The 266503-nt window shown below is 41.2% G+C and overlaps 1 protein-coding gene across 6 annotated transcripts; it reads right to left on the reverse strand.

The window, feature by feature from the left end:
* Positions 1 to 82174: 82174 nt before the first annotated feature.
* Positions 82175 to 227014, reverse strand: EBF2 (EBF transcription factor 2). 6 transcript variants are annotated; one of them, XM_075724191.1, is made up of 16 exons: positions 226884 to 227014; positions 224195 to 224351; positions 223114 to 223177; positions 222738 to 222793; positions 222263 to 222336; positions 215639 to 215707; positions 118589 to 118670; positions 107763 to 107880; positions 105871 to 106001; positions 105170 to 105296; positions 96106 to 96194; positions 94941 to 95006; positions 94655 to 94832; positions 93007 to 93190; positions 91244 to 91335; positions 82175 to 82206 (listed from the first exon to the last, which is right to left on the reverse strand). In XM_075724191.1, exons 1-16 carry the CDS (start codon positions 227012 to 227014, stop codon positions 82175 to 82177), a joined length of 1650 nt encoding a protein of 549 aa, XP_075580306.1. The 6 variants fall into 6 exon arrangements, with proteins under 6 accessions (XP_075580306.1, XP_075580304.1, XP_075580303.1 ...); XM_075724189.1 differs by having other exon boundaries at positions 91244 to 91411; positions 93005 to 93190; XM_075724188.1 differs by having other exon boundaries at positions 91244 to 91411; positions 93005 to 93190; positions 105871 to 106035; positions 107758 to 107880.
* Positions 227015 to 266503: the final 39489 nt, after the last annotated feature.

The raw sequence follows: 266503 nt of genomic DNA on the forward strand, positions 1-266503 counted from the left end.
CTTCTGCTTTCAGTATTGAATGCAGTGCAACTAGTATGACCGTGCCAAAAGCTGTTTAAACAATATTAAGATGTTTTCTTCAAACTTCTCCCTAGGAAGATACTCTTTTTCGAGAGGAATGTTTTCCCTGGAGCATTACATCATGAATTGGTTCAGTTCTTGGAGTAAGAAATTGGACCAAATGGTGGAGAAGGTCTCCAGGGGAAACATACTTATGCTGTTAAGTATTCCCACCAGAAAGCTTAGAAACCGCTTACATATTACCATTCTGTCCACATTTAGCCTTTCACCTTACTGCAGCTGAACAGAGGGAAGGGGGGGTCGTTAGACTTTTTCAAGGAAACTTGAACCTTCTTTGTTTTTGTCATTACATTTTTCCCCGCTCTTACTGTATCTTGTGAAATGAACTCTGGTAATGGAATGTCTCACTTTTGACAGTAATGCTGCATAAAGATGCATTTGTGTTGTATGCAAACTGTTAATGAAAGCTTAATTATGAAAGCTTCCTTGGAAACTCTGAATTTAGGGGGGTTTTGAGGATTAAAATGAGAGGAACCTCTGAGAAGACCAGAGGATGGAGGGATTTGGGTGGATTAATGGGACAGCAGCCATATGAACAATGTCTGAGCTGTAACAGTATTGTGTTTCCTCTGGTGTATGGATTGGTTCCCCTTCAACGATGGAGGCACTTGATATGGTTTCCTATATCAAATGAAAATCTCAGAACAAGGAGAAGCATACTCCTTAAATTTAGTAGTGCAGATCAACAGGGGTTTGTTTTGTTTTGTTTTTCTAATATGGCAGTTCTACTCTGTAGAATTATTCTTTGAAAGCTGATAAGCTTGCAATTTCACAAAGGTCCACATTTTGTTTTGCAAATAGTTAAGGACCTAAAAGCATATTCCAGGTGCAAGTTGGACTTGGAAAGTTTTGAACTGTTCATCTTCTCTCCACACAATTAGCTTACAGGATATAAAATGAAAATACATACCAATGTAATAAAACTGAGAAGAATAACCTCCTGGACAAACATGCCCCTGGCCAGGACACTTAGTAGTTCATGAGGGGCTTGAATTGGACCATGGGGCCGGATTAGAAAGGAGCCTCCTGTGCTATTTCTGAGTTGTGTTCCCATCGGTGTTTTGGGCAAACCATGTTCTACTGCCCCAGATTTGTCTGATGGGCGAAGAGAGAATTTTTCTATCCCACATCTTTTGTGTGGCACCTTCAATCACTCCTCGGAAAAATAAAAACAAGCAAAAGCTTGAATTGAATTTGGTTTTCTCACTCAAAGGGTATGATACTCTACAATCGTAAGAGGCTGAAGAGAAGGTCAAGCCCTACAGATGCTTTCTCTATTCCTATTTGATATCTAATCTTTCTAAAAAGTTGGGGATGTTTTGGGGGTTTGGGAGGTTTTTTGGGTTTTTCTTTGTTTGGTTTTTTTAAGGAAGAAAAAAATCCCAGGCACACTTTCACTGTTCGTAACAAGAAGGACCATTAAGCTGGTCTAGCTGCTGGGGGACTGGCACTAAACTTTGGTGACGGGAAATCGGCACAGGATTGTAAAAGACTTCTGCCAAACCATATTTAAATTATGTAATCATACTAACTACACACTAATTACACTGTGTATGTTATTGCTACATTCAGGTTATGAAATCATTCAATAATGAAGTGTATAGTAGATAATGCAAGAGTGTAAGGAGAGAGAGACTGTTGTGAAGCATACTGAAATCAGTGGGAATGCTCCTGTGGGCAGCAGTGGGTTCTGGAGGCAATACAAGTGCTACTGTGTTATTCCAGTAGGGGAAAAAGGCACGGTTGTCAGATCAGCACTTAGACCTGTTGTCCAGAACCCTGACGCAACCGGCTATTTAGATGTTTCATTTCTGCCATAGAACAAATGCAGCAAAGTTGATACCAGTGCAGCCTTCCGACACCGGCAATTCCCAGTGCTTCTGAAGGCTCTAATGCAGCAGATGGGCTGCTTGGTCTGCAGTACTTATGCCATCTCCAGAGCAAGTGACAAGTCATGTTAGGGTTCTTTATTGTTGGTGCTTCTCCAAAAATAAAGCTCAGTCATCTGCACAGCATAATCAGCTCTGAGGCTGGACCAGAACTTCTGCTGGAGTCCCCTGTATACTCCATGAAAAATAGTAGTTCTGCAAAGGTTTCCACCTGGAAACTACCTGGGTTTGGAGAATTTGTGTTCTTAGGAGTTTGAGAGAAATTATCACCAGCAATTAAGTTTAGATTCTACTGACATTTTTATTTTAATTCACAAACCAATTCCAATTAAAAAATTGGCTTATGCAGCACACTTTTTTTTTTTTTTTATTCTTCCCAGAATATGTGGCTCATAATACACTTCTGCTTAAAAATTCTGAACTCTTATGAATATTTAGTAGAATGGCCACTTAATCTTCCTGCTGCTGTTAACAAAATGTGAAAGGATATATTTACTTTTGCTTCCTTTCTCAGCCATTTTTTCACTGCAGAACAAACTTTTTAAAACTGATTACACCAGATGATTTAGCGGTATGGCCAAATAGTCCCTGCTTGATTAAGATGGATGGTAGCTGTATTTGGAGCAATAGTAATTAAGACTCCCATGGCAAGCAAGGAAAAATAACAAATTAATCTAATAAGAGCTTATGGGGAAACTCTTAAATTGGAAAGTGTTCTTAAAATCAAAAATTCTGTAACACTAGTAAAATCTTAGTTTATTAAAGCTCACAAAATTATTAAAATACAAATTGTTGTATTTGTTTTAATATTTTGATATTTGTACACTTTTAATTTTAAAGTTATTAAAAATGGAGCAGAAGCTTTAGACCTGAATTTTTCAACACAGAACACACATTTCCAGTTAAATCACAAGATTTCTTTAAAATGAGACAAACTATGTTCATAGTCTGTTTTTAATGGTCTTTTTACCTGGGTAACGTGCAGTTGACACAATGTCTTTCTACCACAAGAACATTTCATTTCTAGATTGCATCATCTGCCTTGGTCAGGAATACCATCTCAAAATACACTGCAAATAAAGACTGCGTGGTCTCATAAACATTGCAAGGACTCCTAGTCCTGAGCTTGCTTTGCTCCTGACATTGTAGAGCCCTCTTGATACTGCACAAGTCCTTTCATAGCTTGGTGCCTCAGTTTCTGCAAGCGTAAAATGAGATGTCCACCTCTTGAAGGCAGTGGGAAGTGTATTTACAGTGTGCGAAACCTTTGACACAATGACTGAGCTATTACTGGTTTTAACTGTTTCTATACCAATTCCATCTCTGTGTACAGAGGTGAAGCGTTTAATGTCTGATGATCAACAGCATTAATGTTATTGCTGCTCAGGTGCAGCTGACAGAAAAAGCCCAAATGATTTAAGGGTGGTACTACTTTTAGAAGAGAGGTGGCTTGTTCAGCTTTTGAAAGTCCTTAAGATAATGTCTTTTATATCTATGATTGATTTATTTGATATTTATGCAGTTGGCAGTGGGATTTGAAATATAACATAAGCACTTCCTGAGATGTCAGTACTCCGATGTTAGTGGTCTGAACAAGGATGTAATTCATATCTGCAGGTGCTTACTCTGGTATCAAACACTTCAATAACATCATGCTTGTGGAATCCGGCACTCCCCAGTGTCCCATTTGTATCCTGATATGCCCACGTCTTTCCTATGTGTGTTTTTCTTTCTTAAGGAGCTCTCATTTCCTTCAATAGGATATGTTTTATTTCATCCTTTTTCCTGCATTTACTCATATTAATGTCACCGCATTCACTGGTAATAGCTCGGCTTGGAAATAACCCGTATATCCCTGAAAACACTGGGCCTGAAATTCAATGCCTGGGATACTTTATTAAGAAAGAATAGATGTTTAAGTGAAGGGAGGTAATCATTTCTTTTTGGACTCTAATTTGATCTAACCCGTTTAAAGGTGCATCAAGCATGCTCAACCACAGCCCGATGGCCCTTGCATTGTTCTGTTAGGCAGTCTTTGGGAGTCCTGGGATGAACGTTTTCTCGGGCTTTTCTGCTAAATGGCCACACAGTTTGAAACCGGATGCTGTCTGAGGAATTTACACCTTTTCTAAGATAAGGAGACTGTAGACTCCTTGCAGGCTTCTCTTACAAGAATTTCTTCAGAATGGAAAGGACAGAAGTCAGGTGATGGGTTCTTGCTTGTGAGCAAGTTCTGGGAAAGGACTCCATCACGCTGGATAGATCACCTGACACTCTTGGGACTGTATTTTCAGCTACACAGCTGATAGGGAGTTTTGCTTGCACTTTTTGTGCCATGAAACAGTATCTTTTTGTAACTCCTTTCTTTGGTCCCTTTCTCCCATTTTGCTCCGTTTATGAAAAGGGTGAGTTTAGCTTAGATCTGTTTAAGTGGTAGCAGTCTCTTGGCTTGCTTTGCAAAGCACGTTTGCATGTTTTGTGGGATCTAAGGATAAAGTCTTGTGAAAACAAGGGATAGTTGACACTTCTCTGAAACTGCATTGTCCCTTTTCCAATTGCTTTGTAGACCTGAGTCTTAGTAAGTCTCCTGTAGACAGGGAAAAAGTATCTGACATGGAAGGACTTGAGACTTACATAGGTTATAGGGTTGATTACCAAATCTGATAGTGACAGAAGGGATCTCAGAAGCTCCAAAATGCCAGAGCAAGTTTTTAGTTAGGAGGCCACTTTGGAGAAGCATTTTGATTAAATATACTGGAGTGTTCAGTGCATTAAATCTTTTTATTTCCTGTCATTATCTTGGTACAATCACGAGTGCCTTTTTCATTATTTTTATGGATGTGCTCATCAGCTGTAGCTTTTCCCATCCTTGTGGGAATTTCCCTGCCCTGAAAAGCTGAACTTCACAATATCTAGTAGAAACTAAATTTTTTTCCCAGCTGGTAAGTAGTGCAGCACCAGAGTCTCCAGTTAACAGTGCTCTACTTGGGGAAATTTTACAAGCCGTAATCTGTTTGAACAACTCACTTGGGTAAGTTAGTGCTTTGTTGTAAACTCTCCTAGGTGACTCAGCTGGGAAATTGCAGTGAACAGAAATGCTACAGAATAAAGGGTCTTGCTTGCAACTTGAGCTACCCCCTTTACAAGGTATAGGATCTGTATGTATACGTTTTACTGGAACGCCAGCCTGAGTTTCATGTTTATTTGCAGCATGAAGTGATATGTGTTACTTATCTTTAGCTGGTGGAGTAACCCCACGTTTACAGTGGAAGGAGACCCATTCATTTTTATTGCCGCAACATTTATATTGCAGCGTCACGTAGATTTTCTTTCTGAGACATTTTTGCATTAGGCTACATACAAACTGGATTGGTTTAGGGATAATCCTTGCCATGTTAGGCTGACTTTGCCTGAGACTGTATGCTTTGTTCTTGTGTTGTGGTTTTGATATACATGAAGGCACAAAGTGTGAGGAAGTCCAGGAGAAAATAAGCCCTGTAAACAAGCTTGTAGCCCTGTTAGGATTTTATGACTGTCATTCAGAGCCACATGGTAACAAAGTCAATGCAGATAAAACAGCCATCTTGTTCTGAAAGCACTGGCTCCTACTACTTGAAATAAAGAGAACCACTTTAGCTTGAGCTGTACAGGAGCTGTGACCCAAAAGGTAATTTCTGCAGCTTAATGTAATAGAAGACAATGGTGCAATTACGCTGAGCCATGTTATGGGTTGGTATGATGAGAATGCCCTTATAAGATCCGAGAAGCACAATCTATTGGGGCTTACAAGATACTTAAAACTCCACAGATGGGGATCGGGAGAGGCATAGAGTATTCATGTTATTTCACTCTCACAGTTTATAAATAGCAAAAATGCAATTTCCTGCTTTCATTCAGGGCAGCTGCAAGTCACGCTGGCCTGTGGAAAATGGCCAGTTTGACTCACGATTAAGCCCAAGTGCCACATGCATCTTACCTGCTTCAGCCAAAGCTGTACTTCAGCAAAGTGCTTAATGTCTCTCTCTGTCTTTCTCAAATTTCTCCCTTCTTCCCATCACTGTACAACTTGGTTTTTCATTTTAAGCATTTTCTTCTATGATCCAGCCTAGCAAATGGGTAATTCTCTGCTACCAGCAGGTGGGGACAGGGAACACAAGACTTTAGCTCTCCTATAAAGGAGCAAGAAACAAAACAAAGAGGAATTAATTTCATTTCCTCTCTTCAGCAGGTGGAACAAGTCTGCCTGCCTGAATAAAGTGTATGTTCCTATCCTCCCCTCCAGGTAGCCTCCTCTTACTCTTTAGGTTTTTTTCTTTTAGCTGGCAGAACTTCAGTTAGTCTCTCCAGAGAAGTAAGCAAATGCGATTTTTTTTGTTTTGTCTTTATAGTATTTCAAATATCCTAGCGCTTCTAATTCTGGGAGACCACAAGTCTTCCCTTCACAGTTACTTACCGAATGTGCTGAACGGAAGCAAAGAAATAAACAAGTACAGAAATCAAACTTTCATGATTGCCAAGGGTGTGCACTTCCTCTGTGATGTGCCGCATGAAAGCCACACCTCAAAACAGTTAGTCTCTGCAGACAAAAGCTTCTTAAAGATTTAGCAGTTACTATGCATAGCGAAAAAGAATGTTGGGACATCTTTAACTTTGTCCCTTTCAGACAGATTTAACAAAGTCAAAGAGTAGCGCACGTGGAGAAATGTAGACACGGGCATAGAAATTAATAATGTAATGATTAAATGACTGTGATGAAACCAAAACATTCAAAAAATTCACAAGTTATTAACTCCCCCTTTCACAACAGAGGTGGCTGTAACTCCAGATATGCTAAAATTTAGAAAGCAAACTACTATATTCTCATTTTCTCCTTTTTTTCTGCTTGAATTTTGCGGCTATGTGGCCTTGCAAATGCTTTTCATGGCCAAAACGCACCCTTGTCACGGAGGAGGGGAATGGCTAGGCCAGAAGGAAATTCGAGACGCAGCAGTCGTGGGGTGACCTGATGAGTCCTGCGGAGCAGGCTGGGCTCAGGTGCCTTTGATGATTACCCCTAATTGCAGCCTCCTCCTCAGCACTGGGTCTGGCGACACTGGGCTTTGCAGAGGGTAAGTTCTCTGAGAGGATTTTCCCCTCAAATTACTTTTTTTATTTACCTTTTCCCCATTTCTGTGACCTAATGAACGTAGTTTTGATACCTGAAAGCAGCAGGGGAGAAGCTGTAAGCTTCCTGTTGTTGGAGGTGCTCTGTGGGGGACAAAGTGTCACCCTGGAGCTGGCTCGGAGCAAATCCTGCTTTGGGCTTGGTGAATGGGATATGGTGTTGCTTTGTGTGTGAAGAAAGTCATGGGTTTAGATAATAGTGATAATGCTTGTCTTCTTCCCTGCAATGGGTCTGCTCAGCGGGTGCTAGAAGTTGCCTGAATGGTGTGGCTCCTTGGCTTTTCATTAAACCTGTTCCTTGAAGTGATCTTCCTGACTAAATGATGCCTGAAATAAAAAAGGACCCCAGCCGTGATAGCAGGGTTGCCCTCATCCTGCTTTGAGTCTCGTTTGGTTTCAGCAAGCTGCCTAGGCTTATTTCCTCCTTGGAAGGCTGTAGAGGAACTATGAAGTTTTGCTGGCCATGCAGTGGAAAAACTCCAATGCAAAATGCTCTCAGATCCTATCCAGAGCCATGATAAGCTATGGGGTGTCTCTCAGTCATACCTTGACTTGTCTGCAGTGATTTTGTTCCAGTTGCAGTCCCGATTTAACTCCCCTTGAGTTCACAGTCTCTTCTGCTGGAGCTGTCTCCTTCCAGAGCAAGGCACCAAATCCACTTTCAGATTCTCCCCAAATTTCAGTCTGAGGTGTCATTTCAGTCTGCTTGCAATTAGGACAGCAGGGTATTGGGGTGTTTGGTCAGCAAAGATACAAGCCAAACATGACATTGGGCTTTGAATGAATTTCAAACATGAATTTGAGCTTTGAAGGCCTTAGAGGGCATTTTTTTTCTTCTGTGGTGCATGTTGTCTGTAAAAGAGCAAAAGGAGAGGTCTGGTTTTGGTTTTAGTGTAAGACCTAGGAAAATTAGGTAACAGTGCTTTCTCTGCATGCTGCTGTGTTTGAGGTAAGCTGAATTCAGGCAACCATCTTGTCTTTTCATCCCCTCCTCTACCTTTTGTGCTGCAAATCACCAGCTGCAAAAGGGGTCTGTTACTTCAGATTTAAGACACTTTGGTACTTGGTAGTTTGAGGGGGAGGGAAGCAAGCAGGTACACATCTTATTAAGAACAAGTTTTTACAAAAAACCTGCCTTAACTAAGCAATTATATGTATCTGGGAAGTGAAAATAATTGTTAAAGAAGGTTAAGCACTAAGCTGACCCAGTGTTACGCAATTGTTAACTCCAAATACAGCCTGTGAACGGTTGGTAGCAGGTACCTGTCCTTAATCCTCTGCGTGTGCAGGAGCCAGACACTAAGAAACGGGAACTGCCTTTTGTGGAAAGAGGATGATTTAACTACGTCACTGTACAATATTGATGAAACATCTAAAAGCCTACAGATATCAAAGGAGAGACAGCAGAGAAGGCTTTATTTCCCATGTTGATTTGTAATGAAATGGAAACTTGGAAGTCTCTAATGGATCAATTTTGAAGGCCTCAGGTGTTGTTCCCAGATCTGTAGGGAAGGACTTCTGTGGGTATTCTGGCTCTTCTACATGGGCCTAGAGAACTCAGGAGGACACGTTTTCTTGTCCTGTTTGCAGCACCGCACCCTGAGTAAGGTGCAAAGTTGTGTTGCATTTTCTTACAGTTGTCCACTTCTTACCTTTGTTTCTCTCTACATCAAAATGTTTTGAATAAAGTTGGTAGGTACTTCCCTTTGGTTCATTTTCTTGCGTTGCACTGAGGTACAGACACGCTTCTGCAGTGGATTTCAGCAGAACGGCTTCCCCCCAATTGTATTGATGTAGCAAAATAGCCAAAAAATAAACCAGTAGGTCGTAGCGCTGAAGATACAGTTCTGTCCCTACTGGCTTTCTCTGGGAACTCTTAACAAGTATAACGTGATGCTGCTGGGTGATAGGTGTGTTAGCTTAGCTTCTAAAAGCTGTAGAGCTGTGTTGGCACGATGCTTTGCTCAGACTAATTAGCCCTTCTGCCTAGTAGGTATATTAGCCTGAGCAGAATGGCTTGCTAGTGGGACTAAACTGCTTCCTGTAACAGCAAGGTTTTTTGAAGTAGTTCGGGTATCTCTGGACAGTTGTTGCATTGTGCGTGTGGACGTGCCTACCGTGACATAGGGCAAGTTAATTCACCTTTCTGTCCATCTATTTTCCCTTTCACCCTTTGCGTGTTTTGTTCCTAGTCTCATAATGACTTAACCACGTGCTTAACTTATGCACTGTGCGCAACCCTATTGATGTGCATAAATCTTGTGAGAATGGGGCCTACACATGTGCTTTAGTAAATTTATTCAGTGTATAAACCTAAGCACATGGGTACATTTTCACCGGATCAGGGCCTCGGATGCAGGGCAGGATAGTCTTTTACTGTGTGCCTGGACAGTGCAATTTATCATAGCAGGGAACAAAACACATACATAAATGAGTGCAAGGTGTCTGCCAGCACAAATCCAGTTGCCTTAAATTGCAAAGGTGGAAGTAATCTTTGAGGATGGGGAGGGGTGGAGGGGAACGAAAAGTTATTAAAAGCAGAAGAGATCTCAAGGAACCCAACTTCGTTTCATTCTTATGAAGAAGCTTTGAATACAATAGGGAAAAAGCATTGGGAGTAATTATCCAAAATGGGTGGCATAAATCCGAGCAGAAAGTAATACATCAGTTTTAAAGCTACTCATTTCAAACTGTGAGTTAGATTTATTTGACCTGCATTTGGGAGCAAATATTAATGAAAGGGCGAAGGCAGCTTATGGCTCTTTCAGTTCTTTCATTTCCCACTAGATGTCTCCGGTGTAAAAACTAATTATGAATGTTCTTGATTTAATTTGGAAAAAAAATTGGATGAAGCTTTTTTTTATTATTTCTTTTAAAGTCTTGTGCTATTGTGCAGTGTGCAGCTTAACCCTTGATCTTTCTTCAGTAACTACTTCAGCCTCAAGTATGACAAGAGGCCACTTAGAAATGATGCAGTTAATGGATTTCTTTTTTTTTTTTTTTTTTAAATAAAGAGTTGTCCAAGTATTACGAGAATCAAATCTTTATTCCCACCAATGCTTTGGCTGGTATCTGTAACATGTAACTTATTTTTCAGCTCTGATGACACATGTTCAGTAGTCTGTGAAACTTCCCTGGTTTTTTATTTATCTCTATGTTGGCATGCTGTATTTGAACTTGGACATGCTTTTGGAGTTACTCTTTTCAAGAACAGCTTTATAAGAAAAAAGTTCTAGGTGAATCTGCAGAAGTGGTTTCTTTTGTCTCACTGTTTGTTAAAATTAATGGGGCTCTAGATGGATACAAGGATCCACCCATGTGGATCTTGCTGCAGAGTTGAGGCTTCATCCTAGAAAAAAGCAAAATTTCTCTTGGCGTTTTTCTGTTGCCTGCAGATGAGAAGCCATTAGAAATGCACAAAGCGGGGTAGCACTTTGGGTGACAGTGGTTTGGTATTGTAGAGTCATTGACCTGTTCATACTTCTTTTAAAACAAGTTTGGTTGATTTTTCTTTTTTGTTTTTTTCTTTTTTTCTTTTTTAAAGAATGGGTCTTGGTACTACCGGCATGATACAAAAATATAGCCTGCGGCTAGCTGCTGAATATCTAGCTACAGAGGACTGGACAGTTTATGTTTGGAACAAGCAAAAAATCCATCTCCACACTTGACTTTTTTGAGGTAAGGAAGAAAATCAGCGTGTCAAGCTTGGACTAAAACATAGTTAGTTCCATTCTTGTAGACCTGCAGTTCTGTATTTGCCTTACCATTGTGCATGTCTTTTCCTCGTCCAAGTTGACAGATTGTCAGAGTCTGTGATCAGGTGTGAAATTTGTCCATTGAGTTTGGCCTGTACTGATGATTTACATTTTTAGGGAAGATCTTCAATGTGCATTTTGGAAATTCATAGTTGAAACGTTTCCATTAGCACTGATGGTGCTGTTATTACTGGAGTTTCATTGTCCTTACGTCCACTATTATCTTCTTAGCAGAAGAAAAATTAGGCCGGTATAAGACACTTCTGGAAAACTTTGTATTTGTTTCTTTCCTGCGCTTTTCAGCGTTTAGCTACAAGCCTGCCTGACAGTTACAGGTTTGAGCAAGACCACTACGGCTCACGGTTCATTAGTGCCAGAACCAGGGCTGAAGCTCAGGTATTACCAAGGCCCTTGCCAGCCCTAGGAGGTTGGTGACAGCTCCTCAAATGGAATGTAGGGATGTACAAATTCAACAGCTGTTTTATTGTCCTTTCCAGTCCCCTCTTACACTTGGCTGTGCTCTCCCAGGATAGACATGCCATTAAACACAGTGTAATCACTAGCACAGCAGGTGTATTGAGATACAGACATCTAGCAATGTTTTAAATAAAAGGCATGAGTAATAATAATAATAATATAAAAAAGAAAACAAAAAACCCCACTGCCAGTCACCATAAGAAAAGGTATCCACTGGGAAATTAATAATTGCCCTCTGTGGACTACATAGCATATGCTGGCTGCATCCTGCTGCCATTTTCATTTAAAAATGTTCAAGTTAAGTTATAGCATTATAAGGAAACACATTTCAAAACCTGTGCTTAAAGGTACAAAGGCAACAACCATCTAAACTGAAATGTCTTCATAGCTATTACATAAATGTAAGACTTGTGACGGATAGCAGAAAAAAAGTGAACAAATGATTCTTGTCCCCAAAGAACCACAAATATTTTTTTTCCAGTTAATGACAATGAACCACAAGCAAACATTTCAAAAGAGCTGATGACATTTTTCTGATCGCTTTATTTTACTCTGCTGTTCATACTACTGGGTGCTGGGATGCAATTTGTAGTGAGTGAATGTTCTGTGGTCAGTTCTGTGTTAAACATCTCAAAGATAATTTCCCAAAATGGCCAGGAAAAAGATTTGCTGTCCCATCTAATTCCATACTCCTAAATTTAATCTCTCTGAATTTAAGCCATGTAATATTTGTGAGCAGTTGACTTCATTCAATATGCTGGAATATGAATATGTCAAACTTCTTACGCATTTTTCCATTTGTGTTTGCTTGGTTTTTAAAATCTGGCTGCTTAAATGGGAATGGAGTTCCTAAACAATCTAGTCTTTCCCCTTTAATGGCTTCACTACTGCTTGCTTCTGCAAATACGTAATGAGGAAAGGTGATTCCTTCCAATCCACCTCCTGCTTCACTCCAGAAATCAAAGGCTTCATAATTCAGTGAAGCACCTAGGCATGTAGTCACATTCACGTGGTGTTAAGACCAATCTGATACATCCTGCCTCTTGGCAGCACTTCTTGAACCAGGAACTGTGTTAGCAGTGCTTGGCATATGGTCTGTTTGAAGCTCAGGCAGAGCAAGCTCCTATCTGCGTGTCAAAGGCATAATCTCGGCTATGTGAAGTGTGTGGAGCAGATATTATACCATGCAATCAGGGCTGAATCAGGAGCGATGTAGCTGTGGTTTATAGCCAGCATGGATACTCCACTTACAGGATGGGCCTGTTACATGATGAAACTTTGGGTGGCTCTTCCAGCATGCGTGGTGCTAGCTGGGATGTTCCTGTGCAGTGCTTTGTGCAATGGTATAGATGTACACTAAGCAGCTTTGTTTTCAACTGCTGTGGGGGGTGGTACTGATTAAATAGCACACAGTCAGCCAAAAGCACCACCAGCAGGGACCTGTCCTTCTTTTGCTTGCTTTCTTAAGCTTACATATTTCTTCCTTTCACTTCTCTTTCTTATACTAATTTACTGTACTGTATTTCAGACTGAACCCTGTTCTTCAGTCTGGCCTTTCAGAGTCCTGGCGAGGCAGTCGCAGGTCTCGACACTCGCACAGTATGCTGCTGGGAAAGCAGAGGACTGCGTATGCATCTGTTCTCTCTGTAGCACCTCACAGAATCCCCAAGCTTGACAGGAGTCTGTGGGCACTATTATAATTAGATAATAGAATAATTTCATATGCAATTGAAAGTGCTGCAGGGAAAGAAGAGTGGTGTTTGGGAAAGTAGATTGTAATTACTTGAGCTGGAATTTGGCCAGGATACAGAGGTTAGTCTTGCGAAAAGTACCTAGGGACCTTCAATGAACACAACTAGTTAGGATCTCAGTTAGACTTCTGATTTAAAAGATGCAGCCCTCACAGCCTGGTGCCCCCACAGTGTACTCGTTCAGGACTGAACAGAGCTACCAGAAAAAGCCACAAGCAATTTTCCATGATAAAGGTAAAAAGGAAATAGAGATGACTGGGAATGATTTTTGTTCTGCCCCAAATTGTCCTTGGCATTTTCTCCAACACTTTCCATGTGAAACAAACAGTTTGATTCAACGTAAAATGATGTGGGGAGGGAAGCACACCTCTGCTGAAGAGAGCTGAAATTTTAAGTCTAGTGGCTAAAGTGATTGTACGGTCATGTGAGAGACCTCAAAAAATTGGGAATTCGACATCATTTTCAGTGGAAGATGAGCACAAACCCTGTGTGACCTAATAGAAAATCCCAGCATAAAATTTGAGCCTTCATCAGACTGAGCAGTCCAGTAACGGTTCAGTTTTCAGTCATGGAGAAGATGCTGGTGTCATTAAGGGAGACTCTGACTTTTACTCTCCGAAAAGGACCCTTCTTATTTTCATCTTTACTGCTAGTCAGAAAGATATATACTCTCCAAATAATAGCAGTTTCCTTGTGCTGGAGTTATAGTGGCTTTGTGATACAATAAACAGCACCCTGTCATAAGTCTTGTATAAAAAATGGCCTGACATTTCTTTAAAAGTAAAGAGAAACACTACTGCAGTGATGACCTCTGTGCAAGGTCACAGATGTTTTGTATGGTGGGGGAAACTATGGTTACATACTTATACGCTAGGATATATTGCTTACTTTTCACAAAGCGTTTTCCTGAGAAATTACAGTACATTAAAAAACGTCGGGTGAGCTCCACTCAGCCTTTTAGTGCTCATTTTTTAAATGACACAAAACAGAATAAATACGGCAGGGTGGGTTGCTAACTTTTTATTCCCCCTTCCTTTCACTCACTTTGCACTTTTAAAAAAGGTCTTAAATGCCTAACCATCCAAATTGGATGGAATTTTGAAGAATAACAATGGAGCAGGTCTTGAGAAGGTTTGTAATTCAGCCTAAGTTTGGAGAACTGCCTAAATGTTTGGATATTTATCAGGACATCTGCAGAAATTGAATTTGAGATCTTGCCACAGTAGTTTACTTACTAGATTTCTTGTACTTCCCTGCATGTAGGAAGGCAACTGGTGGAACTTACTGCCACCATCCACTGCTGAAGTGCTGTTTGGTGTGCGCAAATCCTGGGTAAAAGGTTTGAGGTTTATATCCTGCAGTGGTGTAAATGGAGCTGCCTGATTAGAGAGGGCTATTTCATTCGATGCTGATGGATCCAGTTGTGCATTTGACCCCTGTATGTACATACATTGAATGCATCATCGGTGAGGAACTCGCTGGGGTCACCAAAAAACATTTCCCCTGGGACATTTTACTTTACTGGTCCATTCCCTTGAGATGATGTGCAGCTGGGTTCTTACTCCTGTGTCAGCTTAGACTGAGGGTAACAGAACTCCCTGAGCTCTGGGGGAATAGTGAAAACCTTGCTGATTTACCAACTGAAAATGTTCCTGGACACTTAAATCACATGGAAATAAGTGTGTCAGGAATCCAGTCCATTCTGGCAAAGTAAGGATTCCTGACTGATGAATTTAAGTTGAAATAGCTGTGACAATTCCCTTTTCAAACTGTCTAATCTTAAGTATTAGGCTAATTGCAAATCAGTGCCGGTTTATCTTAATACAGTGAGCTGAAAACTACGTCGGTTCAACAGCTGCTCTGTGAATATTTGGAGATCTCTACAGTAAGCCCAAGAACTAGATCCGAGGTCAGGAGCCCTTTGCAGGAGTTAGAGCTTAGGTTGCCACACAAATAGTACCAGCTGAAAGACAAGTGAGTGTGAATGAGGATTTTAGTTTTTTATCCAGGTTACCACAGCAAATTCATCTGAGCTGTTAGTCCAAGTTTCTTCATGGAACACATTCAGCTGTAGTACAGCAAGGCCATTTTTCCATTTCTGGTTCTACAGTTGGCTTCTTCAGGGTAGCTTACTGCCTCTTAATGAGTCTGCATTTGAAGAAGCAGTCTTCTTTTGTACATACAATAAGAAGCATTTCTTCCCCAAACAGCTTAGCCCCTCAAGAAATGTTATGAAGGACACAGGAAACACAAAGAATGTTGTATTTCTTTTTTTCCTAAGATCATACAGCAAAGCCAAGAAAAGAACGCAGTTCCACAGACTTCTGCTCTGGTGTTTTATCTGTTGGACCAGGCTTTTTCGATGCTTTCAGCTAGTTGAAAGGCCAGGTAGCAAAGGAAGGTGAATAAAACCCAGATTCTGCTGAATAGCGTGTTCTTTGGTGAGTACTTCCTTTGAACCCGATGGCACATTTGCAGAGTCAGGCGCTAAGGTAAGCAAGGATGTTCTTGTGTAAGCCATTTTGAGGCTTGATTGTGGTCCAGCAATGAGCAAGGAATAATCACTGTTTTCGGAGTCTGTCCCACTGTGTACTCAGAACCGTTTCTGATTTGTTTTGCAGTCAAACAATGCAGAAGTTTTAGTTACCTTGTGGGACTAGTAAAGTGCATAACCCAAAACTTAATTTGTCACAATTTAATGGTGTGATGCCCTTCTTAGTAGGGCAGAAGATTATCATCTCCATTGCCTGGGGACATAATATAATGGAGAAGCATTTTCCCCACTCCTTAAATACTGTCCATTGGACATTAATTTACTTAACTGACATTCTGTTTAAAGAACAAACAGTGTTAAACATCAATGTGCTCATTCTCAGAGATCTGTGGGTGTTTGATATTTGGCTAATAAGTAGTGGTGGTGATCTGATCATTTCAAGTGAAGATTTTTCTTTAAATGATATTGTATTGTGTGTTCCCAGCACATCAGTTGAGGGTAGTGAGGCCCTTAGGAAGGACTTCCCCTGTTTTTATGCCAGAAGTGCTTTAGAAGTACCAAATAATCCCTCTGAGCAAGCCCTAGTTAGTACTGCCGGGTAAGGTGTAGGTGTTTGGTGCATTTGTATTCTAAGCGTGGGTATGTGGGACAGGTATTCCCAGCCAGTGAAGATCGCACTAACTTTAGTATATTATTACATCTGTATGGTAATGTTGCAGACTTGGGCATGGAACTGTGTTAGCCCCAGCCCTGTTTTTGAGAGAGTTAAAATTTCTGCTTAGAGTTATGCCATGTATGGATACCAGCTTGATTTGACAGTAACTTGGATAATCTCCTTGTTCCCCCTTGCATGGACGTGAAGCGCACCCGTTGCAGCTGGGTTTCTGTGATTGACCCAAGTGGTCAAAAATGGCCTATGGCTTCGGGGGGGTCCCTTCTTTGCCGAGATACGCGTGAGTCTCTGCTGGATTTTTATCAGTGCCTGACTTGCGATGTCTTCCTCATTCCTTATTTTTCGATATTATCATCTTCTTGACCTCATGCTGGCATCAAAGTTTAGAGGATCTTTACAAAAGATAGCATGTTAATAATAGTTAATTTTTAGTAGGACTCTGCACTTACAAAGTTCAAAGGGTTTGATAAATCGAGGTCAAGGTATCAGTTGCCGTTTCTTCTGTGGGGAAACTGAGGCAGGGAGACTTTTTCTGGATTATATAGGAAGTGATGTAGATGTATTAGCTGTTTTTATTGGCAGACTGCTGAGCTGGTCTGATCTTGTGATCTAAGCCAATATGCATAAATCTCAAAGGGTGGGATTAGGAATAACAACTCGTACAAGCAGAGTTCCCACTTCCCTCTCTTGCTGTTCGCTCTTGTGAACTGGTTACTTGAAAAGGGCTGCCAAGCATAAAAAGCTCCTATTTTACAGAGTTAGTCAACACAGTCCCATGGCTTGGCATTGCATAAATTACACTAAACGCTTTCATCCCCAAGTAAACTGTAACAGGAGAGAAGAGCCAGGAGGTAACTTGAATCACAACTGTTAATGAGTAAAGAAAACTTTTAGCCGGCTTTCTCGTGTATGTAAATTTAGTGTCATTTAAAATTTTTCAGTTAGGGTTTTCACCCCTTGACCACCGCTTGATCCATGAAATTGCAAAGCAAACCCTTTATTTGCCATTTGGCGCAAGAGTTTCATCTGCTTTCCCCTTCTCTTTCAGCCCTCCCCCTTCTTCCTCTCAGCCTGTCTTTCAAACTAATTAAAGGAACTCTAGATTTGAGCAAGCTGTTCTTTCACTGGATTTTTCAGTCAACAAGAAAAAAATTCTCTTTATCTTAAAAGCAAACAACAAGCAGCTGATAACGTAGTGGAACAGGAGTTCAGAGATAATCCAAAAGGAAAGATACTGAATGTTCTTGAGAAGGGGCCTCTGGACCCTTACTTACTGCTCTGATTTTGGCATATATTTTTTTGTCCACTAGATGGCAAGAGACAGCTACCTACAGAGGCCTCTCTTACCACAACTGGCAGTCTCTAGTTTAGGTTTCTCCCCTTTATCTTGGTTACTTTATTTAAAGGTATAGTATACAGTGACCTTTGCTGCCTTGAACTCTATGGAGAAATGTCTGAGACATGTACAATGTGCTTCCTTTGTTTAAATAGACACTGTCAAGGTGTTGTACGCTCTGTCATTCAAACCCCCCTGGGAAACTCACCAGTAGAACAAATTTTCTTATAGGTATTTTATCCCCTTTGCACATGTAGAATTGTTTGGAAAGGACTGTCATATCATGTGTGGAGGGAAAGGATGCATTTCCAACTCATCAGCAATTTAAGATATGACCTTGGGGGGATGTCTCTTTGCTCACCTGTCTCTTTGCCCAGCCTCAATTTCCCACCTGTAAAATGGGGGTGCTCATGACTCATGTTTGCAAAAAATCTGTAGAAAACCCGGACCATAGTGTTGCTACATGAGTAAGATGACTGAGCATATGCTGGGTTTTTTTGGTTCGTTGGTTAGAGAGTCATCTGCAAAGGGAGTTTAAGAGCATAGCTTGCTGAAAGATGCTGCGGAGTGGCAAAATACCATAGTGTGTATTTGAGAATCAAAAGCATGAACAATGTGAGAAATACCTTTCCTGCAACTACCCTGGAAGGAATAGCTCTACCGAGGCGGGCACATCTTCCAAGCTGTTCTGTCATGAGAGCCAAGAGGGTATTCCCAATTTTGTCTTCAGGTGGACTTCAGCTGTGTCCGCTAGAGAGCAAAAGCTGTCTGTGCTATACATCTTCTGTGTAGGCCTGAGGCCATTATCTCTTATCCCCTGATCTACAGAAGTGCAGGCTAGAAATGGAAAATTCTGCCTATTTCCGCAATTATTTGCAAGTGAGATCATCTTGTGATTTTTCTTTATTTAGATTGAGCTGTATGCTATCACTTTAAAAACAATAGACTCTTGGGTGTGGAGGGGGGATGTATAGCCTTCAATAATTAGACTAGAAAGTGCCAAGGGACGTGACAAATGAATCTTCACTGAAAGATTGGCTGAATATTTAAACTGAATGCACACAGCTGGTGATCTTGTTCTTTATCATGAGGCCAAAGCCTGCTCACCTTATTCAGAAAAGTCCTACTGACTGGCAGAAGAGCAAACGGCCCACATAGTGGTCTGAACCGTTTATCGACTTACATGTGAATCATCTGGATTTCAGAATGTCAGTCACTTGATTAAATCTGTCCAGTTTGGGGGACTGAAGCAGCCAGAGATTTTGTGAGGGACTCTCAAGTCTTTTAGTAGCAATAGTTACACTCTAGCCAGCGACCATAGGCCAGGATTTTCAGCAGTAACCCTTGACTATAGGTACTGCATCTGAGACCCTTAAAAAGGCTTAATATGCAAAACGAGGAAAGAAGGCAGCCTTAAAATCAGGCAGATCTGTTTATGTCAGGCAGCTGATGTGTGAGGCACTGAGAATCTTTAGCTTTAGTGTTTTCAATCTCAAACCTAGCGTGCAGAGGTTGCTGTGCTTGTGTAGGAGATGCTTTGGCAGGGCACAGTCCAGGCCTGCGTGGAAGGCGCGTCTGCTTCAGTGTTAACCTCTACAGAGCTCTTGTTGGAGATCTGGGAGTGGATGGACATGGTTTCCTTGGCTTTTCTGCCTTAGATATAATGCTTTCAGGAAAAAAATAGAGTTCTGTTCACAGGCTGAGGAAGGGAAGCTACCTCCTCTATGTCCAAAGAAAAATACTGTGCCTTCAGGGCTCTTAACAGATGGTTTCCACCATTACAATTCCACTGCCCATGCAGTGTTTGTACATATGCTGAAATGAGTGGAGGTTCATGGTAACTGTACGCTCTGAAACTGTATAGTTACATTAACTTTATGAGTGAGCATGATCTTAACATAAATCTACATGTCCTTTTGTTGGGGTTCTAGTAACGAGTGTATTAGGTATGAGATCAAGGGTAAATAGTACCTTGTTTTCTAATATAGTTTACCTTCCAGTTATATGAACTAGTGATAATAGTTGAATAAGAAACCTAGCTGCCATGTAATTGCACAGTTTTTCATTGTGATGCTATTCACTATTAACCACTATACCCCAATGTGTTCTGTGAAATCAATAAAATAAGATTTCTATCTTGTTTGAAGCCAGTTAGATTTCTTTACTGTGTAAGCATTGACAGCATGCTCCTGGGCAAATAGCAGAGCTAGGCAAATAATTTACCAGGATGAATTATTTCACTCTACTAGGCTCCAAATTCCGCAATGTGTTTACTTGTCGAAGTTTGAGGGTTGCTTTTTGTTTGGTTGTTTTGGGGGTTTTTTTAAGAACAAAGTTTGGGTCTCGGGTTCTTCTTGCTGCCTTCAGTGTGTGTTTGTAATCTGTGCCCTCCATAAGGACCACAGGCATTATGCTCCAAGAGAGGAGCAACTCCTTTCGTGGTTCATAAATGCAGTGATAGTACCAGTGCAGCACAAACGATGCAATATTGACTCCATAACTCGAGTATTCTATTTCACTATTATGATGAAAATGCCCTGAGAAACTGCCCTGAGAGCTACACACTGATTAAATTCCATTTAAGCCAGTGGATTATATGCAAAAGTTTGTTGTGGGTTGGTTTTTTTTTTTTTTCTGGGAAATATATTTTGTATCTAATATCTAACAAGCTGACCGTCAGGCACAAGAATTTCTGCAAGAAAAATGTGAATGTCATAAAAATACACAAAAATTGTGGTAAGCTTTAGTTACATTTTATTTCTTTTACTCCAAATGCATACAATTCAATTGGGGGGGTGGGGGGGAAACCCAGGACATTTCCTGAGTAGGGCCTGATTTTTCTGTCCTATTAATATAAAAAGAAATTCTTGGTATTTTTGCAGGTTTTGGTTTTTGAGTCTAACGTGTGTTGATTTTACTTTTTGGTTGTATTCTGGTCTGTTGCCTTCTACTGCAACTGCCGTTGCACTGACTCGAAGAGTAAGTCAGCATAAATGAGCCCAACCACGCACTCTGCTTTAGTGTAGTTCCAGGTGTTGCTGGTGTTTTAAACAATTGTTGGAGACCTCAAAACTGAAGACAGGGCTTGGCAGAGGGGACACGTGTTCAAATCGCTTTTAAATAATTAAAAAGTACAAAGCAAGTGAGCAAAGGTATCAGAAGCAAACCCTTTCAATGTGGTGAACTCTCTGTAGCACTTGGTGTGAACGTGAGAACCTTAACTTGGCCCCCTGCACTGCCACACATATGGTCTCACACATAATAATGTGACATGCTGCACACTGAGGAAATATTTTGTTGAAAATATGAGTAAAGCAGCATCTTTGCTTTTCCTGGATAATTAGTGCTGGAATATGTAGATGATTTGCTTTTCTTGGAGAGGCTTTGCATAAAAACTACCTCTCTTTAATATGGCGAATAGAGATGTAATCTGGTCACTTGCTTAAAGCTTTCATTTGCTTTATCTTGTCCACGGAATTACCACATTCTCTGGGACGTGGATTGTCTTCTTCATAATTAAAGTTGTCCTTTATATTTACATTCACCACTAAGCTTTGTATTACCACTAGGCATCAGCAAGCTTGCCTAGTAGTAATGCCTATTTCTAGGAAAAGAAAAAGAATAGTCTAATAAAAACTAAGAAACATACAGTTGAATTCTATGGTCCTTTCTTATGTTTGACATCATGTTTTTTTTCCTTTGTGCCTCAGATTCTCGTCTTGAAAAGCTGGGATTATTTTCTTTTCCCTCCCCTTTTAAAGTTCTTTGGGATTTGCAGGTGAAGTGTCAGGGAAGTTTATCTCTGATGATCTCAGGTCTGAATGTTCCTTTTGAGAAGGAGGAAGAAATTGACATCTGGCCTGGATAGCTATTGCACTGTAAAGATATTTGGACTCTGAATTAAAAAATGTCAGGCTCTTGGAAATGTGCATTAGAATCTGGATTTTGCAGCTGGAGCCTGTGGGGTTTTTTTGGAATCATGGGAAAGGTCTGGATTGAATATTTGGTCTTGGTCTTTAACTGGTAGAGGTTAAGGATGGTGTTTTAAGGTTCAGTAGTTCAGGGAGTGATTTAGTTGCTCAGTAGCATAGCAGTGCAGTGTTCTGACAGCATTTTTGTTTGAATATCTTCTGATGCTAAAATGTGGCCATGACTTGAGGCCTGAAACAGTGTTTTGGGGTAGCGAGCAGGAGAGAAACTTACAGGGGCTAAGGTGTCTTCACCTATGCAGAGCACCTTAAGATATGGAAAGTACACTCTGCCAATTGGGTCCAGATTTATCACCCACATGCTGTATTGTCTACATGCACAGAAGGCGATTTGTTAGCATTATCGTTTACCTAGGTAGCGCGGAGAAGTGTGATACTGTGGAACATATGGGCTGCAATATCATGGCAGAGTAGCCTGTGTGAAGGATGCAGCAGCTCGGAAAATATTCTTGTTTTTGTCAGTTTAAATACATGCTGTTTAAAACAGAATTGAAGCAAAACATTTGGAATACTATGGCTTGAAGAAAATGCTTTACAGTGCCTGTCTTGAACGGATTCCTCCCTCCTTCCTGACTCTTGTTACATTTCAGCGACTACAATTAAGAACAAAAAAACCCAAGGCAAACCCAGGAAAGTTTGTTACTCTAAAAAACATTGTTCTAGTGCAAGAAAGTAGCAGTGGTGATGAAGATCTTAGCAAAGTGAAGTCGATGAGAGTCGTCTTTGCCTGACATGAATGAACTCCAAAAAACAAACCAAGGGTCTGGTTCTGAGAGATGATGAGCCCTGTCTTTACTGCCAGTAACACTCAATCGAGTGCAAGTGTCCCTTGCGTCTAAGGGTAAATGCACTTTGCAATATTCACGTAGAGGTTCTGATTCAAAACCTGTTGATTTGGAGGATATTCCGTTTATGTCAGTATGGGTTAGATTGTTGCTTTCTGAGAAACTAGCGAGAAATTGTATGATTTTAAAAGATGTTTTGTTTTCAACTGTTTAAGGGTCTGATCCTGTGTCGTTGAAATGGGTGGGAAACATGTAGTTCCAGTGCTGTTCTGCCACTTGCTCTCCGTGCATTAGCGAAGCCACGATGCAGCTGAACCAAACTCTAGCTATTGTCACTTCTTTGGAGAATTTGTCTTCACATGCCTTTTGCATTATTGTAACCGACAAGTCTAAGACACTGTCTAATGTTAATTCTGCTCATTGCTGCCAATTATAATCAGAGCTAGTCAAAATAAACAAATTAAACAAATAAACATGTCAAAACATCTCAGCCTTAGAGAAAATAAGCCAAGTCTGAACTCTATCAGTGCTGCAGTATAACCGATGTGCTGCATATTGTAAAATGTTCTATCACATTTTTCACCTTTTGTTGAGGAAAGGAAAGAAAAGGTGGGTCAGTTTAGAATTACAGTTGAGTTCTACCCTGCTAAGGAGTCTGCAACTGAAACCAAATGAAACCCAAATGTTCCTTTAGCTCCTTCGCCCAACCTAATGATCATCTGCTGTATGTTTTAAGTGTTTTTTTAGGGTTTGGGTTTTTTTGAGTTGATTCTGTGCTGTCAGAGTGCCAAGATGCTAAATCATTGTAGGATTTGGACAAGATGCAGGTGCAAATATACCAAATGCAGATATACACTTCAGTATAAAACATGCTGCTGCTGTGACATAACACCATCCAAAATGGTAAAGTACTATGCAATTTAAATTAGAAAGTACCCCGGGTTTAAAAAGAGAAATACGTAAAACATGCTTTTACTACATGGAGGGGACATCATAGCCGGGATTTGCTAAGAATCAGGGGTAATGGGAGGAGGGGGCAAATTTTTTTTTTTTTTTTAGTGGTATGTTAACCTTAAAAATATGTTCTGAGGTTAAAGGAAAAAGCTGTCGCTTTAGACAGGTGGTTCTTGTAAAGAGGTGATCTTTTAAAGTGCAGTCTTACAATGTCAAAAACAACGTCTCGGCAGAGATAAAGCTATAATGCAGGTGATTGCTGGGACTCTTCTGTTGTCTGTCACATAGCTTTAAAATCTGTTTCAAAACTTGCATTTGGAAAGGGACTTGCTTTTTTAATATAAGACACATGCACCAAATACCTGTTTGAAATAGCAAGTTAGAAACGGGTCCTTGACATGCAACGCATAGAAACTGTGGCCTTGCTTTTACACATCTTAGAATATCCCTTATTATTGTGTGTAATCAAAAGAGTAACTCCGTGTTGGTAACTGCTGGTGGGATTGTGCCTGAATTTCCTGGGAATACACCATTGACTGTTGTAAATTGGCGGGATCCCACTGAGATCAGGCATGCCAAGTTCTCAAAGGGTATGGGAGGCGTGAGATGGAGAGAGAGACACCCTTAACATAAAATCAAGGGGAATGCCTCAAGAAATGACCACAAATACTTGCTTGCTCATCCTAAAATAATGGTGGAAAAACGTAGCAGTATTTTGCTCAGCCCTGAAGGAAAACCCAAGCAACTTCCTTGAGGTGCGTTGGATTTTGCAAGGCAGTTTGAAGAGAGTGTGAATTCCTCACAAAAATATACAGGACTCTTAACTGCCGAGGTTCTTCCTTCTCTCCCTCCCTTCCTTTTCTTCTCCCCACAATGTTTTTAATGTACATAGAGTCTGGGGAGAAAAGGAACACTGTGCCTTTGAAATGTTGTTTGCTGAAGACAGTATATAGAATCTTGGTTATTAACAGCCTCTCACAAGACAGTTATTTTTGGAGTGGCCTCTGAGGAGGCAACCTCTTGGAATCGAACTCATTTATTCTGCGTTTCACTGTCCTGCCATTTCCTGCAGAGAGAGGGGAAAAGTGAAACCACATGTTTTGAGGAGCGAGCGTAGGAAACCCCACTGAAGACAAATGACTGCTCCTCTCCCCTGGCAATTAGTCAAACCTGGGCTGCGTGCCAGCCCAGGTGTTCCCGACTGTGTATAAATTTGCCAAAGAACAATGAAAATAGCAGCTGATTGTGCTGACAGATTCTTCTGGTAATTTCCTGTTGTTTGGCATCTTCAGGTTACTTTCCCACAATTACGGATCCTGATGAAGTCCGGGGCCTTCAAATCCACTTTTTAACTGGAAACAAAGTAATTGTGTGTGTGTGTGTGTGTGTGTGTGTGTGCGCACATGCGTAGCCCTGTTCTCCTCTCAAGCCCCTAGCCTTTCCCCTAGTTCCCAGATGTTTTAATTTAGTTCGTTTTGCAAAATACATATTTTAATGAGTCTGAATTTAAAAAACTATTTGCACCTGCATCATATAGAATTTCTTGGCAGTCCCACCATGGCTTTTGCCAGGATTCATGCTTATTCTATCACTGAAACCTACCACTTGGAAGGCTTTCCTCTTGTGCCTTCCATTATCTTCTCAATCAGGGCTGCTCAAGAAATGCTCGCTAATGGAGCAGAGCCTTGAGCTGCCCGCGGGAGGGGAAGAGAGTGGTTTGACAGCTTGAGACGCTGACAGCAAGCCGGTGTTAGAAGTGAGGGGTGTCTTCGGATACCAGGCATTGATTCTGGATCTGGGGGAGACATGGCTGTCCCTGAAGAGTGACAAGTTTTATCGTCTAGAAGGAGAGAGGGAGAGAAAGGAGGGAAGGCAGACTTTACAGTGATCTTAAAGCTTCATGCAATCCAGTCTGTCAGGAAGTTATAAATACTCGTTTGGGTTTCTTGAGCAACTCAAATTCTTTTTTTTTGAGTTGGAACAGAGCTGAATGGGCACCGAGGGACATTAGCCCCAGGTCCGTTGTCTCGTTTCTTCTCGGTGTGCATTCCAAACAGAGGGAGAACAGAGCACATGGGAGTGTGTGTTGCTGCAGTATGTATAAAAGGGAGGGGGAGAATTCTGTCCAGCCTTTCCTCTGTGCATTTCCTGCTAGTTTAGTTATTCCTAGAAGATCAATTCTAAGAGTAACTCTGAGTTTTGAAATATTTTGCAAACCTTCAGTGATTTCTTTTTTCTTCTTTTTTTCTTTTTTTTTTTTTTTTGGTAGTTTAAATGTGCATTCCACAGAGCTCTGACTTTTGTGATTTAAAATGAATAAATGTCCTGCCTTGGCTAGATAATTTTCTACCCTTTTGTTGTCCTTAAAGGGAGGAAATTTCTCGTTATTTGTGGGGCAGGTGAATTAGAACTAAGGCTGATCAAATCTACCCTGCTTTTTAACTCTTTTTCTCAGAAAATGGTATTTTTGACTAAGTGATCATTTCTGGAAATATCTGCCTTCCATTAAAAAAAATCAAACCAAACCAAATGAAACCCCAGCCAGAAATCTCAGGTAGATTCTCTTAGTCTTGTTCCTTTGGAGGAGGGGAAGGATACATATTTCAGCAGGCTGAGGACCTTTTCTTTTCGCCTCAGGTTAAGGCAACAGCAACTCCCAGCTGCACTGTGCTGGGCTACTCACAAATATGAAGGGAATTGTTGAGGTGCTAAGGTTGCGTGCAGTATCCCAAAGAGTCCCCTTCTTTGAGGCCACCGTGTTGACCCATCCACACACGTAAAGAACTCTCCAAGTGTCTTCTGTCTCACTGTACTGACTAGCCTGCTAGATTCCTTTTAAACTCCCTGGTAGAGATCTCTATTTGTTCCAGATCATCTCTGGTTCGTATTCTGCTGACAGCTTTGCAGGGACCATCACAGTTCCCTCAGTGATAATGGCTGTTACCAGTGAGCGTCCCATGTGTATTTCACTGAGCCGGTTAGGAAAAGGAGGGAAATAATGTTGTGAAACTCCCCCCTCACCCTCTGGTTTTCATCAAAAAATTCTTTTCGGTGGAAATCTTCTCCCAGCTGGAGTGTCGCCTTCTGTTCAAATCCCTAAAATTAGACTAAGAATCTTCTCTCACTTAAATCCACGCTGTCTGCTTTACGGTAATTATCCTTCTGTAGCAGTGGCAAAGACATGCAGGTTTGCAAAATTCTTTGAAGATGAAAAGCCCTGTGCGGCTCGTTTTGGTCCTCACGCACATTGGTAAATAGGTAGAACACATGGGAGATGCGGGAGGGTTTGAAACGCTTCTCCCCACAAGCAGAAATGTACTACCCATGCTGCGAATCTACCTTGCAGTGACTATTTCAGGTTTTTGGCTCTGGGGAACTGCCAGCTATCTACCCACTCAGCCTGATTCAAAGCCTACTGAAGGCAATTAGAACCTTGTCGCTAATTACCAATGAGATCTAAAGCGTCTTGTGTTACCCAGGTCCTCCTGTCTGTAGGTCCCACCTTGGTGCGCATCTCCATGCGTCCCACCCCCCTGCTCAGGAGTTGTGGTGACTCCATGGCACCGGGGGCTTCTTGTCCCTGGGAAGGCTGATCCCAATTAATGGTCTCTCTGCGTGCTTGTGTGAGATCAGGCAATAAATACTGCATGAATATGACATCTCTCTAATAGGGCCTGGCTGTCTCCTAATCGATTTACAGTGAGTGAGTGACATGGAATCATCCAGCCTCCATAAATCAAGGCTTGTGTTCTAATTTCATACCGTTAATGGCATGTCAGGGGGCTTACTCCTGTCGGGCTAAGCGTTGCTGGCATCGTGATTTGCAGTCTCTTGATAGCCTTGTGGAGCGTTTGGAAGCTCTGCAGCACGTCAGGTGTGGGAGGTCTACCCTGTTGCTGGGACAGCTGCGCTGTTCACACCATCCCTAGTGAGGGCTCTGTCATGGCTCTTGTTTAGAGGGGTTTTTGGTGGGTTTTTTTGAACTGTGTATTGTTTCAGAGAGTTTTGTGGTTTTTTTCTTTTCTTTCTTTCTTTTTTGACTCACTCTTGGTGAGTCAGACAGGCGTCAGACTGGATTGCTTCCATGTCGATGAAGCAGTGGATAGAGGAGGTTCATTTCTGTTCCATGTCTCCTGTTGACCAATTCCTTGCCCTCCCGTATCTGTCTCTGTTTTCCTCTCTGTTTGTTTGGAGCCTTGGTTTTCAGGACAAGGACACGCTCTTCCAGTGCTTGCTCAGTTCTTAATGCAATGAGACCACCATTTCATCTGTGTATTTATGATACTCCAAAGACTTTAAATGCTGTTGGATTCTGCCTGAGCGGGTGGAGCGAACTGGAACGTGGATCTGTCAGGATCTAGTTCTGCTTCTTTGACAAGCTTCCCATATGACTTCGGACAGGTCACTGTGCAGCACACTGCCTCCATTTCCCTATCTGTGACACAGAGACAGGACCTCTGTCCTACACACTGCTTTAAAAGCTACAGAAGAAAGAGATTTTTGCCAGAGCTGAGCATTGTTTTATTCAAATTACATGAAAATATAAATGTTTAGGACCTGATCCTCGTCTGTCTTGTGGTTCTATTGTTTGACTCTTAGCTTTAACCTTAAAAAATGAAACTTGATGAACAGTGGTACATAATGAAGGCCCTGGGTCATAAATTTGCCCCTAGACTAACAAACCTAACAGAGAGTTCTTGTGAAAAGAAACCACTCTAGCAGGTGGTTGGCAGAAGTGGAACCATAGACTTCAGCACCAACACAGACTTGTGTGAATCGTGTGCTGAAGGTGTCGTTTTGTTAACTGGCTGCGGAAGCGAGCTTTTAAAGACCATTTCAACCAACCGCTGCAGCTGAGGAGGTGACATGTGCTTTACAAGTATTTTACTTTCACTGACTGGGATTTTTATTCGCATTGTAATTCAGTGAAAATGTTGTTTTCGGAATGTCCCAAGCTGCCCAAGGAATTTGATCACCCAGTTCCTAATAAAATGAATGCAACTGGAAGTCTAAACCCTGGTGGTTGCAGGCAAAATTAGTATTGGTGTTTTGTTCTTTTTAGATAACAACCCTGCTTAACTGGGAGGTAGGGCTGAAGGAGCTAAGTGGGGCCCTTTGTCCAAATAAACTTGCTGTTTTCTGAGAAGTTTTCTGGTTTTAAATCATGCTTACTCTGTAATTCTGAAAAGCACACAGGACTTCCCCAACAAACAGCAGGCTGGGTAGCTAAAGAGACAGTTTCTCTTCAGAAAAATATCTTAAAATAACCTTCATATTAAAAAAAAAAGAAAAAAACCACATTTTATTAGACTTTGTCTAAAATGCAGCATTCTGGTGGATAGTTAACTTGTGTTTCTAGAAGGAAAAGGGAAAAATGCACATAATTTCTATTATCTAATTAGGACAATACACCAGATTATGAAACATACTTCCTGTTTATGACTATGAAAAAAAGAGGGGATGATCTCTACTCTTTCTTTTCCATATATACTATTATCTTTGGATCAAGCAAAGAATTTTGGAATAGCTGGGAAAGCATTATCCTGGCAAAAGTAGGGTTGGCATAGGCAGGGGAAGGAAGATCAGTGGGGCACTGTGTAATGCCAGCCATAAAATGGTGCTCCATAGGTTTAGCGTTTCACCTGGCTCTTCAAGGTTGGGGGAATGCTGTCCAGCTTTTTTGTATGGGTACATCGGGCTATCCCCAGCCATTGACCTCGCTTAAGCATCTATCTGTCTTCCCTTGAATTACTGCCTTTGCTCTGAGAATGCATTGATGGGATTTGATTTTTTTCTTGCTCTTGCTGAGCATTCTCGCTGTGGATTTTGTGAGTGGGAAAAGTGGGGATGGGAAAACTGACTGGAAAGTTACGTTCCATATAGAAATGCTGACTGCGATAAAATGCAAAACTTTAAATGATGTCTAGGTTCCACTTTTTTGTAGGCATTTCCAAATAAGCTGCTGGGCTCCTTGTAGTCTAATCTGCTTCTATGGATGTTCCCGGTTATGTTACGGTCTCCTTTAAAAGAGAACATGGTAGTATGTTATTGATGTACTTTTCTCATACTTATCCTCTCCACACAAGAGTGAATTTATAGGATTTGACTTAATTAAACTTTTCTGCTAGAAAGTTTTTACCACTACAACTAGACAGGTGCAATTTCTTTGCATGTACACCCCTAGAAGATCCATAAAAGAGTCATACTGGAAGAACAGATTCCATGGGGAGATTTATATTAGTGTAATTATTAGGAGTCATCCACTGGCTTATGCTAGCATAGCTTTTCCATGTAAAGAAGTTACTAATGATTAGGTTGTAAAATAAGTAGGAACACTAATAAAGATTTTAAAGTAGTGCTGATTTTGGTGTAATTTTGAAAACTGTAGTCTACTGAAAATCAGTGATACTTAGGTCCCTAAGTGACTGCAATTTTGAAGCACAGATCTTTCAAAACAAATGAACTTTTTAAGAAAAAAGGGAAACTTGTAAGGGAAACTGAGTTATTTAGTAGAAGGTGAGCTCTCCCAGTACCGGGACATATGTGTCTAATATGAGGAGGTGCCATGTGCTGCTGCTGCTGTAGCATAAAAGGCTCGGAGGTGCAGATTGCGCTGCAAGTTAATTGTGCTTAGGTGATGTCATCACTTTTTGGTGGAATTGTTTTCTGTTTAGAAGAAGCAGTTTTGTCAAAATCTGAACTTGAGTTGCAAACAGGTCAGGTACTAAAAACTTTTTAAAGGAAGGCTTCAATGCAAAAGTAATTGCAAAAACTCAGGTTCATTTTGGATTTGGTACTAGCCTATTGGTGTATTTCAACCTTAATAAGATGGACTGTTTTCTCTACTGCAAATGAAACTTCCTTAAAAAAATCATGAAAACAATCATTTTCCCCTTTCAAACTAGTAGGAATTTCCATTCCAGATCTGCTTCTTTCAGCTGTAGAATTGGGTGCATAGTTTTCACTGGTGTTGTGGGGGAATCAAAAAAAAAAATTCAGTGTCCTGTGAATGAGCTGTATTCAAGGTGTGATTGTCAGAGATCCTAGCTGAGGCCTGCAACTTCTGAAGTTTTTTAAACAGCTTTCATAAAGAGATCCATGTACAATATAGTACTTACTGCTAAATTACCAGCGGAATCATTCTAGCTTTATATCACTGTAAGAAAATCAGAATCTTTCCCTCCCTGTCTACATGTGTTAATGTTCTTGCACTACCTTTCAACCTCAGGCTTATGACCTCTGAACGCAAGCTCAAAAATTAATGATTTTTTTTTTTTTTTTTTAAGCCAGTGCCTGCATTTCTTCAAGTCAGTTATCATGTGTTGCATGACAAACGAGCTTCTAGAGCACTGAAACTTCTAAGAATATTATTTTTCTTTTTTACTCTATTCTGTCTGAAAAACAACTTGCTGCCTCTTAGTCTTGGACAGAAACCTCATGTGCAGAGAATCCTTCAGGCTGTAGCTCAGTGAATTTCTTTAACTGTGCAACAGCTTTTAGGTGCGTTCTCCAGATTTCGTCGTTTGTCACGTCTGATTTATGTATTTAGCTCCTGATTAAGAAGGTGAATATTCCTGCAAACCCGAATGGAAAAAAACTGCTTAGGTTTGGTTTGATCTTGCACTGCCTGCACTGATTCCTCAGATATAGCTGTAGTCAGCCTTTCATTAGCGGGGCAGCTGGTAGGAGTGCTCTATCATATGCTGAAGAGCTCAGTACAGGGGTGAAGGAGGGCAGGCAAGCAGCAGTCGGAGAGTATGAGGTTCATTCCAGTGCTCGTGTCTACTGACAGGAGCTAGCTCTTGCAGAGCACTGAAGTGTTGGTCTCTCAGTAGGGTTCACATCACGTACCGTGTCAATCCATCTCTAGAAAGAGTATCTGTTGAACTGGCGCTGGCTACTCAAGCGTGGCTATGGGGGGGAGGCTTAGAGAGGCGTTACTTTCATTGAGGAAAGCATGAACTGTGTGGTCATTGAAGAACTCATAAACCTTTTCATGGGTGTGGATACCGGACCTGTCACGCTGGTGAGACTTTATGCTAGTTCGTAGTTTTTCCCTGCACTTCCCCTTGGCTGCAACATTCTGGTCTGCGACATGGGCTGAGCAGCGTTGCTGCGTGTTCAACAGCTGCTGCTTGTCACCCAAGTGGCGGCTGGACTTCACTTGGGCATGGAGGCTCCCTTTTGCACTGGTTCTGAAACACTTTGTGACGCCGTTAGGGATAAAAAAGATTGATGTTATTTTAATGGAAAATCTGGGAGCGAAGGGTTTTTTTCAAAGTGAAAAATTTCACTGTAGGTGAATCTGTTCCAGGCAGTCCAGTTTGATATACCTTAAAGGGAATCGGTTATCAGCAAGGCAGGTGTTTTTCAGTGTATTTCAGTCTGGGTCCCTGAAAATCATTACTCATGACTGGAAATCTTGTTCCTGTGTTTTAAATTTTCATTTTTCCCCCTTTTTTCTCCCCCCTCTCAATTTTTGAAGCTAAGCAGCGAAATGTTGGGAATTACTAGTCTCTTGGAGACACAGAAGATTTTCAAATGGTTTTCATGGTTTTTGGAACAGTTTAAATTTGGCTGATCTCTTTTGGTAGGATTTCCCCCCCCCCCCCCCCCTTTCTCTTTGCAGTTATGAAAAACAGGTTTGCTGCCTTGGGGGAAGGGAGCAAGATGAGGAAAGCAAGGCTGGGAAGCAGAAGATGAATTTATTCTGACTTTATCTTTATTTCATTCTCCCAAGTTAAATTCTACACTGTTTCACCGAGGCCAGCTGGTTTTAATCATTTCAAGAGAACACTATTTATTAAGTGTCTGTTTCAGGCAGTGTCAAATCCTTCAGCTCCTTCTCTATTCTCCATTGTAAGCAAGAACATCAGTAGCCCAGGTGGGCTTTGAATAGCTTCAGAAAGTAGGTAGGTGAGAATCTATTTATTACTTACTGTAGATCTCAGTAGACAGAGACTCCAATTAAGGCAGGAAACTGACATACTTAGCCAAGTCCTTCCAAACAGTGGGTGCAAAATGAGTGAATAAAAAATTAAATATAATAACCCAAACTTCTCTGCATTTTCTTCTACAGTCTGGAACCATAATTCCTCTGTGCTTTTCTTTCCATTCTTTCTTTTCTGCACGTATGAATGCAGAAAGCAGTGTGGAAGCTTGTTTTCTTAAGCTTCACCAAAGCACTAAGTAGTGTAGAAGTCCAGGATCCAGTGGATAACCTTCAAATTCATTTGCTATAGGACTTTGTCCCCCTTTGTCCTTGCACCTGAAATAAATGAATTCATACTACTGAAACTGCTACAATTGACACCATTGTAACTGAAGATCAAAACCGGATTTACGGTATCTCAATTTTAGAACCTCAGATAACATTTTGTATTCTTATTTGGTCAATATGTGTATTCAAATCCACAAAAGAAGCCTAAAATATTGAAAGACAGATCAGTTATTGTAGTAACAAATGTGCAGATCGTAAATATACTGAATAGCATGAAGAAAGTAAAAAAAAAAAAAAAAAAAATTGCTGGTCGATTTTTACATGCTTCTCCTGACGTCTAATCCAGAGGCGACAGAATCTACTGCAGCTCCGATAACTCCTGCTTTCATTCTCAACAACTCTAATTCAGTAATAGGACTGTGAGCCCAAGGTAGTTACTGTAATCTGATTTAAAACAACTTGATGGGTAGAAATAAGCTTTTGTTAAAATATATTATTGTTTTGTGTAACAGCAGATATAATTGGAATTTTCAACATTTAGCATATCTGCTTTGGTGCTAAGACTGGTTAAATATAGGAGAATTTATTTTTCCTGCTCAGTTCTGTTGAAACTTTGATTTTTCTACAGCATTTCAACCTCTATTAAATTGCTTTGAAAACAAAGCAGAAAAAAACAGGGAAAAAAACCAGAGGAAAAAAACCCACCCATCGTCAAAATTTCAAACTCTGGATGCTTTCCAGCAAACTGTTCTTGAATGAAAACAGTATTCTGTCTTCAGTTTAACATTGGCTCTAACGTAGATAAATCAGTGCATTCAGTTACACTGCAGAAACCTTTAACTGTAAGGGTGGGGGGGAACAAAGAAAAGAATGATCATAATCATTAGCATTTATATAGCAGCTTAGTAGGAATTTGTGTTTGTTAAAGCACAAAATGTAGCCGCTGGTACTTGAGGAGGAAGCAAACTCTAAAGGTACTTCTTGATTCTCTCTTTCTGGAAAACTGGCAGGACTAAATTACTTATGTTAAGTCCTCATCTTGGCCAATAGTGCAATACAAGATGATACACATGTCTTCCTCCTACCTCCCTCTAGCCCCTCCAAAAAGCTATTTCTTCAATTAAAAATAAATTTAAAGATAATGCATTAAAAGATTTCTTGAAGTGCTTTCCCCAGCCTACATTTTGGTGGTTTCTTTCGGCATGTGGTGTTCAAACATAAATTCTCTTTTTTGAAGATAAGTTCTTGACTCAGGATTTGAATGCCTTCCCAAGCTTTGAAATGCTTAAAATTCAGCTCCAAATTTTCTGCCATTAGCACTCTGCTTCATCCTGTGAAATAAATACATAAAAATAGGGAAGGCTGTAGAAAGAGCAGCATAAAATAAAAAAAAAAAATTTCAAACAAATTCACAGAAAGACTATTTCAAGGACTGAGGAAAACGTGCTCATTTTTTGGGAGACATTTAAGTAACTTTTGATACTTCAAATTGGTGTTGATAATATTGGGGATACCTATCTTTAAAACCACATTGGAGACGATTTTTTTAATTGGTGTAGAGGTTAACTGCATTGAAGTCGTTTGAGCTACAGCCGCTGGGTTTATACTCCAGCCACTTTGCTTTCCAGAATCAGGTGTAATCTGATTTTCAGGAATTTAAAGTACTCCTAGCTCCCAGCAACTTCTGTAAGAGTTGAAAATGAGCCCAACAATTCTTACTGGAAAGTCTCCCTCTGACAGATCCCCAGCTGGTATCCGTTTGAGCATTATCTACAAGCTGAGAAGCTCCCGGAGCCCCTGTATGAGGGCCTAACATTTTTATACTTTTTTTTTTTTTTTTTTTTGTTAAGGGAGAGCTGGTGTGGTCCAGAAACATAACAATATATAAATTATTGAAACATATCAGCATGTTAAGAGGACTTCATTGTTCACACACATCTCCTCCACTTGACATTTCTGCAACCTTGTGTCATTCTGTAGCATATCCTCTTCATATTAATAGCAATTTATCATTAATCCATTTGAATAATATTTTTTTTTTTCCAACGGAAAGAGACAGAAAACATCTGCATATTGAGTAATATTAGCTACAGTTTGTGTCTCAAGTGAGACTAACTGACAACCCTCATTTATTATGACTGTGTAGGCTTAATTGGGTTGACGTAGGATTTGGACTTTGTGAAAGGAAAAGTAGTTTGAAGATCTTTTCAGGAAAAAAACCCCCACTTTTAGAGAGGGAAAGACTAGGGAGAGGAGCCGGGGGAGGAGGGAATAAAAGAATAAATATGTAAAATAAAGATGCTGAGATGTTCTGTTAAGGCCCAAGCATTTAGGAGGTGTTTTAATAACGATGCTTAAATGAGAGATTAGTTATTAGGCCATATGGTTTGTATTACAGCTCTCATCTTTTGTTTCCTGCTTATGCTGTCAAGCATTAATGTGATTGTTTTGATTCTTAATGTCTTAATGCATCATTCCTCCCAATGCATTAGGCTAATAACTTTGGTCCTCTTAAGGGCAGTGTCACCATTCATTACTCTTCCCGTTTTGGCTGACCATAGAAGTTGCAATGAGGGACTTAAGAAATATCTACATGTTCCAACATTTATGAAGCCAGCACATTGAGATCGTTGAGGAAATCTGAAGTGCATTAAAGGCTGCTGACTTCCACTGTGCTGATGACATGCATGTAATGCCCAAGTTAGCCTTCCCCCAAGGCAGTTTACAAGCTCTTCTGTTATAAGCAAATGTGATAGGAGTTTGTTGTCTTAACTCTGGACTACGTTTCAGGTAGCTCTTTGTAAAACTTCAGGAAAATAGCGTGTTAATTGTGATTTCTTGCTGTTTGGGTAAGTGACTGCATCTGTGTATATGCAGTGCATGGTTTTATATTAAAAGATGTGTTTTATAGATTGATACAGGTCACCTTTTGGGTGAAGCATAGTAGTAACAACCCAACATTAGAAGATGATTCTGGTCTGCTTTTCCAATGCTGCCATTGTTGAGAAGCTCTGAAGTCAATGTGCTTGATTAAGCTTGATTTTAAAGAGCAGTTACAAAGCTTTGCTTTCAAGCGTTTTCCCCAGATGAGAGCTGGGATTTCCAGTAGACTGGTCGTCTCTGAGGCTGGTGATAGTCCATATTGGCTACCCTTCACAGCATAAGAATTTCAGTATATCCAAGCAGAATAAATTGGGGGCTGTGGTGGAGCTGATTTCTTGAGGAAGAGTTTATTTTTTTGATATTCTAATAAATTAGAACAGTAGTGAAACAGGTAGCTTTGTTTTGCAGGGTCTGCTGTGAAGGCTTGACCTTGAAATGATAAAGTTTTGATAAATGATAGAAGTTTTGATTAAGCGAATGCCTGTGTATATGTATATATAGATAGAACATAGAGACAAAACAGATACATGTAAAATATTTTGGCTGTTTGCATATACATTTCATTATCTGCCTCCACCCCTTGACAGCTCAAATGCTTTGTCTTCCTTGTCTGATGCCCAGAGCATGATTTGCTTGAGTGTGAATCATAAACTGGCCTTAGCAGTTGGGATTTTGAAAAAATCCAATGCATTTTCTTCAGGGGCATTTTGACTGGCATATTTTTCTGATGGGGTTATTCACATTCTTTTTTTTCTGAAACCTATCCTGCAATTTCAAATGGTGATACCTTCACCTAATATGAGCATTGGTTCAGCCTGTGTTCTGTTGCAGAAATGATGCAGTGAATCATATGTGAAATCTGTAAATCACTTAGGAATCCAGTGGGATGAAAAGTGGTGCATCAATGTGAGATTATTGTCATTCTATGGTCACCCCAATTTATACAGTAGAAATAGCAAATGCAGCAAGGTGGAAGGAGGATGAAAGGTGTGACGAGCTGTTCACAACATTAAAATGACCAGTGTCCGCTAGGGAGTCTGTTATATATTCAGCATGTCACTGAAACACTTGTGTGATGGGATTGCATTTGAGAAAGTGTCAATATGAAAGACAAGTAAATGATTTAAGTACAGGATATACCCAGTAGTATTGTCACACAGACTGAAATTTAAATACACAACAGCTCACACAATAGGCAGAGCCAGGATAGAAGCTTTAGGGAGACGTAGCAAATATGTGGGAGAAATGTTTTGCCAGGGAAATATCCAGGTGGTTGGTTGTTGGGTTTGGGTGTATTGGGGGTGGGGGGGTGGTTTGGAGTTTTTTTTCCCTTTTCTTTTTTTTCTTTTTTTTTTTTTTTTTTTCCCCTCCGCACAGAAAATTTCTAGTGTATCCATAAACAAATCGGGTGTGTTAGATGCAGGAATGCAACAGACTGACGTAGAGACTTTAAGGAACTGAAGCTGAAGTATTCAACCTGTTGAACAGAAGATGAACCTCAGAGAGATAATGCAACATGTTGCTGGGCCTAACAGGTGTGTGTGCTCAATTCAAAGGAAAGTGGGTTCCTGTGCTTTGATTTTGTTGTATCAAAAAGCAGTGTTGATATTTCTGGTTGCTTGGCAGAACAGTACAGGGGCAGTGGAGGTGAAAATGCTTGTAAGATGGAGAAATACAGAACTCAGTGAGTACAATTGGCACTGCCTCTCTCCCCTTGAGCCTGACTTACAACCCAGCATTCCTTTCCCAGTGAATGATGTTTCTGTTGATCTGGTCCTAGGTATAGTTATTCAAAATCTGTGATGGGGGGGAAATGTTTCACCATAAGTGAAAAAGTCTCTCCTTTCTATTCTTTTTCCTAATGGAAATAATTGTGCAGATTCTAATGCAATACAGAAGTGCACCCCTGTTATCTCCAAAGCAGCGAAAGGTAGATAGGAAGGTATCTCTTGGGCAGGATTCACTTGAAATCTCTTCAGGCTGCTCAGTATTGCAGGAGGAGGAGGGGAGGATCAGATTCGAGAGAGGAGAGGGTTAAGACAGCCCCAGAAGCACAAGCTGAAGTGATAGTTTTCCAGTTGGGGATAAGGGCTTGATCTTCTCACCAGCCATCTTCACACAGTTCATCAGTTCCGCAGAGCGTGTCATTTCCCTAAAGCTCTGCACTCCTTTTCACCCACAAAATTGAATCTTACACAGGTGTGGGCAACATGTATAGGATTAAAGGCTTGTTTCCCCTAAAATCTAGACCTGTCTGTTTAAATGAGTGCTTCATCCTGTGAGTCCTTGCTGCGTGCGAGAGTTTGAGGTAGTTTGCTCAAGACAATAGCATTAAGTCATCTCCCACACTGACTCTACGTGGCTGAGACCCTGGAGAGAAATGCTTCAGACTCTGGTGGCTGACGAATTAAACAATGAGGAATATATGCCAGCTCTTTCCATTTGCTTATTAATAGGTTCTGTGTCTCACGCTCCAAGGGGATTGTCCTTTCTTTTGAATTGCTAGCGGGGAAGCATTCAAGCATTCAGTCACTGTAAATGGAGAAAAATGGAGAAGGAAAGAAGAATGTTTCAGGAAAGATTGGAGCATGTCTTCAAAAATGTAAGGCTAGGGACCTGACTGCAGCAATACTGATGCTTTTGTTTCAAGTACTCGGGGTCTTTGAAAATCAAGCACTGACCATCCATACATTCTGTAATTTCCTGATTCCCCAGTACTGTAGCAATTGCTTGAGCTTGAAGATGATTCCAAATCTGTGTATTTGTGGGACACTACACTCTGAAATCCCTGCAATGTTATAGCGCTTGCTTAGGTGAGCAAGTTCAGTAGGACGTATTATATGAAGACAGGACTGTATTGCTCCTAAATATTTTATCCTCTTCCTGAATTTTCAGTGATTTGTCAATATGGTTAATATTCTTTGTGGCTGATACTTGTGGATATGTACAGGAGTTTTGAGCTCCTTATTCACTTTAAATCCTTGGTTTTCAGTAAATCCTTTAGGTAGTTTTGAAAATCTTAGCTTTGTGGTGGTTGTTCCCCCAAAATTCCTGGTGATTTAACAAACAATTGTATATTCATGTTGAGATCACTCCAATTTCAGTGTTTAAAAGACTGATTTCTGTCTATCTGAAACCTTTTCTAATAGAGTTATAGGATAATTTATGTTGGAAAGGATGTCTGAAGGTCATCTGCTCCAATCCCCCACTCAAAGCAGGGCCACTTTAAAGTTAGATCATGTTGTTCACAGCCTATAAACAGATGTAATACCAAATGAAAATAAAGCAGGCACAACCTTAAATAAAACGCAGGATAAAAATTTGAAAGTGCTTATGTGTTCCTTTTTCAAGAGAGATTTCAGATATTAAATTCCATTGGCTCTCAATGTCTTTTTTTCCCCTGATTTTTAAAGGTGTCTAGACACCTAAATAACATTGTTAACATGACCACTTTGGAACCCACAAATTCATTTTCTTTGGGAAACGGAACACATGCTCACAGTCTACACACAGACTTTAGCTCTATGTTAATGAGGTCATTTCCTTAAGTTAAATTGTTGAAATTCTTCACGCGAGCATGGCCACAAGTCTCTAGATGATTGTTCTAACTTATTAGATAAATAGATAAACTTTCAGGTGATGTTAGTTTTAGGTGCAGAACAGTGGTTTTAAATCTTGAATGAAAACTGGTAAGAGGTGACGTGGCAAGTCCAGGGCTAGCTTCATAGTTTTCCAATGTGTTCTTGCACAATATTATCTTGACAAAACGCATATAAGAAACCCTGTGCAGATCTAGCAGTAATTTCATTTACTCTGGTCTTGTGTAAATGACAGGGTCATGCATGGAATTGAGCTCAGATACTGGAAGTGAAGTTTTTATGAATGGATGGTGTGATTCGCACTGGGCACTCAAACATCCGTGTAGCTTTACCGTACCCTCTAGCGTCTTTGTACCACTTGGTACCAGGGGATTGTTCACATCTACTGTTACCTGCTGTGTTGGGCATCCATGGGCTAAGTGAATACAAACTGGACAAACCATGCATATTGTTCTTGATATTCCATTGGTAAAGTACTGACATCTAACAAAACAGGAAATCCAATGAGTTAATTAAGGAAGAATTGTCTGTGATTTCGTCTTACCTTTTATTTCCACCCCCACCTCGTGAAAGTCTATGCAGTGGAGCTGCCTCTTGCCCCTTGTGCCAGAATGATTAATGGTGGGACCACAATGAGGTCAATTAGCTGGGGTCGGCTTGAAGCTGAAAGGTGGAGTGTGTTTCTTTATTGAACGCTGCATTCACACTCCAAACCGTGACCTGGACTACAGTGATTTATTACAGGGGCAGCGTTTTGATCACTTACCTTCAGTACCTTACCTTGGCTTCAGAAATCAGGTTTTCACCGTCAGTTAAAATCCAGAAAGAGAGATCCATTCAAAATCTGAAATGTGAACCCCAAGAAAAGGATAGGGAGCCTGATGATGGTTTTCAAAACTGTCTTTTAAGTAATTAAAAGAAATTAGATTACGTTCTGTCTCTGAGAGGAAAAATTTAATCCGTAGCTGAACTTTTACAGCCTTTTTCCTGAGTTGAAACAGAGGAATCAAATCTGTCTTAACAAATTTTGAAGAGGTACTAGGGAAAAAACTCTACACCTGATATCTATATGGATGTGTGGTGGAAGAGGCAGGAAAGCAACTTCCTATTATTTTTGAAGGGTTGAAAAATTCTCATGTGTGTATACATAAGGCATTTATTAATGAATAACGTTTAGCAGTTACAAGACATCTTTCAACAGGGGATGTTGAACTGTGCTACATACATTAATGAAGCCTCTTGATGGTGTAGTGGTGAAACAAATCACTGCTTGTCCTGGTTGTAGTGGTCAAACCAAGATATAGAAAGACTACATGGTAGGTTGGGTGGGGTTTTTTTTTGATCCTGAAAGTTGCTGAGCCCCCAGGTTGCCTTGAATAGAGGCTGTTTGTGACTTAACCCAGGGACTTGCAGGACTAGTACAGAAGTATGAATTGCTTGGAATTTGCTCATCGTAATAATGAATCATATCTTCCACTTGGTACTTCTAATCTTGTTGGCTGCAAAGCACTTCACAAAGGAGGTCAGGAATATCACTTATTTAGAGAAAGGAGGACCAGGCACCAGGCAAAGTGTTTGGGGTTTTTGTTTGGGTTTTTTGGGGGGTTGGTTTGGTTTTTTCGGGCTGTGGGTTTTGGGGGTTTTTTCGTAGCCTTGGTTTCCACTTCTGTTTGCTTATGATTCTCCAAACACTTGTTCTCTTAAAGCTCAAATGTATTATCTTTCTAAATGTCCTTAACGCAAACGCTGTAGGACTCACTAAGGAGCAAATTGTCAGAGAGGACTAGCAAGAGGAAAAACAGTTAGTTGTATTGGGGCGGAGGAATAGGGGGAGAGAGCATTTTGTTTGCCTGAAAATGCTGCCTTTTGCACTGTTTATTCTCCCCTCTCCTTTCCCCTCAGTTTGAAGAACACGTCAGTCACATTAATTTCATCCCATCTATTAAAAATAATTGTGAACAAAAGACTACTGGCAGATGTTTTGAAAGAGCTTATTTGACATCATGACTACAGCTTAAATTATTTCTAAAATCAAGATTCTGTTATGTTAACCCCTCTATGCAAAAGAAGAGAGTCCCATACCCAAATGGCTTTCAGTCAGAGGATGGAATTTTCTAGTATGTAGAAAGGAAATATCCAGTTATTTTTGCCTTTGAAAGCCCAAGGTTCTATTGATGGAGGCTGTGAGAGGGAAAACCGTGCAGTGAGGGAATATGACTACCTAAAATTTCCAAGTGTCTGATAGTAGATGTAGGGGTTCAGTCAGGATCCCCTTTGCTGGACCACAGAACCTCTTGGAATCGTGGGCGGGCGGAAAGCACAGAATTTAATGCTGGTCTAGACAAAAACCTGCTTTATAAAGGTCATGAAAAGTCTTGTGTAATAGTATAGGAAAATGCTTTGATAGCATCTTCCAAAGTGGTTTTGGTTTGTTGCTGTGTTCCTCTCATCTCCTCCTATCCCCTGACCAAGCCTAATGATTAGAGATAGAAAATACCTGGTAGATAATCAGGTCCATCCGTCCCTCTGATGCAGCATTACTCCCAGCAGATTACTCTTCCAGCACATCATCCAGAGAGTTTTTAAATGACTCCTGCAATAGACACCTAGCTCTGATGGGGTGGGTATTCCATACAATACTGCTGTCCATTTGCATGGCACAGCAGCTTTCTCACAATACACCATAGGGGTTTGGTTTTTTTTAAAAAAGTCCTAGTAGAAAAGGATGTGGGCATCTATTGCAGTGCATTAGTTTTATTTTATTGTCAATATCTGCGTTACCCTTATGGAAACAGAATACCTTCAGTGAAAACAAAGCAGGAGTTATCGATAGCCAGTGTCGTATGGTACCCAGGCATATATTTGATCTGCATCTGTTCTAATATTCCCTCTACTTTCGGACAGTTGTCACACCTTGTCTGCTTTGGCTCATATGAGACAGGCTGCATAGCTTTGCAGTGCATTAATCTATCCTTTCTCATGGTGATGGGGTGGGGGGGTTTGTTTACCTAAATCTCTTTGCCGTTTGAAAAATTGCGTCAAGCATCTGATTTGCCATAGAGGACAGGCTTTTGATCCAGGAGGCCCACTGCCTCCGGCAATGTTCAATACCAAATCTTCCAGGGGAAGCTGAAATACCCACAGCGCACCCGAAGGGCTGCGTAATTCTGTGTGTTGTTACACGAGGCTGGACTTGGCGTTTGGAGCTTTTAATGTATCAATATAAAACAGGTAATGTTATGGGCAAAGCAGCGTAAACGCACATGGTGCTGTACAGGATATAAAAGAGAGCATAGCAGTGTTTCTGTCTTCAAATAGCTTGGGCCTTGTTTCAGTGGGATTGCGGATAGATGCGATACTGGTTTTCAGATCAAGTTCTACATATCTATGGTTCTATGATATCAACTGTCCAGTGGTAATCGGGTTATGCCCTGAAATTTAAGGCTTAACTTTATTTTAGCTTGAAGAGGCATAAGTATTGCTTGTTTATGAATCAGTTTAATTTATGCAGCTGATTCTGTTTTCTTGCAGAATTTAATCCCTGTCTATGGTCATCTCTAAACCAAATGACTCCCAGTCTTTGTGTTCATCTTCACAACGCCTCTGTAATAGTGATATGAATCATGAGTCAGGCAAGGTGTGGCCTTGAACTAAGGCTTCCTATTATCTTGGTAAGAGTCTTAGCCGCTTGCCTCACAGTCTCATTCCCTAACATAAGAAGCATTAGCTTTTTCTTAGGTCTGAGGTACCTGTTGTTAAATGTGTACAGAACCTCTCCTGTATCACAGAACAAAACAAACAAGGTACCGTTAATGGATTAAAGGTGCCACGTAAGTGAATTTCCTCTAGGATTTATCAAGAACAGTAGAATACCATTCAGATTAATCTGAGATGTAACTCAGGAGTAAAATTCTACTAGCTATGGGCAAGTAATTTTTTTTCAAGGAAAGTACAGTAGCATTTTTTTTCCCCTGTATCTTCATGACACTTAACTGTAAATTATTTCTTCTTCTAGGCTTCTCTTAGGCTTTTATTTCTATTGCAGAATTTAAAATATGAGCATTGAAAAAAAGAAAACATATTTAAAACTTCACCTTTCCGTGTAGATTTTGGAGTAATTTCTGTGGCACCCTGTTTTATGCCTATAGACTGCTATTGACTCAGTGCCTATTAATTTTTATAAGACTTTCTCCATGAGGCTTTGTAAGGGAGAGACATATATTTAGTCCCTGGCCTGGTAAATTTTAATGACAATTTTGCATGCTTGACTTAATTCCTATTTTTCGTGTCCCAGTCGTGCCTGTCCCTCACCTTGTTCTTTTAGGTCTTGATTCTTGTCTTTTGAGTCTGATCCAATAACGCACACAAGCATCTAGCTAGTCCCACAGACGTTAACAGAGAGGATTTTTCCAAGGCGAGTTAGTCCCCAAATCTCACTGACTTCCAGTGGGAGTTGATTCCAAGCTGCCCTCTTTGCCTTCCGTGTCAGCAGTATTCTGGCACAGTGACTAAAAGAGCTATAAAACTGAGGTCGAGAAAGAGATCTCTTAGTGCTAGTTGAAACCTTCTGGAGTCCTGTATTAAATCCTACAGGATGGGTGTGAAATAGTGTAAAAGGAAATAATGTTCCACTGCTTTCTGTACAGACAAAAATATAATGAAAAGATAATCTTTTTTTCACCTGCTCACTGAAAACAGTCCTACCTCACTGCGGTTACCGATGCTTAAATGCAAGTTGCTGTTCTGGAATGGGGCCACCGTGCTCGGCATCTTTCAAGATCTCACTGTCAAGGGCAGTCTGATTGCCAAAGGGGTTTCAACTGTTTTGAGGAGATGCACCAGCTCGGTCTGTCTCCAGTCTATCCATTAATCATACATAACGAAACATTTGCGATGTGTGTTTGGACTTAGGGGAAAACCCCCCATACAGAGATATTAGGATGGTATCACTTTCAGTGCTGAATTAGAATAAGCTGAGCACAGCCATATATTTTAGCAGCAGAATTATTTTTTCTTTTGTCTGTGAAATGTTGTCTTTGTCTTAAAAAATACTATAGCACACGTGAAGAATGATTTTTCATGAGTTGCAATCTGTCTTTGAAAGAAAATCTTTTAATAAGCTGGTTTATTAGGCAGAAACTTCACTTCTGGGGAGAGTAATTGTGAAGGAAGCTGGTTGCGCCATAACTGGCGTTCAGATCTTCCCACGTACAAACCAGTGGATACGTGACCCGCAATGTCTGGTTCTTGAGGTGCACTTCAGTATCAGCTCAACGTGCCTCATCAACGCCTTATGGCAGTGTGATTCAGTTCTCCCCCTAGAGCATGGCTGGCAAGTTTTATATTGATAATATGCTTGGTATGCTTAATTTAGAACTTGGAGAAGTAGGATCTAGTCACAAATTGATCCAAAAGACAGTGAATGGGCCACTTCTGTTAAACGTACGCTTTTTGCCTCAGAGGTCACATGGAACAGCTATAAAAGCAACGTGTATCTTCGAACAACCAAATGCCTTTGGCTGTACCTGTTTCCAGGCAGGATTGTCCTCCCATTGGGAGCTGGAAAAGCTGAGATAGCTTAGTTAATCCGGTCAGTAGGCCACTTGGCTGAGAGCCGGGAATCTCGAATTCCAGGTTTGGTTCTATAACCAATTTTCTCACAGCTCTGGGAAAGTTATTTTCCCCCTCTGTATTTCATGCATCTGTCTTGCCACTTGTTTCTTTTGTGTGGCCTGACATGATGTTACCTAATCGGAGCCTCAGAATACTGCGGTGAAAGAATTAATTCCTAGTAGGACATTAGGGACTGAGTTGAAGTAAAGCCCAAGTTGTTTTCATCCCTCTAGTGTTATTTACTGCTCGAGTAGTAAAACACAGACCTGGGGTTCCAGATAGTCTCCTGTAATTGTTCTACAAAGAATACTACCACTTTCCATTTCCAAAGAGTGTTCAGTAACTTGCAAGCCAAAATTTCAAATTACTAACCCATTGTTTTCCATTGTAGCAAAGACTAGCTCGATAGAATGCTACTGAAACACCTGTATGCTCTTAGGACCTGACCCTATGTGTTTTCCTCATGTGAATGTTTACTTGGAAATGGTACCGTAAGTAGCAACAGTTCATGCGGTTATATGTCATTGCATCTTGTGATACTGGGAATTACACCAGCATCCTGCCGTTGGAAATAAACAAAAAGAAGCCCAAATAGTAAATAATGCCATCATGAATTTTCCATTTTGTCACATTCCTCTAGAATTTCATTGAGGAATGTATCCAAACCGTTGAATTCCATAGGATAGCCTGCAAGCCCCATACTTGAAATAACCCATGGAAATTCTCTCATTCAAATCCTGTAGGTTTTAGAGGTGTATTTATATAGGTCCCTTTTGGGTTTCTACCCAGTAATCACTATAAAACTTTCCCTAAAGGGGACGTGAATATATGTAAACCTTAGTAGGAGCAGAAAAATAAAAATAGAGTTATGAACCAAATTTTCAGCAAATATAAACTGTTTTAACTCTCTTGAAGACAAATAAACCAGCTGAAGATCTGCTTCTTAGCCCATTAAAAAAAGGCTTCTCCCTTCTGCACAGATAAATGCTGCTTTTGCATTGCTGCAAATGAATTTTTGTTTTATTCCTTGTTTCCTGAACAGGCTCGGTGTGCCAATGTATGTGTCTTCTGCCTTTGTCTGTGTGGGCATAGAAGCATACTTATGATAGCTTCTAGCTATCTCTGCACATATATAGTGGTCTTGTTTTAATATTTAATCGCTAATTGGTGTGATGATCAAGGGACAGACGAGGGAGCACTCTGACATCTGATCTCTTGAACTGATTACACGCACTTTGCACTACATGTTGTTTATCATGGTCAGGCTAATTTCCTTCACCGAGGGCTGATTTCATTCTGTGGAGAAATCTCAATCTGGGGCTTGTGAAGAGATACTTTCCGTTTTTGGGAAAGGATTCCAGTGTGCATTGGGCTCCTGTTATTGACCAGACTTTCCAATAAAAGCAGGGCAAATTCTGTTGGATGAATGGAATCAAATATTATTCCATGCCTGTGCTCAGGCTTCTTCTGTATTCACTCTCTCTGTGCTTTTATTCATTCCCTTTCTCCCTCTATTAGCTTTCTTCTTCTATTTTTCAGCAGAAATTTTAGATTTCAAAGCTCCTTTCAGTCTTAAAGAAAAATATCATTCCACAGCCAAATGCAAAGTGCTAATCCTAACATGAGAAGAAGGTTTTCTTTCTTTCATTAAAATGTTGATGATGATGATTATTATTATTTGGAAGAAGGTGGTGAAAAGCAGAGAGTATTTGTCATTACTGTATAATTTAAAATTGCACAGCCTACAGCCCACAAAACAGAGCATGTAATTACACACTTACTAGAGGTAACAGCAGTGCTGATAATTATTCTTTACACAGGAGAATCTCGCTGATATCCCAGAGTCGGAAAGTGGGAACTACAATATCTTTAATACCATCCTTAGAGACCCTCATAAGCAGAGGAGAAGTATGAGGAGGCACACAGGGTCCAGAGCAATATCTTCATCGCGCCAGAATGTCAGGGGCTTTAGTACAGCAGAAATCAATAGATTCAAGTACATTTTTTTTTAAGGTACAATATTTTTTTTATGACCCTACCTAGAGAAAGTACAGCAAAGCCAGAGGAACTGCAATGGTATGAAACAAACATTTTGAATGGAAGCCATGTCGGTTTAGAAGAATAGTGAGCTAAGATTTATTCATTTATTTATTTATTTTTAAGACATGTTCTGCTGCAGGAATGTGTTAACCATTTCTGGGCTGTAACCCTAAAATTCCTTTGGCATTAAATACCCAATTATTTCTCTACCCATTTGTTTGTTTATATTGCTCTCTCTAGCTGTTCTCTCTCATCCTTTTTTTTTAGCATTTTTGTCTCCTTGATTTAAATAATTACAATAATTCAGATTTTATCTTACCTTTGGCATCTCTCTTGGTGATTCTTAGTCTGAGCTAGAAAACAGTCTGATGCAGAATTTCCCCATCCCTAATTTTTTTAATAGTTCATTTAAATCAGAGTGTGATTTATGGGCCAAATATCATTCCCTTTATTTACGCTAAGTGGTATTTCATTGTGCATGAAATTAATTTGATTTTTAAGGAATAAAATGCTATTTACTATGGAAGCAAACAGAGCAAAACTTCCCCATGTTTTACCATTTTACTTTGCCCAGATGGTGCAAATTCATGGGACTTTACCTGTCAATGGCAATTATTCATGGGAGGAGGTTCTAAACTAATGTGTTCTTATACAGGTGTACATTACAAGATAGACAGAAAATCTGGTGTCACCTAATTTTCGTGTGCTGCTGGGTCCAATCAGACTGATTCTCTTATTGCGTGTGTTAGAGTATCCTCTGGGTCGCTCTAACTTAAGCCATCAAGTTAGGTCTGGTGTGGCTGCCCGGTGTGAATCAGGGAGTCTTACCTTGCTTCTTGATGGTCTCAGTTCTGCCTGATCAAATCTCCGTGTTGGTGAGAATCTGGGTCACGGTCACAGGGAGTCAACGTGAATAATAATGTACAAGAAGCAGTTGGGGAGGAGTCAGGGGACATAAAGTTAATTAAAAAAAAAATCTGTTCTTAATATCCCTAATAACAAACTTAAATTGACACAAAGATCTCAGAAGTTGGTTTAAAAGGTTGATCAAGCTGCTCACTCTCTACCTTTAGCATAGACTGCTAGCTGTTATCACCTGAGTGTGGGAGAGCAGGGCTGGTTTTTTTGTAAGGAACTTCCTCTTATCCTGTGTATTTCTCTTATAGTGTCTCTGCACTGGGGGAGATGGAATTCAGGTGAAAACCCATGCATGCCACCCTCGTACGGTGGTGTTTCTGTTCCAGCTGTGTCCGCTGCTTTGCGATGCCGAGGGAGCAGCAGGAGGAGGTGGTGGAAGGGTCTCAGTTGCTGGCATTGGGCATCCTCGGTTTGAGCCCTAGTTCTGGCTCAGGGTGCTCATGTGCCAGTGCCAAGGCACCTAACTGCTCTGTGCCTCGGCTTCTCTTGTGTGAAGGTCCGTAACTTAGGCGGTGTTCAGCATGAAGGGATTAGTGGTTTTTCTTTCAAGAAAAGCAAAATACACGACATGCAAAGTGTCTTGGACCAGATCTGAATTAGTAAATGATTTAAAAGAGCAAAATAACAGAGGAAGCCCAGCCTTGTAGCAATCAAGGCACAAATTACACTAATTTTCATTTGCTCCAGATCCTTGATGTGGATAAAAAGTAGTGGAAAATTCAATAAAGTGGTTGAAAATTTCAACTCTTTACACTTAACAAAGTAGGATAAATGGTCCTCTGGTAACTGTAAAAGAGCAACTAATGTCTTGCAAGTTTTTAGGACTCTTCTTGAGGTTTATTAATAGTGATAGATCCGAAATGAGTCGGAGTCTCGGAAGCTGGAGCAATATATATATTTTATATATGAGTTAAAAACCCACTGGAGTCACTCAGAAATCTTATAGTTGGTAGTTGCTTATGTTCCTTCATTTTGTGATTTGCAGGACAGGTCATAGATGAAAAGGTATTGAATACGAGAGGTCTGGATTCAGCCTGTGGCTTTCCTAGAGATTCCCAGGGTGACCTTGAGTAAATCACAAAACCTCTTTGTGCCTCAATTCTCCATTTTCAGAACTTAGTAATTATATTTGCTCCTATTTTTTTTATCTAAGTTATTTAAAATATTCTCTGGGCTGTGTACATGTTTAGTTTAACCTATGCCTGTGCAGTGCCTAGCACAAAGGGAGAATAATTGGTAGCAGCTCACAGGTAATAATAATGGATTATTTCTCCCTCATCCTTCTATAGTCTTCTAAAAATGCCAGCTAAATTTTCACACTTCTATTTGTTAGACAGAGGCCAAATTATTATTAGGGCAATAAAGTATCATGGAATAACATGGGATTGGGTTATGTAGTGTGTAGGTCTGTGCAAGTGCGTTCTTTTCCATTTGCTTAAAACACAAATACAACTTCTAGTAACTTTTGAATTGTTGTGGTTTGGTTTTGATTGGCAAAATACTTGAGAACCTTCCCAGGAGGAGGTCTGCATGGGAAAGAGTAGCAAGTATTCTACTTTAAAATGTTCCTCAGAAGTCATCTTGGGAGTTTTGCAAAAAATTCAAGGGACGCTTGGATCTGGTTTCTGTTACTAAGATTAGAGCCGCAGTCCTGCTCTCACCTTTCTGTTCAGCTGATAATCAGGCAGGTGGTGGCATACGAGAAGGCTGATGTCCCATTGTTTGGCGGTATGCTCCGGATCAGGTGGTGGGCACGTGCCTGTGAATAGGTTACGTGAAAGGTATGTCCAGTCGCGTGCTGGGAAGCACCGCTCCCATTGCTACGGCGTGGAACTGCTACCTTCTTCCTATTCTGCATCTCCCGGTGCTGGAGCAAGAGATAAAGGCCAAAAGGGTAAGTATCGTGCTGAGGGCAGGAGCTGTGACAGGTCTTTTGTCTTCACTGACTTCTTTGCATTTCAGAGTCAGATAAGCAGTTCCACTTTTGGTCTGTCCCTTGATATTTATACCCTCGTCGTCTTGGACTATGCGAATCCCCCCTGCAGTTCCATGGCTAAAGCCGATCCTTTTTTCTGAGACTTCCATTGAAGTCTGGTGCCAAAAGTAAGGTGCTATTAACATATTAATGCATGCATACATCAGTTGTGATCGTTGATCTGATATCTCTCTTTGCTTTTTCAGCTGGATTATATCTTCGTGTTTTGTGATTCCCATGTTATATTCCTAATTATTATTATTTCACACTTCATAACATTCTGGTAACTAAAATGCTCTAGGGTTCAAAACTTGTCTATTACATTTTAGCCCAGAGGAAACTTTGCATCCAGTTCCAACTTCTATCCCCAAATATGAATTTATATTGGAAATTCTGATGGATCCTGCCTGGGATTGGTGCAGCTCTGATAGAATATTGTAAAACCCTGACTTTGTTACACATTGAGATGGGGTATTTTCTCCCCCCCCTTCCTTTCTTTTGTGTAAATCTGTTTTCACCACAGGAACACATGCTGTCTCTTCTGGCTACAACACTACTTACTAATTCATCGATTCATCTTTAATGAGGCCCCCTGCCAATGTTTAAATAGCATTCGGAACAAAGAAAAAGGCAACATTTCCAAAACAGCTGCTTCTCTCCAATCTTGACATATCAACCTTTCAGAATTTTAAGTAAATTTTTTCCCCCTAAAGTTGGTAATTTATAATTTAGGTGTAGCTTTATAATTAATTGTTTGCAGGATGGAGGAAAAATAGGAAGAGATAGGAATGAAACAAAAAAAGAGTAAAGTTTCCCTCAGGCTGTTATGATACGTGAAACCAACACGGCTTCTGTGGATTGCACGAGCATTGCAGATATAACAGTGGGAGAATTCTCCTTCCCAGCCAAAATCATTTGTCGTACATTGCAAGTTGGTACAAGGACATGACGGAGCAAAGTTTCTCTGCCCCTGCTAGGTACAGCTTTGCTATGTCGAATAGCTTACCCCTTGTCATGTTTGAGTTGGCTTCATAAACTACTCTTACCAGGAATGTGTGTTACCGTGGTCACTACTATTGTTATGCTGGTTTCTATTTTCTCTGAGGACTGGCTGAAAATGCTGCGTAATTGTTTAAGATTAGGGGTCTGCTATCATGACCACTTGTATCACACTGAGTTTTGAAATTCTGCTAAATTCATGTGCTAAGGCCTGTTTTAGAACTAACTCGGAATTTCTGGATGATGCCCGTTAATAGGAGCACTTCTTACCTTCAGGTGCTGCACGTTCTTGGAAAACTACGTTCAGTGTGTACCCCACAGAGTTAACTTTAAATAGGCGGAAAGGCGAGCGGTAGAAGACAGGAGAGGATTATTACTCATGTCATACATGAGATATATGGAGGATGAGTGCCCCAGCCTCCACGAAGAGCCCCTTGCAGAGTTATCCCAATGCCTTGAGCCAGTTTGGTGTAATTGCCACCAGGACGCTGCCTTTTCTACAATGGGCCCTGTTAAATATCACCTTTTTAAAGGCTTCTTGTGGCTGTCATTTGCTAGAGCCTGAAGTACTGGCGGTAGGGCAGACTTCCTCTGCTGCTCTGTCTGCCTTCCTACAAGGAGAAGCCTGCCGAGTGGGCTTGGTCCCCTGAGCCGACAGGTGAACTCTCTGAAAATCGCCGCTGTGGCTCTCCAGTGCGCAGCGGGAACGCGGGGGTAAAAGCACACTGCCCTGCTCAAAGCAGCCCTGCAAGCAGCCGTCATCTGGGCTGCATTCAGATCTGTGGCCTACGGTTAAGGGCTCTGTGTCTCCTACTTGAATTCGTCAGCCTCTTCAAACCAGTTTATTTTCCTGCACCTTAGTGGGAAATGAAAAGGGGTTATTCTTATTTCCTCTCTCATGTTGAATAGCAGAGGAAAATTGAGCCAAAGCACTTGAATTCTAGTTGTTTGTTATGACTTGGTCCCAGCTAAAAGTTTTTGAATAAATCATCTTTTAGGGAGAAAGCGAAAGATGTCAATGGACTGGCTAAAATGCAAAACAAAAAAACCCCCACCCCTCTTGACTTTGAGTGGAGGCTTTATTTTCTGAAAAAGCAAAAAATGTGGCAATTTTTATATTAAGCTATTTGGCTAAAATGAAATAGTTTTCATTTTACATGTTTTGGAAGTTAAACTGAAGTAAATATGGTAACAAAATATCATTTCAATATGAAAACTGAAAATATATTCACTTCTAAGAAATATTTTTAAATATTTTGTCTGAAACCAAATTTTGAGAAATTTATGACAAGTTTTAGTTGACCCTGCATTTTTCATGTACAAAAAATTGTCAGTTACAGTAATACCTATATGCATGTATTTCTCCCTTGTACTGAGTAAGCCATGAGAGAACCAGTAGAGAATGGATGAGGCAGAGTTTAAGGTGACCATATACAAGCAGTAGTGCCATGTGCTGCTTCTGCTTATTCTGCAATGAACTCCTGAGGAGCAGCGTTCAAGATTTCCATAGTCCCGTACTCTATTTCAGGTTGCTCCTGTAAACCCGGTATGTAAATCATGGCTCAGAGCTGGCAGCTTTGCGTAGTGGTATTGATGGAGAGAAACCTGTGTTGGATGGGTAAAGCTGATGCTTATCTCTGCAACAGTGTGACTTGATAGGCTCTGCGGTCTTTTCTATGGACTTCTTTCCTCTTAAATTTCTCCTCGGGTATAAGAGGACCTGCCTGGCTGTAAATCACTGTCAGTGTGCATTATATTGCCTCTTCTGGGCTTGATTCACTATGTGATGCTGATCTTTCCCAACTTCAAGCGGTAGGATCCGGCTTGGCAGCCCAGGCTGTAGACTGTCAAGTCTTCTGTTCCAGTCCAATCCCCAGCATTGACCAAGGCGGTGGAAAGCACGTGCCATGTTAATGTGAGAGTCGAGAGTGAACTGCATAGCTGTAACCGGACCTGCTGTGGTAGAGATCCCCCTTCTCTTTCACTGCAACAGAACTGTCTTTCCTTGACCATGACAGATGCAGATAAATTGGTGAATATTTTAATACCCACATGCCATCCTAACTGCAAGACCAGTGTTGGCAAAGAAGTCCTAGGCAGAAGAGGGGAACTCCTTTGAAAAAAGAGAGAATATTTTACGCTTATATTAATGCTGCACCTCATTTGGTTTCCAAAAGGTTGTTTCTACATTAAATAGCAGGAAAAGTCCTACAGCCTCAGCGTGCACATGCACACGCAGACTTGCCTAGGAACAACAACAAAACAAAATGAAGGCAGTTTGGAGGCATTTCCTGGGAAAAAGATTCATGATTCTGTTTCCATGGAAGCGACAGCACATCCCAAGTGGCAGTGAGAGCTGACAGAGCGCAGCTAGGAGAGTTAAAGTGCCATCTACTTCTTCCTAGCAGAGTAGGGGGGCAGAGGTGGGGGGAATTGCTTTTAAAAAGAATACAGAAAAATTTAAAAGGACAGATGGACATATGGTTAAATGGAAAGTCTGGAGATCAGGGTTGGTTCTCAGCTCTGCCATAAACTTCCTGTGTCCCTTTGGGCAACTCACATAAGACATCTTCCAACTCCTGCTGAAATCAATAATTGATTTCATTGGGCACTAAATCAGAGCCTTAAGCATTCTGGACAGTGTTCAGACTGTCTCCTTTGGCACCCAAGCAGTCTATGATGTTTCAAGTTCAAGTCCAGATTAGTTTGCCTGCTGATCTTTTACTCTCTCCTTAGGAATAAAATACCCTCTTCATTTTGTATGGTTTCTGAGCTCCTCAAGACTAGGGCTTTTAATATATGCCTGTTCAGATCTTTATACAAAAAATGTTTGTTAAATCCAGTACTAGCAACTTTACAGAACTAAAGATACGGCACCTTCAGGGAAGTCTTTCATTGTCTTTCCATCAGATACTTAAATTTGTCACTGCGTATTTTTTTAATTTTAGATATGACATGATGAGTAGAAGTGTTAAAAAATGAGAGGAGGGTGAGAAGGGATAAGGATTTTGGGAAGAAAATCACTCTAGAGTGTGTGCAAATATTAGTGATTGTATTGAAAATTCCTTCTGGGTACGTGTGACAAGCCACATCCAGAGACAGGAGAACAAACTGAATGGACTGCTGTTCTCATGTGATAGGATCTGAGATTAATTGACTTTAGAAATGAAAAGACAGTGTAAAAAGACAGGAGAATATCAAACTGAAGTTTATGTTGAATATCATGTATGTTTTTGTTATGATCTCCCATGTTCTGCTTTCTACTTCTTTCGACCTGAAAAAGTACAGTTGGCTCAGAAAAGCTTTTCTTGGTAACGTTTTAGGGGCACAGAGAGCAGATTGCAAGAAAATTCTTTCTTTTACAAAATTATGTTGTTATCATTTTGGTTGAAGCTTACTTTGTCTGCTGTTTAAACTTAGCCTTTCACCACTGGGACAAAGCGTATGATGGAACCTCTGTCTTTCCTCTTCTCCGCAGTTTGACTGGGTGCCTTTTTGGAAGATGTACTTTAATGAAGCAAGACTAGGTGAGCTCAGCGCAAGGGCAGTTGGTGAAATTCTCTAGCCTGTGCTACACAGGAGATCGGGCTAAATGATCTGATGGTACTTGCTGACCTTAAAATCCAAGAAATAATTCTACAGGCTCCTGGGCCCATGCAAGGGCTTTTGCAGATCCCCACTAATAACAGTGGGCTTGCACAAGGTCTGGCTACAAGGACTTCCTTACGTAATAAGAATCAAACCCAGTCTGTTGGCAGTGCACGTGCTCGCTATTCAATGCATTAATTAATATGACTGTTGACTTTCAGTCCTCTTTCAAAGAGCCTTAACTACTGCTACATAGAAATAACTGGAGTGCAGGGCCATATGCAGCAGGCAGGGCAAATAGTTGCGGTGCTCTGGGTTGCTGGTTGTTTTGTTGGTTTTTTTTTTTTTTTTAATGGTTTCTGGCAATGCATTACACTGAGGTAAGTGCTTTGTTTCTCCCTCAAGTGGCACTCAGCTCCCTAGGGTTTCTTATGAATGCTTGAGGAGAACGTCCACTCGGGTTTATTTTTGTTATGTATGTACTATACAAGCTTTTGGCTGCCTTTGCCAAAGGAAAAGACAGGTTACTGCTACTTAAAAGAAATATTTTTAATTGCACAGTATTGATTTTCTTTTTTCTTGGCGGAGTGTATGTTCTGTTGTTGATGGATGTAGAAGAATACAGGGCTGGGTTATGTGGATAGATTAGCACTGAAATAACAATACAACTGAATGGGTTTTAAACCCATTCAATTATTTTGGTGCAAGTCTGTCTGTCTGTATGTCCGCCACCTGGAATTTGGCTTTGCTTTTGATTGATTTTATGAAATGCACAGAACAGAGCATTTCCCTCTTTCTCTGTTGTGCTTTCTGCATTAGTGTGACACCATAGCAGTGTAACACAGCCGTCAGGATCTGTGAACTGATACGATGTCTGCATTTGCGGCTCCTGTAGTTTACGTGTTCCATTCCTCCTCCTGTTGCGCTCTGTGACTTTGGAGGGAGGGCAGGGCTAGGGGAGATGGTCCTTGATTTTTACATTGCTGTGCCTTGCAAAATAGAACAAGCCGTGGAGCCCTCAGCATCCCCATATATACCTCAAGGGAAAAAGAGTAATTTTGCAAATGCTTGGATATAAACAGGTTAATGTAGAACTGTGGAGTGTAACCCTTTCCTTTATCATTGCTCTTATGTGTTATGATAATGTGTAGTTCAGAGCTGGTAAAAGACGTACACGTGTTGATGCAGGACCGGGGAGTTCTAAAATTGTTTTCACGTTTATATGTAAAGCAATTACTGATTATTTTTTTTCTGTGCCTCATAACCTGAGAAGTGGAGCAGACATACAGGAAGTCTTACATTTTATTTCACTCTGGTAGACTTGTAAAGCGTGCAGCTCTGGTGTACAGTGCAACAAGAGTCAAATGAAACTTGAAATTTTTTTTTTATTGCATTACTTGTAGCCCCATAATGCAGACAGATACCTTTAGAGTAGGGAAGGGGGTAAGTGAAAGAACAGCATGTTCTGACAGCTGACTGTACAGTGATCGTTTCAAATAGATGTGCATTCACGATGATCAGTGTATCAGCCCTAACACATGTATGTTTGTCTCTTCCCTGGTTGTTCTAATCTGTCATATTTAGGGCACTGGGGAATGCAATTTAATTTTTTTCACCAATTGTTACTTTGGAAACTGCTCGGTAAGACACTCCTCCAAGCCTACATGTTCGTTCATGGAGTCTAATTAATTCATTTGCAGAGTGTGTGTTTGTCTCCATGCTCATTCTGCAAAGGTGCTAAGTCTTGTAATCAGAGGGAAAGAACCTGAACAGATTTGTTTTCACATTCTACCTTTCAAAGCTGATTGAATGAGACCCAGCAGCTCTGTGCTGGAAAAAGAAAGAGATGTTCTTGTAGACTCACAGCAGTGCTTAGGTCAGAACTATACAGAGTCAAGCCCTCCTCGTGCCTCGCTTTTCTACCCAGCCGCGGCAGCGCGTGCTCTGTACTGTCGGCATAGGTAGGCAGTACTTAGCAAGCAAAATCTGGATCTCTTTGTGCTCAGCTTTTTCTGCAGCAAAAGGCAGGCCGTGCCACAGCCACCTGGGTCGCTCAAGGAAAGTGTGCAGTTTTCCACCCAGAAGTGGGAACTGAGGGACAGCCACTGAGTACATCTATCACCAGTAGTTAATAACCCACTACCTGATGCCAGGCTGTGGCTCATATTTATGCACAGGCGTTTGGCAAATGAATGTGAGAGTTTATAGCTTCCATAAAGGGTGGGGGACAGAGGTGAGGGTGAGCAGTGATGCCTGGCTGCATCTCCCATCTATCTTTGGGCTTTATACTTGGGTTTCTACAGCCTCTCATGGCAATTTTGCATGGAGACACCCGGGATCCTAGACGGCTGTATGGAGCCTCTGGATCATCTGCTTTTATTGCATCTGAGCTCTGTTTCTGTAAGGGCGGCTGCCCAAAGATTTTCAGGGGTGGGTGGGACTGAGGATGGGTTGCCGTTGTTTGACCACCCTTTTTAAGGGCTAGGAGGACTCTGTGAAGATTTCAGCTTCTGAAAGATACTGGTTTGACATGGTATCTCCAGGATGTAGTTTCAGAGCTGGAGCCACATCTTTTAGCATTCCTTCATTTGGGGACAGCAGTTATTTTTAAGATTTTAAAGTCATAAATGCTGCTATACCAAAGACACAAAGCTGCTGGTGAGGGGTTTATTTGTAGGGTCAAGGCCTAAGGTACTTGTTTATTTTCTGCAGAAGCTGAATGTGCTGTACCCTGAAGCACTTTGTTAGTCTCTGTAAGCTGTATGGTATCCTAAATAAATGTATTTATATGTGCTGAAAGGCACCTAATCAAACAGATTAGATGGAAAAATACCTCTGAGTATTTCAACTTTTCAGGCTCCTTCTGACGTATGGACACGACTAGCTCAAGTTTGACTGTATATGCTTATTTTACTCTAATACCTATAAAGGCATCGTTACAAATGTACCTAATCTAGGGCGCCTTTCTGGGGGAAGAGGAGGCAGGGCGAGGAAGTGGTGGGGAAGGATGAGGCTGTACAGTAGCTCTAGAAAGAAAGTCTGTGTTGTCAGGGTTACAACTTCTGGAGATCTTCCTGACCAAGCAATTTTTAATTTTTAAAGCTCAAGGCTTTAAAAAAATAAGGGAAAAGGCTGTTATTAACAATAATTTATTGTGGAAAAATATTTACATAGATGAAAACACTTCACTCTGCATGTTAGGACCAGGAATAAAACCCATCTCTTGTCCTGTAGCTCTCATATATTATTCATGCTTGCTGTTTGACTTTTTTCATGTAGAGATCTCAAAGCATTTTGCAAATGAAGATGTAAATTGTTATCCTTATTTTATGCAGGAATGGCTTAGAGAGAGAAATGACTGCACTATAGGACCACCAGAGAGCTGGATCTAAAGCCTGGGTCCCTACTGTCCCAGTCCAGTGCCTCATCGACTGCATTCTGTAGATGCCATTTTTGTCAAGGGTGAAAAACATGATGGGATTAATTAGAGGAAAAAGCAAGGTGGAGAGGTTACTGGCAGGGAAAGAGAAGAGAAACACAATACCAAACTTTGAGGGGATTTAGAAGAGACGGAGAAAGCAGATGTTGGGTAAGGAGTAAGTGAGGAGATTTTTCTCTGTGGTTGGAGTGGACTAAAATGATAGAAGCTGACAGTAACAGAAGTGTGAGGCGCATGTGCTCTGATCTCAGTACTGCTGGGTAGTGTTCAGGGAGCTGGGCAGAACTTCCAGAAGCAACTGTGTCCATTGCTTTTACCAAAACCTTGTAGGCATTTAACCTGCAGCCCTTTAGTACGCCAAGGGGCAGAGGCACCTAACTCGTTTTTGTACTTTTGTAATTAACAACAAATATCTAACTAACTTTGCAAATGGGAGAATTCACACTTTGATGCCTTATGAGTCTGCTATTAAAATAAGACCCCTTTTCCTTGTGCTCATTTGCAAATCGCCTGACATACACCCCATCTACAAATTGATGCTAATGGTTCTGCTTCTGAGTATTCATAATACGCCCATCCAGGTGACAACATGTCTTAAGTTTCTGAGACTAAAAATGTCACTCTGGGCCTGGAAGAATGTTTGATTTCATTCCAGGCAGAAAGTAACAAATTGCCTTTAATGGCAGCATCACCAGAAATAGGCCTCCATCGCTTTTTCATGTCACTTTCAAGTGCCTCGTTGATATTTTTATGGATTTTTATTATACAGCTTGTTATGCAGCAAGAACAACCATGCCAGGTTCTTGGGGATCAGCATGCGGGGAGGGGGGCTAAGCTATAATAAGAACTTGTACGCTCGTGGTTTTAATATCTTTTACTTCAAAGCAAGGAGTTGATGTGATCTTTCATCATCTCAGCTGTTGTTTACCAGCTTCCTACAGATGCTGTTTGAACTAACAAACCCCACATTTCCTGGTTGGAGTGAGTAATTCCCTCGGCAGTTGCAATCCGCTCACTTGGAGGCTTAGTAGTCCTGATTGAATGATGCCACTAACAAGAAGGGGATAAACCATTTAAACGTTCAGTATCACCTTTCAGTCAAATAATAACTGGCCAAATTAGTTTGGCTTAGCTTCTCAGCCCTGCTCCTTATTTACTGCTTCGAGGGAAAACGACCAACAAGTCCAGGGCTGTATTTGGGGTCAATTTACTCCATGTATCGGAAACAGACAGACGTGTTCCTGATACGAGGGCTTCTCTTTGGCACTGATCTATGAACAGTGTTTTGTTTCCTAGCTGTCTTTTAAATCAGCTGAAATCTAGAAATTACAGATGAGGAAAGAGCTGCGAGGTCATCTGTTCCGAGAAGATCAGAGCAAGTTCTTTAGTGCCCATGATTACAGTGTGTGAGTATCTGTAATGGAGAAACTAGCAGCAGTTGCAGACAGGTTCCCTTTTTTTTCCCCCCTCTACCTCCTCCTCCTTTTTTTTCCGCCTTTTCTTCAGCCCATCAGCAGAGTGGTCCTGATACGGAAGTTGATGAAACTTTCAAATATACTGAAATAAGCATATTGTAATGAAAATGGGCCGAGGCATTTCTGTGCCAGACTGGCTCTTCAAACAGATGCTGCTTTTCCTTTCAGTGAAGAGGATAGCAGCCACCCAGGACTTCTTTCCTTGTTATTTATGTCTGAAAGCCCATTCCAATCTCTTTGTGTGCTTGTGTGTATGGTTATGGTAACAATATATTATTTAGCTGCGGAGACATCCGAGTGTTGAGCCTGTGTACCTCTCACACACAGTGTCCCTGTCCCAAGTAGCTGATGGTCTGAGCAAGGAAGCGTTGGGAAGAAAAGCTGACCTGGGAAGTGACTTGCCCAAGGTTATTTAGCAAGTCAGTGGCAGCAGTGGGAAACAGGACGTGATTCTATGGGCCACTTTTTGTTCTGTTGTTCTCTAACAAATGCTGTTTGATGGAGTTTTATGGGTGAAGAAATGCTCATTAAAGTTGAGATTTGTGATAGACCTAGACAGGGTGCTGCAGGAGTCAGTGCTGCATTGAAAGTTGTCTGCTTCTATAAAGGATGATCTCGCTGTAATGAGTTTCACAGTGCTAAAGAGTAGTGGTGGACAGTAATCATCATTTGAGAATTATAGGCAATTTTTATAAAGAGATATATGTATGTATGTGTGTATATATATGAGTTTAGATAATATGAATCACATGAAGATGTGAGTCAGGAACTGTGTGATCGTCTATGGAGTGTAACGGGGCTGAAGGGCCTTAATTCCCCTTGGATGTTCTGAGCATACTTCTGGAGCCTCTGCAGACTCCCCTCCTCCTTTTCCAAGCATTTATGTGGAAAATTGTAGGCTCAGAAACCACTTAGGCACAGCCAGCTGAAAATGCCCCTTTTTGGGTGCTAGCAGGTTACAATCAATACCTCATGTTCTTAGACTCTTGTCTCCAGTGCAATTTTGCTGAACAAAAGTTTAATTGACCTGAAAGAGAGACTTAACTGATTTTCAAAGCCATCGGTGCACCTAGCAACATAAACATTCTGTAGGGCAACTTCCATGTTATTTCTATGTTGACTTTCAGGTTTTTTTCCCCTGCCAAACAGCCACCTCTTAGAGCAAAAGGGAAAACCACCGTATTGGAGTCTACTCTGCTCTTAATATTTCCTAATAAAACAGCATTCTAAAATGAAAAGGAATTTTTCTAAGAAGTGTGTGTGGGAAAATGATGGAGAGTCTTGTTTCATACAGATCCAAGAATAATTTTTCCACTGTTCAGGATGCTTGGCTATTTAGTCTGCATCAGAGGCATGGGACCTTTATCAATCAAAGAGCCACCTTGTCATTAAATGGAATCTGTGGGTCGCAGTGAGACTAAACTCCATGTAGAATCTGTGAAATAAGGGTCTGATTCTCAGTTACACTAAGGCTCCTTTGTGCACCTACGGTGGCATAAGGCCCCCAAGACTTTATTTTGTATCAGATCTTTCATAAAATCTATTCACCCAAAGTGCTTTAGGGTTAAAATTAATTCAGTTAATGAGTTAAATAACTGCCAAGGGAGAGAGAAATTAAGAGTCATGAGCAAGGGGGAAAAGAGATGCTTCCAGCTGAGTTTAGAAGAGAGCGTGAATGAGTTGAAGGGGAAAAGAGATGCAAAGAAGATGCACTGATGGGCAAGAGCTGCAGAGGAGAAAGCTCTTATGCCCTGGGGGTCAAATTATATGAAGGAAGGAGGAAGGGCCCGCTTTCTGCAGGAGAACTGCTACCAATGGAAGTTGATTTAACGCACATTACAGAAGGAGCAATATAAGCTAAGGTTTTCACTTACTGCAGCTAGTTGCTATAAGGTCTGCCCAGGCTGTACAAACATTCATCTTTTATTGTTTGTTTATAATGCAATAGCAAGTACTCGTGGAGTAGATTCCTATTGCATCAAGCATTTTAGGAAAAAAAAAGTCTCTGACTAGCTCTTTGGACTCCCAGGATCATCTGGGCCAGTAGAACTGTAGCTGTTCCAACTCCAGCGAAGAGAGTATCCTATTGCTAAGCTTTCCCCTGCTCTCATCGGAGCAGGGTCTGCTGTAGGGCTGTGTGGATAATCTGCCTCTGGCATGCTATTGCAAACAGCGGAGGAGAGCTCTCTCCTGAACCCCCACATTGCGTACCTGCCGCCGGCAGGACTGGATGGAGCTGGAGTCTCTCTCCAGGGGTGATCCGCAAGTATTTCCTCTTCCACTGGATCTGCAGATAGGGGTGAGGACCATTGTGCTAAAAGATGCTGCCCTTTGTCGGTAGCAACGTACAGCTTGAGACTATGCTGACGAGACAGATTTTGTAGCCAATGTAAACCAAGTGGTAACCAGTGTTTGTGTTCTCCCCACATCCACAGACTGGCTCACATCGGTAAAATCTGGAACGCAGTGCACTTTCAGAGCTAGCTATCTTGTATTGCTTTACATAAGCGCGGATATTTATTTTCTTCTCTTTAAATGTTTTCTCCTCTTTTTTTTTATCTTCTGACAGCAATTTCTTCTAAAAATTACTTCTAATAAATTACTTCTTGCAAACTAAAAAGAATCAAATCGAGCATGTGTAAATTTTCCATTCTTTAATTTTTAAGAAAGAAAATTTCACAATCCCCACAGTAGCAATAATTTTATCTCTAGTTCTTATTAACCAGAACCAGAAGAACAAAGCTTAGTTGGGCACAGAAATACATGGACAGGCACCTAGAAGAAGCTACAAAATAGTTTAATCATGCTGAGCACCACCTCTTGAAACTCTACTGGAGACGGTGGAGTTTATCTCTCTCTTTCATCTTACCACTTCATTGAAATCTTGGCAGTAACTGCTGGAAGCACTGTACCAATGGCAACCCAGAACTTGGAATGGACTTATTTAGCTTTTTTCAGAAAGGTAGACAAATTAACTTCCCCTGCATCTGCATTGCTCTCTGTCTTTAGCCAGCCTTTAATTAATATTTGTTGGACTCCTCTGGATTTGAATCTATCAATGGTCTAGACGACAAAGAATATTTGAACAGATGTTTTTCAAGTGAGCCATTCTCTCCCGATTTTAATAGAACGTCTAACTTCATGCAAGGCAGGCCTTTATCTTAAGTGGCTCTGAACCTAAAAGGAACTGTGCTAAATCAAGCTTTAAACAACTCACAGTTCCTAGCATGGTTAGACTGATGACGTTCCTTACCCTTTAAGAAGCCTCTGAGGCTCACAAACAGAAGTTTTACGTTTAATAGTTTAGATACTAACAGCCTTGATTCATTTCCCTCGGTTTTATATCATTGCTCTATCACGGTGCGATTATAGTGCAAGAAGGTGCCTTGGAAGCTTGGAGGATAGTAAATGCAGACCTGGCTTTGCTCAGCAGAACTTGTTCGGGGCTTTACAAGAAATTTTCAGACAAACTCATCTGACAAAAGTTGGTTTAAAAAAAAAACAAACCCACAAAAACCCAAAAGCCCAAGTGCCTTGTTTGAGGAATGTAAATAAAACACGTCCTGGATATTCTCTTAACTGGGATATAGTCAGCCTTTGGGTGATGTAAGAGGGAATTTGCCCTCACTTAATGTTCACTCTGTGTGAAGTTTGCTGTTATGTCCCAAGTTATTGGGAGCTCTTTAAATCAAGGCAGTGAGAATGGATAGCGAGAGAGTGAACTGTGAGCTTTATTGATTGTATCTACACAGCATGGGGCTGAAAAATACCTCCCTTTACACGTGGGTGGGTTCACTGTAAAACACAAGGAGGATTCTCCCGAGACACATTTCTTCCAAAGTCCCACTTAGAAATCTGGGGGAAGGATTCCCAGGGCATTGTGTGCTGCAAGTTCTGCTCGAGAAGGTCCTATAAAACAGCTCTGGGTAAGACAGACATCCACGAGGGTTTTCCTGCAGGCCCTAGAGCTTGGAAAGGCTCATATTTCCACAAATCCTTTTGTGAACCCAGAGGCAAGATCTGGATTTAACATGTTGAGTTTGTGCCAGTTTGCCAGGTCTAAAACTAGAACTGGGTGCCTGTTTTGAGGGAAAAGAACAATTAAGATAATTTTTCTAGACTTTGTATGTCCAGTGCTGATGCACTCGTCTCTCCCATATGCTGTTGGTTCTTCTCATGCATGCAGGTCTGGTCTCTGCTTCATCCGTCTGCAGGGATGAAAATATAAAAAGTCTTTAAAACAGGGTCTGCCTCTGGTCTGTTGTTTTTGGATTCTTGTGCATCCCTCTGTTTGATTTGGACATACCTGGAATCACAAAGTGTAAGTCTAAGTGAGTTTCTCTGCAAGCCTCATTTTTGTCTCATCTGTGAAAGAGGATAGATAATTTCTGCCTTACAGGCATGTAAATTTTAATAGTGTAGTCCCCAGTTCAGCAAAGCACTTGAGCACATTCTGTTGGAGTAAATGGGATTTTAATTCTGTGATTACATTGTTTGGTGAACTAGGGCCACAATAAAATACTTCAAGATCATTGGAATTAGAAGTGTTACAGAACTGTAAGATGTCATTATCGGTATTTTGCAGTAAAGTAAACCATGGTGATATTTTTTCCCTACTTCCAACAAGTAATCGATGGGGTTTGGGTCATCTTAAACATGTATTTTAGCTTTGACAAATAGCCTGCGATGCTAGGGAGTAATGGTTTGGCTGTCTGGTTTTGGTTTGTTTGGGTTTTTTGCATTTTTTAAATGCAATAACTTGGTGGCCTAATGTGCTTTTCTGGACTTTGCGAGTGCAGTTTCAGTTCCTTTCTCTAAGTGGTTGAATCCGCAGTTCTTAGATATGTGTGTCTGTCCGAGAATGGCGTTAGTTTAGGATTAGGAGTCCTTAATCTGTCCTGTTACTGATTCTGTATTTTGCATAAATAATGTTATAATAGGAACAGTATCTCTAAACGGCCAGACCCTAAGCTTAGAGAATTACACTAGTCTAGCTCTTTGTCTCAGTAGCTGAAGTATTTTCTGTGTTCTGCAACTGTAATACCCACAGCTGGCTCGTTTCTAACACCAGCGCCACCAGATGCAGGGGGGGGAGTTGGAGAGAACAGCGCACGCAGAGGAAGAATGCAAGAGATCCCCAGAAAAGGGAGGAGGAGGAGGCTGCGAAGGAAAAGGCAGTGGCTGGGCAGCTTGTTTATATCACCTCAGAGAGCTGATTGCATGCTTATCACACACAGCACAAAGCGCAGTTGTCTAGACAATTGTCTAATTGTCTTTACTGGGTAAGTAGCAGCCCTGGTGACATTCCAGACCTTGACCTCTGCCCTGTCCAGCGCCAAAAAAGTGCCGTTAGGAATCATGTAACACCGGGTATTAAAGATTGTTGGAAAAGGCCGTGGGGTCAACCTACTGTGGAGTTTTAGCAACAATGCTGAATATAGCCGACTCTCTCTCCTTCCTCCCTTCCTCTTGAGACTTGGGCTTATTGTACGAGAGTGTCGGTGTGATTCCTGTGCTTAAACGAAGAGATGAGGCTGTGCCAGAACCACTGGGGCTGTGCTGGGAAGGAAGAATGTGCGAAGTGTAAGGCTGCTGAGGCATACCATCCTCCTTCTTAAAAAGAGCTTGGGCAATCCTTGGTCGAGAATGTGCTGCTAAATATTCTAGTTGGATGCTGTGGCTTGGGATGTCAGAGAAAGTCTGCAAAGAGACTGCTAGCTAGAGCACCAGGTCTGTCTGTGTTGCAGCACTATAACAACGATGGCTGTGGTTCAGGGATTTAGGAGACAGGAATCAGAGTGCCAGCCGCTGGTGAAAATCTGTACAAACCTGCTGAGGGGATGCTAAGGCTAAAAAAGTTTGTGATTGCACTAGGAAGTATCTGGGCTTTCAGAAAATTTTCTGTATTGAAATCCCTTGTCTCCAAAAGGGACCCTGTGTATAACCTAGCCCGTATGAGAATCCTCATGGCTATTGCTGTCCAAAAACCTACCTCCTGCACACCCTGGTCCACGTAGCTGCCATTGGAAACGTGGTTTCTTGGCACGTGGGAAGATGAGGCCCTGAGCTTAGAAACTGAGGGCCCAGTTCAGGGAATTCATTAAGCGTTATTGATAGTTTCAACCAGACCTCACGTTAGAGATGGCCTGAAATACGTTCGCAAGTTAGACTGAAAATCTGTTGTTTAATAACAGCTGTTCTTATCGCATGAGTTTGATTTTTCTATGAAGTACTCAAGTCTTTTACATAATGAGAAATGAGTTTGTTTGGACTTTAAAATGAAGTAAACGTATAGAAATTCTTAGTGAAGTCTCCAACTGGTGTAAACTGAGGTAACTATTAAAAATCAGTGGAGCTATGCCAGTTTACATCAGTTAAAGATCTGACTTTCTATTCCCAGGCATGTTAAAGGTGTTACTGTGCAAATGACTGCAAAAATTATTGCTGAAAGGTTTTACGCTCAAAGGCAGATCAGGTATCTGGTCCAGGGAGGGTACATCCATTGCTGCAGAAGGAAATAAAGGAGAGAAAATTGTGAAGTGTTAACTGATATTTTTAGAAGCTTTATAATGACAGGTCACATTCCCAAGGACTATAAAGTGGCAAATCTAACACCAATTATTCAAGAGGGGCAAAAAGATACAGCAAGCAATTACGGTTTAACACCAGTTGTGGGAAAAATATTAGAAATCATTTTGTGGGGTTTGGGGAGTGAACAGCTTGAAAAGTGTAATTTGATTAGAGATGGCCAACGTGGGTTTTTGATGTGGGTTTTAACTAAGTTAGGATTCTTCGAAGGTATTGCTGCCATGGGAGGTAATGGATCTTGATTGGATGGCGTGTACTTGCGCTACATTTTTGAAGTGGCAAACAGGGATGCAACTGCAGAGCTCCTCTTAGTTTCATTGAGCTGTGCTGCTGAACCTATTTGAAATGTGTTTAAATGAGGGGAATGATGAATCCTCTTAGCCAGGCAGGGGGGTGAAAGACAGATTTTGTTTGAAGTGAAATGAAGTGCATTTCTTTTTGCCTTCTACTTCCTGAAAGTCTTAAAGACCATCACGCAGGGGAAAAAAAATGGAAACTGGGCCAGCTGGACTGCCACGCTGAGCTTTGTCACCTCGGGGAAGCTACTCCAGGGAAGGTTCTCTCAAATGGGCTTTTCAAGGTGTCTAACTGCAATTCAGATGCTTTCGTGCGGTCATACATAGATCAGAGCAGTAGAACTGTATCAGTGGGGCTTTGCCGAGGCACACAAATCCTCTGTTTGTGTGAATCGGTTTGAAAAGAAAATGCTGATGTTCTTTGTGTTGCCTTTTTAAATTGCAGGCTGCAGCTCAGGGAATGTCTGTTGTGGATTCCGCTCTTGCCTTGGCCACTGAGCCTGTGAGTCTGGCCAGGTCTCTCCGCTGCGCTCCTGTTCCCCCTCAAACACCCTCTAACCAAGAGGGGCTGGGACAGCCTCCTGCCACGTGAGGTACGGGAGCTAGCACAAGGTGTCCCTGCTCTCAAAGTCCCCAAGGCTTGATGCTACTGGATAAAACCCCTAATATTAATAACAGTAAAACAGCTTTAAACGAAGAAACAGAGATAGGATTACACTCCTGAACTACCAAAAAGCAACTTAGGATCTAGATTTATTTGCCTTTTTTTAAAAAAAATGTATTTCAGAAGAGATTTGCTGGTAATTTCAGGGATAAGGGCAGAAGTTAGGTTACTAAACTGTGTCTTAGGCTAAATAATTAACTGGCATTTTTTTTCTTTTCCCAAAGTATCAAGCATCATAGCTACTATTTGTTTAGCATTTCAGAATTCAGGATTTTTGGGCGTGATGCTTCAAAAGTACTTGCATGCTTTAGGATTTTAAGTTATGTAGATGCTCTTGAGAATTTCTCTTTCCAGTATTGTCTTGTGTTATGTATGGCAATTGTATATATGTCAGCTTATTTTTTCTGAAAGCAGAGGATGTACTGAGCAAGGAGGTAGCGGTGCCACCCCCTTTAGAAGGGCTTGAGTCTGTTTGAGGCCAGTAAATGGAGAATATACTTTTCCTGCAGACAAATATAAAATGCTAAGTCTTGGGGGCAACGCACCAAATGTGAGAGTACACATTAAACGGAAGAGCCATGCAGCATACTGATCAGGGAGGGGATTTAGGGGCTGTGGTGGAACAGTCCTTCAAGCCATCATGCCATCATATTGCTGCAGATGAAAAAGAAGTAGCATAGTGTAAAGCATCAATAGGAAGGAGAAAAAACAAATTAAATGGATGATCGTGTCATTGTTCCATTTCTTTGGTGAGACTTCAAAAATAGGCTTGCTTCCTCCTAGGGAGCAAAGCATTTGCTCCGTTTGGGGGACTCAGACACACAGCAGAGTGCCGATTCCTTGGCTTTTCCCGGTGTTTGTGACCGAGGACAGTCTGGTGCAGGTGAAATTATTTCCCCTCGGGAAACAGAGGCCAGAGGCCTTTTGTAGACAAATGGAAGTCTTCAGAATTACTATAAAGGGCCTGAAATGGTGGAAGTAGTAAGAAAAGTGGAACTGAACGCTTGAGGGTCGGGCCTCGGCTGGAGTCAGCTGGCCCGGTGCCAGCGCTGACCGCCCGGTGCCACCGCCAGCGCTGACCAACCGCCCGGTGCCACCGCCAGCACTGACCGACCGGTGCCAGCGCTGACCGACCGCCCGGTGCCACCGCCAGCGCTGACCGACCGCCCGGTGCCACCGCCAGCGCTGACCGACCGAGCGGTGCCACCGCCAGCGCTGACCGACCGCCCGGTGCCACCGCCAGCGCTGACCGACCGAGCGGTGCCACCGCCAGCGCTGACCGACCGAGCGGTGCCACCGCCAGCGCTGACCGAGCGGTGCCACCGCCAGCGCTGACCGACCGCCCGGTGCCACCGCCAGCGCTGACCGACCGCCCGGTGCCACCGCCAGCGCTGACCGACCGCCCGGTGCCACCGCCAGCGCTGACCGACCGAGCGGTGCCACCGCCAGCGCTGACCGAGGGCCGGGACCTGAGCCCGCCGGGGGAATCGGCCCGTGGTCCTGCAGCCCCCGGACCGCAGCAGCGCCGTGGTGTGCGGACTGACCTGCTGTGAAATGGGTTATGGACAGCGTGACACGGCTCCCGCGTCTACTAGGCAGTAATTAACATACCGTTAATATCTCTTAACGTGCAACTCCGCAGCTTCAGATTTCCCACCGAAATGTAACGGACATATTTCCTACAGTGCCCGAAAGTGCCCTGCCTGTTGTGTGTGCTGAGCATCTGACCCGCGTCCGAGGAAGGGGATGGCACTAGTGTGTAATGAGAGTCTGCAGGACTCGTCCCACTTAATGAGGTTATTCCAAGATAAAGGTCTTTAAATTTCAAGTGATGAAAGATGAATCCTAATTCCTGAAAACAAAAGAGCTAACGCAAAATGGAGGGAAAGCTGGAGAAGGCAATGGGGAATCAATACAACTGCTATGGACTTGATCGCTTCTGTGGGTCAAGTCAGTTAACCTCAGGTTTTTATCTTTATGCTGCTATCTGTTCACATGGAATAATAAGTAGTCATCTTTTTACAAAAATGCCTTGTGGTGCTTCAGTGATAGATGCCACCTTAGGTGCAGAACTGTTAACGAGGCTCAGAACAAATAGGGAAACTGAGTTAAGCCTTGGCTCTCCTCTCTGTGCATGCAAACGGATTTTTGCCTCCACAGCTAGTCAGCCTGCTCTTAAGTACCTTCGATGACAGGCGGTGCTTTTGATTTCAGAAATTGAATTCTGATACTTGAAATGTGTTTATTATTTTTAAAATATGTTAATGTTGCCTGGGTAGTTTCCAATGTAAGATTTGTTGCTTGTGTATATTGTGCTCTCCTTAAGGTAAGGTTTTTGCCTGGACACGGTTTAGCCGATCCCTAGGCCAAGGGATTTGTAATGGATGGGACGTACAAGGGGGCAGAGGGAAACTGAGCTACCCAGCACGGGGAGCGTTATGGACCTGTGCTATGAACAGGGCTCGTGGCGGGGGCCAGCAAACAGTCCCAGACTGACAGTGTGCCAGGCCGTGTCCACGGGATCAAAAATGCGATTCTCTGCTCTCAGAGACACCCATTCTGCAAGGGAGTCATTGGAATGTTGGAACGAGAATCCACAGTTCCACCTGGGAACTCAGGATGCTGCTTCAGCTCCGTTGTAAACTCTTTGGGGCCAGTGGTTGCCTTCTGGTTTTTGTGATTATGAACACCTTAACGCAATGGAGTCGTGGTCCATGACTGGCTTCCCTAGGTGCTGCTTCACTACAAATGATAATAACGCCACTAAATTGCCGTGTCCTGCAAGGAAATGGTTGGGAAATGTTGAGCGACCGTGTGCTTATGTTATTGTAAAAACAGAAATGTTTACTCATTATATTTAAATAGGTTTGGATCATTGTGGATGAAAGTGAAACAAGATATAAGCCTGCAATGACATGCATAAATACATAATTAAGTATATTTCCTTTCCATATGGAGTGGATTAGCTTCCTTGCCTCAGCAGGGAGTTGCTTTATTTGGTGTCTGCTTTGGTGTCCCGTTCTTTTTGACAGCTTACAGAGGTACGCTGAAAGGGAATTTCACTCACTGGCTAATGAATGGTGGAATAAGGACTTGGAGGGCATGTGGAAAAGAATAAGTGATTACCTCAGAAAACAGAAGTTTAGGGACCTTAAGGGCTGTCCTATTATCCTGACTCCTCTCTTTGACCCTAAGTGGGCCCTATGGGATGATATTGCCCACCTTACCAGGACTTATTGCTTAGTCATAAATCGAGACGGAGGCAGAGAGAGATGTGTCTGGTAAATGCTGAAGTGTCAGCAAAAGCTCCTTAACTCAGGTTTCATAACTTGAGAAATATTTTATCACCCTTGTGAGCCAAACCTCTGAAAAATCGATAGAACTTGAGAGTTGCCTGTATTGATCTGAAAGGCTGAGTTGTATTGAAATATTCATGGCAGTGTGTGTGTGTGTGTGTGTATGCATGGTTTGGGGACTAAGACGTAGGTAGCTTTCAGGGAGCGAACCATTCTCATTTTTCATTTAAACTAGATTAAGACTATCAGGTGACTTGCAGAGCATATACTTAAAAGGGAATGAATTTGTTTGTCTTACAACAAGGCTTCTGACAGTTACAGAGAAATGCATTCTCATTATTATTATTTTTCTTAAATGACAAACTGTTGGGAGGAAGAAGTCAAGGAGATCTGATAAAATTAGCACCACATTCTCCTGGGGATCTCTGGGCTTGCTTTGTTTGCAGAGCCAATTTGGACACTGCGTCTTTGATCTTCACTTTCAGTATTTGAGCAGGCATGTTTAGTATCACTCATTTCACAGGAGATTTGGGATTCAAGTTTCTTCAACAATCTAAAAAGCAGTACATTAGAAGGGGAATTGTCTGCCAGTCGTCTTAGAATCTCAATACCCTTGATACTAATTTGATGTGATGCATTTCACCAGATGTGTCTACCTGAACGCTGTTTTATGCCCAAGAGGTTTGTGCTACTGTAGAGTATTAAACTTGGCTCTTCCCCCCTTCCTCCCCTCCCTTTTTCTTCCGAGAGCAACTGAATGAAAAGCATCTATAATTTTAATCTGCATATAGGTGTGACGCGTTACAAATATTTGGAAGGAAGAGAGTGTGGCAGGCAGGATTCATGCAAAGGGTGGAACAGAACGATGAAGAAAAGCACTGCCAATAATGCTTCAAAAATATCTTAAGAACCTGATGCCTATATATAGGCTAGTAGATTAATATATTCACTCAAACTCTGAGACCTGCCTTTTTAGTTTTTCCTCCGTTCCCACAGTATCTTTGTCACTTCCAGGGCATAGGTTCAAGTCTCTGCCGATCCCACCAACCTCTGCTGGGCTTTGGGCAAATCCCTTAGGGGCAGGATACTTCGAGGCATTCAGGTGTTTGAGCGTCATCGATTTTCGTGTGTATCTTAGTGCATCGGAGCCATTTCTGTAAAACCACAGCAACCAAATGCCACAGGGCTGCCTGGCCTGGCTGAGCCTGAATGCTTGTGAGGATTCAACAGCTGTGAGATATTTGGTGACTCTGGTCATGTAAGTTCTTCGGCCAGATCCATAATTATGGATGTAAAGGGAAAGGCTGAGTGGAGAAGGGAGAAATGGAGAAAAGAAAAAGTAACAGTTATTCTTAAAGAAAAAAAATATTGGCCATGTCGGATGCCAGTGAAAATACTGTTGTGGGAACGGGCACCTCCGTCATCTTTACAACAAAAGACAGTAATGCGGGCTATCAGGGTTTGTGCTGTGTTGTTATGGAGTCCAGATCTTAAACAAGAGGGAAAATAAGGGCAATTAGAACTGATTTCTCTCTCAACTCTCCATCATGTCTCAATTCACCCATGGTTAAAAATAGTCATATGAAATAAAAGCAACCGCCCTTGAGAGGCATTACTTCAGTCAGTGGCTCACATGAAGCAGAGCCAGGCCTTGCACCTGAGATTTGCCAATATTGCTAAAGAGAAAGGGAGCAGCTTGTTCCCTCGGTCCATGGAAGCTGCACATCCCCAGGGAATGGACTGTGAAGCTACCTCGTGTTGGTTTAGGATCTGTATTATCAGCATTTGCTTCCCTCACCCCCGTTAAAAAACCATAATAATTTTAAAAAAACCCAGAAGTGTTGCTGCTGAATGGAGCTTACTAGAAGAGGGAACCTCTGAACTCTGTGGTCAAACGTCGTGGAGGCAACGATTGCAGAACTTGGCAGAGGGGTACAAATTGCACAGCGCCCGGTGCGCCGGTTGTGTGCAAATGCCAGCTGCCGCTGGAAGCGCATTCAGCGGCACGGTGCGCGTGCCGGCACGCCGGCGTTCCTGAGGTGCCAGAGAGCTGGCACGTGTCACCCACGGTTTCGTTTCGTTAGTCTGGGAGGGCATCATTTCACTGCATGAATCTCATTTTATCCATGTTACTTTTATAAAGCTTTCCTCTAGTAAGTAAAATGAAAGGAGGAAAAAACCCCATACTTGCTATTCTTTATTTATTTGCATTCCTCAATGGCAAAGTAAACTGAATGTTTAAGCAACTGACATCAAAGATTTGATTTCTCTGAAGCTAAAAAGCCTATTAATCACAATTTTAAAGTGTTCTTTAATTACCCTGTAATAAAATGACACGCGCAGAGCGGGAGGGAAAATTGTATACTTTTAGAGTTCCTCATGCTTGTTTGTGTTTCAAATCTCACCGGAAATCCTTGTTGATCCCTCTTGCTTCTGCTCCTTAATTCTGTTCTGCCACAGCTATTGTTTATCATTGAGCCATGTTAACCGTGTATGGTGCAAATTCGGAGGCAGGGAAAAAGCGTGGAGGGAGAACAGGCCTGGCTTCTAAGCTGGCTCCTGGAGGACAGAATAGCAATGGAAGCGTCATCTTCGGAGGGGTTAGGGGGCTGTGGAGCGCAGAGCTTCTTCAGGGGCGGAAGGCAGCGGCGGTGCTGAACCCTTTGCTCAGCAAGCGCCGTGTTTAGGCTACAGGGACCATTACCACACTGTAAGTTTGATGCGTGCCGTGGTGCATCAGGACTTCGAGTCTGTGTTGCGTCCTGGGAGAAGAGGACCTCGAGTCCCTCTCCAAAGAGCAGCTGGGAGAGGAAGAGCCAGCAGATGGGGCTGAAGATTGCACAGCACAGGCCGGCCTCACGTGGGAGCAATGCAGCTTCTTGCAGCCTTCAGGTGTCTGGGTTTCACCCTTGAAAGGGGCCTCTGGGTATAAGCATTGAACAAGGAGATAAGCAAGAGACACAGAAGTGGTTTTGGGTAACACTTTAAGGGATGTGAGCTGTCAAAACAAAATAGCTCTAAGGAAAAAGACAAGGTAAATCTTTTTTAAAAACCTCTTTGTAAAACTATCAATTTTGTAAAGGAAGGAGAATGAAAAATAAAATGGGGGTGGACACCCAGCTCCTCCTTTTACGCTATGAGGTAGGTGCTTGGGGTCGTGGTGGTAGAGAGAAGCTTGGAAATATGAAGCAAATCCAAAGGACAACAAAATCGTAGGCCTTACCAAAAATAGAAGCCCCACAATGTTTAATAAGGCTTCCCAGGTCCTTGAAGCCCTCTGCAAGTGTTTAATACTTGAGATTATTCATAAAGCCGGCAACATCAGTTGCCAGCATGGAAGCGGACCACACAGCTGTGAACCCTGTCTCTCTGAGCAGTATTGATGCCACTCCTCTTCCTGGCAGGAGAAAGGACCGGTAGCTGTAGGCGGGGGATGCCGCCATCCCACCTCCCGCACGCCGTTGATGTCGGCTGGTATGCTCGGGGTTTGAATTCGCTGCTGCTGCGGAACTCAGCCAAGTGGGTAACGTTCCGAGTTGATCTGTTTTCAGACCCAGACAGTTGCTAATGAAACAGTTGCTGTTTTGTTGACAGAACATTAATTACTTGATCTTAGGACTTGGTAATTGCGCGGGCCCCCTCTGTATACATCACTAATTACATTAGCAATTATATGGCATTTTAAAGACAAAGAAATGACTACAGCAATTGCAGTGTCATAGGGACCCTGCTGGTAAATCTCAATCAAGTTCCTGCAGTCTCGGTGAGGTGTTGAGATACGCCCTTCTCCACCCGCGTCCTGCAGAAACACCGCGCCGTTACGGCGTGTTGCTGCAGCCGCTCAAACCAGTCTGGAGAAAAGCGGGGTGCTTGAATTTCTCATCAAGGTTAGTTACAGTCTCAAAACTGATTTGAAGCATTCTCAAAAGCCTACTTGCTGTTGGAAATTATTTCTTTATACTGTCAGCTCTATTAATCCTAGAAATAATTAAGAGTCGTATCTTAGAAAATCATGACTTGGATTAAAAATACAACCGTAAACATACTCGTCAATGCCTTTCTGAAAAGCTGCATTGTATTTTTAAGGATCTTCCTTTGGAAATTAATAGGACAGAGGGTTATTTAAGGAGCTAAAATTACTGTGCCTCCAGAAGTTGGAGATTTGCAAAAGACCTTCCAAAGTAACTGGGAGCGTGAGAACTGGCAGTACAGCACGTTTGTGAAGTCACTGTTATTTTGAAATGTGATGAAGTGTATAGAGGCTCCTTTATTCTGTCAAAGAGCTGTAGAAACCCCTTAATTTGAGTAAGAAGCACCCTTACAGAATGCAAATAATGTACGGAAGGACATACTTCAGGTGCTGCCGCCGTTTCCTTCTCCTGTCCCGCCTGCCTGGGCTTTCTCTCCTCTAATGCAACCAGAGCGTGTTGACTTGAAAAACGGGCGTTCCTGCTTTGGGTCGGGGGCGGTTCCGTTACCCGGTGACGCGTTGCCCTCCATGGTGGGTACGGACTTCAAAGCCCTCACACGCCCTTGTAGCGTAAGTGAAGTGATCTGCGCACCTTTGGGTGCTGTGCTCGGATGAACATGAACGTAAGAGAAACCCAACGCTTGTATTTTTTTTTTTTTTCTCCACTTATTTTGTAGCTTTGCTTCTGGTTTGCAGGCCAGAGGGGAAAGTAATTAAATGGCCAGATCTATAGATGGTATAGATTGGTACACCTCCACGACCCGGGTTTACGGTAGCTGAGGATCCGGCCCATGTCTTGTCAAGTTTAGAGCTTGTAAACAGGGAGCGGTGGTATTATTACCAATAGACAATCTCCCTCGCTTGTGCTAGCTATTTTATTCCCCCGTTCCACCTTCCCCTCCCTTCTCACTCTTCCTCAGGCGCTGTTGCTGTGTGGCATTTCCGACCAGCGCTACCCAGCATCACGCTCCTTAAACCTTGATCCAGTATTAAGTAAGGGGGGTTTGAAGCTGCCGCTGGTGTGAATGGTGGCACGATCGCAGCTAACGCCTCGTTGCAGAGACACTTACTTGTATTCAAAATTGGGCAGCGACAGCCTCTCTGTCCATGCTGGGTTGAGTTGAGAATACAGACCGAAGTGAACCAGGGCGAGTTTCCCCAAGTACACAGGCTATAAATCTTGCAGAAAGCTAATGAGAAAATAGCGTGCTTCCCCTGCCCAGGAAAAGGAACTGGCGATGGACAGGCTTGTGTTTTGTCGTTCCCGCGTCTTTTTCCGCTACTGTTGTAACTGCCCGAACGCAAAGGAAGCAGGACAGCAGATCCGATTTCCCCTGCTGCCCTCCCCGCTGTAGTGCTTCCCCCAAGCTGCTTATATTGCCTCCGTGGGACAGTATTTTGGTGCCTTCCGCTTCGGGAGGGGGAAGTGTTGGGTTTCCTACTTCCCCTGATCGACACCGATGTTTGCTCAACGCTCTCTGTCATGGCTGCTCGGTCTGCACCCTCTGCTATGGCCACCAGCTGGCTGTTTAATCCAGTCCTGCAAGCGGAGTTAATGAGACATTCCTACTTAAATAACCTGGTGCGATTAAAGCTTCAGATCTTTGCACCTCAACAGCTGTGTGTTGTCACCGAGATAAATATTTTAACTGGTCTGGCAATTCCCTAGCTGCCCTGTGTAAGTGGTTGAATGAGTGGCTATTGTTTTACCATTTATTAAAGTGAAATTCAAGTTCTTGCAAAACAGCCATCTAGAAAAGACGGGTAAAGGAAGAAAGGAGGCTGGGAGAGAATCTGCTTTTCTAGAGGGCCTTTCTCAACCAGGGCATCGTGCAGACTGTAATCCTCTGCTCCCTAGGCAAAGACTAACTGGGCTTTCACTGACCGCTTGCAGGAGAGGTTCCGTTTATCACTACTATTAAGAGAAATGTTCCGTCGGTGTCCTTGATACTGTACGAGTTAACGGCCATCCAAATACCTTGCCTTTGGAAAAGGACCGCTTTCTATGTTTGATGGGACAAATGGCATTAAATTCTTTGCAGAGCGTGGCAGCAATCTTGCAAAGGAAGGCTGAACAATTTGACCTTTGTGTAAAACTTGGTGAATTAAGGATTTCGAAGGCTGCAGATTTCTAGCCTTTATTGGTCTTAACGTGGGCCAACAAAAATCTTTTCACACTGGCTTTTAAGAGTTGGGCAAGACTGATAATGAGGTAGGTTCAGCATGACAAGGTAACTGATCCTAGAGATTTTTTTTGTTTTTTAACCCAGATTCCCTTTCGGTACAGATAGCCTTTGAAGATACCATCTGAGCTACTTGGGGTTGGAGGGAGTCGTTCGTATGCTTTTTTGAATTTAGGAGTTAATATTCTTTCTGAAACTCTCTTGCTGGGGCGCTTCGTGCATCTCCTTCCCTCACTCAGCATTTTATTTGGAATTTGCTCAGACTACAGGACAGCTCTGAAGGTGAGGGTGGTCACACGTCGCAGCGACGTGCTCTATTTGTACATTGTCAAGGCCTTAAAAGAGGTTAACAAATCAGTGGTGGAACGCAGTACATCTCCAGGCTTTCATCTGCATAATGAACATCCTCGCCTGACAGTAGGTCACTGCTTAAGAATCTCTTTCAAAGTAACTGTTAGTTTTATCACTGAAATCGTCACTTAATACGCTGCTGGGATTTCTTAGGGGGAAAAAGCTGAATCAGGTTTTAAGTCAAATGGGCCTCTGTTCAAGGCGAGACGAAGGGTCTTTCACTAGGACAGGGGACAACTTGGGTTTCACTGCTGGGAAGAAGGTCATCGCCTAATTGCATGTTATCTCCGAATGAGTAATTGAAGCAGATTACCAAAAAAACCTGTTTTCTTCTCAGCTTTTGGTTTGATAGGGCCTAATGTTTTCAGATGGTCTCGCTGACATCTGGCAGTAGTTTAAACACTGACTCATATTCTGTCTTCTGTTAGTCAAAAAATGTCAGTGAAAGTGGCTTTCATCATCAAAGAAAATTTTAATTTGTTTGAACCTTTCCAGTGATTTCCACACAAGAAAAGGGAATATTCCTGGTTTAGATAGTCAATTACCATTTTCCAAGACACTTTTCAGCACTCTGGTGGTTTTTTTTTTTTTTTCTGATAAAATAAAGCTTAATTTACCTTTTTGATCAATGCTCTTACAAAGAGACCGCAAGTTCCCCACCTCGCATACGCTTGGCCCGGGCTGCAGCAGCCGGTGGCTCTTAGCTTGCTGAAGAACAGGTCGAACGGCGCGCGGGGGAGCCGGGCCGCTGCCCCCGGGACTCACGTGCCCGTCAGCGCTGGCGCTCGGGGCAGCGCGGCCATGCACCCCGGTGAGCAAACCACGCGCTCTGCTGCGACGGGCCACGGGCGCGCTTCAGGCTTTGCTCCCTGGGAGCCGAGGCGACTGCAGCGTAAGCGGCGGCGTTTGCTCAGAGTTGTGCACAAAGACGGTGCCTGGGACGGGACCGAGGAACAACCCCAAATTCAGTTCAGCAGTCAGAGCCCAAGGGAAGGCCAGCGTCGGTCCGTCCGAGTTCTTTGATTTTGTGCTTTGACCAATTGTACGCTACTAACAAAAAGGGGAGGTTTCCAAAATGGAAACTAGAGCTATCCTACCTGTTGCCTCCTTGCCTTCCCCAAAAGGACTGGATTCTCACAAAGGTGGTGTCTGCTCTGTGAACCAGCTGGAATAAAGGAATGGTCGGAGACCATTACCGTCTTATTCTGTGACCGGCACAATCGCGATCTGGCGCTACCAAATTGGGGGGGGGGGGGGTGTCTTGCAGACAGGCATGAAGGCTTGGACTGAAAAACTGTCACGTAGCCTGTAATTACCCTTTTTTTAAAGTGTTACTGCTGTAACAGTACCTTGAGTGACCCATAAAGACGGTAAAGAATGAAGCATATTGAGTACTCTGAAATTAAGATAATTTCCCCCCCTTGTTTACAGTACAAAAATTTTATTTTTTTTGTTAGGATAATTTAAAGTTTAAAACTGAAGTAGACATATTCATTTTACAAACAAGATATTCTTCCATAAGTAGGACCATTAAAAACAGTAAACAAAAAAAGCTATCTTTACAAAAGCTCTGTGCATAGCGACTTCATACCGTATATAACTGACAAAGCAAAAAAAAAAAACAACCCAAAAAAACGACCAGCCAACCCCAAACAAACCCCAAAACTATACAGTAGGGAGAAATGAGGCCTTAATTTACAGAAGGGAGAAAACGGTCTTTAAAAACCATGCATATTGGAAGTGTGCAAAGAAATAGGGAGAGTAAGATGCTATACCAAGATAAATAATGAAATAAAACATACTCTTTCAAAGGTATGATAAAATTTGTAGTTACCTATCGCGACACTTTCATCTTTCTAGTGGCAAAAAGGAAAGCTGTTAGGGAATATTAAACAGCAATAACTAAAAGAGGACAGATTTGCTTATTACATTGAAAAAATCCTTACACATAAATTTTTACATGACTTTTCCTTCTTGTTGGGTGTTTTGCCACTGCCAAAGTCCTTCTTTCATGTTCAAGGATTTCTGATTGTATTTATTTACACACATTTTTCTTTGTAAAGCTACCAGTAAGTTCTACACTCACTCGAGTACGATGATTTTCCATGCATGAGCAAAATCCATGATCTAAATCATTCCTATGTTTAATTTTTTTCATTTGTTTGGCTCAAATCAAACCAGAAAAAAATCATTTTCCATGTTTACATCAACATAGGCAGCTACATTTGTTTCTCTTCCTGTAAGCACTTGAAGTAGCTTTCTAGGGAGGTTGTCTTTTTCCTTTGGACTCATGGCTCTCCCACTTGAGCAACTGGACGGAGCTAATAAAAATAACTGAAGTGTGAAAGGAATGTTGAGCATTTCAGAACCTTTTCTTTTTTTTAGCCATCATTTTTTTTTTCCCTGAATCTTCCCGAGGCTTCAGTGATCTTTTTTTATGTGGCTATGCTGACTAAGCAATAATAAAAAAGAAGGGCGGACAACTAACAGAATAGCTTTTTTTTCCATAAAATGTCTCAATTTTTTAAATTGGAACCCTTTCTGACTGAGATTTTGTAATGAAAATCTTACTTGTTAAAAAAAATGTGAGAGAAGTTAAGGTAGCAAGCTGCTGCTCTTCAGCATGTGCTCTAGAAATTTCTATCTATCTGGAATATTTGCTGGAAATCAAATTTTGATCCTAAGCAGAGATGATGAAATTTAAAAAGTAGCCTGGACAGAGAAGGGTGGGGGGGATCCACCATCTTTATGCTTTGTTTGGGTTTTTTTAGTAGTTCGAAATGGGGGAAGGGAGATAATATGTCAGAAATGAGCCCGGTCCGTCAAGTTTTTTTTTTTTTTTTTAAATCTAGGACTCAGTGTAGCATTCACTGAATTTATGGAAGTCTTAATCCCAACTCTAATAATCCTCAATCTATATTTTTTTCCTGTATGCGTGCAGGCAGAATTCCAAACATGAGTTTGTACCTCCCACTCTTAGCCTCGCTGGGATATCGGTACCTACGAATGTGTGAAATACTTTTTTTTTGTTCTGAGCAACAATGATCGGGTTAGCCAGCGCGCCCCGCCGCGTTATCAAAGGTGAACGTCCAGCAGCGCACGCTTACAACTCCAGGCTTCTTAAAACCTGTGATTCTTTCCTATTTCAGAGATCGCTTGGCTTCAGGGTTGGTCGCCTCGCTGACCTCCAGTGATTGCTACTCCCTTGACGGCATGAAGGGCATGCAAAGACCCTGCAGTGTCAACAAACTAGCAACCATAATTAACGATGGGTTATTTTATTTCATCTTTTCTGGAATGTGGACACTTTCAGTAGCCTGACTGTACGACCCTGACTAGCTATATTCACGCTTCTTAAAAACACATTATTCCCACTAAATCTCTCTTTAACGTTGCTTCTAATTGCCGTTTTTGCTGATAGGATAAATTGGGCCTTGAGTTTGAGAAGACAGTAGACCCCCTCCACCTTTTAAAAACTGAATTCAATAGCATTGAAAAGGCACCTGATGAAGCCCCCACCAAAACCTCGCAGCAGTCAGCAGCGGTCCAAAGCTGCTTCCCAACAAGGGTATCATCCTCGGGGGTGACAGGAGCAGCCCGGTTTCTTTGGCTTTCCAGTCCCCAGGCTTCTCTGCCTCTGTGTTCCGGTTAAGAAACACATCCTGTAAACCTTCACGTGCGTTAAATACGTTTCTCTGATAAGCTGAAGCGCGCGCTACTCTGTGAAAGCTGCGCGTCGGGGAGGGCCCGCTCTCGCGCAGGCTGCGCCAGAAGCAGGCTCGCCGGCAGTCAGCTTTCCTGCGCTGGGCTGTTGGGAGGAGTGATTTTACGTGTTTGCAAAATGCAGTCCCGTGCCGGAAGCCTGTTGGTGAGGGTCTGTCAAGTCACCTACCACCCACACCACCCGGCCTCTTGCTCACGAATCATTGCCGCTGGCTTTGAACCGCGGAGGTAGGTGGAGGCTTTCTGCTCTACTGCCAATCCAGACCAGCTCCACAGCAGCTCCAGGTGAGCTCCAGATCACCTCAGCCGTGCGAGTGGTCACAGCCGTCCACCATCCTGAGCCCAGTACTGAACAACATCTACCATATACGGGATCACCAAGAACACTATTTTACTTACCCATCGATAAAACTACCGGGCAAATGGACAAGTACAGTTTCAGGGGCCATATAGTAAGGGTTTATTTATTAACATAAAGGTGTTACCATAGGTACAACTGTTCATGCAGCTATCAATGGTGTGTATTTTACTGGGGTGTAAGTAGTGTAGCTGACTCTTTTTTTTATTCTCTAAGAATGGCTTTCCAACAATCGAATTCTTTTGAGTTGTCTCTGGTTTAGTCAGAGAACTAGTGATTTTTTTAATCAGACTTGTTCTCACCTTCCAATTTCAGGAGAGGAGATGCAAAGGAGAACTAAACTTTTTTTAATGCTAAAATGCAGAAAAATTCAAAGCAATCGATTACTTCTATGAACTTCAATATATAAACGGAAAATACTTACCATTTTTAATGACTCAGGATAAAAGTGCATAAATTATTCAAATACATATTTGCCCTTTATAAATGCACCCTTAATATGAAATATAACTGAACTTAAGGTGTTCTAACTACATGGAAAAACAGTATGTTAGAGAACCCTTTCCCTCCTAATTCATACATCGACTCTATCAAATAAACTCAGTACCTCATGAAAAGCCTGATTCGTTCAAACCCCGAAGTGCCACGCGTTTGCCAGCAGGGCCTTTGAAACGTCCCAGTTAATCTCAGTACCTGACTATTTTAATTGAAACAAAACATGGAAGGGGGAAGAGGAGGAGGAGGGTGAAAATTCATACATGAATTAGCGACCTGTATGCCACAATGCACGTAAAAGTTTCCGCTGATTTTGTTAATCAGAAAGAATCCTATACATCCTTGCACATGAATTCAGTAAGAGGGAAGGAGTGAGAGCAATTGCAGCAGTAATAATATATCTCAAACTTATGACTACATTTTTGCATCGGTTTTCTTCATTGTACAACTGGAGGAAAAAAATCCAAAAAAGGGTTTAATTTCTACCTCTACATACAATAAGTTACAAGTTTATTTATTTAAATAATTGTAAAACATCTTACATTTTTTTAAAGAGGTTAAACTATAAGCAAATACACACATACACCAAAGTTCCATCATTCATGTCAGTTTGTCCTAGAAATTCTTTCATGCTGGTACCCTGTTTTGTTGAATTTTTTTCTGCATAAACTAAATCGATATCTGAAAGGCTCCATAGAAAATAGAAACTTCAACTTTTTTCCCCTACAAAGTAAAACAAATTGTATCCAAAATATCAAGCTTGAATCATTTTGCCAATTTCTTTCTCCTGTTAATATTTTACAAATCTTAGGAAGGTTTCGTGTCTTTCAGGAAAGACTTTGCATTTCTGATTCCGTTCTGCCAACTGTTGTTCATCCTGGCTCTTGGCTGATTCTTCACTCACAATGTTTTAGGAGTTGATGTGGTTGTGTCAGAAATATGAAACAGGTAAAAGATGCAGACTTCTATATTGTCCAATCCATAAAAAATGTTCCTTGTTTTTTTCCTGGGCCTGGCTTTCCCCCAAAAAAGAGCTTGTAGTGCTATTTTTTTCTTTTTAGTGGTCCATCACAATAAGTAGTTTTGTGCTGTAAAAGAAAAATGAAAAAAAGAGGAAAAAAGGGAAGAGGGAGAGGAGCAAAGCTGCCTCTTCCTTACATCGGGGGAACGACAAGACCAGTCATGGCTGAAAAAGAAAATTGACAAAGATGAAATTCTGGCAAATTTTTATGGAACAAACTATATTTGAGCCCATCACCCTTCTGTGTGCAATCATGTATCACAGCAACGGCCTAATTTGCAGGTTAAACTAGACCTTCGGTTTCTTCTAATGTTTTTACGCTTTAGTGAGAACGAGAATTGTGAGACTGGCCATGGCCAGTGGACGGTGTGCTATTTCGTAGTAAATTCCCCAAAAGCCAAGGCCCATTGCGGTTCTTAAATGGATCAGGGAGACAGAGGATTAATTCTGGTCTCAGTATGTGAATTTTCAGAAATGCCTAACCATTTTGGGGTGCCTGTCCTTGGAGACGGACGCTGCTCAGAACTGCCCCCCCAAATTCAGACTTCTCGTGCATTCTCAACTCGGACACTCAAAATTGTTCTTGAAAACCAGAATCGAGCAGGGTCTTCCGCTTCCCGCTCAGCCTGCTCATTTGCTTGCAGAAGGGTAATGTTGTGAGAGAGGGAAGATGTGAAAGCGAACGGGAATTTGCCCACGCGCTGCTTACGGGACCTCGGCGGAGAATTCCAAGTCCCGATTCATTGGACAACGACCAGCGCTAGGGTTTGCTAATTCAGTTTCAGTGGCAATAATGGACCAGCCTCTCTTCCTCGCTTGGTTTACCCCATATGTCTGAATCGGTGTAGTCTTACCTGGCACATTCCCAGAACACTGGGCTTATGTAAATTATTTATTAGTCACTCTCACTGCCTTTAATTGCAGCTATATTCTTCATAACTGACAACGGCAACATTTGAAGCTGCCTGGAACTGGTGCTGTTCCCAAAGGTTTTGAGGGGTAAGTTAAGTTTATATGTATTTATATAACAAATGAGTGAGTCATATTTTCAAAGGGGCCTCAGTGCAGTGCAAGGTCCTAATCCTGCAAAGATTTATGTTCGCTGGAATTTGTGGGATTATTCATGTGTTTAAAGCCCCGTCCTCTGAGAATTAATTTCACCCTTATGTTCGTAGCGTTTAAAAAAAATGCTTAGGGCAAGATCCTCAGCTAACATGACTCTTTTATTGGAGCTGTGTTGATGTTAAACAACTGTGGATATGGTCTATGACTTAATACAATCGGAAAATAAATATTTTCATATTTTGTAACTGACTAGGGCTAGAAGTCCCTGCCAATTTTGGCAGATAGCTGAAAGGGAAAGTGAAACCAAACAGTCTGAAGTCAGATACCTACTTTTTTTAATTGCTTAGGAATTTGCTATTATTTTTCAAACACGCAATTTACATAACCCTAAATACAGTTGGCAAATATTTGTATGCCTGTTTTCGGGGCGGGGCACATTAGAAGAAGAGCGATTTTCTGCTAACACTGAGGAGGCTGCTCCTTTCCTTCTCCTCACCCCCAAAACCAAAAAATGATCCTAAGGGTGTAGGGTCCCAGCCTGACGCTGGAGAGCCTTGTCCCTGTGTATTAACCACACGCTGGCCTTTCTGTCCTCTAGAAAAGAAAACTTGATTCAAGTCTTGGATTGATGCCCTCCTCTAGATTCTGCTGGGCTGGCAGAAGAGGTAGGTGTGTGCCCTCCGCTGCTCGCCGCCATCCCACCGCGATCCCAACGGAGCGGTCTGCGTGAGCACCTCCTCATCTGCTTCAGGCAAAAGCATCCAGCTTAGCTCCAAGAATTGAAACTGTTTGTCTAAGGTAACCCGCCTGCCTCTTTTGCCTGAAGCAAACGGAGGAGCACTTACCCAGCCGGGCCTGGCCGGTCCGTACCTGCACAGAGTCCCACTCCGCGGCTGGTGGGATTGTCCGTGCGGAGAGGCGGCAGACCCTGGTCCAGCCAGGGTGGTTTCATTTGAGACATGCAGGGGCTGTTGCCAGTGGAGTTTAAACTGTTCCCAAGGGGGATATGCCACATTGGCATAAATGCTTTTTTCTGATACTATTGTTAGCAACATTATTGTCTATTTTTTTAGTCAAGGAAGACTTCTAGGAGATCAAAGCAAAGACCAAGCCTGAGTTTCTGCCATGTCTCGTCAAAAATATTTTAAGAATACTTGTAGATGCAGCATTTTGGAAAGTTCCTTAAATTGAAGGGAAAGTACATTTTTACTGTCTCAGTAAAGATATTGTTATCCAGCAGTCCTGGACTCAAACTAGTGACGGCAACAGCAAAATTGCCACCTGCCATCAGGAGGAGCACGCTGTTAGCCTGCGGTTCTGGTGATCCCTCTCTTGCCTCCTTCCCTTCCCTCCCCTTGCTTCTGCCCCGCCCCGCCCACGCGGGTTTTGTCATTCCAGGCTGTAGTGCTGCAGAGCAGAGACACTCCTCAGAAGCTGTTGGGATGGAACCTGCCAGTGGACAAATTCAGGTAAACCTGTGGTACAACACAGAAAGGAGTCAAGCCTAATGGTTTCACTGCCGTTTCATCCTAATGTTGCGACTTCTGCAACAAAGAACAAGCGGGTCGAGGAACGCTGGCGGGCGTTCTCACCTGCTTTTCCACAGCTCATCTAACTGGCTTTGCTCTGCGGTTCTCTCTCTTTTCGCGTAGCCTCATCTGTCCGTTCCACCCCACCTCCACTCCCCTTTGGGGCTGCACTGTCAAAAGCCTATTCCCAGCCTGTATCGCTTTTTATTGAATGTTTGTGAGGTTTGGATTAAGGTCTTACACTGCTAGCAAAGCTGTAATTATTTTTGCCTGTATTACTATATATTGAATCGATGTAACTTTTCAATAAAGGTGGTTCAATGCAGGACACTCCCTGATGAGTTGGGAATATAGAAACCACAGTCATTATCCCACCGGGTCTTTTTTTTTTTTTTTTTTTCTTTTCTTGGAGAGAAATGGAAAAAGAATTAGAGATGAGCCTTATTGTATTAACCTTGACAGCTTGCAATTATCAACTGCAACACTTGATTAAAATTGTCACAAGGTTGGACAATTTTTTTTATAAATAAATAATCAAACATGGATAGTACCCAGATGCTATGGTGATAGGCACCTTTAATGGGTGTAATTAATAATGATCATAAGCCTAGTGTATACAAGTGGCCCCTGAAAATGCCGTCTTGCTTTGTAGTGGAAAAGAGCTCTGCAATTCAAACAGCCATTTGGTAAGAACTGGAAAGGGGCTTAGCGCTGCGTGAACATACACATGCGCGCACTGTGAACAAAAGCACGAGCTTCAGAGATCACAGGTGCTTCGTTGGTGTCGAAATTATGACCTGCTTTAAGAACTGTGCTCTCTAGAGAAGATGGGTGCTGACCATTTTCAGTCACTGTCAAGTCTAATGCCTTGCTCTCTCATTTGGTTTTCCTCTTTTGCCGCTAAGTTTCCCGCAAACTCCAATCTTACGGTTCTGCAGCTCTCTGAAGAGGCAGACGCGCTCCAGCGGTGCCACGCCGAGCATCTTGCACGAGTGTTCCTACCCCGCAATGCCAGAAACTTCTCTATGCATGAGCTGTCCTGCACGTGAAGGTAGGTTTGCACGCTGCAAGCCACCGAGCTGTCGGGAGCAGAGCTAGCTCCTGTGTAATTTGGTCTAATAGAAGGTGCAGCTTGTACCTTCAGGCTTCACCTTACTGATACCTCTGACTCCCATCATGGCTACCACTAGAAAACGTGCAGTTTTACCGTCAATATTAAGGCCACAGAGACGTTTGTAAAACAACGCACCCATTTGTTATCTCTCATTTATTGTTATGTAACTAATCAACTGCAAATGATGGAGAAAAGAAAGGATTTTCAGAGGAACACGCAGCTGGCTTTCCTTCAGCAGAAAACATCAGTGGCTTGGAGGAAGGCCACCATCATCCTTTATACTAGAATGTACGGAAGGGAACTAAATGACAGCTTCTGTGAAGGATGGTTCCAACTAAGACACTAAAAAGTAGCCAAAAGCTCCAAGTTTTTCCTAAAGAATTTCTTTTTATTTTTTCCTCCATAGGAAATTAACACCTTTTTTTTTTTTTTTTTTTTGGCAGAAATCCTCCTGTAGTCGAATGGAAGATTCTCATTCATCCATTCATGACTGTCTAACCAGACAGGTGAGATATTTATAAAATAAGCAGTGTTTTTGCCTCTTTTGGATGATGAGCAGGTTAAACCATGTTTTATGTAACATGTTTATAAAAGTCCAGGCAAAACCATTGATAGCTAGGAGACGGAGAGGTCACTCTGGCCTCATCTATTGAGTTGCGTTGAGGTAGTTACTATCTCACCATGGTGCTAAGCTGTATATGCACAAAAGGCTGCCTGACCAATTATTTTGATTTAGTTCAAGTTAATTAGGAACACCCTTAAAATCAAGATATGTGTTTGCAAAGTCAGTCATATATGCATTAGTTTAATTATTAAAGAGCGCAGGAATGCGTAGCCACTGTGCAGTTACCTATTTTTCCAACTATAGTGGAAAGTGGCTAAGTCTAAGTTTTCACCTGCAAAGGAGAAGTCAATATTGAGTCTTAACCCAATATCCTCTTTTTTGTGTGTGACACCTAACAGTCTTGAATATTTTCTTCCATTAAAAAAGGCAGATTTTTGCTTTCTCCCATTAAAAACATGGAGCTCTTGTCTAGCCTGAATAAGTCTGTGACATATGATGAGCTACTAAAATTAACATCCCATCAAATGGAAGATAAGTAATTAATAGTAACGGGAGATATTTTTGTTTAGTTAAGTGTTAGCAAGAAGTTTTAAATATCTCTTAAGGGTTTCTTTATTTTGAAGCAGTCTGTGCCGCTTATGTCTCTGCCAATAAACTGGGGAGAAAAATGTACTTGATCCTTCCAATATATCAAATTTAATCAGATGACAGATACATATTTTTCATATATATTGACATCATGTTACATCATTTGCAGCCTTTGGCATACTTAAATCACTGTCTAGACTCTGGAATCATTCTGATTCAGGCAGAAGCATATTGCGGAACATTCCTAGCATGGAAATGGCCCAGTTATTTTTACCTGGTTAAAGTAACTCTTAACATGGATTCTAAAGTGCTGTGTCGTAAGTGTTGACTGGAGCTAGGCTTCGACATGCGACAGCAGGTCAGGCACCGGACTGGTAACAATCAGGAACCGGTGCTTTGTAAATGCGCGCCAGCCGTTGGATCTGAATCCCACCCCTTACAAACTGGTCGGAGCAACTATTTTTCTCATTGCCTGTTTGCACAGCCTTTTAATGCAAGGGGACTGCAATCCCCAGTGCTGGTGACATCCCTAACTTTGTCAAGACAAGATACTAATAATTAGGGTCTTCAACTCAAATACCTGTATTTCTTTAGGGAATAGTGCAGATGTCCCCTTTGCTAAATTGAGGCTGTTCCTAAGGGTATCAGACTTCAGTACCTCTCAGATTGGCTAGGATCCTGATGGTTAATGGAACATCTGACCTTCTGGGGCTTGCCTGCTATTCCTTGTAACTGAGCTTGCATTTTTATGTTGAGATGTGCTGAGCTGGCCAAAGGTAATCTGGGCAGTCAGCGGTCCATGCTGTTCCAGCAGTTTCCAATTTGCTTGCTTTTCCCATCAGCTGCCTTCCATCTGAGATGAGTTGATTAGGCATTTGTGTACTTATCATGCCGTGTTGCATCACGTCACGTTATATCTGTCCAGTGCCTTTTTTAAACTGCCTTGACATATGACATGAATGGAGCACACAATTGTTCTGATCAGGATCACCTGCTCTCAATTTGGAGAGCGTATAGAAGCGAGTGGTGTCCAGTATGGCTTGCTGCTTGTTCTCTACCTATCCTGTCCTGTTACGCTGTAAGAATGTTCAGCAGATGGCAGGTGAAGGAGGTAAGCAAGAACACATGGCACGGGGGGTTATCTGAGGGCATTCCACATGTCTTGGCTGCGTTGTGCGGCCCAAAGCCAGTAGAACGCAAGTGTCATGCTTAGCTAATACTCTTGAGTTACAATATATTTTCTACCAGCTGTCCTGTTGTCTCCAGCAGCTTTTAAGCATCACCAAGACTTCCCTCACAAAGTACACTTTTTGGAAAAAGATTTCCAGCAGTAAACTGACTGGAATAATGGGAATGCTAATCTGAGGATGAAGCTTGTACAGCTCCTTCTGTTTAGACTAGTTTTAATATGGGCTTAAACACTGCTGTGGTTAGCATACATGGAAGCTACATTCTACATTTTCATTGCTGGTTCTAAGCAGAGTGGCATGCCCTGAGGTGCTGGTAGTATTTCTAATATTCTCATCACAACAGGATGTGGTAAGTAGGGTGGAGCCTGTATCACCAGGAAACTTTTGCCTTTGAACAAAAGATGTAGCCAAAGTACATTGCAAATGTTACATTAAAGCTCAAACAATCCCTGTTGGGGAGATGTTTTCCCCATACTATGGGTGGGGAAATTGCGAGGTAATGTCAAAACACTTGCCTGATGTGCTTGGGGAAGGAGCCTGCGTATACTTACTGCTTGCTCCGTGCTTTTGCTGTTGTATCTCCATCAGTATTTAGTGATGCCTAAGTTTGATAAATAAGTAACTAACTAAATAAATTGCATTACCAGCCCATCTATTCTTAGTTTATAGTACAGGGCGATGGCACAGCAGAGTTGATTAACAATCTCCCATCGCTGCAGCACGGTAAGTCCATTCAGGAAGCCTCTTTGGGACCCTCCTGTTGACTTTCTGGCCACATCTGTCTGTCAGCACTGTGGGAACCTTAATTTGGATATCAGGCTGTGTGTATCTGGATCCTGTCCAAAGCATGTGCTCCCCAGCTTGCATCAATTTAAATATTTCAGTTGGAAAGAAGAATTTGCATCTATGGCTGAAATGGTTAAATAGTTACAAAGACCTGGCATAAGAAACCTGGGGCAGACGTGTTTGACTCCGCGAAGCAACTACTCCCTTTGCTGTGGGTCACGTCTGCTGTTGGTTGTTGTTGCAGTCTGACTGACAAGGCCCCTTGTACTAGGTACTGTATCTGCTGAAAACTTAAATAACAGTTGTAGCGTATCACTGTATTTACGTATCAGGGTGTTGAGGTACAAGGAGATATCCCACAAAGAAAGGGATATGGTTAATAACTGTTGCATTGGTTTATCCATGCCCAAGACTCTGCACCTCTATATGCACAAGCTATTTCAGTAAGTAGTCGTAACCTTAACTGACAGGTTAATCCTCAACACCTCAGGAGTGGACTTTTGTCAGTGAAAATGCATGGATGTGAGGACTGGGTTTTTAGCATTGAGATTTTATGTTATACTTTAATATTAAAGTTCCATTTTTAGAATCTCTTATTGATTACCAGTTTATAGATTGGATAAAATACGTTGTAAACACTAAGTGGCATGAATGGCACCAAGTGGTCTCTAGTACTTTACCTGTTTACAAAAGGGTAAAAAAGAGAGAAACTCTTGCTAAGCAGAGTCTTGAGCAGACAGGACAGACGTGGTAGGTTAAGGGAAAGTATTGCCTTAAATAAGGCAGTGGGTTTTTAATCTGTCTTTTTTCTGTCTCCCAGAAGCAATCATCTGAGTGGTTTTCTCACTGAACTGATTTGTGGTGAGCACTACCTTAGGTAAGTTAAGTTCTTAACAATTAGGCCCTCTCAACGTAGCAGTTAGGCAAGTTTAACTTTAAAGCAGACTTAAATCTATCCTGAACGCACTGATTTGTCTTTAGATTATAGCACTGTCCCACTGGCTTAAGGTAAACACGCAAACTGTTCTTAAGTTGATAGGCCTTCCTAGTTAAACATTTAACTAAATCAGTTTAAAATGACTTTACCTTGGAACAGTTCCTTAAAACAGCTAAACCCTCTCATTTTCTATAAAAATGCAGTGAAATCAATACATCCCTTCATGAGCTGATTCAAAGAACACACCCTCCTCTCCCCACCCGTTGTCATCCCCCCCCAAAAAAAGTTAACTGCAGACCAGGTAGTGATGATGTCTCGTTAGCCACCATGATCATACAAAACATTAAAAGATAAACCCATTTCTAAACAGTTCAGATAAATAGCTACAACTTTGGGGCCAACAAACTTTCTATACTTGTAGTTTAAAAAATTGCTTCAAATCCTGCTTTTCTTCATCTTTAAACAGAGTGGAAAAGAAATAATATTCGCTGTCAACATGATACCTGTGCATTTACATGGGTAGGTCAATGTCTTTCATTAACGGGGAGAAGATGATCTTAGGGAAGCAGAGAGTTTCACGTAATTGGGGCAGGGGAAGAAGCTGTTTCAGATATATAGCAGGATTCTATAAGTTAGCTTTTAAAAATGTAATTGTTTTTGTTCAACACACTTAGAATTTCCTTATTATATAAAATAATCGCAGTTTATGTAAGTCCCTGTGGCCTAGCTAAGGATTTATAATGCACCCAAATCAACAGGTGCGGTTTGCAGGGCTCATTTTAGAATTACCACTGGCTCTTGGCATGGCTGAATTCCCAGAGTTGTGCTTTCTGTGGTATCTCTAGTGAAGTCTGAAGGAGCCAGATGACTTCTCAGGCCCTATAAAGGCTTTTTTTATGGAGACTTGGAGCGTATTTATGTGCCGCATGCCCCCCCACAGCCTATTAAAAGAAAGAATTTAGTACAGGTTTCCATTCTTATCTTAATACTCACATTTGTTTTGCAGATCACCTTTAAAAAGGCTGTAAATGTACTATAGGGCTCAATTCCCGGTATGAGCCTAAACCTTGCAGCAGGTTTCAAGACATTGGCTGTTATATACAGAGCTGCGCATTAACTCTGCAGGGCAGACGTTTGTTTTACAAGTCCCTGAAGCCTAAGGAGAAGTCATTCCTCACAAAAGAGCTGGTACTGAAACGCAGCGTGGGTCAAATCCTTCTTGGTATAAATGACTGTCTGTCCCCTGTTGTGTTAAAACCAAATAGACAAAGCTTGGAGCATTGCTTTAATCTGGTTGGATTGGGTCAGATTTTCACTACCGAGTCCTGTAATTTCAGTGTAACGGTATTCAGATGATTATTGTAGTTACCTGGACTAACACGGTGTGTTTCACATGTGCACGCTGAATATTAATTGTACATTTCTTACCTCTAAACCCATTTCCATTGCCACTAGAGCAGGCAGGAGAAGGAGACCCTTGGGGTCTGATGACAGGAGCAAAGGCACTCTTCTGTTTGACAGCAGGAAAGACGGAAGAGGAGAATGGAAGGATGGAAGAAGTGCTGGAGGAGCCAACTGTTGGACTTGAAGACATTACTGCAAAAGAAAAAAGCGAATCCCCATCAGAAATGCAGTTACAGAAGTTTGGTAAAACTGCTTAAAATGTCTACCTTCTGATTACTCATTTTACTTCTTAAAGAAGATCTCATTCGCACATTGACTTGGCTGCTTACAATAAGTCTAAAGTAGAGAGGGAGTTGTATTGAACAGATCAGGAGAGTGCGTAACTCTTAAAATGAAGGGTGAGGATATCAGAAAATGGCAAGTCATCAAGGGGGAGAGAGTCAGTCTGAACAGAGTACCCAGTGACGGCCTGTCCGCTTACAGTCTGTGCTCTGGAAACTGGGAAGGCCGGTAATTCCTGTGCCCTCCCCAGCTCTTTAAAAATGACCATTTCCTTGGTTGGAGGTGAGGGGAGGGTGTTTTAAGTGGCTGCTTAGATTTGAATCTAAACTGACTTCTTTTTAAAGAAGAATCTTGCAAGAGAAAGTCCCATTTTATGTCCAATAGCTTGTTAAGCAACTGTTTGCTTACTTTCCAGAAAAATATCAGCTATTTCTCAGCAAAACAAGGAACAAATAACCGTATTTCATGTGGGTTCAAGTGAATCCCCAAGTCTTATGGAAGTATCAGTTTGAAATCAGAATAGCAATATGCTGCAGACCTGGCTCTTTCCTTATTGAAGTCAATGGCAAAGCTCCAGAACAGGGGAAGTATCACAAGTACCCGAACATCCTTTGAGTTGCACCTTAGCCTTAAATTACAGCTCAGACTGCGAGGATGCTATCTAGCAGGTTTCAGACCTCATCACCACTGCAAAGTGGGTCAGTCCTTATGCAGATGATGTGAGTGTAAATAAAATAAAATAATATTTTGCAGGATACCAGCTGTTCTCTGGAAAGGCATGATCCTGACATTATCGGGAGCTATACCGTCTGTAAACTACAGTGTAGGTAAATAATAAAATAAGTCAATAAATAAATAGCTGCGTAACTGTACATCCTCTTTTTTATATATATATACACATACATATAAGTTATACACACACATACTCTTGCCAGAGGGAAATCAAGGCATGAAAGGAAGAGTGACTTGCTCATGATAAAACTAGTAACTAGAAACGCAATAATACCAACTTCCAGAACTTAATGCCGTCATTGTTATATTTCTGGTTAACAAGGTAATATGGTTTCACAGGAAATGAATCCACCATTCAGCTCTCAGTTATTGTTAATGCAGGTCATACACATAAAAACTATTTGAGAGCGGCTTTTAGACAGGACTCGGAGTAGTCTCTACGCTAAAAGTGATGACTACTTGCTTAATCATCTGAAGCTGTAAATTGTCCCTCATTTCTCATTGTGGCCTTTGCCCCTTAGGAATCCATATAAGGATAAAAAATGAAGGCAGCACAAGGAGGCTTCAGTATTCCCCTATTCTTCTTGAAAAATGGGAACATTTTCTAGTTCATACTAAAAAATACCAGAACACAAATCAGAACCTTTTACAAAAATCTTCACTAAATCTTGAGAACTCCTCTTGAAAGACATCACTTGCTGCATTTTTTGATGGCGGTAAATGAAATTAAGCAGGAGGAAGAATCAAATATAAAAGCAGCAAAGCACGTACATCCATAGGGGGATCCTGTTGGCGAGCCGTTAATGAAGCCAGGTGAGCCTGGAACGCCCAGGTTGGACATGGGGACGTTGCTGTAGCCGTTCATGCTGTTGCTGGAAGTGCTGTAATTGGACTGTTGAGGTGTGGAACTGGATGAGTAACCTCGGGGTGAGATGCTGCTTGTGTTACGAATGTAACCTAAAAAAACCCACATTGCAAAGCACGTCAATGGATTGCTTAAAACTTTCTCCTGTATGTTCCATGCTTAAATAAATTACTTATTTAAATCCAGATTCATTAGAACATTTAAGCAAGTACCATTAAATTCAGTGCGTTTTACGCACATGCTTTCAAATTAAGCAACAGTAAGTTTTAAAAGAATGGGGAAAACTAACTGTTTGAGGTGAACTGATATATGTTTTTCTAATCAGATTTGATTTGTTAAAAGTTGAAATTGGTTCTAAGACCTGGAAAAAAATGTGTGTGCTCATCTTTTTCTGAGGTAGAATTTACAATATATGTGGGATTTTTCTACAGTTTGAGAGGGGAGGTCATATACGTTTCAAATTATTGATGAATTACAAATAAAGCAAGTGCATTACTAAGGGGAAATTATAACCCATAAGTAGTTTGCAGCTGGACTTTGAAGATACTCTGCTTGCGTGAAAGAATAAACTGGATAAGTAAAAACCATTTTTTGTCTTTAAAAAAAAAATCACAAATATTTGAGAACCAAACTTTAGCCTCTTTTTTTCTCCAAAAAGAGACTTGAAGAACACTACAGCTATCAGCATTAAAGTACAAGGCTATTATTACAGCTGCAAAAGGATTTTCCACGGAAAAGCTTTCATTAGAAAGATGTGATCCAATAGCTACTTTAACAGTGGTTACCATTTAGATATCAAGTCAGGTTATTTCTCTCCATTTACATTATGAAGTTCTAATTCAGTGCTGGTAAGACATTATTAAAAAAACTAGCAAAATTATCTACATGATGACTTTTGACATGGCATATGTAATATTAACTTCATATGACTTTTTTTTTACTGCCTTAGAGTGTTAAACACAGCTATTCATGCAGTCAGCCACAGTTGTACGTTACTGGAATCGAGTGCTAAAAATCAAAATATTCAAGAGCCAGAAAATGCCCAAAGTTGATATTGCTCCCATGATGTATTACTGTTAATATCATTTTATGGCACATTTTCCTAACAATCAATAATATATCTGGAGTAAATGTAATACATACAACATATGCAAGTTAGTAAAATTAACACTGAAAAAGAAGCCTTAAAAAAAAACAAAGAAGAAAATTCCCCACCTCTTAACTGCGAGAGGTTTTTTCAGTTGCTGTCCTTGTCTTTTATGAAAACAGAGAGGTAACAACAACAAAAAGATATTGAGGGGAGCAGGGAGAGAATTCGGGGCTAAGTTGGTATCAAAAACTACTCAAAAATTATTTCAGCCATAGCTAATCTGGTGACTGGAACCTGGTGCAGACGTTGTATCACCCAAAATGGCAGCACACATCCATTTCTAATGCTGACAGTTTAAAGCCAAATTCCTGTTGATAAGCTGAGCCAGGCAGAGAAGTTGAGAAACTACAACTGTGGTTCAATTTTTTGTTGTTTGAATTAACGCTATACTACTTGCAGCGCTTACCTTGGTTGTTGCCCTGTGTGGACTCGGAAATGCTGACTCCTAACTGGCTCCCGTAGGAGTTAATTCCCATCATGCTGCTGTGAGCAGGAGAGCTAGACAGTGCGGGGATCTGCGCGGGGTTCCTTGGTACGCTGTAGAGAGCTTCTGCGATGTCTGCAGCTCGTTTCAGAATGATGTCCTGCAGAGCCAAAGGGACACGTTCAGAAATGTGCTCGGAGAAATTTTCCAGTGTTTATTACTACACTTGAACGTATGCCACTGCCCTGTTGAGAGCGGTCATTCTGACCTGGTTGTTATGTGGTGTTCCGTACAGTGCTTCAACTAGGTCAGCAGCTCGTTTCAACAGCATTTCCTGGAGGATGAACAGATGCGTAAAATTGACATTTGAACAGAAAAGGATTTCAGTGCAAATAAAACCATGTGCTAGTATTTTCTGAAGTGACTAGTGTGTGTGTGTGGTCATTCTGAAAACTGGGTCCCTGAAAGAGCTGTTATTTGCCACTTAGCTGAAAAACTGAACCCCTTACAGTATCTCAAACTAGACACGCGAAACCATCGGTCACTTTGGGAAGTGTTGACGTGCGTGCGGTAGAAACCTCAACCGGCGCCGAGCGCGTTGTGTGCCCAGCGCTCCAGCTTCATCCTGGAGCTCTCCGTAGTCCTGAAGCGGCTTCACGCACACCAGCTTCAAAAATGGGGACAATTTTCAGACGTACCCATTTTAAATAGGAACTCTGTTCCCTACGGAATTTTTCAATATATTCTTTTGCATAGACACATAAAAATGTGATTAATCTCCATGTCCGTTTATTTTTTCTCAAAAATGGTAACTGAACAAATAAACCACTTTAGCTATCTTACGTTACCTCTGGTTGTATACCGTAGTCTTTCATCACGCAAAGATGAGAATAGGGACTTTTGGTGCTGCGCTACAGTCTAGGAATACAGTCATGAATGCCACTCTCATTGTGCTAGGTGCCACCTCAACGCACTGTGCAGTACTACAGATACATAAAATCCTGAGTTGCTTCAACACATGCACATTGCAGTTGTTGCTACAGAAAAAGTTGAGCTTTAAGTGTTTTTTACTAAAAGAATCCCTTAAGATTAGATGTCTGCAACAAATCCTTTATGCCTATCGTATACCATTTAGGTTCAGAGAGTTGCCAATATGGATAAAAGCAAAGGACCATGAGTATGAACTGGGCAGATACCTGCACTGGACTCTCATTCTAGCAGCAAAAGGGGTCCACAGTGTTTGAGCTCTAACAGATAAAAATTAGCGATAGCCGTGGGTTCTACGTGATCAAATTCTTGTTTGGACTTACAACTAATCGGTGCACTTATGTTCAGATGTAATTGTCATTTCAGATACAGTTTTGTCTCTTTTGCGAGTTAGAAGTGAAAGAACATACTTAGTGGGCTTAGTGAAATGCTTAAAAATATTTTACCTTAGCTAGTCTTTCAGGGTCACCAGGATGTCTTGGGATGACCTTTTGCAGTCTTTGGAAACCATAATCTATGGTAGGTTCATTTAAAGCTGAAAGGAAAACAAACCAACCCAAACATATTATATGAGTATATATCTTTGTATGACACTTAAGATTCATCACCAAAGAAAGATGGATTTCACAGCTTCGCCGCAGAAAACCTCTGCTTGCCTGGGTGCCCAGAAGGCGCGCGTTGCCTGCTGCTCGCCGCGTGTAAGCAGGCTGAATGGCAAGCTAAGCTTTACAAGCACTCCTGCGTGAGGAGCCCTAATCTCTTTCCCAAGGGAATACCTGCTCTGCCGCCAAGGAAGCTGGGGCGCACAAGCTGCTAACGCTGGCCCGTGTTACACAGACCCTGACTGCAACCCTGGCACCCCAGCTCCACCCATTCCATTGCACAGGTCTTTCTGCCATTGCTGTGTAATGAACTGCATGGTGCTCCTGGGCGATCCCGCAGTGTGTCTGCAATTTGTGAAATAAAGAATTAGTGATATCTTTCTGCCTACAGCTAAGCCTTGAAAGAATTCTGCGGGTTCGTGCGTGCGCATACACCCTATGCCTGCTCGTTCTGGTGGGCACCGCTGAACTGAACGTACGTGCTCATGGTATGCCAGTATTCCAGAAAAGGCGTTCAGAGGCAGATACGTTGAAGCAAATGACAAAATTTATGTGAATGCTGCATGCTATTTGCAAAACTTCTAACTGAAAGCATTCCAAAGGGTTACGCTAGTGAGTTTGGCTTACTCAGTAAGGGAACAAAAAAAAGCATGACTTCTGCACTTCAAACTGCTCCAGCTTCCGCTGCTGACTTCTCACCATCTATCAAAGGCTGAGTGAATCATTGGAAAGATACAGCAGGGAAGCATTGTCACAAAGTACTCCTTTAAGGATGACTGCATTTACTCTGGACAAACCCGGCAATGGCAGTAATACAGCAAGCTATGGTACAAATGCAGATTATAACAAACATAGACCTGTTCTACAGGCAGAAATCAAGAGTACCGTATTTGCTCATCTAATAAACACGTTACACAACCCCGCCACCATTGTGCCGTCACAAACTAGGGCACAGCTATTCATTAGACACATTAACGTCTTCAATCGCATATGGCTATTATGCATACATAGCCACTTCACTGTAATGATGTTAATCTCCAGTGGATAAACCAAGATATTTTGACCCAGATCCTCAGTTAGTAATAGCTGGTAGGGCCCTACTGGCATCGCTGATGATTTCATAAAACTTCAGACACTTTAGTACTCTCTACTATGAAATCATGACAATAATAGTCGCATTTCTGATTATTCAAAATTAAACTCCAAATTAAATACAGAAATCAAAAGTCAGTTCTGTAGCATTCTGCATACTCGTGGGCTTTAACTGCCTCTAAGACATTAGGATTACTAGTGTTTACTGGTACAGTTACAGGTATGGGGTTTTTAGAATTTCCTTATACTTCAGAATGTGCATTATAATTCAAACGACACATTCACGCTGAGCTTCTTGCTAAGCATTCCATGACGCAATTAATAAGTAACATATGTAAGTCCTTTACACTATCCTCATTCAGTGCTAGCTTCTTCTATCCTCTTGTGGTTCCGCTGGAAAAAAGTATTTTTTTTAAAACAACTGGTGGCATCAGCACAGCTGAAAACACCTGATTGAGGGAGACGCTGATGGCACTTATTGAATCTTCTAAAATATACTCGGCACGTTAAGGATAAGCGTCTCAGGCACCAGAAGAATGAAACGATCAAGTGAGACAGACCGTTGTACTGATCCAGATTCTCTGTTTACCCGTGTCCGTCTTTGGTAGAACAACATGAAGGTAAAAGGTCACATTCCCCACTGAGATACATTTTATATTTACTTTTTATTAAATAATTATGGCATGGCATGAAGTTTAAATATTACAGGAGATAATCAAGTGGGAATTGAGTAGAGAAAACCCAGACCTGAGAATTTAGTCTTGGCTATACTTAGAATGTCTTTGCTCTCCACTGGGAGCCATTCTGGTTTGCTTAAGGAGTTTAATAATACACATTTCAACTGCCACAGAATCTACATCCCATTTGGGAAGAGGGGTTTTTTTTTTTTTGGGGGGGGGGGGGGGGGGTGTTTTTTGCCAATAATCCTGAGAATTATAGGCCAATTCTCTCAAGAGCCTATACATCATTATGTGCCATTTCTTGTCTTGATTTCAAGTCTAATCAGTTAAGTTATATATCTTAAGCTAAGCAAGAGCAATGTAAAATCTATAGGAATTTAAACATATATGTATACATAGTTGACTAAAAATAGCTAATGGGAATATACAAACTGCTAATTCAGGAAGAGGAAACTGGCTATTATTCAACAAACATTTTTCCAATGGATCGACACGGACATTTTCATTCTGATAGACACATAGCAGCAAATAATTTCTCAACAATGTTGAACTGTTCTACTAACAACTCAGCCATTTTGAATCAATGTATGTATTACGTCTTTCAGCACAAAAGGTTTTCTGTACAGCTTGCAACAAAATTGCCTACTACTGGTTTTACTCACTAATGAAACAGAAATATCTCTGTCCTGAAATGCTGCCAAAGCCCAACATCCAACGTTTGTAGAAGTAAATGGTACCTTTTCAACCGAAGGGCAAGATGTAGAATCCACCAGCAAGTTTAAAGGGCTTCACCACAATACCACTTCCACTGAGAAAAGAGCTACTAGGTTTATCTATGTGTTACACAGAAATATGCCAAAATTATATCCAAATGCTTTTGGGTTCCTGGATTCAGAGACCATAAAGGGGTCTGACACAGAAGCAGGCTGCTCATTATTTCCTACAAATCAGATCTCTGTAATGAAACCCCCAAGAAAACCAATCCAGGTACAGCAAAATCCCTTCGGCAACTCTCAAATCCAGTGTTTCAGGCCCAAGGGGTCTCTTGAATTTCCCAGGGCATAGTTTAAAAAAAATGCACATGACATGATACAACGTATGCAAAAAAAGAGCAACCATCTAGCGAATGAACTAAACTGTGGGTTAGTCTATAAACTTCACTCTAGCATAACTGTTTGAACAACAGAAGTGTGACAGTCAGCAGTACGGAGAGGTCTAAATGCCCCACAGCCTGCCTGGCTTTATTTATGACAAGGCTCAAATACAGTATGGCGCAGCGCTGCTTCTTTTATATTGTTCCTCACCCTCCAAAACCCATGCTTTCATTTTAAATACAAGACTCCAGCTACTATGACTCACTGGAATAGGAGGAAAAAAATATTCTCACACTTGAGCAACTGATGCCATGACATCTGTCTGCATTTGCAAAACCTGAAACAACAGCTCAGTCCCATTCATCTCAATGGGGACTAACTCAGATACCAAATGATAACAGTGCTGACATTTAAAGTATTAATTATTTCACCACACATCAAAGCACATAAGACTGTTGAAGGAAGATGATGTTATGAAGATCTGCACAATTTACCATGAGTGACAGCTCATTCTGATATTGCCAGTGTACGCCTGGGGAGATGCGCTCTCCCTCTCCGCCAATCAAAAAAGGGCCACATTCAAGGACCTGAGCAAAGTTCCGCGGCTCGTCTTTGCTTTACTCCGTGAAGCAGTCCAAAGGGCAGCGGGTCCTCTGTTTGCAAAGCATGCAAATGAGAAGCAGCAAAGTATGCGTACCTCTGGAAACATCCTGAACCGAGAAAACAGCCAGAGGGAGTGCAGTATTTGCAGTGTGATGCCTAACCTTCTTAAAGGTGTTAACACAGAGAAAAAAAGCACCGCTGGCCTTAAAGGCTTGAATTCCAACTTGGCAATAGCGACTACCTTCACTCAAGCCAACAGCAAAGAGATGCTTAGTATTCACCCTACAGAATAAAACATTTCCATGTTGCTGGCTGCAGAAGCCGCTTGCTATGAGTGTGCTAATCCTGCGCTTGGGAGGTACATACGTACCGGTCAGCCCGCTCCGAGGGGGACACTGTGGTCTAGAGTTGGAAGGGTGCTGCTAGGAGCGTGCTGCCAGTGGTCCTCGTTGCATTTGCTGTGCTGGTAGCAGCTGTTCCAAACACCCTACTCCCAGCGCAGCCTTGCCTCCTATTGCAGGTGTCTTTCATAGGCTAAAGCAGTGGTGGGAGCTGTTCTCTGCGAGTGCTTCCTGTCACATCAGTTGTGTTCTGGCCAAGCAAACTCGCTCTTCCAATTTGTAGAGCTCACTGCATCCTTGTAAGTGTTGTTTCCCGCAAGCGGATAACAAGCCGTTCCCAAATCTACTTACAAGCTTTAGCAAACCAGTACCCTCCTACCTTGGTACCTGGCACAGAGACTGATACAGTACAACCCGGGAGTCCAACATATCCTACAGATTATTTTATATTGCATTGCTCTGACAAGTTAACCCCTGGAGGATTTCTCCTCAGCAAGGAAAATTATGTTCAAAATCTCCCTGATATACACATTTCCAGGTTAGCATCTCTATGACAAAGCAAATGCAGAGCTGTGATCAAACTTAAGATATGAAAGCCTACAAGACATCCTCAGCCGGTGTAAACTGATGTAAGCATTATTAAAGTCAAGGGACCTATAATGGAATGACTTACAGCGGCAGAAAATTTGAATTTGTGTAGTATTAAAAGCGGAATATGAGGCTACTGCTAGATTAGCAGCAAAGAACAAATCTCTTATTATTCTAGGAATAGCTGATAAAAGAAAAGTAATTCAGAACATGGAGATGTATGTGTAACCAGCTTAAGGTACACACGGGGACTAAATGTTTAGTTGTGGTGATTTAAAAATAGACATTTTATCTCTCACTTTAAGTATATACTTAACTACTAAAGCATGTAAGTTGGTTCAGCACCGGCCGTTAACATATAACAAGCCATTTCTCTAGATTCTTGCTAGACTCTGTAGTACACCGTTAGATGTCCATAGAATCCTGTTGGCCTCACCCTTATAGAAGTTTTCCATCTGGGAACCTTATGGAAAAGTCCACACATCACACTGTGGCGATGAGAGGAATTTGATGGCTGAGTTGCAGCACCCTGAATGATAGCACTTAAGAGTGGAAACGCTGACAGAACCATCACTACAGCAATGCCAGCACAGCACACTTTGCAAGGGCCTATTATAAATACACATTACAGGACACATATGGGCTCCCGTAACAGCTCCACTGCGGCATTTAGATTTACCCTTGAAATTTATATCTAATTTTTATATTCATCTTTTCAACGGTTTATCATTTTCTTCTTCAAACAACCTGCCTTATTGTGACTCTTTAAAAAAGAAGAAAAAAGCTCAAGTATAATCAGGTCAAACATTAATATTTGATTGTATATTAAATATTGAGGGCATAGGCAGATACACGCAGTACTAACTGAAGATCATTGTTTTTCCGTTGCCATGTTTTAGGAGAGTATGGGTGTTCTGGTAATTGAAGGCCACGACTAGAACCTGAGGGATCTATTTCCCTGTCTACCTTCAGCTTTCCTGTATAACCACCGGCAAGTGGCTAATCTGTCTTCGTCCTTCCGTGGCAACGTCTCATGTATGAAATGGAAGCACAAGTCTTTCTGTAACTGGTTGCCCATGTCTGATGCAGTGAGGCCCTGATGAACCCTCGGAGGTCTGGTTTTGTATGAATAATTATTCTTGTTATACCTGTGAAGTACCCATAGCCAGCTACTCAGTATCTTTCATATGCCTTGCCCCTTCGTGCTTTTCATCTGAGCTTCTATCTCAGCACTTCATGATTATGAAGGACTTAATACCACATGGCCCTGATAGCACCGGGGCTGCTAGTTGTTGTTGCTGTTACTAGTTCTGACAGAACTACATCTCCCCGTGCTTTTACTTTGCAGGATTTCACACTTTTCAGTCTCCTGGGCTTGATGTTAACGTCTCTGCATTTCTTAGGATTTTGCCAAGTGCAAGCAGAATGTAAATGGAGGGTACGTAGAGGAGAAATTCTCATTTATAGAGGCAACTACAGTTCAGGAGGGAAGTGGTCTTATTTGTGTCTCCAAGCCTACTGCATTCTCTGATACCTTATGTACAAACTTTGTGACAGCTCGGAGGAATAGATTGCAATATAAAGTACTAGAAGTATCAAGAAAATAACTTCAATTATCACAAAAGAACCCCAGATTTTCATTATGATGCACAGGACTACCTTACCAATAATTAGAAAATCTACTGAACTTCCCTCTTCGGTATTTTATATGATATCTGTCTCCTACACTCTACCCAACAAATAGCTGCACTTCTGTGCTGCTACTGAGTGCATATTACAGAGTGCTATGGATACACACATGCATTCCGTGGGCAGCGGCACTTAAACAACCTGGTTTCCTGAGGCTGTGTTCTGGTAGCTTCTCTGCTGTCTAATAACACGGTTGAGTTCTTCACCTTTTCTTTCAGAGGAAGATTAATTCCAATCTCTCTTACCATTTTCCATTTTCACAAAAATGTGCTGGAACTGTGCATCTTTGATGCTCCTATCTTTCTGATAAAATCTGATAGAAATTGGTCAAGAGGTTCAAAAGTTGTGGGAGTTCTGAAGACGACTTACAGGCAGAAGGACTTTGAATATGGCTCACCTAGGTTAAAAATGAACGCATTTGTTCACAGCAGGATCACAGCAGTTTTCTGATAGCACAGCCACGGAAAGTAAAAAAAAAAAAAGCCACCATGTTATTTTCATAGCTTAGAAGTTGTTTTTACTGCTATTAGCAGCAACAACCTGGGGGAATTGATTACACAGGTGAGCCTCTACCTAATAGCTGTGTTTATCATTTTGCCTGCCATGGTGGGAGAACTGCAGGTTCTTGAATAGACAGATTGAAAAGTTGTCTGTTCTACCCTCACTCTAACAGCTCGGCATCTTCTGCGAAATGCTGTTTTGTAACATATGGCAGTAAGCACCCACTCACTCCTCAGAGAATGCTAACAGATATCCCTATGCCAATAACAGCAGTAAAATAGGGACAGTATATTTAACTTTCTTCTCTTCTGCTGGCTCCTACATACATCTTCATGTCCTTTTTTGTGGAAGCACTCTAATTAACATGTCAAAGAACTGCACTGCAGTCTGACTCAAGTCCCCCCTAGACCGTACAAGTAAGTCTTGCACTTAAAACAGCTTTACGATAGTAGTGAGACTTTTCTTCATAGAGGAATGCACATTTCTATTACACGTCTCTCTATCGCTCCATTCCTAAACCTCTTTCAGCACGGGTACCAACAGCACGCAGCCAGTGGCCCTCAGTAATGCTTGCGTTGAAGACTGGGAGAGCAAGGCCTCAAGAGGCAGAAAATGGCATAGAAGAACTTTACGCTTAATCTACAACAATAGCTAAAGACTAACGGTCTCTCTGCGGGTGAACGCATCAGGCCTAGCGCAGCCCTGCGCCGCACGTGAATCCATGACGCTGTTCCTTTGCTTAAGGAGGGCCAGGCTCCGCTAAGTTAACCTGTCCCATCTCTTCAGAAACGTGGTTGAATTTGCACGCAGATTTGAGCCTTTAACCTGTCTGATGGCTTGGCCAGTTATCTCTCAGGAGACAGGGTTAACCTGCTCAGGCATCAGATTCATCCTTTCCCAGAGACCAGTGAGTCAATGCACTGCCTTAGACAAAAATGTATTTCAAAAGCTTTTGGCCAGATCCTGATCTCACAAGCCCGGGAATAATTCCGGAATGACTTTGCACTGCACTGGCGTTATTTTGGTGCAAAATCAGAAGAAAGGCCTAACCTCTTTGAGCTGGATTCAAAGTCAGTTTCAGTCAATGGATATCATTTCAGTATCTTCAATTAACTGCGGATCAGACCTCTATCATAACAAAAATAATCCTTTGTCAGTTAAGCTTATATTTCATTAGACTACCTAGTATAATTGAAGACTTAATTCTTGCTGCAGGTTTCTAGGTGTGGCAGTTGTATGAATAAATACTTTTCCACATACATAACTAAACACTAATTTAGCATGTGTACTAATAAAGGGTATAAAACCCAGCATAAGACAGTAACAGGATCTTCGTATATTGTTGGTTCTTTCCGAAGTCCTGAAGTGTCAGATTTTTATTCCAATTTTTCCACATTTGGAAACTAATTCACTCAACAGGTGGTTTTTACCTTAAAATTTTTAATAAAAAATTTCTTGGACCGTCATTATTATTTTTGAGTTAAATTATGATTTAAAAATTGACAATTATAATACACAAAGATTATTTAATGAGGATTGTTAGTAGCAAGAAGCTTTAAAAAAATTAAATAAATCCTTCCATTTTGAGAAATCTTAATATGATTTGGGGGGAGCAAGTCATTCAACTTAAATATAAATCCACCCTTTAGAACTCGGCGCACCATTATTCTCCAGCCATGCTTAATAGGCACTTTAGTGTATACATTGTATGTCATCATTGTTACTACTGGCACTGACAGTTCAATGAGATGGTCATCTGGTCCCATCCGATCTTTTTCCTTCAGATCTACAGGTAATGTTCTCCTGCTAGCAGAGGTGAATATAGGACACTAAATAAGTTGATAATCCATTTAAGAATAAAAAAACCCCAACAGATTTATTTTCCACTCAGCTCATTGGCTTCTCTCAATACAAGATGCTCTCCTTGTCCTCTGGGATTATCTTGAAAATGAAAGGTTACCCCCAGCGAGAGGGAAATGTAAAATAAATTCTGTTATAAATAAAACATCTTCCAGTATGTAGAACAATGCTGTCATGTTCCTGTACACTCCATATATCTATAGGCAGACCCATATAATAACAGTATGAGCTCTAATATGGAAAAAATATTAACATGTGTAGTAACAGTGCCTTAACACCTCTGCACAACAATGAAGCTATCTCCTTACATGTCCAAATGTCACAACTAGCAGAGTGGCCTTCAAACAGCAAGAGGCTAAATAAATAAAGCAAGCGAGTAAGCAGAGAATTGTCAATACTGATTACCGAAACAAAGAGGCTCTGAGCTCGAGCTCCTCTAGCGTAAATCGCAATCACCTACCTGTGTAAATAAACCTGCCCGGTGCGCCTTTGCAAAACTGTTTGGATTTGTACGATAATGTCACTTCAACCACTCCGGGAATGTGACGTGGAGGTGTCTGAACTCGAATGGCATGAGGCGTGATAAGCTAGGAAATAACCGAAGGAGAGGCACGATTATGACATATCTGTGTTATTCTCCCCACTTTCACTGCTCACCCTCCAGACATGCTTTATGAGTAAATGCATTGCTTACTCCTATATAAGAGATGCTATAGATCAGGCAAGTGATGCATCTGGTCTAGTTTCTTGCCTCCAGGAGAGGAAGACACATTTTAGGATAAATTATCATCAGGAAAATTGTACTGCTTATGCCCACTGGTTAATTGCTGGCTCATTTCTGGACCCAGAGGGAATTCTTTCTCCTTCCAAACTCTAACCCTGTCTTCATTTCTTTGCCTTTACCTGTCTCCAGATGCCTAGAATTGTTCAGTTCCATTCTCGATATTACTGAGCAGTTGGCCTCAATAATATCACATAGCAAGGAGTTCCACAGAGAAAACATGTTCCGTGAATTTCCTTCACACAGGTTTTATTTGGCCTGCCTGACACGCCACCATTTTTGTACCATTATTGGAATAGGCATTAATACTGTTCCCCCTCCACTTCCCTCAGAAAAGGAATGTTTCTTCAATTTAGCAATAGGGAGGCACCTCTACCTACCTCACTCCATACAAGCATGGTTCCAAATACAACTTGCAGCCCATCAAAGAAGTTGTCTCCAATAATGATGACCATTGCTCCCCCTGTAGTCCAGCCTTCACTTGGGCTGATTGCTTTGATGCACGGTGTGGCTAAACAAAACGAAAAGGACATCAGAACATCAGGGTATGGGTTTTTTCCCCCCCACAGCTTTGAGACTGTTGGCAATACTGGGTGTAAACCCTTGCAGTAGATGGGTGCAAGCAACTTCTGTGCACATGAAGCAGTCCCAAGTCATACTGATGCAAACTTTGGCTTAGAGCAGCTTCACCTGTCTGCTCCTGGGAGTTTCTCCACTGCTGCAGCTTCACGGCTGGCACGAATTCCCTAGTGCTGACGAAGGCCTAGGACAAGTCCCCTCCAGCCATTCACCCATGAAGGCTGCTTTACCATTCCACGAAGCCCAATAAATAAATAAATAAATAAAAGCATGTTTTCTGCCTTGCTAGTGTTAATTACTTGCCTATTCATTACTGGCACTTAACATCGTGTCATTAAAGCCTAATAGGCCAACTGTAGTGGGTGTAAAAATGAAACGCTTAAATGATTGTGCAGAGGCTGTTTAAAAAAAAACCCCACTCATTAGCATATGATCACACAAAAGCTAAACCCTGTAGAAAGACAGGTAGTTTAAGATTTATTAAGTTTATCGATGGGTAAAAAAGATACAGGAATATCGAATGCTTCCTCCAATTCCTATCAAGACACAATTTCTAATAATTTTCTTGATTTTAGAGAGCAAAATTTTTTTTCTCCTCTCTTCCATATGTTCAAGGCCTCTGGACTATACATCCCATCAGGAACCCAATATGGTTTCCAGGCCATAACCAAAGTCAATCCATCACTCCATTCCCAATGTTGACAGGGTCAGAGGTGGAGGGGAACTTTGGCAGTGCTCCAAAAACATGAGACTCCTTTGAACAGCCAGTCAATCACATCCAATCAGTCAAGGAAAAACTGGATGGCTTCCTAGGCTAGGAATCCTGGGATTTTCCTTCTACCATTTCACTGCCCGCTGGGGGAGAATTAACACCACTCTGAATTCTTTACTGATTCAATCATTTTCTTCCAGTTCATTAATTCTTCTTTTAGGTTGATATAGGGCACAGTTAAGAAGTGGGGCAGCAAAACATTATAATGAAATAATATCCTTGCTTGTCTTTTCTACTAACATCACTAGCTCTTCTCACTTTCACTAGCTGCAGGGGAGGGAAAAGGAGACACAGATAGCATTTTCTAGTAATTTGGAGTACTGTCTGCGTGAGGTGGAATGTGTTGGTAAAGAGGGAGAGGAGAGGTCAACATTTTGAAGCTTAACAGATACAAGTATTTGTAATTGCTTTAATATAGTCCAAAACCCATCCTGTAGACGGCCATGAGTCTTGCTTAGCCAAACAAACTAAAATCAATTAGTGTCAGTTGCCTTCTGTGCATTGTTATGCTTTGCGCATAGTTTGTTTAAGGGAACTAGTGACACTTTTTCATACACATCTTGTGCTGTAACAGTTGTTTAACTAAGATGTCATGTTGTCTAATTTGCCTGAAATCAAATCTATCCCAGCTGAAGGAGAGTTCTGAAATTTAGATAATACTTAGTGTTTCTGTGTTTTTCATCTTTGCAGTACAAACTAATTAATAAATTGGGGGAGGGGGGGAGCCGTCTCTTAGATGTAAAGATGATCATATTTTGCATGCGGTAGACACTGTTTTCCTGCCTCTTCCCTCTCTAAACCCCCTGAGGTTCTGTAGTTCCCCCTTAGCTCTCCTTCCCTCCTGAAAACCAATAGAAATTGAGGAATGGGTAGTATGCTTTTGCATTCATTTGCATACTGTTCTTCATCCAAATATCCTACCTTCTGAGGGGTCGAGCCTCCTTGCTCTCCGTCCATGCTTGGAGTTGTTGTGAACAAACATGTTGTCAGACACTGCCAGTACGTGCCCATCAACATTCACTGTTGTTGATAGCACAACCTAGATATTTAGAAAGGGAAGAAAAAGGAGGCAGGTAAGCAATTTACTTGGAAATTCAACTTGTTAAGTATTAATTATTCAGTTTCGTTAAAACCTTGTTCAGTTTGTAAAATGGCATCACGTCCTGCAGGGTTTACTGCCTAACAAGAAGGGGAGAAAATATTTTCAGCCTTCATTCTATGCATTAATTCCATTTAACACAGCATCCTAAGGGCCGTATAAAGTCCTTACTGTATAATGAACCAGCTACTGCAGATGGCCCTAAATTTAGTTTCCTATGAGGCACTGTAGCACAGCTGATGGCAGAGAGGTCTATATATACCAACCAGGAGGGCAGGCTGCAGAGCACCACAGCAATTTGCCCTCCGATACATACATGCAGATTCAGAGCCATCTGCTGTACGGCGTACACATGCAAATGTATCTGCATCTGCTCCAAAAATACAGGTCTCCACTGACTGAGCAAAATGGAAAGTCCTACTACGTGAAAACAGTACCTAATACCATGTCTGGTTTTTGACCTATGTGTGCTTAGTGCCTCTTGAAAATCATCTGAGCCTGAGGACCCCGAACCAAGCAGCAGTTTTTAACCCTTAGCCTCCATGACTTACGTTGCTGGGCTCCAACAGCATACGAATTCTTAGAGGAAGTAACTGTATATGTTAATTAATCCCACTTATTTTTCCCTTTACAATACAATATCCAAAGCTGTTAAGTCCAGAAATATACGTGCCTTTAAATCACAAACTTTTAGGAAAAACTGAACAAACAGCATTTTAACTACTGAAAGAAGATGCATCTTATTGAAACTTCCAGGTTTCCACCATCCGTTGGTGTAAATCAGCTTAACTCCATTCAGCTGCCACACAGCTACAGTAATTCACAGCTATTGAGAATCTGAGCCTGGATGTGTTCGTGAATTTTCACAGATACAGCTCTCATAGTCTAGATAAGAGAATGTCAAGCTCTAATTGTTGATAAAACTACATTCAGCATATAGCAGGAGAAACCTTGCCCTCCTACAGGATATGCTAGCTGAAAGAATACTTTCTTTCTTCAGACAAGTTTAATTCATTCCAAAAGGCTCTTGTCATACCGTACTCTTTACTTCTCAAGCATTCTTGTCACCAAATGTGTTGCTTTTGTGTGCCAACTGATTTCATCATTGCACATTTGGGTGGAGTGAGGCTCCTATCCAAAGTGAACATTTCCCGCATGACATAGCTGAACCCACTCAGATGCACTTCATTATTTTCCGTTAAACAATGGAAATAAATTTTAATCTCTCACTGGCCAGCACAGAGCACACTATAGCAACAGGGGAATAGACCTGAATTATTCCAGTGTCTGAAATATTTACGACAAGTGTTTAAATTGTAACCAAATGTAAATAAAAAGTATATCATATATATGCAGTTACACTTTACAATATATACATATCTGACCTCACATACACAAGGTACATATGCGATAAACACACACCCACATGCTCACAGTACGAGACCTTTATAATATATGCAGACTTCAAGTATACACGTTCCCTGTTTGAACAGCCATTTGGGTGTGAATGTTGCGCACAATGCAAGAGCCACATTTCAGCAAGAGCTGTGGAGATCCCTGTAGCATGAGTAATAGCAAGAAACAGTCCTCTGTTTAGAAGATAAGTGCTGAGCACCTTCTATTCTCTGAGCCAGGAGGAATGGAAGACGCATTTTTAGACCTCTCTCCATGAGCGGCTCCATTTTTATTCACCTCTCCCATTCATCACGGGAGGGTGAAAGCCACTTGGCATTTCACTGGCTGGGACCTGGGGTAAATAAATACAGCTTTCTCAGGGACAGGACAAAAGGCAAAGTTCAGATCTGGACCAGAACCTTCTCAAAGTTTTGGATCTTATTTGCAGTAATCTCTAAGGTACTGTTGAAATTCAGCAGAGACCTTTGTCGTCTTTGCTACGACACCACTAGCCAACTCATTATCAATGATGTGGAGTAAGAACGTGTGAGATTATGGACATAAAAATTATTGAACTTCTTCACTTTGCTCCAGTCATTCCCTCTTGCCTGATGAAGATGACAATCCAATTGTTTTATACCAAAGATTAAAAACCAACGTTTTATGGATAAAAGGAAGAAGAATGTGCATTCCACTATGGTCTCTAACTCCCAGGGCCTTCCCTTTCACAAGCCAACTGCTTTCCCCCAGTGAGTATTTCCTGGGTCACGAAGGGTGACCCTTTCCATCTGGAATCAATCAGTCAACTCCTGACAACTTCCTGAAACACCTCACTCCATTTCCTGTTCTCTCCCCCTTCTCTCTTTCCCCCTGGTTTGCTTCACTCTTCAAAACTGCAGGCCACAGCAGCTTAATGTTAGAGGGTCAGACACAGTTAGACTCCAAAACACTACACAAGAACACCTTTGACCTTCAAAAATCTTTACATCTTAGCTAAACAAATCAAGGTCAACATTTCTTACCGTTACCTTGTTAACCATTTCTATGCATTTTGGCCAATACACTTCTGAACACATATTGATCAATAACACTTGTTCTCCTAACATCGTAAAACAATCCAGGCCTTTTTTTTTAAAAAAAAACAAAACCCTGTATTTAGTGCCGATGAAAGGTGATGTGCAAACTTCCCTGGAGATTTAAATTCTCCGATTTGTCCGCAGCACTGGCAAATGGTTTTGGTGCGTCTTTCTTTTCCTGATCTGATGGCACTACTCCTTGTGTATGATAATTTGGCCTATTCAGTTGACAGTCTTTTACCTAAAATCAGTAGAGTTAATGCAAAATGTAATCCTAAGGGAATGATCCGAGAACATCAAAATATGTCAGGTAGGCCATGGATTCTGGTAATTGTAGCTAAGGGCCAAATTTGACACAGACAGCATAAACACTAAAGATTTTGTGCCGCCCAACAGCTGGATCAACCCATCACCTCTTAGAGTTTCAGAGGACAACCGATCAAGCAAGAAATAGACACGGCAATGCGTTACTCCATCATTCATCCAAACGTAGGTTCCATCTCTAGGAACAGCGAGGGAGTTACAAGCTTCTAGGGGGTGTTTTTGGCAGTTCTTAAGATTCTCTCTGCAAATCTGCAAGGCTCTTGTTATTAGCTATGAAGCCACAGACACAAAACAATGATTCCCCAGCAGTACTGAAGAAATGCATGTGCTGTATCTCCACATTATTTTCGCTTCCCGGCTGGATTTCTGTAATGTAATCCCTGCTCAAAAACCACAATGAGGGTTCACCTACCATGACATTCAGTCAAACTGTCTTTAGCATGTTAAGCTCAGGTTCTCTGAGCTTCAGTGCCCCTTTTCACTTCCATGCACAGTTCAGTGTTGTATTTCTTTACAAAGCTTCACCTGGGTACTACAATCTTGTACTACAACCTCTCCTCCCCCACCTATACATTATATCAGTATTTCTATATTTTAAAGTATGCTCCTCTTCAAATAGCATATATGCAAGTAAATACACATCATCATATATATAAAAGCTGTTCACTCACAGACACCTATTTAGACATATGGTACAAACATTCCAGGCATACAGGCATTTACTTACATGTAACATATCTCATCACTGTGTAAATGATCTCTCAAAAAATTCCTGTTACCATTCCAAGTGTGGAAAAAATTCTTTATGACATTGTACATCTGGAAACAATATTACATTCCTGATGCACTTTCCCTTATAACTCTCTAGTCACAGCACCATGTTATTTTAACTTTTCAAAAGAATAACTACTATGAGGATTTAAAAAATTATCATCATTATTATGATTTTCCAGCTGGGTGGAAGAAAAGATGTCAGGCCTCATCCTGCTGTCTTCACTTGGACAGGGCTCCCATTGATGTCAATAGGCGTTTTGGTTGAGCGAGTAATACAGGAGTAGATGCTCGAATATAATGTGTTTGCTTCATAGTTGGATTAGGAATAAGATAAACAATGTGAAAAATGCCAGCAGCCTCTCTCTGCTCAAAACTTCCATTGAATTCTTTGGGAAATCCTCCCTGAGACCCTGAGCCTGCTGCAAACTCCAGGCTAACAGAAAAAACTATGCACATGGCCTTCATTTCAGGAATGGGGCCTCCTAAGATTATAGGGGCACGGGGTAGGAGATAATGCCTGCCTCGCTGACATCTAGTCTCCTGCTATTACAGACAACCAAACCATGTAGCTACTTTTATAAAATTGTCTTCAACCTTTGCAAGCTTTTGCCTTTGGTAGCCCTCTTGTTTTAAAGCCTACTTGTCCTGGTGGTTAGGGAATTTGTGGTTTACAGCCTAAACTTATTCCTAGTCAGTTTATATTTAACACTAGTTTTAAAAATACTATTTCCCATACTGATCTACCTTAGGATATTTTTAGACAGCAGTTACATCCCTTCTCAGTGCATGTCACTGAAGTCTTTGAGGCAAGCTCTTGTCCACTCCCCAGTCACCTTAATGAGCCATTCCTGCACCTGTTCCAATTTCATTTTCATTCTCCTTTGAAGATGGTTAAACCAGGATATTTTATTCCAAACAAGAAATCAGTAGGGTACAATCATACAAACGCATCCTTCTTTCTCCTGGCAAAGCTTACCTGAGACACAACAGAATCTCATCTGTGGTTTGTTTTTAATAGATGATACACAACTCTGGTGAGTCACTGTCACAACAGCTATCTGGTCTTCAGATCTCAGCATGTTAAGCTCCTTGAGTGTTTTTTTTTTTTCTTCTGCAGTTGCAGTCAGTCCTTCCCTTGTCCATATAGAATCTAAAATAGCATCACCTTTTGTTGGGTCAGTCACTATCTGACGAAGAAATCTGCCACCCAGTAAGAGCTCTGCTGATACTAGCTGCATTTGTTTCACAATTTATACCTGGGAAATTCATCTCCCATAATGACGTTAGTCCGTGTAGTATTCATCTCTCTAACAACAGTTCAGCGATCTCTATCCATATCCAAATCTGACCACGGGGGGCTCTGGCACACTCTTTCACCATCAGTCTGAGAAGGATTTTGATTTAGCTCAGTTATGTTTTATTCTTGCCATCCCTTTTTGTTTCTTTACAGTCTACAACATTCCTAACTCACAATATTACCCTGCCATTCTTACTCATTTTTCTTTTTCCTGAATGGCACAGATCCTTCAGTGCTTCGTATTAGAAGCTAGCTGGGTGAATTCTCAAACACAGCCAGCTTTGCTCACGTGCCTGATGATTAACTGATCCAACCACTCTGAGGTCAGGAAGGAAGTCTCCCCAGGGATACACCTTGTTATTTTTCCTTTCTCTTTCTCCCTAGAGCACCTAGAGGGGGATACCTGCCAGGAAACATTCCATGTCATGATTTCTGCTGAAAACAGAGGGCAATTGCCGACCTTTCTCTTTTTGTTTCTAAAAAAGCATGTTGGTTCAAAGATGACCATTGTTAGTACTGATGTTCTGTTGCCTTGTACCATTCTCTCGACCGTGGCACTGTAGGATCTGTTTAATCAGTATGTTACTGGATGAAGCAGAATTCCCAATCAACAGGAGTCTAATGCATTAGCACCAGGTCTCAGCTGAAGCATTTTAGCTGAAGTGCCTCATCTTAATTCCACAGAATTATTGTCCCCCATTACACACCGGTCGTTACCATTAAGTATCATTGGGCTTCAATCAAGTTCTCTAGGAGAAGTCCTCATTAAATGGAGGGCATCTTTTTTTTTTTTTTTTTTTTTATTCTGTTCCTGGGAGAATCACTCACTGAGAATACAGCAATGACAGTAATGACAATACCTGTGTAAACTCAGATTTGCAGATTAGCTGAACTCAGACAGTCAGCACTATGGTTTGAATAGGTGGTTTTAGCATGCTTTTTGTTTCAGCTTTCCACTGACAATCTTTATTCAGAAATATTTTAATTGATAAATAACCAATATTTGCTTCAGTTAAATTCACAAGGACATATTACTCAATCTGCATACATATTTGGGCAGCCATCAAGTAACCATGAAAATGCCCATTAGTTCTAGAAAGATTCCCTTTCCCTACTTTAGCCACTGACAGACACTGAAGTAGAGTGATTCACAACTAAACTATGTTACTACTGGCGGAAAATACCCCACTAAAATAATGATCACACATCCTTTAGCTGCTGAGGTATAACATTTTTTTCAACAGTAGAAAACCTTTGTATTTGATTAAAAAAAAAAGAAGAAAGTTAAGAGATTTTCATTGTATCTTTGAAGCTCTACTTAATATCAAAGCAAATTTCAAATAGTTAATGTGATCACAAAGCAGCTGGTGTTGCTCTCCAAACTAAAGAACTATACTAAAAAAAACCTCTTCAGGCATCTGGAGCTGTATTAAGTTTACAATGCAGTGTTAATGTAACCTTTCCACCCCTTTTTCTTCCCACCCTCACCCCCTTTTTTTAAAATGAGTGTGATATAAGTGAAATCTGACATTTCATTTAGTTTAATATCTTGTAACTATACTACAAAATATCTAAATCTTATAACATATCTAGATGTGAGGCTGAGGCCAGGCTCAGAGACTGGATCCCAACGCCCTGGAACTTTGGTTATCAGCCAAACCAAGCCCAAACTGTGTAGCTTCACACCCATCTCTAATCAGAAGCATTAACTTGACACTTTTCCAGACATGAGTAACCATTCTTCCATGCTGGAAGAACTCAATAAGATGCATTGTACAGCACTATTTCCATGTCTCTTATTTATATTTGTGTCTCAACAACAAAGCCTGAGTTTTGGCCTTTCATTCAATTTCCATTAAAGAGCAAAAATGTGTTTTGATGAGACCCTTTCAGTGCCAGGTTTCAGTAGCAATTTAAATGAGAACTTTGATACAGGGATTCGCTCTTCTGTTTTTTTTAATAACCATAAAAAAGAGTATCTTAATGTCTCCTGGAGATCTGACAAGCACTACTCCATTGAAAAGGAATATATTCGGTTCTGCAGAAAACCAGAGGTACAAATCAAAAGATACTCAACTGAGCATTGCTGCAGAAGTCTGCTTGCATAAGGAAAGTTAAATGCGTGGAAATGTTTGAAAGAGGAGGGCCTTAATAACAACAGCTGTACAAATAATTTATTAGGAAAAAACAATAAAGGTTTTAGATGTGGCCCAAGAATAAAACATAATGAATTAAATCATAAAATGAATAAAGTATCCTACTGCACTGTGCTTTTGAACCCTGCTCTTACTTTGCTCACATGTTCCTGTACTGGTAGGAAGAATAACTGTCCTTTCAAACCTAATAAACAATTCTGCACATTAATTACTTTGCCTGATGTGAATGTTAACAATTAAAATGAACGTGTTCACAGTGTGCAACCACACCACTAATATTTGAAGTTATCTTTTTTTCCCCAGTTCTGACTTTAAGGGTGACCGACAGACCATCAGACCATGCTCAACAAGCAGTAGGCAAAGAAGTGTTTGCCCAAATGTAAAAAAAGAAAACCAAAACACAAAACAAACAAACAAACAAAAAACCCCAAAAATCAACCAAAAAAAAAAAGGAGAATCCAAAAGACAGAGACAGTGGAGCATTCAAGAAGACTCTTAACTTCCGTTACGTTCAGGGAAGTCATGCTTCTATCCTTAGAAACAATACCCTTAGAAAACAAGCTATCTTTGCTTATTGCCCTTCAAGTTCATCATGGCTAATTTCCTTTGGAACACAGAGCTTTTTTACTCCCAATGTGTAAAATTTTACAATTGAACTACTTTTCCTATCTCTTTTTTATACATACTGACCTCTGTAGCCCAGAACAAAGCTCATCGACCGATGCGTCCAGTTTTGAACAAGCCTGAATGAAGATCTTGCTTTCACTCAAAACCTCAAGCATTTTGCAATCTGTCTCAAAGGGTTCATTTTTGTAATGCTGAAACAAAGTCTTGTCAACATTTTTGGTTTTGACAAAAAGTAAGCTAAACCTAGCGGTTTCGCCTGACCTTGATTAATTTGGGGGTTTGAACTTAAATCTCACAGTGAAACTCAAAGGCTATGAACTCACATGGACTGAAAGTGCAACAGGAGTTTAAGTAAGCCCTGCAAAACAGAACCAGAGAGTTTCACTTGGCTCTATTTTTCCGGCTTGGCATGTTGTAAGGCAGAAAACCCAGATGAAGAGTCTGTCCCAGCTCATTTTCTTCTCCACTAAACTGCTGATTTTGGTACAAAGATCAAAAGCAAGGCCATACTTTCTCATGTACAAGACACACGCCAGGTGGATGGGCTGAAGGAGCGAAGGCATTCCACCAGTAACCATGGGGGTGCTGTAAGACTCATTTCGGTTTCCCTGTTGAACGTTTCACTGGAAATTTGAAGCTGCTTAGGCTCCGTAACATCGCCATTTTGCACGCGGAGATACAGAGGTGAAACAAAGAATAAGGCCGATACCAGAGATAGATTCCTGCCCAAAACAATCAGATCCAAAATCCTCCTGCAGTTCAGCACCTGATGGAAGTCCAGGGTTTTAGTTTCGCTCGCCATAGTGAGGGGGCAGCTAGCATGAGACTGAAACCAGATCTGAATTTCTTCAGTGTTCAGGTGTGTTTGGATCCAGAGTTTGTATTTTGGCTGTTACAACCAATATTATTTGTAATATGGCAGTGCCTAAAATCCCCAGGTGCTAATCAGGATACCCTTGTGCAAGATTTTTTACAAACTCATAACAAAACAAACAAAAAAATGAGACTGTATTTATGCTTCATCACATTCCACAATCAGCTATTCTAGCTGGCTCTAAGAGCCGACAAGATCTGTTTACATGCTATAAATTGAGTTTTCTTTTACACTCAGATTTTTTTTGCATTCTTGGCAGATGATATCTAATTGCTGGTTTTTTTCTTTACGGAAATTGCCACTTGAAAAAAAAAAAAAATCAGTATAAATTTCCTAACAATGAGCACCTCTTTTGTCTCATATCTTGTCATCTCTAAAAACACAGAATGAAGAAGTCACTGCAGTCTCTTTAAACCACTAGTGAAAAAAATTAAGTTGGTCATGAATTTTTCTTTAAGTTTATTTCCGCTCAAAACAAAAAATTAATAACTTACATTCTTTGCCTACATTTCTTTAACATTGTTTGAGCTTTCAGAAGCTTTCATTTTGCAGTATTTCTCTTAAAAGTTGAGGGTTTTTTTCTTAATAAAAATATACCTCCTGAGAATTTTTTATTGCTAGTAAAAGTAAAAAAAGAATCACTTGTCTGTGAAAACATGTTTTGGTGGAAAGTTTTAAACAACTCTGTAAACTCCTGTGGAGTTTTAACTTCATTTATAAATGAGGAAACTGATCCAAGTGCCCAAGCAATGGAATGTGAATTGCCAAACCTAAGGATGTCACCTTCCCACTGCAAGTCTTTGGGGTCTACAAGAAAATCACACATCCCCCAGCAGGCTAAAATCCTCTTTGTACCATGGCTGCGACACAGCGAAGGTACAGTCGTAATGGTAAGAAGCAGCGGCAGCATTTGCAAGTATTTTCACTTTTCACTGCTAGGTCTGAAAGGCTCCGGCCGGCAAAGCGCGCACGCGCTTTCTCCAATGCCTCCCTCGATCAAGACCACAAAGTTTTACCAAGGTGAGCAACCCCCTTTGGAGAGGCGGAAATACATACCAAAAGAAATGAAAACTGGCCATCAAAGGTCACCCAGCAAGCCGGCGGTACGGTCCAACCCTCGGCCTCGCCATCCCGGACCCCTCCCGCCGGACCCTCGGCCTCGCCATCCCGGACCCCTCCCGCCGGACCCTCGGCCTCGCCATCCCGGACCCCTCCTGCCGGACCCTCGGCCTCGCCATCCCGGACCCCTCCTGCCGGACCATGCTGCCTGCCCCCATGGCACCGGAGTCAGCCCCGGCACCGCTTCCCTGCGGCGTTCTCTGCCACGCCGCCTCGCGCACCGCACGGAGACCTGACCGTGCACCTGGGACGCAAAAGGCCTGAGCGCGCCATTCGCCACATTTGTGAGGGCTAAGTTACCGGTAAAATACTTATTTCTTAAACATAGCTGCTTAAACGGTTCTGGTATGAAAGATGGGGGACTGTGTCTGCCTTGCTCTTCACCAGTGACACACTCCACCTCCTTCTGCGTTTTTATTAGCTGGTACTCAATACATCAGCGGCAGCGATGATGAAACCAGTGGCAGATTTCGCTGCAAAGCAGCTGGGTCATTGTCCCATGGGCCTTGTTGCTTTGCTGCGTGAGATCTTAAAGTGACCATCACTATTTTGGCTGCTTCTTTTTTTAAAGAAGCTGAAAGGGAGGGCATGAGAGAGTTAAAAGGCAAAAGAGATGGAAAGAGACAGGGAGTGGAGGGGAATGAGGAGACTGCTTGTGTACCATGTACAGAGCTACTTTGAAAAATTCGGAGGCATCTAAGTATCACAAACACGATCCCTGCTGTGGGCAGCTGTATGTGCGAGTGCTTTGCCCGAGGGTGTCAAATCAAATATCCACTGCTGGTTGGTACAGTACATCACTTCCCCTTGGGGATTCAGAGTGGAAAAAGAGGAAAAAGGGGGGAAAAAAAAAGGTTTAAACACAACAAATGGAGAAAAACTTTAACAATATCTGATACGGCTTATCATATACTGTCATCATATTTATTATGAACAATGTAGGAGAGGGGAGAGGGAAAAGAAGAAAAAAAGCAGGCAGGTTAATGCTGAGCCTTATAAGACTTACCTGGAACCGTCTCATGTCTCTTGGGTTTCCTGCTGTTTTCAAACAATTCTGATTGCACTTGAGAAAAAATTTTAAGAAGAATCTGGAAAGATAAAGAACCATGTCACTTCTATTAGAATCATCATCACAGAATCATCATAGAACCATAACAAAACGTGTTGCTACATTCTGTTTTAAAGTACACATCTTAGTGATTTACATGACAGTGTAGCAGTAGACCAGGACTGCAGGACTGCAAGACTTACCAGAACAGAAACAGAACAAACAAAACCAAGCCATAACAAACAGAAGTTTAAAAAAAAAAAAAAAAAATCAGGTAAAGTACAGCCAACGTGACTGTAAGCCATGGAGCTGGGCTGCTGGCTGGTGTAAGTGAACTGATCCACTCCGATTTGTGCCAGTTTCCTCACTGCATGTTTGACCACACAATTTTAGTCTCTTTCTTTATCTCTCCCTTGCATACAAGGTCTTTCTTTTGCTGTCTGAATGGATTTTCCGTGAAACAATATAGAAGGATAATGTTATTGTAAAAACTACAAAAACCAACAGGGCAACTCTGAGACAGATAAGCCTTGAAACTACTTAAGCTGTATTAAAAAACATAGAAACAAATACAGCTCCCAGAAGAAGCTGATGAGATTTCATCATGACGATGTTTTTAGTTATTAAGATTTCAGTAACTAAAGCAGAGAAGCAGAACTGCCAAGAGTCCAGATTATAATCCTACATAGATTTTGAGAGGATGACAAAAACACAACCTGAAGTAATACATGACAGCTCACGCCGTCCAAGCAGATAAACCTATTAACACTGTACAAAGTTCTCGTGCCAATTATTTTTGCCCTGTCACATATGCCTATCTTTATGTGTTATTATTCTGTAGAGTTTAGCTTGTCATGTACACAAGTTGAATCTTCAGCATGCTCCATCGGCTTACACAGCGCTAGGCAGTAGAGCATACAGATTTCACAGTTTAGAAATACTAGGCAGGCGGTTTTCTATAAGCTTTGCCACAAAATTTTGTGGCAAATCCAGGGAGGAGAGGATTCATCCTTTGTTATTCGATTCATCTGTTTGAATTTGTGAATTTCAGAGGTCAAGAAACTATACGAAAAATCATAGTTGTTGGATTAAAAACGAAACAAGCTTGCATTCAAAATTCAGACATAACAGGCAAGAAATTTTTTGGCATCCCCATCGCAAGTGAAAATATTTTCTGTGATTCTTTTCATTTCCATTTGTCGGACAAAATGGGTTTTACCACAACAATTAAAATTAAAAAACCCAGAGACTTTAAGATAGATTTAGAAGGAAAAAGACTTGGATATAAGAAAAAATAAATAGTTGAAGAATTGATTTAGAATACAAAGAACAATTTATTTATTTATTTCTCTTGCTGAGTGCTTTCCTTAAAAAAAAAAAATCTGCTTTTGCAGTAAGTTAAAGTCCCAGGTGAGCCAGGCCTATTTCCCTTTCTGTTACTATGACAACGATTTTTTACCGCAGTCCCTAAGTCCCTTCAGAACTCACACATTCATGCCTTGAATTAGAACTTTAAAGGAGAAAGATGTATATTTCCTAGGGTTTACCAACAACAACAACCAAAAGAGTCCTAACAAAAGACAATAAAGCAGGAATCCACTCTCCCTTGTTATTGCCACTTTCTTTGTACCACTTACATCGTGGTATTTCTCCTCCGTCTGCCCCAAATGTACAAAGAAATATCGAAGGATCTGATCCATTTATACGTTGCTTGAGCAAACAAAACCCTTCGAAAACCTCACGACAATTGAACCCACAAAAAAGACCCAGATAACGTCATATAAAGCGACTGGCACAAAATACGTCCTTCCAGTGAGCTCTTTAAATGCAAATGTTCCTTTTTTCCTTAAATCTCACAAACATTTTAAAAACATCTAAAATATTTATTTTCTCTGTGCGTGCATTTTGCGGACTGTTATTTTTACCGCTCCTTCTCATTTACGGCTTAAAGGGCTCGCTGATTCTTCCTGTGGCACGGATGAGGGTGCCAGTGCAGCGTCCTGCCGCCGGCTCTCCACGCCGGCATTCGGGTTCAGCGGGAGAGACGGGGCGGTGCTCGGCTGTCAGAGGGCAACTTCTGCGAACAGAGCCCTGGTCACCTCCTTGCGTTCTGAACTAAAAATCCTGCAGGACTTCACACCTCGGGAGCAGCACCGAGTGAATATATTCTATCCAATAAGTCTTATTGACTCCTCGTGCTAAAACCTGTGACCCCTTGTATTTGAATGATTCGGTAAGCAAGATTTTATCTGTAAGAATGTTTTCAGAAGGAAAAATGCTATGCATGCCAGCACACTCAAAGATTCACAGGAGAATTTGAGCCAGAAATGTTACTCACAAACACTCCTTTTTATCCTGCCCTCTTCTTATGGATATAAAAAAATATTTGCAGACACATAAACTGCTTATGTTACTGAGATCTATCTACGGAAGGAAAAACTGCAGAGCATACCCAAACTATATAATGAAAGCAAGGCAAGTAACTTTTACATGAAAATCAATGAGCCGGTGGCTAACATTGTTTTGGAGAACTGCAAACAAAAATCGACAAGAAGTTGTTACTTTTAAGGAAAAATAAAAGATCAAATTTATCAGGAAAATGTCCACTTTCCTTTTTAATTTTTTTAAATGCTTGCATCCCTATTCATCTCCATGAGAAAAAGGCTCAACAGGAACTAAAGAACGAAGAAAATCAGAGCAAAGAAAGGTGTCTGTAAGAGAACTCGCCGTGTCAGCTGAACTGACTTTGGGAAGAGCTAAGATACTGCAGTAATGCGTGTTACAGAAACACCTAAAAGGCAGGTACAAACAGGTAAAAATTCTAAATGTATGTTTAACAGCATCCGTGACTGAACTCTGCAACATTGCATGGAAATCTATATTTTCTGCTAAACAACTCCAGAAAATTGGGTTCAGATCCCCAGCAAACATAAATCAGCAGCGTATGTGAAAATTAACTTGGATTTCAATTAGATCTGCGCTGATTCATACCAACAGATGTATTGTCTATTGAAAATACACAGAAAACAAAACTCTCCTTTCTCTCTGAGCCGTCTGAGCCTCTACAAGAGGCAGAGCATTCTCAGCCCTCGCCGACTGCTTTGCAGTAAAGAGCGTTCAGCATGCAAACGCACCGAGCTTCGCCCGGACGTCTGACCAAGAGCAGTTCTGGGAGTCCCACCGGAGACAACCTAAAGGTGCCTGACTTTCTGGAATTGCTGAGTGCCAGGGCTGCTGAAACCTGTGCACCTTTAAGATATCACAAATTGGGCAGCGGTAATTCCTCATCTCACTTCTGAAAGTGCTGGCCTTGGGGTTTAGTGCTTAAGCACTGTGGCAGCATTCATACACACTGCCTGTGCTAAGACGTTTGTAGTTTCTTTGGAGCTCACTGGATATGCTGCACTAAGACAGTTTTCCCTCCCGTCACCCCAGATTTACATTTGGTTTTATTTAGATGCACAACTGAGAATTTTTATCTTTCCTCTAGTTGACCCACGTCTCTCTTTTTCTCCTTTCAGAGTTTCTCCAGTCAAATTTTAGCTGCAACTGGGCGTCTGCATGAAGTATTTGGTAGGTTGTTACATATACATATATGTTTTAAGTGGTTGCATCTGGGAAAGGCATTAATATTTATTGCAGCATTAGAATAAAAATGACTTGGGGGGAGCAAAGAGGATGGAAGGTTTAGCACTAAATGAAGCTGATTTAGGGGTAACAGGAGAATTGCAGAAAGGCTTTATTAATTTTTTTAAATGAGAACCTTTAGCCAGTTTTTGGCTTTACCCTATACATACATCAAAAAATAAAAAAACAGAACTTAAAAAAATTAGCTCATTTTCATGTTTCTGAGCTGGCCTTTGCTCCTTCCTAAGGATGGCATTAGCTATGAGTTTAGCAGATAACTGATTCCAGCCAAGCAGAGAGCACGGCCCAGTCATCTCATAGATCAACATCTAAGGGCGCTGGGGGAAAACCTAAATACTTTTGAATGACTACCACTAAAAATTCTGGCAGTGCTATAGAAAACCTGACTAACTTAATGCATAGACATAAAATTAATTAAGATATATCTACAGACTTATCATTTTTTCCCTATTGTCTCTCTTGTATAGTCGAGCTTTCTATCTACAGGCTAATACACTTGCAGAGGTCTCCAAAACACCACTTTAAACATAACTCCTTCTTTTCGGATTTAGAGGGAGCTATTTTAAAAGTTACTGCTCCTCCTACTGGGAGTTACCATCGTGCTGAGGAGTTAAGTTGATGAATCATTTAAGTGCCCCTATTTCACTTCACTACAAAGACAGCTGTGTTATCTCAACCACTTTTTCCGCAATACTATGAGCAATCCTATCTGACTTTGTGGGAAAGCAGAGCGGGAGCGCTCATACAATCCATAACACAGCTGAGAGGCGGCAGAACAAGTCCCCCTGCAGAGGGCTGTCAATGGACAGGGAGAAAGGGTAAGGGCAAAGTAGGTAAGGTCTTGCCTCTCAAGCTCTTTCCAAAGCAATTGCTGATCCATGCTCCCACCTTGTCTATGTATGCCTATATTATTAGGTTCTGTACCTACCTGCGGCAACTTAAAAACGTGGCTAGAACTAGAAAGCATGTTCCACACCTTTGAGAATGTTTATCCTCCATCTCGGATGACTGAGAAGAACCTTAATCAAATCCTGTTGGAGTCAAAAAAAAAAAAAAAATTTTCTTTCTTGTGACTTCAACAGGACTAGACAGAAGCCCTAAAGAGCAGTCCCACATGCAACAGAAGGTGTAGTTTAAAAAAAAAAAAAAAAATCCATTAATGTTTTTTTTAAAACCCTGCCACAAGACCGGGGACTGATTAGTCTCACCACATGGAACCACAGAAATAGATAATATGCTTTGCGCTTTTATAGCGCCATTCTATGGGACTTAAACTTCAATTAATTCTGCCTCACAAAACCCCTCTGCAGCAGGTGGTGTAACTCACCATTTTACAGGCAAAGATGCCAGGGCCTGGAAACTGGGAGGGAGTTGCTCCCCATCACATCGCAGGACTGCCGCAGAGCTGGGACTAGGGCTCAGAGCTCCTGACTCCTGGCTCTACATCTTAACTAACCTTCCCATCCACCTTTTGTACTTTCTTAAAATACAGGTACAGAATCAAGAGATATAACATTTTTTTGATCTTATGAGCAGCCTCTGGATACACTTCAAAAATATCCCTTGTAAAGCAAATACTGAGATGATCCTGTCTTGTTTGGGTTACTGTGGAATCTGGATTCATGGCCTCAGTCATTTTTTGGTATGAGAACATGCCTACCATCTAGTATGATCATGTGTATCAGCAAATCCTATGATGCTACAATCTAAGGGGAATATAAAGATATGGTGGCACTCTGCTTAAACAATTAAAGTGGTTCCAAAAAGTCACAAAGTGAACGAAGAAAAAACTAGAAGCTGTTATGAATATCTTTGCTCCAGTTAAACAATATTAAGATTAAATATACTATGAACAGAAAAACTATCATTACAGTGAGGGCCTGACTCCAGCTCCATCAAAGCTAGGAAATTCTGAGATCAAGGTCTCCCATCCTGCGCTCGGCTCACCCATGTGTGTCTTGGCATTGCAAACTCTGAGATAAGTGTGACAAGTAACCCTACCCGATGCCACAACACAACAAAGTAGAAGGCTTTACTTGAAATTTCTTCCTTTCAAAGGGACTAGGTCAGATTTTGCTCATACATTTGAAGGTCAGTATTTAAAATCAATTAATTGCATTTATTTGATGTCATCATCTAGATTTTAATGAATATCACAGTAGAAGACTTCTTTATAATCTGAATATTTATCTCTGGAGTAATTTTGTTCTATTATGTCAGTGTGCATTATTAGGGAGCCGATGAGACAAATTCTTACTCTTTTCCACCAGTTATAGTCAATGTGGGATCAGGCGTTGCACAAAGGCATTCTAAATGAACATACACCTTATAGTGCGTGAGAAATGAGTGAGGTTATTACAATAATCCAGAGTATTTATATGATACTCCACAAACAGCAGCTAATTAATCTTCACAAAACTCCTGTGCATAAAGTGTGAACCCAGTTTAACAAATGTGAAAACCAACATATGTAGGTCAAAAGACTTTCCTGAGTTTGTCAGAGATTTACTGTGAGAGAAGGGAGCAGGAGTCGGTTGATACGAGGTCCCAAGCGTAGGCCAGGAGAAGAGGAGTTGGCTGTTCATTTGTCACTTGTTTTTTAATAGAAAGACTCCAGTTGCACCAAAAAATGCACATGGACATTATGCCTGCTACCCCTGTCCCCGAAATGTCCTCATTTCCTGATGGGAAAAATGAGAAACACTTCTCTACTCTCTTGCCTCAATTCAAAGCAATTTCTTCAGTTATGGGGCCACCAACCTAGTTAGACTGTTCTCCAGCTCCACACTTCGGTGTGCAGAGGACAACCAGACTATGCAAGAGAATTCCTCAGCCTTGCGTGAGAGATGATAGGTGTATGCAAACCTAAGGGAGACGGAGTACGCGATCCTTTGAGGTCCCTTCCTCATAAATTTCTACGATTCTTATTTTTACGCTTCCATGTATACTTTCTGCCACATACAGGCCCCTACATTGCCATTACATCTTTCTCCTCATCTCACCTCTCTGGCTGTCTCTCAGTGTCTAGGTACTGATCCTGACCCCTTTCTGCAGGAACTTTTTCCTGTGCTCTACATTTCTTTTCCAGCTTTGAATGCTTGCCAAAGTAAAGTCCGCTTCTGCAGAGGTCTAAAGAGTACGGTTCAGGAGTAACTGCACTGATGTTAGCAGAGTTGTAATGGCAGAAGTGAAGCTGGCTTCAAGATGTGAGTCTTTTGTGTATTATTAAATCAAGGTGGTTTGGACTAAAATCTACAAGACACAAAGATCCTTTGCACTGAGGAAAGTCTAGATCAGAAGTTTTCTGTTTAGGCCCATCTTTATTATTAAATTAATATTTAATCAATCAATAACAGCATGCTCATTCCAAGATGCTCGCAATGCAAAGCATATGAAGACATGCAGATCAGATAAGTGTAATAGAGAACAGGTGGAATTAGTGCTTTTATTTTAAAAAAGGAGAAAAGCTCAAAAAGGACTTCAAAATGCCACAAGGCATCGTATCCCTCAAATAAATTGGAAACATCAGATAATTTTAAGTATCAAAACTATTCCATTTTCCAAGGCTAACAGTCCAATGTCATTTACCAATGTCTAGCGTTTAACATCCTGCTTTCTTTCTCCCACACTTAGTCAATCACTCCAATTTAGATTTTAAGTTTAACGTTTACATTTTGATGCTTTTGACCGTTATTTAGAGCCTCTTTTTCTGTGCCTAGTATTCAGACCTGAAAAGCCATCTGGAAACACCCTGGGAAGGCAGAAGACTATTACTAGTATCTGATTTGTACAGTCTCCGGCCCCTTGCAACACTGAGCTCAGAAAAGCTAACGCTAGAGACGGATGCGAAAATGGAACAAAAAAAGGTTAGCGGTTCAGCTAAAGTGGGCCAACGGATCAGGCTACCTTAAAAGTCAATCTTAAAATTCCAGGATGGCAGCACCCATCTTAAAACTGCTTCTAATTATGATCTGTTTGTCGTGCCAAGAGGTCCTAATCACACTTGGATAAGTAAGCACTCTATGCAATGTATTAAAGAAGATACAGGATGAGAATGCTGGTATCCTGTTATTTCAGACGGATCAAGAAAGAACACTGCACCCTGACTCCACAGCAACGGTTGGACTTGACTTCATGTTGACTCCCAGTCTTACACCTTAACTAAAGAACAATTCCTCCTCAAGTATCCCGTCTCTCTGCAGCCTAGAACATCATATTTCCCTCTGCCCTATACCTAGTGCCTTTTTTTTTTTAAGAGCTTAGTTTCCAAACTAATAGTAACTGAATGTAAACCTACAATATGTCATCCAAACCCAAAACATGTCAGTAAACTTGATGTTTATATTCCATACATTTTCCACCTTCTGCACAATTTTCATCTCTAAAGTAGCTTCTGTTCCACTCTTTCTGAGCAGCAGCATGCACACACATCCACTACTGCAATTCACACTCATTTAGTAAATGCTTATTCTGTCTTGCAAAGTGATCCCATTTTCAAGAAACAAGGACTGGGAGAGAGTGCACTGCTGGTTATACAGACAGTCATTTCTCGGTGCTGAATGTAGTTATTTGGCATGGCCACATTTGCTAGGAAAAAAAAAAATCTCCAAGGAAAACCTCCTTGTTTGTGCACTCTGATGAAAACCTGACACCATTAATGAAAATAATAATTGAACTCTATGGGTTCGAATTGAAAATGAAACACAACACTAACAGCGTATTTGTAATTGCAGTTGTTCTCCAAAAAGTCTTTGGAGGACTCTCTGCAATCTGAGCAGTTTCCCTTTCCCTGTGGGTTTTCCTCCTTCCTCCCACACCAAAACTTTCCAGTAACTTACAAGACAATGGCTAAAAGCTTATTTATACTGTAAGATCCATATTATTCATGCCATTTGGCACACGACCAAATGCCATAGCATAATCAAAAGTCAATAGGCAGGGAGGTAATAGAGTAGAGGATTGGGCTGACGGGCTGTTGAAAGGGACGTTGAGATAATATTCCCTGGTTTATTACAGTATCTGTGGGCTCCAACTGTGCAAAGCATTGCACGGTCACGTTGTGAAATTGTTATTGGAGAAAAGATACACAAAGGACAGGAGGAAAGAAAGGCTTTTATACTCATTTCACTGATGGGGAAGTCAAGGCACCTAGAAATTAAGTGACTTACTCCATAGAATAGATCAAGTTGCTCTTCCAGCCAAGAACCACATACCGTTCCTGCAAGTCCATGTTTGTGATTTTACTGGTTCTTTTTAATAGCAACAAAAATTTCATAAAGCTCACTGCCTCAGAACAGAACACCCAGCAGGATTTGTAAAACATGGCCAAATTCTTCATTACACTTATGTCAGCCTCAGCAGCACACACATGGTTTGGTGCTGGACTGTATCACACAAACACAGGCCTGACGGTGCTCCGCAGTACTGGTGATGTCTCTTCGTTCTTTGGTATCACTTTCTCCTTACAGCTCTACACGGGTGCAAATTTAACTCAAGTTCTACTTTGCAAACCCTAAGGACCCCAGAAAAGGCTTACATAGGTGTTAAATGATCCCCACTCATTTTTTTCCATGCTCAGAGAAACCTGTGATTCCTTTATCTTTTGACTCTTCTATCCTCTTAGCCCATTGCTCTCAAAAAATGTCTGTCTATTGAGCCATGCTAGGCTGAACAGTGATCACCAATTACACCGATAGCCTTTTTGCTGCTGATGGGTCTGCTGGTTTTTACTATTGCTGCCAGATGGCAGAGGCCAGCACATAAAAACTCTCTATCCTGTAGTTAATTCAGAACTTGGTAATAACTTTCCAGTGACTCCAAGAGATGAGAAAGTTGCGCTGCTGCGAACACTAGAGACAGACCCAAGGTTAGGCACCTATTTTACACCTGCCAGAGTGGATATCACTCAGCTGAAATCTCTCACTCATTTACGAAGGCAAGAGTATTGCCTGTCCCTAAACTGTTTTTGTCTAGAATAAACATGCATGCATTTGCTGAAGAGGCAAATTTACATCCCAGCAACTTGGGTCCAGACACATTTTGCCTCCTCCCTTTTCTGAGGTCTATTCAGTTGGTAGGTTTGCACCTATTGTACTTCTGGGTCTAGTCACAGATGACCTTGAATCTGAACATTGGTGTAACATTATATTCCTATGACAGATTTATAGATTGGCAGATAGGGGTGCATTCAGCGCATTCCTTCCCTAAGACAGGACAGCATCCAATGTTTGTTAGCATCATTAAACTAAAACTGACTTTTCACCTGCTCCCATACCATATGCAGCTGCAAATTTTTAAATTAAACTATGAAGCCATGCATAAATTTACATATATTACAGACTAGCCTCTCCATTTAACATGCAAATGTACTCCAATGTTTCAGAACACCTTCTGTCGCTAATTAATTTGCTGAATTATAATTAGACTAATCCTGCATAATTAATAAGCACAGATTTTTTTTTTAATTTCTAAGCAGCTTGATGAGATCATTCACTTCCTTCTATAAACTGCTAAGTAACTGTTAAAAAAAATCTGGAAAGAACATATGTGAAAAGGTATGTTTGATGTCGCACACAAATTTAAACTAGCGGCCAAGCTTCAAGAAAGTCAAGATTAATATAGGTATATGGTTGAAGCAAAGAGACTGTTAGCGCATTATTTTCAGGGGCAAGGACCAAGATTTTCTGTGTCTGTTTTATTCCTTTTGCTTTTACCCATCGGACCTTCCAAGATCATAGACAGAGACAGAAAAGGATTACAGAACCGTATGTAGCATTAGGAGATGTTATGATATTAACACACCGTTGTATATCAAAACGCTCTCCCTGTACATGCTGTGGGTGGATAAGCTCCTTTGATGGTATTTGGAATTGTTTTCATTTCAGCTGCCAAAACCAACGGAGATCATTCTAGTGAAACAATTAAGTGCTATTAGCACTGGATTCATTCTCTAATGATTAAAATGAAGGGTCTTGCTTTAATGTTGAAGAGCTTGGATTCAGAGAAATATGCATGCCAATATGTTTTTTAAAATGTGCAGTATTACAGGCCGTATACTAGGGACTCCACTCCTGATGCACAAAGCAACCCTTGTGCATAAAACAGCCAAGTCCCAAGATCTCATCCAGCAATTTAATCATGCAGAGAAAGAGGGAAAGAGCATCCAAAATATCATAGGATATTTTGCAAACAAGAGTGCAAACAATAACATGAGTGTGTTATATATATAACATATACACACATTGTCTGCAATCTCATTTACCGATTAATGTATTTATATACTTTTTGATGTCTGTTTCAGCTCTACTGCTAACATCCTTGGTTAGTCTGCACTTCAATCTTTCTCAAACGCAGCACTCACCAAGATCACCGGGTGTTTGCTCTAATTGTAAGCAATATCTGAAACAAGACCTCAGGATTCAACCCAAACAAAGGAAGCAAGAAGAATAAAATGAATTCCTATGCTAGGAGATTGAAGAATCACTTAAAGCCTTCAAGTGTGACTTGTCTACTACAAACGATATACACAGAATACTTATCAGACACTTACGCCTGAAGCGTCTGTTATTTTTTTATTTATTTGGACAAGTACCCTTCTTCAGATAAATATATCTTTTAAATTGACTTGGGTTCTGCATATCCATGCATAAATAGAAAACGTAAAAGGGACTCGGCTTAACACAGGACAAGTTCTTAGCACTGTGTGCCAACCAAGCCAATTCCTAGTATTTCCTACTGAATAGTCAATGGGAGATCTTTTTTTTTTAAAAAAAAAAAAAAAACAACAACACAACAACTATTTTGCCCAAGGAATATTAGAAATTATCCTGCTGTGCTTTAACCCTTTGTAGACCTCCTCAGAAAAGATAGGTGCTTGTGAATGGCACGTATTTAACAAAGACCTCTCTTCAGGAGAAGCACCACCATCTCAAAATTAAAACTATAGAACAACTTCACACTTGGAATCCCAACCACTCATGAAGCATAGCAATACCACAAAACCTATGCGTTGTGGCAGACTGCCATGGGACTAAAGGACTCCAAACATGGAATAGCTTCTCTAACAATTCTGTGTTATGTGTTTATAGACAGCCCCGATATACATTGTTTTCCTAATAGCCACTGAACACATCACCGGATAACAAGGGAAGCTAAAGAAGAACAAAATGAGCAATATAAACAGAAAACATCTTTCTGTCTCATACATCTCCATTTCTTATCCTCCCATACCCCAGCTCAGCAGCCAGAAAGATGCAATGAGTTAAAGAAAAAAATGCAGGATTGGGTCTGTATTTTTCATTCCTCATTTCTGCCTGCACCTCATTCTAAGCCATGGATGAACTGGCCCAAAGATATATAGGTCACATGGCTGAGGCAGAAATAGAATCCGTATCTCCAGAACCACAGTGCTGGGCACGAGCAAGTCACTGAAATTCTTGAAAGCTATTCCTGTTTTGTCAGAATAAGATACTTTGCAGCCACAGTGCATGGCCAAAACCAAACGTCAGCATCCACATATTTCAGAAGATTTCTGATGTCCAGGGCTTCCTACCATTTCCCAATTCTTTGACCATGAAATTTGCCACAGCTGATATGCTTTTGCAATTTGTTATTGTTTCAACTCCTGAAAAAAGATCGTGTGCGTGTGTGCACGTATGCCTATGTAGAGAGGTAATTTTGCTTTAAAGAGAAAAATTCTGAACTCCGAAACCCACTTTTTTCTATGTTTTAGCACATAGTCTCAGAAATCAACTAATTTTCCAAAGGAAAAGAGTTAATATTTTAGACATATATGCACTGTCTTATATGTATGAGGAATATGAAAATTTCTAGTGTGCAGTAAATAAATTAATACATTTAAAGTGATTCTACCTTTCACTGCAAATATTTCATTCATGTCTGCTTACTAGCCTCCAAATTTAATTAACCTTTTCAGTACCCTTTGATGTAGCGCATACGTGCCAGAGGCCAAAAAAGCAGCAGCATTTTGGGGTAGGAACTCGTATCAGATGAGAGAATACCAGTGTGAACTCTGTTAATTGGCAATGGGTGAGCCTCGAACGAGACAGCAATTTAATTTGAAGAAACCCCCAGCAGTTGATGTGCCTTTTCAGGACCTTAATATGGGGCTGCAGTGAAAGGGCATGGGTGGGTGGTGGGCAGAACAACGGCAAATCTGCTGCCCTTCACCGGAGTATCTCTGCTGGGGTTGACACTCGAGGGGACTTGACTTTGCCTCTTTTGGCTCCTCAGTTATTTCGGGGCAACTGCCTTACCCTCAGAAGTTACAAAGATTATGAAGAGACACAGCAAGACACGCTGTGTTTTCAGTAGGCTCGGTACGAGGGCCTTTAGAAATAACACTGCGCTAAGTCACGTTCCCAGAAGATGCACATCTCCAGAATCCAATGGGTCCAAACATCAGCATGCAATTTCTCTGGGCTCAAGATTCAAAACCATGACTATACATCCTCACCCCCCCGCCCCCCCCAAGCTCAAAGCACAGGCTGCATGCAAGAAGAGCCGCTTGGTGCAACTACGCAACAGCATCAAGTGTGGGTGTTCAAAAGCAGTCTGGATTTTCATGAAATCTATCAAGAAAGCCATGCTCCTTTAAAGTGTTTTAGATTGGGCACCCAGAAATCAAGAGGAGGTAAAATTCAAACACTTGGGCAATCAGTTTGCTATAAACTCCCGGCTGCAGCAAGTTATTTTGCCTCTGGCAAATACTTTATGCTACAGGAGAAATTGCTTCTCTTCACTCCATCCTTCCCTCTCTCACACACACACACCCCAAGTTGACTGTGCAGTGATGTTAACAGGAGAGGAAAATTGCTTCCTGACCTTCCCAGTGATCAATTTACACCCTGAAGCATGAGATTGGTTTCATTTCAGTGTGTATATGTAATACCTAATCCCACATCGCTTTAGACAATGCAAAATCTGCCGTTCACTTGAATGGGTGCACATGTTCAGATCTGGTTTTAGCAGTGGCCTCCTTCAAGACACCTATCTGGCAAGTGAACTACTCCTTTAGCAGAGCAACCCGTGCCCGTGCTTTTGCGGTGAAGGTCAGAGTTTTGATTTCCCCCTTGATCACTACAGCATATCCATGTGTATATTCATAAAGTTGTTACAGAGCTTGGTGTTCAGCTACGGAGCCTTACCCTCTGGCTAGAGCAAAACACGTTCCCGGGGCTTCCGCGAGAGATCCTGAGTTAACACTTTGCAATTTCAGCTCCTGACCTTCCACCTACTGAGAGCAGACGCGGCCTGTGAAACGTACCAAATGCAAAAAGCAAATATCTGATTACCGGGCCTCTTTACGCAGCAGATACAGACCCGGCTTTGGACTACATGCCTTTTGGGAACACGGATGGGGAATTGCAGGAGGCTGCAGAATGCGGACAGTCTGGGAACAGGTCTTGATTGACCAAACTGTCTATCCAGCCCCCCAGCTTCTGATCACACAGCTGAAGCCTACGATTAACGCCCTGTGTAACCAATAGCTTCCCATGCCCGATGGGAGCGGACATTCACGCACTGGGTTGTTTGTACTTGTTTTTAATCTCGTTAAGGTAAGACTTCTGCAATGCTCTGCTTTGTGACTAGACTAATGAGTCTGTGTGAGGGCTCCAGCTGTTTCCAAATGCAGCAACTATGATCTGTATCCTTCACTTCAAATTCAATATTCTTCCCTGATTTGTGGAGATCATAGGGACAGATCCAAATTGATGCTTAAGTAGATAGTGCAAAAGCCAGAGATGAGGCTCTTTCATGGGTTTGGCAGTGTTAAAGCTGGATACAAACCCCACACTTAACTGACTTTGAAAGACTTCTCGGGGAGAAAATCCAATCCGCTTTATCTCTTGGAGATGTACAACATATTTTTATGCATACATATACGTGCTTTATATACTCCAACTGCAGGCATACACACACGTTCATGCAGAGCATAGATTTTAAGCTGACAGTTGGCTTATCGATTGGAAAATATTCATGTTTTGATGCTTTAAATAACAAGCTATCATTCCAGATGCGTCATCGTAATGTGCTCTCTACTGAAAAGGTCTCTTGGCAGTTCCCAACTTTAGGACTTCCTGCCCATATCCCTGGTGCTCCGAGAGGCTGATGCGTGCAGTGAATTTTGAATTTTTTCCTTCTCAAGTTCTACTGCAGTCATAATTTCTGGAGAAAAGTTTTAGAGTGCATGCAACATTTGCTGAATGTTTTCTTCATTTATTTAATCCAGATGTTTGCATTTTAAATAATTGAAAAGCTGCTCTGGTAAACAGACATCAAGGGAGGCTAATGGGAGTAGCACTGTCATTAGAAAGAGCTTGTACGAGGAGACATTAGACTAAGGAGTCAGTCCCTACGATGTCAGGACAGGTTATAGGAACGAAGGCATGCAGCTTGTTGAAAAAGATTACACATCAAAGCAAGACCATCCATGACACTTAAGGAGACTGCTGAGCAAGGTTTAACACAAATTGCACAGAACTTTTCATTACAAGTATCTTGTGAGCTTTTCCATTACAAAAGCTTATATTTCTTCATATGGTTTGATCTCATTGCACACAAAAATTTTTTAAAAATTAAAAATAAAAAGAATTCTTTGCATTTCTCCATTTTGTAGACCCGTTCACTAAGCTCATTTAACAGCAAGGGTGGTTTCTGAAGCTCCCAAATGAAATACTGGAGTTGCTGCATAACTTTATTGTAAGTGGGGTTGTTTTGATTTAAGATGTTGAGACTGACAGTGCAATTTTCAGTCTGAGGGTACCTGGGCTCTACTCAAAGCACTGTGAATTTGCAGCTTGACTCTTCAGCTGTCCTAATTTCTGTCTCCATTGTTAAACTCTTGTTCCATTTTAATTTGAACCTCCTAAAAATCAACCTTAACCTCACTGAAGTCAAGTCAGCTTAAATGGAAGTAAGATTATATGCAGGTTTGCAGTAGCTTTTTTAAAGTGATTTTTAAAAATCGGTTCTTAAATTACGCTGCTGTAACTGAGGATGGTGATAAGCCTTATGTTTGCTGAACTTTCTAGGATTTCTTAGAGTTATTTTCCCTGATTTTTTTTTTTTTTTAAATACTTACAGCCATATCTCAGCTATGTAAACTGACCCAGAATTTGTTACAGTTATAATGATCTGAAGCAGGTAAAGACTTGCTCCATGGAAGTCAGCTACTGTATATTCCCTCCACCCTCCATGGAACAACTGTGTTTTCCCCCCAATATGCAAAAAGATCTTAATGGCTTCACATCATGATGTAATCCCTTGTAAAGGCTCCTTTGGAGCTGTTAAGAAGTATCTGTTGAAATATCTATGGAACAGCTATTTTACGGGAGTTATGGTCTGCTGGGCCCAAAATCCATCTTTTATAAAAAGCCAGCAGGAGAGAAGAAAGTGCTCCATAAAAGACCAGAAGATAGCCAAAGATTTTTTTTTTTCTCTACCAAGAAAATTAACTCCTCAAAGTTTCTTCGTGCATAAATGTATAAATTACATCTCTGATGAATGCTGCGAAGTTGAATAGCATCCGATAAACTGTTCTGACTGGGGTTTCCACTGTGACTGCCAGTATATGCTTCTTACAGGGCCCGTATATGAAACTGTGCATCATCCTTTCAATAAGACAATTGCAGTAACGTTTGCTGTGTGAATTCTTACAGCCCAACATAAGTTTAATACAGAAATTTGAGGTTACGTGGCTTTACATAGTTCACAGACAGTAATTTCAGCAAAATGTGTTTTCCTGGGGACCCAGAAGAAAAACATTGCATCTCTTTCTAGAAGATCAGCATTTACTATAGCGATCACCTAGAAGACTTGCACATCTTAATATACATGCCAAAAAGATGTGCCATAGTGTTGAAGCTCTTGGGGTTTAAATCTACTAATCACACTCATAAGAAATCATCAAACTAATGAATGTCAAGGCAGAAACTCTGGTCTCTGCCAGGACACTTAGAGATTTTTAGAAGATTAATCAGTTGCTCTAATAATAGATCCCCCCCTTCCCCTCTCTGCCTTAACAAAAAAACAAAACAAAACAAACAAACAAACAAATTGTCAACAGTTTCAGTCTAAATTCTGGTTTTGCAGTATTTCAGTGAATGCCAACATAATTTTTTGTTGCTTAATTAGACTACCAATTTGGAGGACAGCTTAGGAAAACATTCACTATAATTCTCGAAGTGAGGCATTGGAAACCATTTAATCTGTCTTACGTAATTACTTTGTACTTATCTATTAGCAAGTAAAATATTAGGGGGGAAGTGTCTTTTACACATAACAGAGGGTTTCTTTCTAATAAAAAAAAGCGCCGGCTCATTTTTTTACTTGTTGAGTAAGCTCATATTTCTGAGCACCTGAGCAAAAATAATAGTGCAGCTATTATGTTTGGCAATGTTTTTACTTTAGCTTAGAAAATGACAAAACTTTGAAAAAATTGAAATTGTTTTTCTAAAGGGCTTTTCCTCTACCATTCACTGCCACAGTTTGCTTTGGCTCACTGTGACTACGAATACCATTGTAAGAGGCTAGACTGGCAAGCTGAGCTGGCCAACAGTTGGGGACTTGTGAACATCTTTCCCTCTTAACGACAGAAATTATTTTTATTAAGAGGCTATCCAAAACCTTTAAAGAGAGATCAGGGCCTCACTGTCCCAGCACTTATAAAAGAGCAGGAGACAGAACAGTCCCTTTCCCGAGCCTCTAAGGATCTAACAATGAGGGGAAATTGGTTCCAATACCTTGCTTAGATCCAACAAAAGTTTTTGTTTTTACAGATAAATGTTTCCATCTCAGAGTGTTTGCAGCTCAGTCACTACAGCCTTCAGCTGAGATCAGAAGTAGAAAGTGAAGCTGACTATAAGTTGTTATTTAAAAACATAACTCTCCTGTTTAATAAACTCTCCTGGTTTCTTGGAAGCAATCCTCTCGCCATGAGCATTTTGTTCCTCTTTGGGGTGGGAGGGTGGTTTTCATTTTCCTACAGCATCAAGTAGGGAACTCCCTGTTTGGTCTAAACCTTGGGCTAAATGTCGCGAACTCAGCCTGTCGCAGCCTTTATGTGAATCTACCCATTTAATTAGCATCCCAGTGGTAGTTAATATTGTTTTTGTAATAGCTGTTTACAAGAACAAATCTAACTCTGACAAACACTAGCACTTGAGTTTAATTTTAAGCAGTCTTACTTAAAGTTGGTAGGAATTCTTTGATGATTAACGTAAGACTTAATGGTAGCTGGGGTTTTGTGAGTTCTTCTATCTGTGAGCACCAGTGCATACTCCCCACAAACATAACGATCACCCCAAGCTTTGCTCTGCATTAAGTTATCCACTATTAATCACAGGAAAATAATAAATCCAACCATTACACAGTAGCGCTCAGGAGAAAATAGAATGGCATTTATGATTCAGAGATTTGGTAATAGGAATTTGTTTGATAATGCTGGAGATCAAGGATTTGCAAACATCATCATGCAAAAATCATCACAGCACAGCGCAATGCTATGTGCATTCCGCAGACTTACATGGTCCAGCAATCCTCAGTACTTCCTTGGGGACAAATCAAGAGTACGTCCAGTCATTTATCCTTTCATATGCATTCCTATGGTCAGATACTACCCACTAATATGCACCAAGCCTTGCCCTCTTTGGCCTAGTTAAACTTCTCAACAGACAGAAATGGTCATACAATGGGGCAAGCCCGAGACAACACTCAGGCACAGCGTACGTGAAAATTGCGTTCACTAGAGACCGAGAATTGCTACCTGAAGGGTGAAACGTTCCAGTCTGCAGAACACTCTTGACTGTGTAACACCAATAGATGCATGTGAGAGTGTATTTTTTTAGGTCATATGACAGAAGACCACATACATATGTGAGCAAGAACGCAGCAGTTGCTCATACAAGCGCCGAACCACGTTCCAGTTGTAACTGTTTATCACCAGTGTAATGCACTCAGAACTTTTCTTTAGCTTACGGTTCAAGCTCAAGGCCTGAGGAAGTTAGGCTTCCAGGAGAGCTCAGCACACCTAAAATCTCAGAACTAAGTAATAGTAAGGATTCCTTCCAAAAAGTACTCCCACTGCCACTAAGGCACACATACACAAAAGCCCCAAACAAACCAACCAAGAAGCGGCAAGCTGCTGCCGTACAGCAACATTCCACGTGTACCTCAGAGCTAAGCTCTGGCCAGCCAAGGTCTGCAGAACTGCCCATTGATCCTGTATCAAGTGCCCAGTTTGAGACATCCTCAGGTGAGCCTCATTTTTTCCAAGTGCTGATCACCAGCCTCTTCAGTGTCTTAAACTTAAGCTCTAACATTTCAAGACACTTTTACCCCCTATTTTTGTGGCTGTTACCAGAAGACTTCACCTTACTCCTCAAAGACACTGAATTTTTGTGTGTGTATGCAAAGAGAGAGACTTAGAGGTGTAAGAGGCATAAATCACTTCAAATTGCTACTGTAATAAATGTGGACAAAAGAATAAAATTTGTCACCAACCTAATATTACCATCAATGTTTTGTCTAGCTACATTCCTTCCAATTTAGAAACAGTTCAATACCCCTTTTACCTTCAAGTAGCAGCACTTAATAAACAGTGATGGATGCTTTTTATTCCCTTTCCCCCCTTCCTCCTATTCCAGGCTTTCCTATGTCTGTTACAAGGGGATTGTTTAGCTTGGGGGAAATGTAGATCCTCCATCTTTCTTGCATTGACATGCATCCCTCAAGGAATGACGACCATATTTAATTCATAACCCCCGTTGGCTACACAAACATACAACTTCCCATCAATTAAGCAACACAGAGACGCTGTTAAAAATCAATGAGCTTATTATTAAATATATTTTCTTTTCATGTAACAATAATAGTTATTGCTGCTCCATTGTTATAGCTGCAATATCAGCTGGTTAAGCAGCTCTAAAAAAAGGGGACTGATTGCTTTTTGAGCAGCCGGTGTAATATCAGAGAGTATCAGAACAACACTGTCCTTGCTGTGCTGCTTGACACAGACGCTGAAGGATAAAGGTGATAAAAAGTGACCAAATGGATGCTTCTTGAATAAAATCATCTAGTGTGACTGGAACACAGCAGTTACTGAGGATTTACCCAATTTTCATAGCCATACAGAGAGATTCGTAGAAGTACAGGGCACTGAACATCCATCACACACCAGACCCATCAAAACACAGATAGGCTCGTATTTGTGTTTTCACTGTGGTGTGTTTATTAGAAATTATTTGGATATTTTGACACATGCCACTACTGAGGGAGCTCCCTGCCTACAACAGAGATGTAAAGTCTGTGCCAGCTCATGCAAAGGTTAAAAAAAATTCCACACACACACACAAACCCACAGTGCACAGATTTTGGCAAGTACATCATATGCTGTCTGGCCACAGCTGATCTGAAGCGAGTCCCCTGTAATTATGGGAGAAGGTGGAACAGGTTTCCTGCTAATTGGAAAATTCTGCAAATGGCACCACTGAAGTAAATTGACAGTCGTTAGAATATTAGCAAAATGAGGGAACTGATTAGGAAAAAGCTCAGATGTGGACTTTTCCTTTTTTTTTTTTTTTTTAATAGTGCCTGAATCTACCAACAAATTGATAATAAAAGCTGAACTTAATAATAACAGCTGTTATTTGACCTGGATGCAAATATATTTGTGCACATATGTGTACATACAGATACTATATACATATTCCCCACACACGTGCGTATAAGTGTATTAAGTGCATAAACGCATCCATACACGTATTATTCCTGTCACTCTTCTCACATTAAGACAAACACACAGAATGTTTGCTAACTTTTTAGAAAAATCTATATTTTCCCAAAACATATACACACAGTAGGAGAGAAAAGCTGCATTTAAGAACACCGTCAAGAGGCATGTTCTAATGAACCTGTACTCACTTTATACTTCAAACAAGTCTTGCAAGATACTTGTTTACCTCCTTAAATCTTTAAGTGATTTGCTCCTCGGGGAAGCTGGATTTCTATTGTAAATTTGTTCTTGATTGACTGCTGTTGAGAAATCTAGTAGTAACTTCTCTTTGTGTTTTAGTTTAAGCTGTACAGGAAGCAGAAAGCGGGATTTGGCCACGACTTTGGCCATCCATCAACACTTTGGTATTTGTATTCGTTATTTTTCAGCTACTAGGAGCAAGGGAAAGGCAGACGTGAGAGGAAAAATAAGACATTCTAATTAGAGACACTCCTACAAATACCATCAAATCCACCTCTCCGTAACTTCATTACGAGTCTCTCTCTTCCTTTCCTACAATCCTCTGTTTAGTCTCAAAATAATCTCCGAGGGCCCAATCCTACCGCATTGACTTTATCGGGCGCTCCAACTCTTATAATGCTAACAGCTTGTTTTGACACAGAATGCTCCCTCTCTGGTCGCTGAGGCCTCTCATTTCCTATCAGCTGCACTAGTTACAAAAAGATGCGCAGTTGGCCATCGCCTTTGAGGGTGGGGAATGTGGCTTGATTTTCATTTTTTGCTTTTAAACAAGCTTGGATATTTAGTCCCCTTCTCAGAGAGAAGTCCAAAAGATGCTAATATAATTTAGCCAAAGATTCCTAAAAGAAATTCCTCCAAAATCCTGTAAAATTTATTTTAAAATGAGATGCTATTAGTAGATTAGCGATATTTTTCAAACAATCCAATGGAATTACAGAATAAATACACAACTGACTATGAAATCCTATAGACAGTCCAATAAAACTTCAAGTTATCGTTTCAATAAGACCTTTCCTCGTAACAGCTACCACAGAAATTTTTATTACGTCTAAACCAATGCAGACTACGCATGTTTGCTATGAATTTGAGATTACTTTATTCATCCCAGTGATACCATAAACCTAATAAAAACTCTAGCCTGGATGATTATATCACACTAAGAACCAAAATAACTACATAGTATTCTCCATGCCTAAGACAGTCTAACCCTGAGCTGATTTTAAGTATAACATTTTCAGACCTAAGAGAGTTCTCTGTAATGTAGTGCTTGTTTCTCTTACACATTTATAACATTTTATTTCCTTCTGTGTAATTTTTATTGTAGGTTTGGTGTCTCTTTTATTGTACTTCGCTATTTTGGGGGGGGGGGGGGGGGGGGTTCTTATGTGTCTATCTTATCCAGTAACAGAAATATTTATACCTAACATATGATTTTACTTAAAAGAATAAAGAACACAGACAGAACTTTAACAAAGAATGAGGGTTTATAGCCTGGATCCTCAGTTAATTTAAATAAGCATGTGTTTGTGGGCATGGGAGAACCTCAGCTGTACCTCCAGCATCAGACACGATGGCTTTATAGAGCAATTTCAACAGAATAATATTAGTTTATATCCTGTTAAAATTCGACAGGACTTTCGTAGCATGATTTTTTTTCCTGTATATTTTTGGTTGATCTGATTAGCCTACTGTTTGCATTTCAAGTATCCACGTTTATTTTCACGTATTTATTTAAACAAATCAGGGAGTCAAAATAATGCCAGATCTAGTCTCTTCATAGTGGTCCCTAGGCGACAAGAATACACAGCAATTCCCAGTCCTCATGCTATTTTGGCCACTTCGGCATCTAATATCCTGCCCCAAAGCCAATTCAAATCAATGGACTGATTCTCATCAGCTGCTATGGATTTTGGGTCAGGTCTTTTGGTGCCAAAATTCAGCTAAATATTTTCTACAGGAGCAGATCTGGGTGCTCACAGAGGTAGCTTGAAAACCCACACAGCAGCATGCAGAATGGAAGCAGGTAGGATTCCTTTTTTAAAAATACTAAGAAAAAGGACATGAATAAAAAGGTATTACAGTTCCTTCATTATTTTCCTTTCTATTGCTGTAGATGTTGAATGTACTGTCCCAGTTTTCAGCCCCCTCTGAAGGAATTCTCCCAAGATTCAAGAGATACTAAGATCTTCAAGACATTTGCTGTCAGTCCTAAGAGTAGGTGGGCTTTGACAGCTTTTGTAAGAGTAACTAGACTCCAATACACACAAACCAGGTTTTTCTCTCCCACCTTTCCTGGTTTGGGGTTTGGTTTTTTTTTTCAAGTTTTTACTTCATTTTCCATTTTTGGTGTGCTCCATTTCCTAGTTTTCATTCATCCTGACAATTCCGCTCCATGAAAACAGAAGAAGGGATGAGGGGGAGAAAGGAAGGGAGAAAGGAGAAATCCTACCCAAAAATGTAAAAAAACCGAAAACCAAAACAAACCTGACAAATAAAAAAAAAAAAAAAAACAAACCAAAACAAAAAGCCCTACCAAAACCAAAAAACCAAAAGTCCAACCCAGACAGTTCGTGCCAAATACAGTTAAGGGTGGTTGGGGAGAGGGGGAGGGAAAAAAAAAAGTCACTTTCAATCAAGTGTCACACCTTTAAATAGTGGTTAAATCTTTGCATTATGCAGCTCATCCCTTTTACAACATGGGGTTCCCGTAGAGAATTCCCTGTTTACACTGGGAATTCCTCCAGGAGAGCATCAATAAAGCTGAACAGATGTCAGGGTGGGATGCCAGCGGCAGTGGCTGTTGTCGGGGTGGTGGGGAGAGAGGCCGGGAACAATAAGAGGCGGCATCTGCTGCACAAAGCCCCTGCGTGTGGGTCAGGTTCTGCCAGTGTGTTGAGATTCCACCCTCTCCTTTGTCTGGGCACATTGCCTCTCTTGTTCCTGGATGACAGGGGTTGACACATGTCACCCAACCCTATCAGAAAGGCTATTTGTTTGGCTCTTGCATATGCACCAGTGTTTTTGACCTCCTCTACTTGGAATACATTGAACGACCCTGGAAGGGGGAGGCGGGGGAAACCTGGAGGGGGTTGAAAAAAGCAAAACACAACAAAAAACCCAACCTCACAGGTCCTCCCTGATACACAATTTCATTATGCGCTTTGCATCCAACGTGAGGATGGAGATGCCCTTCTTTTAATTAAAAGCGTGATTGATGAAACTTAACTAACAGGAAAACCCAGGATTTGAAACACTTCTTAAACAGAGGTCCACGCAAAAACTTGAATCAAATTTTGGTTTATAATGTATGTATAAAAAATGAAAGTTATTATAAAGAAAAAAAAAATCAGGCTAAGATTCGAGAGCAAATGACAATATTCAGCTGAAGGTGCTGAGCTCCAGTTTGACTGCAAATTTCATCACAACCTTAACTAAAGGCTTGCAATAATACAGACTTTTCAAAGTCCATGCCAAAGCTTACACAGGATTTGAACCTCAGCATGACTTTGTATTCAGATCTTCTGATAGCTTATATGATAAAAAAATTAGAGAATTAAACAATAGTGTAAAAGTGGTTGTACGGTAGACAAGCAGTTTGCATACTGGGGTCCCTTCCCCCAAAACTGGCTAATTGTGTACATTTGAAGATCCGTAACGGAATTCTGACAAAGTCTATGTACTTACTTTTCAGAAATAATAACAAGAAAGTAAGGACAATTTGGTTAACTTTCCCCCTTTATGAAGAACTTGTTATCGTACTATAATGCCCCCCAATTAATATTTAAAGACTTATTGTTTTAAAATAATCTTTAAAAATTAAAAGCTGCCCAAAACAATGCTTACTGTTTTGCTTGCCTTTAAAACAGGAATTTTCCTCAAAAAAAAAAAATATAATTCATAAGTAAAAATTGATTTGTTTTAAGAAGTGCAGTAAGTCTTCACTGAAAAGTAACCCCTAAGTAGTAAGGCTGGGTTTTAATTTTAAATTGTCAGGTTACGAGCTGCAAACAAAGCCCGAAGGCCAGCTTCTCAGCTGCCAGAGAATTCACTCCATTACCGCTATGAAGATCTGCCACTTATGGTCCAAACGGGAACACTGCAGGCCGCCAAACTAGCTGCAATAAGGTAGAGCGCAAGAGCGAACGCCGGGCAGTCGAGGTTTTCAGCTAGAACAAAATGGTTTGAGCTGAGATTTTCACATCATCTTTTGTCTCCTACTAATATCCTAGCTGTGAAAGGGAGATCTTTTAGAAAACAGAATCTCGAGTTACAGGGAAGGAAAGCCCGATCTTTCATCCGAAGGGATTTAGAGATACATTACAGGCTGGCACTCTGCAACTGTGCAGAGTCAAACCTTTGAACTTTCTTCTCTCCAAATTTCTTCACTACTTTCAGAAGCCCAAAAAAGAAAGGCACACATGCAGAGTTCAGAATTTCTCTCTGATTAAATGCTTGCAAAACAAAAAAGAAATCCCACTTTTTTATCTTCATATGCTTCAGAGGTTCAGTGTTTGGGGTGGAGTTTTTTTCCCCATTTGACAATTAGAAATTATTTTTGGCTGCTATGTAGCTAGCAAAGGTTAATTGGTCTTGCTGCTGTAAAATACTCAATTCTGATCACTTGATTAATGAGGTGTCAGAAGCCACAAGTAACCAACACTTTTTTGAAGGAAAAACACTGAAATAAAATGTACTTTTAAAGATTTAATGTTTCTCCCACTCCTCTTCCCACCATAGAAAAGGCAGCTGTTTCAAATGCAGTTTTAGTTTTCAGCACGGTCAGAAAAAAATAAAATAAAAAATTCACTACTCCAAATCAATTAAGCTTAGAGAGAGAACCCAGAAAATTTTTTTTGTGGGGTGTAACCCCTTTAATCTCTGAGACCATGAAATGAGGAATTCTTGGGGCCAGGTTTCTGGCTGGCACAAAAGGGTAAAGCAGTGCAGACTTACACGAGCTGGGGGTCGGACCAACCAAGCGTGCAGTGCACACTTCCTAAATTCCCTACCTGCTCCCTTCACTTCTATTCCTATCATCAATACCAGCATAGAATACATATATTGGGATGAATCCTCAGCTGGAAAAAAAAAAAAAAAAAAAAAAAGAAATCTTTCTTTGGGGAATTTAAATAGACTCCACGCAATTTTAAGGAACATAAGTTTCATGTATATTTGTCTTATGTCTGCGATGAAAAAAAAAGTGTGGTAAATAGTATTATGCTCCCATTTGACTCCACTCAAGAGCAAACTGGTCTTTCTCTATTTGCAGTATAGATGCACTTTGTCACAATAAACCACTGTATATTATGTTTATATATGTCCTTCAGGCATGTCACAACAGTTTGGCATTCTGAGTCGCTCTACCACTGTGTACATTAAATAGTCATGTAGTTACATTAAACAGTGGGGAGTTCACACTTCACAACCACTCAGTGTTTTAAAACAGATGTGGGCTGTCTGCTGTCAGACTGTAATAGAAAGACTTAGGAGGATCTTGGTGGGAATTTAATCTCCCGATGATTGAACGCTCCCCAGTCTCTTTCCACTAGAGCTCCCCTCCTCCTGGAACCCCAATTTTGAAGGAGGAGGATGTAAAGAAATAAATAACTGGGACCTACAACTTTGGTACCACCGAGAGCAGAGCCGGGAAGGGAGGGGGGAGAGGGGGCAATTCGGAATTCGGAGTACTTTGTGGCTCAGAATATTTTTGAGTGGGGTGGGCTAGAAAGAGTACCCAGGGATTTACTGACAGGAGAATTTTTGACAGTTGATGGACAGATGAATTCCGTCATGGAAGCGTTAGTCGAAAGCGGCAAGGCCAGATGGAAACTCACAGCTTGTCTTTAATATTAATTTTCTCCCCCCCCCTCTTTTTTTTTTTTTTTTTTTCTTTTGCAGGAGATCAGAATTCCCTAATTCCCTAAAATGTTTCAATGCATCTTGAGGTATTATTTTTCCAATGCCTTTACCCACCTACTCTTAATAAGAAGTGCTCCTTTGTGTTAATGTTATTTTTTCTCTTTCCTCTCTGCTTATTCCCCTGCCCCCCCAAGAGTCAAAAGAAATCAAGGAGAAAGAAAAAAAATAAATCAGTATAGCCACACAGCTGTTAAAAAGTCTGTCTGCGTTAAAATACACATAGATGAGTAATATCTTAACCTCGTACAATATTTTAAAGATACAGATGAATCTGGTATACCGAGTGAGTTTTAGCTGAAAAAAGAGAGAACCAAATAAACACCTGAAAGAAAGGAACCAGGAAGGAAGTCCTAATGACATCACCCGGTTTTTAATAGAGGAAAAAGCCACAGAAGTGGGCGCACAACTGTATGTCGCCTTACAGAAAAGACTTTTCAGCACTTGGCGCAGAGAGGTCTCTTGATTAAAACAATTTGATACAACAGAGAATCAAATATCAGCCAACAAAAAAAGCTGCACATTTCTAGATTTTTCTTCCATATTTGTTCACAAGGTTGACTGTCAGAACATCTGTCAAAATCAAAATTGACTCCCAACGTCCCACAGTGGCCCTTCAAAAAAAAACAGAAAAAAGAAAAAGAAAGAGAAAATAAGAATCTTTTAACAGCTTCATTTCCCTAATATATACTTGTGAAACTGATGTAAAGAGACAATGATGGTGATACTGAAAAAATGTATGCCACCATCCTCCTTTTCAAAAGTCCTATATTCAGTTGGGAATAAACCATATGGTTCTATCATAATTTAGCATGTAGGATCCTATGGATATTTACTCAGTAGAATTCCAAGAGGGAAGCAATAAATATTTTTTCCAGCTACTCTAGTGAATTAAATTACATAGATACAAAATGAAAAGCTATGTATACAGAAGCGTTAAAATACTTGTAGAAAGGATCTCCTTCTCCAGAAAACTCACGGGACTATTCTTAAATGTTCCTAACAAAAGGACGCTCATTCTAGCTTTGCGGTCTCAGTGAGCGAGTTCAGAGAGATTCTCTGGTAACAGTGTTGCTCCAATCTAGCTGCATATTAACAGGCTTGAAGATTAGTATTTCACTTTGAAATTAGAACATATGCACATCTTGAATATTTGTTTTCTTCTCAATCTTGGTTATGTGCAAACATTTGCAATGTAAGATGATTGATGTGCAGTATGATGCCCTTTTGTAATTGCAGTAATTAAACATTTGGCCAAACTGCTAAAATCAGGGGTATGTGATGGAACTGTAGTTTGGGGAAAGAACAAAATACCACTTTACTGCTGCAGGCACACTCATTTCCAGAGATCTGTTTGAAGCACTACTTGAACAGAGGTAATTGCTTGCACAGACTTCAACTTCAGCAGAGGTTCCCTGTAACCGGAATTGCAATTTGCACGTTACAATCCAAAATTTGGGAAATGTGCAAGGATCACACATAGATGATGCAAGAAACAATTATTCAAATTTTATGTAAGCACCATGCCTAGTTAAAGCATTCTTGCACATATGACCTATGATTGTTTCATCATGGATGCAATATCTTTGCATTTTTGCTAGAGTGAGACCCCTCCTCCTAAGAACAGTTACATTTACTTGCTGCTTCACTCCAGCATGATTCTGCCCTCACTGAAAACAGATTCCAAATCGGGGAGTTTTACAAACCTTCACAAACTTATGCTGTGAATTTGAGTTTAAGGGAACAAAACAAGCTAGAAAAGAAAACACAACAATCTAAACTGGATCTGAACCAAGGAGCAGCTCAGACTGTAATATCACATCCCAACGCCCATGACTGTGAATCTGGAAACAAATCCAAACCTTGTGGCTCAGACACATCCTTACTCGCAGCTGCAGTTTTCACATAGTTTCGACACAAAAACAGCAACATTAGCCACCCACGCAGGTCAGGAAGTCCTCTCAACCTTATTAGCAAATCTGGTCCTATTTTTGAGTCTGGAAATGTACCATCTTCCTTCTCCAATCATCACCCTATCAATCTCCCCGATTTATACAAACTTAAAGATTAAGATTTAAAGATTTTTGCATGTACCTTAACGCGAAGGTTGTGAATTTTGACCTTCCTCCATTGTTAATGGAATACAACTGCCAAGAACCTTAATTAGAGATGAGTCCCACTGCGTTACAACACTTATCCTGTGGGCAACAATCTCGCAGATATATTTAAATCAGTAAACTGGGATATCCCCAGAAACAAGGTATCCACCAAACCAATGAATAGTTAAATAGGAATCACATCACGTACTGTCTTTCAACAAGAGACATCTCAAGTTGACAACTGCCCAAACTAAATAAGATCATTTTAAGTATGCACGCAAAGATCTGCAATTTTAAAACGGAGACCAATTTTGTCACAGTCAGAATTGCACGTCTTGGATAACAGAGCAAGGATCTCAGCTGTGGAAACATTTCTGATTCCGGTCAATGATACAGCCTTTCAGTTGCTGATCTAGATACCATTCAGCATTAACAGATCATCCTAAACGAAGAGACTGCTTCTTGACAAACCGCTGCTTCTTTGCCAGCAAAGGATTTTTTAATCATAAAATGGGTGATTAAGAAAAGGTGTCTGACCCATCTTTGGCAAGGGACACAGTCTGTGGAAAAGAGAATGAATCAGGAAGCATCCCCTAGAGCATGGCTATTAGGCAGGTAACATAACCAAACCTTCATCACCCCTGGCGCAGTGGGCATAACGAGGCAGAACAGAATCGTCAGGCACTGGGAGATGGCCGAGGGGAGGATTCCCAGAAGAGGTGCAGCAAAGAATCTTCCCTAAAAAGGCCATCTGATCGCATAAGGATCAGCAACCAAGTCAGCACTTTGTTCAGATTTCAGCCTAAACCGCTGGGTAAGCCACACAGACAGCTTTGTGGAGTCCGTATGCAGCTAAACCTCTCATCTTGTGAATCATGACGGTAAATCTTTGCGTAGCAAAGGCAAATTAAGCAGAACACAATCAGTGTACACAGGGCTCTAAGGCAAAACCCTCGCAGTTGCACAAGTTTTCATGGACAGTAGGCACATACCATCTCTTATTTTAGGGGAAGGGACTCAGTCCCGTTATGCTGCCATTTTGAATTCTTTCCGTGGGTGCAAAGGACAGCGCATCAAATTGCTTCATCACAAAGACGGCTGCATTTCAGTACTGCTGTACGTACAGGAATTGAAAGATGAGTTTGCAATTAAAAGGTGCAGCAACAAACATCATTAACGTACATCTCTTCCCTTGAAGGATCCCAGATTGTTTTTAAACTTCAACAATTATCAACCCTCCTCATAAAAAGGTACCAAAATAACTTATTTGCATGGAAGAAAAAGAAAAATCCTATTATCTTTTTCAGTGACAACACCTAATTTGAACTTTCAGGTTTTAGGCTTTAAGGACCAGTAAAAGAATCTGGACAGAGAGCTAGTGACAGACAGGAGGAAGACAGACAAAACCCCAAACTGTTAATTCCTCACATTATGCAAATTCCAAAGCAACACATCCAAACAGATACAAATATTCTGCATTGAATCCTTCAAGAGCACAAGGTACGCGGGTGCGCAGAGCGTGTCCCCAGTTCCACCGCTGGTCATAGCCGCGCGGCAGCGGTAGCCCCTTGCTGAGCCTCCTTCTCTCCAGGCACGCGGCGAGCTCGGCCCCAGGCTGGTCCTTGCCTTCCAGCTCCCATGCACAGCGGCGAGACAGTCACAACTGTCCAAACGGCAAAACACGGCCAGCACCACCAAGGACCAGGAAAGAGCCCAGTCCCAGTCCTGCAGCAGCGTTTCCTCTCGCCATTCACCATCATCATAGTCCAATTCCCACAGCTTCCTCGACTGCTGCCCACCCTCTGAAGGTATCCCTTTGCACACCGCAGCGTGAATCAGAAGGTAGAACTTTTCCCAAGCCTATTCTATTTTCAAAGACTATTTCTACTTCCTTTTTATTTTATTTTTAAATAAATTCCTGCTTCTCTTTATTCTCAATCCCCTTTCTTTGACCTATATTCATGTGCTCTACACAGGGCGTGGACGTTGCAAGCAGAGATTGAAAAGCAGTTTTCTGCCTGCCCAGCATTAACATTGGTATTCATCGGGTGATTTTTGGTGGAGGTGGGAAGGGTTTGGTGCTCTCCTGAGGACTTATTTTTGCCCTCGCATTAACGCCACATGACAGCTCTTGCCTGCCTGATTGCTGTCCTCCACCCTAGAGCTGGCTGCATTTCAACAGGCTTGTGTCTCTCTTGCAAAACACTTCTGGGATGACACGTGCCAAATGCTATAAGCTATACATTATTATTAGATGTGGTTATATATTATTAGCAACAGGAATGTGTCTTCAGATGCAGTCTTTCAAAACATTTGATAAACAGCCACTAAATATCAACCCCTCTACACCTCTGCAGGGTAAACAACAACATTTCCCTCCAGACCCTGTTGTAGTTGTTAGTGGAAGGTAGAACCAAGGCACTGATTTTCTTCTCTGCTTTGTTGGTTACCTTATAGAAAAACCAGGTCTCTCAAGTCCTGCTCTCTGACTGTCACCACCTCCGTAGTAAGGAAAATGTCCTGTGAAGCAGTAAAAGCTCAAAGCTCCTTCAGGAGCTCCTTGACTCCTGAAGTCAAGGTCACTGTTCACTGCTGCACTGAGCAAGTAGAAAAAATTTAAAAAAAAAACCAACAGTGTCCTAAGTTCAGGCATAAGCTGAAGCAAGCAAACACAAGGTGATTGATCATCACCAAATTACTGACAGAAGCATCATTAGAAGCAGATACTCACTTGAGGAAGGAGGGAGCAGGAATAACGAGAAAGCAATTGACTTTGGGTCACAAAATTCTCTTAATTGTGCTGTAACATGATCTGGTTTTGGTTTCAGGCCCTGTAGCATTATCTTACTTTACTTTTTTTTTTTTTTTTTTTTTAAACAACCATGAAGTGATATTTTAATGTATCTACCTGCAAAACCTTGATGAAAATGTGCTCTTTAGAACGGTGGTATTTACAGTGCTCTCGCTGGCAATGCAGTCAGTCAGCTTTTCTATTAAAAGCTTCAGTTTGCACACTAAATCCTGCCCTAGTCAAAAGCAGACCAGCAACCATTGTTTACAGACTTCTCATCAGCTAACTTGCCTTTTTTTTTCCTTTAAATTCTGCAAATTAAAAAATCTAGTCCTATTTTCCACCTGTTTATATGCTACTTTGTTGGGCTTTTTTTTTTAAATGATGTTTCTATACTGCAAGACCATCTCATCAACCCTATCTCAGGGTTTGAGGGGGTTTAAGCATTTATTTTACATTTTCTGACATCTCTGCCTTGCGTTTACAGAGGGTTTGTCATTCATAATCCTCTAAGACTACTTTCTCCCATGTTACTTTTGTCTGGTCCAAAGTTTTAATCCAGGGTGTAGGACCAGACCTGTTCTCTTACAACACCTTAAACCCGCAGGCCTGGGTCACTGATAAATTCTAGTTGGCCATAATGGCATCTCCAACTCCTGGGACAGGACCATTCTGGACACCCAAAGACTCTGAACATAAGTTAGCGGGAGAAGATCCCGATTCCCATGTTGTTAATGCAGAAAATGATGAAAGGCACCGACCAAGTTAGTCCTGTTGAAGTGCTGTAACAAGAACTTTGCCCTTTTTGGTCTCACTTCTAACTTCACACAAGCCAGCAATCAATCTCTTCGTTGCCAGTGCCCCCAGATATTTGGGAGAGCTCAGATCAAAATCTCATTCCCTTTCTCTCTGTATTGTTTTTTAAAACTGAAGTAAATAAATAAATTATGTAAAATAATTGTATAAACATTCCTTAGCTATAATAAGGAGGTTGTGGAAAGGGGTGGGGGGAGTAAAGAGGAGAAACTTGAGAGTTCACATGAGAAAGGAGCAATAAGAGGCTAGCTTCAAAATTAGAAGTCCTGTGCCAAATGCATTACAAAGAATCCACAGATACATGCATTACAGAAAGCTGAAATCCAGAGTACAATAAGCCAGATGTCTGGGCATGCAGTAAGTGGTAAGGAACTAACACTACCCACAGTTATGGCTAACCATCTGCAGTTCCTAGGTATATAAAAGATGCTTACTGTTAAATATCAACAGGTTGTACTTCTCAGCCTGTGATAGAAGATTCCATGTGCAAACCTCTGATCTAACTGCCAGAAATTCCCCAACTCCTACCTGCTGCTGCAATCCTCTCTGCTTCCAGTGTGGACAGGGCAGCAAAGTTTCACAAAGCCCCTTTGCTAGAGAAGAACATCTGATTTGTCTGCATGTAAACAGTTCATGGATAAGACACAATAGGATGAGCTTCAAAAATATCCGGCATACTGCTTCCTTTCTGCAGTATTTGTTGCTGCACACCCTGTAGGTTTCATAAAGTCACTGTGCTGCAGCGAGGCATTCCCAGTGCAGGCTGACAACCTCCAAGATACATGATGCCAGCAGAACTCCCAATGTAACGGGCTGCTCACTGAGGACCCCTGACTCCGAGATGTACGTTTATACCCTTTTAAAGAAGGGAGGCAAGATTTACACCACTGCCACTTCCCCCAGTGGTGATGGGACACCTGTGCAAGGCAACAAATAATGGGGAAGGGCAAGTTAAAGGATTTGGTAAAAGAACTGTGAAAGCCCTGTGTTTGTGAAACCAAGTCTGCATCCTCAGCATAGGATGAAAGATAGAGTTGGAAGGAGTGTCAGAATGTGACCTAGTTTGTCATCTTGCACCACCACAGTACTTGTAAGTTTGCCTATTCTTCTCTTCAAAGAAAACAAAACAAAACAACTCCAAACTCAAAATAAAGATGACTATACTCCCTTCGCAGGCTACCTAGTCAAAGGCTTCACCATCACCTTTCCTGCTCTAGCAAAAGGAGCTGAACATTGATGCAGAGTTCTCCTTTATACTGCCATCTCGGTGGGGGAAGAAGGTGAAGAGTCCAGGCCTCCAGTGTGGTGATAGTGCTGTCCATATGCATATCTCACCACTGCGCATCTGTTCGGCATTTACAGGGGGTTTGCACTGGTAGTTTTACAGCTGTTTAGGCATGTAAGTAGCATTTGTACTTAAAAGACTCCATAAAGGGAAGGGTGGGGGCAAAGGGGAAGAGGTATGAAGCAGAAATGGAGAAACAGAAGAAGGAAGGTGGCCAGATGCTGCTTTAGAAGCAGGGATAACAACCTTTTCAGTGGCCAGGATTTCTGTCCTTTACAAATGCATTTGATTTTGCAGGTTTATTTCCTTATTTATTACCATCATCCAGGAACTGGCAGAGGAAAAGACAAGCCTTCTCAGCTTGTTTAGGCCACTTAACAATGACTGCACAAAGGAGTTTAACAGAGTCCAGCTGTGAAACCCTTAGCACTGACATCCACTTCCACTTGTGTTGGTGCAGCACCTTTCTCCATTGGCCAAGACAGGGGACTCTACCTCTTCAGGGCTGCTCAAGTACCAACGATGGGTGTTCAGCTCCCACAAGAAACAGGCATGACCTGTGTGTCTCATTCTTTTGGGAAACCCTTCAAAATCTGAGAGTAAAGGCAGAGAATACACAGTGTTTCACAGGACTGGCTGTATGCAAAGGAATCTAATTAATATAACTTCTTATTCTAAATTCAGGGAATTTAGAGTGTAGTATTTTGCAGGATACAGCCTTTAGTTAAAATTATTACATACAAGAACACGTAGAAGAGATTTTTGAATGTGCTAACACTAAGAAGCTCATTTTAGATGATTCAGAGACTGATCCTGCAAACTTAAATTAGGCAGCGCTTCCAAGGAGGGCAGTCAGAATAACAACTGAAATAGTAGATCTGTGCATCTAGATCCCGGAGATGTGCCAAGGGCCTTCAAATTTGCACAGGAGTTAGGCATGCAACAGTCGCTGGGTACCCCCATGGTGAATTCCATAACATCCATTAACTGAGCATCAAAACTATCTAAATATTAAGGGTTGAGAAGGGGTTGTTACTGCAGGATGGAGAAGCAGCCCTCCCCACCTGCCAGTTCTTAGTTTTAGTGTTCACTAAGGTTTGAGAATGAAGATTCTGGCAGAGCAGAGCTGCAAAATTCGTAATAGATAATAATATAAAACAAATATTTGGTTTAATTTTTTTAACAATACCCTGAAATATAAAGGAAATGTTGTGCAACAGCCACTCATAGTTAAAAGCAAAACAACAGCTGTGAAAAAGCACTACAAATTCCTTCTAGAGCTCAAAGAACAATAAAGACTTTCTGGAGTCAAGACATTTTATACTAGAGCAAAATATTAAATGATGCTTAGGCACCAAAATAACCCTTATTTTCTGTCTTAATGGGGGTGGGAATCTAGAGTCAGATTGCCAAGTCCTAAACTGCAGCAATTAGAAATAAAATAGCAAAGAAACCTGCAATGATTTAATAGCTAATATTTAATTTCTTATAAGTAATGTGAAGGTTTGATTTATTATTGTTGCTTTAGCTTGCTTGAGGTCTTACCGCCTTTAAAAACAGCCTACTTAATTGCCATGATTGCATGAGATCTAAGCTCTCTTGAAGTCTCAGCTAAAAACATCTATCAGAATAGTTTGCACAAACTGGCACCACAAAGCATAAAGGTCCAGTAAAGAGCTCAGAAACAATCAAATTGGCCATACTTCGGCTTCAGTTCACCTGATCCAAGCTTCTGAGGCTAACAGCAGCTGCCACAGTTTTCATTACTGTCATTAGTACAATTTAGCCACAGATATTCAACTGTCTGTCCAAAGAATTCTAGGAAGGCTGGACGGATTTCACTGAATACCAACAAAACACCAGATATACCCAGTTTTTTTGAATCAGAAAATTGTCTAGTGGTTACATAAAAACACAGATAACCAGAAAGCACAAGGATTGGCACACCTAATCAAATCTTGCGTTGTTCCATATTCTAAAATGGTCAGTTCCAAGTGCCTCCAGAAGGAAGTATAAAGGCAGACAGCTATTGTAAAATCTGCTCAAAAAGAATTTCTGCTTATTCTGAAGGCTATTAGCAGTCAGTCTGGGCACTAAAGCACATTTCTTTCTCTTAAAAACTGCGTGTCTAACATTTCACTGACTAGCCCCATCATCCACATCAGTGCCACAGCAGAAAGTTGCCAGCTTTTATCATCGCATCGGGCCATTTAACCTAGTACCTGGTCTCTGACCTGAGCCAGCATCAGGCACTGTTACAGCCAGATGCAAGAAAGTCAGCAGCAGTTGATCATGAGAGAGCGCATCGTAAAGCCATATAGAAGTTGGCTTTAGCCCTGAAATGGGAGATTTAATGTCTCTTCATAGCTTTTCTTTTAATAATCAGTATAACTTTGATGAATTGCATCTTGAAGGTTGTTGGTGGAAGGGCCGGGGGGAGGGAACAGATTTAAATCTGTTTAAATTTGAAGTATTTCTCTTAAATCCCTGTTTTGTCTGCTAAACCCGTTGTCGTCTTTATCAAGATGGTTGTTCAACCTCTCCATGTCTTGTTTTCCTCATCTGTATTGCAAGTGTCACCATAATACATGAAGTTCTGTTTGTGAGCTTTAAACTGAACTTAAAAGTCAAATAACAAGTCCTTTGTAGGCAAAAGGGTTACCCACCTTTACACGTGTGAACACCTAATACATCAGTGAGTTGGGTTCTTTGCCACTGCCTTGAGTTAGGTACCAGTGCAGTGAAACAATTTTCCTGGACAGGCTCTTAAAAAAGCCAACAGGGCACAGTACAGATTAAGTTTCAAGATGAGGGCCCAACACCATGAGTCCATAAACCACAGTATAGTTTGGTCAAACACAACTCAAAGACGGCCATTCATTTTTGCTGCCATTTTCAGAGCTGTGGTCTTGTGCAGCACTGCACTTCATTTATTAATATCAACTGTAGACACAAAACGCTTACTTTCCTACTTAGTAAATGACACACAAGGCAGGAGTCAATAGAGAATCAGGCCCTTCAGAAACCTACCGTGACATTTATAACACATATATTTAAATACATATGTTAAAGACACAAGATGTCAATTAAAAGTAATTAAGTCTGTAGGATCTCTAGGGTGAATGCAGCTACACTGCTAGGAGGACACCACTTAATCCCTGGACTGTTTATTCCCTAAGATACAACTCTGTAAGCACAATATTGAAGGAGTCTGGTTCAATAGTTGAAGTCCTAGCCTAGATTTAGAAGGCCCAGATACTACTCTGAGCTCTGCTACAGGCTATGTGATTATTTGGCCAGTCACCGAGACCATATTTCTTATTTTATGTGCTCAAATCAATAGGAGACAAATGGCTAAATGCCTTCAAAGCTCACAGCGTTCGGGTTTACCAAGTGTACAACAGGAGCGACAGGACTTCCCTCTGCCACCGGGGCAATCTGAAGCCAGATACATAGAGAAGTACTCAGAAGCAACTGTAATGTGGGCCATAAAAGGACTTTAGGGAAAGAATACAACAGCATTACTCATCAGATGAGCTGCAGAAACTGAAACAAAACTGTAATTAGCCTGCCCAACTGCAGGGAAAAATGGGTTCATATTCACAACAGTTCAAGCAAATAAGCCTACGTTGCAATTAGGAAGAACATACCCACTGTCAATTGCCACAATGTGGGCTTATTTAAATAATACATGATAAATTTTGATTGTGCAACCATATGCCTAGACTTCAGCATAAATACTCCACTGCAGAGGTAGAAAGGAACAAAAACAATAGAGAAAATGGTAATAATAAGAAAAACCTGTAAACAAGACTTTTACATCCTAGTCTCTTTATAAGGGGTCCAGAAGCATAAACCCTGTGGTCCCTGAAATGACATCACCTCCTCTTCCTGAAGAGATACTGTCAGATGATAAATGAGCAAATCCCTAACCCCCCCTCACACCTAGAAGTTAAATACTGCATGATCCAAGAGAACGTCAGGCCGAAACACACGAGGGGCAAGAAGAAGTTATATACAAAAATTTTACTCCCTGTAGAATGCAATAATCTGAACTAAGCCTAGACCTGTCGTTCTCTACAGACTCAGAGAAAAATTGTTTCAAAAAACCATTAAATGTGAATGCACCTACTTTCAGCATTATTTCCCCTCTATTTTCTCTCTTTTTTTTTCCTTTTCTTTATTCCTCTCTCCCCCTGTCAGCCCCCCCTCTTCCACTTTCTACATCTGTACTTTATTCAATGAACACATCTGCATTCTTTCTTTCTGTTTTTGGCCAGAAACTCTATCCAACCTTTATCACTGACACCTCTCTGCAGTTTCAAATTCCAACCTTGTGCCAAATCCCCATTTCCTGCTGCTTAATTTCCATTCATTTACTCTTGTTTTTGCTTCTTCTGCCATTCCCAGCATGGACCAGCTCCAACCCAGCTTCTTCTAATTTTTTAAGGAAGGCTCCCTATTGAGTGCTATTGGAACTTGATCCTCTGCTCCAAGCCAATGGCTGGCTATTGTTTATACTACCTAACAACAGTTGCCAATATTACTGCTTTTTTCCTTTTCTTTATTTCACTCTTTAAGTGTATATCCTAAGACCCAAGAGAACTCCTCTCCACATATGGTGACCCATTAGGTCTGGTTTTATTATTACTTCTGCAGAATCTGAAGTAGCCTCTTTATATATATAAAAAAGTTTAAAAAAAAAAAAAGAAAAATCAAGAAGAAAGTCTGTGGTGTCTTGTTTACACAGGTCTGCTGATCTGGCTCTGTTCCTACCTGTGGAATAAACTGGTATTAGGATTGTGGTCTTTAAAGAAAAATCATCCTCTTAGTGGTTCAATAAAAGATATGTTTCATGCAGGTGAAATCCAAAAGCTGCACTGCAGCAGATCTTAAGTCCTCACTGTAACTGTCAAGAGCGCAGGAACTTTCCAAGTTCTAAATTACACAAAACTATTCTGGTGGGTTTGCAAAATGCCTCTCCCCTTTTCACACATAAAGGAAATACTTTTAATAAATAGGAACCAGAGTCACGGCGCTCTCATTCACCCTAAGCAGATGTCATCCACCAAGAGATAATCGGAAGATCAGGTAAAGGACTACAATAGTAAGGCAAAAGTAGTCCTCAACGAACACTAGGGTTACACATGAAATGATGTTTCCCTCAAGTTGCAAATTGACAGGGCTGCATCTCTCCTTCGTGACTACTGGGTTTGGTGCCTTTCTTCCATGCTCATTGGCTCTTCTTCCAGATCAACTTCTCCTTAAGACCTCCTTCCTCTAGGTCAGCTTATTCCAGTAATCCCTACACATTTTCTTGGACTCCCACTTCAAAGTAGCCCACCTCATCTGCCGCAAAAGCTCACAAACTTCTCCAGCTCTCCCTAAGCATTCTTTTCCACTCCTGTAGGAGCTGACCACTCCAGAAACATTTTTACTCAAGGACTTTTTAAACTTCAATAAATATTGTTGGCATCACTGTTTGTAGCACCCGTGCCTTCTTCCCCTCTCCAAGATAAGTCCTGCAAACAATGAGTAATGGCAGCATTAAGGCCTTCTGCTCCTTCCCCTCTGGTGTAATTCACAGCTTCAACCTCCCTCTCCGTGCAGCTTTCAGCACCTTCACCCTTCTTAGATTTGGGCCTTTTTCCTTTAACCTAAGGACTGTGGATCTGAAATTTGGTGCCAGCTAACCATTATTATTCAAATACCTCTGCTTCATTTCAGACACTAGAGAACCTCACTCTGAGGACACTCAGGGGGAATACCATCTATTACCCTTTGGTGGGAGCTGACCGGCTTTTGCAGCTGGCAAAACTAGGTCCCACTGTCTCCCTTAAGTTTCTCACTTGACCTCACTGTGAGAGACTAAGAGACAACTCAAGCAAAAGGTACATTAAACCCATGTCCAGACACAGATGAAAATGTCAGGCCCGCTGAGTGAAGGGGAGCTGAAATGTGCTCCAACACATTCTCCCGTCCCTGGCTTGTGCAGCACTGGTGCTATATCTCAGACTTGCAAAGGGAGTTTGCCTCCTTGTAAGGTTTTATGACACGGATGTGTTGCACACTGTGCTGAGCTACATTCTCTTGTTATTTATTTATTCTATTCGAAGTAATAATAGTAAATTTTAAAAGCAACATGCTTCTTCACAGTTTTGGTCCTGCTTCCGCATTTGCTAGCAGCGTTGTGGGCCAAGATACTGCATCTCACAGCTCTTTCACATGCTCTACCCAAAGGCAACAATCGTCTGTCCAAGTCCACCTGCCAGAGTCAAGATCTAATTATGAGGCACACAAAGTGAAGTTTCAACTTCTAGAGAGGGAGTAACTCAGCCTAGCAGGTAAGGGGTAAGGTTAAGATTTAGGAAAAACATTTTCTAGATGTAGCTCTGAACAAGACGGTCAACTAGGATATCAAGGGCAATGTGCCTTTGATGAAATCAGAGTAACGCTGCAGGACTGCTGTTTTCAGTTCTGCTGATCTATCCTGTAACCCTGCCGCTTTCCCTTTCAGGTGAACACGTGTTTGTCTCTCTTTGGACTAGGAGCTCATCATACCGAGTACTGTCTTTTCCTAAACTCCTAAAACCAGGATTCTTCATCCTTATTGGTGTGTTAAAGACACTACAGCTTAGTGCTTCAAACTCTACATTCCAGACAAACTCAGCCAAGATCAGCGAAAGGCTTCCCCTGACATCAGTGGCCTTTGGACTGCAGCTTTTGAAACAGATGTTAAGTGGCATACTTAGGAATCTAATACTGCATGGTCACAATAAACCAATGCTAAGCGGTCAACAAGTTGAAACGATACCTCAAGTTTTCATCATCTTTCAGCCCTGACCATCTGAAGAATGTCACATTAGAAAAAGCAAAATTGCCCACACAAAATGCAGAGGCACTAATGGAGCATGATGAGGAACCAGGTTTTGATGGGGTCAGATTAAACCATTCCTTCTCCTGAAGATGATGGGAATTTAGCTTTCTTTTTTAGAGAAGTAACAAAAAGAGCTAAGTGCTTTCTTACCCCATGGTAATTAAGAAATGAGTAGCTATCAAAAGTTAAAGACAATGCAGTTTTGCTATGAATGAGTTTTAGCAAGCCTAAATAAAGCTTTTGTTTCTCTAGTGTTATCTTGACCTGCTAACACGTGTGAACATCAAAAACAAGCTTTCTCTTCACTCAGAATTTATCCTGCCACTTGAAATTCATGCATCTGTCTCCCATTTATTTTTATGAAGATATTCTTCTCAGTTTAGAACATTCCACTAACATGAGGGATTTTCTCTAAATCCATGCTTAGTATTTTTTTACACATGCTTCATTTGTTACACAGTATGGCCTGATTCTGACCGAACCCCACCCCAGAAGCAGATCCATTTCCCTGGTGTGGAGCACGCATACTCTTTTGAGATGCGGGGTGCAAACACAAATATTCTTTTATTCCTTCTTTCACTGACTGCCAACATTTTAGTGGCACAGAAAGCAGGTAGAACTAATGACTGCGGTCAAACCATACCAGCAGCAAGATAGTAATAACAAAAGCGTGTACACACATCCACATGACTGAAGCTAAAATGATCTACTGGTCATCAAGATCATATGTAAATTGGTGTCTACTACTACAACCAGCAACCTTAAGAAACAAACAAACAAACAAAAAGGTTATTAGTCTGAACCAGGGCATTATACCATTTTTTCCTCATCAGAGGATTCTACCTGACCCAGAAGCACGGATCACAAAGGTGATACATATTTATTCTCAAATATTTTGTAGTTCTAAGCTTTGTCATGGTCCAAATGGCTTAGAAAAAAAATAAAAATGCCATCATAATGATTAATAGCATTCTAACAAATACAGAAACATATATGAACCTTCGATGTGCAAAACAAAAGGAAAAGCTAAAACGTAGGTAGGCTAAAGATGTTTACAATCTGTTACATTTTTCCTAGTAGGCAGAGGTATCAAAAGTACAATCAAAACTACAAAAGTACAAATATATTATTATCGCTGCTTTTTAAAATAAGGGCTTTGATTTTAAACAAATTTTGTTTTGAAACTCAAAGCCAAACAAAAATTCTGGTCTAAAGCAACTTGAAATTTCCTATTTTTAGTATTCCATTTTGTTGAAAACTTTTCATTTTGGATCTCAAGTATTTAAACCAATAAACTGAGAAGTCAATTAACAACATAGCTCTACTCAAAGCACTTCAGTTCTGCTTAATGTAACACCCGTACACCAAAATCAGAAAACTTTGCTGTCAGATAGGAAACAGACTGAGAAGGACGAGACTTGCACAAGAGAATCTGTAGCAGATTTAACAAATGACTCAGATCTTCCCCACCCTTCTGTTGCGAACCTTTACCCACAAAACCAGCCATTCCCTGTAAACCTTGTACAGGATGACATATGAAGACCAAAACAGCAGGTATCAAGATTCTGGCAACGATTCTGCAAGTTTAATGCTAGCCAGTTCTAGAAACCGTCATTGTTGGCTATGAAGCTTTGTAATTACAAATGTAAGATTATTCACTTGGAGACAGACAGCTGATACATCCTGAAGTTAACACCAAACCCAAATACAAGCTGAGGGACTGGTTTTTGTCCTCAACACAGAGCTGCTTCGAAAAAGCCAGCTGACTACTTCATACCTCAGTTTCCCCACTGGAGGAAAAAACAAAAAATAATAATAAAAAAAAAAATCCGTGGAGTAATGCTATCATAACTGAGACTGGGATTTAGGGAATATGCTCTAATCCTAGCACTGCCACTACCCCGCTGTGAAAACCTAAGGAAGTTGTTTCACATGCCTATGTGGTTTCTGTGCTCAACACCCTGTGTTTATACAATCTGTTTTGAATGCAAGTTCTCTTTGGCAGGAACTGTCTCTGACCACGGTGAACAGTACCTAACACAGACAGACCTGATCCCAGCTTAGTCTCTGAGCACTATTGTAACAGAAACAACAGCAGTTTTGTCAATTTTGATGGAAAACTTGTAAATTATTGTGGATCAGGGAGGGGGGAGAAGGTACAATCCAAATACTAAGTGTAATAACATTAATAACCCAGACAAATAGATGTCACATATTTTGTTGATGACTTGTGTGTCAGTACAAATTCCATTTTGTAAGAACCCTCTAACTTATGACATCATTTAAAAAGTATTTTTGTGTTTCTTTCCCCTCCCAGATCCTACAGCAGGCCTGCTACTCTCTTGGTAGCTTTGCACCCTGGTGGCCTGTAAATCTTGCTAAGGATAAAAAATAGGGGTCTCGGTACAAGGCACATATTCCCCCCTCTGCATTTAAACCCTTCTTAAACCTCCAAAAGGAAACAGCTTTCAGCTCACTACAGCGCACAACTGCAACACAGGATATTTTTCCAGCTCACTGATATTTCATAAATACCATTTGTTGTCATGTGGTTAAATTAAAAACTCAGGATATCAAACATCAAACAGTATGTTAATGTCAAGTATGCTTGAATAAATACTAAAGAGTTCAACTGACTGAAATATGTGGACTACTAGCTAATTAAGAAAGAAGCAGGTGTGAAAAAAAACTAATTTAAGCAATTTTTTTTTTTATAATTAATAATGTTTACTTGTAGTTCCCCTTATAATAAGGCTCCAGTTTAACCTCCAGAGAATTCATAGCTGTAATCCAGCATTTTAAAAATAATAATTGAACACGGCATTTTTAAAAGGAGATCAGTTTTCAAACCTGGATAATCTGCCTGGCATATATTCAGAGAGGATTTTTATTTTAAATAATGACGAAGCTTTGTATCAATTGGATCAGTTACCAAATTATTCCAGCAAATTTAAAAAACAACCCAGCCCAGTGTCCATCATGCTAATACCTGTAGGGATTACAGAAGTAACAAGGACAAAAATGTTCGGTGTGATCGCTGCAAAAGCCATCCACTTAACAAAACAAACAAAAGGCGGCAGGTAATTTGGAGACTGAGTTTTCTGGTGGGTCTGAAACTTCTCAGAGGAACAGTATCTCTATGACATTATAGTCTAGTTTTACATAGGCAAAAAGATAAAAAACAACATTAAGATTTTTATTTGAACTGTTTTGGCAGCATACACACAGCCAATCAACTAATCCAAGACTGTATTTAATGTAGAATTTCTTTCCAAGAAGGCAAATGGAAGTAAAGGAGGAGAAAATGGCTACAGATGTAAAAACAGACCTGGAATATTTCATTGACATGACATATCTACTGCATTTAATTAAAAGAAGAATGTATGGGAACAATGCATCCTACTCAATCCGGGTCGGGGGAACAAAATAGGACTGGATTAGATAGGACAACTCTAATCCCCAGAGAGTTTCCCATATTTAATGGGAGCGCCACATGTTTGATATGTAGGGAAGCAAGTGGGTGTTCCTGGACTTGATCCACTATTCATCATAATACCACAGCCTTGTTCATTCCCAGTGAGGAGGCTTAAAACCATGAAACCATATGCAGAATATTAAAAATCATTTAAAGTTAAAATGAACATTATGAAACCATGCACTCCGGTTGAGGCTTCAGTCCAACAGCCCTCCGAGTGCTCACTGTTCCTGTTGATATTGGTTAAGGGAGTAAACGAAATCACACGCACGCATACGCGCGTGCACACACACCCCCGCCTTCCTAGCCGCAGCGTTTCAGTGCAGAGGATGGTTCCTTACTAATACTGTAGCAAGCTCATTATCAATAATTGATGCAACTTTAATACCTACAGCATCAATGCTTTAATTTATAATTAAACATTAGAAACTCCAGTTCTATTTTTCCACTCCTACTATCTGGTGTTTAAACTTTTTTTCTGACATTAAATTGTTTCTCAGACACAGTCAATAACTTACTATATTCTCATTGCCATTGAATTAATCATAGCTCTGCCCTAACCACATGGAATTTAATTTCCCATAAGAGAAATGTTTACTTTGGTTTACTTTGTTGGAACTCAACATACTTATACAGTCTATAAAGATTTACTGTAACATATTTTGTTAAGCAACATTAAAGCCTGTGCTGACAGATCTTGTCTTACATTACTTCACTTGCATTCAGATCCTTAATGCTTTTGCTATACACCATTGCACCAATAAGGCATCAGGGCTAGCTTAGATATGCATGTTTCAAAAGTACATGAAATGCAAGAATCTTGGGGCCATATTCTGTCTCCAGTTTATTCGGAGCCAACTGCTCCTCACTTTGCACGGATTTCTATTACAGTCATTATAGCCATCGGGATGAATGAACAGAAGACAAGAACTTTGCTATTTAATTCCTTGTTACACATTAATTTGATCTAAATTGATTGCATCTGAGAAGCTAAAGGACATTTAAACCAAAGATAAGATAAGACCAGACAAAATAGTCCAGGGACAGGACTCGGAAGATTTGAGGACTGTAGCCTAGCAGTGTGGCCAGTCAGTTCACCCCTCCATGCATCTCTTCTCCTACTCTCCCGTGTTCTCGATGAGGCTCATTTATACCGAGGCATCTCAGAGTGCAGCTCTTGCGCTTTGCCTGTGTGGATGGCCTCAGCGGGAGTTCTAACATGGAGCTGACAGCACTACCGCCAGCACCGAAAAGCCCAGGCATTGCCAGATGGAAGAGCCAGCGTTGTGGCTAATAGCACACAGGCAGGGGCTAGCGCAGAGCAGACATCCCTGCCCTCCAGTGCTCAAGTTAAGTATTCAGAGATTCTCTGTTTTAAGTGCCACTGAAGTCCATGGGAATCGTGATAGATCAGTACCAATGAAAATTGAATTTGAGATCTCGGAAGCAGAAAATGCCCATAAATATCCAAGCACTGGGAAGCAGAGCTACACATACACATTAGGCAATCCCATTACACAGACTGCATTCAAACATCATGCTTTTGAATGTTAAGCAACAGGAACTAAAATATTTACTGTGGCACTGAGGAAATATGGTTAGGGAATTCTATTTGGTGCCAACAGGCTTTGTCAAAAGCTTCAGCATACTATTTGGTGGTAGCTGTGACCTGGTCATTCTGGCCGTGCCTTTCTCAGCCGATGGACTGTCTCTGCAGTATGCATTTAGTTCACGTTCTCACTGTGAGATGGACTTTTGCCCCAGGATCCAAAAAGGACACAGGCAGTGGGAGAAGGGGGGGGGGGGGAGAAAAAACCTAAAAAAAAATGAGGCACTAGTGAAAAAAAAAGTAATGATTGTATTAAGTTCTGGTGAAATCAGACCTATCATTGACTGCGGATGTGAATTCAGCTCACATGCATGCATGTGCATACGCACATTATGGGGGTGGGAGTTGGCAGCTGGGTGGAGGAGAAAGGAAAAAGTGATTTTTAAATATATTTATTAAATCACTGCTGAGAACAGAGAGGAAAAGAGGAGCCTGGGAATCTGCAGCTGAGGCTCAGCTGGTGAGAAGACAAAGAGAGGCCACAGTGTATACACTATAGGAAAGTCATTTTTAAAAAAAGAAAGAGAAAGAAATCCCCCCAAATTTTCACTCCCCCACCCCCTCCCCCCCAAGAAATAGCAACATTTGCTTTAAAGAGACACTACAGGAATGAGCTATACGATTTAATATTAGGACACTGCCTTGCAAGTATTTTGCACAAAGCCAGCATTTGGTGTGTCCCCACCAGTTTTAAATGGAAGTACTCAGGTTAATAAGCTTTTATAGTAATTAAATGTTTATTGCAGGGCATGCTAATGCAACCACTTGCTACAGATAACGGGACTTCATCAAAGTCAACGCAGCTGCTCCCCGGGCACTGGTGTGGCAGATTACCAACCCCCTCGCTTAAGGGACTGCACCCAGCACGACTGAACCGTGCCTCTGAGACGGTCCCAAACGAGTTTCTCCTCACCTGCAGGTCCTCTGGGAAACCAGGCAGTTCTAATCCTTTTCCTGACACAACCTTTTTCCTTCCTGATGTCAACCAAGACCCTGGGGAGTGAAACCAAAACTTTATTCCTTGTCCCACCCAACTACCTACACAAACAAGGACCGGGAAGAGCAGTCCTTTCCTCGAGCCCTCAAACAGCGCTGCAGCTGGAAAGCATGTTTTCCTGGTGGTCACCTGGATGCTAACGATTAGCATCACATCGGTGCAATACCTCAGCATCGCACCAGGTGGCTTCAATAATCTGCTCCAAATACTCACTAGACACGATCAAACGCTGGTTTGTGCCTTCTCTCAGTTCTAGCTTCTGTCTGAAGAGCGTGCAAATGCTCGTAGACCAGAAGAGGACGGGTTCTCACTACCTGGAGCACTTGCAAGGCATGCACAGTACGGGGAAGCAGAGGGTTAAACCCTCTGCCTCTTCAGCTGCCTTGTACATGAAGTTCAACAGAAACAAGAATCCTACAGAAAACCCTGTTTAATCAAAACTGCAGTGTTTCATGGACAGTGATTTATTTTAAGGGCAATATTTCAACACTCCAATTTTCTCATTTAATTTAATTCATCGGTCATTATATTAATTTTATTACAGGTGGAATGTAAACATAACACATAATCATGCATAATATACAATTTACTTATTAGTCAATGCTTATTATGCTGCAACACAACAGTAAATCCGGCCAGAAGATTGGGCTGTACAAGGAATAACTTCCTGTAAAGTCAGAGCTGATGAAAAATTTTCTTTAAACCTACTTGCTTAAATGAGGAATACCCGTGATGAAACTTTTCATTAAGAGTGCTTTCTCTCCCAAATTTTCCCCATGTTTGGGCAAGAGTGAGAAAGACAGTATTTTGTTCCTTTTTCACTCCTTGTCCTGTCTTCTTCCCTAACCTCAATTTTCTATACAAAAATTCCAGAATAGGAAAAATAGGAAGCAAAAAGAGTTGTTCGAGGACTATTTTAAAAAGCTGTGAGTAACCAAATTCTAAACACTATATTTTGAAAATTTCTGAAGATTTTTTGAAGTTTTTTTTTTTTAAGCATATACAGCATTTGCCATTATTTGGGAATCTTCCCCCATGAAAGTCACCTAATTCCATTTTTCTTTTCATCACACTTATATCTGAATCCATACGTACAAGCCCAAGAGTCACGAGCCTGGATGAAAACAACAAATTGCAATATGACTCTCCTCTCGTTTCCCCCCATCTGCCCTGGCCTTCTGGGAACAGGGGCCTCTCAAAGCACCACGGAAGCAGGTGTAGGCGTATTTTAAGTAACAGAAAATCAGTTTAATTAAGATTTCCTCAGGCTTGCAAACTGGGAGAGTTGCTTTTCTTTCCTTAATAAAACAGCCCACAACAAACAGAGCTGCTCATGGGTCAGTTCTCCCATAGTTTCACACCCCTGGTAGAAAAGACACAGTGCTCAAATAGGGAGTGCTTTTGAAGCACTTCTATTCTTTGTAAGGGTTGTGGGGGGAATTGTTTTGGCCCATCTGAGATGGTGGCTCAAAAAATCCCAAGCCCCCTCATCACAGGCCAGGCTCCCAACGTGCCACACATCCTGCAAACTCAGGAGAAAACACAGCCCCCACTGACACAAGCCTTCCAACCAGAGCTGAGCACTGTTAGTGCTGCAGGGGAAAGAATACTATTAATGCTTTAAGGAAAGAAAAAAAAAAGAAAATTTGTCCATTTCTCTTCAGTATTTAACTGCAGCAAACTCTGAGTTTCTCCTTTATAAGTAGAGAAGTGCTACTACTCTTATGCGTATGTGGGAAACTGAGGTGCAGCAAGGCAAAGGCTTGGCTTTTCTACCCCAGCTTATTTAGTCATTTTTTAAAAACTTTCTAGACTCTACATGCATTCTTAGATATCGCAGGTATCCACAGTCACAAAAAAAGCTACGACGAAACGCAGCTGAACCCAGAACCATTTCCTTATTTCATGTTGTCCCAGCGGCTGGCCTTCCCTTTCTTTATTCGGAGAGCTGCTAGCAGTTGCAGTACACGTATAATTAGGCGTTCTGTTTCATGAACAGATACCAGCCCTCGTCAGCAAGAGCAAGCTCTAGTGGTCTAAAAGCCGCTCCTTGCCCACAACTGATTGAACTTACAGCATCTCTGAGGGCTAGCCATCTCTACAGCTTTAATGACACTTGTTAAAAGCTGGAGGGAGGCTCTCCTCAAATACTTCAGCTAAACTGCACTCATAATGATGATCTGTAAAAGTTTAGAACTTATCAGTTGCATCCACTTGGGGTGTTTGTAAGGCAGGAAGAAAGCAAAATAAAAGGAAAAAAAAAAAAAAATCTCCCTTGCATACACACAATGAATGGGTTCCCGACAGAAAAGCTCTAGGAACATCCAGGGGCAAGATGCAAGCAACACACTAGGGGTTCTGCATATTGATTTATGAACCTGAATGATATTGTAGGAAAAGTCCAGAAGGAGTAGTTTACAAGAAAAATTATTGCAGGCAAATGGTAGTTGGCATTTTAAATCACTCACTAAAATTGATAAGTTAATGTATCTCACAATTGCTGAAGGTTCATGAACCAAAAACCCCCTCATCTTCTATGTGTTACTACCTCTAAGCCAACAGATATACACACTTGGTGCTGGTGAAGTCTGCTGTAATATTTACAGCTTTCTGAGTCACTGATGTTAGTTATACACCTGGATTTTAGAATTATATTTGCAAAGTCATAAACAGAGACAAGCCATTTTCCTTCCCCAACCTCTTCTTTTTCTCCAGGGGAGTAGTGGTAAAAATTCAGCATTTTTCAACTTCCCTTTGTTTCAAGAAACTGAAAAATAACTTTGGTCTTCAATATTGTTTGAGCCAAGTCTTTTTTTCAATTTTTCATAACATTTCTGCCTCAACCTGAAAAAAAGTTAAATAAGGAAAAACGTTTTTGAATAAGGTTAAGTGTCTGGCTTAAGCTGACAAAACCCAGGAAATTGAAAGCTAAGGCTGATACTAACAAATTCTGGCTCTTATGAAAAATAAAAGGCAAAGACAAAATGGTATGAGCTATAAATAACGGCTGCCAGAACTTTTCATCTTTAGGATCAAGCCCACTTGTACACAGATGGAAGTGCAAGTACACACACATAACCCTACATATATTATTTAAATGTTGGTTTGTGTACTTAATTCTTACCAGCTTCATAAAACACATAATTTACGCCAGGGACCAGCGCCGTATCTAGGGTAAGCATGTTAACTAAGCAGTTCTGAAAAGGGTTCATTATTTACCTAGAAGACCAGAAAACCACCAATGGAGATGTTTGGTCTCTCAGGTAAATAAGGATTTAGTCTGCAGGAATGAAGAATTCAAATACCTTTTTTAAGACTCCTTTGATAAAATACCTAATATATACAATGTTATTTTTGTAATGGAGCACAATAAGCCCAATTTTTCTTTACATTAGGGCCTCATTACATTGTTTTGACGATACTGAAGCGGCTGAAAACCAGAAGCAGTTAAACTTTCAGAACGGTGTAACTGACCACAGTAAAGCGAGAAGCCCCTCGCCTTTCCTGTGTACCTTAAAGATGTCACTCCTTTGGCATTCTTCTTGTATTGGTATTTTCAAGTAGCAGACTTTACATAGTAAGAATTGTTCCTGTTTCAACAGGATCTTGTGTTTACAGTGCATATATATTTTTTAAATATCTTAATTATGTCTGTTGACTTCTTCAGTTAATTAAGACTTTTTTGGCATGTCTAAATGATTACACCTCATTAAGAATAGCATCTTAAAAAAAACCAAACCACCCCATCATCCATGTCAAAAATCATTCAAATTGAAAAACTACTGTACCTCCTCTATAAGATGCTCTGAGATCCACTAATGAAATCACATCAAGAACTAGGGAATGTTAATAATAGTTTAGCACATACAGTACAATGACTAGACTATGCTGAGATAAGGATCTCCTTTGCAACAGCAAATCATTTAGACTCCTTAAAAATCCAGTCTCAGTTCTTCTTAAAAGTCTGGCTTTTTTCCTTCAAGATACAGAAACCAAAGCATATGCAATGCAAAAATAATTTATTCAAGCCAGCCTAAGATGAACTTCTATTCTCAGCTCCTAAGTCCATACGCAGCATTACACATCACGTTTGAAAACAGGAGAGAATACATGTGCAGTGCACTAAGAGAAAGGGCAGGTGTGTTGAGAGTATGAATGGCTATTAGGAAAAAAAAAAAACCACACCCCAAACCCTGAAGAGGCACACTGGATAAACTTTAAATCGAATACACCCTTCTGTCCTCAAAAGAGGAGGGGAAAAAAAAATAAATCTTGGCTCACTAACTGAAATCTTAAACTGTTGACTAAACTTTCTGCAAGTTGTATGCTCACCATACACATTTCTGGATATTGGCAAAAAAATCTGGAAATGCTTATAAATCCTAAATTGCAACATCAGTCACAAACAGCTAGTCTGCAATCAGATTTGTTATTATACAGTCTCAGGCTGTGCTCTACTACACTGAACAATACTTGGGAATTCAGAGAAGCAAGTGTATGATCCATAACCTTATATGTGTCCAAATGAAAAAACTGTTGCCAAGGAAACACCCAAATATCAAAATTGAAATATAGCTTGGCCCTTAATGAGTCCAAAAGGAGCTGTAGGAAGTTTACTCAAGTTCAGCAGAGATTTTGGCTAAATGTGGGGAAGACATTATTAAAAGAGATCCCAGCTCCATGGTGGAGGCAGAAGAAGAAACAGAATACAATTTTGCAATGTAACTGTGTTTAAAATCCTCTATTACATTTTTCTTCTCTTGGGACAATTGCGAACACCCTAAACACAATAAAAATGTGAACATTACTGAAGTGATGAAAAAAAGGAAAACATGCATTTGGGGACAAAAAACAAAAAGAAGGAAAACTTGTAACATTAGCACAACGATGCAACCTTAAAAAAAAGGTACAGTTTTCCAAGAACTGCATTTTTCTGACATCTTGCGCATATTGAGGTCCATGGAGACTTCACATTTTCCACACTCAGCACTTTGAGGGTCAGAGAGGTCAAGGTACCAGTATTCCCAATGGATCGCTGATAGTTCATCCAGAACAATCAAGCTACTGGCTGTGCCTCCCCCCTCGTTACCAGGCTGACACTGGGGTAGAGAAATAGCCACTGCCACTGGGAACGAGAAATCCAGAGGCAAAAGATTAATTTGAGATGGTCTGTTTCTTTTAGGTTTTAGTGGTTTCTTTTAAGTCATGACCCACATCTACCCCAAAAAATAAAAATAAAGGTTTCTACCAATCTCCAGCTGAAAGTAAATCCTTCCCAAACCGCTCCCTGGCACCTACGAAAGCTGAGTATGGGAAGAATTTCTAAATTTCTTATAGCCTTATATCATGTAAAATTAGAAACTCTTGTAAGTACTTTGGGACAAGAACTGCCTTTTTTTCTGGACCATTCAGAAAACACCTAGAACAAAGAAGCTAATGTTTTGAAAATTCAGCAATAGCTAAATCAGTCTATGATTCTATGAAAAATACCTACCGCCAAAACCAACATTATTATTCGTGTTGAGTCTCTTATTTCCAGCTAAAAACTAACAGTGTTTGCTTGATAAATTAGGCAGGAAAATTATTTGCTCCAAAAGAAATAATGATTTAAGCAAATAGGTAGAAGAGCTATCTCTTTCCTCCTTTTTTTCTCAAGAAATTGTTTGCATACCCTAACTAAGAATTCATATTAGAATCCCTGTTTCCATTCCCTAACACATGTATTTCCGTGTTCGTTCAATATGTTCACTTACTAATTAAATGATACAATTTAAATATTCCATCTAACCTATCTCTGTCTGAAAGAACTTTAAATTTTTTATGCAAAATAACTGAGAAGAGGCACCCAATGCACGTGTATGTTTTTATGTTTACCAAAATAGTAATTTTCAGAACATGCTGACAGTTTTGTTCCAAAATAATTTCAGAAAGAATTAAAAGGAACCCCAAGCATTTGCTAACTACCTTACATCAATGTTATTTTTCAAAATAAAAAAATCAGGCACCATACAAAAATATATGTAAATTTTAAAAATACCAGCAAGCCATGGATTTGTATTTAAATAGTAATAGTTTCTCATAAATGTTTTTCAGAGTTTACATAGCTACGAATGAAAAATAAAAATTTAAATCCAAAAAATTAATTGATGCTTCTGGCTTAAATCTTACAAGATTCTTAAGTAATATTTAAACCAATAGCCAACTAAAAAATAGACAACCATGCAAACACATATTAATAATAGGTATTATGAGTCAGTTCTGACTTGTTCTTTCTGATTCTAATGAATGAACTCCTAATAAGACAAATCACATTACATCATGTGTTTCATAAAAATAAATTAATTTTTTTAAATAGGATGTGGTTAAAAATTGTTAAATCATTATTGAATATAGTTCTTAAAAACCACATGCAGTTTTTCCATGTTATTTCCCCACTTCAGAATCAAAAATCAGTATAATTTAGCCAATTTGGCAATCTCCCATCATAGACTGCTATTAAACACTATTCAAGTGCTAAGCTTTCTGACTTCCATACACGTTTGTAGGCCCCAATAGATGCTGAAGGACTATTTGACATCTTTAGAAGCACTCATAATATTCTGGGCAAGAGACTTAGGAAAATGACATAAAGTGGGAGTTAGCTGCAAAAATATACAGTCTACTTCAGCTGAACACAGCTATTATTTGGGTATGATTCCCCACATTTTCTTGCATTTATTAGTTATTCCTATATAGTTTCCAGGGCTTGAAATTTCCAGGCTTTGTGTATCTAAAAAAAAAAAAAAAAAAAAAAAAGGGGGGGGGGGGGGGGAGACAGAAGTTTATAAGAAAAAAAAATTAAATTTCACCTTGGAAGTGTCTTGGGTAAAAATGTAAGTGTACAGTTCTGTGGCAATAAGAATCATGGTTCTAAGAAGAGAGAAGAAAAAGAAAGGAACAATAAACCAATGGCTGTTGCATCCTCTGCAGCTACTGTAAATATTTTATGAATGGATACCTCAGAGCAAAGTATCAAGATAAAAATTCTCTATAATTATTTGTCTAACATACTGAGTAAGGATTTGGACTTTGCCATAAGTCCTTAATGCAAAGAACTTGTCAACATCAGCTTGTTGAGACATTAAGAGGATTTCTTTGGGTGCCACCTTTTAAACTCCAGTACTAAGCCACAGCTTCTAGTAAATTTACCCTGTGGTAAGCAATTCCAGATGAGTTCTAGTGACAGGCTTCAGTCTCAAGGTACTTATTCATTGCACATTAAAATCTCATGTTCCCAGGACTGGGCTGTTTCCTGACTGATACCCAATTAGGGAATAGAGAAGAGAGGCATTTCCAAAGCTGGAGTTGAGCAAAATAACCCAGAGCAGTAACTCACTGATAGCCACCATCAGCAGTTGGTACTTTGTTTACTAACAATAAGCTAAGGTAGAAAGAGATTGGATCAAAACCAGTAATGGCTCCTCAGAAACAGTTGTCCAGTAGAGCAGGATCAGCATTCCAGCCTTATAACCATCTTCAAAACAAACTATGGAAAAATATTTGTACATACTAAACAATCAACTTTCAGTCCATTCGAGACCTTTCTTGCCAATCCATACATGAAACACTCTCAGCACTGAATCTCAGCAACCCAGATATTTACTAGTTGTAAGAAAAGTCCCATAATAACCATTTCATAGACAGGAACATTAAGGCTTGTGGAAGTGAACTGAGTAACCCCAAGTCACTGAGGAGGCTTATGACAAAGTACAAAATTGAAAGCAGGCCATTTAGGCATTAAATTTGAACTTCAGATGATCACTCTTCCTCTTCCACACCAGACGAGATTATCAGTCCCACTAGAACAAGCATTGGCCTCTGACAAACGCTAGATTCCAATGCCTTTCTACACTACACAGACACTGGTATAACAATACGTAGGGGTGCTTTCCTGTCTTCCCACCAGCATTTTTAACAACAAAGAGCTTATCAACTTAAGCAGATAGAGTAGGTTATTACTCATATAGAACAAAAGGCTGTAGATGCTACCCAAATCCTGTATCAACAGCTAGGGAAAAAGGGGCAGGTGTCTGGCTTTGCTGCGGAAACACACACATCGTGCCTCCTTGCCACTAAATCAAATGGGAGCTCTAGCTGGGTAGCAAGGATCAGAGCCTGACATCAAAACCGTAAAGATTAGCTGTCTTGCTGCTGATTTTGATGAGTACTTTGTTATCAGCTTTGCTAAGAGTACGAAGGGTTTCCTAAGTGCCAGGATAGGAGTGGAAAATTTTACTTCACATCTTAGTTTGGGAACTGAATGTCATATCCATTTGGGAGTTGTCAAGGACCTAGCCCCTGCGAGCGGCTCTGCATGGGTCACGCTTGCGGCACTTTACCCCCATAAGCTCCATGACTAGGTTAAGGAGAAAGCAGTCCTGGTACAATGACCAGAAGAGAAGAAACAGGAGTTAATCTGCACCTCTCCTCTCGTCCCCATTTACTTGTCCTTTTCCTAGTCACTCCAGAAAAATGACTTTGACTCATTTTCACTTTGAAGTAGTAGGTAAAGCACCACGAACCCCATCCAGAGGAAAAGTCAGTCACCACAGGCTAGTGGGCAGGTCAGCCTCAGCCCCAGAGTCACCAGAAGCATCTGTCACTGAACTCTTGTCACACGGTGGAAACCAGAGCAAATAGTTACACATGCACGAATCTCACCTCTCTCTGTGAAGGGAACATTTGATAGAGAGACAGACAGACGTGCCAGAAAGAAACTGAGACACGTTTGCCTGAAGCTAAACAAGAGTCAGGTCTGCAGACCTGCTGCAGGAGCACTGAAATAAAAAGCACAAAGCAACAATCCTTTCAAGCAGCAGCAGCAGGCAGCCTTTCCTTTTACGACTGCTAAATGCCTGGCTTTTTCCCTAAGCAATTTACAGTGCAGCCGCATGTCAAGATGGCTGGTGGGAACCAAGATGCTCCAAGTTACTCAAAATAGATCAGGGATTCTACTGACAGATGCCTGTGGTATTTGCCTGGCTAATTTGCTTTTATTATGGTGAACAAGGCTTCTGTTAAATGTTTGCCGTCTACTTCATGTTTATTATGATGGGGAGGTTTATATAGGTGTTTGTAGAACGGCATCTACTTTTGTAACGGTATGGGTTTTATCAATGTTTGTATTAACCTACTTTCATCATGATGGGAATGTATGTTTTTAATAGCCTACTTCACTTTAATTATATTGGATGCTTTATTTAAGAGGTCCTAACAGCCTCCTTTTAACACATTTGTGTGAAGGCTTTTATATTCAGCTGTTTTTACTAGGTAGGAAAGTTGTTGTCCCTATCTCTGCTAATTCTAAAAGCTTTCTACATCCATAGACTCTTCCCAACAAGACTTCAATGTAAAGCAACCCTTTGCAAATATTTGCAAAGCACTGGTAGAAATTTAAGCACGCTTGGCAATATACTGCACAAACACTGGTTGTCCGTAGGGTTTACTATGCAAACTCATAAGCTAACATACTAAAGAAAAAGAAGGAAAATGAAGTCAACCAATACAGTATCAAGATGGCAAGGTGGCTCAGCACAAAAGTTATTGTGTTAAAGGTTATTTTGATAGAAAAGACTGGGAGATCTTTTCTAAGTTCCCAAAGGTGTTTAACAAGTTGGGAACAGGAAAGAGGAAAAAAAAAAAAACTCATGAAGACTGCTAGAATGGACAACGCCAGTGAAGAGGTAAGAAATAGGTCTTGGTGCAGCAAAAGGGTGCGATGAAATGGAAGAGGAACTGCTTAAGGGTCATGTGAAACCAGAACAGTTTTCAAACAGAGGGATGCAGAATAAAGTTCTAATGATGGGAATGGTTTTTACTTGATTGGGGAGGACAGACAGTTGTAGTAACCCCTGTACGAAATGACCAAGTCTCAAACTGGAGAAGAAGGTGGTCTGCTTTAAAGAGAGGTCTACAAAGACAGTGAGACACTAGCAGGAAAAGGCAAAACCAAATATGAACAGAAATTAAAGGAGAAAAGCTGAAGCTGATATCAAGGGCATGGGCACAAATTACCAGGTGAAGGATGCTTCCCACAATTATCAAGAAACAAGAAATTAAGATCAACCTTGAGCCTGTGATTCTTTGAGGTAGCAGAGCACTAAAACTTCTTGGAAAAGAATCCGACATCATTGTCAGAATAAAAGTAAGACAGTCAAATTTACCTTGCAAGGCTATCGCTATAGGCGTACAAAGCTCTGAGAGCAAGTGTTGACCATGCAGGGAAACAGTGAGTGTATGTAAAAGCCAGGACAAAAGGAGGAACATTTGAGGATCAGGTAAGAGAAGGCAAATGTTGGAACAAAGTCAGATTCTGGAAGACCAGTCTGAGAAGAGAAAACAAACTCAAAAAAAAAAAAGTTTGAGTGACTTTGCAAAAAGTGATGAAGATCAAGATTATACAGAAAGGAGCTGTTGGAGAACATAGCATCTAACAAGCTTCATAATATAGCACCTAACAGGTGGAATCAAAAAGCAGCCAGTCTAATCCATTAAGTTTTACACCTTGATGGGAGGCAGAGAAAGTATCTTAATCCTCATTGAACAGATGGGAAAATGTAAGGCAAAGATCCAGGCCTCCTTCCCCCGCACCCCTCAAGTCACAAACAGAGCAGACCTCATCTATTCCCTGGCATCCCTTTCTTCATCTCACTACTAGACGATACACCCCCCTCAGAGCAACGCAGAATACAGAGAGTCCCGGTTTCCCGTTTCCTGATCCTCCACTTCAGCAATAAGACCCCAAAACTACAGGCACTGGCTTACTTCCCAGGACTACTCATGAGAGCAAAGTTAAGCACATGTTTTAAGCGTCTCCAGGATCGAGGCTAAGTTAGTAATTGCCTCTGTTTTCACAAATATTGTTTTACAAGTCAATCAATAGGAAAAGCACAACGCATTACAGATGTTAGATTTATTACCTCCGCCATCCAAAGTAAAAAGCCCTTAACGGTCTCAAAATCTCAATCCCCTGCTGGCATTTGGAGTTATCTGACTGATCGGAGCAACGCCTGCATCACCTTGCACGGGAAAGGAGGCTCAACTCCTGCTATGCAAAGCTTCTGACAGAGGGCTTTGCAACATCATTTTACATCATCTTAGAGGCTTCACGGCTCATAGAGAGCAAGTCTTATTCTCATTAAAGAGGAAGCAGGTGGATAAGGTTTCTAGGGACAGATCCAGAGGAGAACATTCAAACAGGACTTTAAAGCAAGCACAAAACCCTACCTAAAGGTAGAAAGGTGCGGAACATGAGGGAAAGCAGAAAGCTAATTAAATCAGAATGACCAGCCAGCTACATCAGTAGCCCTGTCCAAAGAGGTAGGGGAAGGTTTCTTTTTTCTTTTTATTTGATCTAACATTTGAATTCTGCCATGAACAGGTGAATATTCGTTTGCATAATACGAAGTGCTTCGCCCCAATAAAACCACATAGCAACAAGCTTCACAGGTTAACCGTGGTGTTCAGCTAAGAAAACAGGCCTACCTACCAACATGCTGCATCCAAAAGACGTCGCACAAACTGCCCTGCCTGACCCCCTCCCCTCAGAACATGCAGGGAGAGGGGGAAGCGTTACTTAAAGAGCACAAATTGCCCTCAGAGCTAAAAAACCTGACTTCGAATGCGGAGCAAACCCAGGCCTTATAGCCCACGCTCAAATGACGGAAGGAGGATTGTGACAGAAGCATAGCATGGCCGGTGTTCACGCAGCCTCACGCAGAGAGCAAAGGAGATGCTAGCGTGTCTGCAGGAGGTTACTAAAACTTGGGCCTGGCCCTGCATCTCGCATTGCCATATATCACGCATACTTATTTTCACAGTAGTAAAAGGAGCGCATCAATATTTGGCCTGAAGTTATAGTCCAAAGCCCACTGACTTCACCTAAGCACAGGACGCCCTGTGGCTCTATTATTACTGTTGGTAATGCACAGGCAGCAGGAGGTCCCAGTCAAAGCCAGGAAGCTTACTGGACTGGGCACTTAACCGCAGACCCTCTGAAAATCTCAGTAGGTGAGAGAGATGAAAGGGTGAAAGGTGCCCTGGCCAGTCAGTCTAGCAGGCTGGTCACAGAGTCAGGAACACAGCATGCATTTCATCAGCTCCCTGCCTCAACAAGAATACGGCACCTATGAAAAATCATATCAAACCATCTCTCCGATACACACGCTTTTCATCATGTCTTTTCTTCTAAAAATCAAAGATATTCTTCCCCCCCCAAAATCACCATCCGAGCACCTGTATCACCATTTCCCTTCTTTCACCAGATCTAACCCTGGCTTTTGTTACTGATGAAAGCTTGGGTACATTTGCTCTGTTTGACCCTTGACTGATGTTCTCTTACAAAAATTAAACATCAGTGGTTCCTTTTACTTTATTACCATACATCACCCAAAGCAAAAGAAAACTATAATTAAATCCAAAACCAAAACCACCAGAAAAGGGCACAAAATCAGATGTACTTAGCAAAGCCTTGTTTAAATTATGGGGTTTTTTTTTTAAAAAAACAAAACAAAACACCACACAAAACAAAACCCAACCACCACACACACCCCCCAAAAAAAACCCACCAAAAAAACCTTGTGTAATGAAAACTGTTGTTAAAGTCACACTGGTGAACATTTCACCTGCAAAAAAGCAGCAGGGGTGTACAGTTGTTTGTGTGTAAAATGGGAAGAAGAAAAATTACAAATATGAGTAATCTGCACTCATACACGCTAAGTAAAAGCAAACCCCTCATTTCCTCCTCTGCACTGAAATACAGTCAAGACACTCCCAGTCCCAGGAGTGCCACCCCCATGGACCACCAAAATAAAGCAGAACAAAGGAGCCTCGTTTAGACCACATTCAAGGAAAATATCTTGTTCACTGATCATCTTGATTTTTGGAGGAGGACAGCAGCTGAAAAATCTGTGTGTTACTGAGAAGTTGTGGAGTGGGAGATGTTTGTTTCTGTTTTCTTGCTTTGCAAGCAAGAACGGGGCAAGGGAGGAGAAGGAAAATTCAGACAACTTTATCCTAGCAAATGCAATCAGCGTAGCTGTTCATAACGTTGCTAAAAAGAAAAAAATATTAACATTTCACAAGTTCCCCTTGTGGCCTCCCTCGCTCCTCCTCCCCCATCAAAAATTCATAAAGGGAATCAGCATTCTTTACCGAATGGGTCCCTGAGGTGCCATAGACCTTGTTGGAGAGAAAGGCTATAAATATCGAATTATACACCTCATGGGAAGAAAGGGTTGAAGATTCAGCTTCAAACCCACTGCACTGTCCCCAGGGGAACTCACTCTAGACTCAAGGTCCAGCGTGGCAAGGAAATGGGTCAAGTGTGTCAATTTTGAGATCGCCGACCTTTGACACCTTTAATGATGCCCGGAGTCCACCTCCTTGACGTCCTGCTGCCCCCTGTGCACCACAAACTTTCCAAAGTCCCTTCAAGTAAAAAAAAAATAACTGAGTCAAGCAGCATTGAGAAGCCGTGCTAAAGGCTACTTCACAGACCTTTCAGGCCCGGTAAGGCAAGTGTAGTGCTCAGATTTTCAGGCCTTCTTTGCTTATCTCTATACCACTGCAATACAGTGAAATTAAGAGCAACCATGCTTTTACTGTCAAGTCCTCTATGTAGGTTTTGTTATAGGTAAAACGTAAACTCTGCATTATCAGACTGTACAAGACTCAAAACCAAGCAGCTCATAGTTTTTCTTTCTTTTAAAAATATTTCCAATTCAAGTTGCAATAAAAGATAACAGGTGTTAAACAGTTAAAAAACTAAACAAGCGCCTTTAAAAAAAAAAAAGAAAAAAAAAATCAGTAAAAATCCTGTCTGTAGGCACAATCCAGCAAATGTTTACTACTGAGATGCAGGAGGTCAGAAGAGCTGCCTACAGCTCAGCAATAAGCATCTCCAGGATCTGGCCTCTCCCCACATTTTTCTCATCTTTGGCTTAGGCTGGTGGTAGCAAAAGCCACCCATCTGCAACAGCAGAAAACAGAAAGAAAAACATACTCCTCTACGCAAGCCAACCTCAGTGCATGATCGCTTGCATCACAGCAGTATATTTCATCTTCGCAGATTTTTAAGAAAATATGGGTGAAGAAATATCTTCAAGTAGGCGCAAGCAGAAGTAGGAGTTACCTGCCTCCTATAGAAATGCAATTGCATGTAGGGTGGAGTGTATTTAAACCCAGTTAGGTCATAGCACAGAGGACAGAACCTCATCAGGAATCATAGGTAGGAAAATGTAATGACCCAGTTCCTAAACTGGGATCTGGCTAGGAATCAGGGCCAACAATTCCTCTTCCAAAACAAACCATTGTGGTATTGTAATGCCACAATATATTTTCAGCATAAAACAGAAATAAAATAAGGCTTAACATACCGTGGTTCCCTGAAAATGTGTGAAAAAACCAATCTACTTGAAACCTGTCTTCCACCAAACCAGCCACCACCACCACCACCCCATTAGGCACTGGAGTGTGAGCTCATGTTATTTTTGGTTTTTTTTTTTTTTCCTTTTGCAGTACAAATTCAACAGGTAAGTGATGCATGCAAACCCTGGAAGTGTCTCAGGCATAATCGTTTCTGATCTCTGATCCTGGAATTTACTGAAGAAAAGATGCAAGATTCAGCTTCTAGGGCTGTGTACAGACACCACTAATAATTTGGCTCACAGTACACCAGCAACAGAATTCTACTGTAGGAAATAGGCTTAGACAACATCATTCTAATGTACAGCTGCTATCATTCGAATGAATTACAAGGGAAAAGACGCCACAGTGAGATGGTTAAGACAAAATATTACAACTCAGAAATGCCAGGTTCCATTCTCAGCTCTGCTACAGAGTCCTAGCACGGCCAAGTGAGTCAAACCCATGGATCTGCTTCAAATCCTCAAAAGCCTAATCCTAATCACAGCTGGCTTTCTCAATGCTAATGGAACACAAGTAATCCAGAGTAACAAGCAACAACATTTTGTAGTTGTAATATATAGGTATATACATAGTTATTTTTTAAAAGTGAATGAAAGTCTGTGCTTGCTTTTCTTTAACATCTTCTGCAGTGCAGCTCTCCGCATGTGAATTGGCTTGTTCCTTATGCAAGAAAATTTCTGAGCCCCCAACCAAAGTATTTCTGTGCTGCAGGAAGGAAACTCGCCTTGATATTGGGTTATAGTTGGGTTGCAGGAGGACAGACTTGACTCCCCGAGAAAGACAGATTACAATTGTAAAGGTAAAAATAAATTAAAACCCTAAGAAATATACTGAGCCAGAAAGGGTTTCTTCCTCATACAGCCCTCCATCCCCAACCTGGGCAGACTCTCTCATTATATTCCACTGAAAACTCTCTGCCAGGCCAGCTCATATAAAAGTATAAATCCCACTTATCCACCCTCTCAGGGGAAACCAGGTTCCTTTGGATAAGCAGGGTTAGAGATGATGGGAACTGTGAGCCTCCCAGCACAGAAAAGGCCGTGCTCCAGGTCCCCACCCCTGAGGCACAATGAAGAGAAGACCAAAAGACTTTGCTGACTGGCTGGATTTTTAAGGGACTGTGCTCCAAACAAGCAAAAAATTTAGTGGGTGTACATACATACATACACACTCACTCTGCAATCCCACAGATACAGAGCTAAATGTCTGTTAACCCTCTTGCTCCCAACCTTACTGAAGTGAATGTAATGCTGAGGAAAAGCAGATGATCGTTGGTCCTTGTTCATTCCCAAGTCGGGTACAAAAGAGGCCACAGCCAGACAAATACACTGTCTCACATCAAGGCTACCTCTATTGACCTCTTGCCATTCTGAGACTACTGGCAATATGTTACTTAGTGCTAATGCGACCGTTCCTGCATTTATGCATACCAATTAATGTTTTATATGTAGTTTCTGTGGTCTCTTACAGTTATTTTTTTGCAGGGTAGCAGGGGAAAGGAGAAGGGGAACGTGTGCGGTTGCAAGCATCAATCAGCACACCTGAGCAGGAATTGTTCTCTCCACACCAGAGGGGAAATGCCCTCCAAACTCATCACCATCATTCCTCCTGCCATCTTCCAGGCTGAAAGCACTGAAATTTTTAGCCCACATCCGACATTGACATCCAAGTCCCATGTAGCGCTAGTCCTTTGCACACAACCTTCCACCCAAACAGAGGGTGCGCTTCATCGCACCTGTCAACGTTCACAGGTCAAAAGCAGCCCCCACACACTCATCCACATTGGACCTACTGTGTGTGCAGATGTGATCCAAATCAGATGGGTCCCACATGCATCAGCCTGCACATCACACACACAGGGAGTAAGGTGCATTTTGGATGCCTTGACTCACCCTGCTCACAACATGAAACCACAGACCCCACGCCTGTTTATTTGGAACTGCTAGACATCTTCGCAGAAATCCAGAAAACTGATATAGTTACTGCTAGATGCAGGAGAGCAGAAAGCCATGCTTTAAAATGTCTGAAGATTTCCCAGTCACCTATAAAGGAGATAATTTTCTCTCCTGTATGTTGGTGAAAAAACACGAACAGAAAAAGGAAAGTAGACTCACCAATTGCCGACAATGCAGAGTGGTTGTGGATACAGCAAGGTCTCCTGCCTCTACATCTTATCATCCCTACAAGATTATCATGTGATGCGTGCTATACGCAGTACAAAGTTTATCTGCCCCTAAGTTCTTTTAAACGTTTATCTAGGTAATATTTGTCTAAAGATTATATTTAAAGAAACGTTTTAACATCACGGATCAGAACTCTAATGAGATACTTTGGCACAAAGCCCCAGCTTCCTCCCTTCTCCTCTGTGATTTCCAGCCACCACAAATCCATAGCCCCTGTGCCTAGCCAGAGCCACAGGACTCAGCTCTACCCCTGCCCGCTTCTAACCTTGTTATCTCTCACGGGTAACGCGAATACAGTGCACTTAGGTCACACACTGCTAGGTTTCGAATACACAACCACATCGCATTTTTATTACAAACAACAACAAAAAGACCCACAATGCGAGTTCTGTCTAAGAAATTCAAGGCCTGCGGCAAATTATTTGACTGCATGCTGGTTTGGTTACACACGTACAGTAAGCTGGAAAACAAAGAATACAATATATAATTAGCAAAGATTTATCAGTTCTCAGAAGCAAAAGGAAAGCAGGTTGACAGGACACAATCTATTTATGAAAGGTACCAGGAATAAATCTAGTCAGGCACATTCAGTAAAAACTTAGCAAATCTTGCTTTACAGAACTGAGCTAAACAAAATCAATTCCCCAAATAACTGTTTCCTATCTTTATATCTTCTAAATGTGATAAGACGCAATTTGGGCCTCTAAGCAGTCTTCTCAGCTTCTGAGTTCTTCCCATACATAACGGAAAGGTGCCACCTAAATCAGCACTTCTCACAAGACATCTACCATATCACAGATAAGCAGAAGTGGGGCAATGAGATAGACAGCAACCACAATTCTGAGTCTGAGTTTTTAAAACAAAGAAAAATATTATAGCCCAATCTGAATTTTATGGCTTAAGCCCTCCTTTTAATTATAGCCCCAAACAGTTCATGCGTGGCTAGAACTGAAGTACAGAGAAAGGATCCTTTACAAATCAGTTGAATAATAATGAATATTTGCAGTCGTCTCTTGCATTTACCTCTAAATCAGCTCACAGATAATTCATTTAACATTCACAACAATAGAATAGGTTTACCAAATACAGGCCTCATTATACACATGAGCAAATGGAAGTACACAAAGTTAGATATGAAACTCCAAAGATCTATAGTTAGAGAATTTAAGAAGCCTATGTGCCAGTTAGGATTAGTATGAGAGACCATATCCAAGACCCCAAAGTCCTCCCTTTCATTTGCTTGAAGGCCATACATGAGAATTCGCTAGGGTGACCCAATGGGAAAATGAGAAAAAATTAACAATTCTCTGCTCACTTTCTCTGGGTCGTTCATAATTTTCTATACCCCTACTCAATCCTTCATCAGCTTTGTAATTTCCAAGTTAGAGTCTTTATTAAGCCTCTCCTCATATGAATGCTGTACCGTATCTTGATCAAGTAAGCAAAAGATGTATAACAAATACCTCAAACTGCGTGGGCTATTTCTACTTGCAATAGAAATAATTTTTCTGCAATCCCTTAGTCTACAATTCTTAATTTTCTCTCCCCCAACCAGGGGTTGCCAAAATGCTGTATGTAACAGGCAGCTTCAGAACCAAAACATCACCCTTGGAAAATAGAAGCTGGCTGTATCGAACCAAAGGTGCAGGTAGCAGAAAGTAATAAACATTCCTAATAGAGAACAGACCATCATTTCAAATCTCTCATGTCAATACCATTTCTCTTGTGCCAATGTTATTTGCAGAACACCAAATGATTTTGTTGACAATTTTACTACATGCCTTCAATGTTGCTGAGTCAAAGCAATTTACAGCATTGGAACCATGTTATTTGCCTGGTATTTGACAAGAAAAAGCTCTCCACTTTGATCAGAGACACATTTTAAGAACACTGTCATTTATGTAAACTCATCTTTCCATGGACGATTCATAACTGCCCTGTTTTCTTCTCTTTCGCTTATAACACTTCCCACGTTGCGTTTCAGAGTGTCATTAAATGCCCTTTTATTGCTCCCTCATTGTAAGTACCTGAGTATTAACCAGGGCTTCAAGATTTACAGCCTATTTTAAACTCAGATAATGATGTTTAATTTGTTATTGGCTGTGTAAAGGTTAACAAAGAAATAACTCAAACTATTAGCAAAGGAATAATGCATTACAACAGGGCAATTAAGAGCTATATCTGGCATTGCACAAAAAGATTGATCTCGCTTCAAAAGGAGCTCGACGATCCACATTCACAACCCATGAAGCACAGGGGTAGCATGCAACTTCATCCTTTATATGCTTTATGTATCGTTGAGTTGGTTTTCATCAAGAAACTTGCACAAGTAACATGCTGACAGACAAGCTCTCACAAATCTACCTGTGAGGTTTGAAAGAAGTTTCTCCCCTCAGCAGTTCATATTGCTCCTTTTCTGGGGGTTACCTCTCTCGGAGCAGAGTTGGCAGAATGCAATAAGCAGCATTAACCTGGGGCTGCCTGCCTGTAAAAGCCAGCTAAGCCTAGCTTAAACACACCTTCAGTGGCACTCTGAGCTATGTCTTTGTCCATAACTTGAATAAGATGCAGGCACACTTCGCTCCACCAGTTCTGCAGTGAAATAGAGGCACCATCTGAAACTAATGTACTGTAAATAAACACAAATCAAAGCCCTAAGTGAGCAGATTTCAAACTGATTTTATAGCACTGCTGCAACTGCACCCCAAGGCCTTGCTTTTAAACTTCATTGCTGTGGACTCCACTGATCATGTTTTGCTGGTGGGGTGGATGGGGGAGCCTATTTTATTCAAATTCTTTGCACTGTTACAATCATTCTCATGCAGATAAGTCCTTTTTTTCCCCATCCTTTATTCAGGCTGTTGGGCAATTGCCGGAAACACTTTTTGGAAGAGTTGGGGAGAGGTTATTGGATGTAGGCCCAATGGCTTTTGGAAAAACAGAGTAGAAAATATGCAGAATTCATGGAAGACAGACAAGCAGATGCTGCTTGAAAAGATGGTTATATTCTTATGTCAACAAATTAGTACACGAGCAGCCAAAAAGCCCACACAGAGGTAACACAAGCAAATGTGTCCTTAAGACATTCAAGGGAAAGCACAAACTCTCCCTGTGGGATCTACACGAGCAAGCATACCACTAAGACCCTACTTAGCAATGCGCTCAAGACCAGTTCCCATAAACTTTGGATCAAGGCAGTGGAAAGGCTGGGTACAAAGTAAACCCAGGCCTGAAACTTCTGCAGCTGAGCTATATTTTTGAACAAATCCTTGCATTTAGAAACAATTGCAAACCATCTTCCATGGGGCTGAAAAATATGGACGGGATTGAAAAAACATGGATTCTGCAACTTTGGCTCGAAAAACATCCATTTTATTTCCTTAAACGCTTACCCAACATTGCAGCCAAGTGCTAGTTCAATCAGCCTTCCCATCCACTGTTTGGGAGAGGAACAGACCTCCAGCTGGTATAAAATGGAATGTGACTTCAACAGCTTTAAGACTATTTCCACCAAGCCAGGGTCTAACTTTGTATTCTTTTTAACACCCCTTCCTTCTTTTTTTTTTTTCTTACCTGCAAGCCCCACCTCCATATCTTTTCTGACACCTCCACCCAAATTTTACATTTCTTGACTCTAAACTTGCAAAAACATCGGGGGTGGGGAGCGGAGGGGAGTATACTTTCCCTGTAGGATTTTAGCATAAATTCTAAGCAGTCTTATTAAATTCTGTGGAACCTTCCCATCCTACCCTTCCCCCACCTTTTTTTGCTTTTTTTCCCTCCTCCTAACTCTTACCACATGTTGCAAAGGCCAGACATGAGTCAGACCAAGCTCCTTAAGCAGTAGGGAGGGGGAGGGAGGAGGTAAGCAGAGCGGAGGTTCCTTTATCAGCTAAGAGAGGGGCCGTTTCCCAGGCTGCCCATTCCACACTCCAGCGCTGCCTCGCACAGCACCAGAGCCTGGCAGCGACACAGATACACCCATTAAAAACAGTCCTGCCAAGAGGCTGCAAATTGAAGACCAACAAGAAATTCATAAAAGCAGTATGAAAATTGTGGAATTCATTCTTTTATTGGCCAGTAAATTTCTAGCGGGTCAATATGTCCTGAATGGCAATCACCTGACAGGGTTGGGTGCGTAGGTTCCTGGCTGCTCTCAGATCAGTGCCATAAAGAGAGACTGAGGATGAAATAAACCTTATGAACTATGTCACACTTTCATATTGAAACAAGGTGAAATCTAAGGCTCACAGCTATAGATTGGCTTATCTATTCTGTCCCATTGCATTTGTGTTTTATTTGCTCAACTTGGTCTTGCAATCTGTTGCTAAGAGGACTTTTTCAGCGGCTCTGCCAAACACACAGGGTTTGATCATGGATGTTGCCACATCAGACACAACGTTTGACCCTTCAAATCCTACGATGAGCCCTTCTACAAAATCCTGCAATGCGTGATTACAGAGTTATTGATTAGTATCAGAACTCACCAAGCTACGTCCTTCCTAAAATGAAATTCTATTCTCAGTATCAGACCCATACAGAACATTCATAAACCTTGATAATCATGAGTTCTATACTACTAATGGGGAACGAATGCCAGAGGCCAACTATACTTTAAAAAAACCAACCAAACAACAACAAAAACACACCCCTATTTCTTTCTTTGTCTGCAGTCTTTCCATTTCATTGAATAGTCTCTTTGTTTAACTTACAATAAACCATGCCCCTGTTCCATGCCATGTACTATTTTATATTCCTTTGTGTTACCTTTCTATCCATTTCCACTTTTATAGTGTTCCTCTAGGATGAAACGTGCCGCTCACTGTGCCATAGAAGTCTCATCAGAAGTTTTGGGCTAGGCAGAATTTTTATCCCACACACTTCTATTTCTCCCTACGTCAAACTGTTCCAGCTTCCAAAACCATTCTTCAGTTACGTTTGATTTTGTTGTTGTTAAGTCATCAGTCCTTAATTTCAACAAATTTCTAATCCATTCCCATCAGTCCCACTGAGGCAAATGGGCAGCTTAAAGGTCCATGGATAAGTGCAAGTGATGATTTTTGGATTATAAAGCGCAATTCAGTTGGCATTAGGTATTGCAGTGGTAGGCAAATCCCCAGGAAATAGAATCATCCAGATGGATTTCCTGCAGAGCCAGCTCAAATATCTCTGCATCATATTTGCAAACGCTTCTGGATCTGTGAGGACTTACTAAGTCATGTACCACGCCGAAAACACAGAACAGGCTTAGGCCTGAAAGCTGGACTGTCATGTCCATGCAGCCCTGCATCCAAAGCAGTATATCCTTCCAAATCTAGAAGTGCTGGAAAACATGATGCAGAAGTACAAGTGGCTCTGCCTGGAACCCATGTAGACATATATGCAATGCATTTAATACTGCTTCCAGATCAGCACAATCCTTGGCCCAGCAGGATTTCTGAGCTCTGTGCTAATAGAATAGCTTACCAACAATCCACATAATCTCACTCACAGATATAAGAATGAGCGACAGACAGTGCTATATTAAAAGACAAACTGCCAATTGCTTGATTAAAGGAGAACAGGGTTTCAGTATCCAGCAGCGGAAGCTCTATTACCTACTGCCTTTCTCCCTAAGGCTACAGGGGAGAAGAGTGCATAGGAACAGTGCACAAGATTTTTGCTGCTTCTAGGATATTGGTGTTAAAAAAAAAAAAATATATATTGATGAACTACTTTGTCATTGTTAACAGCATTGCTGACAAACTCACAGCAGGCCCACTGAGAGGAAGACAGCAGCGTGTCTACTGAATGCCTGTTGTAGCTGAGACATGTGCTCTGAATTAGGCAAGGTGTGTAAATTATGACAGCCAGAGCTCTTCAGAGAATGCCCAGGTCTGAAAGATTCCGGTGCACTTTTGTTGTTGCTGCTGCATTTCCCCATAGTTCTTCTCTCAAAAGAAACCTTACTCCTTGGAGAGAGCATTAACAGGCTCCAGCTCCTGAAGTGTCATTTGACAGAAATAAAATTGAAATGCTAAAAAGAAACTCCAGTTTCCTTTCCTTATTGCATTCATTATTTTATTCTCTCTAACTGTAGCTTAACCTCAGAGGAGAAACAACCATCACACCAGGCTGGGGGAGATGGGGGAGGAGAAAGGATGAGACAGACAACCAAAAAACATGGTTTCCTTTAAAAAAAACTCATGCATGAAACTAGCACCCTGGTAACATCTGGGAAGACCTTGCCTGCAACACAGACTGCCAGATGGATCCCAGAAAGCTTCATTTCCAGGAATGCCCCTACCAGGGCAGTAATGCTCAACGCTGCATCGTCATTATTGTTATTTGAAGGATATTAGGCTACACTGCACTCGGTCATTAAAAAAAAAAAAAAAAAAACAACCACCAAACAAAAAACAACAAGCCAACACTGAAAGAGACCTTGAAAGGACATCAGTTCATTCTTCTGCCTTCAGGCCTATACTCAGAGAATGATAATATTTGAGAAGATGTACTGGTCCATACAGAACAGAAGCAACAGCAAAGGCAGAGAGATACGAAACTCATAGGCTGGCTAGCATCTGCGTAAAACAAAATCTAGAGGAAAAACTACAGCTTTCTGCTGACAATGCAGAACAGATAAATGGAGTGAGCAAATAAGCAGGCTAATTGTTAGAGAAAGGTAGATTTTTCTCTGAGTGAACCTGCAGGCATTTGCTTTGTTGACCTGTTCCAGTCCCTGGGCTACGCGCATTTTCTGTCAGGATGAAGAGATTGGCAGTCTAGAGAAGCAACACAAACTGTAACACAGCTGTGAAGAACCCGTGTTCAAACAAAACTTCCTATCGCAAAGAATTATGTAACCCTTTCAAGATGAGATTACTGACCTTCCCTTGAATGCCAGCCTTAGCATATAGTCTCATATTCTACAGACATACATTCCAAATGCACAGATCAAAGTCCTAATCGCAGATTAATTTTGGCACTGTGAAGCTGGCCATTTTACACTTGCAAAAGCAAAATCCATTAACCCAATTCAAAAGTTGTAAAAAAAGGTGGTTCTTAATCAAGAAAGGTGTTCTGAAATTAGCACACAACCATCAAAATGGGAAGCTGGTAATGAAAAAATTAACTGAAAAGTATTTTTAATACTACAAAAGATAACTAAATTAATTGGAGAAATACTGCTAATCAATCCTACTCCTTCATGTCCTGCAATTTTATCTTCATTTTTGTCTCCGGATCCCCAACCCCTTTTCAAATTCTCTACCAAAAAAATCTGAAACAGTCATAATATAGTTATCTCCATTATTAGTTATGCTCCTTCCAGGAAATATTTTGACCTCAAGATGTGTTGCAGTGCAACTGTTCATCTTCTAGGCATTTATTGGGCAGGAAAAAATGTTGGGTTCTTTCCTTCCGATAACTGAAAATACACTGTGAAATTTCAAGAGCTTCTTGCTAAAAGAAAAAAACTTTGCATAAAAAGTCTAAAATTCATAGTTACAAACACAAAGTACCAACCAAATTCCAACCATTTCTAATTACTACCATTATCGTGCATTTCAGTGGAAGCTTCAGCCTAAGTATAGAGATGCTAAGCTGTTTACTGAAAACAAGAAGATTCAATGACAGATTTAACCATCAAAAAAGACCAGTTCCTCTTTCTGTTGAGCTAAACTTCATACTTTGGCTCTGAAAACTCTGTGCCTCTGTTCCGTGCAGCGTGGCAGCGTGTGGCAGGACTGGGTGGTTTTGCACTCAGTTGCGATCACGGTCATTTCAATCCCATTCTGCTGCAATGCTGAGAAATGTTCTCATTTTGATATAATTAGTGGCTTGTTGCAGGGAAAATTAACCAAATGAAACTTTATCAGCTGTTTAATTAATACTCAGTTTGCCAGTGCTTTTTGCCAGGTATCACTGTGTTGGACTTGTTCGTTCAACTGCTACCACAGGGAACGAGCTCAAAATGCCAACTCGCCACTGGCGCCTCCAGTGAAGTACACATTAACTCACATCTTTGCCAGTCAGCCAAGATGCGCCTCATGGAAGAGCAAAGGAGGACACAAAACTGAGGAGCTATCGCGATAGATGAATGATGTGAATGACTTCTGGTGTCAGTTCTACAGTGTTCCAGGAGTCACAGCTACAGCATTGGATACAAAACCACCTCCTTTTAGGACCTAAGCAAGAGCAAATAAGGAGACGCAGGGACAGCAAGGGAAGCCGTATCTTCTGTTTGGAAAGGAATAGCCACCACTACCCTATTCTCCTAACCAACTTGACACTGTATTAAAAATAATTTTTTAAGCTTATTTACATCTATGTTACTCCAGTAAAAGAAATTTAGACATCAGTTGCCTTTAAGTCCTATTTGGAATATTTCCCATATAGAGATACACCAGCTGGACAAATTTTAGGCTGAGATCCAAAGCCGGGAGAGTATTTTGATCAAGAAAAATTAAGACTCGTATTAGCTCAATTCAGGGTGTTTCTCTGTGCAGGATTTTCCTCCATGCTCTAAAGGCACCACTGAATTTCCAACACTATAACCTTCTGTCTAAACAGATATTTACTTCTAGTTCCCCCCCAGTTCTCTTTAATACTTCAGTATCTAAACATCTTCCAGTCCTGAGTCAGTAAGCTAGGCGATTATAACTGTCCCCCATTTTGCCAATGAGGCACAAACCACCTAAAACAGAAAGACAGGGTACAGGTTTTCTGTGCTGCAGTCAGTAGAGACAGACAGGCTTCTGGGAGAGGTGACGCAGCAGCAGGGAGCTAACTAAATTAGCTGTATTGACTCATCCGCTGAAAGATTCTTATCTACCACGAGTCAGCCTTTCTGAATACCACCTTAGTGACCGGGACCTGAATGAAGTCTCCCTAGCTCCAGGCTCGTGACTCACCCACAGGACACTCCTTCCAATATGGGGCCTTGTTATTTCCAACTTCCCTCTCTCTATTCCAGGCCTAAACACATCAGGCGTCACTATCTGGGAACAACGGGTAGATTGAGTCATTTCTCCTTTGGAATGGAACTGCAGAGCACCAAGGTCTGACAGCAGACACTGCTGAAGTACGTGGTCCGAACCAGCCCAGTATACATCCCCCACTTCCCAGTCACAGCCTAGTATTGGGTGATGACATTTTACAGGGGGAGGTCACAGTGCATTCACATCCTTCCTTCTAAAACCATATCCTGCCTTCCCTGTCACAACAGATGGGCTACAGCATTCCTACCTGCTCACCAAAGTACCTTGCAAGTTCAAAATATGATCACACAACACATTTCCACAGATTTTCTTTACTGCTCACTCCAACCCTAAGCCCCGATATTACTGTTGTGGTTTAACAATCTGAAATATCGTACGATAACAAGACAGGCTGAGAAGGGTGTTTATTAGTACCTAAATCAGGCTGAAAAGCTGCAAGTCAAATTTTCCATAAGTTAAAGTTGTAATTGAAAAAAATGAACTGTTGCATTATTTTTCTTTCACAATTTTCTTCCTCTTAGTTAGTTGTGGAAGCTAATTGAAGGCTTCCAATTGAAAAATATTCAAAACTGATTACTGAAATTGAAGCAAAGACGTCAGATGACTTGGCTAAGGCCAGAAAGGGCAACTGTATCAGATAGTAGGGTTACCACTGCAGAGCTCCTGGCTTATGCTCCTCTGGTTACTCTATGTCTTCTGCATTGGAGTTGCTGGGACTGCCTCACCTCTTCAGAGAGCATGGCCACACCCTACAGAATGGATTTTAGTAATGGCTGGAGTGACAGTGCAACATTTCTCCATAACAATTTCTACAGAATACCTCTGTGCTTGCAGCCACCTTAGCCCTAAGAGCAAGAGACAGAAGCCGACACCAGAAACATTTTAAAGCAGAACAACTGGTCAAGTAAACTCACGCAAAAAGAGGCCAAACAGCAGCTTCACAGGGGAAAGTGAAAAAGAGCTCAGCTCAGCAGTTCTTACTGGCACCGTTTCATGAATCGCAAGAAGGCTGCTGGGACCCAACGCGCTGTGCTATTGGCACTACACAGCTGGGTGGGAGTGGGGCGTAGAGGAAGGTTCAGAAGGAGAAATGCAAATGAGACAACCCATTCAACATAGTTATCCGTGCAAAAGGGAAGAAGAAAAAACAGTCAGACAGGACTTCCTTATGACCGAGTGTTCAAAATACAAGGCCGAGCCCCGATTCTGACAAGATACAAAGAATCTGGCAATCCTGCGCGAACTCCTTACAAGACAGAGAGCGCACCGCGGGGAAAAGGGATGGCACAGCATGCAGGAATAACAACCAAATGGGAAATCTAGTCCGTGAAAAAAAACATGTACCATCCCATCCACCAGGCCATTACAACAGGTAAAGGGACATATAATATTATTATTGTCTAGCCATAACTCTATAAATACAGTCCGACTTGACAAATTCTTGAAGAAAAAAAAGTGAGTGTCTGCCGTTATTGGTCTAATGAGCTAACTCTGAAATATGAGCTAAAGACAGCTCCCTAGCGGCTGCTGACGACTCCACGAACTGAGAGGAAACCTCTTTCAGAGTCCATCAGTGCAAACCGTTGCTGACAGCTTGGGACTACACAACACACAGATTTATTTCACAGACAGCCACAGACAGGAATTTAGCACCCCAAGCTGGCCTCCTGCTTAGCAGAGAAGGTGTTAAAATGCAACCACGCAGAGCCTGGCCCCCCTCCCCACGCACATTTTCTTCCCTGACCCCTCCTTGAACAACACACAGTAGCAACTAATCAATTTGGTCACCTGCTCCAGGCAGCAAAACACTCGCCAGGTTCCTCCTTTTCCATCCCAGGCCCCCCCATGCACCCCCAAAAATTATACAGCAACTACTTCGTGGAGGAAATCCAACAAGCCAAACAGCTGCTCCCAGTGCCAACCAAGTTCAGCTGCAGTGCCTCCGAAATTCCCAAATATTTTGCATGACCTTTCATCTTACAAATTAATTTATTTCCAAACAGCAGGCAACTCCTTTTGTACCCAACACCTTGCAATCACTGAACTCATCCAAAAAGATTTAAAGGAGGAGAAATTGAGAACTCACATACCCTGCTGATGTTGCCTAACCTGAAGGATTTCTGTCTTTTTTTTTTTTTAACCTTTGGTTTCAACTTTTAGAATGTAAGCCTTTATTATTATTGTTTCCCCCATAATTTGCTTTTAAAGATTAAAAAAGGATTTGCAGAGTTTCACATCATTTCAGTTTAATAACGTGGTGATAAATTGGGGGTTGAAAAAACAGGTCAAACTGATCACTGCAGGTTCTCACACACACAAATATTTATACATATGTACAGAGAAACTTCATTTCTATTAACACAACTACAAAAGCTCCGAGAGATCCCCCCAAACTAGAGGAAATTTGATACAGTTGGCAGTGTAGCTAGTACTGATTAGATATACAAATCTTGCCTGCTCACACATCAGGCTCCTATTTTTAGATTTTTAGGAAACAAAGAGCCCTTATTAATGGCTATCTGTTTGTTTGGGGAAAAAGGGAGGGGAATAATTTTGTTTATATTCTCAATCAGCCTGCTGGCTTTCACACAAAGCACTAAAGCAATTACACTGGCTAGTGCACTAGATGAGAGATTTAGCAAACATCATTAATATGATTATTCATTTACTTAATTCATGTCTTTCTTCTTCCATTCCTAGAGACAGCACACCAAGGATCTAATACGTCCCTCTGCTAGTGAATGTAACTCCCATTATTGTTGGACACCTGCCTTCGGGGAAGCAACGCACCAAGTTACAGCAGGGGAATATATTAATAAAATACAGCAAGAGATTCCTTAGCAGGGCCACACTAGGGAGAGCACTAGATGGCCTAATCGAGATGGAAAAGACCTAACTTTCCTAAGTCTGATTCCATTGACAAAGCAGCCCCAAATCTAAGGATTCAAGGAGAAATATACCATAAGCACATTCTGAACACTATAGGTTAAATTTTCCCTTTGGACACTGACAAAGATTCTTCAAACTGACCATTCTCTCCGGGAAAGAGGTCACTAGTGTTATGTACCGTTAGGTAAGATGATGATTTCGAGCAGACTTCTTAAATTCAAAAGCAACAGGCTAGAAATGGCTTCATTTTGAGAAGTTCTTAAGAGCCAGCAATTTCTGTAATGCCAACTGCTGTCTTTAGGCAAATTTTTCCAAGCCCACTACTAGATTTGGATTATAATTTCCATTATAAACTCTTAGGCAACACAGAAGATCTCAGTCTAAATAGTGATGGGGGAGCCAAAGCTTAAATTTTTAACGTTCAAGACCTTGGTCCCTAAGCAGGCTAACTTCAGAGAAAGTTTTCATGCGCTGGTTAAGAAGCAGTCTGCAACCAGCAACAGCAAGATTTAGCCCTTCACAGCGCTGTCACACACATACAAATCAAACCCTTTCCTGATGTCACTATGAGCAGCTTGAGATGATCTCCGTGCCATTCAATTAGAAGCTGCTAGCCTTTTAGCACTCTAAGTGATTTCTGATGCGTGTTAAGAAACTCTCTTCCTGGCCCAGAGTAACCAGGCACTACATTAACCAGATTGCTCAACAGTGACAAAGTGTATTTGCATTCCAAGGTGAAATCTATTAAGGGGAAAAGATGAAGTGTGATATTTCAGTGCAGACAAGGTGATCAGATAATGACATTATCCTACACAATACAGGATATGGTTACCATTTTGAACTGAACTATTTGTTTACTCTCTCCCCCACCCACCTACCAAGTACGTGAGACCCTAGATTTTAACACAAGATACAGAGGTGAACATCAGGGGAAAAGCCTCACGCTGCTCGGGGTTTAGCTTCGATAAGCATCCAGCTGAAGGTTACAAGTTTGAAAAATCAGACAGGAAATCTCCTCGATATAGACTCTTCCCCCTTTTGAATCAGGTTTATACAAACTGTCCTTTCCCATTTCTCCTGGCACATTTACAGCCATTTAGGCATAGTACTTAATTTATGAAGAGGCTTATTCTCACCAAGAGTGCTCAATAGAAAAACCAGGTTATGGGCCAAGACAAAAGCTTGAAAATAAGACACACTATAGTTCCTGCCACCAGAGGTGAGCATCTGCTTTGCCTGCTTGCAGCAGAAGGCAGTGAAGGCTGCTGCGCAGAGTACTTCACCGAGGCAGCTTCTGTGGATTCTGTTCTCTCCCCAAATTGAGTTTTGACCCTCACAAAACTCCATTCCTTCTCTTTTCTACCCTCCTCCTCTGTAGCTCTAGTATTTTTAGGAGGTAAATTCCCCTAGCACAGCCTGATAAAATGTTCAGAGCAATAAAAGGGAATACTTTGCTACCCTGACTTTTAGATCAGATTCTGCTCTCAAATACAGGCTGAGAAGAGCAATGAACTAAGGCAATTAGCAAAGGCTGGTTCCCTTGCACCGGTAGAGGGAGTGAATTACAGTATCTCGGGGTTCTGCTTTGCCTTCTTTGAATCTAACCCTTTCCTCCCACTCCATAAAACAACCTCTCAGGATTTTCCCCCCTTCCCCCGCCCTCCCTGCAGCAAATCCCGATACAGACAAACCTGGAAATGTAACTGAAGCCCAACACAGGCTTCAGAAAAGGGGAAAGGTTCACAAGCCAGAGGTTCAGCTTTCCCCCTTCCTGTTGCCTCATGTCACCAAAATGAAAAAAGCACCACTGCTTTTTGAGTCCTGCACAGCTTAGGTCTGTACCCCGTCCTTTCCCCAGAGTCAGGACGCCTCAATCCGAGAGCCTTTATTTGATTGGTATATTCACTAGTTCCACCTGTACTTCAGACCTCTCCTTCTTTAAGAAAGAATTTCAAATGGGAATTCCTTAGTGCAATTATTCTGACTCCTTACTGACTTCTTCAGCCTCATTTGCCCATTTTCTGTTTTAGGAACATCAAGAAGCCACTACAGTAAAAAACAAAGGCTGAAAGTCTTGATTTTTCAGCCCAAATCAAATATTAACAGATTTAAAATTTTCTAGTATGGAGGTTTGATTTAATTTTGTGTTTTGCACACACACACACACACATGCAGACACTCTTAATTTGGAGGGGGGAGGGATGTTAAAAAAAAAAAATCACAAGCACTTCCACAGAATTGGGGGGGGGCGCACGTTGCAGCCCTATGGAAACCCTCTTAGAGGCTTAGGAATTTAATTTCTTACCAACTGGTCATGGAAACTCATTCCTAAGGATTTGATATAATGAAAAGCTACAAGGGATGTAACTTTAAAAATTAGTTGGCTAAGACTGAGATCCCACCCAAAAAATGAGATTTTATGCTCAAAACTCTTGCTGGTCTTGTTTTCTTATTCTGGATCTGATCATTCCCATTCATCAACCTCATCTCCCCAGGTTTCTTTTCCATCCCCAGCCTCCTTTCCCATTCCACTTCTTCCTTGTTGCCCCAATTTCCCAAGACATTTCCACCCTGTATTTTTCTAAACCTGTTTAGCTACCCATATAAAGCAACTGGAGATTAAAAAAAAAAACCCACAAAAAAACAACAAAACCAAAAACCACAAACACACACAAAAAAAGACACAACTGGGAGAGATGAAGCTCATTACAATATATAATATTAAATTGAGCAAGGGTAAATCTATTGTATGCTTGAAAACATTATAACTGCTTGTAGCTCTGGCTGTACCAGTACAGCACACGAGATCTGTGCTTCTCTCCAGCTTTTCCAGGCTGGGGAATTTGAGTGGGCTGATTCCTCCTTTGGGTTCCCAGTATCCGTCCCCACCAAGGTCTAGAGAGCATCATTAACGTATATTGTAAAAAGGCTCAGAATAACAACCACATTCAGGAGCGATACACCAGGCATGAAGTGTGGTGGGGGTTTGGTTTTGGGGGGTTTGGTTTTTGGTTTGTTGGGGTTTTTTTTGGGGGGTAGGGGTTTTTTATCCACCTCTTCACTTTTCCCAGCAAGATGTGATCTTCCTACAATCGCATACTTTTCTTCACTGCAATCTCGCCAAGGGCAATATTGCCTCTTGATAATATAGCCTTTGTATGCACCTACAGAAGCAAGAGAGCTGCCGGGGAATTGGGGGGTTGGAGGGAGATATTTTCAAACCAAATGCAAGAAAGAAGTAGCATGCAGAGCCAGGTGATGCAAGATCAGAAAAAGCTTCTCCCCTCTGATCCATACTGTAAATCTCACTTCCCAGTGTCCCACTTCCCCTACATACATGTAAGTCTCCCTGATGTCAGCACTGTATATTGATGGGGGCGGGGATCAACCGCAGCAGCAAGGAGCCGTCTCCTTTACTACTGGCAGTACAGTAGGATTAGGAAGGTCCCCTGTGCTAGACACTCCATATACATTGGCTGCAAGACAGTTTTTGACTCAGAGAGCCTACAATCCAAACCAATAACAGCCGAACAGCAAGACCTTCCTTCTGTGAAATTTAAATTAAAAGGTGTTAAGAATAGTCACTTCACTCCCATAGTCTTTACCAATTAAGCTAAGTGTTCAATATGGTCAGGTTGCCCTCTAATTTTGTTTTGGCCCCCACCCACATGTTAACTCCAAGAATTGATTTTAAAAATGAAAATCATTGTTGCAATTTGCTTAGCTTAATATAAAGCAAGAGCATAATGTCCGCTCATGAATGCTACTGCAAGTGGCTACGTAGCCTGACCCTTACTTATAATCCCCTGTAAATTCACCCAAAAAGTCATGAACTACATAATATTAGTTCTTACAGACTGACATATTTCCCTGATCTTTCATGAGCCACATGGGGAAACAGTTTTCGCCTGATCTGAATGAAGAAGAAAAACAGTGATCCTAATCAACCGTTTACCCTTAGTGGCTTCCCTAAACAAATCTGGGAAAGAGCTTAAAGGCTTGGGAATATCCTCGACCCTGCTTGATGCACTGTAATAACCCTACCTAATTATACTGATATAAAAACTAATTGGAAAGATAGCAAATGTCAGGGTAAGATGCAAATTGTAGGGTGTTAATTGCTGAACAGGTGCTGGAATAGAATTAAATGAGCATCTTGATTAGGAGAGTGGAAAAAACAAATGTGGACCCCGAAATCAAGTTGGCCACGTGAATTATTTAGCAGCCTCCTTGTACCAGCAAAAGGTCATGTTGATGTGACCTCTGCTTTGTGATGGGTGGGCTGACAAAACAATAGTGAACTCCAGGAGAAAACATGGCTTAGGAGAGAGATGAGACTATACAACATATGAAATTTTCAAGGGGACAAGGGAGGAGCTTTTTTTATTGGTGGACTTCTAGGTGGATAATACACTAGTAGAAAGTTTTCCATACGGATCATAGCAGTAATACAGAGCCACTAGTCCTAAAGCTAGGGGAGTCCCTGGCTGCAGGAGGCCATACAGGTACACCACCTGGTCCTCTTCTGACCTTGAAAGCACAGAAACAACTTTACTGCCACTTACAGCAAATGTTTTGGGATACAAATGGGGGTCCAAACAAAAAATGGACTGAAAGCCAGTTTTTTTATTTCCGCAGAACTTAACAGGATTTTCTTCCGCAGCCAGAAGTTCTTTCAGTGATGCTACTACAGTAGTAAATTATTTTTCACACAGGCCCTCAGAAAGCCATCTCATGTTTCAGTTGCCACTGAATGACCAGCAAACAGATTAGATCAAATAACATCAATTAGAACCAGCAGTCTAGAAATAAGAGACCCTATCATTAGCAGTTATTATTGGTGGCATACGAGTAGAATGATTTTCATGAAGGATTTAATACAGCTCCAGTTATCCCCTACTTTTGAATCTGAGACTGCTTTTTCTTAGTGAAAAAATTAGAATTTTGCAAAAGCATGCTAGGGGTAGAACAAGGTTTTATGAAGAAAACCTTTTCATTTTTAAAGACAGTTTCAACAAGTGACAGAACCTACTGAAATGTTTTGCCAGTTAGGAGAAAAGTTATGAAGAATTCTGGAAACCAATTTTTTAAAACTTACTGAAAAGATGTAAACAGTTATTCAGTTAGTTCTATGAATTACTTTATATCACACTGGTTCAAACAATTGTGGCATGGGGAGAAAGGAGACCTTTTCCATTAAGTTCACTTAACAAACAAACACATCTCGATGGATGGTAGCAACCACTATTAGGTGCTAGCTCAAACGATCGCATGATTTTAGGAGCGGCTAGAGACTCGGTATAGAGCAGGACTCCAATCCATTAGGCACTGTACAAAGTCATAGTACAAAACCCCCTGCATTGCAGAGCTTCCAATCTAAACAGAAAGGATACAGAAGGAATGACTGAAACACAAGAAAACATGTCAGTTGTCGTGGACAGGCTTAAAATATCAGCAGCCTAAAAGAGGTGTTAAAATTAACATAAGCAATTTACTGCCAATGAACTGCAAAGGACTCGCAACATAAGAGCTGGATCTTAATTTTTTGCCACATACTAACAAACTACACTCTCTCTCCTTTTAAGTAGTGCATTCCCAAATGTTCATGCCACACAGTGCACTGCAGTTGTCTCTAGACTAATTCTCCATTAAATAAGTTTCTACATATTGGACCCTTTTTGCAGAAGGCAGAACTAAGCAGAGTTCATACAGACAATAAGACATTGTTTCCAATATCTTTCCGGCACCAGGTAATGGATGGGGTTAAGGCAGCGGTGAGAATATGACCCCCTGTGCTTTTGACAATTCCTCAAGAGGAAAACTAACTTACACAAGACGACAGCCTAAGTCAGTGACAAAAAGAGACACTGAGCATGAGAGCACCAGCTCCCTTTTCCCCACCCAAATGCTAGAAAATTCAATAAAGATTATCTGCAACAGTGCCAAGTTTCTGCATTAAGAAATGCAAGACGACAATGCTTACAGTGCGCGCTCCAAGGTGGGTCTGCACACAGATAGAGCACGTGCTGCTAACACACTGCAGTCAGAAAGGAACAGATACCATTTCAGAGGAAGATGAAACATTTTACACAGATCTTCGGGGGCAAGGGGAGAAGCATGCTTAAGACTGAAAACTTGGATTTATGACACTAAGACCTGAAGTTCCCTTTGTATCTAGGGGATATGATACACCATGGGTGACAGGAGAATAGAGTGGGTACCGCATTGCGATGCTCAGTCTCCTGGGATAAAGACACCAATTCATTATCTGCACACCATCCTTCTTTGGGGCCTCCACTGCTAGAGGAGATAGCTGCCAATCATGTTCCATTCTGCAGACTTATATTTAGTGCTTGCAGTGTGGGCTAGAAGCAGCTGCAGGGAGAAACAGACTCAGTTAATTTTTCAAGTTCAGATCTATGTCTTGGAGGAGAAAGGCTGCAACTCGAATCAAGTTGTCTCTCCAATGACTTCAGCTTTAACTTCGCCATTCAGGGCCACTACAGATATGCAGGGTATACCCGAAATGTTGTATCTGGGGGGAAGGAGGAGAAAAAGATGACAGAGAGACTCAATTTGTATAGGGTTAAGGTGAGCAAAATCTCGGTAGTCTATTAAAATCCTGTAGGTATTGTACATGGGTACGATCACAGCTGTGCTGCAGGCTCTTTTCTAGAGCTACATAGAACTAGTATGTTAACAACTATCCTATACTGCTCTTTGCCAATACTGACACTGTCCCAAAACAGCTCATGGAACAGCTCTGGATGTCTTACATATAGAAAAATAATGTATATAAGAGATACAGGGGATTTCTTTTTTTTTATTATTTTAAACACTCATATTAAAGCTTGCAGGAAGATAAACCTTCACCCACACCTGCAGCTTACAGTAATGTTAATGGGAAGTCTTTCACATGCCAAAGTTCTGAAGTACAGGAATATTACTGAGCTCAAAAACTCATTCAGAAGTTAGAAAATGCTAGAATTAACATTAAAGAAGTGACTCTAATTTAAATCCTTTTTGACGTATACAGTACAACCCTTAATTATATTATGATATAATTCCTCCTGAATGCAGCAGCATGTACCTCGCCCCATCCCCATTTTTACCTGCTCATTCTAGCTGCTTCTTTCCTCCTCCCCAGCCTCCAGCGCAGCCCGACTTATTATCAGGTCCCAATCTTCCAGTCAAGACTCCTAGTCCAGTACAGAATTCCCCACCAAACCTTAAAGCCTAGCTGTCTTGACCATTTCCCCACATTGCAAGTAAGCCATCGAGAGGATGCTCCCAAACTATTCACAATATATATCCACAAGTGTTACGAGCAAGCCTTAGCTGATATAAACCATCTTAGCTGCATGACAATTCACGTTAGCCAAGGAATCAGAATCCGTGCTGCTCTAAAATCAGCTTTGACCTGTGCAAATAGAGAGCATTTAAATCTTGTCTGCTCTTCTCCTGCTAAAGCAGTGCTCTCAAGTAGAGCGAAATAACCATCCAATGTACGAGTGCAGAAAACAACAGAACTTCACATATAACACACAGATAAATTTTGCCTGTAAAAAAAAAAACCCTGAAGCTACAGAAGAAAATAAAGGGGAACACAGTCACATTACCCATCGCAGAAATGGTTAAGGTCACTGCTTCTGAAGGGCAACTATATTTCAGGCAAGTTATCAGGCAGGGCTACTATCCTGCTTGTGCTGTTTGGCTAAATAGAAAGAAACTGACAGTGATACTTTTTGAAGGCACCGAAGTAAAGCTAGAAAATGAGAGAACCAGATGTCCCTGAAGGAATGCTGGGAAATGCTTGAGATAAAGGGGAAGGAAAAGAAGAAAAAAAAAAAAAAAAAAACCCAACCCAAAAAAAACCCCTTTAACCAAAACATCCCAGAGGATGGTGGTTTGGTTTTTTTTTTGAGGTTCTGTGTCAACAAGTGACACTGACACAACACTGTGTACTTTTTCTCCCCTCTTTAGGAGAGGAATTTTGACTGACCAGATATTTTGTCAACATCAAGTAGAATGATTTATACTGGCGTAGATTCAACCTTAAAAGTCATCATTATTTTTCTTCAAGGTACTGAGCACCCATGTGCCTAATGAGAGTAGAGATTTGGAAAAACATCACTATTCAAGTATTCAGTCATACTCCAAATTAGTATCTAGCACAATCTAGTTGGAAGACCCGGTGAAACTTCTAATAGCTATAAATTCAAGGATCATTTAAAGCTATCCAGTATAAAAACTTAAGATCAATCCATAAGATAAACAGCATGTATGAAGGAGGCAGACCTCTTCAGCTTTACTGATTGTCCAAAACAGCACTCTTTGTTTTAGATTCATGTGAACATGAGAATCCTAAGTTTCATCTTTTCAAAACAGTAAATTTCAAGAACTGTAGTTTCTTACAGAAAGTTTGCAAATGTGAAGCAAACCAGAAGCCCAGATGGGAATCTTAGCAGTTTCATTTTTCTTTTGAGGACTTCATTTCAACAAAATATTTATGCACATGCTTCTTGGTGTTGGTGCCAAATAATATCAAGTGCTAACTGCTTTGCTGAATCGGGACCCTTTTGCTGAAATAGCTTTTTATCAATGTTGCATAAGAAAACCTAACCGCATCTCTTCAAAAATAATTAAATCCAATTTGTATTGGCATCAACACTCTCGGCTTCAAGTCTAATTTCTTTATGCCATCAGCTAATTTCATCTGTTCACTGTGTATTGGCTTTCAACTGCTTTAAACGCCTCTGTAATTACCCTCCCTATGCCACCTCTTTTCAAACACCCGATGTTCTTCCTCTAAGGTTTGGCATTTTGAAAAAGAATGTGTGTGTATCTGGCTAATGCAAACGTACCTTGTGCAGTCGTGCTTTTGCAACATAGCTCTTGGGTACAGAGCCATAAGAGCAAGGCAATTATTTCTTTCCTTTCTGATACAAGCTTCTTGCACAGAGCCACAAAGATCAAGACAAGGACCCAGCGGGAAAATATGGTAGTGGAAAACTTTTCCCCTGGAGCAAAGGCACAGACCTAACTAGAGCAAGTGAACACCTACAATAATCAGGCTAAAAAGACAGCTCGGAACTAGAGCAAGTGAACACCTACAATAATCAGGCTAAAAAGACAGCTCGGTAGTGCAGTCAGCAGCAACAATGGAAAGCATAAAGCAGCATGCAGAACTGATAGCACATCCTGTGGAGAAAGTTGACTAGTTCTTTGAGGGAAGCACCGGGAATAAAAGGGAAAGACTGTCAGAGGAGCAACTTCCTATCAGGCTACAGAGCCCGAATCCTGAAAGGATTTGTGGTCATTGACAATATCATTTTGGCTTGCTTGGGATTCACATTTCCATTGAGAAGCTACTCTACTCTTTCTTTCTTTCAAGGGATGAAAAATCCATGGGGCAGAATTTTCTGCTTTCATGCCAAAAACCGAGCAGAGGGAAAAGGGCTCAACATTCCACAGGCTGCAGAGCTGGAGTCACTTCGCTCACTAAGCGCCCCAGGCCATGTGGGTGTGAAGTTATGACGCTTTGAGCTGCAAAGCTTCTATAACCCAGACTCTTCCAACTCAATCACCGGGCTACTTTTTCAAAAATAAATTAATTGGTACTTAACTGTGTGTATTAAACTGACATCACAGTGTCTAAACATGTGAGCAAGAATGTTCTTTTCAGAAAGAGGTCAGCCTGTGTAGACTGACTCTGCTGCGCTTCAACTAGCTGTCAGCATACTCAACACATCTTCTGTTGTTGACAGACACCATCAATGTCATTTAAATTGCCATCACGATTAGTACTACAGAATCACCTAGCGCTCCTAGCCAAGATGCAACTCTCCTCCTCCTCCCTTATCCCATCTTGCCTGCCAAGCTGTCCCCATTTCAAAGGTCTTGCAATTTAACAAGGCACATCAAGATAGATTAAGGGAGAAATGATTTGTCCAAGTTCCTCTGCAGGCCACAGGAAGGGGAGTGCTGGAAATGGACTTCAAACATCCTAATTTCCGCCCCTTCTACTAGAGCACACTTTGTTAATACAAAGTGCTGGCTTTAGCAGGTGTATGCCTCTGAGGTAGGACCACAGAAGGCCAGCTCCCCAATCTGATCTGTGAACACCGAATTTATAAAGCTGTAGCCTTCAGAGTCAGGTTTTACATAGCCTGTTACCCCAGATTTACTCTTTCCTCTACATAACCTCTTTTTTATCGATGCAGGCTTAGGGGAAGAGCTGAAAACGAGGAGTTGTACGTACTGATTTCACCGATCATTATGGGCTTCCTCTAACTCAGTCTTTTCACTTCATCTTGCTTTGGTGGGAAACCTAGGATAGGAATGGGTTAGGACAATTCCTAGAGTTTGCTAAAGGATCTTGAATAAACAGAGCAACAAGCAGCTTAAAAAACACAGGCCAGAAAGAGGACATTAGCCTACAGGTTTTTCTAAAGTCAGTTAAAATTTCTCATCCTATTCCATTTCTCTTCCCCTTAGAGAAATACTCATCTTAAAAAAACCTTACCTTGGAGTTCCACTTGCTGATTGGTAAGACGCTATGCCCTATATAAAACTCCCTCCAAACTGCATTAATTTCCCCGAGAACAACTGCTCATGGACAGTGGAATGACTTTCATACATAACTGTAACAGAGCCTAAGCTGATGGACACATTTGTATTGTCACCAACAGCTTTACTCCTCTTCCCAGCCGCAGGCTACCTTATTTTGGTACCTTGGGTGCAGTGCAACAGTGGAAGAAGAATCTGTGTAAACCACTGCACTGCCATTCCTTACAGCCCACAGAAAGCTTCCCACTGGAACAAATAAGAAAAACAGGGTGTCTGTCAGGCTGATGCTGGACTGACAGTCCTAGATGGTGTTTCTACCCTACACATCTCCTCAAAGGTACTAAGGAAAAATACAACACTGTTGGACAGCACTGGTTCAAAAAGAGTAGACCGGTTAAATGTGGGACAAAGCTCAGTTTTAAACACTCAAGGAATAAAAGTGCATGCGTACTTGGAGAATTATCAAGTGGCTTTAGAATCCCAATTTAAAATAATAATATAGCTTGATCATCAAAGAGCAAGGGTAAGGGCTGCAAAAAAACTGGTGGGAAAATGTAAAGTTTTCTTTCCCAAATTGCAAGTCTTTTCTGGAAAAACAGACCATTTTTCAGTTCTTGTTTTTGATTCTCCCCCCAGTGAAAATACATTTTAAGTGCAGATTAAAAATCTGATTTTCATTTTTTTAATTATCTCAATGAAAATGTTTTTCCTAGATGTAGAGCCTTCTGGAAGTGGAACATTTTGAAAACAGCTCATAGTTGGACCTCGGAAAAAATTTGGAGGTACCCAAAATTGTTAGTTGCTTTTGAATATTTTTCTGCTGAAATATATATAAGCACTTCCAGAATACTCAAATACAACCTTGCTCCTGCTTCCACTGAATTTAAAGGACGTTTTGATGTGGATTTGCACAGGGTAAATCCCCAAACCCGTAACATACTGTCGTGGTTTCAGCTGGGATAGAGTTAATTTTCTTCCTCGTAGCTGGCATAGTGCTGTGTTTTGGATTTAGTATGAGAATAATGTTGGTAACACAGTGATGGTTTAGTTATTGCTAAGTAGTGTTTATACTAGTCAAGGACTTTCCAGCTTTCTGTGCCCTGCCAGGTGCACAAGAAGCTGGGATGGGGCACAGCCAGGCCAGCTGACCCAAACTGCCCCAAGGGATATTCCATTCCATTCCATTCCATACCATACAGCCTCACACTCGGTATAGGGACTGGGGGGAGGTGGCCGGGGGAACCGCTGCTCGGGGACGGGCTGGGCATTGGTCAGCAGGTGGTAAGCAATTGCACTGTGCTTCACTTGTCTTGTGTATTCTTTGATCATTGTTAGTATTATTGTTATTTTCTCTTCCTCTGCTGTCCTATTAAACTGCCTTTATCTCAGCCCACGGGTTTTACTTGTTTTTTTCCAATTCTCACCCCCATCCCACTGCAGAGGGGGAGGGAGGGTGAGCAAGCAGCTGTGTGGTGCTTAGTTGCTGACTGGGGTTAAACCACAGCATATACCATACAAATAGGGGCCCCGGTGGTTGTTCTTTGCTGGAATAAATAAAAAATCCCTTCAGCATAAGAAATGCCATCATCTGGTGAAATCAGCTTTATGCCATCTCCTGTCAGGTGTGACAGCACTTGGGAGTTCATGAGAGGGGCAAGTGATTAAAAGCCACCGTAGGGCAATCAGTTGCCACTTCATCTTATTTTATTTTCTTGAAATAGCCTTTGTAGGAAAGATACAAACCCACATAGGAAAGAGCAACTCGTTTTGCCTAATGGGTTCGCAGTCACCGAGACTCAAATAAGCTGACTGCTTAAAAACAACTCGGGAGCCACAGTAAGAGATAGAAAATTATTGCTTCCTGTCGTGACCAAATATTAAACACAGCACACACCTAATGGCGCTATCACTCCCCAGGGAAGAAGCTTTATGAACAATAAAATCCCAGCAGACTTGCACTGTTTGGACTTAGAAGCCTCATTATAGGCTCACTGATCCAATACAATTTACAAGCTCAATGGACTCCACTTGAAGGAAAAGCCACCAAACATGGAGTTATAAATGGAACGCCCATGGAGAAATTACGCATTTACTTGTGAAGGAAATTAGCAGAGAAGGGGAGATGGAGAGGAAAGGGGAAAAAAAGGAAGGGGAAATAGAAAAGGAAGATAGCTTGGATGACTGCAGCACATTAGAAATCCAAATCAGAGAAAAAGATGGGAATACGAATTACACTTGCAGAGAGGAAATGCTGTTCCAGGACATGCTTACATGATCCAGCCTGGAACACGCAAGCCTTGGATTCCACTCCTCACTGTGTCACAAACTGTTTCTTCTACGTGATCTTGGGCAAGTCATGTTAGTTTTTAATATCTTTAAAAATTATAAGCCCATCTCCAACTGACTTAAACAAGTTTGAGATATACATTATATACTTGTAAAATGAAGACAAGGTTGAGATTGCAAGGACTTTGGGTGATGTTCTGAGCAGGACAACTTATTTCATACCCTATTTGAAAACAGGAAACACTACAGATGAATTGGGAGGCCTTGTTCAGATGTGAAGCACTCTCTTCAGAGAGGCTGAAATCCTGGGATGTTTACAGGGTAGAAAATATATGAGATCCCATCAGAAACAGATGGTGAAAGAAACACACAAGGAAGGGATAGACAGAAACAAAAGGTTCAAAAGGAAAGCAAGAGGCAGTAACAAAAAAGGTTAGGGCAGATGAAGTGACAAGTCCATAAAACCAGGTCTAGACAGAGGCTGAGAAGAGTGCAAAAGTGATAAGAAAGAGTATTTTAGGTCATAAATACACAGAGGATGCTTTCATTAGGATGCAAATACTCTGAAATACTGGCATTTTCAACGATGAGTGCAGATGGATCCAGGCAAATGCAGACCCATTTTCAAAAAGTTGAGTTGTACAGATCCCATGTCATACACTACTGCTCTACATGGCCACAATTTCTTGTGTGCTGTTTGCATAGTGAATTTATCCTCAGTTTCTATTCCCAGAGGTGCTTTAGTTCATGGGAAACTTAGTCCATTCCTCTCTCTGCTACTACCAAACTCATTGATTCTAATGGCTCCTTACACTGCTATCTCATCTGTCCTTCTGAGACCCCTAATTATCAGCTGGCTGTGCAGCCATTTAACCTCCTCACTTGCTGTTTATGAGAACACAACACAAACTGGACCAAATTCTCCTTATTGCAGGGACAAAGCTTCAATTTGAAAGAGGACAAGGATTTTTCCACACTACATTTGAACTTTGCTCAAAACTTTGCATTGCTCAGTCAGGATTCAGCCAGCCAGCACCATCAATGTTTTTTATCTCAGCTAAAGCACAACTAATCTAACAAGACTGGAATTCATCCACATTTGCTGTCCAAACTGCACTAAGGCACCATGGAAGCTTATCTGATTTATGCAGAATTTCTAAAATCCTTCGGGTCTTCTCTTCATTGGACTTATTTTCTTAAGTCTTCCAGGCAGTAGTAGCAATAGTCAGATTTTGTTTCTTTAAATTATATAATATGTCCTTGCTCAGACTTAACCATGCTCCCCTTGCGGTTCTGAAACCAGAACATGTGCTAAGTATTCCGGTTACAGACTTGGTGGAACAAAAGCAATCAATACTGGTTAACACTCCCACCCATTACATTTTTCCCTCTAAGATGTCCAAGGCAGCAAGCACTCCATTCAGAGGGCTCAGGTGAGGTGCTCAGGACACAATGGCTGCACAGTCGCACAATGACAGCACGGGGCTAGGAGCACACGTGTACAAAAAGCTAGTGGAAATGAGGTTCCAGTTCTGTTAGCTTCCCAATAAATCTGTGCTTGAAATCAGCAGTGATTTAAACTCATTTATTTTTCGCTTAGTTTCAGAAGCAGTAACACCTTCAGCCCAGGCAGCAGTGACTAACAGTCTAGGGGGAGAGTAACTTTTTAAATCACTCCAAAACAATCTCCACCCTAATGGCAATAGTTTTCCACATCACCATAGTATTTCCACACATCAATTTTCAGCATATGTATCTTTGTGTTATCAGTGAAAGCTAGAAAAGCACACACTTATACTTGGTTTACTGTTAAACAGAGACTATGTGAATGGCTAGAAAAATACAAGCAGTCTGCAATGGAGAGAAAGGACCAGAACCCGGGACTTCCACAGTTCAAACTAGTTCCTTAACCACAAGTCCATTCTTCATTTTTCTAGCACACTCAAAGAGATCTTTAAGCTTCTTTTGACTCACCAGCTTGCTGGAAAATCTGTTGTCTATCAACATTAAAAAAAAAAGTTAAGCGACACAAGTTAGTCCCCAGTTTACTCCATTTACAAGCTTTAAGTGATTGTACGCAAAGATTGCAAGATGCTTTGGACAGCAAACTAGTAAAGAAATTTTCTTTTTGCCTAAAAAGGAGTGGGTGGGAGTGGGGAGAAACAAACAAACAAATTACACACTAAAAGAACCTCTCGTCAAATGGCTAGGATAGTGCACTTTAAGTTACTGACTCCCCACAAACATCCAGTCTACTAAAAAATTCATAAAGAGACAGATGGCACAACAGCAGCTCTTTGCAGGAGAGCAGGGTTTAGCAGTGAACAAAGGACTTTGACTCCCTAGGACAAGAGAAGGGATCATTGTGGGTTTTGGAGGCTTGGAAGGGGGGGATTGGAGCATGCAGGGAGCTGAGGAGGGCTGCATATATCTGCAGCTCCTGGTTTCACCCCACAGCAGCAACAGATTTGAGACATTTATTCTACCTTGGCAGGCATACAAGGAGTATGGAGAACAGAGTAGAACAAGAACAATCCAACTCTGCCATGTAGACGAAATCCTCCTTGCAGCAGAAACATGAAAAATAAGAACAAAAACGCCTATTCAAGGATCTGAAACCACTTTCCACAGCTAGATAATTGCTAACGCTTTGCGTTACAGGGGAAACTGAGGCATGGAGTTATGTCACTTTTTTAAAAGTGACAGGGCAACTCTGTATCAGTGGGCATTTGATCCAGGCCTTTCCATTCATGCTGCTCTGCCTCTAAGCATTAGGAAATATCCTTGTGTTACCCAATGGTTTTTCGGATCAGCCTGAAAGTGAGACAGAAGGGACAAAGTCCTTTCTAGATGACTAAGATTAAAAAAAAAAACAAAAAACAAAAAAACACCCACAAAGCATCCACAAAAAAACCAAACCAGGATAGCGAGAAGTCTGCACCACTTATTTCAAGCCAGATCCTTCAAAATGAAACATAATCTGTATGCCCTTTTACCTTTTTTTAGGGAGAGGGAACGGGGGGAGCACACCACAAGAAGACATAAAGCCCAGTCCTATTAATGTGGACATCTCACACAGAGCACTTTAAGACACAGCATGGACACTATAGGGGCATAGTCAGAATGTTTAAGCCTAGCAACAGCTGTCTTTCCTAAAGAGAGTTTTAGTGCTTGTGAAACGTGCCAGCCAGCCAGCCTGGGAGAGTTCAGTCCTCTGTTTATCTGTACAGCAGGTAGGGCACGAGTATCAGCAGGGAAGAAAATCTCTGTCCCTGCCGCCCCATTTCTGCACTGAAGGGATGGACCCCTATGGCACAAGAATGTAATCCAGTCTTCTCTGCGTCTTTATAGAGATGCTAACAAGTGTGCCAGCTGTGTTCATGCTTTGGGGTTTTTCTTTAAAAATAATAATAAAAGCCTAAATGTTTACAGCATGTGTCAGCTAACCAGTATTGTAGTTCACCATCTACTGAAGCCACCGTGCCAAGCGCTCAGCTGGTGCAAGTCAATGCAGCGCTGCTGACCCAGCTGCAGATCTGGCCCCATGCCTCCACCCACTGGTTAGTGCATGTCTCGACCCAAGGTAATATTCCACACAACCCAGCAGTTCACTCAAATCCCATTCATCACTGCAGCCAGTGCCCCAGTAATAACTGCAATAAATAAAAGGTGGTAGCAAAACACATTAGATTCTTTACAGGACAATCAGGAAGAGTTTAGGTTAACAGTAGGAGGAATTGAACCCAGGATCTCAGATTCTGAAAGCATCTGAGCTAAATGACCTCATTCCATCAGCTCAAAGACAACAGAGGACTCGAGAGCCTCCACACAGGAAAACCATAAAGACAGCCAGCTACACACAGCACAGAGCTTGTGCTCATATTTTGCAGTGGTGTTTCAAGTAATTTCTCCTGTAGTAACAAAAAAGTCTGTCCCATCCCAGCTGCATTGCACTGTTTAATTGAATTAAGATGTTTTGTTTGAACTACATAGAAATTTCTTTTGACTATTTATCTCTTATTAGAAGAAGGAGGGGAAAAAAAAAAGCAAAAAAAAAAAAAAAAAAGGCAAACTGTTCAACCAAAAGTCACCCACTTCTTCCCAGTACCCTGGAGGCTTCAGTTAGATCACAGCCTTCATAAACTAGGTAAAGCACTAAGAGTAACAAGCACACAAAATAACCTGCTCTAAAGAGCTTAAATCTTCAAGAAACACAAAGAATTAAAAAAAAAAAAAAAATCATGCACATTTGATGAATAGGGAATTTATATCCAAAACTATACAACTCACCTAAAATGAGAGAGAAAATCTGCAGTAAAATGAGGAATTAAATTCATTAATTCATTTGCAGTATCGACGACCTCTTTATCATAAGACCAAGTTTATTTTTACTTGCATAACTGGGGTGGGAAAGGTAGCAAACTAAGTAACTACAATACAGGCGTGACAAAATACAGCTTTCATTTGGGAATGATCATCTTCAAAAGAACAAAATTCCACCCTTCTATCTGAAAGCCACCCCAACTCACCCACTTCATATCCCTGTCTATGATTTCCACAAAGACAGAAATGTTAGTATGCAAAGTTCATACTCTAATTCCCAGGAACTACAAGGAATGTTAAGAACCACCACTTCAGCCATGAGAAAAAGAAACAAAAACATTTACATTTACATTTCTGAAGTCTCATAAACGTGCCAATTCCACAGGTACTAACTTCAAAAACTAAGCAGGAAGACAGGGTAAATAGAAATTAAGATCACTGGGAATCCACCAGTGCTATGATCCACCATGGGAACACACTAGAACCAATTTAGCTCTGGTGAATTTTGATCTTGTAGGCAAAGTTAAAGCTTGCTCTAACATTTTGGAAGTGACCGTGGCTTGTGTTGTCTAAAAAAACTTGGAGTGCATATTTTGCAAATGCTTCTGGACTAAACATCTATCATGTAACCTCACACATATGTTCAGGTGGTTCTTTCAGCCCTACGCTCCTGCAGAGTTATGTCTGCTTCTGCTTTTTTGGATGCCTGCAATAGCAACATTGCAGGATTTTAGCTGTTACCATTGCTGTTAAAACAGAGGCAGCATTCTGAACTCGGATTCTGATCCAAGTTACGCTGGAATTCCAACTCAGAGCATTGCAGGAACCGAAATACTCTAATGTATCCTACAGATCTTTGTCAGTGGGAGAGAGTACACAGTAAACTTCAGTGAAGAAACTCCCTTTCATATAGGAAAGTGGTAGTTTCCAAGAGTGAACAGAAAAATAACTGCAAGGTCCTCAGGATCTAAATCTAGTCCCCAGAGCAAAGGTCACAACAGAAATGTTTTATTCAGCATAAGAACTTTTGGAATTCGTTCAAGGAGAAGAAAAAACCCAACAACAACAACGTGGTTGACATTTTTTTCCCACTGAACTACTTCTTCCTTTTTAAACAGGGATACAAGTTTCCACGATTTGGCAAACACCAATGAATTGTGCCTCCTTACAGAAATAAACAGGTAAACCAAGACAATAGTCCAAGCATCAGCCTCTGGAAGCATAAAAAGCAAGCAAGAAGGGAGAGAAACAAATAAAGGGAAAACACTGTACTGCTGATGGGGTTATGTTCTTTTGCAGCAACTTATAATGTAGTCCGTGAACTCAGCTAAATTTGGTGCATGTTTAGCTCAGTGCAACATTGGATGGCAGGTTATGACCTCAACTGATTTGAATGCTTCATTAGTCTCGTGAGGTTTATAGGATGCATCTATAGCGTGGTCAGAAGCGTGCAATCATAGCATGGACAGTCATACCAGATGCAGCCACTTAGCTCAGGCAAAAAAGGACAATAAACAATAAAGTTGCAGTAGCACAGACATCGACATATATCTCTACCCAGGAGGAATGCCTCTCCTTGTTTCTTCACCACCCTTAGAGGTACCCAAAGTAGTTAATTTAACTTGTGCCTACTCATGGTAAGAGTATACCTCCAGGTACCACACAGAGCTTGCCTCATCTTAGAGTCTAAACCCCTCTACCTTGCAGCTTGCTCCTTTGCTGTTGAGGGAACCCGCTTGCCACGCACGGGCTGCTTGTACAGTAAAGCAGCTTAGAGATAGTAACGTGGTGCCCTCCTGAATCCTTCATATTTGAGTAGGCCACTGCCTTTGTGGGAGTTGCAAATCAAACATAGAACTTGTTAGACCTAAGCTATACACAGCTCAGCCTAAAACGGGGTTCCATCTCTACTCTCACACCTCATGATAGTCACCTGCTACAGCTTTGAAGATGTTGGTCTTATCTATGACATACAATCAAACCATGTTTTAATCATGTAGGTCCCCACACACAGCTGGAATTACGATGCAGATGGCACCTCCTGAGTGCCAGCCACAATTTTCTCACACACTCTTGCAGCAGGAGCAATGCATATTAACCAGCCTAGGCTCAAAGGGAGAACCTAGCTCGTTCAGACAACAAAGTTCTTCTCTGGCCTCCACTTCCCTTCTATTCTAAATGGAAAGCTCTAGTCCCATTTCACTTCACACGTACTGTTTAGACATGGCTCTGCGTAACACAAATGTATTTTTGTAATCCTTTCTCTCTCCATTTTACTTTTTTTTCCCCCCACTTCTCTAGAGACATGTTAGAATGTAACAGCTGCATTGTTACATGACAAATTTTTACATGTACCTATCATTTCAAGCAATGAAAAAACACCTTCATTCCAATTATTTATTTTTAGAAACATGTAGTTCATTTTAAGCTAAGAAAAAAAACCATCATGAAGCCAACACTGAATTGAAAATCTTATCATATTTACTGGCCTGCGTGATTGCAGATTGTTGCAAGCTGCATTTCAGAAATTACATTCCACTTGCTACCACGTTCTTAGGCATAGATGTTTTCTTCTAAAGAAGCCATATAAAGACCCCCTAAATAAATAAGAACACTGCTGCCCAGATTCCCAAGCTAGTTCAGAACACATATGACTCTCCAGCAGAGTTTTCTGCTTGTTTGAAAGATGGAAAGATTAGCCCCCTTGAACGTAGCTTGGGAGAGTGGACTGTTTAGTTAAACTCCTAAGTAGTTGTACTTACTGCTGTGGAAATGTCTGAGGATGACAGGCTACACAATGAATTCCTCTGTGCACAGACATGTACAGCATAACTTTGTTATTATATTTGCATTACATGTGTTGATTAAGATGCAGTACACAGGATTATCCCTCACTCCTCAAACCTTGTTTAACTGGGTAAAATGGTGGAATAGAAATAACTGTACAGAAGAGGGAGTCATTTGCTAGACGCTGCATTACTGATTAGCGGTAGAACAAGAAAAAAGATTTAGCTTTGAGTTTAGCTTCTGTTCACCACACTGTTCGCTAAACCATGCCACCTCCAGACAGCAATGCAGATTTGTAATCGTTTCTTTCCTCTGTGGCCTAAACCTGATTTTGTGACTGCCTTTAAAACCAAGCGAAAACAGCTTTATCGGGCCGTACCCCTTATTTCTCTCATCTACCTTGTTATTACCCCTACTGAACTCCAGATTTCACTTGCAATTTTGAGACATGCACACACACAGATGACAGGGAAGAACTGACGCTCAACAAGAAACTGCCAGACTGAACCTAGAGGATGCTTCCACACGAACAGAATGCCTATAGGCAGAACGCCTATTGCTGTTGGCAAGGGAGTTATGAACAAAGGTTTGGGCTCAGAGCAAGTTAGGAAAGCTTAGGACTCATTGACCACACAGATGACTTGTGATGCACGTTTTACACACAGTTGTTAAAAAGAATAACCCTGCTCTTTCTAATAGTTCCACTTCCATTGCATTTTACATCAACAGATCTCAAATCCCCACAGAAAGCGTCGGACTCTTCATTTTGCATGAGAAGGGACAGCTTGCTCAAGACAACAAAATAACAGTTAGTGGTAGGAACAGCCCCTTCACGGCCTTAACTCATAGACTAATACACTGCCTTACGTCATGCTGCTTCTCCAGCAGTCAGACAAGTTTCAGAAAATTCAGACTTCAGATTGGAAAATTCCCAAATGCAGATTCATACCAAACATCAACACGGCCAAAAATAAGCTAGAAATTTCATAGAAAAGGTCAAGATGGCACATCTAGGACTTCTGCCTCTAGTCAGGAAACTGCCCCTTACACCCACACAAACAGCCCAGTTTGCTGGAATTTCCAACTGTGGCCCCAACCACAACTTGTCAGTACAAAATTAAAAGGGAAAACCATGGGGTAAAGGAAGAACCCCATCACATCACTGAAGTTCCAAAATTATTTAGATTGACTCTGTGATGAAAAAAATGAAGGAAATAATCATAGATCTTTATTCAAACCAGCTTGACCATTCTGAATGCCAAAACAAAATTCACAAGAAATACTATGACAAATAATGCTTATTAGAATGTAGACAGAACACGCCAGACACATACAGACACAAAAACTTAATCCACAGTCCATCCACTTCAGCATCAGCTCTCCACTAGCCCCTTGTACCAGCTGCTTCAGGGAAAAGAAACTCTTTAAACAGTTACAGTAGAATAATGGGGGGGAGTGTGGGAGGGTGGATTTCTTCCTGACTTTTCCTTAGTTACTGTTCTCCTTCTGGAGATCTTGGTTGTGTACTTCTTTTTGAAACAGCTCTGTCGTCTTGTTTTTCCTTTTTGAATCTTGCTGAACTCCAGATCTCAAACAACACTTTGAGTCAGTGAGTTCCACAGGCTAGTTTTCTAAGCCTCCACGAAAACAATTTTTCATGTGCCAGTTCATGATTTAACAAACTGCTGCTCTCCCCATTTATGTTATTTAACAGAAACTGGCAAGCAGAACCTAGACCTGGATCGGGAGCTGACTAATATATGAAGCTGCTGTTCTACATAAAATTGCTCACAATCCCCAAGCCGTCGGTTTTAATCCTGCCTAGTATGTTGCACTTCTGCCTTTACCCCTTCCTTCTTCCCCACATTTCTAGAAAAAATAACATTATTTTGTTAAAGAATATTATTGAAGCTGCCAGGTTGCTCAAAGCTTTATCTGTCTCAGTAAGGTGAATAGAAAATATTCCAGATACGTACAGGGAATATTTGGTCACAATGAAAATGATACACAGAGAACTTAATTTACAAAATAAACATCAACAATTTTGTCCAGGTAAGCCCAGATGCACTAAAGCTAACCAACTCTTAGGCTGGCATTTTTCTCAAGAATCACGAAGCACAGACATACCCAAATGGCAGACGCTGACAGATAACCATCATGAAAGACCCTCAGCCACCTCAAAGCACACACAACAATTTGGCATTGTTTTTGTGGGAAAATGAGGATTCATCTCCTACCTGTCAATGATCACAGGGTCAGATGGAGTCTCATTTCTGTTGCCGCAACTTTTCTTCTCACAGCACCGACTAGAGAGAGAAAGAAAACCAAAATTAAAGAATTACTGGGACAGTTGATAGCAAAGCAACCAGCTAAAAGTCTTGTCTGCAAATCTTCAAGACTCAATATACACCTAGAAGAGTAACTGAGAAAATTCTGGCTAGGCTTTCCGGAAGGGAGAAGAACTAAGGGAATTGGGCACCCAAATTCTGCTTGATTCCAGCTGGAGTTTGGCACTTGGCTCCCTGGAGCCTTTTTTTAAATTCCCAGCCAAAAATGAACAGCAATATGGTCACACTTTAGACTAAGGAGCTATTTATAAAGGCTTAATAAATGATTAACAGATGTCATAATGACATTACTGGCATGAGTATCGTGTGTTATGTATGGTTAAAAGTCCATCAAAAGAAGGTGCTAGAACTGACTATAAGCAACCTACTGATTTGTTATATTTTAATAACTGATTTGTTGATTATTAAATATCTAGTAACCCCTAAGTTTCATACGCCCACAGAAAACTTCAACACTATAGTAACACCAATGAAAAAACAGAAACTGAACATACTTAGATCCTACTAAGGATCCAAAGAGATAGTTTTTCAGGTTGGCATTTCATCTGTAAATCCCTTTGCAATTATTCAGTGATGATAAGCCCTTAAGATTAAGCATGTATATATACACCTTTTATACTGTGTGGACACCAACACGATTGTAAAGAAATTAGAACTCTCTCTGATGAGCTGACAACATAAAATAAATATATTTATCTGATGTCATAAGGAAATGCAAGATAACACTGTCGCCCTCAGGAGTTTGCAGAAAGGTTCGTATTGCAGAATGATATTCTGCAATATCCGTGTTATGTCCACATCTACGCACATGTGCATGCAGACACACAAAGATGACTCTGTGTGTGTAAATACATGTGTGTGTGCACATGCATGGACGTGTACATATATACACAGATATATCAGGAGATGGTACAAAAGAATGCAACCTACACTCAGAAACTATTTGATGTTCTTCACTCCCAGTGAATTAAACTTTCTTCAGGAAACAAGAACAGAACCACTGTATTTCCTTTTCCCATTTTTAATAATAATAAACAAACAAAAAAAAAAAAGAAAAAAGAAATCAAGAGACAGGTCATTATTTGATTTCCACTGATATACTCATTGACATGGGTGATGCTCCTTGCATATACACCAGCTGAGTACCAGAAGTTTAATAGACTTTAAAAACAGTCCTTGCTCTGAAATTCTCAATTTTAAAAATTTGTAGCAATGTAGAAGCCTGTTAGAAGATTTAAGCTGTCTTGATGCTCCGATAGTTTGTTCTGACCAAAGCTAACATGGGAGGGGGAGGATGGAGGCATCCAAAACTTTGACTATATCAGAAGTCCCGTATGCCTCAGAAATCAACAGATCAGATTCTGCCATAAGTTACACAAATGCCTTTCCAAATTATGTTTTTCACATTCTGCTGAGGTTGTTCAAATTTACTCCCACAGAATCAATACATTGTTTAGGTTTTTGTACAGTGGCAAATGTATTCAGCACCTATTATACAAAATTCTCAAGTCAGTCTGAATCCCAGAGTTTTCCAACTGGGGAGCAATTCCAAGCAGAGGAATTTTAAAAATTTAAATAAAATGCTTGAATTCAATGAAGGCAGTACAAAATATGAGAGAGTAGCTTTTTTTTTCTTGAAGTGCCTAATATTCAATTATAAATACCTAAAAGAAGCATTTAGACAAAAAAAAAAAACTCTTTCGGATATGAAAAATTTCAAATGCATGCATTTTCTCCTTAAGTTACAGTGTGTGCCAGGGACCTCCCGTTTGCAACTTGAAATTGCCCAGCAAGATGAGATACAACTAGCAGATCTATTTGAATAGCAGCTGTAACTGTTTCAACATTTCTACATTCCCTTTGCCTCAAACCTGCACTTACTCATCGATGCTAGTCCTTTTAAAATAAAAGGATACACTAAATATTTAAAAATCCCTGGGGCAGACCCTCTGGCTGCTGTAAATTGTCATAGCTCCATCGACTTCAGTGAAGCTATGGTAATTCACACTAGCTAAGAATATCCCCACTCTCTCCGTCTCCCAACTTTGTTTTAAGTGCATCTCATGCATTTCACTGCCTAATGATTGTTTATAAAGAATTGCATATTTTGGTACTAAAAGCCAAGATGCAAGATGTTTTCTGAAGAAAAAAAAACAAACCACAACCCAAAAAAGCAGAAAACCCTCACTCAGAAAAATATAAATTTGACATATACTTCTGACATGTCTAATATAACAATGCATTGGAAATAACACCGGGAATAAATGCCTTGCTGGTTTACATGCCGCTATAATAAAACAACAAAAGGAACACAATTTAAAAAATAGTTTTGTAGTGTTTTGTTGTTGGTTTTTTTCTACATCTAGCTGAAACAGCAGTCAGTTCCTCTCTTTGCAATAATATTAAATGAGATCTGCTTTAGTCGTGTAACTTACACAGATGGTCCCCAAAAATGTTTCTGATTGCACTACACCACAGTAATGTTCAAGCAGAATACACTAGCAGCACCTCCAACACATCTCATCAGCTCGTATACTCTTCCCAGAAAGGTTGCCATTTCTTGATACAGTGTTTTAGCATGAATTATGCGAGATTGGAGTACAATGTGGCTGGGTTCTGAAATAAGTGCATCTTATTTTATTGTAGTTTGCACAGTTACCACAGTTAGGAACTTTACCTTTGTGATACTTAAAAATTTTCCATCTAAAACCATGGCTTACGGCTGAAGTTGTCCAAATATTTTACAAATATCTACATTCTTATCACACTAGGTTAGCAGATTTTTGTTAAGAGTGCTAGCTTTTTTTCCCCTTTGACCATAATACTTTTTGAGCCCAGACATATATGAAAAAACATCTTAATTAAGGAAAACAGTCACTCACTCCCAATGAACGACTAGCTCACACGTAAATCAGAGCGCTTTTAAAGACTAAGGATGTTTCAGCCCAGCATTTTAGCAAAAGTACCTCTCATATCTTTAAACCCCTGTTTCCAAGTATTTCATCACAGTATCCAAGCACTAACGTTTCCACTGGGTTTGTTCTACAAATGCTGTCTGTAACAGAATTCACTTGTTCCAATTTAAGTCAATGGCAAAAATCCTAAACTTGGTGATCCAGGATCAAAGCCTACAATATTCTCTTAAAGCAAATTATTGGCATGACATCACCAGTATTTACACTTCGGCTACAATGTTGTGCTAGGAACATACCTTTAGAGATGCTCATTTGCTTAAAACAAGAATATCAAGGCCTAAGACTTCTATTTTTTACACCTTTACTTATTATACTTTCCCCTCTAACTAGATCTATGTGGGAAAAAATAGTGGTTTACATTATGAACAGTCCTGAAAAAAACTAAAAAGAAACACAGAAACCAAAAAGCCACCACAGACAACACCAGATCCACAAACTGAATACTCCAGAAGGCTCATGTCAAAGGCAAACTTGCATCCTTTCCTTCCTCACACTTGACTAAAACGGTTTTAAAATTCAGCCCTCAACTTCCCTCCCCTCACCCCCCCCCCCAAAAAAAAAAAAAAATCTGTCTCTAATTTCAAACTCAAATAAGCTCACAGCATGGTGGCCTTTGTTTTGTTTTCTTCTCCCCAACTCCTCCCTGCAATTGCATAACAAAAGTGTCTAAATTCACACCATCTGGCCGATAAAGACACAGGCCCCAGTGGCCGCCTGGCCCAGCTGATTAGAGCTCCTGTCTAGTCTGAGCCTTGTGGCGAAAGTCACAGCTGTGGGGCTCGCTTGCACTCAATACAACTCTGTTATTAGCCAGCTGTAGGCCCTGAGACTACTTCTGTTCAAATTATACCACCTTTTAACCCTCTGAGCATTGAGGGCACAGGGGGTTGCTGGCAGCAGCATAACAACTAGTTTCCTCTTAGTCGGCAATTGGAAGAAAAAGGAGAGGAGAAAAAAGTTATTCCAGGAGAGAAGACTGTTTACCTTGATTTCCACCCGTTGCGGGGAATGACTGTGTATTTAAGATAGACCCACCTAATAGGAACAGTTCCCATTAGGCCGTAATAACCCAAATGAAAAATTTCAGATCTGTAAATAAATAAATAGAACCTCTCACTGAAAGCACTAATTATTGAGAGTTGAGAGTTTAACTTTCAATTGGTGTGACAGATTGTTGTAGCCGTATCAATATTTAGACAACTTTCCTGCTAAGCACGCATCTGTCACTGTCTGAGTGGAAGATGGGGAGTTTCCGATGCACTTGTCTCTGTACAGCAAGAATATCTGCGTGCGTGATTATGTACAAAAAAAGAAAAAAAAAAAGCGCCTACCTTCAACTAGTGAGGATTGGAAGAAGAGGAGCAGAAAGACAGTCAGACCCTTCTTTTTAAAAACAGTAGGCATCAATTTGGACAGCAGAGTGGGTACAGTGCATTAAATTTTTATATACTGTTACTAATGCAAAATAAACTAGGGGCTTTAAAAATTGATGCTGCCACTTAAGCAGCACACAATGAGGAAGATTTGATTATTGTACTTAAAAGAAATAAAATAAAATGTCAAGTTTAACTAGAGTTGGATCCATTCCCTTGGCATTATTCAAAGTGATATGTGTAATGCCTCTTCAGAATACGCAGCATCCTGTTCAGAGGTACTTTAGGAAAACACGACATTTAAAATCAAATGTCTTGATTAGGTTACACAGCGCTTCTGATTTTGTTCGCTAATCTGTGTTTTACATAGAAAGGATGTCCCCAAGTTGTAATTTTTTCCTTGGCTAATTTATCAAGCAGGAGAGTTCAGTGTCATCGGAATAATGGTTTACATTTGTAGAACACTACCTTAAATCAAGCACGGAATATGTTTATAGGCATCAGCGGAGACCAGGAATATAAAAGCTGAACAGAGCATTTGATACTATGAAGGCATGGAGAGGAAGCAGGGGAAAAAGCCAAATTAATTTTATTGTAAAGAAGTACATTTGGATGGGAAGGTGCTGGTGTTTGCTGAAATATTTTAACTTCTAAAATAGAACTGCACTCTATACAGGAGGAGCAGAGAAAGAAGTATGCTCACTGTTATTTATATATAACCAGGACCCAACTGCATAGCAACTCAAAAGATTTTCCTTCTCTAATGTTCACCTAGTTGTAGTGAAGACTTTCAACAATACGGATAGCATATATATTTAAATATGTAGTCAAGTTCTAGATGTGCCACAAAGTAACATATATACCTTTGATCTTTGCTACTACATCTACAGGTCCTCGTAAAGCACACCGTATGCATCTCTCGTACGCTGTGTTTGTGCGTACATATGTGAATGTTGGTCAAAAGTAACAACGCTCATTTTCTTAATTAATGAGAGCAAAGCACAACAGATAAACACTACACATTTACTCGATTCTTATTATATTTAAGAAGTAATGGAACAGTTAACATAATTGTTAAGTACTGAAACTGAGACTTTCCCTTCACAAGAAGTCTGTCCAAATAAGCTGCTCTTACTACTATATTAAAAGGCTATTAAAAAAAAAAAATCAAGTAGCAAACTGCAACATTAAAAGCAGCAACGTTCAGTCCAACAGCTTAACCCCCTCCCACTAATACAATAAATCACAAACTGTGTTTAATAAAGGTCAAGATTGGTTTTGCCTTCATTTTATGAAAGAACATTCTATGCACAATTTAACACATTTTAATATAAGAACATTGACTGTTTGCATTGTTATATGTATTGAAAAAAATTTAATTACATGAGAACAAGAAAAGTAATAAGTTACCATGGAAGCACGATGTACATACATAAGGTACATGCAACTTCAGACTTATACAAATGTTATTAAAAACATCCTCAACTCATTTTACCCTTTAATTTATAACTTTACATGCTAAAAATACTGTCTTTTTTAATTAAAAAGTGGAAGTCCACTAAATATTCCTTACACGGTATAGGAAAGAAGGATTTGTGTTTTGGTTTGAGGGGTTTCTTTTTTGGTTGGGGTAGAACTAAGCAAAATTAATTAAATTATCATCATTAATGTTCTTTAAGAAAATTAAAATATTTCACCAGAGAAAATTACATGGAGAATGCCTTTTAGTTTCCAGATAAAAATCTGTAAGTTAAACTGCTCATTCTCAAAAGGTGAGCAGGAATTTTGTAAGAAATAAGCATATGAAAAGTCTCGATTTAAACCACACATACAAAGGCCTAGTTTAAACAAAAATAGCACAGCTCAGACTGTGGACCTAGCATTGCTAAATCTCTTGCAGTAAAACAAAAAAAAAAAAAACAACACCCAAACTACACAAACAACCCCAAACAAAAAACACCCCAAATATCTGTACTGAACCCAAATGAAGTATTATCCACATGTAAAAAGAAAGTCTTCCACACAAAGGGTGTCTCTGACTCAACAACAAAACAAACAAACAAACAATCAAACTCTTCCTACCTACAACTTCATCGGAAAGGCCATTTTGGCATCTGTGGAAAACAAACTCAACAAATGATATACTGTTAATAAAGTCATCTTACCTGCACATGACTTCATGAGTAAGCAAAACTCTGCACATTTCGGGATTCTTGTTCTGTCCTTCGTACGTTATGGGCTAAAAAAATTAAGAAAAGGGGTAAGCCAGTAGGGTCAGGGGGTACTTATTTGTCATAATAGTCAGATCTGAGGTGAAGGCTTTTTACCATTGTTCACCATCACTTGCAAATAAATAACATCCCCCAAAGCCTTTATGAGAAGGGAAAGCAGGTCATACATAAATATTGATAAAAAGTGGATAAAAACTTACAATCGGGGGGGGGGGGGGGGGGGGGGAGGAGGGGGGGGAAGTCAGGCTTAAGAGCATTACTTTCCAATCACCCTCAAAAATAAGGTCTGCAATACAGATGAACAAGAGACAAAAATGAATCAGAGAATTAAAAACATGCAGGGCAATGTTAAGAAAAAAGGAAGGATGAGGCGGGACAGGATAGCACGGCACACGTTAGCTATGCTCACCTGCTTAGTGACTGAATCGATGAGTCTAACATACAGATCCTGTTCAGTCCTGACACCTAGAGCGAGAGAGAAGAGTAATAAACAGTGCTGTTACATGCAACTTTCCCTAAACATCAGAACAAAACCATTTAGTTTCATCTAGTGCCTTATGAAACATCCTCAGAAAGACCATTTATAGTTTTGTCTCCTCTAGTGTGTTTCCCAAGCCCATCCACACGAGGTAAACTTCAGAGTTTACCTCTGAACCTCTAAACTCCCTACGCTGAAGGGGCATCGTGCAAGGGGAGTTCTGTGTATTTTAGAAATCACAGTGACAGCACCTACCAACCTTGCCTCACTGTACAGTCTACAGAAGGCGACGGGAAAGGGGACTCACCATTGCTATAAAGGAGTTGGAGTTTGTAATGCGTGCCGTTGTTTGTCTTTTCATTGCCTTGCTCCTGAAAGAGAGAATTAAAATAAAAAATTCTTCCAGAACTTACACTTGGCACATTTAAAATGCAAAAGCTGATAATCATGATGGAAGTGACCACAAAGTTCATTAAAATTCTGAGAGGTGCATCTACTGATTGGGATATATTAACCTTCCGAATGACCCAGGACAAACTACAAAATACTGCTGACATCTTTTCCTGTAGGAGTTCAAGAACTACTTTTCCTCTCTTATTTGCTATTATGCTCTCAACTTTTTCAAGGCGATGCACCGAGACAAATTTGTACATCTCAAATCAGTTAATATAAAGCAGTTTGACAGTGGGAAAGCTCAGTGGGTTTTGTTTTTAGTGTGTTCGTTATTTTGCAATAGTGTTATTTTGAGTCATTATTGATATTTATGTCCTGCAGGTTGTGTTACAGGGATGCTTCTTGCATGTTTTTTTTTACTGTAATTTCCTAGAAGATAACTATTTATGAGCATCCTTCATAATTAAAAAAATCTTGTCCATGACTAAGAAAATAACTGTAAAAACAACGTGAAGTGGCCAACAGATGGATTTAAAATCCGAAAGCAAATGCCTTGCAGGTCCTGCCATTGACTTTGGAGTCTTAAGAAATACATATAATCAAGCTCAACAGATAATACGACATACTACAAGTCAGATTCTACTTCTGTATGGGTACTAATAAAACTTGGCAGATCTGGTAGGTATTCCCCCCCCCCCCCCCCCCCCCCCCGCCAAAAAAAAGGGCACATTTGCTCCCCATGAAATTTTATATTCTATTTTTAGTGGGCATATGAAATTCCCATTGTATTCCCGGTACGGCAGAGGCTTGCAAGCCTTTTTAACTGCAGCAGCACACAGAGGGCAACAGCTCTACCAAAGCACCTGAACCCTTGACCAAGAGCTGGTTGTGTTTTGTTAGGGACAACAGGTATTAAAAGTTAGCAGCTCAACGAGGGAGAAGAAAAGATCGAATATGGAGAGGAAGAGAGGAAGAAGAAAGATAACAAGCCTTACTTTATCATTTTCTACAAAGTCCACAAAAGCTGTCCTCTCTATTTCCACGGGCTGCCCCTGTCTGTCGTAGAGAGCCAGAACAAAGTGAAAGAAATTGGATTTCCTCAAGTTGGAGGGTGGCTGCTTTTCAAAGTGAGCTCTGGACAAAGCTACTCCGCTGTGGAGGAAACACACGGGATAGGGTGTGGGGGGAGAAACAAAGACATTACCAGGTTGTGCAGCAGTCACGGCAAAACAGCAACAGAAAAGGCAGAGCACGTTCAGAGCAAAGCCGGGAATCGCCCACCGCCTGCCAGTGCCGCAGGAGGCGACCGACAGCCGCTTGTCACCGCGGGCTCCAGCCCCGCTCCAGGCGCGGCCGCTCGGTGCTGCGGGCGGGACGGGAGCGGGCCGGGAGCGGGCCGGGAGCGGGGCCGGGAGCGGGGCCGGGAGCGGGGCCGGGAGCGGGGCCGGGAGCGGGGGGCGGCTGCAGCTGCCGCCCTGCCGCTCCTCTCGGCTTGGCCCGGCAGATGCGCTCGGAGGACCAGAAGGGTCTACAGACCCCGGCCGGCAGGAGATCGGTCGCTGCCGAAGGCGGCAAGCGTTTCACTTCCCCCTCTGCCTATTTTCCTCTCGCCTGTCACACTGCTTTCTGGAATGCAACGCGCAGGCTGGGAAGTAGACGGAACGTACCAGAGTCTGGAAGTGCTATCTGTACACCCCAGCGCCGTTCGCTTTTCCTGTAGAAGGCAAGCGACCTTAAAACATTGCCTATAAGCGGACTGTCAACTCGAGGGCACCTACGTTTTGGGTAAAAGACAACTAGTTTCAAGCACAGCATCCGCTTTCCTCAGCGGCAAAGTTTGTCGATGCAGTCTTTAGTGACTGACCTATTTGAACCGATGCCTGCATCTTCAATTTCCGATATAAACTGAAAGAATTTAGACTCAGGTTAATTAGCCCTTGCCCACATCCTGTCTCTGACTGCAAAAATGCAGTGACGTTTCCCCACACATTTCCCGGCTTGGAATGATTCAAACGCTTTTGCGTATCCACAAAAAAATGTAGCTACATTTTCTTAGTGAAATTACTTGCAGCTCCCTCTCCCTAATGCCGATTTCTGCCTACTGCGGAGAAAATAGGTGCACGCGAGCACCTCCGTATTACTTAACAGGCAGACAAAGTCTATCTGCCAGACAAGTTTGGAGTCAGAACAGCTTCGGTTTTCAGTCCCCAAAACAGCTCCACTGCATTGGCCAAAGTATTTGACTCTTTCGGAGAACTACAGATGTTTCCCCGGGTTTTCCATTGCCAAATAGGTACGGTGTGAACTCACCGCATCCGCCACAACTGCACCTAGTTTGGGGCTTCCTCTCATTCTGCATGTACGAACTCGGATTTCTTAGTTTGTTACAGATCTCTGAAAAAAAAACCTGGCGATGCCACCACCTAGCACATTGCGACTGCATCTCCACCGCTCCCGCGAATTGCAGGCTTCTTAGGAGCCCTTTCCTTTTACTTTCGGTTTCCCCAGGAATAAACCTCCTCCCCCCCGCCCCCCATCGTATTTATTAAACCCTCTATCGACATTCATAAAACTCTGATAACTCCTCCCATAGTGCTCGGAAAACCTTGCTCACGGATCAGGCCGTGGGTGGGGGCATGGATGTACTTATTTCTATAACATCCCGGCTTCATTTGAAGTCCCATCTGCTGCTACATGCCCTGCACCTTGTCTCTATAATTAAATAAAACCCAACTTATTCCCGGGACCAATTCAGCCTTCCCCTTCCCTGATGCTACTTTTTTTTTTTTTTTTTAGTTTGGGGTTTGTTTGTTTGTTTTTTAAAAAAGGCATCCAGAGAGCGAGGAGACAAAATATTTTACCTAAAAGGGTTTTTCATCGTCTTACCCCTAACAGGAAGAGACTGGAATAACGGTCCTGTGCGACTTGGCTGGGAAGAGAAAATAAAGGGGGGGGGGGAGCAGGTAACCCGCCCAAACAAGTCCAACCCCAGTGGGCAAGCCCCCGCTCACCAGCCTTTCGGGGCAGCAGAGCCCTTCGTCCGGGCAGGCAGGTGTACCGGCAGCAAGCGTGCGGGGCGGGCAGCGCGGGCAGCCCTCGGGCTCCGCTGCCGGCACATCTGCCCTTTCCGCAGAGTCCCCTTCCCACTCGAGACCACGCCGTGCTCGCCTGTTTTAGTCAGCTAGCAGCCCGGAGTCCACGGGTGAAGGCGTCGCCAATGCCAACGGTAGCTACTGAGCCCCGCTTGAATTAAGTAAAACAAGATGGGCCGGGAGGGCGGGGGTGCGGGGGGAGATCTACATTTAAGTTCATTCTAACTTGGTCCACTCCTATTCGGCTGCCTAGCCCAGAAAGCGGGAAGGAGTAGTCTGTATCGCTGGGTACCACCGATCCACCCCCACGCACCTCCCTTGTGCGGAGAAAGAAAGAATGGTCCCATCTCTCTGTCATCTGATCCCCGCACCGGATTTTAGGACTCCTGATGCTCTCCGATTTTGGAGCGCTTCTCCCTAGCTCTAGCTGTACTACCTTGAATTTTCACTGACTAGAGGAGACCGGGAGGAGGACAGAAAGGGGGGAAATAAACTTAATATCAAATGCAAACAACAACAGGGAGTAAAGAAAAGGCTTGCTTAAAAAAAAAAAAAGTGGGGGAAGAGTGGGGGGAGAAATAGTCACGGTTACCTTTGTGCTGCTACGTTTGCATCCACAACCCCAACGTTTCTGACCCAGGACCTGACGGAATCCATTTCAGAACCTAGAGATTTATCTTTCAGAATTGGTCCTCTTCCTAAAGTATCTTGAATCCCAAACATTTAAAAAGTCTATTCCAACTATCAACAGTTTCCTTTTGGGGGATAAGGGAGGAGAAAAGAAGAAAGAAAAAAAAAAAAAAAAAAAAAGACGCAGCCTTTGAAACTGACACACACAAATCCCAGGAAAGTGAAGTTCAGCTTTAAAACCAACTTCTTCTGCTTTTAAATGCTACGTGTTTTTAATGCCTTCAAATAGGGAAAAAAAAAAAAAGTTTTTCCTCTTGCAAAATAAAGTTACGCTGATTCAGTCTTGCCTGGTATCATCATCCTTCAAACGCAGGAGAGGAAACTGCATCCAGAAACTGATCGCTGTTAACAAGGATCACCTGTTTCTCAGCAGAGACAGGGAGGAGGATTGATTGCTGCCTAATCCAGGGAAGGGAAGAAGGAGGGAAGAAAAAAAAAAAAAAAAAAGGAGCGGTCTAAGTTGTGAAAGAAAGGCAGAACCGGAGCTAGAGCGCCCGGCTACACGCTGCGCCGGGAAGAGCCGCTCCTTCCCGGCCGGGCTCCATGAATGGGTTACGGCGGCGGGCGCGCACAGAGGGCCGGGGGGAGGAGCCCCCGCCCAAATAAGGCGCTTCATTTGCATAGGCTGCCGCGATTGGCGGGCTGCGGGCGCCGCCGGCTGCGCGACGGGGCGGGGCGGGGCGGGGCTCGGCGGGGCGCGGGGCGGCCCCCGGCACCGCGCAGTTCCCGCGGCCGCGCAGCGCGGCGGGGCCGAGACGGCGTTGGCGGTGCAGCCCGCCGGCCCCGCAGCGGACGGGGCTGCCTGGGGGGGGGCCGCTGCGCCGCGCCACAGCGGCAGGCTCCAGGCAAGCTGTTCCGTGCTGTAATAATGCGGCGATCGCCCAGGTAGCTGGCCGGCGCGCTTTCGGGCGCGGTGTTTAAAATAGATTAAAAAAAAAAAAAAAAAAAAGCGCTCGGGGGAACGAACTGGGTGGCGGTCGCAATGCCTGCGGGGGCTGCGCATGCAGAGACTGCCTGTGGGAGCGAGGGAGAGGGGCTGCGACGCACCCCGAAGTTCTCGCTACACGCGGGCTGTCAGGTCTAGCCTTAAAAGTTTTTATAACATGCTATGCGGGCAGAATTTCCCATTAAAGGAAGTTGGAGCTCTCCCCAGCCCAGCCCGCTGCGAACCAGGACGATACCTGCGTCCGCATTTATTTTATTTTTTTGCTAAACCCACTCTGCCTCGGTGATATTTTCCTCCTAGCCCTTTTGTATTCTGATCTGTGTATAGATCTGCCTCTGAAATCTATATAACACCAACGCGAAAACAGATTTCAAGACAATGAATGCAAATCTGTGCTCAGAGACCATCTGCCAGATGAGGGAATCAGATGTTCGGTAGTTAAAGGGACAGCGCAAGGATTTCCTTGACTCATTATGTGCAGCTCCTCTCTTTAACCTGCTTTATTTTTTTTTTTTTAACGGGATAGAAATACAATTTCCATTTCAGGATAAATCCTAACTCCTTCCATCCACGTTCAGCTGCATTTCGAAAAGCCACCTTTCTATTAAATGCTAGATTATTTTCATGGAGTTTCATACAGTCCTCCCCCCAAAAAATTGCAAATTAAAATCTTCCCATAAAACTTTCATAAAAACGTATACTTAATTCAGGCACGATTGAGGGCAAAGCCGGAACTCCGAATTATTCTGTCTACATAAGTGACAGACATGGTATTAGATGAACTAATACATCTCGCACAATCTTTGTTCCAGGAAATTTACCATGCTGACCCCCCTCCCCAAATTGATAAATATGCAGTAAGTGATTTTGTCAGGTTAGCAAAAGGCGAGGCTGCCGTTATTTTAACGTTAAAGAAAAGCAACAGCAGTTTGATGGCGTTATGGAGTGGAGGCCAACCTTTCAAGATACGATCTTAGCATCTTTGAGATGCAATTTCTCAATCTAAAAAGAATAAAAAAAAAAAACCCAGTCCAACCAAACAGGGTAAGATATTCAAATTAAAAAATAAAAAGTGAGAAAACAAGAACATACGATGTAAATGTACAGGCGATGGTAAGGCTTATTATGGCGATTTTTTTTTTTTTTTTTGGACCGTTTCGCAATAGGCGTGGGTACATTTCCTCGAATAAAAGCCCTCTCTTTGTACTAAGATCTTTTTTGGCAATGCCACTCTGACCGTTTCTGCATTTATTCTTAAACCTGGGGCAGGGACGGAAGGGAAGGGGGCGGAATTCCCACTTGAGCTAACCTTGGCCGATGCATGCACAAGGAGAAAATGTTTCCTAACAACCCAAGTCGCTCTCTCCGAGCGATAAAGCCGAGCCTGTCCCCGTAACGCGCCAAAGGCAGCCCGCTCGGATCCACCCCAGCTGCTTGCTCGGTTGCAGCCCCGCCGCTCAAGCGAGCGCCGTGCGCGGCCGGCGGGACCGTGCCCGCTGCGGAACAATGGGGGCTCGTGCGCCGCGGCCCCGGGCAGCCGCGCTTTTAGGGACTGGCGGCGGGTCAGAGGGCAGCGGCGCAGGGCGGCGGAGATGCGCTCTCCTCGCCCCGAACAGCTGCCACCAGAATTCTGCACTTCGGGGGCGAACGAAGGGAGCCTTCCCCGCCTTGCCCCAGCGGGGGCCGCGGGGGGAGCTCGGGGGGAGCCCCGCCGCCGGCCGCCTCGCCGACCCCGGGAGCAGGAAGCGCCTTCGGGGGGGGGAAATTTTCTCCCTCCCCCCCCCCCCCCCAACTAAAGTTTCTCTCCTTCGCGGTGTGTCTTGAAGGGACAGGAGTTTTTAGATACTCCCGAAATTATAAACTCCTGATCCAGCCCCCCCGCTTCAAGCGCTTGCTTTAAATACAGTTTGGGAAAAGCCCATCGCTCAGACTCCTCCGATGTGAATGCACCGAGTGAGAGCGGCATTTGCACTAGCGCGCCCGCCGCTTGATTTGGATTTGCACTTGAGAGGTTCCTGCGGTTCGGCTGAGGGAGTCGGTCCCGGCGGCGGGCAAACGGCACCGCGGAACTCCGGCAGGACGAGCGCCCGGGCTTGGGAAGGAGCCCTGCAAGACCTGGCGAGGCACCGCGGCGAAGGGAGGGAAGCAGCGCATCTTCCGTATCCCACTTGCACCCCGCTCTCATCACCATCCGGAGGCACAAATAAGAGCGGGGGGAAAGGGCTGCTCGGAGCCAGGCGGCGCCGAGAGCGGGAACGAGCGGGGAACAGCGGCCGGCGGCTGCCGCGGGGGACCGAGCGCTCCGCGGGGCCGCCCCGGGCGGGGAAGGGTCCGGCCGCGCACCCCCCGCACCTCCCGGCCGCGGCTCGGGGCCCAGCGCCCAGCGCGGCTCTGCCGCAGCCCCGCGCCCCGGGTCCCGCACCGCCCGAAGGGGTTCGCTCCCTCGTACTAAAAAGAATTTAAAAAAAAAAAAAAATAGGCAACTGTTTGGGTGAGCGCTGCTCATCTCCTGCTGGAGGAAGAGCTGTTCCCCTCAAGACTGCCGCACTCGTTTCCACATGCCGGGGTCAGAATGACAGGTGAGGCAGTTTTGACGTGCTGAAGAGATGCTCCTCGTTGTGGGTAGGTTTTTAACAACGCCGTTTTATACACCGGAGTCAACTTTCACGACTTGGCACATCTTAGAAACTCCCGGCAGGAAGAACCATAGATATTGAAGATAATACTTAAGTCCTCTAAAAGCCTCACTTTAAAACTACTATTGCTTCCTCTCACGTTTAAGGAGAAAACGTCAATGAGAAAGTTAAACCGCGCCTGAAGACGACGCTTAGAAGGAAGCATTCCATTCTTCTTCCTACTCATTTGTGCGAATGCACCACCTTTCAGGTGTCTCCAGGGAACGAATCGTAGGTTAAAATTATCAATGCCAGAAGAATAACTAATCTTTCCCTCTTTATCCAACAATCGCGCTGGAAGGTTCAGTTTTCTGGTACACCTGTACCAGAAAAATAAATGCCCCGTTAAAAGCGTTCCTTTAAGCTGTAAACAGCTTGAAGTTTTAAGTCATTCACAACTCAAGTGATTGGCGTTCAAGCACGCATCAATCACATTGTTGGCAATGTAACGGTATTTGACAAACAAAGAAGTCTCCGAAAATAACTTTCAAGAGCCTAACGTAAGCATAAACAAAACCTTTACTTGTACAGGGTGCCCTGCAACAGAAGCGTGGCTACAAGAAACAGGTACAGGCTGTGTTCTGAACTCGTGCACTGGGAAATGCATGGAGGGTAGCCAGAGCACTGCGCACAGAACTGGATTAGGAGTCCACTCCGACTGATGGCAAGACTACTCTGGATTTACAGGACCCTCGATTTGACTGAAATAAGAACGTACATAGCTTAAAACCTTTTTAATATGAGAGGTTTAAAGCACTTCAGGTGCATGCAAACAAATCATGAAAGCAAATCAAGCTCTTAACTGTGAATGGAAAATGCAAAACAAGGACTTAAACACTGAAGTGCTTTTGGTTCTATTTATTATAAGCCCCGTTTAATATAATCAACATACAGGTTCTCCCAGAAGAGAACTCCCCCATTTGATTGCTGGAAAAGGTTTAACCCCCAAGTATAAAATAATTGATCCTCTCCACACACCTCCCATGACATTAGCAAATAACCAGAAACAGGGGGTTATAGCTGTAAAATCAAGAGCTATACCTGGGCTCTCCCTCCTTTCTCCCCCTTCCCTCTTGCATCATAAAGGCACTATTTACTGGAGGCAACTCTCCACACTGATCAGCACTTACAAAATGTAAAAGTTTCAGAGATTCTACTGATCACATCTATGAGCAGTGAACAAAGGAATGCTTTCAAACTTACAAATGCATAAGTAAACATTTAATAACTGCTTCTCCACCTCATCTTTCCCAAAAGAGAGAAAATATCGTATCCGTCAGATCCTCTTTTGAGTCTCCCGTTCATTCCAATAAGTAGGTGCTTTTTTCACTAGAACAGAAAAACACATCTGCTAGGTTTTATATCCAACTTTTTTTTTTCTTTTTTTTAAAGATACTTTTACTGCCTTTTGCCTAGCATGGTTTTTGGAACACGTTAGCAAATAATATTTTACCATCGGGAGTGTATGTTCCATTTTATTTTACAATGCAGATTTGAGAAGTCTTAGTGCTGAAGTTTGTTTTTCTAACCACATGGAGGTTTGAAGCAACAAGCACATTCAGGAAAAATACTTTAAGTGGGTGTATATTTGTGCTGGGATCCTCTCTCTCACTTTGCAGTTTATGGAAAGCAATCAAGGTCAGCTTTTCAATATGTCTTTGTATATAAACTATCTAAAATATTCACCAGGAAGAAGAGAAGTTGAGGTTATCATAGCCTTTCTAGTTCCAGGTACATATTTAGGACCCAACTCCAGCTGTCAAACAGAGTCTCCTTAAGCAACTGGATAAATGCAGACATACTAGAGAGCAGACTTAAATTAATGCATTAACATATGAACCAAATAAAAAGTGGTCCCCAGTATTACAAACATTCTTACACTGGCACTTAACCTATATTAGTCACTCGAGTGGTCTTACAAGAATTACTTGACAATATACACATGCTTAACCTCATGCTTAAACATCTGTACAGCAAGGGCCTAATTTTTATTCCTTAACTCAATGCAGCTCTGTCTTAAACAGGTGTCTAACTTTAATTACATGAACAGTCACTCTGAAGTGATGCCACAGGGACACTTCATCTGCTTAAAAGTCAGCAAACCTTAAGCATCTTGCTAGATGAAAACCTGATTTTTAAAGTGTTTAAAAATATAAGAATTGTGAACACCTCTAAGTTTCCTTAGTTCTTTCACATAGCACAGCCTAACACTTAAATTTGGACACTCAAGTTACAGCAATACAAAACCGATGCAAACCAGTATTGTAGCAGGAATATGCAACTTGTGTTTAATTCCAAATTTGCCAGTTTTGCCTCTAAATTAATAGAAGGGGGGCACATATCTAATGCATATCTTGTTGCACTGTTTTGATTGGCTGAAAGAACAGCCTCCAGCTAGGGCTAGCTATCTAGAAAACCTTCAACTTCCAAAGTTCTGTCATTTTCCAGGCATATACACACATATATATGCATATATACACACACCCCCCAGAGTCTTCTCAAAGAAATATTTGGGTTTGATTAAAGACAGTATACTGATTTCCATCCCCACATAACTCGGGTAAGTGAGAAGGAGACCCACCTCAGGCTTTCTACTAACCTTTCACTGTCAAGATAAATCCAGAACTTCACCACATACAAAAGCACAGAAAGTTACAGAGTTTGGTTCAAAGCCTAGTACATTGTTGGAAGCATTGCGACTTCAACAATGTTTGGATCAGACCAATTTTATGCTATTGAGGCGTCATTATAAGCTCAATTATAGCATTTGGTTTTCTTATTTTATGATGTTTTCCTACCTAAATTTCAGCATTTGTAAAGCTTTCAAGGTACTCGCAGAGACAAACTCACCTAATCTGTGCAGCATTATTGTTTGATAGGCTGAGAAGCTGAGGCACAAAAAAGTCACAGTACACAAGAATAAGGGTCCAACATGCTCATCACCTACAAGACCATCTTTCCCTTACCAGACCATTCTTCCAACACACAGGAGTCCATGACAACTATAAGAGTAGCCGGGTCATGTAACACACATGCGCCAAGAACCTTGGTTAGCATGGGCTCAGGGAAGGCTACGGAGGCAGCCTACTTTATGCTGCTCAAGGGCATGGATATACTGATACAGGCTATTTTCAACCTAGAGTTACATAAATTAGTGCAAACCAGTTCTGAAAGTAGCATTGAGCTCTGTAGTTTAAAAATAAAAACAGGGTGTATTATTAGGGGCTGCAATTGCAGGCTTTTTCAAGGAAGAACTAGCTTTAACCATTCTGTATAACATAGAAGCTCACTTATCAAGATTCTGAATTCCTGACTGCAGTTTATTGGTGCAACCACAATACAAATTATTAGGATTAGGAAAATATCTCTTGGGGGTGGTCAATAATCAAAACATCTGCGTCCTGCAAAGTTTCCTGTGCCTTCTTTTAAAGCATCTGGTACTGGAAGCTAAGATATAATACACAAGAAGCCTAATCTAATCTGACTATTCCTATGTTCTTTCCATACAGCAAGAAAGAGGTAGTTAAAAGCTCAGTATATCATAATTAGAGCTTTACAGCCTTGAGGGTACAGTTCTGTTGTTCTCTCTAGTATATTAAATAACTGGAAGAAGGTTGTTTTGGTGCTGTGGTTTTTTTTTTTTCTTTTCCTATTTGGTGGAACAGAACGATTAACACACCTAACTTCATAAAGCCAACTGGACTTCTACCTCAGTACATGGCATTTCAAAAGCTGCCAGATTACACAACCAGATTCTGATCCTGCAAACATCTGCACTTGTATTACAGGCAGTGAAGCTCATGGTATGTAACACCAGCCGCTCTCAACAGATCTTTCCAAGGTTAGGGTCCCACAACTAGTAGGATTCTGAGCTTTTGTTTTTGACAGTTTAAGTCATCAGGATCTAGTTTAGTCTAAACATTATCTTCTAGGAGGTGAGAAATCTACCCCGAGTTTTATGCTTTCTGTGCTATTTAATTATAGCTTACCATTTGAACTGTTTCTTTCATCACTGATTTTAAGTATTCATGGGCAGGCTAAACATCAACACTTTGAAATTTACACACACCTAAATGGTTCTGCTACTTAAAAGGATTTGATCACCCTGGTTGTACGGCATCACATTTCCATCAGCAGTATCAGTTAGGTAGGGAAAAGTAATATATTTTGCTAAATAACCTTATACTATTGAAGTATTTCAAGAGCATTGCTACTATATTGGTGTTTTTTTAAGAAAAAAATTTGTACCATGTGCCCCCCAACCCAGCTAAGCTACTACAACAGAAAGATAAAGAAAAAAACCCAGTTTGCTAGCTTTGTGCCTCTGACAGATACAGTGTAAAATTATATATTTAGTAGGTTTTACAGTAAATCTGTATATAACAATCTTAGATGTGGCTCCTCCAGCATGTTTTCCATAACCAGAAACTAGGAGCAGCAAAGCTGGAACCTGAGGATGGAGAAAGAAATCTTTACACACCTGTAGAAGATGATGGGCCCAAGACTGACTGGCAGTATTATGCCTGGGCAAGCAGTTAAGTGTCTTCTAATACTGTTCAGGGGAAAAATCCAAGCTCCATTAATATATAGCACAAGAAGTAGATTGGTCTCTTTCTACAAGCTTTAGGATTCGAGTCAGTTTAATTTAAGAAATCAAGCTAAGGGCATAAAATTAGAATTAGCTGACAACAGACAAGTACAGAAGGCAGGTTAGACTCATGCTGGTGAGGAACTGTTAACACAACACAAAAAGGCACCTTTATGATGCCCAGCCAGAGGCAGGTTGTGCAGTGGGTAGATTTGCCCAGCATAAACTTCATCACAAACCATGAGATACTTTAAATTGTAGCAAGAGCTACAGTAAACCATTATATCAGCTCAGATATGTTTCCCTCTGTGTTCCTCCTGCAGATGGAAGAATCGCCACATTAGCTGTGATTCATCAGAAGATGCCTCTATTCAGGATGGTCCTTTCATGACAGGCAGCACTAGTTTTACAGATTCATTGTGTACCAGTTGACTGAGATGGGGTGGGGGGTGAAGGGGAGCAGAAGAAAAACAGCTCTGCGTGCGCACCCTCCCCTTTAGCTACTTGCTGAAGATAAAAAATAAGCCTTTGCTGATTCCAAGTGCAGAGGACATCAATGACAACAAAACAGATGAGCAGGTTCAGAGCATTTCAGAACACCACCCTGAGCAGACACAGCTTTGTGGTCCACATGCATTCTTTGGCTTTAGGGAAGGAAAACACCCTCTGTTGTTTTCAAAAGCATGTGTTCAGAGCATCTGAAGCCTAGAATATGTTGAAGCATATGGCATATAATTTCCATTCTTCCATTCATAATCTGCAGCAAGATCAGTTCTAGTAAGAACAAGCTCCAGCTCTCATTTGAAAATATTTCCATAGTCCTTCTAGCAAGCCCATTTAGGGATCATCTCAATGCAAGTGAATATCAGAAAAATAGCAAGTTACCATTGCTATGGATGGGCTAAGCCTTTTGCTTACAGCAAGTACATGCTGTACATCTTTAAGACTTTCCATCTGCTTGCTACCTCCACTGGTATCTCATGTTGGAAGTACAAACACCATATGATGGTGCTATCAACTTACTTACTGCGTGTATACCATCCTAGTAACGAAGGTCTAATCCAGATAAGATAAAGCTACTGCACTGCTCACAATCTGAACTTCAGAAGAAACGAGGGGAAGGAGGATAAAGCAGAGGCACAGACAGGGAAGCCAGGAGGAGAAGATATAACTTCAACTCAAAACACTTAAGACCACACAGTATAACTATTAAGTAACTGAAGGACAGCCACTTGCTTTCAAAGACTTGCTCTCTATTTACTTTCCCCCTTCACTGCAGTCTCCTGTTTGCTCAAAGCATTCTCCAAGTACCCACAGGACAGAGGGAAAGAGAACATCAACCTACAGGAGTGACAGCATCCTCAAATATGGGCCCTGCCTCACCCTTAGCCAAGCACTTAGAAAGCACCTGATGCCTTCAGGCTTGTGCCCCAACAGCTACAAGATTTGAGACTCTCTTGAATCTCTGACATATGGTGGCCTGGGTTGTCACACAAGATAAAATCTTCCAGCAGAAGCCTAGCACCAGCTTTTGCCCCGAGCTGTGTGCAGGCACCCTTACACCCAGGATTTGCTGTGCTGACCTTGACTTGACTGCACTGAGAGTGCTGGGCAGGGGGCCGGGTAGCGGGAACACACACTGTGTGGAAGGCCAAACTGCAAAGCAGCACAGCATGTACAACCTCCAGAGGGGAAAACCATTTTACAAGATGGTTTATGGCATCTTATTTTTCCCCATGTAGAATATGAATAATGTTAATGGTGACAGAGCCTACAGGCAATAAAAGGCCTTTGCAGGTATCAAACAGCTTCAAGCTTTGCTTTGGCTCTCTGCCAGCTGCTACAGTCAGCCAGCACTTCCTACTTAAGGCCAGGACCAGTGTCCATTAAGTAATTACACGGCCTTACTGGTTTCCAGTGAGAAAACAGATAGAAAACCTATTATATTTTGATTTTAAAAAAGTCACGTGAAAACCAGAAAGGAAGAAATTTGTGTTTCATATACACCTGCCACTGTTTTAAATATGTATTTTTAACAGATAAGGAAATTCTTATTATTCTCATAATCAGCTGCCGAGGCTCAAAACAAGAACATAGGTTGGGAAGAGAGACAATGAGAAATCTCTACTTTTATTATCATGCCTTGTTCAAACAGCATGTGAAGGCAAAAAACAAGAGTCCAGGGCTCCCCTGTGCTAAGCTGTTCATAGCAATTTGTAAAGGAGTTCCAAAGAGAACTTGAGCGTAGCAAGAAATAAGACTACAAGATGAAGTCTTGGGGCATTGGGCTAGATGATCTCTAAAGGTCCCTTCCAACCCAAAACATTCTATGATTCTATGAAGTAAGAAACAAACTTTTCTGGGCATTATTAGTCTTGCATAGCATGCAGCTTAAGCAGATTTGGCCAAGTAGTAAGGACCTACATTTCAAAGCAAAAAAACCCCACATTCCACCATTTCCACTGCTATTCAGGGTGGTTTTGGTGGGGGTTTTTTTTGCCAGGCAGGATAATCAGCATACAACACCAATTAGGCAAAATACTCTGTATAAACTAATAAGTTATCTTAAACACTTCTCATTTCACAACTCCAAATCATAAAAGCAAGAATCAAATTTTCTTCAGTGATTAATCCAATTTGGAAGACTGCTTTCTGAAGAACTGACGCAGTTAATCTCTTCGTGTTTTCCCTTAAGTTTTCATTTCTCGATTTTTTTCCCTCTCTTTGTTGACTACTGCAAGCTAGTTTCCATACAAGTACAATTCAGCAAGAGTCAAATGGGTTGTTTCTTCATTATTCATACACAAGTTAACAAAACCCATTTCAATTAATACCCAAGCATAACACACACTTATCCAACACCTCCACAAGTTTTTCTTAGAGTCAGGTTAGCATGCATGTTGAATGCCTTCAGTCAAAAAGTATCAAGAACCCCTACAAAGTGGGTGGTTTGATGTACTTTTTGTTGTTTCTTTTTCCCTTTTTAATACAAGCACCAAGGCAAGTTTCTCAGCACCTGCGTTAGGTAAATGCTGTTTTATCATTCCTATTCAGTAAGAGGGGAAGTGGGAGCACACAGAAGTCAGTTGCAGCAGGTCAGCTGCAGAGATGGGACTGGATCTCAGGAGCTCCTAGATTCTGGGACAATGTTATCCATGAATATGTGAAAATATTTCCCCAAGGCTCAATTATTGGCACATTTGCCACATACCCTGCAAAATAATAACATTCAAGAAGTAAGCCATATCAACAGCCAAGACACAAACATCTGTTTTAAGGAACATGCTGTGGGCTGGGAACAAGGCAACCTTTGCCTTTCCACCAAATACTGGTTAAATGAGCCAAGTACATTGACTTGTATTTACAGTATTATCTAAAATCTTGAATCACTGCACTTATACACTCTAACATTATACAGTACCCATGAACATATGTACATTTATAACATATATAAAATCATATGCATTTAGCTTGCCACAAGAGGTGAAACTTCAGATATTGGTAAAATGTTAGAGTTCTACTCAACAGTTGGAAAGTTTCCACTTCCACATTTTTTGTAAAATGGGGAATATAGTTTACAAGTCTTAATAGTTAACAGAACTGCTGTTTTACACCTGGCCTTATTATTTTGTAAGATAGAAACTAATATTTGATCATCTGACATGTTTTAACACCTGCACCGATTTCCTGTCCCGCAGTATCTTAGGTACATTTGCTGTTCGTAAGTATAACAGAGAATTAAGGGAACTGGATGAGCTGTGAAAGTTTTGCCATCAGTTTCAGCGATAGTGAAGCTGCCCTTGGACATCTGATCGCTGACTTCACAACGCACACCAGCCTTATACTTTGTCATAGTAGAACCCCAAGCATAAGACCAAATTTCTCTTGTCATGTGCAGTCAGGTCCAGAAAGTCCATGTATCCAAGAGTTCAGAATCTGTGTGCAAGTCAAGAACTACAGGTTAGAGGAAATAAAAAGGCATGTGCCTGTAGGTTAAATGTAGAAGCAGCAGTTCGTAGAACTGCAGAAGTCCTTACTGACCATTCAGCTGACAGATGCCAAACAAAAGATTTAAAAACACAATTCTATGATTTAATCCATACAACACAGTTTAAAGCTCTTCAAAACAAAGCAGATGAATTCTGACTTGCATTCCCCACCCCCCCCCCCCCAAAGCTCATCTTCTGATGAAGAGAATTCCTAGGAAAGGGGAAAGATTACCAATCTTGTTTTAAACTTTCTGAAGTCTGAAGAGTTTGGCAGGCAACTTTCTCCTCAGACACTGATAGATGATCTAGAAGGAAGGGTGTGTGCAGGGAGGGGGAGAGTTGAACTAAGCCTACACCACTGTCAGGGTAAAGGTGACAGTGAACAGGCTGATAAGACAGCAGCTCTGATAGCACTGGATAAAGGCCCTTAAAGAGGCCATGGAAAGATCTTGGAAAAGGAGGACTGTTGAAGGAACAGAAGGAGGAGGCAGCATGGTTGAACTGATGACCTAAAGTGATCCCACTAGTAGCACTTTCAACAAGCTGGGAGGAAGCATGGGGAGCACAGCAGCTGTCAGCATGCCCACAGAGGTGGGAGATCCTGGTCCTAGAGCAGAAGCCTTGACAGTTCAGGTAGAAAGACAAAAGCCAGATCTTTAAAATACTATTAAGGCAGGAGTATGGAGGCTCATTCATGGTTCAAGTCCACAGGTCAAGGAATAGGGCTCAGCACCATCTCAATATGGGCTGCCCACTGGTGCACATCTCCAGTGAGCCCCCATCACTCAACTAATTTGTACAAGTTTATTAACAACAATCACATGAAAGATGTTTTGGTGCTGTACCTCTTAGTTTTGCAAAGATTACAAGAGTACTTCAAATACTCCAGAAGACACAGAATGTTAGCGAGTTAGGCACATGCCATGCCTGAAGAGGCTGCACGGTAAATAAGAGAACAGAAGGTGGAATGGTATATTCCCAATTTACATATCAGAAACAGAGGTCCATGAAAGTTAAGCCAGTTGCCTGAAATCACACAGGAAGCCAGGAACTCTACTCTCCCAATTCCCAGAGCTGTTTTGCAGAGCACAACTGCATTCAGTCCTTTTGTAGGACAGGTAAATGTTATTCAAATTGCTTAATAACTAGGGTTGGGGGAAGTAAGAGAGGAAAAGTGTTCTAAAAGAGAAAAGTCACTCCCATCAAGAAGTGTATTTTATGCTCCTGATTAATTATGCAACAGATTACAATATTAAACATGTGATTTCCTTTCTCAAAACGAAGCTAGCACAAGACAAACCTGCAGCTCAAACAAACAAAAAAAAAAATTAAAATCACGGTCTTGCACATACCGTTTACCTGGGCAATGCCACCACCTTGTGGTCTGTACAGCCACACCACCACTAGAATCTTTATGTCTTCAATAGTAAATAAACCTAATGCTGTCTTGCTGTTCTCTTTTGAGACAACTTTGTTCAGACTTCACTCATGAACCACTTTAATAGCTCTGTCTGGTATGCACTGATGGAATTTAACAATGTATGATTATTTAGTCATCGTTATTATAAAGTTGATACCTGTTCTCAATACAGAGAAAGCTACACTCGCTGAATGAACGTAACACCTCCTATGCACGTAACCCTGAAAAAAAGACCTTCCTAGTACTGTTATTCTGGCATAGATGCCTTTTCAGTCTTCTGAGCCATACTGTACTCCAACAGGCTTTCCCATCTAAACTTTTCTTTTTCCTTACAGCATCTTAAAGTCAAACCAATTCCTATAAAGTCTTGCCGCTTCCCACTTTTGAGTAGCGTAAACATACGCTTTGCTTCCCAAGTAACACTTCATAGAAATGTTTGCTCGGTCTTTATGTTCAGAGCAGAGACTTAGTATTCTGCCACTATTTTCTTGCTTGGCATTGCTGATGAACAGTGCTGTCTGCTATCCATGAGGGTAGAACATTTCTTGCCATGTAGCACGGACACAGACAGGAGAGCATCTCCATGCACAGAGACTGTGTAATTACTTTAGTACTAGTGGCGGAGTCAGATAAATAGCACCACAAAAGTTAATTCTCCACTAACTGAAAACATCGCAACTGTTTCCTACCTGTCACAGAACACTGGTGCCACCACCTGTTAGTCAGCCACTACCTGCAGATAAGAAGCACTTGCTTAGCTGCTGGCCTTGGGGAAAAAAACCCACAACAAACCAAAACAATGAAAACCACACACAAATTACTGTCTGTCATGGGAGTTCTAGTGGGAATCTCTCTGATGAATTTAAGGCACATTTTTGGCTATAAGATTATGGACATGCTACCTGTTTCAAGCATCTACAACAAGCAGTTTCTCTTAGACTCTAAGACAGCACCATGCTCTGTATAACATGCATGTAAATTCTGCAGGTTGGACAGACTGCTTTTATCACAGCACCAGTGCTGTAGGTCAGTGCGGGCAACTCTGCCAGTCACTAGAGCAGGAGCACAATTTTACAGCCCTACTCAGGAAGATTTGTTGAGACATGATGACCTCAATTAAAACCAAGTTCCACAGAGTCTGGTACGTAAGAAGCCTTCCTCCACATCGAGGCTCTTTGCCCCTCCAAGCACAAATGGCAGCGCAGACTTGAAGTTGTGCTATGCACAGAAGCAAGAGAAAGCACTATCCCCCACCACGCCAGAGCAGCTCTGTGTACGGAGGAATTACCTTCTGGGTTAGACCCAGCTTTCAGTGCCTGCACAGACCACATTAATAACAAGTTGGAGCAAGATGTGGAGGAACAACAATGCCAGGCTTTGCTAATGAGGCATTCCACAACCTGAAGCATGTGCATTGCCTTTCCCTAACCTTTTATATCAGTGTATCACACCTTCGCAGCGTGACTAAAGATCCTCAGCTGACAGGCAAAAAAAAAAAAAGTAGATATCAAAGTCTTCATGCTTGGCCACATGACTATTTATTGCAAAATGTAGTTCTACTCTAACTAGAAAAAGCATATCTGAATGCCATAAAGAAATAAAAATATTTTGGATATCTGCTACTGATATATAATCAAGACATCCTGTATGATGTAAACCTAGGCTGCTTTCCAGGATACTAGTGCACACAAGCATTTACAGCAATTTTTCCTGCAGTGACCAATACAGAACTGGTTCAGGGTAACATTAGAGCCAAGAATACACCTTCCAAGAAATGGGCATTGACAGCCTGCAGTATCCTTCTCAGAGGCAGAATTATATCCTCCATTTGGACTACAACTCTGATGCAATATTTGCCAGCTTGCTGGTTTTGTACTTGTTTTACCAGTTAATTTTGCACTGTTCAGTTTAGCTTACGTTTGTCAAATAGTCATGGACCTCAGAGCTTTACATCATGGTTAAATTCATTCCAAAAATATCAAAAGCTACTACCTTTCCTCTTCTTTTACCTTGCTGCTTCTTTCAGGTCTATGTGGAGCAGCTTCACAACTCTGCTAGTGAAATCACAGAGGCTATACTCTACGGGGAAGGATGCCTGGGATGTTTTATTATAGAATCAGCCATTTTACAACAACTGTTCTCATTTTCTCCAAAGCAGATCGAGACAAACCACGATTTCTGGACTGGAAACATCTGCTTTGGGAGTGATTAAGAACAGTTATGGAGTCATTCCTGCCACTTTTCTCACTCAGATAATCTCTAGGGGGCAATTTCTATAGGCATTTGAGCACCCTATTCCCTTGAGTTCCTTTTGAAAGTTTTAGCCCATAAAGCCTTTCCCCCAAAGCCCACTAGCTTTTAGTATATTCACACGCTATATTTAACTCTCTTAATCTAAATTACGAACACTATAGCCTTGTTACAGCATTCATAGTACACTTAACACAATAGGGTCCTCATTGCCAACATGCATTTGTGCAGTTATTAGTATAAAAAAACATTTATGGGGAAAAAAATTAACCTTATAGTATTAGGCTTGAATTTCATTTGCAAACATTGTAAGTATTTGACTGAATAAGTAGTCAGAAGGAAATGCTTTATCGAATGCAACACAGATAACAATGTCTGACTTTTGCTATATACTTACATTTTTAGTATTTCTAGGTGTATTGAAAACTCATAAAAAAAAAAAAAGGACCACATCTTGGATTATGTGTTTGAGGCCTTGATAGTAATAATAATAAAAGCAGCCCAAATCTCTAGTAGTCTGGAATTCTCCAAACAGGTGTCCAACTCACACAAAACTAAGAGCACAGAAGCATTGGCTTCAGAGCCCATTAGATGCAAAAACAGTGCATGAATTCAGGTGACAGTCTCTGAAAAGTCCTGCTCTACTACTACACCACACGACACAGCTAAACAAAGCGTACAACCCTCGGGCTGAAAAAACATTGACTTGCTAGCGTATGTCTTCACATTCACCAACTACTTGACTTGCTACATGATAATACATGAGATAGGTCAAGTTATTTTGTGAAATAATTTTCATTGCAATCAATTGGGATTCATTCCCAGTGTTATTGTGGACCATTACAGACACACCATTTGTCCCAGAGGAAGGTCATTAACTACCCCGCCAAGGCTTTCAGACTCATGCTTCTATTTTGGTGGGGAGAGAAGCAGAGGCCCCCCTAGAGATCCAGGGCATATGACTTGCTTGCCTCAGACCTGCCTCTGAACCAGAGTTAAGAGGGAAGACACTCAAGAGAGAATATGTTGGTTTTAAGTCTTGCCAACACCCCAGATATCATGTCAGAAGCAGATACTCTGAGAATCAGTGCAGAATTCTGTGACAAGCAGTAGGATCATAAATTTTGCACACTACAGAATAGAGTCCAGGCCTCAGCATGCAGCTGTGTGCAATATACTGTCAATGAGATGTGCTCAGCACGTGGTCCAAGTCTACCGCTTGCGTTCAATGTAGAGTGGCACATGCCGCTGCTTCTTACTGAGCTAAAAAAACCAGACCCCATAATCAGAGGGCACCACTCAGTGTTCAAAACATTCAGATCCATAATACCACCTCTCCAGAAATAACACCTTACTCTATTCCAAAGAAAAATAGATACATGTCATTCAAAGCCAAAAGAGCCTTAGCCAGCCTCCAGGTTCTGCACAGCACAGACTTCCCACTGAGACTGGACAGACCACCTGACAACACTTGGAAATATCACACTCATTCCTCATGTGGTCCTTGCAGCAAGTATGAAATAGGTATTTTCTTACCTCAACAACAAGGCTAAGATTCGTCAAGATAGAAAGATACCATTGCTCATTGCATCCTTGCTTTTAGGGGGCTATCTTTTCTAACACCCTTCAGAGAAGGGCTGACACCTGCACTCCACTCATCTTCAAGTACACTAGTCAGAACTTAGGAGCTTAATGCAGAATTAAGTTTCTGTAATTCATAGCAGCTCCAAATTACATCAGTGTAACAGCTCATTCTGATTTTTTCAAATCTAGAATCATTACACCATAGTGCCAGGAACAAGAAGCCTCTTGTGCTTAGTGGTGTACACACATAACACAGAGAAATACTGCCAGCAACAAATGACTATTACCACTTTGTTACTTTTTATTTGGACACTTCTTGCATTCGGCTTGATGCTACACTGAAAATGTGACAAGATGTTGCCCATCTTTGTTACCTACCCTCACACCCCTTGGCTCAGCAGGGCCCTGATTCTTGTTTGAGAGTCTCAGATGATGCATTAATATAGGGTAGCTTAGAACATTATGTTTTTAAGCAGAAACTACTCAGTCTGGATAAGTCTTCAATGCTTTTCAATGAAAGGCTAAGAAAAAGAATAATCGCTTTGCAAACCAACTTGTTATGCCTTATTACAAGGAGAAGATATCAATTATTATAACATTTCCATATAACACATTGGATTTTTAGACACTTGTCTCAACTTAAAATATTTCAATGTGCAAGAGTGAAACATATTGGACAACTACCCTCCTTGAAATACACTTAAGAGTCAGACATAATTAGGTCACAGCCACACTGCAGCATATTCAATTAAGTACAAAGCAGTCTCTATAGTTTTTATCCCGCATTTTTTGAGTGTCTACAAAGATTGAAAGTACCTAAGTCTCTTTTTTTCCCCCACAAGGGATGGAGAGAGGAAGGAAAAAAGTTTGAAAGGATTTGTGCCAGTCACCTAATAAGAGCAAGAATACAAGCCAAGTGTTGCAAGCCCAATCTTATCTGAAGCAACTGAGTGCCAGATTTTAAGCTGACAGAAAAGCCCCAATAGTGATTGCTGAACCTTGTCTTACAAGCACCACCTGAGTAGTTGAACCTTTGCTCCTTACTACTAGACAGTGCAACAGCAATGCCCTCATTTACACCAGATTGGACTTTCCTGTGTTCCTCTTCACATTGCCTCCCATGCTTAAAGTAACAGCACTCCACAGATGAGCTGAACAGCTGCCAAAGCACAAGCTGTTGAGTATCTAATTCAGGAAACATGAAACAGTTTGCAGGATTAAGGCCCCAATAAATATTCCTCCTACAAGAGGGTCTCCAAAAGCAGTATCATTACATATGCAAAGTAAGCATTTAATACCTCAATTTTCTTCTCCCCCCCCACCCCGCCCATCACCTATGCATGTTCAGATGGGAAGGCAAGAATTGGAATGTTATTGCTCACAAAAAAAAAACCAAAAACAAAAAAAACCCCAAACAAAAAAAACCTAGAAATCCCTCCCTGAGGAAATACAGATAGACCCGATTTGCTTTAAAAAAGTGAGAATTTGAGTTAAAACAAAACAAAGAACTGCACACTCTGGAGTCCACTGTGCCTACTACATCTCCACAGAGCAGCTGAAATCATATACCCGCTGTCAGAGAAATCCATACTACAGCTGTGTTACCTTTATGCTTTAATTCTCTAATAACACACTTCTTTCTGTTTGGCATGGACGGAGCAAGAGACACAGCCCATCCATGCTAGTCTAAGTCTCAAAACTACTCTAGCACAATGTCCTTTCTCCTAGCACTATCCCACTAGCTAGAAGTGACAAGAAAAAAAAAAAATAAGAAAAATTTGTAGAAGTGATGCTTTATGCACAATTAAATATTAGTCTAAATTTAGATAAATAAGAATACAAAGTACAGTGGCTACAGCCCTACACATAGACACCTTTTCTGTAATAAAAGCAGCTTACATTTGTCATATTTTCTGAGAAAAAGACCAAGCTAAAGCAAAGAACCAGAACACTTACAAATATTTATAAACAAACTCCTCTTTTTCTGCAGGCCTTGGTGCCTTACCTCAAGATATCCATACCAACACTCAGGAGGAGCTTTCACTAATTATTATTTCACCATTATACCAATTACAGTAAACGCAACTGAATTACCAAATCTGCTATGCAGAATACCACAAAAAGGGCAAAAAAACCTACTATTACAAAAAAAGAAGCGGCAGCTCAGCCCTTCCCAAACCATTACAAAAGGCACCAGAAAAAGGCGGGATCGCAGCCTGCAAACCAGCAAGCCAGACACAACCGGAGGAAAAAAAAAAAAAATTCAAGCACAACAAAAAGTGAGCCCCATCCCCCTACCCCGCCACAGCAAACTTAATGTCTCCTACCTGGAAAGCGTCCTCATACGGTTGTTTTTTGCCAGAGAAGACCAGCATTGAGGAGGCCGCTTCGGCTCAGCGGCCGGGGCTGCCCGGTTCTGGAAAGCTCCGCAGCCCCTCAGGGCTCCCCTCGGCGATCCGCAGCTCAGTGGAGGCACCTGAAGCGACTCACACCTGAGGTAACTTTTGCCTTCCTCCCCTCACAGCCTTTAAAGCTACTTTTCCCCCTTACACAACACAAAAAGACTAACATGAATATATTGCTCACTTTTTCCTCAAAATTCTCTGTTTTAAGAGAATTGGGGGGGGGGGGGGGGGCAAGCTGTGCTTTCCTCTGAGGAAAAGGCACTTGCAGGCATCGCCTACCTCAAGCCTTTGGGGTGGGTTCCCCCTGCACCCCCTCAGCAGAGAAAGGCACGTTTTTGGCATGTTTCTTGCGCATTTTCAGCATCTTGTCTTGCGCACTGCAAGTCCCAGAGTGGGAAACGGGCAGTAATGCCAAAACTTGCTTTTCGACTGCAGAGCCTGCAGCGACGGCCTAGCGCATCATCACCCTTACTCCTCACCCCTAAAATGTCGCCTCTTCCCATGCCTAAGCAGCAACATCCCTGTCAGATTTCTACTGTGACACACAAAATGGCACCAAGCTAAAGGCAAGGCCCCATCACAGTCTGCAGTGCCATGTCAACTCCCCTTCATATACATACAAAGCAAACATATTACATACGTGCAGCAAGTCAGGTATATCCCTGAAGACGGACTTTTTCCTGACACCTTCCTCAGCCGTGTCAGGAAAGATGGGGGCTGGAAGTGCTGCCCGGCTCTTTCTGATGTTTTTACAGCACTTAGCATAATGGGGCAGCAATATTTTACATCGGGGCCTTGAGGTGCCACTCTCAAGCAAAAATATTGTCTTAAGGACCGATTTCCTGAACCAATTTCAATTTCAAAACTAATTTATTTGGAAGGAAGAGAATTTGAGCCACTTCATGTCTGGATTAACAAAGATCCAGTAAAAAATACGGCGTTTTATCAGCAGATCAGAGGTGCATGTTCAGATCCTGTTTTCACAGCTGCAAATGTATTAGTCAGATTGCAAAGGTCAGGTCTGTGAAATTTTCCATAGGTGGCAGCATTACTGCAGAGTTTCAGTGAGAAATACAGATGAGCAGTGTGGGTGTTTCAGCATCAATAGAAACCTCCTTTACAGGAAAAACCTTCTAGGAATTAATTACTTTTCCACAGTGCTGTCACCCAGCACAGGCAACCATACAAACCTAGAGGATGAATTAAAAAAAAAAAAAAATCCAGTAGAAAGGCTGTAATTGTGTCCTAATAAGGCTTAATAATGAACTGGATACATGTATTGCTCATCTATAGGTTTTGATAGGCCTGTTATTACCAATAAAGCCAGCCTTTACTTTCAGAGATTTATTAAGATTAAGAGTTATTATGACAATGAAAGGGCATTATTTTTGCCATATGTGTCATTTTTGGGGTGTCTTTGCCTTTGGAAGAATTAAATTCTTGCAAAGGATAGCTGTGTTATATGAAACGTGCTATATGAAATGGCTCACAGGTTGGAAAGAATTTGGTAATTCTCACATCCCTTCGCTATATGCCTGTATTGTATCCTATGGGCTGTTTAACAATTGGTGTAATCCCTGTGAGAAGCTATTAGCAACCACCACCAAATTAGGGTTCATATAAAGCACTGGCTTAACCACAGCCTGAAGCTCCCTGCGCATATCCATAGTCATGTAACAACAGCAAGCTTCCTCAGATTGCACCGCTAGCACATCCCACACCATGCTGTAAGGAAAAGACAGTATCTTCTGCATGCTTGGGGATTACTTATTCACAGATGTTGGGGGGAAAGGAAGAGATCGACACAGACAGTCTTTTTTTTTTTTTTTTTTTCCAGAGCTGTTTCACATGTAAATAAGCCTTGCGTGAACCAAAAAGATTGACATTTCACAACAGTACACCAATACTCTCAAAATACTGGTCCGACAACCAGTAGGTATTCTTACAGCCAAATAACCATGTAGTGTGTGTTGTATTTAACTTATGAGCAGCCCTTTTTTGGGGGCCCTGAGATTTCCAGGGCTCATTCTTTAGCTTTTATGATGTTCCTATGAATAAAGGTATAGATATGGGACAGATAGAGGTGATGAGGAAGGCAAGGAGTATATAATTTCAATCTTTCAGCTGCTTGGAAGATAAACAATCAGTGGATATATTTCACTGCATGTCTAATATAAGACTATAATGTAACATCATTTTTATGGGTCAGAAGATCTCTCGGGACAATGGGGGAACAAAATAATGTGTCTTTTCTCAGTTGAAAACGTGACATAGCACAGTTATATAAAACATTTCCCATCCAAAATTGAAGGGGTAGCAATAAAACAGCAGTGATTCACAAATCTAGCTCTGATTTAGAAGTTAAACCAGCAATTTTAATGAAGACTTCTGTAAAGACAAGGAAAAAATGATAAAATACTTTTTCTACTCTTCAGCTCACCTTTTCCAGCCAATTTCATTTCCCATTGTATATGTTAACACAGAAACCTACCTGAAATACAAGAATTTCTGAAGTCAATCTTTTCACAGCACTGGGGAAGAATACTGAAAGGTGCAAACCTCACTGGAATCAAGACCACTATTTGCAGTATTTTAAACCAGTTAAACAGTCATCTTGAGTTTCAGCCTTGCAAGCAGCTGCTACATGCCCTTAACATCCACATAATAGGCATTATATCGCTCTGAATTTTATTGTCACTGCACAGTTTCACTGGTAAGCATTAAACAGGAGTTACTTACATTTTAAAAACTGAGTAGCAGCTTTGGAAATGCATACTCTGTCTTCTTCAAATATCTTGCAAATATGTACCTTTTTCCAGCTAGTGAGTAAATTCGGGAGAGGTTCTGGGGTTGTAAAGCCCATTCAGAAAACGTCCTGCCAGTAATAAATTCCGACATCTCCAAGGGTAGAGCTGTCTTTCACTGTGTTACCTGTATAGCTCCTCTCACCAGGCACCCTTAGTCAAACTTTTTCTGCTTTTTGACATGGTATTTTCTCTTTCACCACTCTTAGGTGAGCAAAAGCTCCAATGCCAATGCAATTAAAGTATCACAAAACACACTTTAAGCTGCTACAATTTAGCTTTCATTGTGGGACTTGAATTGGTTGTCCTGGCATTCACACATCTTCAGTGCTATGGCTGGCTATCGGTGGAGAGAAGAGGAGAACTAAGGGGGCTACCCCCTACCAGAGGCACACTTACAACATAACTTTTAACTGTAGGCAAAGCCAGTGTCCCACTGCAATACACACAGCAGTAGAAGACAACTCTGCAAGCTGATTTTCCTCAGTTACTCAGGCCTCTGCTTAATCAGCTTCATATGTGCATGTGATTCAGAATTCCTGCTTACCCTTTCACATCTTGTTTTTAGGATACTGGTAAAAAATGTCCCAAAGGAAGCTGCCTATTATCTCACTGCTGCTGTTTCACATCTGCATCATCTGGTTATGCTTTTGCCTCCCTCTCCTGGCTGATTTCATCCTAAAAAATAAGGATAAAATTGCAAAGTATAAACCAATACTTTTAGGGAAGGCTGAAGAGAAGACATTCCATGTTCTACAAGATGTGTTGGCTCATCGTTTGACAACTGAGACTTAGAATAGAAATTATCCAGAACTTGTGAACTCCAATCTCAAACTTCCTTGCCATCCTGATATAGCTAACAGTCTGTCCACACACCAAATGTTAACCTTACGTACATCAAGGACAAATACCCTGAGTTGCTCTGAAGAACTTGGAAGTATTCCTGGATGAGTATTAACTAAAATGCCACATACCTTTGCGAACATATAAATGGGAGAGACCTGACCAAGCCTGTCTAGGATTTATTTTGGGGGGGACACACAAAATAAATTTCAACAAAGGGGAAAGAGTGGGGGTTTTTTTCCACTTAAGTTTTCATTTGAAGCATTTTGAGAATCGTGTCAAACCCCTACCTCAAAAAAAAAAATCACAACAAAAATTTAACATTAACTGGAAACCTCATATAAATTCTCATGCTGACAATGAGCATTTTATATTTTTACTATACAGGTCTGAAAGTTAGTTATAACTTCTCTAGGCTTCCATCCTGTTTCATATAATTTTAACAAACAGCCCACATGCCCACTAAAAATAAGGGGACATTTGCATTTTTCTTTTAGATATTCCTAAAAATAATAAAAAAAAAATTTGTTTTGTTTTCGTGACTCTCCAAATCTTCCTTCCACTCAAGCTCTTCTCCCTAGTCTCCTCTCCACTTCAACTATTACACTGAAATTCCCTCTTTTAAAAACTGACCTGAAACAAATTGCCATTCCTATTTTAGTACTTTTCCCCAGTCTTTTTTAATACCCTCCCTAACGCATGGGAATCTCTTCTACCATGACCCATTAATACTATAAAGGGCAGCTAGTATCTGTAACATTGATTAGATCAGTGCTCTGTGAGGTAAGCAAAATTCAGGGAATGATGCTGAATTGATTTCCATTTTCTTAAACCAAATTGAAAAATGCGATGAGCCTGCAATTAATGGTTCTATCTAGTCCACACACTGAACTTAATTAACTATTTAATTAAACAATGAATTAATGCTATTAGCAAAGCATGGTATGGGTCATGCCATCCAGTCTTCCTCTTCTTTTCCTCCCCTCCTCCATGCATCCACTCAAGTTTTATCTCCACAACAAAACAGACGCCTCTCTTTGTTACAGCTGCAACACTAGCGTCATTGACGAAAGTACTCCTGTGTCCAAAAATAACCAAGCAAGTGTCCATTCTGTTTGGAGCCAGCTAGCATTATGTCCTCCCGCTTGGCACATCCCTCGAAATTCTACACCTTCTCAAATGGGAATTAAAAAACAAGATCCTGACTACTTGTATGCATTTAAAGGGACAATGACTTTGTTTTCCTCCACATGTTAAGTATTTCAAAAGAGCTTACGATACCTGCATATCTTAGCAACAGTTGTTCAGAGAGTTATTTTATTTGTTCTTGGCCAAATTCCACCAAGGGTAGTTGCTCCCTACCTTGAATTTCCCAGACAGTTTTATCTGATATTTTAATTTTGTTTTCTTTTACAATTTTTCTGACACCACATAAAATCTTATCCAGCATACATTTTACACATAGATCCAAAAGAATTTCAGGTCTTACTTAGTAAATAGCAATTACAGAGTCATTCGTGTAGCAAAAAAATTCAGGCTGCTTAACATTAGGTGCAGTAGGATAATCCAAATGTATGAACCTAGCTAAAGAAGGTTCATTATTGTTCCTGCTTTTAGAAAAAAGGAAGGAAGAAATTAGATGATTTGCTTAGCTCACACAACAAATGTGAAACAGAACAGAGAACAAAAGCCAGATCCCTTAAGTTCCTTGACAGCCTTCTAATTAAGAACTTACCCTTGATTTTTATGAAGAAAAACTATAGGATCAGTCCCTTTTTGATCCATGCTTTAATCATTTTCACTAAACAGATTTCAAGACCTACCCCAGAAATGGCTGCATTTCAGTGCTACGTGAAGCAGATCCTACAATCGATACGACTTGTAAAGCAAAAAAGGCAGTTTCAGCTTTAAGAGCATTATATAATCATTGGGGTTGCAGATCACTGGAGAATAAAGCTTGTTTCCAAGGTCAGTTAACTTTTTTAACCTTCACATTCAACTCTGGAATGATTTTTGACAAAGTGCAAGCAGAAACCTTAGCCTGGATTATTTTGTTTTGTTGATATGTATCAGAACAAAACAAGGAACAACAACAATATTTAACAGTCCATGTAGCTGTACTCTCTTAAGGAGTCCTAGAAACATCAGACACCAGGAAAACAAAAGTTTCATGGTTTATTACTGCTGTCAACAGAAGTCCTAGGCAGGCTGGAATGCTCCTCATGGAGATCTTGGTTTGAGTTGTCTCATGGCCAAAACCACATTTCTAAATGCAGGGAGTAACACTGGATAAACATGATTCTGGTTCATGCAAATTTATGGCTGTCAGGTGGGCCCTGTGGATGGTATTTTCCAATCCACTGTTTATTGCTTCCCCGGCCTCCCACTCAAGACCAACATCACACCGGTTACAGAGGAATGCAGTGATGCATCCAGAATTAATACATTTCAGAATTCACTCGTGGTGACATGGCTTTCCTGGTAAATAAAACACCCATCACAGTCACAATAAAAGCAAGGTACTTATTAAAAGGGGTTCCATTTTATTTAGAGCACTCTGCCTCACATAATCCATGCTATGTGGATGGCAAACATGACACTGAAATCAGTGGTTTCCTACAACTCGGGAGGGAAGGAGTGGCCAGGCTCTGTGGAACTGCAAATTTGGCTACATTAGATGCAACTAGTACTACACCCAGGCTGCTTGAAACAGTTATGCTGATGCTGGCACTACACAGAGGAGTCAGAAGAAACAGCAAGCAGAAACAATCTATTTCAAGCTGCTGCAGAAAACACATCTGCAAATTAACACTGCAGCTTCATTTTCTGTGATGGCTGTTCTGATTTTTTGTGGTAGATCCAAAGTCCAGTTGTTTCATACTCATTACTGTTCTAAGAGAACAATAGAGATATAGTGCTTTAAGCAAACAATTGCCTTCTTATGCAATGTTCCATCTAACACAAGGGGAGGAACACTGAGCAAAAACATGGCCAAAAAAATGAGAGAAAAGGAAAATGAAAGTAGGTAAATAGATGTTTTAAGAAATAAAAGGACCTTTTTGGGCAAGACAGCAGGGACAAGGGTGCAAATGGGAAAGGGATACACAATTTGTAATATCTTCTTACCTCTTCCATAAATTACAAAAGTGATTTAAGTGACCACAGATAAGCTTTAAAGTGCTCAAAACCTGCAACTGAAATCAGATCAAAGACAGATTTCACAAAACACACAGCACCTTGCAGCCCAGCTGACCTCAGTCTGAGCTCCTGGCTATTAATCCACACAGAACACCTGCAAAACTCCATCTCCTGCTCTGTAGGTAGGCCACCAGCTGCAGCTGGGGAACTTGGAAAACTTCACTTTCTAGCCCTATTGCTAATCTACTAGATGACCTTTAGCAGAGTCATGAGTGGCACTTCTGCTCCAGCCTCCCACACAGCCTGTAGCACTGCCCCTCTTACTGACCCACCTGCAAGGCAGGCAACTACTAACTGTGGGGCAGCAGCTCACCTTCCCACTCCTCCTTTAAAGGGGTCCTGGGCACCCGCGCCAATCAGAATGACCGACGAAGCACAGCATCACATGTGCCCTGCCTATAAAACTGTAAATTCCAGGGGAGACTGTGTTTGGTGGTGTAGGTGGGGGATGGGGCTGTGATCCTTTGCTGTTGACTGCTTCCTCTGATGATAGTGTGAGTTCTGTATGTGTACTTTAAACTGCAGTTGCACTTAATGTGTTGAAATAGCCTGGTATGTGGATGGTCTTGGATGCTAGCTTTCTGCAATAACCTGATCTGTAAAGAGTCTGGCTAAAACAAAGTTTTGATTACAACAACAAATTTGTTGTGTTGTCATTCTACTGAGGATCCTTAAAGAATCTGCCTGTTTCCAGTGCTGGGTGATTGTAGGCAGAGAAGATTTTTGTGAGTTCTACATTTTATTCTTATGCTGTGGGAAAGGAAATTTTTTCAGGCTTTCAAAAGTACTTTTTTACAGCATAGTGAAAAACTAAGGCCTTTTAAAACCCTTTTGTTGTTGTTTGGCAAAGTACAGAGAAAGAAAGACTTGGCCTTTGCTGATGATGGTGAGCAACAAATTTAATTAGGGCACTGGTTTGCAATGTGACAGAGCAAGTTCAAGGTCTTAGACAAAATCAAGCAGAACAAGAACTTAAATTGCATCTCTTGAAGGAAATATTTACTAGGAAAAATCAAATTAAAACATTGTACCATATCTTCTTATCTTAAATAATTTCATGGAGATTACACCCTTTCTTTAAATAAGATGTTATAATTAGCTCTGTCTCTAGGTATGGTACAATACAATTGCCATTAATGAGTGTGAATAAGCTCACTATTGTGTTCACAACATTGGTAAGAACTGCTCAAACATACTCAGAGAAATCAAATGCTGTTTTGCTGAGACCCAACTGTTCCATTTGAAGCACTGCAGGCTGCAGCTCCATAAACTTTTGCACTTTCCCTGTAACTGATTTATTGTTCCTGCACCCTTCCTTCTTGCGTGCCCATGTAACTACATAACTGTTTTGTGAACCAGAGTGCCGAACTTTGCTACCATCAGAAACATCCATGCAATCACAGCCTCCCTCCTGCTGAATCTGGACTGTCTAGGACTGATCAGAAGAACCAGAGTTTTGTTTCTGCAGGGTCTGTGGAGGAGGGAGTGTCTTGAATCCTTTGGCATGGAAGTCAGTACCTTGCTTATTTTGATTTAGAGACGTGGACCATAAAGGCTTATGGTGTTTAACAGCAAGATAGTTATCCTGGCAGTTTTGTGGGAAATCAGATATAATGGGAACCCCCTGTAGTTGCTCAGTGAATTGATGTTCTTGGTAATTTCCTGCCTGCTATTGGAAACATGACTGATAAGCTTGTTGATTTTGCAGAGCCCCTGCAGAGTCCAGGGAACTTCCAGCTTGTGGGAAATATTTCTAGTTGCTGTCCAATTTGGACTGTAACCAGGTTTTGGAAAGATGAAGTTTCTCTCAAACCAGAAAACTTGTTTCTTTTTTGGGTAGAGGGTAATTTTCTAGTGCTGATTATTTATATGTACTCTTTTGTAGCTCAGTTTTGCCTGGAGGATAGCTCTGTATTTGCCAAGAGTTATCTCTCATTTGCCTTCTACTTTCTTGTAGCTTTCTGCAATGATGATAAAACATGGAATGTGACAAACTGACTTACTCTAACCTTGTGGTTCTCTGCCTCAGGGCTATTCAGCCTTGGATTCAATGTCACCTCCTCTACTTGCCTTGTAGAGGAGGCTCCACGAGCAGCTTTGTAAGCAGAACTTGGGAAGTCTGGTCTCCAAGACATATATGCCTCATAGTTGGATTCCCCACTGTCTAGTAGGATGCAAACTTTGAATAAGGTGTTTCCTGTGGATGAAACTTTTTAACACTACTTTTCCCGTGTGGGTTCTCTGGAGTTTAATAAGGCCCAAACTCACTGTGCAGCCTCTGTCAGAGCAGGCAAAAATACAAGCTCTATCGCATTTTCTTGGAAGTTGTAAGCAGTTGAATATTCTTGAAGCATCCCTTACTACAAAACCTAATTGGAATTTGTCATTGAGTCAAAAGGTGCTATGGGGAAGTGGACAGACATAGAGCATGAATATGTAAGCCTCACTTTTGTTTAAGGAATGGAGATGGGAGAACATTACTTTTTACTTAAGTAACTATAAAAGGACAACAATGAAACTGCAGAAATGTAGCTTTACCCAGTGGTCTGGCTTCGTGCTAGGAATAATACTTCCAGCTCCATGCAACCTCTCAATCTACTGTTAAGCAAAGTAAAAGGAGTCAACCTGAACCACTTTTTATTAATTAAACCTTGCACTAGTGGCTTGGGTGAACTCATTTCACTTTGCATGCAACACACTAGGCAAATGTTATGTGACTAATTATTGCATCTCAGTGCAGTGACTTGTTAGACGTATCAGCTGGGTCTTGTGTCTTCATGTGACCATGCTCTAAATTCCACACAGTTTATACAGATGGCTCTTTTCAAAGATACCTGGATGCCTTTTGGCTCTATCTGTCCCTGTTTACTATGCTTCTCATTATTACATAGATATGACATGCAAGTATTTAAACCTCTACAGCTCTTACTTGAAACAAATGGCAATACTTACACCTATATATATGTGATTCATGACCAAGATTTCCCTCTTTGTACTTCAGCAAAACATTCTGCTTACCTGTCAATGCCTGTTTAAAGTTGTTGTCAGGGTCTGTACCTAAAGCTTAATCTGAATGTCACTGAAACTAGTGAAGATCTGTCTGTATTGACTTCTGTGAGAGTGGGCAAAGGCACAACATACTCCAATCATTGTTACTTTTTGTGCTAGGTTAATGATAACATTTCTAGTCCTGGAATTAACTTTATTGCATATTCACATTTAAATGAACACTGCAGCTGTGGTTGTATCAAGAAAATTTCAGGTTTGTGTACCCAGTCTTTGTTTGTGTCAGAGAAGGCACCAGCTCCCCCCTCCAAGGACTCCGAAATCAGCGTATGATGATAGAATGATGAGAAGGTGGGAGTCTAATTATAGATCATAAATGGCTGAGGTGCTCCAATGCCAAAAGGTCTTCGGGTTGTGCGTGTTCACTCTCTGAGACTTGACCTCCAGGAGGGAATGGAGCACATCTCTCATGTGTTTGTGCAGCTGGGGTAACACAAACAGCTGAACAAGGAGTAGTGAAACACAAGCAACGAGATTTTGATGGAGCTAGAGAAAATACCGGTGCCTTATGGGTGGGCTAGAAATCCACATTTCTACTTTTTTCTCTTGCTCACTATTTAAGCTGCTTCCATGGCAGGAAAGATCAACTTCAAGTCTAAACCCAAGTGTAAGACCTGACGTGTTTTTGGAAGGGCCAGCTATTAGCCAAAACTATGAGCATTTCTACATCATGTTTAATATACCCTTATGAGAGTATATTGGTTTTAACCAACAGAGAGTAGAAATAGAGTAACTGTAATAAAAATGGATGATTTGATCCAATGATTTAGAAGCAGGAAGTTCTAGTATTCTTCTGCATACTTGTGTTTGCCCAAGAACAGGATTCACGTAGCTTAAATGAATTGATAATCAAGTATCAGTAAAGGAGTTGTTTACTTTTCTATTCCTCCATCCCTCTTGCAGTCTTTAAAAAAGTAACTACTGGTTTAAAAAATAAATGCTATTATTTTTTCCTGGGATAGAAGTACCCAGATCTCTCTGTTGACTGGCAGAGAAAGCAAGAAACAGGATCATGTCAAAAACGGTATGTACAGGGAACCTCAAATGAAAATTTGTTCTATTCCAGGTACTGAAGTAAGCGTAAAGACGATAAAGGTACTGAAAGGGAAAGGGAGGAAGGTCAATAAGCAGAGTGATTCAGGGATTACTGTTGTGTAGGATTTTTAAATAGTCTCTAGGGTAGGCCAATTAAATATCACCATTAAACAACTTGCCCTTTTCCTATTTCTCAGGGGTTCTGTCTACACAGCTACTTTAAGCCATATCTTCTACTGCAGACCTTGGACGCACTGCAGTTCTGGGTTCTTTGAAGAAAGTGATACATTTTCCTCCTGCATGGCAGTAGTTGTCTGTGGCAGTAATATTGAGACATAGCGGCAGGCTTAATTCCAAATAAACTGTCTCTTTCATTGGTGTCTTGTAATTAGCTTCCTGTTTGCTAAGCTGAGAAGGACTTTGTCTAAAGCATAAGCATGTAATTTAGTGATCAGAGTTCTGATCTTGAAAACCACATGAGAGTTACTCGGTCATCTGCATGCACTGGTGCTTCCATGCAGAGTAACTTGAACAGTGGAGATAAAATGAAAAGAAAATGGCTCGGCCTGTTGCAACTTTTTTTCTGTTTTTGCTTCTCTGAGGATCAAAGATATGGTTTGGATTTTGAAGGGGAAGGGGAGAGATGAAAGAAAAAGTGGGAGGAAGTGAAGTCAGGGAATATGTGGAAAATACATAAGAAAGAATGGACAAGCATGGGAAAAACAGATCCTGCAAACATTGGAAGGTGTCTTTGGACTAACTAGGGAGATTCCCACCTGTCAGGTGGGTTCTTTTAACTAAGCAATAGAAGAGAATAGAGTTCTACATATATAAAACTTCATGGATAAATTCAGGATAGCATATCAAGCTCAGGACAAATGATATACAAACCAGGACCAAGTTTCTTTAGGTTGTCAGTGAGATGTCTTTCAAAGTAGGTCTAGTTTACAAAGCTTTTCAGGGCAAGGATTAAATGGGTTTTTAAATAAAAGTAGTTACAAATAAGAATACTGAGAAAGTTCTTCTCTAAATTTCAGCAAGTTATCAGCAGTTTTGACAACTCAAAATGCTTGCACCTAAGTGAAAAGCCAACAAGGCTTAGTAAGTAACAGGCAACTGCTTAATGAGTTTTCCTTCTCTAATTATGTGATGGAAGAAGATTGTCTCTCAGTTCTACAAGCATTTCCATGGGCTCCTCTGGCCTAGCATGAGTTGCGTGTGCTCAGTAACTCTGAAACTCTAGATGTATGCACTAGTTACAGAAAAAGTGAGAAACCTAAGGTAAAGGTAAGCTTTTTAGGAACCTGGACTTTTGCCTTTCCATGCTGCTGTTAGCAGACCATGTTACTGCAGGTTCTCCCTGATTACAGTAGGATGATAAGATTGTAAGTCTGATTCATCACTTACACAGTCATTTACATCAATATAGAGAATCTGCACTAAAAAACTCAGAATCTTTTCCCTGACTCCACACAGGGCTGTCATGCCTCCAGTCCCTAAGCTTCTTCAGCATTCCCAGCCCAGCACCATCATCTGCTGGTTCCAGGACCCTTCACGTCAGATGCAGCTGAACGGCTTGCTAGGGAGCTGTGTCTGGTACGTGGGGTCTCAGGGCACAAGAGACTGCCACACTGCTCAACAACTGGAGCCTGTGGCTTCTACTGAGGGCCTGATGCACAGAAGAGTCCTCCTAAAGAACATACTCTCCTCAGCCGTAACCCCTTCTCACGCATCTTCACTCGCAGGTGTTCTCCCTGCAACCCAAGGGACAAAGGTTAAGAAATCTGTTTACGGCAGGGCTAAATGCAGCCACGGCGCACACTAAGGATGGCAGAGCAGACTGCCTGAGCACAAATCACACCAGACAATGGCAACTGGTTGTGAGGCTACATTTCCTTATATCCCTGGTAAAGCATCTGCTTTGCATTGTCACAAGTGAGAAAAACAAAGCCTATACATGTGTGCTGGTGACTTGGGCTCCCAAAGGTCCCTGGTCCTCAGAGCAGGGTAAGGAAATAACCTCCGACAAGTAGCCAAGCTCATTTCAAGCCTGTGTGCCATGAGCTGCTTTTAAAGCATATTATAAATGTTTTAACTGAAAGACTGCTCCTATGAGCTAGTTGAGTGCTATCATCCCCAGTTTATTTCCAATTAAAAAAATAGGAACAGAAAGCATTTACTCGAGGTCTCCAAGGGAATCAACAACACAGCAAGGATTAGAACTAAGGATTTCCTGTCCGATCTGCAAACCACACCTCTCTCTTGTTTACAATGTTAACTTATTCCCTAGCAGAAAAGCCATGTGAATGGAACAATTCATTCTGCTATTTCAGCCTCCCTTCCTTCCCTTCTCAGTTCATTCCTGGCACTACCTTCAGATCCTTACAAACCTGTTACCAGAAGAACTGTGTGACTTTGTCAAAGCTGCAAGGAATGTTTCAGAACAGTTTCAGCTGCAAATACTTGAATAATGTTTGCTAAATTAAAGAAAGTTTGAAACACTTTAAAAAAGTACCCTAGAAATATTGTGGTCTTGTTAATGAAAAATGAAACCAAAAGGTAAATGAACTCATACATCAAGGAGTAAGTTAATGAATGACTAAAGCCAATCATGCTAGTTACCTGCACATGTCATTTTTTGCACGCATGACTTGAGCAATACTAGAGTGATACTTCTCAGAGTAAGTTACTACTAATACTGCCACTTACAGTACAGCTGAAGAATCAAGAGAGTTTTAAAGAGGTAATATCTTTAGGCTCTTTGCCTTTACTTTCCTTTTTTGTTGTTGTTGTTTTTTTTGGTTTAGAAGTCACATTTTCACATTTTCCTCTGGAATCACAAAAGCTAAAAACTCCCTGAAAATTATCAGCTGAATTTCCTATGTCTTTCTGTGATTCCAGGGCTTAGGACATCAATCTGCGCACACCCTTTAAATACCATGAAAAGTTAGCAACGCCAAGCTGATTGAAAGTACAAGACTTAACTAGAGCCTAGCATCAAGAGCAAGAATACTTGAGTTCAAACACTACAGTGGCACTTTATTCCAAATTATATATTTAATCATCGCTTCCCACAATCCATGTTTTTTAAGGAACGTTTCTCCTGGCAAAGTCGGATCATTGATGTGATAAGTTCATACCCCCCACTAGCACCACACAGAGCTAGCAATTAACAACTTACTGCAAAATGCTAGTAAAATTACAGGCTTCTTCAAAGTACAAAAACATGATTCCAAAGAGCTCATCATGCTCTTTTTAGATCAGTTGGCTTTTTATGTATGTTTTGGTAACAATGGCTTCAGTGATACACACATAATAACTACAGCGCTTGAGGTAAGACTTATATTTATGTATCCCTTTTGAAATAAATCTGCACAGGTGTAATTCTTCCAGCTCGTAATGAAGGATAATAGTTTGTTAATTAATGCATAAAAGTACTTTGCCTTGGTAAGAATCTAAAATAGAAGATGCTAAACCCCACTATTAAAAATAACAGGGAAATCCTATAGACGGCACTGTTTTTAACATGCTTGTTTTCAACTTCCTGCTTTTGTTAAGCAAAATTGTTTCTTAAAAGCCTCTGAGGCTTCTCTTTCACCTATTTAGATCACTTATGTAGGTTTATTAGAAAGGAAAAATGAACACTTCTCTTCCCTCAATAACACTGCAGCCCTTTCCCAAAAGGAAACATTTCTGTGCATCAGCCATGAGAGTCTGGAGGTTAAAAAAGCCACCAAACCCAAAAAAACAACCAAACCCAACCAAAAACTCTTCAAGGCCCTTTGCAGTTCTATATCTTAGCTCCTCCCCTTCCTGCAACGTGCCTCATAAGGGTGGTGAGGACTAAGGCTCTTTCTACCTGGGAGTTACTTTGCTTCTTAGAGATGCAGCATGTTATCAGTTAAGTCTATGCATGAAGTGGTGGGTTTTTTTCCACCAAGATTATCTTTTGTTATAATTGTTGGTATTGCTGTTATATTCCTTTTATTGATCTCAATGTATTCAAAGAGACTGAGAAATGTTAATTATCCCCTTTCTAGAGACTAATAAGAGAAGAAAATCTTAATGCTTTTTACAGCTTTCTCTGAGTATGGATTTATTGGTTTTGGTGTATCTTCATTTTGTCACTGGTACAAAGAACCTGTGTTTTCAAGCTGAAGAATGTGGTTTCTTTGTAGAATGATGAAAACTGGGCCTGGAAAGGACTAAGGCATCTCTTACCCTTAGGCAGGGAGCAGCTCTACTTAGGCTATTCCCAGTAGGTGGTTATCTAATCTGCTCTTAAAAGTGCCTGGTAGTGGATGCGCTGCAGACTTTTTTGGCAATGTAGTTCAGTGTTTAATCATTCTTCTTAGAATAAAACCACTTTCCGAGTGCCTTGCCTTGTGTTCCTGGTGCTTAGTTTAGGATGACTGTTCTCATTTTGTTTTTCCTACTGCTCCTGGGTTTCAGAGTTCCAAGTTATGTCCAAATTATCCTGAGATGAAAGATTGAAAATGCCAGGTTATCCGAAATGATATGCTTTGTTAGTTGCAGCTGCTAAGTTACAGGAAGGGCTAAATCTAGGTCTAGTGACTCTCCTATCTTCTCCTATGGCTGCAGTTTTAGTTTCAATAGGATTGTTAGCTTCCCATGACAGTTCTCTTATTTTTTGGTTGGAATCATCCTCCCACAGAACTAACTACAGTTTGTAATAAATGTAGTAAGAGACTTAATAACATAATTTTTCTATGCATCTCAAGTTATCCCTCTTTTCTTAATTTTTAACCCCAAAATACTGGGACATCTCCTACCCTCCCAAACAATCTCTCCTAGTTGAAAAACACTTTTTTTCCTCCCTCCAAACAGGTGCTTCCCATCTACCTCTAAGACATTTTTTCTTCTTTTCCAGAAGCCTCGTTTTCCCTGTATCCTTGCATGTATTTTTGCACTTGCGTTAAAATAAAACTCCTGCCAAAATTCAGGCGCATGAATCCTGTACAAATTGTGCTTAAATAAGTCATTAAACTAATGTTTTGCAAATTGTGGTTTCAATTATTGTAATTTAAACCTGCTCTAAACAGATCAACTTTGGAGCTGGTTTTAAACCTGCCTTGCAAACTACTACTTTAATGAATCTATGAAATTCTTTCCAAGCCTAATTAGCTTTTCTGTTTGCTTGTACTAAGCTGAAGTTAAGGAAAAAAGCCTTCGTAATTTCTGAAAGAAAATGCTGAGGCTTCCCCTTGTAATAGTAGAGCTTTAATCCGATGAACTTTACACCTCTGAGATGACACAAGCTGCTTGTTTACCAGTTAGTGAGCTTTCGTTGCATAAGTTTGCTCAACGATGAGTACTTTGGGGCACTCAGTTACAGAACCATTATATAGTACTGTTACGTTGTTTTGTTTGGGAAATGGCTCTCTAGAAAACTACTGTCAGTTGCAAAGACAACTGAAAGTTATGTACCATCCTCTTCTGCTTTTTATCATTGTTAATACTTAAACTAAACTGCCCAGTGACTGGTCAGGGGAGGATGACATTTTATGCCACTTCTGAGTATTTCCCCAGTGGTACAGATGCTCAGAATTGCAAAAAACTTTCATTTTTTCCCTCTCGAACAATAAAACCCAGTGACTTCGGTGGAACTGCTCTAGTGAAGTAGGGCACAACATATGTCTTCATAGCATTCAAGTTTAGGACAGTGAGGCCGGAACTGGAGCCTTTGTTTAGACCTTGGGTTTAGCTGGAAACCTCTGGCTGCCAGCAGTTGGGGCTTTACAGGTGGGACCTGGTTAAAATGAACTCAGACTGAGTAAAGCCTGACTGTCAGAAAAAGCAAATGAAAGTTCTGTATGCCCACAGAAGACTTCCTGGCATGGCAGCTGGCACGCTGCAAATAGCATTAAGGGCCTACCTGCTTGAGCAAGGTTGGTGTTGATGTAATGCGAAGAGGTTAGATGGGTTGGGACTTGCCCCGCATGAAGTTTACCCTGTGAGTTTGCCTGCAACTCATTGCAGAATCAGGGTCTGCCTGACCTTTTGTTAAGCATGAACTTCCATGTGGCAGTATTAAGATGTGACTCAGCATTGTTTTGATAATGGTTGTTAATTAAGTGGCTGCATACGTAGAGACAATTATGTGAAATTAACAATGGGGAAACACAGGGTGAATATTAGCAAATATTTTCTAGGAGCAAAGGCTGTTAGACTGTGAAAAGCTCTCCCAAAAACCAATGGAAACCTCTTGCTGAGACACTTCAAGCTAGACAGACTGAAGTACAGAAGAGTACGCTGTGGGGAATTATATTGCCCTCCTGTTAACCTGCATGTGACCTCAGATGGCTCAGCTATTACTAAATTCCAGTGATAATTTTGATGATAATTACTCCCTTTATTTCTAAACTGAGTTGCTGTAATTCATTATAGTCTTGTCTAATGGGTCAAATTACAGGGAAACTAAAGCAGATACAAAATGAGTTGCTGATAAGAGGAGTTCTTTGGGGCCTTAGTTGTTTGATCAGTAATTTGATGTTAACGTATTTTTTTTTTATTGGTTGCCAGCCGCGTTTTACATTTTGAATGTAAAGTTGTTCTAACTTCCACAGCTCCTGATTTACGCTGCTGTGAGCTGACCACTCTGGATATAGTTCACTGGCCTTTAACAAATACAACCAGAAATGCTTTTCTGTGGATCCTTGTCCCTGCTTGTCCCTCCCATTTCCTGGAGATGTTCTTTAGTCTGAGCTGAAGGGGTTTGTCTGTAAAGTAAGAATTAGAAGTTAAAACATGATTGGAATAGATAAATGTTCATTAAAGCTTTGTGCTGTTGGTGGTTGTGTATAAATTTAACACAATACAGTTACTATCTCCCCAGAGCTCCTGAACAAATGCTTTAACTCCAGTGAGAGCAAAGGGGCACAAGTATGTGCTTACAAACTTTGAATCAGAGCTGTGAAATGCACTCTTGCTAATTTGCACTAACCATTAATACTAGTGTAAATACTTGTGTTGTCTGAATTAACAAGCAAGTCAACACCCAAGCAAAGATTGTGATTCCTAAGATGTCTTACTAATTACCCTGGCTGTGATTTAATGTTAATTATTTATTGTACTTCATTATATTCTGTAGCTCAGTTCAAAACAAAAACCTGAAATCTTGGAATTATGATCCATCCTTCTGGTATCATGATATTAAATCTTTTCTAAGAGGGATTTTGTTTTAATTATAAGGTATGTACTAAAGCTTCATTAATTTATATTACAGAGCTAATTGCAGGTCTTTTTTTTAAGCAACAGAAGTTCTTGAAACAATGCTCATTCTACTATGAGGGCCAAATTCTGCAGTGATTGTGCAGAAGGCAATGGATGAATTGGAATTTATTTGCAAATTTTCCTGATAAATGGTTGCAGGATGATTCTGCTTAGGGTTGAAAAGGATGTTTTTAAAGAATCCTGACAAAAGAGGAATGCCAGCTTTCATTCCAAATTTAGTATCGACTAAACATGGCCACAAATTTATAGAATTGAGTGAATTTGTTCTTGAGCTGTGGGATACATGGACCTGGGTGTTGAGAAGGGTGTTAACGCTGTAGTGATCCAAAAAGAGCCTGTCTTGATTGTGAATGTTTTCAAACTTACGGTGTGTTTGGTTTTAGATTTTTGGATTGCTCTCAAAATGGACTAAGCAAAATACTCGGTTCCAGATATTTCCAAGCTTAGGTGAGTTGCAGTTCTTCAGAATGCCCTGTATGTGTTGAGTGTGCTTTCAAACTTTACTTTATTGTTGTTTCCAAAAATTATTTTATTTGCACGTGCCATCCTTATCAGGGACAGAGAGATAAAGCCGCGTTTGTCCAAATTAGCCTATAATCTGGGCCAGTTGTGGGTTTCTGGTGTTTACTCTCAAACATTGGGAGCCTGACTGCGTTTGTGTGTGTGTTTAGAGGTGTTCAGTTCCCACAGCTCTGCGTTCTGTGCTGTACTTGACTAGGAGTTGAACGGTGTTTCGTTTAAGAAAAGCAGCCTCTTCGGTGTTTTGAGCTGGAAATGCAGAATTAGCGTACGTGATGACTTAGGAGACTTGTTTCAAGGCACATTGCGACTTTGTGGTAGTGCTTGGGTTTGCAGCATGAGCTCATGAATCTCAAAGTGAAATCTGGATTAGCAAGCTCTACCTAGCTTGAGAAGAAAGAAAACGTTTGCACAAACATCTGTGAAGGGAAATGGATGACTTTCACAAGATCTTAAATAGACTGTACTGAATCCGTTTTCCAAGTCCTGTATGTCCAGAGAAGGGCAGCAGAGCTGGGTCAGGGTCTGGAGCACAGGGCTTGGTGGGGAGCGGCTGGGGGAGCTGGGGGTGTTCAGCCTGGAGAAGAGGAGGCTGAGGGGAGACCTGATCGCTCCCTACAACTACCTGACAGGAGGGGGCAGGGAGGGGGTGCTGGGCTCTTCTGCCAAGTAGTTAGCGATAGGACGAGAGGAAATGGGCTCAAGCTGCACCAGGGGAGGTTTAGATTGGATATTAGGAAAAATTTCTTCACAGAAAGGGTGGTCAAGCATTGGGCCAGGCTGCCCAGAGAGGTGGGGGAGTCCCCATCCCTGGAAGCATTCAAAAAATGGGCAGAGGTGGCACTTGGGGACATGGTTTAGTCTAGTCTACCCTTGATTGGTTTAGTGTGGACTTGGTAGTGTAGGTTAATGGTTGGACTGGATGATCTTAAAGGTCTTTTCCAAC

This window comes from Pelecanus crispus, chromosome 21, assembly GCF_030463565.1.
Source record: "Pelecanus crispus isolate bPelCri1 chromosome 21, bPelCri1.pri, whole genome shotgun sequence".
Taxonomy (NCBI): domain Eukaryota; kingdom Metazoa; phylum Chordata; class Aves; order Pelecaniformes; family Pelecanidae; genus Pelecanus; species Pelecanus crispus.

Coding starts and splice junctions, on each gene's coding strand:
- EBF2 (XM_075724188.1), bottom strand. CDS start 227,014: ATGTTTGGGATTCAAGATACTTTAGGAAGAGGACCAATTCTGAAAGAT. Junction 95,007..96,105: donor ACCCTGAAAGACTAGCTAAG/GTAAAATATTTT, acceptor TTCATCCTCCAG/GAAATGCTGTTGAAACGAGC. Junction 93,191..94,654: donor CACACAGGGCAACAACCAAG/GTAAGCGCTGCA, acceptor GGGTTTTTTTAG/GTTACATTCGTAACACAAGC.